Source organism: Carassius carassius, chromosome 45 (genome assembly GCF_963082965.1).
Source record: "Carassius carassius chromosome 45, fCarCar2.1, whole genome shotgun sequence".
Taxonomy (NCBI): domain Eukaryota; kingdom Metazoa; phylum Chordata; class Actinopteri; order Cypriniformes; family Cyprinidae; genus Carassius; species Carassius carassius.
Genome location: NC_081799.1, coordinates 5,871,270 through 6,126,815, shown reverse-complemented (window position 1 = coordinate 6,126,815; position 255,546 = coordinate 5,871,270). Strand labels below are relative to the sequence as shown.

Here is a 255,546-nt window from a genome sequence, read left to right as displayed (position 1 = left end):
TACATTTGCTCAGGTCTTCGCTCAAGTATAATGTATCAGTAATGTGTATGCAAAGGGAGGAACACAAAACCGGACCTAATTTGAAACAAATGTCAATTCTGAAATCAGCGATTGCGTATTCAGTTTAGTTCCTGTGACTCCCCTTGGGAGCTTCTTCATGTGGTCAAAAATCCAGCTCTTCCCAGTGAGTTCAGATAACCCAGCATCCAGCCTCGTCTGGCCCTGCATTACATATTAATATCATCTTACCAAACATTGTCCGCTGACCCCATTGTGTGACTTCAGCCTGCAATCATTTATGGTTTCCAGTGGTGTGACTTCATCCCCTAATTGTTTAAGAGTGTGTGCATGAATCAACACACTTCTTGAAAAAAACAAGAGAGATATTATAAAGGTTCTGTAAACTGAAACTGCACAAAATTTAACAGCAGAGCATAGAATTTAAACAGAGCACGTGATACTGATTAACTGTACAGTAACATTTTCCAAAGGTTTTATTTATGTATAATATAAATAATATTCATTCATTTTTCAGGCTCAGACTATATTAACAGCACAGCCACAATAATTACTTGCTATTCAAAAAAAAAGTAAAATGCAATAATTCAGTGAAATCAAATTTAAAAAATGCATTTTATAAATACCATTTATTAAACCCCATATTTTGTAAAATGTCAATTATACCCGTCATGTTATTTCCAATAAATTTAATAAATTCATTTTGCAATATAATGGACTGTTTGGCACATGACAGATGCATGACAGTCATACTCTCACATGACATTTTCTTTGTAAAGTGGTGAAATGTGAAGGTATGTTATCAGGAATTACTTTGATGTGAAATATGCTGTGCTGTAAAAAGGCATGCATGACAAAAATCACTCCAGATCTTTCCCATATTAATCTGTATGAACACGTGTGCCTTTTTAGCCAAATTCCTGATTAAGAACTACATTACCCCATTACCCATAATCCTGAAGAGTGACCTACCAATCAGAGAGGGTTGTGTTACCATGGAAACAGAAATAATTTCAAAATAAGCTCCACAGCCTCCTACAGAAGCCTTGCAAACAACATAATCAATCCAATCTTTATGCCCTCATTTATTTGAGATATTTTCTATATATTTAACATTTTTAATAAACAAAAATAGGCAATAGCTTCATGTAAAGGTTTTATTGACTGGTTTATATGAAATGTTTCATGTGTTTAAAAGTTCAAAAACTACAAACCCGATTCCAAAAAAAGTTGGGACATTGTACAAATTGTGAATAAAAACAGAATGCAATGATGTTTCAAATTTTTTCATATTTTATTCAGAATACAACATAGATGACATAGCAAATGTTTAAACTGAGAAAATGTATCATTTTAAGGGAAAAAAGTTGGGACAAGGCCATGTTTACCACTGTGTGTCATCCCCTCTTCTTTTTATAACAGTCTGCAAACGTCTGGGTACTGAGGAGACAAGTTGCTCAAGTTTAGGACTAAGAATGTTGTCCCATTCTTGTCTAATACAGGCTTCTAGTTGCTCAACTGCCTTAGGTCTTCTTTGTCACATCTTCCTCTTTATGATGTGCCAATTGTTTTCTATGGGTGAAAGATCTGGACTGCAGCCTGGCCATTTCAGTACCCGGATCCTTCTTCTACTCTACTCATGATGTTGTAATTGATGCAGTATGTGTAACGGTCGGGACACAGGAGACGAGAGATCCAAGAGCAGTGAGTGTTTATTGGGTAATCCAAAAATCAGAATCAAAACAAGCAGGGGTCATAACCAAAAATCAGTCCAGGAACAAACAAACAGGAAACAAGAAACTCGAAACTAGAGGGAACGCGAGGAAACCAGGTGACAGAAAATAAGGACTCCATGATGACACAGACAGAAAACAGACCGGTTTAAATAGACAGGATCATGACGATGAAAGTGAAGACACCTGAGTGCAATTAACAGGTGTGCAATTACCATGATGAAGGGACAAGGCTTGTGAAGAGAAATGTAGTGCCTGCGCTGAGGTGCCTATGGGGAAGTGAGACCACTAGTGGACACCCAGGGAAACACAGACCAGACACCGTGACATTACCCCCTCCTCTACGGAGCAGCTACCAGATGCTCCACCCGAACACAAGAACAAACCAAGGAACACAGAGACCAGGAGGGAGGTGGACCGGCGGAGGACCAGGCGGAGGGATGGAGGGCCAGGCAACAGAGGGAAACAGAGACAGGAAGTGCCAAAAACAAAAACAAGGATACCAGGAGGGAGGTGGACCGGCGGAGGACCAGGGGGAGGGACGGAGGGCCAGGTAATAGAGAAAAAAAAAAAAAAAAAAAACACAATACCAGGAGGGAATAGAAAGTTCGGGGCCCAGGGCCGAGCTGACAGGGCAAGTATCCCGGGTGGATCAACTGGAACTGGAGCCGTCCGGTCGAGACAGAAGCCCACCAGGGCAGCGCAGAAGACCACCACAGCCGTCCGGTCAAGACAGAAGCCCACCAGGGTGGCTCAGAAGACCACCACAGGCGTGCGATCAAGACAGAAGCCCACCAGGGCAGCGCAGAAGACCACCACATCCGTGCGGTCGAGACTGAAGCCCATCAGGGTGGTGCAGAAGACCACCACAGCCATGCTGTCGAGACTGAAGCCCACCAGGGTGGTGCAGAAGACCACCACAGCCATGCGGTCGAGACTGAAGCCCACCAGGGCGGCGCCGAAGACCACCACCATGGGATCGATAACACAGGAGAGCAAGTCTGGTTAGGCAAGTCTGAAACAGAGAACATGAACAGGTCAAGGGTGGCATGCGTGACCATGACAGGATAAGTCGAGCACTCAGAGAGTTCGGCTGAGACATGAAAAGGCTCTGGTAGTTCAGCAGAGACGTGGAGAAGGTCTGGTAGTTCAGCAGAGACGTGGAGAAACTCTGGTAGTTCAGCAGAGACGTGGAGAGACTCTGGTAGTTCAGCAGAGACGTGGAGAGACTCTGGTAGATCCGTGGTGTTTTGACTGGATTCAGGAAGATCAATGGTGACTTGACTCTGCTCATGAAGATCATTGGTGACTTGACTTTGCTCATGAAGATCAATGGTGACTTGTATTTGCTCATGAAGATCAATAGTGACTTGCCTTTGCCCATGAAGAACACTGGTGACATGACTTGACTCCTGAGGTCTAACTGTGATAGTGCTTAACTCATGAGTGTTAATGGTGACTTGACCCAACTCTGGAGGGTCAACAGGAACCTGACCTGACTCTGGAGGGTCAACGGTGACCTGACCCGACTCTGGAGGGTCAACGGGAAGCTGACCCGACTCTGGAGGGTCCCATGTGGCTGTCATCTTGCGCAGTGGCGCTGGGCCGGCGGCCATCTTGCCTAGTAGCTCTGGGCCGGCGGCCATCTTGCGCAGTGGCGCTGGGCCGGCAGCCATCTTGTGCTGTGGCGCTGGGCTGGTGGCCATCGTGTCTGGAGAGAAGGGTGTGGTCTGTGTATCCCATTGACTACGATGTTGAAGGTAACTGGTGAACCCCCAAAAGTCCAGGAACTCCAGCCCCTTCATCTCCCACCCAGGCAAAGGGTCATCCAGGCAGTCGTTTAATAGGTACTTCAGGGCCTCATCATAATACCCCAATCCTAACGCCAAAGTCCAGAACTCTTGTGCCACACCACCCACCTCATTCCCCCTTTGACGGAGGGTGGTTAATTTACTGAATCTTCTCCTCCGCTCCTCCATGCTGGCTGGAGAACGGAGACAAAACCCCACACCGCTGGATCTGATCTGATGGAGTCCTTCTGTAACGATCGGGACACAGGAGACGAGAGATCCAAGAGCATGGAGTGTTTATTGGGTAATCCAAAAATCTGAATCAAAACAAGCAGGGGGTCATAACCAAAAATCAGTCCAGAAACAAACAAACAGGAAACTAGAAACTCGAAACTAGAGGGAACACGAGGAAACCAGGTGACGGAAAATAAGGACTCCATGACACAGACAGGAAACAGACCGGTTTAAATGATGTTTTATAACAAAGTTTGGGAGGAGCAGTCGCAGTTCATTAACCTGATTAACACAAGTGGAGACCAATCAGTAATCAACTCATGACAAGGTATAAATAACAGCAGAACCTACATCTGTTCATTGACAGTTTTCAGCAGTCAACAGCTCTTCAGCTCTCCTCTCTGCAAAACCATGTCTTAAAAACTAAGCTCTTCATCCAATGAAGAAGTAAACATCACCCGGGATGCACCTTTGCATTCCAACGGCCACGCGACCATCCTTCCTACATCGGACGATGCACCTGAGCCCCAGGCTTCTTCTCGCGGCCGCACACCGGCCCGATCAGCCCTGCGCTCACCAAGACGCCGAGGTCAGCCTTCACCACCCCCGGCAAGACTCCCATCTTCTCCGGCATCCTCCTACCGCTTGGCCACCCCGACGATCCCACCTATCGGGAAATGGACCGTAGCTGGAATAAGGCAAGCGCTGGGGAATGCAGACATACAGGCTTCACGAAAAATGCACAAAGCGGAGCTGTATGATCTGTATGTTTCTTTACAATCAACGCCCAAGACGACCCACAGACAGAGCAAAACCTGTACTGCCCGAAACTCACCGGTCCAGTCACCACCTTCAAGTTCCCACACATGATCCGGGTCGCTTCATCAATCGACCCGCAGGAACAAGCCTTCAACGAGCCTGGGCCGCGCCCCACAGTCCACCATGGCAGGTCCACTTCGACTTACCGACGAGGTCCAGCCCTTCACCACTGCTTACGCCGCAGCAGCACAGCATGCAGCCGGGCCCAGCAGCCCCCCCACAGCTACTCGCGCAGACACTCCCGCTGTTCATAACCCTTTTCCCTTTAAGTAGCATGACAGGCCTAACTATGTCAACAATCTTACCCACCAGGTTACAACCCTGCCCACTTCCAGTGGCCTGCAGCTCCAGTAGCTCAGAAAAGCGCGGGCCCGCCCCCGCCGGCAGCTCATGCCTACAATCCATCCTATCATCCTTCCTTTCCTCCACATCATCCAACTAACTTTTCTTTTCAAACCTCAACAGGTCATCAAAGCGTGAGGCCACCGACGACATTTAGAGACCTGGCGCATACCCTCCCCAGCTCCTCTCTCCAAACTAAAAATCAATATTCTCTTTTAACAGCAACACCAATGCCCATTCCGCCTAATGCCGTCGCAATGGAACCACCTCCTGTGTCACAAAATATCCGGGCACAGATCCTCGCAGGTGCGGACGTAGATCTCTCATCTCTACTCTCTCTGCTCCCCGCAGCCCAATCAGACAGGCAAATCGACTGCGGGGATTTCTCCGTCACTTTAAAAAACCCAATCACCCACTCATCCCGCCTTCTGTCATTTTTCGAATTTACAATTGCTTTTGCTCGATATACAGAAATTATCTTTTCAGCTTTCCCCCACCGGCGGCGCAAACTGAATGATTACTTGGCAATAATAGCAGAGCTCGCGCTGTCCTATGAGGGCGGGCATTTCTTCACTTATCACAAACTCTTCGCAGCTAAGAGTGCAGTGCGAGTCGCCCAGTGGAACCAGTGCACATACATCTCCACAGCAGGGTGTTTCTGGGATGTAAAAACATTTCCTGTGCAGTCTGCAGGTCAGTGGCACACTCAACCATGTTGTGCCCCCAAGTTAATCCTTCTATTCCACCCTACCCAGGAACCAGCCCAGTGAGATCCGCCAGCTACGTGCCACGTCCTGCAACCGGCGTAGCAAATCAAAAATCAAAAAAACCCTCCTTTGAAGGAAGCAGGCAGCCCTGCAACCAGTTTAACGCTGGCAAATGCACCAAATCGCTTAAATACCAAGACATAGATCAAGCAATCGACATGATCAAAATCGCCGGTCGGGGCGCTTTGCTCGTAAAAATCGACATTACTTCAGCCTTCAAAATTATGCCTATCCATCCGGATTCATGGCATCTTTTTGGAGTACGCTGGCATGGGAAATACTACTTTGCCGTGCGCCTAACCTTCGGATGCAAAAGCAGCCCAAAAATTTTCAACATGCTATCAGAAGCAGTTTGCTGGATCTTGTCAAACAATTACGCCATTCCCCACCTCATTCACCTGCTAGATGATTTTTTAATAATTTTGCCCCCCGAAGCCATCCCAGCCTCGCATTTCCTTACAGTCCAAAAAGTCTTTTACGAACTCGGAATTCCTATTGCACAAGAAAAAATGATGGGTCCGGCCAAATCCATCGAGTTTCTCGGGATTAAATTGGATTCAGACAAATTCCAAGCATCCCTGCCCAAAGAGAAAATCGTCCGAATCATTTTAGTCTCATCTACCCTCCTTGACAACCCAAATTGTTCTAAACGTGAACTACTATCCCTGCTCGGCCACCTAAATTTCCCTATGTGTATCATTCCGCAAGGCCATGTCGCGATGAACTCAAGTTATGGTTAACATTCCTAAACCAATGGAACGGCCTATCCTTTTTTTCCGCCACCTCGTTTTGTCCCCCGTCGATATCCGATTGTTCACAGACGCCACCCCCTCAGTTGGTTTCGGAGGATTTTACCAAAGTCATTGGTTTGCGTCTCCTTGGCCACCACTATTACAGGACATACCTCTGTCCTCCGCATTATTTGAGATTTACCCTATAGTAGTAGCAGCTTTTCTGTGGGGAAAAGAATGGACCACTAGCAGCATTCTGGTGCATTGCGACAACGACGCAACAGTGCATTGCATTAATAAGGCCGCTCTCATTCACAGGTTATAATGCCTCTTTTAAGATGCCTCACCTGGATCTCAGTGTGCGACCAATTCATCTTAGTCGCCAAACACGTTCCGGGCTCGGATAACCAAATCGTTAACTCTCTCTCTCGCTTTCTGTTTCAGAAATTCATGACTCTGGCTCCAGGGGCGGACCATTTCCCAACGCCCGTTCCTCCATATTCAGAACTGATATTCCCGTAACACATCTGCTAAAACCCCTCCTCGACACATCACTCGACACCATCCTCCAGCAAACCTACGTGACCGCTTGGAGATGTTTTAAAACATTCCACTTATCCTATAACTTACCATTCCCAGACATTTATTTATTCATCATTACACCTCGCAGGCAGACGGTGGAGCCTGTCTCACCGACATGGCAACCGCTTCTTCCTCATCTATTAACCAACAAGGCCTGCTGGAGGCAACGCGAGATCTCCTGGTCAAACGACCACGCTTCTAAAACGTCAGCCCGCCAAATCTCTGCGTTTTTGGGGGGTTCGTAGTCCGGCGGCTGTCCTTTTGCTCTCCTGTTTTGGGGGGAGTACTCTGGGTTCGGGCCACATCCCGAGCTCGGAGCCCTCCACCCGCACAAATACGCCAAATACGCATTACCTTACTGTATTAAATATACGTAGATGTGAACTCGTGAAATTATGTTTTATAACAAAGTTCGGGAGGAGCAGTCGCAGTTCATTAACCTGATTAACACAAGTGGAGACCAATCAGTAATCAACTCATGACAAGGTATAAATAACAGCAGAACCTACCTCTGTTCATTGACAGTTTTCAGCATCCCCCCTCCACCCCATTTCTCCTCACTTATACATCCATCTACTCTTACCACAACCGGGGGGAGAACTCTGGGTTTGGGCCACATCCCAAGCTCGGAGCCCTCCACCCGGACAGCACGCCAAATACGCATAACCTTACTGTATTAAATATACGTAGATGTGAACTCGTGAAATAGACAGGATCATGACGATGAAAGTGAAGACACCTGAGTGCAATTAACAGGTGTGCAATTACCATGATGAAGGGACAAGGCTTTGTGGGAAATGTAGTGCCTGCGGTGAGGTGCCTATGGGGAAGTGAGACCACTAGTGGACACCCAGGGAAACACAGACCAGACACCGTGACAGTATGTGGTCTGGCATTGTCATGTTGGAAAATGCAAGGTCTTCCCTGAAAGAGACGACGTCTGGATGGGAGCATATTTTGTTCTAGAACTTGGATATACCTTTCAGCATTGATGGTGCCTTTCCAGATGTGTAAGCTGCCCATGCCACACGCACTCATGCAACCCCATACCATCAGAGATGCAGGCTTCTGAACTGAGCGCTGATAACAAATTGGGTTGTCCTTGTCCTCTTTAGTCCTGATGACATGGCGTCCCAGTTTTCCAAAAAGAACTTCAAATTTTGATTCGTCTGACCACAGAACAGTTTTCCACTTTGCCACAGTCCATTTTAATTGAGCCTTGGCCCAGAGAAAAGGCCTGCGCTTCTGGATCATGATTAGATATGGCTTCTTTTTTGACCTATAGAGTTTTAGCCGGCAACGGCGAATGGCACGGTGGATTGTGTTCACCGAAAATGTTTTGTGGAAGTATTCCTGAGCCCATGTTGTGATTTCCATTACAACAACTTTCATGTATGTGATGCAGTGCCATCTAAGGGCCAGCAGATCATGGGAATCCAGTTAGTTTTCCGGCCTTGCCCCTTACGCATCACAGACCTTATTCCTTTCTCCAACCAGTTTTTGTAGAATAGAGATTTGTTCCTAAACACATAATTCATCTAAAATTCCATAAAGAGACATTATGGAGATTGACATTATTCTTATACTGTAGATAATTTTCGAGTGAAGTAAAACCTGTTGATGAAACACTGATAACTTAACAGGGAGTTTTAAAGGGTCATAATCACATCTAAGGAAAAAATTGTATACCTCCTAATTTCATAAATATTTGCCTGGGCATATAAAATACATTTTTCAAAAAGGCCCCTAGCCAATTTGTTTTGTTCGTCATATTCTTTGACCAACATTCATTTTCTGTTTTCTTTTCTAGATACAATCACAGATAGCTTCAGGGCCGCTGCTGGCCAAATGGGTGCCCTAAGCAGGATTGTATTGTTGTGCCCCCCTTCCTCAAATATGATGATGAAAAAAACACCTACTATAGGGGTGAAAAAAATAACTTTAATCAAATAAAAAACTAAATAAATAAATTGAATTATTTTCAAATTACAATTGTAGCTCTAGACATTTACCTATGGCTATAACTTTATTATGACTCTAATTTATTTTATAGTCTCAAGCATTAAGAAATCATGCAAAAGGAAATTAAGCAGTTTTACTATGATAAAACCATGGTTTATTTTTGTAAGGGTTGTGATATTCATGTTTTTTGTTGAAGAAATTATAAAGGCTGTGTCATCTATAGCAAAAAGGTGGCCAAAAATGAAAGATTAAGTGACCATGTGAATTAAATGTTTGGTCAGTAGCCTAAACAAGGATTTGATTGTCCTGTAAGTGTAACAGCAGCAATTACATGGCATCTGGCTCCCTTTGTAGGCATTTGTAATAACGTACATAAATTGTTTATTTTGTATTTGCCTACATTACGTATTTTAACAGTTTTATTATTAACCAATCATTGTTGCCTCATTGTTTTTTTATATAATGCATTTTACGTCATTTTAAAGGCTATTGATGGCTTAGCGCTTTTTTATAGCAACAACAACATCAAAAAAATATTACAGTATATTAATACTTTGTAAATTATTATTTAAAAGTAACAAAACCATGGTTAATTTGCAGTTACCATGGCAACAAGAACGATGATTTGCGGTGTTATTGTTAAAACCATGGGTAATTTTCGTAAAAAAAAAAAAAAAAAATGTTCACAGGAATGTGCCTGAAAGTGATAAATGGGCCTATTTTTTTACCTAAATGATTTATAATTTATTTTAATATATATTAAAAATGTATAAGGTGTGCATTGTAGCTGACACCTAAATGAACACATTACAATTGTTTTATGACTGCAAGTCTTTCTCCTCAAATGCTATTGAGTTTCAAATTTGCGTTTGAGCCCTTGTGAAAAAGTAGCATAATTTACATATGATTTACAGTTTATTTTAATAAATATCCAACATTCAATTCAATTGTGCTTTACAGCTGTCACCTAGATGAACAATTACAGTTGTTTTTATGAATGTTTTTATGAATGTAAGTCATTCTCCTCAAATGCTACTGACGTTATAAAAGTGTAAACCAATATCGCATGTAACTTTAGAGACGGTCCCTAAATTTGAGACTCTGGAACATCTAACGTCAAGCCAACTTTTTTTTTATTTTATTTTTTTACTTTTTTTAGTTTTCTTTTCTCTGCGCCGGATTGCTGATGTCCTTTACCCGGACTTAGATGTTCATCCATCAATTATGAACATTTAGCCGAAAACATGAGGTGCAAGCGGTCGCGAGCGCGGATGGGAGAATGGCGGAAGTTTTTTTTTTTAGCAACTGGGATGGTGCCCCCTCTGGGAGTTGGTGCCCTACGCAGACTGCGTATTCTGCTTATAGGGAGCGACGGCACATAGCTTGGTTTATAGCTTTTATTGCATTTAACATGTTGAATACGTAGAGTGGTGAAAATCAGACTTCAGATGTACACTCAGGACTTTGCCTGCAATATACATAATTAAAATCATTTTATAGTAAACTATTATGAGTACAGTTGTCAAGCACAATTCAGATAAAAGGAAATACAGTTAAAGTTAAACAAAGGAAAAACCATTAAAGTGAAAACCTTTTAAATACGGCAAAACAATGAAACAAATACTACTAGAAATAATGCTGCCAAAATATTATAATAGGCTTGATCACTTCTGTTGTCAAAGTGGAGAGAATATCTGTGTCTCATAGGAACTTGAGTAAGATGCAGATGTGCTCACATCATCAACAAATGTTTCATAACCAGAACACACAGTTCTTACTGGATCTTTGCCTGAATAAAGCAAGAAGCAAGAGATATTTTAGTGCTCCTGATGGCACAGTGCCCTAGTGGAAATACTTTACAACCTTCTGTCTGTTTTCAAGATGTTACACAAATCTGAAGAGAGAAGACAAAGATCTGCTCCATATAGATCTGATCTAAACATCCAGATGATGAAAGTGATCCTGATGCTATGGATAATCGATATGAACGTGTGTTTAGTGGTAAGGGAAGGTAACCTCTGAATCTGGTCATCATTACTGAAACCCTCTCCTAATTCCCTCCCTTTTTCTTCTCCAGCAGCCCAGACAGAAGGATCACATCCGAGCTTCGGTTATACACTGCCAGCTTGAAAGAAGGACAAGATGAGAGAATGAAATCTAGATCATCTCTAGTGCTAAACCAGGTCTAATTTGATTTATTGATTGCAAGATAAAACGTTAAAGAGAAGATGCTTCCTTTCTATCTTCTGAGCTTGATTGGTGAGTACTCATTGCAGTTAATGTTGTCTGTGTAGATTATTGTACATGTATAAGTGTGTGTTCAATGCACTTTTCTCTCAGTGACAGCTAAAGCAGAGTTTTTGCCAGGCTCCTGCAGCTTTCAGGACAGCACATGTGACTATACGTCTGACCTCGTCTTTCTCAGCTGGACCCTAGACCCTTCTGGTGAGTTTCAGCAGCCTGTCAATGAATGCATTGCTTTGTGAATCATTTGATGCCAAGGTCACCTTTAAATGAGTGGGTGTCAGTCAATTACAGTTTATTCATTTAATAGGAAGAAAAAAACAACAACATAACAAAAAAAATAATAATAATACACATCTTCTGTAGTGAACATGATTTTAATTACATTTTACTTTGGTATATTTTTGGGTGGCATAAAGTCAAAAATGTTATAATAGTGCATCTTTCCTGATATCATAATGAATATGGTATTGAGTAGTTTTCTCAAGAAATAAATACAGTGAAGCAGTTTATGTTAAAATATCTATGAACATTTGAAAAACATTTGCCTCCAAAATTAGTGACCAAAAAAAGTAATGTGGTGCAACCAATGAGCAGAAACATGTGATGACAAGACAAGGTTAATGCAGACCTTGTGTCATGTGCTACAACCCTACCTTATGTTGCTTATGTTACCTTGTGATGTTATGCTATGTTATATTATGCTGTGTTATGTTATGCTATGTTATGTTGTTATGTTATGTTATATATTTGAATAATTCATTATATTCAGAAAAAATACTTTTACTTTAAAAGTATTTGAAAATGCATTTCAAAATAATGATTATAGGGATATTCCACCCCAAAATGAAAATCTTGTCATTAATCACCATGTCGTTCCAAACCTGGAAAAACTTTGCTCGTCTTCAGAACATAATTGAGTATATTTTGGATGAAAAACCAGGAGGCTTGTGACTGTCCCATGGACTGCCAAATAAATAACTCCGTCAAGGTCCAGAAAAGTATTAAAGCATCGTCAGAACAGTCCATATAGTATTTTACTTGGCAGTCTTTGGGACAGTCATAAGCCTCCCGGTTTTCATCCAGAATATATTAAATTGCGTTCCGAAGACGAACGAAGCTTTTATGGGTTTGGAACAACATGGGGGTAAGTTATGTATGACACAATTTTCATTTTGGGGTGAAGTTTCCCTTTAAAATGAGTTAACAAGAATGTATGAGCATGCATTCAAAGGGTAAACAAAATGTGTTATTACATTTTTCGATGGTTGCCCCATATGACATTTTTAGAGTGATTAAAGGTTTTTGGATTTATAAAAAAAAATGAAATAATAGTTTTTGAAAACCACATAAAAGTCCTCATGAATACAAACACTGCATTTCTAAGCATTTTCCATGTGTTTTAAACAATATATGTATTTATTTTAAGAGCTCTCGTCAGAATTTTCATCACATTTGTCAGTTGTCATTTATAGGCTATTTACATGATCGTTCTTTATTTTATTACTTTATTTTAATTTATTGTATCATTTTATTTTATTTTTGTGGATCTGAAAAGAAGAAATTTTGAAGAATCTTCGTGCAGCTCTTTTCCATATAACTCCAGTTCATAGTTTACTCAGACTATATTGCAAATCTTCAAAAGTAAAATATTCTCCCTTTGTGTTCAGAAATTGTTAGACAGGGTTGGAATGACTTGAGAGTGTGTAAATGATTACAACATTTTATTTTTGGGGTGAGCTGTGGTCATTTAAGGCATTTTTTAAGCGTGTGTTATAGATTTGGTTCACACAGGTTATTCTGAATGGAAGTTGGCACCATTTCTTAACTAATGTAATGAAGCCATGAAGTATGGTATGAACAGTCCAAACATGGATTTCAGGATTAAAAAACAACATGTGAACTGCATGGATCAAATGCCCAGAAATGTGAAGAAACAGGGTTTACTGAAGCCCACATCTGGAAGCCATGGCCTCAGTATTTAGGGCATCAGGAAATAGTGAAATAACACATTACAGGATTGATGATTTTGCTCTGTTTATACGTGGCATGAGTCACTAGTGCACAAGCACACTGGATTATTTACTTTTGGTTGTATCTAAAGAGCACAGGAAATTAACAAGAAATGTAATGATTTAATTCAGATGAGGAGAGAATAGGATATGTGATCTCTGGTGAATTATATGCATCTGCAGGGCAAAAGAAAAAAATGCATTTTTGCACTCAGTCATAAAATGGTTGTTTGATAAGTGGTCTGTCACTGTAAAAAAAACATTTATCTGCCTTCCCAGCTGCACACACAAACTCTTGCCATGAATGTTGTTTTCGTCCTGCTTCACACAGGACACTTCATCACAGTCGAAGAGCAAGTCCAGGAGGACCAAGGAAAGGCGGTTCTTTTGGGTCCAGATGTGGATCAGCAGGACTGGAGCTGCTTCAGGATGGTCTATCAGGTCACAGGCAGCGCCTCCTTGCAGGTGCAGAAGCGCACAGACGGAGAGAGTTTCGATCAGGTGCTCTGGACGAGCCAAAGCCCGTCTGATAGCTGGCTCATCGCCAGCATTGACCTACAGAACTCCACCCAAACGTTCAAGGTGAGAACTACTTATGCAGTGTATGTCATATTGTCATGTTATCATGTGACTCCAATGATAAGTTTGTTCTACATCTGTAGATCGTGATTGAAGGCAAACTAGGAGAAGAAGAAGGCAGCAGTGTGTCCATCTTTGAGATCAAGATCTCTGATAAATACTGTATAGGTTAGTGCTCTGATCACTTGGGCCAAACACCCAGAACAGCTCAGCAGCCTTCAACTTTGTTTGTTTCTTTGCAAAAGTAAAAATGTCATGCCAAAATCAAGGCCAGCCACATGAAAAGACTGGTTAACCACAGAAAACAAAAACACTGTTCTTTCCCAACAATGTTTGGATGGTAATTGCTAGGAACCGCACATTCCTGAGGGAAAGATAATCTGTTAAATGAACCCAGATTTCAGAATTTTGCCCAAATGTTACTGGCATTAAATGGCTTGTAGAGATAGAGAGCTTCAAAAGTAGTTATTTACATTTTGATGCAAACTAATATTTTCTGATCATGTGACCTCAAAGAGTGTGAGTTTGAAGAAGAGCATCTGTGTGGCTACAGTAACGAGTGGAACAGATATATGAACTGGCGTGTGGGAAGATCAGATGATGCTGCACTGACCGGTGGGACAGGTTAGTCTGATCAGCAGCCTCTTTGTGATATAATCCAATAGGATATGAAAAAAGTACTGTTGTTTATACTATCTGACATCCTTATATTATCATATCTAGTATTTTATAAAGCCATGGCTGAACAGATTCTGTCACCGATGCCCTTTCATTGACTCACACAGGTCAGTACATGTTTGTGGACTCTACTGACACTAAAAGCTTCCAGGAGGTGGCCAAGCTGGTGTCTCCGATGACCTCAGTGCCCATGTCGGGCTGCTTGAGCTTCCAGTACCAGCACTATCACGCCGGGGACCATCTGTTCTCCCTCTTCAGCAGGGATCAGGCCGGACAGTATCAGGAGCTGTGGAGAGCCGATCTACTGGAGAACAACACCATGAACTGGAGTCCAGAAACCAGAGTCTGGATACCAGTACAAGTGGACCTCAAAGCTCCATATCCAATAGAGGTAAGGACTGACCACCACAAATAAATATCTATTTCAGATACAATCTTACAAGCCACATAAATCTAGCTCTGTTTTACATACCGTGCAGCCAGTCTCTTCCTGTCGAAGAGTGGAGTTCTTGGACAGAGTAAGCTGCCAGCTGCTAAATATGGACCTGACTGTGTCTGACTGCGTTAGGAAAGATTCTGCAATGCTAGGAGCACAAAAAAAGTGTTTTTGTTCTTTTATAGACGCTGCACCTCAGGGCTGTCCAAACCTGCTCCTGGAGGGCCAGTGTCAATTAGCACATCTGAACTAACGGTCTTCAGGACTAATTGTCAAAGGCAGGCATGCTAGGACAAGTTAAACTAAACTCTGCAGGATGCTGGCCCTCCAGGACCAGGACTGAACACCCCTGCTGTGCCTAAACAACATCACAAGAGAAATTCTGGGTTTTGAAGAAAGTACTAGGCTAACACACTGTTCTCATGATGTTTTGCAAGTGTTTTTCTTGATTATACGAATGTTAAGAGAACATTTAATTTGATCATTTGCACATGTTGTGGAAAAGTTTGCGTTTGAATATTCACTCAATGTTCTGAAGGTCACGTTTATAAAAGGTTAGATGAATGTCCATGAACATTGCATAAATAATGTTCTTGTGCTAAGTTTTGAGAAAATTATTAAAGACCAGATAAAGTAATTTTATAAGCAAACAGATAAATTAATGTCTATTATCATTCTATTAATGTTACTCGATATTTGTTCCAGAACATCAGCAGAAGTTCTGTTAATTTTCTCTATTAGCTGGGTAGATTTCAGCCTGCAGTTCTTGTGTTCTCTGCTTGTTGCTTCCAGATCTCAAAGATTGGTTCTGACATTTAATTTAATTTTATGAGGGTTTAGAGGTCAACAAAACCTATATATATATATATATATATATATATATATATACACACACACACACACACACACACATGTTTGTTTTTGTGAAAAGTGGGTTCATCCCATAGGCGTAATGGTTTTTATACTGTACAAACTGTATATTCTATGGCCCTACACCAACCCTACACATAACCCTAACACTCACATGAAACTTTGTGCATTTTTACTTTCTCAAAAAAACTAATTCTGTATGATTTATAAGCGTTTTGAAAAATGGGGACATGGGTTATGTCCTCATTAGTCACCCTCTCCTTGTAATACCTGTGTCATACCTATGTCATTACACAAGAGTTGTGTCCTGATATGTCACAAAAATAAGAGCACACACACACACACACACACACACACAGTGTTGGGGGTAGAGCAATCGGATCAAGAAACTAGTAAAGTAATGCATAATATTTTTAATTTACAAGAAAATATCTGAGTTTCTTTTTAATACAACGCTAGTACTTTGTTTGCATTTATTGACTGAAGCTGACAGCTCTTGTGTTGCCATGTTGGGAGAAGTTAGTAGTAAATGCATGAGTGTTGTGTGCACTGTGTGCACTTGATCGGTAATTGTGAACATGCTTTTAAACTGTGAAAAGTAAACTCACAATATTATGCGAACCTACAATAATTAAATGTTAATGCAAAAAGCCTCAGCCTGAGGCTTATTCAGTTCATTTTTGGTGCTTTAAAATTTGCCAAAAGTAAGATTTTTTTATATTCAAAAGAAACAAGCATAGGCCAGATGAGAAAAAGAAATGCATCACTTTGCATAAATAGTAACTAATTAACACAATTAATTACTTTTTTAGTAACACAATATTATAATGCATTAATTTGGAAGGTAACTTTTCCCAACTCTGTGTGTATTTAATTTTTAATTTAGTGTGATTTCATGATTAAAAATGATTATAATTAGTCACACTTCATGTAAAATTGTAAGCACTAACATTTATTTGTGTGCGTGTGTGTGTGTGTGTATCGTTCAAGTTGGTGTTTGAGGTGGCGTTCAACGGTCCACATGGAGGATACGTGATCCTCGATGAGATTTCCTTCTCTCCAGAGTTCTGTCATGCAGACACAGGTGTGTATGAACAGCTCAAGCCACCTCAGAGCTCAGACACTATACCTGTGTGATCAGTTAAAAATATGTGTTTTCACAGAGCCAACGTTTGATCCATCTGTTGCCAACTGTGACTTTGAGTCAGGATATTGTCAGTATGTCCAGACACAGACAGACAGTTCACTGTGGAGGAGAGTGTCTGTGAGACCCAACATCTACACCGCTGGAGATCACACAACAGGAGCAGGTGCACTACCACTTCTTGAGAAGAAATATCAGCATATTTTAATGATTTCTGAAGAATTGTGTGACAATGAAAACTGGAGTGATGATGCTGGGGATTCAGCTTTGATCACAGGAATAAATTACATTTATAACTGAGAAATTATTTTCATAATTGCTTATATACACCATATTCCTGTTTTTATTGTATTTGTATCAAATAAGAGCAGAAAAGACTTTAAAATGTTTTAAAATTGTACCGACCCCAAAGTTTTACACAGGAGTGTATAAACACAACACTGATTAATAGCCAAAGTCTCTGGGCTATATTTGTAGCAATAGCCAAAAAAACATTGTATGGGTCAAAATTATAGATTTTTCTTTTATACCAATAATCATTAGAATATTATGCAAAGATCATGTTCCATGAAGATATTTTGTACATTTCTACTGTAAATATATATAAAAATATATTTTGGATTAATAATATGCATTGCTAAGAATCCATTTGGACAACTATAAAAGTGATTTTATCAGTATTTAGATTTTTTTGCACCCTCAGATTCCAGATTTTCAAATAGTTGTATCTCTGCCAAATACTGATCCTAACAAACCACACATCAATAGAAAGCTTATTTATTCAGCTTTCAGAGGATGCATACATCTCAGTTTTGAATAATTGACACTTAAGACTGGTCTTGTTGTCCAGGGTCACAAATGGTTAAAAATAGTTGTTCTTTCTGAACAGGATCCTTCTTGTTGGCAAACTCTCGCTTTAGTGTACAGTCTGGATACGTCAGTCGTTTGTTTGGCCCAGCGATGCCAGCCAATCAGAAATACTGCCTGAAGTTCTTCTACTCCCTGCGAGGCCTCAGTGGAACAGACCAGGTGTTGTCGGCGTATCTGTATTACAGTGACGGTACTAAACAAGAACAAATATGGACTCAGAATTATAAGATAAGAAATGTCTGGATTGCAGTTGAACTGACCATTCAAAGTCAGAAAAATGCTCAGGTAAGATGCAAAAGGCTTTATTATTGTCAGTTACTATTGCTGCTTATTGCTTGATTAGTCAGAAGGAAAAGACAAGTGGTGCATTGAAGTCCTCCTGGGAAGTTCATATTAACATTATTTATATTATAATTCTAACCATTAAAACTTTGCCTGACATACCTTTGCTTACCAGCAGCATGTGGCAAATCATGGTTTACGGCTGTAAACTGAAGTCTATTGGCCGTCTCTGTTTCAAAAGGAAATTTCACAGACTCTTTAAGAGACACATAGCCTAATCTCAGATGACTTATCTGGACATAATTCTGGCCCGCTGCTCTCACAGTTTATGTCTCACATGACTTTTATTACAGAAAGATTCAGATTTAAAGAAATAAATGTTTATAACATCTGGAAATTTAAGATGGTCTGAGCATCATTCATACTTTAAATCCATAAGTCTTTCTTTTCTGATCTGTCATTAAGATAGCATGAGAAAGCCAAGCTTTAAGATTCTTCTTCTTCTGAGGCTAAATTTGGACTGTATCTCCTCCTTTCAAGCTATCCACCAAACTTGAATCAGACCTTCACACTGCTCTACTTATGCTAGATCTTTTCTGATCAGACTTATGATTTTTATTAAACAGATCATGAAAACTACGTAAAATCCCATAGACTTTTATTGAGGGGGTCAAAACTTCTGTACACTAATATATATAAGCTGGACAACTTAGGACAACATGCTCATGCTCGCAACATGCTTAACTTGCTAAAAACATGCTTATCATGCTAGAAATATACTAGTAACATGTTAATCACAACAAAAGCATGCTATCCACATGCTAGCATCATGCTAATCATGCTGGGTACATGCAAAACTTACTAGAAACATGCTTATCATGCTAGAAATATGTTAAATTAGCTAGAAACATGCCTATCATGCTAGAAACATGTTAAATTAGCTAGAAACATGCTTATCATGCTAGAAATATGCTAGCAACATGTTAATCATGACAAGAGCATGCTATCCACATGCTAGCATCATCAGTGTTGGGGAGTAACTAGTTACATGTAACGGCGTTACGTAATTTAATTACAAAATTATTGTAACTGTAATTAGTTACAGTTACTAAAAAAAAATGAGTAATTAAATTACAGTTACTTATGAAATTTTTTACGATTACAAAGAGGATTATATTTGAATATTTACACACATCCACATACAGATTTAACTGATTTCTTTCCCAAATTGCACTGACTATTCTGAGACATACGCCCTATACCAGACGGAAATACAGTCTGGTTCGTAGAATCCAGTCATAAAAACGGAATGCCTAACGCGGACGGAATATGCCACATTTTGGATGACTAAATCAAAAGTAGGTCAGTACACTTGAATCAAAACATGACATCGACTAGTGTCTGTGAATATAAAGCCCCAAAAATGCAATATATGACTTGCACATTCTGCGTGTCTGTGGAAATCAGGCGCGGACTGGACACCGGGAGAACCGGGACAATTCCCGGTGGCCTGGCAGCCGATTTTGCCGCACTATTTAATATTATTATTGTATAATTGCCTGTCGAATGTACTAAAGCGATCATTTGCGAATCCGCCATTTGATAATTAAATCTCTAATAAGTCATGAATTGTTAGTCGTGACTCGCGCGCTCTCCGCGCCTCCGCCAAACGGTTTGGATCAGACTCAGAGTAATCAATGCGAGAGAGAGAGTGGACTGTGGAAGCGCACAGCTGGAGCAGAGAAGCAGAACTACTGTTCAGGGTTTCAGGTCAGTTTCATCTGTAAAGATGCTTTTTTGTCGTTGTTTTTTTATTTATTTAGTCAAGCAGCAGCACGTTGCTCATCAGTCATCACTCAAAATACTATATAAAGGACATCATTATTATCTGTTGTAATGTTACAGTAGTAATTTAGCTGAAAAAAAAATCCGATTTTTTTTAATAGGTTTAGGGGGAGCTACGACAGACAACAACACAACCCTTACGAAAATTAACATTTTAATATTTAACTATAAATCCAAAGAAAATGGTTACTATTGTTTAAACTGTGATAACCAAAAATGTAAAATTATTTTACAAATGTATTTATTTAAAAATAAATACAAATCCATTTGCAAAAAACAAAAAAAAAAAACAAGGTTATTTTACTTTTATATAGGCTAATAAAAGCATGGTAATTTTTTGTAAGGGAAAAACATGACTCGTGTACAGTATTAGGATTTTTCTATGAAGATATTGTAGTATTGTAGAGTATTGTATTGTAAAGTGCAGTTTTGTTCAATCTTGAGTATTAAAGTCACGAGAGAGATGGATAACAGGGCAAAATAAAGAGACTGAAGAGAAAAATGGAAGTGAAGATGCAGTTCAGGACAGAACTTATAATTATTTTGCATGTCCCCAAATTAAAGATTTAAACCTTTTTTATGTCAGGTCCATACAAAAAATAGTTTTGTCCATGAATTTGTTTGTATGAGTTTGAATTTCCCAGTCTGAATTTTTTTCCCAGTCCGCCCCTCCTGTAAATTAATGGCAAAGACATGGTTTCATTTACTACACATAGGCCTACTGAAGCTCGCAGTGTTTTCAACCTCTGCTGCCTCAATATAGGAGTACACGAGCACATAAACATAATTTCTAGAACTGCTCTGTGTCACTTCATGTGCATTTTACTTATTTTGAGAAAACTATCATCATATACAGAGACAGCAGTTTCAAAAAAACACCAATGTTTCAGGAGTTTAGTACACAGAATACGTCACATGCTTATTAGATAACTGTATTTAAGTTGATGTATATACTTTTATTTATTATTCTTTAATTTTCACAAATTTAGAAAAGTAATCAAAAAGTAATCAAAAGTAATTAGTTACATTACTTTAATAAAGTAATTGAAAAAGTTACACTACTATTACATTTTAAACAGGGTAACTTGTAATCTGTAACCTATTACATTTCCAAAGTAACCTTCCCAACACTGAGCATCATGCTAATCATGCTGGGTACATGCTAAACTTACTGGAAACATGCTTATCATGCTAGAAACATGTTAAATAGAAAAAAATTAGAAAAAAATATGTTAGGAACATGGTAATCATGCAAAAAACATACAAACTTGCTAATCATGTTAATAATATGTTAACAACATGCTAACCATGCTAGCAACAAGTTAATCATTTCAAGTTAGCATTATGCTAGAAACATGCTAAAACATGTTAATCGTGTTAATAATAGGCTAATATGTTAGCAACATGCAAATCATGTATGAAATATCCTGGCAACATGTTTATCATGTGAAAAATATGTTAGAAACATGCTGTCATCATGTTAATCATGTTAGCCACATGTTAACATCATAGTAATCATGCCACAAACACGCTAGCAACTTGCTAGCAACATACTAGTCATGCTAGAAATATGGTAATCATGCTAATAATAATCAAGCAACATGTTAGCAACATGCCAATCATGCCACAAAAATGCTAGCATTTTACTGGAAACATGCTAATCATGCTAAAAGATGAGAACAATATGTTAGCAACATGTTAAATCATGTTTGCTAAATCATGCTAGCAATGTGCTAGCATCACCTATCTAATCTAAACTTTCAAACTACAAGCTTTTACAGCTGTTTGAAACTTTCAGGCTAGGCTTTCTCAAGCAAGCTTGCTCACAAACTTTACTCATCTAATTTCATGTTGATTTTCATCATGTGATTTTTCTCCATCTGGGCGATGAAGGTGGTTTTCATCAGCACATGCAAAAATATTTGGAGTTGTGACTCTGTGGGTCTCGATGACATTAAAGTCACGCTTGGTGACTGTGCACTGTTAGGTAAACATGCTTCATTTCTCACAAAACTCTGTGCATTTGAAACTTCATTGGTGAATCTTAATGTTGTTTCCTTAATATTTGTGTTCACTACAAGCAGAAACGAGCTCTCTCTATTACAGTATCTTCAGTGTCAGCCCCATCTCACTGCGACTTCGAGGCTGGTCTGTGTGGATTCACTCAGGACAAGGAAGGAGACTCAGGAGACTGGATGCTGGCCCGAGGACCCACACCCACATCCTACACAGGGCCCAGAGGAGACCACACCACTGGAGTGGGTGAGCTCAGACCCTTATCATTCCTAACTTCTGTTATTAACTTATCATTGGGAATAATGTAACATGTACAAAAGTTTAAAAGTTGGATGTCCATGGCTTTAGTCTTGTAGCTAAGTACACTTTAGCATACTTTTAAAATGGAAGTAATATATACAAATTAACCATAGTTTTATTTTATAAGTGTAGTAATCGTGGTGACCATTTGTATAACCACAGTTTTATTATGGTTAATAATTTGGGGTTATCATTGTTTAACAATAGTAATAGTAATAGTAATGGGCCATAAGTAATTGGACAGTTGACCCAAAATCCATTTTGCGGACTGATGTGGACTATTACTTAATTATTTCTACATCAATTAAGCAGGTAAAAGATCTGGAGTATACATACAAGTATAGATCTGGATATACTTGTATCTTTCCATACAAGTGAAATAGACATTTATTAGGCTTCAAAAACAAAATAAATCCATCAGAGAGAGAGCAGGAGCATTAGGATTGGCCAAATCAACAGTTTGGAACGTTCTGAGAAAAAGGAACACACTGGTGAACTCAGCAACATAAAAAAGTCTGGACGTCCACGAGAAACAAAAGTGATGGATGATCGGAGGATCCTCTCCATGGTAAAGAACCCTTTAACAGTATCCAGCCAAGAGAAGAACACTCTACAGGAGACAGACGTGTCACTGTCAAAGTTTAAAAATAAGAGAAGACTTCACCAGAGCAAATACAGAGGCTTCACCACAAACTGCAAACAAGGCATCTAAAAAAGCCAAACCAATGGTTTAGTGATGATGACTGAGGACAGAAGCAGCCGGATGAACTGTGAAGTGTATAGTGATATACTGTCTGTCCAGATTCAGTCAAATGCAGCAAAGTTAGTTGGACAGCGCTTCATAGTACAAATGGACCATGACCCAAAAGCAAAACATACAGCAAAAGCAACCCAGGAGATTTTGTAGGTAAAAAAGAGAAATATTCTGCAATGGCCAAGTCAATCTCTTGATCTCAACCCGATCAAGCTGCATTCAACTCGCTGAAAACAAAACTGAAGGAAGAAAGAGCCACAAACAAACAACAAGTGAAGCCAGCTGCAGTAAATGTCTGGCAAAGCATCACAAAAGAGGAAACCCAGTCTCTACTGATGTCCATGAGATCCAGACTTAAGGCAGTCATTGCCTGCATGGGATTCTCAACAATATATTCAAAAATAAAAATGTTATATATGATTGAATTTATTTATTTTGTATATTTGTCACATTTGAATGATTCAGATCATCAAACAAATCTTAATATTACAGAAAGATAACCAGAGTAAATAAAAAATCCAGTTTTTAAATAATGATTTTGTTTATTAAGGGAAAAAAGTGGGCCAAACCTGCCTGACTCTACGTGAAAAGGTAATTGCTCCCTAAATCTAATAATTGCTTGTGCCACCTTTGGCAGCAACAACAGCAATCAAGCGTTTGTGATAACTGGCAATGAGTCTTTCACATCGCTGTGGAGGAATTTTGGCCCACTCTTCTTTGTAGAATTGTTTGCACATTGGAGGGTTTTCAAGCATTAATAGACTGTTTAAGGTCCAGATTTAAGCCCGGACTTTGATTTGGCCACTCCAAAACCTTAATTTTGTTTTTCTTGAGCCATTCAGAGGTGGATTTGCTGGTGTGTTTGGGATCATTGTCCTGCTGCATTACCCAAGTGTGCTTGAGCTTGAGGTCACAAACTGATGGCCGGACACTGTCCTTCAGGATTTTCTGAAATAGTGCAGAATTCATGCTTCTATCAATTATGGCAAGTCATCCAGGTCCTGAAGCTAGAAAGCAGCCCCAGACCATTACTCTACCACCACCATGTTTGACTGTTGGTATTGTGTTCTTTTTATGGAATGCAGTGTTGGTCTTATGCCAGATGTAACGGGACACACACCTTCCAAAAATATCAACTTTTGTTGCATCAGTCCACAGAATATTTGCCCAAAAGTCTTGGGGATAATCAAGATATTTTTTGGCAAATGCGAGACAAGCCTTTGTGTTCTTTTTGGTCAGCAGTATCTTTTGCCCAGTCTCTTTCTTATTGTTGAATAATGAACACTGATCTTAATTGAGGCGAGTGAGGCCTGTAGTTCTTTAGATGTTGTTCTGGGCTCTTTAACGACCTCCTGGATGAGTCGTCATTGCGCTCTTGGAGTAATTTTGGTAGACTGGTCACTCCTGGGAAGGTTCAGCACTGTTCTTAGTTTTCGCCAAGTGTGGATAATGGCTCTGACCGTGGTTCACTTAGAAATGGCTTTATAACCCTTTCCAGACTGATCTGTTCTTTAATTTCTTTAGAACGCGGCATGATGTGTTGCTATTTAAGCATGCTTCACTTTGTCAGACAGCTTCTATTTAAGTGATTTCTTGATTCAACAGGTCTGGCAGTAAACAAGTCTTGGTGTGGCTAGTGAAATTTAAAGGGTTAGTTCATGGAAAAACCATAATTATGTAATTAATAACTCACCCTCATGTTGTTTCAAACCCGTAAGACCTCTGTTTATCTTGGGAACACAGTTTAAGATATTTTAGATTTAGTCTGAGAGCTCTCAGTCCCTCCATTGAAGCTGTGTGTACGGTCTACTGTCCATGTCCAGAAAGGTAAGAAAAACATCATCAAAGTAGTCCATGTGACATCAGAGGGTCAGTTAGAATATTTTGAAGCATCGAAAATGCATTTTGGTCCAAAAATAGCAAAAACTATGACTTTATTCAGCATTGTCTTCTCTTCCGTGTCTGTTGTGAGAGAGTTCAAAACAAAGCAGTTTGTGATATCCGGTTCGCGAACTAATCATTCGATGTAAACGGATCTTTTTGAACCAGTTCACCAAATCGAACTGAATCTTTTTAAACGGTTAGCGTCCAATACGCATTAATCCAGAAATGACTTAAGCTGTGAACTTTTTTAATGTGGCCAACACTCCCTCTGAGTTCAAACAAACCAATATCCCGGAGTAATTCATGTACTCAAACAGTAAACTGACTGAACTGCTGTGAAGAGAGAACTGAAGATGAACACAGAGCCGAGCCAGATAATGAACAAAAGATTGACTCGTTCACGAGTCAAGAACCGGTTGCATCGGTTTTCGGATCACCAGTAGTTCTTTCGGACAGTTCGATTCAATAAACCGGTTGAAGAAAACGGTTCATTGGTTCTTTAGCGCTCGATGTAATGGCGTCATTGGCGATGATTTCCCTTGATTCAAGCCTTCGGTTTACCTGGGCTCATAACATTAGCACAGCATCAGTTCAGAATCAATCACCAAAAGAATCAGTTCGGTTCAGACGCTCTGTGTGTCGGTCTGTTTCGCTGAATCACGCATGCGCAGTATCATCAGCTCCTCGGTTCTCGAATCGGACGCGTCCGACAGAAACGGTTCTTGACTCGTGAACGAGTCAATCTTTTGTTCGTTATCTGGCTCGGCTCTGTGTTCATCTTCAGTTCTCTCTTCACAGCAGTTCAGTCAGTTTACTGTTTGAGTAAATGAAATACTCCGGGATATTGGTTTGTTTGAACTCAGAGGGAGTGTCAGCCACATTAAAAAAAGTTAACAGCTTAAGTCATTTGTGAATTAATGCGTATTGGACGCTAACCGTTTAAAACGATTCAGTTCGATTTGATGAACTGGTTCAAAAAGATCCGGTTACATCGAATGATTCGTTCGCGAACCGGATATCACAAACTGCTTTGTTTTGAACTCTCTCACAACAGACACGGAAGAGAAGACAATGCTGAATAAAGTCGTAGTTTTTGCTATTTTTGGACCAAAATGTGTTTTCGATGCTTCAAAATATTCTAACTGACCCTCTGATGTCACATGGACTACTTTGATGATGTTTTTCTTACCTTTCTGGACATGGACAGTAGACCGTACACACAGCTTCAATGGAGGGACTGAGAGCTCTCGGACTAAATCTAAAATATCTTAAACTGTGTTCCCAAGATAAACGGAGGTCTTACTGGTTTGGAACGACATGTGGGTGAGTTATTAATAACATAATTATGATTTTTCGATGAACTAACCCTTTAACTCAGCTTTCTAAAATAATGTGGTTAATCACAGTTCTTTCATGATTTAACAAGAGGGGGCAATTAATTTTTCACATAGGTTTGGACAATTTTTTTCCCCCTTAATAAATGAAATCATCATTTAAAAACTGCATGTTGTATTTACTTGCTTTATCTTTATGTAATATTAAAATTAGTTTGATGAGCTGAATAAGTCTGACAAATATGCACAAAAATTGCAAAAACAGGAAGGGGGCAAAAACATTTTCACAGCACATAACTTTTTCATTATTTTCTGTTGTGATCACATTTTATTGAATCTAGTACACACTTTTAAACAGTCTCAGAAAGCTCTTTTCTCTGCTTTAAGGTCATTATTTGCACATTGAGGCGTCAGTGATGCTGGCCGGACACAGAGCGCGCCTCGTCTCCAGCTCTCTGCGCGGCTCTAGAGACACACAGTGCTTGCAGTTCTTCTACCACATGTACGGCTCAGGGATCGGACAGCTGAGCGTTTACCTCCAGACCGGACAAGAGAACCAGGACAAACTACTGTGGACGAGCCATGGAGAGCAGGGCATCTCCTGGCTCAGAGCGGCAGTGAACCATCAGTTTGACCAGCAGCACCAGGTCAGTTGCATGAAGCTGCATTATAATCAACATTCACTCAGCATCATCTTTGTGAATATATTACATCTGTTTCTCCACATACTTAGATTGTGTTTGAAGCCACTAGAGGAGAATCAGTAAGGAGTGATATTGCAATCGATGATGTTGTTTTTGAAAGAGGACCATGCAGAGGTATTCATGATAAGTTGATTATCATACACATCTGTTATTAACGTTACCGTGAACAACTTTACATACTATTTGTCCTGTTTTCCACACAGAATATTCTGATGACCATATCCCTCATCTGCGCCTCTCTGGAAATAATAATGACATTCAGTCAATGATTTTTAAATAGAAAAGACAGAATGAGAAAAAACTATGCTGGGGAAACTGAAACCATGTGACCGTACAGCTGGAGTGCAGGGATCTGAGAGGATGAAAGCAAAGGAGACGACTGCATCGTGAGCAGAAATGATCACCTAAAAAAGTTCCTTTTGAGCACCTGGTTCATTCCTGATATACAGTTTCTCATGTGTGTATCATATGGCTTAATATATTGAACACATGGTCAAAGATGGAGACCTAATATGGTTACCTCAGAAACCTCTATACAGGATTGTCTTAATGATTTCATTTGTTCTTCAGGACAAAAGCATGTAAATCTGGGGATTTGTTTTTATGTCAAATTAAACAGAAAATTGCAGAGACTTTTATTTTATATAGAAATATCTCATGTCTAAAACCTTCAAATGTAACAAGCATTCCTGATTATCTTATTCTTTTGGGACGGCGACTGACTGACTGATATTAGCTTGTTTATTACACAGCTACCAAATAAATAAATAAAAATACAGTTAATGGATGTGAAATACTGATGTGTGCTGAAGTTTTTTATTACATGAGAAGAAAGAGAGTGCAAAGTGATGTGAGAGACATAAAACCAACACAACACCTGTCCTAGAAATCAACTGAGAAAATATATAAAATGTCAAATAGGCAATAGACATAATATGATGTATTATACGGTAAGTGAAGTGATCTGTGTGTGTGTGTGTGTTTGTGTGTGTGTGTGTGTATATATATATATTTAACTTATATTTGACACATATATAAAATATTTTTATAAGTTAAAATAAATATGGTAAAAAAAATTATATAAAAATGTTTTTATAAGAATAAAGGGTCTGTCATTTAATGCGCAAAAAAATCCGTCATCAGTCATCAGGTACATAAAATGCACAGTATACACACTAACGTTACTGTAGAGCTGTAAAGAGTCGCATGTTAGTACGCTGACTGTAGTATATCGCAGGTTAATTCTTTACTGCCATCTAGTGCTTATGTACAGTAAGCGCACAAATCACCACTCACTAATGACGTGAAACACCCCTATATGGCTGCCCTGGGACGTGTCACGTGACAACCGCCGGCCAATCACACGGCGGTTCACCCTCAACACAGGCGCGAAACGAAAGCGTTGCGACGCTGCTGCGGTACCCACTGGCGGCGGTTGACGGGACGAGAAATGGACCTGCCGCAGAAAAGAAAACGAATAAGCCACGAATTAACCACCTCACAGCCCTCCAGCCGCGAAGCCGCACCGTCCAGCAGCACAAATGGCCAAGCAGGAGGTTTCGTGGAGGGCTCTATCCTCCGCATCACCATGCGCAACTTCCTGTGAGTAACTCACTCTTTAACGTTACACAAATATCTCTCTTTCACTTCCATAACAGGTGTTTGCACTTTCATGTCGGGTGTTTTTATGTTAAATCGTGATGGATTATATATGTGAAACTAGTCCTCTGTGTTTGTAGCACCTACGATCACTCGGAAGTGTTCCCGGGACCCAAACTAAACATGATCGTCGGAGCCAACGGCACGGGGAAGTCCAGTATAGTGTGTGCCATCTGCCTGGGCCTGGCCGGGAAAACATCTGTCCTGGGCCGAGGAGACAAGGCGAGTCACCCACCCGAGCCCCGAGAGAGCCTAGTGTTAGCTTATGTACTTATTACACTGTAGACTGAGTATCATCAACATCTCCAGCCATTTCTAGACACTGTACCAAAGTGCACAAACACATGGGTAGTTCTCTGAAATCTGTGTGAATGCAGTTTTTGCATTTGCAGGGGCTTTGGAGGCAGTTGTGCCGAGATTATTTGGTTTGCCTATAGTTAGCATGCAAACAAAGTGTACAAACTGGAAAGTCCGGTAACTTTCACATACAAGCAGGGACACTAGAACTGATTTTTTTTTTATAGAGAAAAACCCACAGGAATTGTGTCTAATGCATACAGAGAAGTTTATCCACCCTGAAAATAGTTAAAGGAGACACTGAATGATTTAAGAATTAAATATACCTTAAATAATGTACATTTCTGGAATTGGTGCTTGAATCAGCACAACATATATGACACTGAAGATATCCTCGTTTGTCTTTTTCAATACTTTTTTTTAACATTTACAGACAGGAAACTTAATCACGAAGTACTGTGGTTATTATCTTAAAGGTAAAATGATAATGATATTTTTTTACATGAACTAAAAATGAAATATAAGAGGGCTTGAACTTACTCTATTTCAGCCAATTGCCAAGGCAACGTTCTAAAATAACTTAAACAAAACTGAATTAATAAAAACTGAATAGACGTGTTTACAAAAAATACAAATAAATAAAAGCAAAATATAAAAGCAAAAGATGAATTCAAAATATTAATACAAGTTGTAATAGTAGATCAGTCATACTTAAACCAGATTTATTGACGACAATAAATGAACCAGATGTTGTTCTGTTTCTAGGTTGGTCTGTATGTGAAGCGAGGATGCAGTAAGGGTTCAGTTGAAATTGAGCTGTAAGTGTATATTTATACATATTATGATGCATGTCCATTATTTCCAAAAGTCCCTGGAGAGACATCGAGTTGCTCGGTTCCTCTCGGCTTTCTTTGTGTCCAGATACAGAGCGAGTGGAAACTTGGTAATCACCAGAGAGATCCAGGTGGAGAACAACCAGTCGACGTGGATGCTCAACAGAAAACACTCCAGTCAGAAAGCTGTGGAGGAGGCTGTGAAAGAGCTGCACATTCAGGTCGGGAACCTGTGTCAGTTCCTACCGCAGGTGAGCGCTGTTATTAAAATCACTGCACACTACAGACTGTCAGACACATCTGTGAAGTTTGGAAGAGCTGCACAAGAGCTGTTTTTATGAACCGTTTGTCTTTTGTTTGGTGTTGAAGGAGAAAGTTGGTGAGTTTGCCAAGATGAGTAAGATTGAACTTCTTGAAGCCACTGAGAAATCGGTCGGCCCACCAGAAATGTACGAGTTTCACTGCGAACTCAAGACGTTTCGCAGCAAAGAGAGGGAACTGGAGGTGAATGTTTTTCTTGTTTTGAAATGCATCTTAAGGCTGTGATAGGTCTTTGATTTCACTGATGTTTTTGACAGAATGTGTGTAAGGAGAAAGCCAACTTCCTAGAGAAGGCCAGACAGAGGAATGAGAGGAACAAACTGGATGTAGAGCGCTACTACATGAAGAAGAGACACTTGGACAGGATCCAGATGCTAGAGAAGAAGAAACCCTGGGTGGTGAGTGCTGATCTTACTAGATTAAACTTTCCCAAAACCCATTTGTTGCAAGCTTTCTGAGAGGACATACTCTTCATTAAAAGCTGACCAACATTGATGCATCTTACAAACAGCTGAATATTACTTGCATGTTTGTCAACAGACACTTTCGGTTGTGAAAAAAAGACATCGGTGACAAATAACTGCAACACCTTAGAAAAAGAAATGTTTATAGTAGTTGATATTAGTCAGTTTCCAGGAGGTTCCCAGATAAAAATTGCGTCTCGGGGTTAAAATACCCGTTCTTTGGCAGGGTTGCCTTGGTAAAATTAGCATTTTAGAGGCTAAACATCACGTTATTGGTATTTGAGTCGCTTCGACCCGCGGACATGAAAAACAACCGCAGACTTGGCAACACTGGTTCAGGTGGAGCTGCATTTACTACACAGAGCTATAGTTCACTGACAAGCTACTCAAAATCGCTTTCAAAATCGACAAAGAATCACCTCCGATTTTAAAATCGATTTTGTGTAGATTTTCTGCGGAACTACGGCTCTGTGTAGTAAAGACTAGGGCTGCACGATATTGGGAAAAAATGACATTGCGATATTTTATATTTCTGCGATTATATATTGCGATATGAAATCTAATCAAATTTTTTCTTACAAACAAAAATGGGGTGATAACACTTACATTCTCATTTTAAATGATTTAAACATCGACACCATCGTGTCAATTGATTAATATGCGCGAGGGAGAAAGAGCAAGACAGTGCTCGTGTTGTTTGAAGACGGTGAGCGTGCGGCCGGGGCTCGCTCACTCGCTTGCTCTCTCTCCCTCTCTTCCTCTCTCTCTCCCTCTCTCCCTCTCTTTCTCTCTCTCTCTGTCCTGTTAAACTGACAGGACTTTTAAAAACACATGCAAATGATAAACTTTCACTCTGATGGTTAAGCTGTGCAATTAATCCACGAATCACATTCGTTAAGGGCCGGGGAGCAGCTGACCCGTACAGTTAATGAATAACGGATCAACTACGACAGCCTACATCGCACATCCTGCGATGTGACTATCGTGGATTCGTACATCGCGATATCGATGCTTAAACAACACATCGTGCAGCCCTAGTAAAGGCCAACCAGTGTTGCCAAGTCTGAGGTTGTTTTTCATGTCCGCGGGTCGAAGCGACCCCAATGCAAATAATGTGATGTTAAGCCCCTAAAATGCAAATTTTACCAAGGGAACCCCGCCAAAAAATTTGTATTGTATCGCCCGGAACGAAACGCGATTTGGCTAGTTTTGAGAAGTAATTGGGCAGGTTTTGTTTTGAAAACCTGGCAACCCTGATCTGAACGCACCTGCAGGATATATATTACTAATCACAGGAGTGCCTTTACTGACAAGATGCGCATCAAAATCGCATTCGATTTTTTGCACAGTCCTAGTTGATATCAGGGATGGGTCACGATTTTTGAATATTCAATTAGTCTATTTAATGACCGAATATCGATTAGGCTGTGCGATTATTTTCTAAGGATGTGAACTGTGCCTGAGCGCGTCTGACCCACAAAGCCCGGTTCGGTTGACTGTGATTGCTCCGTGCGGCGCTTAGACATGGTTGGTTGGTAGAGGTGGACCAGAGCGACTCAAAATAATGAACCACAAAGTTAACCGAACGATGCACTCCACTGTGCTGAGCGAGAAACTTCCTGTTTCCCACGTATTAAGTCATGATCACGAGCTAACTGCATTAAAATGTGTTATTTGTTGAAAGAATAAAATGTAATATTCCACTGGTTGATAACCATGAACATTTACCGGCCATATATTAAAATCTTTTTGACTCTGTTATGTTGATTTTTCTGAAGTAAATAACATTGTGACTATTCACAAGCTTTTAACTGTGGTATAAATGCTTGTAAATAATATGTAACGTTTTAATCGCAATAAGCTTTGGGCTTTCTTACTTTGTATTATAACACAAAGCCTCAGGCTTCTGTCAATTTTAAGATAAAATACAAACAATAAATGTTTTTTACTGTATTTTCCAGACTATAAGTCACACTTTTTTCATAGTTTGGCTGGTCCTGCGACTTCTAGTCAGGTGCATTTAATTAGAACCAAGAACCAAGAGAAAACATTACCGTCTCCAGCCGCGAGAGGGCGCTCTATGCTGCTCACTGCTCTGGAAAACATAGAGCGCCCTCGCGGCTGTAGACGGTAATGTTTTCTCTTGGTTCTTGGTTCTAATTAAATGCGACTTATAGTCCAGTGCGACTTATGTTTTTTTTCCTCGTCATGACGTATTTTTGGGCTGATGCGACTTATACTTAGGTGCGACTTATAGTCTGAAAAATACGGTACACTCTTTAAACTGTGGTGAAATATTCGCCTCCTTTCAAGCAGCATGTGAATCAGTTATATGTTCCTGTTTAATATTTACAGCACGAAAATAATAACAAATAAATATTTGAGTGCATGTTGGAAAAAAAACAGAACAATTTAATACAAACAGGTGTCTCGTGAAATAAATCAATTTGAGTTAAAAAAAAAAAAAAAGCCTATTGCTGTTTTTCGTTTTTAACGTGAAGAATGACAGGTGCCACATACGTTTTTATTTTTTTGGAGTATACAGGTGTAATATATTCACTTTTACGTCATGCAATGGAACATGATTTTATTATCATAATTTTGACTTTATTCCTAAAATATTATGAAGCTAATCTTATTTATTTTATTTATTTATTTTTTGAGAAGGATAAACTGAAAAAAGCTGGCTGCTTTTAAAGGCTATTTAAAAAACAAACTTGAGTTTAACAAACATAAAATGTTCCAATCATATTTCTGAATTAAATTAATAAAGAATCGAAACGAAATATGACCACTTTGCCATTAAAAACCAAAACTAAACTATTATAATGGCTGCAACAGCAGAAAGGGTGATCTCTGCGGTCGTAATTGTGAACAGATTGCGCTCCCCTCTTCTTCCCGAGCATGTGCACATGCTCATTTTTGTGAATAAAAATATGAAATAGGTTATTGTTATAACTACAGATGTTAAAATTAATGTTCACATAAGTGTCGTCATTCAGGCTGTTCACAATATGTTTTAGCGCGTACTTTGTTTTAAGAATGATATTCTGTTTTAGTGCGTAATTTGTTTTAAGCCTAATATTCATGGCTGAATGAATCTGTTCTAATCTTGCGAGCAGTTGATAATCGACGGACTGTTGTTAATAAGTGCTGTCATTCGGTTATGTTATATTAATATGTTTCAGCAATCGTACAACCATCAATTGGCTTGGGTTAGGATAGACCTTTCTCTAATATATTAAACCGTTTGTTATCATACAGATTGAAAGCCTGACTAGTGTCTCTCCCTCTCTCTCTATTTATGTGTGTGTGTTTATGCGAGTGCATGTGATTTTCGACTACTAATCGAATAATACCCAGTGATTATCGACTATTACTTTTGCTTAAAATGCACATCCCTAGTTGATATGTTTCCATCCAAAGTTGTCAATTTAACTTAAATTAAAATAGGAATATCAAGTCAAATCAATTGTATTTGTATTGTTCTTCCTACAATAGAGATTGTTTAAATTCAAACATGAAACTAACCTTATCAATGATGCAGACTTTAAAAATGAGGCAATAAAGCAGTTCTAGCGAGACAATAGGGTCGTTACAGTCGGTTCAGTGTTGGCTCAGTTCAATTACTGTAGTTCAGTCATTATAAAACCCTTATCAAGATGGCTTAAAACATTTGTAAATAAAACTAACTCCATTCAATGTCAACAAAATTGTGAAAGTATCAATAAAATCTTCAAAGTATCAGTAATGGAAATCTAAGTTGCTACAAACAGGGAAGGCCACCGTGTTTTTTCCATATGTAATAAATTATTTGTCCGTCAGGGCATTCAGATGAAATGCAAAAAAATGTTGTCATGTTATCTTGTGTTCAGAAGCCTGATATTTGTAAATGCATTCGTAGTTCATGTGCAGATAAGTCTTCTTATCTGATAAAAATGATTTTTTAATATGCATTTTAAGATTTTATGTGCATATCGGATGGATTTCAAGACTTCATTTTCTGTTTCCTATTTTAGGAATATGAAACGGCACGTAAAGATCTCGAGGGGGTGAAGAAGGAAAGAGAGGAAATGAAAAAGAAGCTGAAGTCGTTAAAAGAAGCTCAGGAGCCGCTGATGAGGAAGATCCGCTCGGTGGAGAGTCAGCTGCAGCCCATCGAGCAGCAGATGAAGGAGCTGGTCAGCACAAATCACAAACCTCATTGCCACAAATCTATTTTATATTTCCTTTATTATATAAAAATAATGCCACTGCTCCCTCCTCCCATTTCTTAGACTGCTGGTATCAGAGACGCGACGCAGAAATGTAAGCAGAAACATGATCAGCTTGAATATAGGAATAAAGAGGTTTGTTCTGAAAGACTACCATCAAAACATAAGAAAGTGTTAAAGACTATATTGAAACACTAGCTGATTAGTCTGCTTCTGTCAAACGCTAGGTTGATGACATCAGACAGGACCTGAGTCTGAAGCAGACCGAGGAGGCGGACCGACAGAAGCGGATCGGACACACGCAGCTCATGATCAAAGACCTGCAGAAGGAGCTACAGAACATGGGCAGCATGGAGGACGTCACACCTCAGATCGAGGCTGTCAACGCAGAGCTGAGGAAAATCCAGGAAGAGAAAGCCAAACTGGAGGGCGAGATGTCAGACCTGCGCAGAGATAAAGACGAAGCCTTTGGAGAATTAAGCCGTAATGTTTCAGATTAATTTAGTAGCAGAAAAAACACACACATGTTGTATAAGTCACCCTGTTTTAGATAATTATATTGATACATTCATTATACGAATAATTCACCATACTATAAGTTCATAAAAGTAAAAAAAACATAAATGCAACCTCACATTTACACACTGCCTCCGAAACTTTCGTCCTTCAAAACTAATTTCAGATCAGGTTCGATTTTCTGTATTTTTGCATCCATAACAAAGATTTTGATAGAAAAGGATGACGAATATGAAAAAACAAATGAAAATTTCAGACTTGGTGTGCCATGTCCCTAAAGAGATAGTACAAGCAATAAAGACAATTCTGTCATTACTCACCCTCAAGTCGTTCCAAACCTGTAATGCTGTGTTCACACCAAACGCAAATGGAGCGTCAAATTCGCGTCTACCGCGTTTAGTTTGCCGCTTGAACATTTTAGATGCATTCGCGCGTCTAGAGCGAAATAGACGCGCATAGAAAGCAAAAGTTTGAAGCGAAATTGACGCGCGTCCGAGGCGAAATCCGCTTCTTGTGTGAGGGGCAAGTGCTAGCGGTTGTCTGTTTGCAAGATGGCTGATGTTGATCGAGCACTCGGGTCTTTTCCACTTTTTCCTGCACACGTCCTCTGAATAAACGCATTCTCTTGTTAGCGAAAAGTAGCTGTAGGCTATATTAGGGGGAAAATAGTTGTAAAAAAACAGCGGGAAGGCCGCGGGTCGATAAACGTGTACGTGACTCAAAAGTTAAATGTGTATTTACAACACACTCTTCCAAGCTAGGTCCTTTTTATTCCTGAAATATGAACTTGTGTGTGATACTTGTGTCATAAAGCTCCGGTTGACTGCTCACCGACAACATCAGTATTTCCTCCATGTTGAATGAGTGACTGCTGAGCAGGCTCCTGATTGGTTAACGCGGCGCGAATTGACGGCAAAGTTAAAATTTTTCAACTCGGGCGGCAGACGCGAATTCGTGTCAAACACTTAAATGCACAAAAGCACAAATTCGCGCGTAGCGCCTATCACACCAGACGCTCAATTCGCGTCATTGAGGCGAATTCGCATCTTCCGCACCGTGCTAAACGGCTCATTCGCGCCGCGAGACCTCCAGAAGCGCGTAAATGCGCCTTTGCATTGACTTAACATTGAAATCATTTGCGCCAGACGCTCTATTCGTGTTTGGTGTGAACACAGCATAAGACCCTCGTTCATCATCTGAACACAAAGTAAAATATTTTTGATGCATTCTTACAGATTTCTTACCCTCCCATAGACAGCAAGGGTCCTTACACAATCAATGCACAGAAACGTAGCAAGGAGAATAAAAAAAACGAAAAAACGACTTTATTAAACAATTCGTCTCCTCCACGTCACCTTGGAGCCATTTTGGAGAGTATCTACTGAACCCAAACAGCGTATGTTGTTCTGTGTCAGCTGCGACACAAGGATATGTTTTCAACGTTGTTTGTGCTTTGATTTGAACAAAAACTATGTAATTAATTACAGAATTTTCCTTTTTGGGTGAACTAACCCTTGCACTCATGTCTAGTTTGTTGGATGTTCTTCTGAAGGTTTGCAGAATCGTCAGAAGAGTCTGGACAACATGATGAACGTGAAAGAGGAAAAACTGCGCACCCGATTTCGTGACACCTACACTGCCCTCAAGTGGCTGAGGGATAACCGTGATCGTTTTGAAGGAAACGTCTATGAGCCTATGATGCTGGTGGTGAGAGCACAGCTGCTAATTCAGGTGCTGTTTCTTGGAGATGGGTTTCTATGCAGATTGATTTGATCTTCTCTCTCTTTTTTTTGCCAGATAAATGTCCGTGATTCTCGGCACGCAAAATACATTGAGAGTCACATTCCTCTCAATGATTTGAGAGCCTTCGTCTTTCAGAGACAGGAGGACATGGAGAAGTTCATGACGGAGGTGAGAAGCTCAGTGAAGAAGCTGACACAATTCATTTAAAAAAATCATTTAAAGGTGACCTGCTAGGCAAAAATCACTTTTATGAAGTGTTTGAACACAGTTGTGTGGCCGTGGTGTGTGAAAACAACCAACCAATTATTGTAAAAATCCACCCACACCCCAATCCCAATAAATCATAAACAGTCTCTCTGAACACACAAGTCCAGGTTTCTCCCTATGATGACGAATGTGGTAGTTAATAATTGTATATGAAAGCAATGTGAAGTTGACTAGAGTTTGTCCAGCTCATAATCACAAGTGGGACTTATAAAGTTTGTGAAAACATAAACGTTCACGTATTATGCACAGTAAAGTCAGATGACTGACTTATAGACATATTCCGGTTCGAAGATATAAGGCTGAACACCAATACTGAGAGTTTCTGATATTTTCAGTGCGTAAGATTTTCCTGTTTTGTTGTTGCTTGCTCTTTGAAGCTCCGCCTTCTTCTGGAAGGAGACTGGAAGCACCAGCTCATTTGCATTTAAAGGGACAAGCACAAAAACGGCACATTTTGGCTCATACCCTAAAAGTGTCAATTTTAACGACATTATATAATTTTATATGAACAGTTTAACAATTTTCTATTAATTTGATATAAGATTGTTAAAATTCGTTAAAAAAAAAATGGCCTAACTTTTTAGGATGTTTATATTTATTTTGTGTTATTTTCTAATAATGAAAATTAAATGATATTTAATAGAATAATAAGCATTTATAATAGAGGGTAAGTAATGTAAAATCAGTACAATGTGAAATGTTTTTGACACACAGGTGCGAGACACACAGAGGCTGCGAGTTAACACCGTCATTGCTCCAGAGGAGTCCTGCTCTAGACGACCACCTTCACGGCCACTCGAGACCCTGAAGTAACACCCTCTACTTGACCACTACAAAGACATCTTATTCAGTACATTTATTAAATCGTTTTTGTTTCTTTTTGTCAGGCCTTATGGCTTCTTCTCATATTTGCGTGAGCTGTTCGATGCTCCTGAGGAGGTCATGAGTTACCTATGCTATCAGTACAAAGTCAATGATGTGCCTGTAGGGACCGAGAAGACCAAGAGCATGATCGAGATGGTAGGTCCTCCATCATTCTGCTGCGAAGTTGCCTGAAATAAGAATAGACATCATGTAACAGATTTTGAATCTAGTTTTGTGCACATGAATGTAGTCTGTGACCTTGCTGCTCATTATCAATTTTAGTAGCCTACTATTGTAACAGTTTGAGCAGTTTGAGCATGAGATCTCACGAATAAAAAAAAAAGGGTTTAGCTTGAATGCAATGTAAAATCCACTTACGTTACAATGTACAATGTAAACAAATGATTCAAATCAGTAATTTTGCGATCAGATGATATTGAAAATCAGATCTTTGTGATGCAGAAAGCACAGAGAATCAGTTAATCCAGCCATAAAAAAAATGTATTTACAGTATATAATATTTTTAAGGAAAGCTGCAAAATGAATCAAATCGTGATATGTACTATAGTGTCTGTGAATATAAAAGCAAAAAAACGCTGCTGTTTAGATAAGAATTCTGCATGTTCTGAATGCCTCTGTCTTCAGTATTTGAGGTCATGTACTACACATGAACTTCATCTCCAGGGCAGCCACTTCCACACCATCATTTATAAAAATACATTTGTATTAAATCACAGAATTTCTGAAAAAAATAAAACCCATTTTATAGAGCCCTGTTATTTGTAAAATTGTATGAATTCAATTGATTGGACATGCATGTCATTATTAAAATGTAATTATTCCGTTAAAATAGAAAACATAGAAGCTAGAAAAAATAATGCTGAATTTGGAAAAAATAAAGTTGATTTCATAGGGCCTTACAATCTTGAAACTGATGTTTTTCTGTGGCAGGTGATCAGAGAGCTTCAGATGAGGATGATCTACACCGCGGAGGAGAAGTACACGGTGAAGAAATCCAACTACTCTAGTAATGTGGTCTCCAGTAACTCGGCCCTGCGACCCTCACAGTTCCTCACTATGACCGTAGATGCAGATGAGAGACGCCAGCTGGAGGAGCAGCTGAGGGTGAGAAACGCCCATCAGACACACCGTCAACACTGCTATAGGATTTAAATGTTGCAGCATGTTGGTATATAATAATTTATTTGATTTAGTAGATGAACTGTTGGTGTTTAAAGGGGTCATAGTGTTACATGCTCTTGATGAATAAAGAAGAGATTCAGTTGCAAATACTAAAGCCTCAAATCCAATATTCTTTATAAAGGTTAAGACACGTCCACACTCCCCTGAAACGCCTTGTTCTAACATGCCCCCACATATCTATGTCACTATGTGGGAAGATTTGCAAGCAAAGAAAGAAGGCGTATCTTTTATTCTAGTTGTAGCATTGTTGCCGCTGCTGCCATGTCGTATAGACGCTGTGTGTTTCACCGTGAAAGTGAAACTACTTTGTTTGGTCTTCCAAAAGAGGACGATATCTGCTTTTTCATGCCTGGAGCTGATCTGTGCTGTTGGCTGAGGAAATACATCAACTTTGTACTGTGGATCGCCGGTTCCATTGCCCGGGGGCATCACATGTGGTTCCCACACTCACTCCTTCATAGAATCCACCGGCCGCGCCGTTCTCAAGCCCGCCTGCCTCGGCTCAGTCTCGGGCCTCGGCTCAGTCTCGGGCTCAGGCTCAGTCTAGGGCTCAGTCTCGGGCTCAGGCTCAGTCTCGGGCCTCGGCTCAGTCTAGGGCTCGGCTCAGTCTAGGGCTCGGCTCAGTCTCGGGCTCAGGCTCGGGCTCAGGCTCGGGCTCAGGCTCGGGCTCAGGCTCGGGCTCAGTCTCGGGCTCGGGCTCAGTCTCGGGCTCAGGCTCAGTCTCGGGCTCAGGCTCAGTCTCGGGCTCAGGCTCAGTCTCGGGCTCAGGCTCAGTCTCGGGCTCAGGCTCAGTCTCGGGCTCAGGCTCAGTCTCGGGCTCAGGCTCGGGCTCAGTCTCGGGCTCAGGCTCCGTCTCGTGCTCAGGCTCCGTCTCGGGCTCAGGCTCACTCTCGGCCTCCGCTCACTCAACATCACAATATGTTAAGGGGCATAACATTTTGTCACATGCTTGAGGTATTCGGCCAATCACAACACACTGGATAGCTTTGTAAAAAAACTTTGTAAAAATCGACATGTTTCAGAAGTGCGGCATAGAGGAGAAAAAATAATGTACAGTATGTGGAAAATAATGGGTTATTTTACATTAAACTGCATAAACACATTTCATTAAACCAAATAATGTTCTTTTTAGCAACGTCATATGACCCCTTTAAATATATGAACACAAGAAACTGCTGTTAACAGGTTAATATTGAACATGTTTGTTCTCGGAGTAGCATGGCTGCATGCTGCGCTTTCTTCTTGGTTGACAGGTTAAGGTGCAATACTGCCACCCGGGAGCTCAACCAGGTTCTGGTGCTGGAGTAGAGGCAATTTGCGTGTCCTCTTTAGGGATGCAACGATACCATTTTTTAGAACTGATCCTGTAAAAAAATTCTGAGTATCTGCCGATACCTATACCATTCCAATCCGATACCAGCACTGTTTTTTTTTTTTTTTTATCAATGTTGGATTTGGATCAGTCTTATCTGATTGATACCCGATCCGGCAGAACATCCCTAGTAAGTGTAATGACCTCAGATTTGACATCTCGCTCGCAGGCAGCCCAGAGGCAGGTGCAGAGCATTGATCAACGGATGGCAGCCATTCGTGAGCAACAAGCTAAACTGGACCGCCGTGATAATGAACTGCGTGCTAACAAGAAGAAACTGTCTGAGCTGAAAGGCAAGAAGAGACAACTGGAGCAGAAAATCAGCACAAAACAGGACAGGTACCTTCCTCTGAAAACCACCTGTGTGCAGCTTTGTTGTGATTTCCAGTCCCCACCCCACACTTCTTTTATATCTTTTTCTCAATGTACAGTTTACGGCAGATGCAGCAGAATAAGATCAACTTGCAAGCAATTGAAGAGGAGACAAACGCCAAGATCGCTGCTGTAAATAACAAGAAAGTGGCCATAATGAAGGAATATTTGGGTCACATGCAGGTGTGTTTGTGTTCTCCGAAGCTTGATTTCTACCCCTAACTTGTTCTGTATCTATCAAGGGATGTCGCAGGGATTCGTCTATTCTATTCGACTATTGATGTTTGGTCTGTATTAAAGAAGGATTAGATTGCAGTAAAGTGTTAAACAATCGTCTGGCCATTATGTATTTTAACAGTTTTCTTCAATATGATTACCGTGTTTTTCGGACTATAAGTCGCACCTAAGTATAAGTTGCATCAGTCCAAAAATACGTCATGATGAGGAAAAAACATATATAAGTCGCATTTATTTAGTGTAGACTACAGGAGCACTGAGCAGCATAGAGCGCCCTCTCGCTGCTGTAGATGGTAATGTTTTCTCTTGGTTCATTTCTCTCGGTTCATGCCAAATTAATTTTGATAAGTCGCACCTGACTATAAGTGGTAGGACCAGCCAAACTATGACAAAAAAGTGCGACTTATAGTCCGGAAAATACGGTACTTGCTTTTGTTACTTTATTTGAACTAATTATTAATGCCTCATTGCTTTTATATATGTATTTTAAGTAATCTTAAAGACTAATATTCACTTAAGTCTATTTTTATTACAACAACACAATTTTTTTTATATTTATTGGGCCCTATGAAATCCGTTTTATTTATTTATTTTTTAATTCTACATTATAATTTTTCTATATTCTGTTTTAATGGTTCAATTAAATTTTTATAATCAAAAGAATTTCCAAATTATTGATTTTATTTTTAAAAATTAATGTATTTAATTTTTTTTATTTTTATCCTAAATAAATTCTGGTAAATAATATTTCTGGTTATCCCTTAAAATAATGTTTTGATTTATAATTTTATTAGTAGTAGTAGTTCTATCATCACATTGAGTAATATTTTTCTGAATTCTGTCGCATTTTCTTCAAGTTAACCTGAACTTTTATGCATCTTGGAAATCATAGGGCACTATTATTATCTGATTTCTCAATCGTCAAAGCAGTCGACAGATTACTAGATTCCCAAATGAATTGTTCGTGTCCGCTCTAATGGCCTCATGTGTGCTGGTAGATGAAGGCCAGACTGAGTATGGAGAAGGTGTACTTGGCTCTTCAGAGCGCAGGTCTCTCCGCTGAGAAAACCAAACTGGAGACGGACTGCAGGGACAGTTCAGCTGAGCTCAAGCGAGCCGAGGTGAGACCATCTGTCACGCCACAAATGACATTCAGTGTGTTTTATTTCCGTAATCGAACATATTGTTGAGTTAAATGGGATCAGTCAACAAATAAATGTAAAGGTATTTTTTATAAAAATGATCATGTAATATTGTGTAAATGTTATTACATTTTAGGTTAAAAGTTTGGGTTAGTAACATTTATTAGCTTTACTTCACCAGAATAAATTACATTTATTCTAGTAGAAAACGTTTATTTTTAAACTGTAATAATATTTTACAATATATATATATATTTTTATCAAGTAAGTGCCCTGATGGCCTTGTATTTATATAAATATTTATATCAACAGTATTTAAAAATCTTACCAACTCCAAACTTTTGAATGAAGAATTAATTGTCTATTTTCTCATATTCTTTATTTAAAAGTTGACGTGTTTTGTTTACATTTGTAGTAACGGTCTTATTATTCCGATTGGCAGCTTATATTTCGAGATAATTAAATATTTTTTTATTGAGTTAATAAGAGCATGCTCTCATATCTCCTCTTAATGAAATATTCCTCATCCAATGATGATTCGAGCACAGTTAGAACGTGTCTGTGTGTTCACACAGGTGACGTACACCAAACTGGACCAGGTGAAGAACAATCTGTTGACCACGTGTAAGAACCTGATGAGGAGGGCCAGTGAGATCTGTAACATGACCCCCGGAGAGACGGCCGTCCCAGAGGAACTACATGCAGTGAGCTCCGTCTGACTCCGGCACACACATCCTTCATTCAGCCTTGAAGACATTATTTTAAAACAATCTGTTATTGTTTCCTCTCAGGCCTTCAGCCAGTTGCCTGACACACTGGATGAGATTGATGCCATGCTGAATGAGGAGAAGACCAGAGCCGAGTGCTTCACCGGCCTCAGTGATGCTGTGAGACAAACACATCAGCTCACTTATGCTTCGCCTTTAAACTGTTACTAATCAATCCTCACTTCACTTCTTACTGAAAGCTTACAACAAGAAGAGTAGCTTCATCTTTGTCCAGTGTCTGTGCTATTTTTCTTCCCCCCAGAAGTTATGACCGCTAAAAAATTATTTGCACACTTTTAAACTAAAACTGCTGTTATTTCATAACCCTCTTACACAAGTGCTTGTCAGTGTGGCCATCTGTTGTTGTTGCATCCTCTGATATTTTGTTCTTTTTAGTTTTAGTTTCCACTGTGAAACAGTGGCCCAGGCCAGTGCTGCCACCTTGTGGAAAAACTGATTAGTGCAAAACAAATTCAGTGCGAATAGAAGCCATTGGCTGCATCCGAAAACTGAAAAATGCTGCCTTCTGAGGACGCATTCCAAGTCGTGAGGCATCAAGACGGGTCCGAATTCAATGCTAGCTTCAGTTCCTGTCTCCTGAGATGCCTTCATCTGGCTGGTTTTTGAAGACAGCATAGATGTATCCTTCGCTGTCTCTGATATCCCACAATCCTGTGCGTTCCATTCCATGAGAGTTGAGCCAAAAAATAAAGATGGCGTCTGAAAGTTGCGGTCGGTGGTCAGTTTGTGTGTAAATGTATATTTCTGATCAACGTTTTCCACTTTATGTCATTTCTAGCGAGAAATTAATATTGCAGTAATGAAATATCCACTTACCGTATTTTTCGGACTATAAGTCACACTTTTTTTTCATAGTTTGGCTGGTCTTGCGACTTATAGTCCAGTGCGACTTATATATGTTTTTTTCCTCGTCATGACGTATTTTTGGACTGATGCGACTTATACTCAGGTGCGACTTATAGTCCGAAAAATACGGTAGTTATCACCAAAGCTCTCTATATTTTGCTGTAGATCAGGGCTATTCAATTAGTTTCATTCGAGGGCCGCATTATCAAATCGAAAAGTTGAGGTGGGCCGGTGGGTTGGTTTGGGGGTTTATCTTATTTATTGAAACATAACAGTTTCAATAAATAAGCTAAAGTAACCCTAAAGAAGTGTGGTATTTACTTGGAAATGTGGTACCCAACAGTATGCAAATATATAAAACCATAATAAATAAAAACTTGATAATTTACAGCTGTGTACAACTATTTTCCTTGGAACAAATAAATTATTTATACAAACTTATAGCTGTTGGTGAGAAATAATAATTATTTTATTTATAATTGTTATGCTTAAATGAAAATATTCTGACAGTGAGACTTGTTAACCACAGGCTCCCACTGTATAAAAAATGCCTAAACACAAGTTAAAAACTATACGCACCTTTACAAAGAAACTGACATAATTTCATAACAAGCATTAAATATATATTCCTCTACCCACCTAATAAAACTAATGCAATATAAATCACTATATTTACTATTAAACTATATAATATTATAGTATATATTTACTATATTTATTTATTACTACATAGTATTCAATATAAATATTGCACATTTCTGCCCAACCATGGTAAATTACTACAGTAAATGTGGTAAATGTTTGTAAGGATGATTAGGGAATTTAAAGTCTTCTAATTTCGGTCATGCCACAATGTTTCTCCTGCTTTCCTCATCAGTCTTGTTGGGAATGTTGAGGCTGTTTCATCCGATTTAATACTAATTAAATCATCGAGTGATTTGTGGTTTGTAACAGAAATGTTTCTGTCGAACTGAAACGCTTCCACTGGTTGTCGCAACGCTGTTGAATATTAGTGTGTCCGGGACCGGGAGTAAACGCAACTCCGCGCTGGGCCGTGTTTAAACAACTAGTGAAACAACTGAAAACATCGCTATTTGTTGTAACTGTACTGAACGAGAAACCGCTTCAGATGATTCAGTTACGGAGCGGTCCGAATGAATCCGAATAGTTTTAGACCGTTATGCAAGCGCGTTTAGAAAGAATCGAACCAAAAGAATGATTCATTCACGAAGGATTGGTAGCCTATCGCTGGTTCAGTCGACATAAATTCGGGACACATATAATAACTGCTGAAATATTCACACGTAAAACGTTTCTCAGGTCAATCGGAGCGAAAAGAGGAGGAGGGAGGTTGGTGCCGTCGGGCCGCATGGAGATGATTGGCGGGCCGCATGTGGCCCGCGGGCCGCCAATTGAATAGCCCTGCTGTAAATCATTAAACCGTTACACTGCCTCAGAAGCCTGTCTGAAATCTGTTTCATGAGGTTCCTTCGTGCAAAAACGCTGCCTGCAAAGTCATTGCCTGATACAGCAGCAAGGTTTTCAGGTGCAGCCAGTATTAGCTCCAAAGTACATTTTTTGTTAAGCGTGATAAACAGTGTGTCTCAGTATCTGACCATTTTGGGATTGGAAATGGTGCAGCCTAGTGTAGTAAAAAATATCAAATTTAAATCATTGACTCCAAAGCTGAATGAGATTCTTCCTCCTGTTGCACACAAAAGAAAATATTTTGAAGAGGGTTGATAACTAAACAGTTGACGGTAGCATTGACTGTCACAGCATTTTATTGCAATTCTATGGAAATCAATGGATACCAGTAACTGTTTGGTTACCAACACTCTTTAAACACCTTGTTTTGTGCTCAACAGAAGGAACAAATGTATATAGGTATGGTAAGTGATGTCAGAATTATCTCTTCAGGTTATTGTAAGTTGATTCAGCTGATAAAAGCATGTTATGAAAATTTGATAAAATGTGTCTTATTCACATACTGGTCGATACCCCATTCGATTTATTTGTGCAAAATTTGAAAAATTGTGACATTCCGCATTATAGAGTAAATTCCATTTTTATGACTTGATTCTACGGTTCCGTTATCATTTTCTGCATTTTGAAAATCATGAACTATAATTACATTTCCATTATCATCATATTCATTGCAATTATATTGGCCACCTCAGTTCCTAGTTCTGAGAATTGACTGCTGACAAACCCCTGCACCGCAGATCATAGTCCAGTTCCTCTGTTAGCAGCAGAGCGCGGTGTGCAGTCACTTCCTGTCTCATGTGCTGTGGTTTTGACTGTCAGGTGGTGGAGGAATATAACAGACGTGAGCGGGAGATTCAGAACATGGAGAAGGAGCTGGACGACAAGACCAACGCTCTGACAACCTACAGACGAAACATCGCTGAGGTGTGTCTGACAAACCCCAGCCCCTCACACCAGCACCTTCATCATACAGACCGAGTAACAGACGTGTGTGTGTGTGTGTGTTAGGCCAAAGAGCGCTGGCTGAATCCTCTGAAGCAGCTGGTGGATCAGATCAACGAGCGCTTCAGTGATTTCTTTCGCTCCATGCAGTGTGCTGGAGAGGTGGATCTGCACTCGGAGAACGAGGTGAGGATGTGAAGCTCATGTCAGGCCGCCCCGTGTTCAGTATTAGTTGATATGCCAATTGTTCCATTGTTGTATGGTTTGTTAGGATCGGACCATATTTGGCTGAGATACTAGAAAATCTGGAATCTGAGGGTGCAAAAAAATCAATATAATACCTTTAAAGTTGTCAAAAGGAAGTTCTTAGCAATGCATATTACTAATCAAAAAGGAAGTTTTGATATATTTACAGTAGGAAATTTACAAAATGTCTTCATAGAACATGTTCTTTACGTAATATCCGAATGATTTTTGGCATGAAAGAAAAATGTATAATTTTGACCCATACAATGTCTTTTTTGGCTATTGCTACAAATATACCAGTTCTACTTCAGACTGGTTTTGTGCTCCAGGGTTATAATTAATGCTGAATTTGGGTTGGTTTTATTGGTCCTCTCATCTAAAGTATTGCAAAAGGCCCAGAAGTCAGATTGGTGTTGTGGAAATGTGTTTCAGGAGGAGTATGATAAGTACGGCATCCGGATCCGAGTGAAGTTTCGCAGCAGCACGCAGCTGCACGAGCTGACGCCTCACCATCAGAGCGGAGGAGAGCGCAGCGTGTCCACCATGCTGTACCTCATGTCCCTGCAGGAGCTCAACCGCTGCCCCTTCAGAGTGGTGGACGAGATCAACCAGGTCCACACACACACACACGCCTCACCAAACGCTTCGTTCTCACACGCGCTTCCATTTCTGGCTTGTAATAGAACAAATAAAAATGTACATCCATGCACCTGACTGACATATTTGCTCAATAAATTACGTCTGTGTTTGTAACTAAAACGGTTACAAACAATGGTATGAAGTAATTTGTCATCAACAAAGACCATGCACACATGAACTTCTTTCCTGAGGTGAAGTGTTGTGTTGTTCAGGGCATGGATCCCGTCAATGAGAGACGTGTGTTTGACATCGTAGTGCGGACAGCGTGTGGTGTGAACACGTCTCAGTATTTCTTCATCACACCCAAGGTAGGTTTGCTTCTGAGTGACACTGTGTGTGAAGTGTTTGCTGATGTGCGTGTCATTGTGTGTGTGTGTGTGTGTAGCTCCTACAGAACCTGAAGTACGCGGAGCAGATGACCATCCTCTGTGTGCACAACGGACCCTACATGCTGCCACCAAACAAATGGAGCGAGAAAACCTTCATCAGACGTGCCAAAGGCAGACAAATCCCCTGAAGAACATGTTGAGCTGGAGTTCTGTCTGGATCAGCAGTTCAGATGAGGTGAAGTGCCTTCATGTCAACAATGCATCAAAACCGTTACGAGTTCTGATTAAACATTTTGTGTAATGAATAAATACATGCAACTGTTTTTTACGTGTTAATTCTTACTAAAGGAAACATTATTATTATTTGGGTCACAAAATGCAAAATGAGAACAGTTTTAACCACTAATAACTAATTTTATTAATAGTTGTCTTTGTTTTTTTTTTTATTGAAAATATAAGCTGACATTTACATAATTCATGCAATTCGTAAGAGAATGTGACTTTTTTTTTTTAACACGGTTGTACAAATAAGACCATGTGTGGCTACTCTAAAATCTAAATAATATTTTTGTTGCTATCACTTAACTTGTTTGGTTGTCAGTTTGTGTTAGTGATGAGGGTTTTTCAAAATCAGAATCAAAATCAGAAGCAAATGGAAGTTGCTTCTTTGTAAAGCTGCCAGAATCCTCCTATTATAAACAAAAGCATTTCTGAATTAAAGCAGTCATAGTTCTCATGATCATAGCGGTTTGCCAAATCCCCCCAGATTTGAGCTACTTTTGTTGCCGCAGGTTCATTTTAATTAACTTATACTTGTATTGAAATACAATCTGACAAAAATGATTCTTCCTGACCATTTAGCAATTTTATCTTTCGTATTATTTGTAGTTTAGACTGGGAAAACGTGACACTGCCAGTTAACCTGTTTTTAGTGGTCTTTCCATTATTTTGCAGAAATATCTCTTAGCCACAGAACGGACATCTTTATAACACCATGACAACAGCACAGTACACACTTTAATAATATCTCTGTACATTTTATTTACAAGATACAATTTCGCAGTAATGTTGGGTAACAAGATTATATGCGCAATACATAAAATAAATAAAAGATGGTTTGTACAAGCTTGCAGAACTAAAAATCTAATCCGAACAGATGGTTAATTTCACGGTGTAATCTCACAGAGCTCTAAAATAAAATGGCACTGTGCAGCCAGACCTAAAAACAAGAACCGGACCGAGCCTCAAATGAAAACGATGGCGACTAACTCACATCCTCGCAATGACACAACACCTGGGGGTGATTAAATGACACTAAACAATACCATTATTTCTTACCAGCATTTAACACTCAATACCCACTAAAAATCAATCACACGTGAGAAAGGTGAATTAGAGAGCAGAAGAAAAGTATGCAGTCAACTGTAAAATACTCATTTCACTACCCATGCAAAACACCCATTTAAACCCATCAATCAAATCAGTGTCACATTACAACTCAATGAATACATTGAAATGAATACAAATGTTTTAAAGGACCATGTGGGAGAATGAATAACTGGTTTTGTGTTGTGGCCATGTCCAACCTCATCTGAACTTGACAGGCTATCATGGATGCAGTCGCTCAAAATTGATCATGAAGCATTCTGGTCTGGCTGCGTTAAACCATCCCAATTGGATTACATATTTTTCACGAAGTCTGTCAATTGTTTGAAAATCATTTTTAACACAGTCGACCGACAGGGAAACCCCAGCACCACTCCAACAGGTGGCTGATGCTCGAGCAGAAAGAAAGCTGGCTGGAGAACCGGAGGGCCATATGTTCGACCCGGAGGAGACAGAAGAGCGTCCACTTGCTACATGAACCAGCCATGCACTGCTGCTCTGACGGCACTGGGGTCAGAGCCGTTACAGTCTTCAGAGTCCGACCAGGAGACATCACAATCAGCCTTCAGCACAACGTCTTCCTCTCAGAAACAGACACATTAGGCCAATGTCTCTGGCTTCCCACCTTTTAAAGGCTCTCTTATTTTCATTTGTTGTAACTTGAAGCTCATATACCAATCAACAGAAAGCAAAAGAAAGCTGGAAACAAAGTGATCACTCATGCATTGGCTTAGAAACAAGATTCTTTCCCATACTGTAATTTAAAAAACTAGTCTCTCGGAGCACAGGTCAAAGTGAGAGTCCTTGTATCCGATCTCTCACAAAGTCGAGGTGCGATGACGAGCGCTTTATATTCTCTGAATCTTATCGGCCACCACCACCGGGTTCTCTTTGCGGATCTTGGCCGCAGCCTCCGCCTTGTAGTCGTAGGGGCAGTTGTGCTTGTCCGAGTAGCGATGGAGTCCACAGAAGAGATTCCCACAGCGGCAGTCGAACCCTGACAAAGCAGACATCATCAGCACATCAGAACCGCTGCACAGAGAGACTGCATCTGAGCTGTGATGTGTGTGTGCCCACCTGTCAGGCCGACCTTCTTGCGGCACATCAAGCACCTGTTCTTCTTGGGTTTGGGGGCGTCGGGGGTTTTGGTCTCTTCAGCTGTGCTCAGAGGAGCGGTGGATGCTGTCGGCTGAGCGACAACTGGAAAAACAGTCACCAATTAACAGCTGACAACTACAAGCCAAGATCACTGGAAGAGTTTCACTGATAGTTTAGTAAAGTTAATTACTTTGACTAAGAATGAAACAGGACATGTAATAGCATTACACAACCTGCAGAACCTTTAAACAAACACTTATATTTCAAACAGTATTTTATAATATAGTGACCCTACATGCTCTTTTTCTGGGACATGTGCTGGCTGGGATTTCCAAACTGTCTAAAATCTCCCAGTTTTGGCTTTCTTTTGCCATTAACAGTTTTCAGACATTATATGCATGTGTATATGCATTGCTCTTATTCTCCTGATCCACCTTCTCACATGCGATTATGTGCAATGCCTGCACGCTATTGGTCAAACTGCTTTTCACTCATAACCGTCAGCAAACATGAAACCAATAGAAAAACAAGCCAAAACCCAGACATTTCAGGTAAATTACAAATCCCATCCAGAACATGTCCTTAAAAAAAAAAAAGAAAAAAAAAAGAAAAAGGATGCATGGTCATACTATATTAATCTCTTAATAATAAAAGCATTGAAAGTTATACTATAATTTCTGCAGTATGTACAGTTGTGTACATTACGCAAACATTGTATACACTAAATAATTGATTACTCAGTATTTCCCCAAATGTGTAGCTGATGTGCAATGTGAATATATATTACAAAAAAGGTTTGCATGCAAGAGAACACTTCCTTGTTCCACCTAGCAACGCAGTCTTAAACTTTCATTTTCAACATACAAGTATCAAGTGTTAAGATTTTGTAAAAATTTAATGTATGAATTCTCATTTAAGAGAACTACACAGCACATGCCAAGTTAGCACGCTCATAATGACCTCAACAGTAGTAATTTTTTTATTGCCATAAAATAAGGCTATTAGTTACAATAATACAAATTACATGAACAATGAAAAAGCAAACTGAAAAATACAGCGGTTACATTTTTACAAGTTTTTTTTTTTTTAAATACAATCTTTTCTGGTGAAATTTTTAGCTACACAAAGTCCCTGAGTATGTAGTATTTGTGCATGCTCAATGTGTATATAGTGTGTGCAAGCACACATGTAAACCATTTTAAAATGTGCTCTATTCAAACAAGTTCACTTCCTTGCTTGCAGTCAAGTCAGGACTCAGTTCTGAACAGTCTTGACTCGAGACACTTCCTCAAGTCTGAAACAGAAATACCAACCTGGTTCAGGAAGTTCAACTTTAGGCAAGACCCCCTCGTCTTCACAAGAAATGCTCATCTCCGTCATCTGTTGTGTAACGGGAAGTGCAGCTCTGGAGCCGCTAGGTGACTCAGCGATAGCAGACGAGGAGTTTAGTGTAGCTTCTATGATCTGGATGGCCGAGGATTCAGAGGTAGGACTGCTGGAAGCTGCTGGAACAGACCAGACCCCCTCAGTTAATGAGGAACAATCAATCTCACCCACACAGCCAACGGCCCGAGAAGATGTTCAGAGCAGAAACACATACCCATTGTGCTAATAGGACTGACTCCCCCGTTGTTCTGTCGTGTTAGATGCTCTTTGTAACAGACCGAGCACATGCCACTGGTCCGAGGGTTGCCGTAGAACCCACAGCCGGTGGCACAGAGCATGGGCACGGGGCTTTGATTGGTCTCCTGGGCCATCTCTCCAAAAATTAGCGATTCCTGTCGAGAACAAAACAGGAGTCGTCAGCATAATGTGAAGCACGAATCAAAGACCGCCTTCATTAAGAGGATTTACAGTGATGAAGGTGCAATGTCAGATTAAGAGTCATAAGTCTGAACACTGGCCACATCCGGTCACAGAATCGCCCGATTCAAGCCCATTCCGTTAAACTCACGTCACGGTCACGTGATCGTTTTACAACTAGACTGAGCTGGATGAATGTAGGTCAACCTGCGAGACTTCCTGGAACCTGCGGTGTGTTTCACTGTTATCCAGTAACAGCCGTAATTAACACATAATACAGAGAGGCTACGTCAGACGAGAGAGGAACAGTAACGTCACTAAAACACTGCACCCATTCGCAGAACCAAAACGTTAGTCCACAAGCTGTGAACAAGACCATTATCTGACAAGCACACATTCTTCTGAATCTCAGTGATCACTGCATCACCTCTGCCCTCCAATCTAAGATCATACGAGTTCACTCCTAATACAAAAACTCAAAGGTTAGCATAACACTTTAGTATAGGGATCAATTCTCACTTAACTAGTTGCTTATTAGCATGACTATTATTAACATGTAGGCTGTTTAGGAGTACTTCTAATAAAGCACATATTCTGCATTGCTAATCCTACTCAATACCTAAACTCAACTACATTATTAACTATTAATAAGCAGCATTTGAGGCATAATGGTTTTTTAATAGCAAGAATTGGACCTTAAAATAAAGTGCTGACTAATGGGTGTGAATTATTGACAACACATTTACTTAATTTTTCAGTGTTTAATTCTGCTGTGAAAACGTTTCAAATGAGGTTTTCCCATCTCCACTATTGTTTGGTTTTTAATTTGTCCTTTTGCTTCTTTGGCAATCATTACCACCGGTTTATTTCCACAATATGAAATCTCCGCACTGCTGTTGTGATTACATCCACTAACATTTAGATAGTCCACATACAGCGTAACTTCGCAAAATATTGTCATGCACTGTACTATTTTATTTAAATTATTTTCCGAATGCCTTCAGCATTGCTCTGAGGAAACTTTCACAGTAGAGTGCTTGATGTGGACCAAACCTCTTTATATAACAAAACCAGATCAAAAATTTTATTTCAAACATTTCTGCTGTGCATCACAGGAATTAAACAAATGATTACAGAGTACTGAACACCTCAAACAAAATCTTGATATTAATTAGGATTGGGCTACAAGACAATAGTTTAGCTACAACAAGAATATTATCAATCATTAACTACTCCGACAAATTTAGATCAGTCACAAGACAAGTAGTTACTTTATTTGCACTTTCATTCAATTTTGGTTTTGTTTATATATATTTTTTACTTAAAAGCTACCATTATATAGGACTACAGTATATGAAAAATGTAAAGCACTTAATTCACATTTGTATCTTTGATTTATTGTACATGTCCCATTGTTTTCAATTAGGATGTGTTCTTATTTTTACGAACTAAAAACAATTAGACTTATAAAAACATTCAATTATTAAACAATCTTTTGGTTTTATCACCCAATCTTGCTCCATGGTCACTTTATAAATAACTATGCATTTATAATAGCAGTAAATTCTAGTGTAACACTTAAAGTGCTTTTTTCTCCTTTTTTTTGTTACTGTATCAACTATAACTCTCAAAACTAATTTCACTGGCATCATTTACTCAAGTATCAGTATTGTGATCACCTGCTAGACAGATGAAGCGCGACTATACAGTGTGAGGTGTAAAGGACATCATGTTCAGCAGAAACAGCATCCACATCCAAACGCTCGGAGCAACAGCCGACGCTTTCCAGCAATAAACCGGAGACCTGTCAGGACTGACATTTCAGCGAGGGATCTCATGTCTGGAAGTAAACAAGATTGCAGCATTTGGCCCCCGCCTCTCAGCGTCAGAGGTTTTCCCCTGAAGAGCCAACACATTGCCCCTCGCTCTCATGGACGGCTGGATTAGCTCTCATCCATGTGACATGTTGTTCAGAAGCAGTGTGTCCTGACCTGCCTCCATTACATCACACACCTCCAGTAGGAGCCCTCCTCCCTCAATCCTGTATGTTGATAAGCCAAATATGGCAAAGCCCCAACAGGGCTGTTTTTCCCCATGTGTTTCAGACATCATTGTCCATTAGCCCTGTTTGTATGACAGAAAATACACGGCAGATGCAAAACAAAGCCTTTTACTAAATATCTCAACAAAAGCAAACCATTCGGCTCAAGAGACACCATAGATGGATAAAGACTTCAGAAAGCAGCTCATTACTCAAAGCTCACACGCTGTGCCTCAATGCACCAAGCATTTAAAAGACACGTACAGTTCAGATAGTGTCTAAAAACGCACTGTAGCATGTAAACCGGTTATAAACGTGATATTTTAATGAGCTATATCATTGTTTGAGGCCTCAATGAAATCCACTGAGTCATGCTAACACTAGCATCTCGGCTAACAAACATACAGTGGTCTATAAAGCTCATAAACCTCTCCACAGCAGCACTGGTGTCCTCAAACCCGAGCTGTCTTCAGTCTGATGTGAATGAGTGAGGATGGACCCTGATGTAGAGCTTTATATCTGACTCAGGGTCAATGTAACCAGTGTTCGCCTTTGTTTCAAACACTCTTCCTGTTTGAGCAAACAATGCAACCCTTAATAACGAGAACACAATTGGACAACCAGTGTGTTAGTTCAGGACACATCCGTCAAAGTATTGAGGAAATTAAGACGGAAAACGTTTTTAAAAGACGTTTATTAGTTCACTTGGAGATAATAAAGACAGCAAACTCAAACCCCAACTAGTTAACGTAGTGTATCTTATCGACACACGAAATGAGACAAAGAAAACCGAAAACACTTTTACAGAGTTAATTACTCGATTAATGGTCATATATAAACACTTAACTTTATCCGAATAAACCCTCAAATACATGAAGCTAACAGCAACAAACGGACGAGTTTCATCTCAGCGACCCTGAAAGACAAACTTGATTTATATATGCGAAACAAACAACACGTTAATAATGAAACACGCGTGTTTAAATCTAAATTTTTCCGTTTTCGTGTCATATTTCAGCTTTTAGGTTGAAATGAAAAACAACAGGCTAATTTGGCTAGCTAGCATCAGCTAACAGTCATATTGGGTTAAACTCCGCAAGTTCACCAAGTTCATCATTTTCGGCTAACAGTTAACACATTAAAGAACATTATATCAGCGAATAACTTTATTAAAACGGATATTAGGCTTACTAAGTTACTTAATTTTACCGAAACGAGTCATATTTTCCTATAACCTTAGCATGAGGTTTAAAGCGAAATGTAATGTGGAAAAAAAGTGTCTTACCTGCCTTATCCGAGTAAAAAGAGAAGCTCCCACAATATAAAGACTTTGTTTTACACCTTCAGCGACGGTCCGTGCTGTTATTCCGCCGGTGTGTGACTGTGTGTGTTTTTCTGACTGCAGTTTGTTAGTTTTCTTTAATAGTAGTCGTGTCGTCACGGTGATTGACACCTCCGCGGGGCGGGGCTTACTGCGCCAGTCATGACGAGTTTACTGTACAAAAAACAATCCTAATCTTCTGCTGTAAAGCATGGTTTTAGAGCTGCATTGCATTTTTCTTGTTTGTCAGATGCGGTGTTTTATTGTTCTCTGCAGTTTGTTGGAGTGTAAATGCGAGTTTGACCTAAATGTGAAGATGTTTTGTGATAAATGGAGGCAGAAAGGTCTAGTCACTACTTGCGCAAGCCAAGTTGCACAATGTTCTAGTGATTTCCAAATTAGTTCTGAGAATAGTGATATTACTGACGAGACAGATCTCCACACCCATGCATTTTCATCCTGTACAGCACTTACTAGAGTCTCCCCTGTTATCTATTACTGGAAATTTCCAGTATGGCACTGGTAGCAAAAAAATAAAAAAACAGTTTTAGTAGGATCAGCTGCAAAATGTTGCATCAAAACTTCCAGTCTTGCTGAGATCCAAAGTGCAAGAAAACAACTTTGAAGTGGACGCATTGTGTACAGTGCACTGGCCTGCTGAAGGCTATTTTTCCGTCAGCAGTGTTTGTATCAGATGTCACCACACAGTCATCTGCTGACCCAGAGAACAGCCAGAGCCCATGTTGATTCAATCACAACTTGATCGAGACCACGCAGATGTGAGATGATGACACTGGCACATCTTCAGGACTGGCTGCCTCGAGATCAAGAGTTGGCCAGCTAGAGAATTTTTTGGGCTTTATAGATACATTAAAATGGCAAAGCAATCATGACTGTGAAAGCCTTTGTACTTGGTCTCAAAAAAAAAAAAAAAGTCTTTATAGGTCACTCCTTCCCTATTAAAATAATTAACATGAAAGTAGATGGGAATAAATAAACACATTGATGTATAGGTTATATAAGAATACATGCATGATTAAGCTGAGAACCCGTTTGATTTTAAATCACTCATATGTTGTCCACAGGAAAACAATGAAACATGTCTGTTGTTGGATGTCTTTTCATTTCACAGCAACCCTGCATCTGTTTTGAAAGCACTCTTGTGTTTTTCCCTCTGGTTATATATAGAGCAGGAACCTGATACGAGTCAGTCGTCCATGTGAAAGCACAGCGCCGCTGCTTTCTGTTCTCCAGTGAAGGAATGAAGCAGAGGAAGGTGTTGAAGGCTTGGTTGTATTCTTATCTGTGTGAACACTTGAGGCATTTCCTCGTGTAGTTGCATTATCTATCAGTAAACAGAGTACAGAGCTACACCTGATAAATGCATCGATTAAGTTACTTTACTCATCTAATTTTACTTTACAGAGCCATCTAATGGCACGTCTTTGTTAACACCTATCAGCTTGATTAATGACGGAGATTATGGAGTGAAATATTGTATGGGTTTGTAACAAAAATCTACCAAATATAGTGGTGTGAGAAAAACACCCATCTCAACCCTAATAATGCATTCATATCTGCCAAAAAATATGATCATGTTTCAATAAGATCAGGTTTATAACTAGGACTGAGATGGAAACAAATTAGATGGTTTACCCAAATATGATCTTAATTGGTTATTTATCCACCACCATTTCAAACCTTCATGACTTCCTTTATTCTGTATAACACACTAAATATATATTTGAAAGAATTGTTTACTATTGGTCCAATATATCTCTGAACCCCACTGACTTTCATTTTGTGGAACAAAAAATAAAAACTAACAAAGAACAGACATACACATCGAAAGAGCATTAGTTGATTTATTCTTTCCACAGGACACCATGGAAAGTGAATTTATTTACAAAATCTGGAATGTTGAATAAATGCATACCAATCATCTTAATAGTAGCTGCTTGCGGAGAAACCTTTGACATAGCTTTACATTAAAAGGGCTGCTTCTGTGACTCAAATTATTGCTGCTTTTAATCACTAATGCCATCAACAAATCATAAACCTTTTAAAAAAGTATTTACATTTTGATTAGTAATCTCTAAAGTAAAATGTACTAAATAAATAAAAGGTGGGACAATAAAAAAAAAACACCAGTTGTTTTTAGTCACTTTTCGTTATTACGTTTTTACAATGTCTTCGTAGACAAAATAAAAAAGTGATAGTCAAGGATTCTACGCTAGACTGATTGGTGATAAAATGTAAGTAACCATGTCCACAAATTAAAAACTGTTGAAAGAATCATTCACAGCTAAATTGGAGGCCATAGTTTTATCCATTAAATTGGTTCTTTAAATAAAAAAATTTGATTAATCTCTTTTTTTTTTAAATAAATGTAGTAAATTAGTTTCCAATTCATAAACAATGGTGACTCATTCCTTCTTTTAACACACTCATCGAGGGCAATGCTAATTAAAATGGATCCGAGTTCAGCTGTGAATCAATTCAGAATGAACTGAACTCTTTTGAGCTCTCGTCTGCACTGACTGTGCTCTTTCACATCAAATTATGGATTTGTTACATTATCAGTATGTTAATTAGCTTACTTCAATTCATTTAGCACTCCAGTCTACCGAAGAATACAGTGAAGAACAATCAAAAGGAGGAATTTCATGCAAATAATACAAACAGTACTACAATCGACAGTAGGTCGTTCTCCTCGTGTGCAGACATGGCAAAAGTCTTTCATGGCCTTTCAACGCGGCTACTTTATCAAATACAAACATTACTCTTAACGTTTTACAAGGCTTCGTAGCTTTTCACATCTCTTTTCTATTGAAGAAGTCAATGTATCCTCATTCACTGGGGAGATCATCTTTGTAGGGGTGTTTGGAAACAGCAGTGCAATCGCTAATGTGACGAGACATTCATTCGCACACTTTACAAACTTTTTCTTTCTTTTCTTTTACTAATAAATCTGAAATGCCATTTCCTACATTTTTGTCTTTAAAATTTTTTGTATGAAATGCTTTTTCAATCAAGAAATACTAAATGGGTTTTGTTATTGATAAAAAAAAGGGACTAAAGGACTTTCTATTGCTCTTTCGTCCACTGTGTCATATGTCAGCCCAATAAGGCCAGTGAATATGCGGCGTGGATCTTAATGAGTATTGCTCCGAGTCGAACCCATGTCTGACTGTCAGGGTCTATGGCACTTGACATGACGTTTCTCAGCCCTCGACAGCAAACGAACGTCCATGACTGCACCACTAGACGAATAGTTTCGTAAGAGAATAAAATATTACATCTACAATCTTCTTCAGAGAATAGAAAACCGTTTCCAAAATAAGAAGGAATAAAAATGTTTGGTGGCATTGGAATCAGTGGCTGTGTTGTAGAAGAAGGAAAGAAGTTGATGTGCCAGCAGTTTCATGCCGCCAGTATACCAATATGCTTTGGCTAAAAACCAATTGGTTTCCAGGTTTACTTGTCTTTTTCTCTTTCGAAAACCTCATGGAAATTCTTCATCGTGGTCCTGTCCAAGTTTCACGTACAGGGAGCATTTCGGCGCATCCTTACTGGTGGCTGAAGTTTGTCTCACTCCATTAAAGTGTGTAGGAAGAGACTCTTATTTCACTGGAGGAACGTTGCAGAAAGTAGATAAAGGTGATTCAAGTTGCAAAGACATAGAAGAGTTGCTAGCATCGAGCATAACTAATCTGAGGGATTTTTTCTTCACAATTAGATGAGAATGGTGACCACCAGGTCTACAGATTTCACATCCAGTTCGGTTTAGCTCAGCCCAGTTCTACATTCATTACCACAGTTAGCACGTAGCATTGTCTTCAAGCTCTGAATCTCACGCAGGTCATAAAAGTGGTTTTAAAAAAATCTCTTTAAAATAATACAAAAAAAAAAAAAAAAAAGAGTGATTTGTGAGAGAGAGCCCTGCCCTCAAACGGTCAGCTACAGCTAAATGTCCCACAAGAGCTCTACACCCAGGTGACGTCTTAAAAAAGAAAACAAAAACTATCTTTACAAAAGCACAGGTTTTCGTATCGTTGGACTGCACCAACAGACTATCCCACAGTGAAGGTGCATGCTTCTGTCTTCCACCTGATTCAGTGGTTTCACCGACGTCAACCATCGTCCCATTAACATCAGTTCAGATTAACTAAAGATAGCACTGGCTCCTCTCGGTACAAAAATAAGACATGCTCTGTTATGCGGCAATCTCTCGAATGATGATCAGGTCGACGGTGCTGGGGAACGTCTTCAGGAGGGACACTGCGTTTCCATGATCGATGTTAACGAAGCTGTATCCGTTTGCCTGGAAGAGGATGTTGATTGAGGTCAGTGAATTACTAAGGAATGGGAAAGACAAAAACGTGAATAGTAAGAGATGGATGAGTAGAAATGACCTGGATGATCCTGTCCCCAGGTTGAAGGAGTTTTGAAGCAGGTCCCTCTGACTGAACCCTCGTCACGAAGATGCCCTGTTGATCATTTATGATTTAAGAATTGATTATTCATTAGACTAGATAGACTGCAGTTGAATAGAGCTCTAATTTACAGTGTTAGCACCAGTTTGGCGTAAACTACAAAAAAATAACACTATTGTTAAAAATATTAGGGTTGGTAAAATCTGAAAACTCACATTCATCAAGTGAAAAGAGCAGTATTTATTTTCAAACAAATCTTTTTGTAACATTATAAAATTACTGCCATCATACATCAATTGAATGCACCCTTACTAAATAAAAATATTAATTTCTTACAAACAAAACAAAAATCTCACAGCATAAACATCTGAATAGCAATATAATTGATTAATTTGCCATTTCCTAGGTTGTTGTACAACGAAACTGTTGCTCTTTTGGCCAAGTCAAAATCATATTAACATTATATAATTCATGCCTTTTTAATATTCTAGACTCCAGATAATACTAAAGTCTGTTGTTCAGTTTAAGTTCATGGTGTTGTATGGGTAAGTAGATCAACCAAACGATCCAGACAGACTGAAATTAAAGCTGCAGAAATACCAATTTAACACAAAAACAAACAGCAGTACTTACGTTGTCATCTGGGCGGAAGGGATTTCCACGTCCACCCACTCCTCCTGATATACTGAACCCCAGCTCAGGATTCTTCTCAATCTTCACATGGAGCTGAAGACAGACACAATGCTTCAGTTACACATCAGTCAACATGAAGTGGCTACGGAGTGCCAAAATATACATCTGCCTTAGTCAACATTATCCAAATCTAGGTGGTGTCAAAGAAATAATCAAGTCATATCAGAGGCTTTTTAATGACAGATCTCTTAAAACAATTTATTTGAAATGAAACCAAGTACTAGTATTAAAGCAAACAGGGCCCATTCTGATTTCATGTGGACATGATGGTCCAGAAATGAGATTTCTGTCAGAAATGTGTGCACCTCCTGCTGTGGGACCCGTGGAGGGCCCTGGGGCTGCTGGGACACTTTGAGCATCAGATAGTCGATGAGCTGCTCTCGTGAGGGGTGGCGTGCCATCGCTGGCTGACCGCAGCTCATGGGAGATCTCACAGGAGCACACATCTGACCGTTCATCAAAGGCACCTGATGGATAGATGCACACCAACACCATCAAGACATGCACTTAGTATTTCTGCTCATTAAATCACCACACATCTGATGAGGTTTCATAACTCCAGTGTCAACCAATCACTATCTGTCTCCTCAAAGAGAGAACAACTCCCAGGTTCTGAACAGAGGCTATTTTGAGAGATAAATCAAAGGATGGTCTTTTGTAAGCATTTCACTACATATGTCCTGCTACGATGGGATGAATTTTCCAGACACCAGGGGGCAGAACGTTCCCAGTAATCACTGACCATGAATCTGACCAGAACAACAAGAAATCCTTGTTGACTGATGAAGCATCAACTTTAATTTTAATTCGAGCTTTATTTCTAATTAATCCACCTCACTTAAACGTTTGTTTGTTTGTTCAAGGTCTAAAGGTCACACACCAATTCAAACAGCACACAACAAAAAATTGCACAAAACTGCACAAATTAAGTTATAACATGATGAACAAAATCTAGATGATCAAGATTTGTTTTCTTATTACAGGTGCAGAGAGACAAAGACAGATAATATGCAAGAAATTATAATCACAAAAATATGCATGCATTTGATAAACCATGTAACACTGATACAATTCTAAAGTTTTCAAATACAAAAAGCACTTACTTTTCTCAGAGTGTCGATATGGTAGCCCTGTTGTCCGTGAGGACTGAAGACATCGTCCTGCAGGGAAACAGCACAAAATGTCTACGGGAAAAAGGTGTACCATGTTTGAAGATGCATTATGGGTTGTATTTTAAGTACTTCTAACTACAGTGGATGACTACAGCATTAAAACATACAGCTACATAAGAATGAGATTAGATTTAAAACACTCAGTAGTGAAACCGAAGGTGAAACTATGAGTACATGCATTTTTTTTTTTCTAATAAAAGACGTCACTAGTATTTTGGCCCTGGAACTGCAGCCATTTCCCATAAAAGCGTAATTCCCAATATATATTTCATAAGCTTGAGAAGATTAATGTTTCAGTTCTACGTCATATCAACTAACAGGAAGGTTTACTTTCAGTTATCTAATCAGCTATTATGTTTACGGAGTCAATATTACAAAAATGTAGTCCTATTTCATAAAATATTTGCATATTTTCCATAACAGATTTCATGGGCCTTTCAGCTAAAAGCACAGATTGTGCTTTCAAGCACACAAACGGAAAGAAAGAGTGTTTCCAGGACTTTAGTGAATATGGTTTAGTGGTTAGGAATGTTCTTAATCTCCTATTACTTAGACAACCCAAAGAAACAGAGCATTTGTGCAAACCAGCCGACACTGGATGCAAACTGAGAAGGGTGCATTTGGGGTGGGGCTCTTGAGCTTCGTAAGGGCCATTCTGTTCAATGCTTGCACCCAACATATTCAGCTTGTACAGATACTCTTAAGTAGCAAATGGATCTCAGTTTGATGGGAATACACAGATTAAACCACAAGCAGAGAGAATGACCCTTTGGGAACTCAGAGAGAATCTAATGTGCCTCTGGGAGTTTGGGGAGGTGAGGTCTCAGTGGGGCGATACTCACGCTGGGCCCGCGAGCTCCGATCTGCCATCCGTCTAGAGCACTAAAGGCCAGAGAGCTCTGACTGCTATTGAGAGTGGCCAAAGACCGAGAGAGAGCACTCTGAACACATGACCACATGCACACAAACACACATGCGTTTAATGAAGACACGTGAGCATGCAGTAAACATGAGTACACTTCAAAACATGCAATGGTTAGAGGAGGTTAATGTGTTAATGTCCACATAAAAACATGCAGAAAAATACTGTAAAGAGCATTTTTATGAAGAGAGAAAATAAATGATACCATATACAGAGTTAATGCTGGAGTGTGTTAATTCAGAGGCAAGTTCCAAAACTAGATTGTGAGTAGCCATGCTAAACTTGCCACTATGATGCCAAGAAGTTGTGAGGGGTTGCTCTGTTTGCTAAGGTGGTCTAACCCTGTGTCTGAATATGCCTACTTTTCTACTATATATTAGTGAAAACAGTTAGCCAACAGAGCAATATGTTCCAAATTCACAGTATTCATAAAACAGTAGGTAAAAAGTACCAAGATGACCTATTACGTACAGAAAATCTTTTTTCTATTTTTTTTTTTACAGTCATGAAGTTCATTTCTTATCAACTATAGTGCCTACTCTGACAACATGTGATTTTAGCCGCTCGTTGAGTGCTTTTTAGCACTCTACTATGTTGCCGCTTGCTAGCTAAAATTAAAAAAGCCCTTCCTCAAATCACAATGGGGTAGCCGAACACCCTGCTCCAACACACCTGCCTGTTTTTTAAGTAATCCTGAATACCTTGATTAGTTGGTTCAGATGTGTTTGATTAAGGCTGAAGCTAAACTCTATTGCTGCACTATTCTGAACCCTAGATTTGGTCTCATTAATGTAAATCTAATCCAGGGGAGTCCAATCCTGCTCCTGGAGGGCCAGTGTCCTGCAGAGTTTAGCTCCAACACACCTGCCTGGACGTTTTTTAGCACTTCAAAGGACCTTGATTAGCTGGATCAGGTGTGCTTAATCAAAGCTGGAGCTAAACTCTGCAGGACAGTGGCCTCCAGGAACAGGTTTGGACACCCAAGGTCTAAATTAAATAACCCCACTAGACCACGGGTCTCCAAACTTGGTCCTGGAGGGCCGGTGTCCTGCACAGTCTCTAATGAAACACACCTGAACCAGCTAATCATGCTAGAAACGTCCAGGCAGGTGTCTTGAGGAAAGTTAGAGCTAAACTCTGCAGGACACTGGCCCTCCAGGACCAAGTTTGGCCACCCCAAACCAGTGGGCAATGGGCAACTTTGGTCTGGCACAGTTTAGCTCTATCCCAAATAAATCATACCTGCCTGTACCTTTACAAACAATCCTGAAAACATGGGATGGATTTTTCAGCAACAGCAATTTTTCTGAAAACTTGGAAGTATCATTCATGTCTAGTGCAGATAGCACAGGATGAAGTTTAAAACTCCTAATTTGAACAAACCCCTAACTCCAGGGGCCAGATGTTTAAAAGTAACCTGATAAGATTTTGGCCATCGGATGGGATCAAATCTTGAAAATGGGTTGTTCAAAGAAAAAAAAAAGTATTCTGAATTTGGATTAGATCACAAAATCCAATCTTGGTTTTGATCTGGATTAAATCCTCAGTTTGTGATGTTCCATCACCATGTCCCTTTAAGGGCTCCGTACAGCCCTAGTAATCCAGATTTGGAAATCTGAAAAGTGTGTGTATCTGGATCAGGATGATCCAATCCAATTTTGCTTTCAAAATCCTGATCCTGGATAGCAAAACATGGGATTTCAAATTCAAATCATTCTGATCCAGATCAAACTTTTTGAACAACTGGCCCCAGCTATGCTTGTCTTTGCATACACTTTTTGTAAGTACGACCATACCTTCTCCATCTTTTTGGCTTCAATGTGTCTCATGACATGATCCCTCCAGTCTGCTGGAACCCTGCCACCTCCGCTGACTGGTCCATCCAGCAATGAGTGCTCGGACTTCACCCTCATGCTGGGTCTCTTGCTGGGGCTGCCGTGCTGGTAGATGAAGTCGCTGACGGACATGGTTCTCTCCGGAAGCTCATGAGATGGGGGCCGGGCACTCTGCGGCCGGGGAGCGTTGGGTCCGTCCATGCTGTATGTGCGGGCGGACAAGGGTCTGTGGAGCGCCTGGCTCATCTGCAGAGGCCCGCGGCCTGCTGTATGAATGTCCCGGTAGGTCATGTACTCTCCTTCCACTCCTGGCATACGACGTGGGTCCGGCATGGACATGGGGCTGCCAGAGGATCCACTACCTTGTCTCTGCAAGGTGCCTCGCTGGCCAACAGGTGGCAGCATCCTTTCCTTGGCCCACATGTCCGGGGTCTTGGGTGGGCCACGTTGTTGGGGCTGGGGATATGGGGGGGCGTTGTTGCGGTTGGAATAGTTGGTGTTGGCGAGGGAGTGCTGCGGTGGGAGGTAGGGCTGCTCAGGAGGTACGGGGGTACGTTGGTTCCACAAGTTGTCTTTGGGCACAGTGCTACTGGCGTACTGGATGTTGTACTGTGGAGGGGGGCCAGTGGGGTAGCGGGCACTGCTAATCGGAGGTTTGGAGCTGGACAAAAGGTCAGAGGATGACGCAGAGGAACCAGGGTAGATCTGCAATGGCTGGTCATCGAGCAAAGAGGCGGATTTGGAGCGGACAATGCTCTGGCCTTGAGCGCCACGTATAGACATTCTGGCTGCACAAGCCAATTCATAAGGGGGGCTTTCTCCTTCGATGGAGTATAGCTTCATTCCTCCAGCGTCCATGTTGGCAATGCTATGAGATTTCACTACTGGGGCCGGTGGACATTTCTTCTCTGGCGACAGCTCCTCTGTACTACGAGAAAGACTCATGTCGCTTAAAGCCGTTACACCTGTGGAAACGGTCCTCGTCGACTCATACCGCAAGGGAACTTGAGCTGTTCTGCCATTAAAATTCTCCCCAGACTGGGTTTTCTGAATCCGATTGCCATTCTCAAGGTTCTCAAGTGACAGCATGGCATTGTTGTTGCTTGACATGGACTCCTTGGCTGAGGGACTTTTGGTCCTTTCCAGGTCCTCATATGACACCATGTTGTCAGGTGGGAGTTTGGCCACGTTCATGTTGATCTGATCCCACGTGCTATACTGTTCTGCCACGCCATTGTTTATGCCCTTTTCAATGAGGGCAAGCCTCTCCTCCATGGAGAGACTGTAGTCGGCCATCTGGTCTGACTTGCTTTCATAGCTCTGCTGGTTCTTCAGGAAGGTCTGTAGGGACGTCTCGGAGCCATTACAGTTCTGGAGTAGAGGGGTCATCTGCTTCAGCTGATTGAGGTTTTCATCCTCTTGTCTGAGTTTGAGGGAATCAAATCAAGTTAGAGAAAGACTCCAGCAAAATCTGTCAGACATTAATTTTGTCAGCCATTTTTTATTTAGTCTTAGTCTTTTAAACTATTTTTAGTCCTGTGTCAAATATACCTTTTAGTTATTATCATATTTAAAACATTTTTTATCTCATTTATTTGTACAGGGACAACGCAGTCCCTGGGCAGGATGTTATTACAAAATTACAATATTAAATGACAAACAATACATATAACACATACAATATCACATCATACTACATTAAATTACATTAGTAATTACATAATTACAAATTACATTTAGTCAATCTTGTCGTGTTTTTTGTTCAGTCAAGTTTTAGTTGACTAGGGCCTAGTTTCACAGACAGGGCTTAGACTGAGCCAGGACTAGGTAATAGTTCAATCAGGACATTTAAATCATTTTTATTAATGTGCCTTAGAAAAAACATTACTGGTGTGCATTTTGTATCAAAACAGAGGCACTGATATATTATAAGATCAGTCAGTGCAATTTTCTTTTGGTTAAAACAGCTCAGACTTGCACTAAAGTCTGGGACTAGGCTCAAGTCTTGTCTGTGAAATTGGGGGTAAATGTCTGAGAATTTTAGTCTAGGTTTATTCAATGAAAACTTTGATGAATAAAACTTCTCATTTTTGTCATGTTGTATAATGATTAAACTCCAAAAAAACGTTTTTCTCAAAATTATTATAATGACTGTTGTCATTTTGAGAAATTGCACTTTCACCAATACTTGTGCAAATTGCACAAACCAACAAGCATGTGCGCATGGTTGCCAGATTGCAAAATTTCAGCAAAACACCGGGCAGAAAATGTGTCCTTTTAACAGTGAAGCTTTAATTTGGGGACTTGAACTGTTGATAGTTGGCTACCGCACACATAAAAGCTTAGATAATAGAGGTGTGTACAGCAGTCTGCAATATTTTGTACAATGAGCGAAAATTTCAATGAATATAGAGATTTTTGTATAGTTTTTATGGACATTTTTAGTCTTGTTTTTTTATTGTCAATGATATCGCACGTTTAATATAGTCACAATTATGGTTCATTGACTTTCTTGTGGTCTCATCATCGTCTCGTTTTAGTCATGTGGAAAAAGCTCATCAACAAATATTTTCGTCATAGTTTTCGTTAATGAAAATAACACTAGACTTTTGCGACTATTTGGTAATGTGAGTGCTTTTGTAGAAGCCACTGCATTGCATTTTAGTTCTTTTCCATAGAGAAACATTCAGTTAAACTGCTGTTCATTACAACATTTTAGTGTATTGTGTGTGTTCGTACCCGTTCTTGGGGACCAGAGGCATCTTTGCCTCTCTCTCTGGGGTGCAGAGGGAGTTGTCCTGACTGCTGTCTGTGGTCAAGGACACTGAATCAGACATGCGTGATGGTGAAGAGCAGTTGCTGTTGTTCTGGTTACTGTTGGCCACCGTCTCATCCAGCAAAGAGTCGGCATCCCTCCCATCATCTACAACACCAGACAGGAAAAAACATCACTTGCATTTGTGTGTTAATTTCTACAATTCGATTACTCACCTTATTCTGAGAAACATTTGCGTAATAATTATCCACGTTACTGAGAGAAATATTAATTGATATGAAGCAAAGTGAGAGAGTTAGGCAAGTATCACATTACCTTTTTTGTCCTTGCTGAGGGCCACTACTTTGGGCTGGTTAATGGATATTTCAATGAGTGGAGGTCTCATCTCGGCTATCTTCATTTCCCCCTCTTCAGATGACAGCTCCTCTGAGTCCTGACCACACAACCATACCCCATCAAAAGCTACATTTAATACATTTTTATACTCCTATTTTCCTCCTGCTTCTATAGTGGTAAACTGAACTCATTTTCATATTCATTTGTTTAAATGATGTACCATATGATGATGATACAGTATGACTTGACATCATTAAATCTCACCTACGATATGAGCAAATGTGTCCTGACAAGAACTTCACATCCACTCACAGTAAGAGAATAATATGTGACAGTGGCTAATTTAATTTATTGCATCCAATTTTATAGCCTAGAGTTGGAAAAAAGTACACTGTATACTGTGACAAATGATTGTAATGCAATGGCTACAGTACAAGTGAAGCCTTAACTCTGTATTCTTCTGAAGCTTTAAGTTAAATTTTGGTTAGTTTTTCACACAATAATTTTAGTTTTAACATGCTTTTTTGGTGTCTTACAGACAGACAGTCCACGTTCACCCTCTTATAGGTTTGAAACTACACTAGAATGAGTCAATTATTTTTAAATAATTTGATTCAAAAGGCATATTCATAGCATTTAACATTGACACTTTGCTGCGGTACCTCAAGCGTATCATCATGGTTCATCATAGCTCTCATGTTGTCGGAGGTCTTGAGAGGGATCCTTTCAATGCTGTGGTTGTCTAATGAATCTATTGGCTCGTAATTTGGATGACTGTTCATCGTTGCTTTAGGCACCATTTCAACAGCTCTGCCATTAGTGCAGGTACTTTCAATCACCTGACGCACAGGAAAGTCAAGGTTATTCCAAAATCTGTGCCAGGATACACTTATTTACACAATCAACAGATCAATATAATAATTATGTAAAAATCCAACCTTTACACCAACATCCTGCACTCCGATATGGTTCCTCTCGCTGGCCCGGGTCTCTTTTCCTGCCTCGTCCCCGGACTCGTCCTCTTTGAGTCTGTGAGCCACGGACTGAGCCGTTTTCACCATGTTCTTCAGTTCATCAGGGTACGGTGTGGGGTATCGCTTCAGATTGCCCTCCTGTAAATACAAAGACCCAGTTGCTTTACTAGAGAAATTTAAGAGAGAGAACTTAATAAATGATCAATTAAAAGATAAATCTTATTACACTTATATTCATATTATATATAAACATGTTTTTTTAACATGAAACAAAGTATTTAAACTAATTTATTTAAAATTCCAAAATCTCTTCCAAAATTCTAAAACACTGAATTCATAAATAATATGAATAATATGGATAAGAATATAATAAATATGAATGTATAGACAGACAGACAGAGAGATAGATAGATAATTAAATAAATATTTAAATGCAGGTCAGTTTTTAGAGAGGGTCACTGAACCCCTGGCCAAACACTGATACGGTTTCATTAAAAAAGGTGTTGGCGAGCTTTTTACTACACCCATAACGAGGAGGGCTGCTCTTGAAGGGCCAGACAGGGCCACACTGCTGCTCTGAGAGCCGATAGTGATGCTCTGTCAGACAGCTTGGGAGCCTGCATGTGTTCCTGGCACAGCAGACAAGCCAGACAGACATATTGAGTCTTCAGGGGTGCAAGACAGGACACGAGAGGGAGGGAACGAGACACCGAGTATGTACTATCAGCGAGATAGAATAAGGGCCCCTGAGACAGTGAAGGCTTCCTTTTGCCTTTCTGACAGGAGTTATGTCAGAGAGATTTAATGAGATCTCCACTGCAATGCAGAGAAGCGCAGGCTACGGCATGCTGACAAACCAGGTGAAACTGTTCCACTGAAAGGAATCGAGACATTATTTCCCCCCAAAAATGACAATTCTGTCATCATTTCCTCACACATGTCTCTTCAGACCTGTAGGGACGACTTCCTTCTGCGGAGCAAACTCTGAATGTAGAGGGAAGCTTTTAAAAAGCACCACAGGACTATCATAAATGTGGTCCATGTGACAAGTGCATTACATTTCTCAAGTCTTTTGAAATGCATAAAAAGCTTTGTGATAAACACACAGAAATGTATAGGGATGTCCCGAATATCCCAATCTGATACTTTTATATTCCTAGTTTTGTATTGTACAGTTGGTAGAAGTAAACATGTTACAGTATTAACCATTGTAAACAGACTGTCGTCATCACTATTATGGATATGGGACTGCTAATAAACTTCCTGTATTTTATGTGTGCAATAAGCAGAATAACTGCAACTTATGGTTTGAAAGCATGAAGCTTGCAGTGTCAAAACACCAGTCTTTTTGTCAAATCCAAAGCAATACGCAACCTTAATTCATAAATACATGAATATATATTCAAATAATATAAATTAGCTTTTATACTTCTTTAATACTTTAATACTTTTATAATTTTTATACTTCCTATTTACATTGAAATTTAAATTACGTTTTAGTAATTTTATTATGCACTTTTGTCAGATTTATTAGTGACGTACTAGCAATTTAAAATATTTATGTTTAATTATTTTTTCTAATATTTTTTAATTTATATATAATTTAGCTTTAATTTTCAACTGAATTTTCAAAATTTCTAATTTGCCTTTAAGCTTTTCACCTAATATTTATATTTTATTTCAGCTTAATTTAAATGAACAAAATCTCTCTTTAATAGTTTTTGTTTTGGCACTCATTGTGGAGCTTCACAGCTTCAAAGCGCATTAATAATAACTGCATGAAAAAGAGCGGCCAGCATAGTCACAGAATATCTCCTTTTGTGTTCCACAGAACAGTGAAAGTCATACAGACTTGAAATTACATGAGGCTGAGTAAATATAATGACAGAAATGTTTTATAGTGTCTAATTTGCTGGATGTAATTTGCAATGAAAAAAAACAGCTAACTGCAAGGATGTTTTTAAAAATTATTTGCTTTTTTGTTGGGTTAGAGTTAACTATCTGCAATGGAAAAAAATCAGGAATTTGTGGCTTACATTACCTTTTCAGAAAAAATGAAAGTGTGCAATGGCTGGTTAGGACAGAACAAAACAAAAGGTGGTGAGATGGGTGATATGACAGTGCAGGACATGCACAAAGGGAAAGAGAAAATCGAGAGTGCCCCCTGGACAGAAGTGGACGGTGGGAACTGACCCGCGGGGGAGTTTCTCTCTCATCCTTGTCCTCGTCACACTCGAATGCCACTTGCGCCCGCTGCTTGCGCTGCTCCTCCCACAGAGACGGGTTAAAGCTCTCGCTGTCGGAGTTGGGCAAATCTGAGAGAGAGAGAGAGAGAGAGAAGCCAGGAAACCATTACCAAACAATCAAAACAACAGCACTGCCATCGACCTCAGAGCTAATCCTGTGCAGAGTTTGTTTTGATTCATTTCAGTGATTCAGTTTGATCAAATCAGTAAAACACTAATGCAGTGTCGCTCAACTTTGTGATTGAGGCTGCTAGGAAACAGGTTAAGACTTATTAATCTCTTCCTCTGGAATCCAGCGAGCCGCCCATGTGTGATTTGAACAGCCAAACTCGAGTCTCACAGAGAGAAACCAGTGACATGAGCAAGCTCCGGCTGCAGGTACACATGTGACACTGTTAGGATTTTACAGAGAAGTTTGAATGTCTATAAAACTACATCATTTTCACAGAGGTGCACTGATTTTAGTGATGCTCGATTAACCAGTCAGTATTTAGCCACTTTGAGATTATTAGGGTAGCTGACTACTGATGTTGTGTTTAAATAGTCACAATTACTGTAAAAATCTAAATGAATAATTAAAAATTCTACTCTGAAAAAATGTAAAATTAGTTTCTTGATTCAGTGTCAGTGCTTACCATTGCCGTAACACTTTACAAGGTCCAATTAGTTAACATTAGTTAATGCATTATATAACAATGAGCCATGTGTTTATTACAGCATTTATTAATCTTTGTTTATGTTAGTTAATAAAAATATAACTTCATATTTAGCTAATGCTAGGTCAGGTCTATTAAAAAATATTGACAAATACAACTTTTTATTAGCATTAGATTAATAAGATTAATAAAAGTTGTAGAAGTATTTTTCATTTTTAGTTCATGTTATCTAATGTAGTTAACTAAAGATAACAAATGTTAGTAAACAAATGTTAGTTATTAGTTAATGTTATTATTATTATTATTTTTTTACAGCAGCAAAATCCTACATTCACTTGCAAAAAAAAAAAAAGCAACGCAAACTTTTGTATTGGTTTTAAACAGATTTCACACCTTCAAGCTCTAAAAAAGAAATCAATAAATCACATATATATATATATAATTTTAAGACAAGTTTGGGAAAGACATTGAGAGTGAACTTGGAATATTATATTTTTTCAATATTTTGTGAATTTATAATAAAAAAAGTTATTCAATAAAATTCAACTAGAACATCGTATTTGCTATAATTAAATGTCAATAATAATAATAATAGTAGTAGTAGCAATAATAATAATAAAAACAATTTTTTTTATGTAATCTAATATATATTTATTTTGTCAGAAAGGAAAAATAAATATTTAAACAAAATTATTGACTGCAAATATCTGTTTTATATTGAATATATAAAATACTTTTTAAAATTTGGGGTCAGTAAGATTTAAAGATTCTGTAAGATTCAGCTTTAAAATATATTCAAATAGAAACCAGTTCAGTCTATCTCTGGATCTTGGCGTGATGGTTTCAGTATAAGGCACACACTCGGAGAGGGAAGCTCTAGTGACAGCCGCAGGGTCTGCAGGACTAGATACTCACACTCCTCAGTTCTGGGCTGTTGAGGGAACATGTAGTTGGTGAGTACAGTCTTGTGCGTCTCCGGATCCTCCTCTTTCTGCAGGGGAATGAGGGGCTTCGACTGGAGAAAGACAAAACAATAAATAAAACACAGGATCAGTGATGATGCCTAGAGTATGACATTTCCCATGACATTTCACACACACAGCATGAGGACTCTGCTGGTTTAGACAGCTCTCATTACAGACTCAGGCTTTAAACTCATCTCATCTTTAATCAAATGCAGCTTTACAAAACCACACATTACAATCAATAAAGAACAGTGTGCCACCTTCATCTCGCAGTGCAATCTACATCAGCTGTCGATATTCCAGCTGAGAAACCCTCGCAGAGCGGCTGTTTCACTGAGGACTTTGCCAGTCCCTTGCCATATGCCTCATGCTGATTAGATGCACTACCAGTGTTTTATTATTTCACAGCGCCGCTGTTCTCATGCATTCAGCTGAATTTGCTTCAGTTATTGCGTCCTTGTGAGCATTAAAGCCATACAGATCATGAAACGAGAATGAGGACATTTTTAGGCTGAACTCTTCTTTTATTTAATATCATATCTCAAGATAAGCTCTGTGCTCTGTTGAGCCTCAGAGGTGTGGTGACGGTGTGTGTGGGAGTGGAGGGGATTGTTAGATTTAATAAGCATTAGTCACAGGCTTGATGGCCACTTGCGACAATCACTCAGGCTTTCAATGACAGATCACCCACCCACACACACACACACACACAGACAGACACAGACACAGACACACACTCTGAGCTCTGCTGATGGGAACATCTTATCACTCTGCCAACAGCACAGACCCCGCTAAAGGACAAGCTTTCCAAGTGTACATCTGGTTAGTGTCTGTATGTGAGGTCATTGTGATGCTGTGAAATATATACATTTATAACGCAGACCTCTGAAATGCTCCATGTGATCAATTATTTATTTATACACAACTGACCGCTGTCCCAAGCAACTCATTTCTTTCATAGCTGCTAGTTTCAAGCCTTACAGCACTTCTTTCCTCACATTTTGATTAATTCATTTATTGTTAGTTGTTGATTACTAGAAAAGCATTTATTAGAAATCATTTTATAAATTTCTTAATATATTAACTGAAAAAGAGATATTTCTGAGCAATCTTTTTAACTCCAAGGCCTCCGCTTGTACAACACAAGATCTTTCTTTTAGTTTTCATATAAGCTGATATGTTAACGGTATTTATGCTGTAATTATGACAAAGATTAATAATTAATAATATTAATAATTATTATTAATAATTATTGTTATTATATATCTATTTATTTATTTTGTAATTAACAGAAAGGTGCATTGATATACGAATTCTGTTAATATTGAAATATTAATTTAATTCATTAACATTTAAGTTAGATCTCATTTTTAATGACATTTTAAATTTCAATTAGTGCTAGATTATTTTATTTAATATTTTAATTATTTCATGAATTAGTTTAAATTATTTGAATAGTTATATTATTTGAATAATAATGCATTAATCTCATTATTAATTACAAGTAGTTTTGCTGAGTATTATATGATATGATATACGATATGATAATGATATATTACATTATATTATATTATTAGTTATTATTAGTGAGTAAGGTAGTCGTTACATTTAAGCATTGGGTAGAGATTAAGGGATTTAAAATATAATCATGCAGAATAAGACATAAATATGTGCTTCATAAGTACTTCAAACAGCCAATAAGCTAATAAAATGCATGGTAATAAGCAACTAGTTAATATTGAGAATCGATCCCTAAACTAAAGTGTTACTTATATTATATTGTAATAGAAAAGTCCACAACTTTAAGATTTTACCATTTTTAAATGACTTGTTCATACCTTTAAATAACTCTTTTACATTTCCATCTTGTAGATGAGCATAGAACCCTGTTCTACACCATAAAATGTCCATTTGCTTTGTCCATTTATTTACTTATTTAGAAAGTAGCCAAGTAGTTGTGTAATAAGCAAGATCGTTTCCATTCAGCTGGTCATTAGAAAAAAGAAATCCCCTTCAGAGTCAAAAATCAACCCTCTGCTTGCATTGCAGCCCTGTTCACTCTGCTGGTGTTTATTTCACACTAATGACTATATTTTATGCCTTGTGTATCTGAACTTTGCCCACCTGGTTTTCAGACAGCCACATTGCGGTCATCTGGTTGAGTTTAGTGAAGCTGTATGGAAGATTCTTCAACCTGTGAAGAAAGAGGACAAAGAGCAGAAACATGATTACTGTACGACATAAGAAACAAGACGACAGTATGTTGAAATAAAATAAGAGGGACATGATCCAATAAAAGAACAGTAAACTGAGAAAGAGCCTGTTATACGGTGTATCAAGGCTGCTAAATACAGCACAGAGAGCAGGAAATAAAGCTATATTTTCCAGTCTGTTGAATCACAGCCAAACGCGTCTAAGTGGTTCTCTCAGGAAAATGAGAAAGTAATGGCTCTCACAGCCACCAGCTGCGTGACCAGTGTGTCACTGAAAGATTTCATAAATGAAGAGATTGTATCCTTTGGTCAAAACTATGTACTATATTTATTTTAGAATATGACTTGAAAAGGGTCATTTTGGATGAAATTTCCATGATTAAATAGTAAAGGGTGATTAGCAGGTGATGTTTCAGAATACACTGCAGGCTACCGTGTGTGTATGATGTGTTGTTTGGCAGTGTTCGGGGGAAAGGGACGCACTTGTTGTCGCTGAGATTGATGACTTTGAGTTTCTGCATGTCGCCCATCTCCTCCGGCAGAGTCTCCAGCTTGTTGGAGTGCAGGAAGAGAACGGTGACGTTCTTCAAACTGCCCATCTGTCAGACGCACAAACATACAGACGAAGGGTCAACTGAGATGCAGATACAAGATCGAGCCTGGCACCATTCTGTAGGAGTCGTCTGACAGCAGCCCTGGGAAATTGTTTTTATCAGCTGGTTCATTTCAAAGAACCGATTCAATATCTAATGAAATATTGTGCTTCCAGAAAGATCTGTGGAGCACTTCACATGATTTTTAAAGCAAAATAAATACATCTCCATTAATAATGGTTTTACTTGCAAAGTAAAGTTGCAAAGTTCTTGAAAAAATTTGTAATTTAGACGGACAAAAAAACATATCAGAAAGCTACTGCAACAAATTGCAGAGGTGCCACAGTAATGTTATTGCTGTTCCAATCAAACGTAAATCCCATCCTGCACTATTCACTGTTTTACTTTGAAATACAAGATATTATGGAAGTGAAATGCCATTTGATGTGGTCTTAAATACGTGGTGCCAGGAGCGGCCTGACCTCTGGAGGCATCTGTGTGAGCAGGTTGTGGTCTGCAGCAAACGTCCGCAGGGTCACACACTGGCCGACGGTGGACGGCAGCGCCTCCATCTCATTGAAGCTGCAGTCCAGCTCATCCAGAGTCGTGAGTCTACAGAAAAAAGACATGCAAGTGAAATGCGAAGCTGTTAAAAATTATTCAAACTCAACGGCTCCCTACTGATGCACTATATAAAAGTGTTATATAAGAAATCATGTGCTGTCTTTAACACAGAAAGGCACATCAATCTCTACAGGCCTCTATTCAGGTGGTTGTGTGAACAATGACCTCGATTCTTTGTTTATTAACAGTCTGACGTCAAACATTGTGTTTTTCTAGTATGACTAATATGCATAAAACCAATGAAAAGACCAAGGCTGAAAAAGTGGGTTTTGAATCTGATTTTCATTTCTGGGAAACAAACGCTTGTGCAACCGTTTATAAAGTTTTGCAAACACTTCAGGGAGTAACTAACTAAAAGTGTTGGATGGCATTAAACCAGTGGACCGCAATCCTGTTTCTGAAGTAGCCCTGAAAACTTAGCATGAGGCTAACATTCATGGCGAAGGCAATTAAACCAGCTGTCTGTGTTCACTAGAGTTCACTTTTGACAGAGTAAACACTTTTTTTTATGCATGGCATAAAAGAAATGTGTGTGAGAGAGAGAGAGAGAGAGATCAGGAGATGATGCAGCCAAGAGAGTAAACTGCTAAACTGAAAACACACTGAAAATAACATTTCCATCCAACGGATTATGACTTGATGACGTTAATCAACCATGTTATGCGTCATATTTCAGAGATTAGTTATTATTGTGGTTTCTTCACTTATCTAAGATTAATTTAATGACAGTTTCAGAATCTAAATGATACAAAAAGCTCATGTAAAATCAAATGTATTTTATAACGTATAACATAAAACTTCCACAGTACAAAAAACGAGAACAAAAACAAACCAAAAAAGAACAAAAAACATGAAACAAACAGAATACTAAAAAAAATAATAATATTAATAATTAGACAAAATAAAAGAACAAAATTACTAAAACAGAAACATGTATATTTATATAAAAAAAACTAACAAAAAAACTAACAAAAACAAGAAACCAAAAAACCCCACATGGACAGAAGTTTGGCTCACCAAAAAATGGGGAGACCTGTTTCCAAAACACACACAAAAATAATAGATATATATTTACTTGTTATGCAGTCATTATACAGTGGAAAATAGCAGCGTGATTGGAAAATACATTGGTACTAATGAAAATAATGCTTAATCGGCTAGGATTAAAACAGGATCCTCGCAATCACATATCCATAATCCCTCTTGGCAGATTTTCTTAACCCCGGACTAGGAAACCTAATCTGACATAAGGGATAACCAGCATGTTTGGAAACAAGCTCAAAGTAAGAGGTGGCGAGGATCAGGAACAACGGTTGGCTTCTTTTTTTGATTGATAACACCGTCTGTTTCTCTCTTCCTCTCTCTCACACACACACACACACACACACACACACACAAATCAAAGCAATCCCTCTCAGAGAGCCCATATGGATGTGCACTTCCCTCCTTCACAGAGCCGTTACGAAGCCTTCTGTCTGTATCATGAAGTATCTTATGGGTCTGCTCATTCAGAGTACACTCTCAAACTCATTTTTGCTCTGGTTCTCATTTAAAGCTACTGTATCATTTCCTTGACTATTTAATATAATAGCACATTAGCAAGAGAATTATTTCTGAGGGATGCATCATGAGTTTTGAAAGATAATTTGCGACACTCCTATTTGACTATGCTTTCAGCTCTCATGTACCGCTTGCAGCTCACTTTGACACATTTTACAATATTTAATTTCTGCAGATTTTCCACCAAGATCAGCACAGAAAACATGAAAAAGTATGCATATTTAGTGGTAACATACTCATGGGTTAATGAGAACTGAGTCGCAGTTTAAGCGCAGTTCGGTTGCTGTTTAAAATGGTGCTCACTTACCCTCCTATCGTGTCAGGCAGGTACATGAGCTGGTTATCATCCACCTTCAGAGTGGTCAGCCGTTTCAGAGATCCTGTAGGAGAAGAGAGAGAGAGTGAGTTTGTATTGCTTGTATTGCTTTATTTATATCCATAAATAAACGTTGCTGAATAGATAGCTTTGCTGAATCATTATATATATATATATATATATATATATATATGTTTAATTCAATTAATTTTATTTAAAAACCACATTAGTATGGGTAACAGGGTTGAATATTTGAAGAAAAAGCATAACCAAATGTTGGTCTGAAGTCAGAGGTAGACTGACTCCCATAAATTAAAGAAGCATTTTATGAAGTTATATGAATATGAAGATTCTTCTTTAAATTACAGGGTTGAAATGTTGAGCTTTACAAATGCAGTCAGCACTGCAATGAATGAGATTATTTCCCACAATACTGTAGAAAATTGATAAAAAAGGATGGTACGTCTTGGGTTCCATACTTTATTTCTATATTACATTTTGTTTTATGTATCCATTTTGGTGAAAATATGAAGTAACAGGTTGAATACAAAATTATAAGAGACAGCTACATGTTATGTTTTTGGTAATTAAAATGAACCGATCAACAACAATTCATTAAAAACAGTTTTGGCCATGATGAAATTTATAAAATTACATATACGATATCAAAATAATGATGTTTAATGATGTTAATTATTCAATAGTCAAGACTGTCAAAACTAAAGGTGAAGGAGGTCAGATTCACCATATTAAAGGAAAAGTTCGCCCAAAATGTAAAATTATATCATAATTTAGTCATCCTTATGTTTCTTATCTTTCTTATGTTGAATATAACAGAGAATATTTAGAAAAATGCTGGCAATCAAACAGTTGGTCCCCCATTGACTTCTATAGTATTTCTTTCTTTATTATGGAAGTCAATTGGAACCAATCTCTGTTTGGTTCTTCAAAATATCTTCTTTTGTGTTGAGTGAGTACATTTTCATTTTTGGGTGAACAATTCCTTTAAAGTCAGATTTCAGATGCTTGGTATTTAAAACTAGCTACTTCTCCTGCAAAGTATGGTCAGTGGTAGATAATAGCTAAATCAAACTCAAAAAGCCTCAAAAATATCATAAGACACCAAAGTGCATTGGATTCATGGAAAGCTTTTGCAATGAAAGGCAGCTCTGTGGCCCTTTCTCTGAGCTCTAAACTGGATCTCATCAAGACTGAGCTGGGAGGTATTATTTCACAGCGAGCCTCAAGGGCGGTGTGACTTGGCCACTTCAACATAACTGCTCATTAGTGGCTGTCCGACTGGGTCATTCATTAGGTAATGAGATTGTATTACTGCTCTACCAATAATCCTCCTACTTGTTTTACACATCTAACCTGATGATTTGTTAAAAGCAGATTAGAGTTGAGGCTGTTAGGAGGACATGCAAGACAAGACATCTTATTGAATTGATTTTAACGAGTACTAATCATGAATCTCATCTTTGTATTTTGGTGTGTGTTTTACCTATAGACCCTGGCAGCTGCGTCAAAGCGTTGTTGGACAGCAGTAGATCCTGCAGGTTTTCACAGCCAGATATCTGCTCATCAACCATCTCCAAATTGTTTTTGGACACATCCAGGTAGCGGAGCTGCTTCAGTGTCCCGATCATCTGCACACACACGACTCTCTCCATTACTCAGTTTCTGAGAAAAGTTTGTGTAATTGAGCAAAAGTGAGAGACGGTCACCATTCAGTTTGGCAAAAATTCATTGATTTTAAATCTCAATTTCAGTCAAATATGGTGGGTGAAGTCAGAGTCTTATACTTGTTGGCAGCACACTGACATATTGGTTTTCTAGATGCTTCCTGTGAAGGGAAAAAATGCACAGAAGCATTGGAGACGGGTGACTTGAAGAGATGGAGGGATGCGGTTGAGAAATCGTTCAAGATAGATGAGTGAACCCGAGCGTGTACTGACTCAATCCATTTCTCATGCTTGAGGGCAGATCGTATCCTGTTCTCAAACACACTCCATCCTTCTGTAGCTCCTTTCCAAGAACAGACTGAGAGCACTCAGAAATCCATCTAGACTAGTAATGAGATCATCAACAACAATGCTGTGTTACCACAAACTTTTCTGTCCAGATAAGAGCACCAGGGATAGGGCTCAGATTTCTATCACAGGACCAGCTCAAAACTAGTGCTTTTAGGCAATTTTATTGATAGCAAACCTGGAGACTAGTGATGCGCGGGTCTGTGTTTTTTCCAACCTGCGGGTCCCGCTTTTATGAAATTATTTGGCCTGCCCCAGCCCGCCCTGCAAATAAAGTAAAATTTCTTGACCTGCCCCGCCCTGCGCATTGGGGACATCACAGAAGTTACATTGCTACTTAGACCTTCATATCGTAACCTTATCAATATAGGCTATAGGTAATTGCACTATGATGGTTCGTTCGTGAACAAGTCTTTTAGGTGAACGAATCGTTCTTGTTTACGTAATCCACTGACCATAGACAGTAAAAGACTAATTTCTCGTTCAATGAAGTTTCTCCCACAGCAGCGCGCGAGCGCGGCGCTATTAGCAGCGCATGCGCAGCTCGTGAACAGCTCTGTGAACTATTTCATACTGTCAAAAAGAGTTACTCAAGATGTGACAGAGCATGTGACTTGTTGAATGCAGGGAACGAATACGATCTTCTCTTAGGTGAAAGAGTTGAATGAACTGATACGTCTCGTTCGTGAATGAAATGAATGAGAGTATACAGGGTCAGTGAGCCAAGCATGTAAATCTCGATCAGCAATCAGCAGATACAAAGCGCAGTTATTGGTGCACATACGCTTGTTTTCTTATTTGGAATACAGAACATAACTCCACGTTTAATCCCCGATAAAACCTCGTGCTTTGTTAATCTGAACAATTTATTTAGACCATTTAATGCGATCATGCACAAACTAATAAAGCCAAATCAGTTTTTGTCACAAGTAAATACGTTCATTGACTTAAGACATAACACATAAGACATTCTTTTTCGCCAACTGCTGGCGTATTTGTGTAATATGAAGAAATGGTCACTGAACGAATCAGTGAATGAATCATTTTGGTGAACGAACTGAAAATCAACGAATCTCTTGAAAGAATCAAAATTTCCACCACTAAATTCCATGAAACATTAATGGATTTTTTTAAATTTTGTTTTTAGTGACCCTGCCCCAACCCGCCCCGCAATAAAGTGCCAATTTCTTAACCCGCCCCGACCCAACCCGCGGGTTATGAGACGACCCGCGCATCACTACTGGAGACCGTAGAGAAGCGATGAGGATAAAGAAGTAAAATAGCTTGTTCATTAATTACATAAAGTCAGATTTGATTTGATGCTCGCTTTAAATGGAAACTCAGTCAAAAGTTAAAATCTGTTGTTAATTCACTTACCCATCCAAGATGTAGGTGACTTTTTCTTCAGCAGAACAAAAAAGTTTTTTAGCTGAAACAGTGTTTCATGTTGATTCGTAAAATGCAAGTCAAAAAAGCATATACATGTAAGTCAAACTGAATACCCTTTGATCCTGATGATATATTGTGCAAGAAACTGAACATTATTTATAACATTATTACCTGTAATCCAGAGCCTCATATACAACTATTTATTGGTTATTTAGATTCAGAGTGTCTGTCAGATGTCCATAAGTGAGTTTTGAATGAGTAACTTGTAGAATCGAGAACGGTTTTAGATGGTTCAGTTCGATTTGGTGAACTGATTCAACTACTTCACTAAAAAGAACCAGTTCAAAACAATGATTCGTTTGCAAACTGGACATTACTCTGGACCATTTGACTGAGCCTATCATTTACAGATAATAATAATAATAATGTTGTAAATACTGCTGAGTTTCTAGCACAGACTCACCGCTTCACTTCATAAGACCTTAATGTTTCATCGGGAGAGAAGGGTATTCATTTTATGTTGCCTGATATATTTTTGATTCTCAAGTGCAATGACCTACATTTTTTAAATCACCTGCTAAAAATCTTTTACTGTTCTACTGAAGATTAAAAGTAACCTACATCGTGGATGGCTAAAACGAGTAGTTCACCCAAATATTGTCATTAAAGGTACAGGTTTTAGGACCTGCCACTAGAGGGCGCACTATCAAAACAATAACAATCGCGTGGTTTGATAAGGAGGAGTGTGGAATGATGGGATTTGTTATCTTCTACCCAACCGCTGACGGCCATCAATCAGACGGAAAGATTAATCAACGATTAATCAACGAGTTCAACGATTTGCGCGAGTAGATTACATACAAAGTCAATGCAAAGACGCGATCAGACAATGGATCAGACGCATCCTGGCGTTGGTCTAGAGATGTAATGCCCCGCGTATGGTGTGTATGGCCCATAATACTAATCTTGTTGATCGTTATAATAGCATACGTGTTTTGTAAAGATACGAATCAAAACAACTCACCTGTCGAGTAAAACACAAGCAAGATCGGCATCTCTTTCTAGTTGAAGTTTGTCACGAAAGCTACTTCCGCATTTGTCCACGAAACTGTTATCACGTGGTTTCTACGTCAGTAAAGGCGGTAACAAAGGGTAACTAACGTCATTGACAGGTGACTGCACTGCCCCGTGTCACTGTTTAGAATGGGAATATTCTCATGATTTACAAGTAGTTGAAAACATTAGAGATATTGTTAGTAATCATCTGGACAAAATATAAAACACTAGCCTAGTGGTTTTTGGATATTTTACTGCAAACATCTTACAAATTGTACCTTTAATTACTCACCCTCATATTGTTCTAAACCCGTAAGACCTCCTTTAAGTGTGAGTAAATTTAACAGCAAATTTTAATTTTTGGTTGAACTTTCCCTTAAAGGGAGCATTAGTAATACTGCACAGGACACAGGAATCTTGAACTTTAGATGCACTTGGGTAGCGACCAATTAGAAGTGATCTTCCTAAACTGCAATCAGCGCCTGTGTGTCTGTTTGTGACAAACCCTGCTGTTGATTAATCACTGCGAGCGAGAGACGCTCTGCTGGTTGGGGCGTAAGAAGCTTAATCAAAAGCACTAATAACAAGAGACAAATTTAATTCTGGACAAAGAGAGTAACGTATGTTGTGCAAGGACATGCCATCAGTAAGCTGGTCTCTGTGGTCAGACAGGGGAGGAGGTCAGGGTGTCGCCCTGATATCCGGGCCATTTGGAGCTCACTTCTAGCAGATGTGTTTAAAAGGATGTTCTGAAAACTCGTAATCTGAATCCTGCCAGCGAGGCCCACATTTACTCAGTCCACTCTCTGTGGCAGGTTAATGCCTTAATTATGACGTATTTAAAAGGAGCTGGGAGTCTGAGGAGAAGTACATGGATCCGGACGAAATGTTTAAGAAGTAGATTTTCAGCTGTTATGGATGTCTGCTTGTCTTAAATCCATTATTTAATGTATCTGTAACAGCAGCTACGCAGCATAACAATCTCATTTCTCATTCCTGAAACAGCAGCAGAATAATCTTCTGTGTAAAACTTTCATAAAACCATTTAGCCTCCTGCGACAACTGCAAGCATTCCACGTTAAACTTCAATTAAACAATTTACATAGGACAGATTACACAAATGATTAACAGAAATTATTTATTCTTATGTTACAAGATAAGTGTAGAAATTAGCTCAATTTAGCATTTTACATAAGCTTTGATTTTCCTAAGAAAATTTTAATGAATAATTTACATTTAGAAATGTGCTGTTTTACCAAAATAATAAATCATGAAACACAAGCAGTTACATAATTTGTAGAGCCATTTTTTTGTTGCAAAACATTTCAATTAATAACGATTATGAAAATAGCTTGATTTCTACTTCAACAAACAAAATTTTTTATAAATAGTTTATCGAACGATTTTAACACGTGAAACATGAAAGAAACAATTTGCACGATAATTGTTTTTATGTGTGATTTACATATAAAGAACTTAATTCACATGAAACATGAATGCAGCAATTTTTATAAAGAATGGTTTCATTAATTATTTCCATTTAGAAAGTGATTATAGTGATTTATATTGTATAAAAATTATCCTCATGTAGAATTTTAGTTTCAACATAAATGCAATTTACTGCAAAATTTCTCAGTTTAGCATAAATAATAACATTCATAAGAATGGTTTAACAAACCATTTATACAGATATAAACTCATATTAGTATTTCACATAATTATGAATATAACATTTAAGCAGAAATTTAGAAAATATAGTAAAGTTGCACACTTAACGTGAACAAACATTTTTGCTGGAATACTTTTTACCCAAAAATGTCTTTCTTTACCCGTTATACAGATTCAACTAATGTTTTACGAATGTGGTCAAAAGTCTGTAACAAAATGTTTTAAATCATTATTTGTCATGGTGCACTTTTGCCTTTTTAAAATAAAAAAGCATTAAGAATGAGTGCAAGACTCACCCCCGGTAAAAATGTCAGCTTATTTCCATCCATCCACAGCTCTCTGATTCCTGTAAGCTGCTCCAACACTTCAGGCTGGAGAGAAAGAAGGCACAATTCAATTTCACATCCTTTAGTGACAGGAAATCCACCATTACTTTCAATGAATAGCATTAGAGGAGAAAATGCATATTAGGTGCATTCTAACAGAGAAAGACTCAATGAGCGCATTTGCATTCACTGCTGATATATCTGACACCTGGCTGCACTGAGAGCTGGAAGGTGAACGCAGGCTGCAGTAATGCAGGTGCTACTCACCACTTCAGTGAACTCATTGCTGCCCAGATCCAAGCGCTCCAGCTGGGTGAGCTTATGCATGCTCCTGCAAACACACACACACATGATTACTAACATTAACCACCAATTAAACACATTTAAGCACTGTACATGAACATATCAGAGCATTCATTGTTTAGTTTTTTTGTAGGAAAACGTCAGACAGGCTGGCCACAACCACATCTTTTCTTGTGCACAATGCCTCCCTGAGGCAAATAAACGGCACACAAAGACATTTATCGAACAAGTAGTTATTGCTAATCCACTATTTATTGGCAGTTTTAGAGCAATGTTAGACTTCAATTCTCAGTTTCACATAAAACCAGAGCTAGTATATAAACTGAATAACTAAAACAGTAACACATCAGTATAGAGACCAATTCTCACTATTAACTAGTTGCTTATTTGCATGCCTATTATTAACATATTGACTGTTTATTAGTACTTATGAAGCACACATTCTGCATGAGCATATTATATATCCATAATCCTACACAATATCTAAATTTAACAACTACCTTACTAATTATTAATAAGCAGCAAATTAGGAGTTTATTGAGGCAAAAGATGGGGAAATGGGAACAGGATTTGGAAATGACTTTAGCTGAACCAATTTCTGCAATATTTTGCATGATATGTTCATTAAATGATTGTGCTTCAGGAAAATGTCATCCAGTCACATAGCATGATATGCCAGTGATGCAGAATTGAAGTCTCTAAAAAAAATAAAAAATAGTTAAAATTAATTAAATAAACAATTACACACTTACAATTAGGTTTATTAGACTATTATTTCAAGTGTGTATTTGTTAACTTATTCTCCCAAAGGTGACTACTAAAAGACCACTATCAAAGATTAAACTGTCACCTTGAATGCTTCACAAATCATCTAAATGGGCTTTATTCAGAGAAAGCTGAAAATCTGGCCTACGACTTTGTGCATCTTTTCAATCTTTATCACACGTTCAAAATCTGCTTCTGCAATCTCGATATCTGCGTCAAACCCTGAACTAACATCATGTAGTCGGGTAGGTGTGCTTCAGGGCAGGGTGTGCTATAAACCGCTGCTGACGTGGACCTGGATCAACAGCCTGCGGGCGTATTGTATCCGTGGAACAGCTTGAAGAGGAAATCAAAGTCGAAAGGATATATGGCTCTGGGAATTGTATTAACAAATGGTTATAAACCGAAGGCTTTTTTAGTAAAGTGAATTTTGTACTGAAAGACAGACGGGTTGCTGGCTTAGAGGATTGTAAGGGAGATTCATTCATCCTGCGTTGTGTGAAGCAGCATGCAACCAGTCAGTCAGTCGGCCAAAAAACTCACTGACCCCCAGAGTGCTGAGCAATCCACAGCTCATTAGAAACACAGACACACACATCATGAGAACCAACCACACAATGAACATCTGAGAGGACTGCTGAAACGGCACAGAGGGACAAAGTTATCAGAGCACTGTGCAATAATGGTAGATGACAGACAGCTTTCCATCTGCATTTGATCACAGAATACTTGCATCTTACTGCTATGCTTCCTGAAATAGTCCATTTTTGTCACTTGAATGTAAAGGGATTTGCTGCACTTACCAAAAGAAACCTACTCGGTTCAAAAGTGACTTATGCGTGAGTTGTGCTTCATATATCACTACACTATTGCTATCGAAAATGCATATTTCTACCAATGTGAGAAGAGTTTTTGAGTAAAAAAAGAGTTTTTGCTAAGAAACATTTCTTAGCACACCTCTTCCTAATGAGCAAGATCATTTAAGGTATCATTAATAATAGTAGTACTGTCAAGGGATTAATTGCGATTAATCGCATCCAAAATAAGTTGTTGTTTACATAGTGTATATATATATAAATACACACATAAACAGTATATATTTTGAAAGTATTTACAAATGTATTATTTTTCTTAAATATATACATGCTAGGGCTGTCACTTTTGTGAAAAAATCATTTTCGATTTTTAAGACATAAGTGTTCAATGAATCGATTGTAAAATCGATTTTCCATGTCTAAAAAAATAAAGATGTTTTCTTTTTCAACGCCAAATAACGGACGAACAAAGTTTCATGCAGAATAACAAACAGCAACAGGAGTGCAACATTCTTGAAAAAAATATATATGCAGAGGGGACGAAATCGGCAAGATTATTTTAAATAATGATTCAATCCATTTCAAACAACTGTTCAAAAAATGAAATTTTAAATGGACTTGAGAACAGGCCATGTGTGTTTTTCATTGAACGTAACTGACACTTAGCTAGGCGGCACTAGACAGGCATAATGAAATGTGCAAAAAGGCTAGGGCCTTTACAAATTTATTGGACAGGAAAACAAGTCGATCAACATTTTCGGGGTCCAGAGGAGAGTGTTTTTTATTCACTATATGTCCAGCTGTTGAGAAGACGTGCTCCGACCGCACTGATGTCCCAGGGACACTCAGGTACAGCTGCGCAAGGGGGAGGTATTACTGCCAATTTTCCACCACAAAAGCCGGTCGTGTCAGCTGGCAATGGTCCTTTTCATAACTCAGAATCACTTCGATTCTACCGCGCAGCGCTAAATGCCTCATTCGCGCCGCGATACCTCCAGACGCGCGTAAACGCATCTTTACATTGATTTAACATTGAAATCATTCGCGCCAGACGCTCTATTCGCGTTTGGTGTGAACGCAGCATAAGAGGTTGCTTTCGATGTCACTGGGTCATCGTTTCGCAACGCCTACTGCACTTTCAGAATTCTTTATTTTCTTTTTCTGCTTGTTTGTGAGTTTTGTTACATCTATATTTTTTAATTGTTTTATTCTTTTAAAATTAATAGTGTACATATTTGGTCAAAATCGATTCCTTATTTTCTTTTTCGAAACTTTTTTTGGTTGGTCCGATTTTCGAACTAAAAGTGACAGCCCTAATACATGCATGGGTTTGGATTCTGGATGCGATTAATCGTGATTAATCGTTAGACAGCAGTACATAATAATTGACGCTTAACTTAGTAAACATGATTGGAGAACTCTCTTCTCTCATTTTATACATGATTAATAAACTATTAAGTTTGCCTTTTGCCTTTATTATGGGAAAAAAATTGCAACTGATTTACAGCATCATGGCCTTGTGGTTCATTCATGTGTTTTGTAACACAGACATTTTGCTCAAGTGGCTTTTGTTGAAAACTTTTAGTGCCATAATGGGTTGTTTTTACAGTAACCCAACAAACAAACCTGAGGCGTCTGTGTTTTGATTGGCCCGTGTGTTGAATGATGGAGCAGAGGCTGGCACAGATATGGTGTTTTTCTGTGGCTCTCACACACAAAACCAAAAAACGATCCCTCATATGATGCAATATTGGCAACGGAGCCAGAAATGATAACAAAACCTGTCATAGCATGTCACTTCAGAGCCTCTTACATAAGGCTGAACAATATGATGCCACCGAGGGAGAGAAAGAGAGACATTTGTCTGTATTTATAATGTGATTATGAGAAGGGGCGCAGCAGCACGGATAATATTTTTAATATTTTAGTAATTCAGATGAATCCCAGAAGGCCACTTACTTTGGCAACATCTTTAACTGGTTCTCCCGCAGCTCCAGAATCTGCAGTTTGGTTAGTCTGAGGAAACAAATGGGAGAGAAATATAAATTATTCATAAACTGACAACAACTAAAGATTAACAAATGGTGCAAAAATAAAATAAAATAAAATGAAAAAATGTGTCAAAGGTGCCTGAATGGTATATTAATTCCACTGGAAATAATATTTAGTGAAATATCAGTTTAAAATGACAAACCTGAAGTTTAAAATGCAACGCAAACATTACATATTAAAGCTGCAGTAGGTAACTTTTGTAAAAATGTATTTTATTTACATAATTGTTAAACCTCTCATTATGTCCTGACAGTAGAATATGAGACAGATAATCTGTGAAAAAAATCAAGCTCCTCTGGCTCCTCCCAGTGGTCCTATTGCCATTTGCAGAAATACACCGCTCCCAGTAAGAAACAACCAATCAGAGCTGCGGGGTCCGTAACATTTTTTGTGTTCAAGATTTACAAAATGTCTATAATAAGCGAGTACACTATGAAACCATTTTCCAAACCGTGTTTTTAGCCTGTCCTGAATCACTAGGGTAAATCTATAATAAGTGTTTATATTGGGACTATTTTAGGTTGCTTCGGGGGTACCGCGGCGGAGTAATCCAGTACCCTTGTGATTCTTCATAGACATAAACAGAGAGAAGTAGCTCCGGCAACAATGTTCTTCCGCAAGACGCAAGCAGTTCTGTTTATTAACCACTAGAGCATCAAAAGTTACCGACTGCAGCTTTAATTAGTTCTACAATAATAAATGTAGCAGCAAGATGCTAATGAACAAGGACATGTTTTTCTACAATAAAGGTGCTAATTTTATGTCCCAATACTGGTTTATTGACTTCCACCACCTAATCTAAATATAATGTCCTCTTTTTCATATTCAGTAGCATTATGCAAATTGTTGTCCTCTGGTGACCTTATGGCACAAAACAGCATGTTGCATGTTCAGTTGAAGTCTATTTCAGGCTGTGTGTGCATGTTTATATAACCTTTCACAGGAACAGCACTGCATTTTCAGAGGAATGCATGATCCCTGAGCTTTTACATATGATACGAGCTCCAGGAAACATTAGAAGGTGCTTTCTGAGGAAATTTTTATACATGCTATTGTAATAAATAAACAGCTTGCATAAATCAAAAAGCTTGATGGATGCAAGTTAAACCGGTTTTGTGTGCTTTGGGAGAAGAGTTTTGTCTGTGTTATATTTTAATGTAAGGCAAGGCAAGTTTATTTATATTGCACATTTCGTACACAATGGTAATTCAAAGTGCTTTACATAAAAGAAAGTAAAATTGTCATGAAGAAAAATAACAACAAAAATAAAACAAGCAATTTTAAAACTTTGGAAATGATTAAAAAAATGGACTTATTTAAAATGAATTTAAAACAGTTAAACATAAAAAATGATTTTACATAAAATACAGTGAATACGTAAAATACAGTGCAATCAGTTCGGACATCGCACAGTGCTCATTCAATAAATGCACAGCTAAATCTAGTTTTAAGTCTAGATTTAAATGTGACCAGTGTTTCAGCACATCTGATCTCTTCTGGAAGCTGTTTCCAACTGTGTGCAGCACAGTAACTAAAGTCGGACTCCCCTTGTTTTGTTAAACCTTTGGTATTTCTAACTGACTCGATCCTAATGATCCGAGTGCTCTGTTAGGTTTATATTCAGTGAACATATCTGCAATATATTTAGGTCCTAGGTAATTGAGTGATTTATAGACGAGTAAAAGTACGAGTGTTATTTAAGTTACTGTTTATAAGGTTTGAGAAGAAATTCTGTCTAGCTGTGGCTAGTTTCACATTAAAAGCATGAAGGCTGTCTTTATAGATGCTATAGTGAATTTCAAGTTTCGTCTTCTGCCACATCCGCTCTGCTTTTCTGCATTGTCTTTTCATAGTCTGAACTACTGTTGATCTTGTCCAAACTGACTTCTGTCTGTTTGTTTTCTTACTGACTATCATTTCTTTTGTAGTTTTGTTTTCTGCATTGTCTTTGTGAATATTAAAATCCCCTGCAATAGCAAAACAGCCAAACTCTGAGGAAATCATTGATAACATTTGTGTGACCTCTTCAACAAATGCTGGAGAGTATTTTGGAGGCCTGTAAATAATAATAAACAGAATGCGTGGAGCACCTTTCAGCACAATCCCTAGATATTCAAAAGACAAGTACTGACCAAATGACACTTGCTTGCATTGACAGACATCTTTAAATAGAGCAGCTACACCTCCACCTCTCCTAACAGTCCTGCAGACACTCATGTAAGTGAAGTTAGGAGGGGCTGCTTCACTGAGGACTGTTGCACTGCAACTGTCTTCTAGCCATAATTCATTTACAAACATAAAATCCAGATTGTTTGTGGTTATAAAGTCATTGATTAGAAATGATTTATTTTTTAGTGAGCGAATGTTTAAAAGTGCTAAATTGATGGCAGTGTGGTGTCTTTACATCAATCTTAGTTTGATGCATAATAGGCCGCAGATTAGATGAGTTTGCCCTTCGGCTTGAGATGGCCTTAGACTTTCTATCACGTGATAAAACTAAAATAGAGAAAGCTACAGGTACACTGGGTTCCCACTTGTTCTGTAAACATGTAGTACATTGGCCAGTCTTGAATCTCGATGCTGTCTGATCTGAAACAGGAGCTTGGATGATCTTGTTCCGTTTCTGTGTGTGTGTGTGTGTGTCTGACCTGCCGAAGCTGGCCGGCAGGAACTCGAGGAAGGCGTCGTTCAGGTAGAGCTGGGTCAGGCTGAGGAGCTGCGTGAAGCCTTCTGGGAGTCTGTGGAGACACAAGAGTGTTTCATTACATCACACAAAGAGCACACACACCAGTCATCTCTGCTGGACATGGACTTACTTTGATATAGGGTTCACACTCGCTTCTAAGATGGCCAGGACCTTACAGTTCTTGATATTTTCAGGAAACTCCTGGATGCCTGTAATTTTAAAGAAACAAAAGCGATTCAATTATTAGTTGCTTGTTTTATGTTTTCTCTCTTCTTTGTGCCAAGGGTTTGAAATGATTCTGTACGACATTGGGCTCCATTCACATATTGACTAACATCAGACAATTCATATACAAACATGTTCAGTTATTTCATTCCCTCCTGGAAACGTACAACAAAAAACATTACACAATCATTCTTCTAATTATTTTTATGCTATAGTATTTCGAATTCTATTAGGAATTCTATTTACTCTATTAGGAATTCTATTTACTCTAATCTCAACTATTATCTTTTTAGTCTATAAAATTAAATAATAAAAATAAATAAAGTGGTGGTACTTTTGTAATAATTAATAAATTATTATTAATATTATAATTCTTTTTTAATCTTTTAACAGGAGTTTCTCATGCTCGCCAAGCCTGCATTTCCTTTTTTTCCATCTCATAAAAATGCCCTAAAAACATTAATACTGTTAAATATTATAAAAAATGTAAAACAACTGTCTTCTGTTTGAGTATATTTTAAAATATAAACTATTCCTTTGAATAAAAGCAGAATTTTTAGCATAATTACTCCAGGTGTCACATGATCCTTCAGAAATCATTCTAATATGCTGACTTGCTGCTCATAAAACATTTCTAAATATCAGTGTTAAAAACATTTGTGTATTAATTTTTTTGTGGAAACCATGATGGTGTAAAAGTCTGGTGTAAGTAAGTTTTTCAGCAAGAACACATTCAACTAATTAAATGTGACAGTAAAGATATTAATAAAGCAATGAAATGTTTCTTAATTGACCTAAATAATAACTGATAACAATTAAGCACTAAATCAGCACATTAGAATGTTTTTTGTAACTACAGTAATTTGTTACAGTATTACTTAATGATCAAAAATGCTGGCTTCTCTTATAAAAAAATTAATTATAAAATGAAAAATTCTGACAGGTATTGTAAGATGTTTATATACTGGTAGTTTACTTTATATCATTTAAATATTTGAGGGTTATGGCACTATATTATCTGGATTCAGAATTTGATCAAAATCAGCTGTAATTCACATGAGCCATATCTCTATTTATGCCCCACGTAAAAATACATGAAACAATGTCAAGTAATAATACTTGAACAACTAGGTCTTTATCAAAATCGACCACTAAAGAAACACCCAACACCTAACGCTGTTTTTAGAAGCACAAGCTGAAGCAGCATTAGAGCTAGACTGCTTACTTCCTGTCCTACTAACCGCACGAGCTGGAGCGTGACGCTGATGTTAAGACATCGTTCCTCCAGCGCACTCAGACGCAAACTAAACCAGCATGCAGAGCAAACCACAGAACACACACACACACACACACACACACGGAGACCCACCTTCAGCGGCTCTGCTAAAAACAGACACGTTATGGTCAGGAAGGGAGTATCAATTAAATTCATGGAAACCTGCAAATCAACATCTTAACAGAAGCAAATAAAGCTAGCGAAATTTTATTTTTAGCATATCTAACAGGTCAAGTATTTTATTATCTTATTATCACAATTAATATAAATAAATAAAGCTGACATCTTACGGATCCCAAACTTTTAAAAACATCTATAACCTGCTTAAAAATATTTGTATTATTATTGTTAAATTATTTTTCTATGAATAAATGTAAGCAATTCACCATTTAAATTCAATGTGGCTCATGGTATATTTTTTCTTTCTTTCTTTCTTTTAAACATCTGCTTCTGGTAAAGCAGGAATGGCATTTTGCTGAAGAAAGAAAAAATTGCAGCTTCATTTGATGTGACAGCGTACTGCATGAAAACAATGTTTTGAATGAGACGTCCTGTGCTGGGCTGAGCTCGTCCCTGTCTGTCTGTAACTGCTTTATCAGATCCTGCAACACAGCAGCTGAAAGATGAAGCGATGTGTAACCAGATTTGAGCATGTGTTTGTAGTGTTGTGGTCTTCACTCATGCTTCAGAACAGAATAAAGTGTTTCCAGCGACACACTTCACATTGTCATCAGTGTACAGGATATCAAATTGAGTGGGAAATCCTACAGCTCTGCTCAAATCTGTCTAGATAGGCTACTAGCTCCTATTTGTTTACATGTATTATTTCTAGCACTTATATCCAGTGTTCGGGGTAATACATTACAAGTAACGCGAGTTACATAATTAGATTCCTTTGCAAACCTGCAATAATTAAATGTTAAACAACACAGATATCCTTTATGTATTTAATCCCATTTTATAAACCAATGTCTTTGCTTCTGACCTTCGATGATTCTGTTCAACCAAACTAATAAGCAAATATTACTGTAAACAAACATTTGTGTGTCTCTTTTTATTGCTGAAGTGTGTTGAAATTTCTTCTTCTTGAAAAGGCTCTTTTTATTTGCAAAAAATAACTTTTATTATTTTAAAAGCAAACAAGCAAGCCCTGTCCAGATTTGAAAACTAATGCAAAAGTAACAATGCATTACTTTCCATAAAAAGTGACTAAGTAATGCAATATTGTAATGCATTACTTTAAAAAGTAACTCTTCCCCAACACTGCTTATAACTAACTATACTGCACACAATTCTAAACCAATGAACGACGCATGAAAACACTTATTTACTAGGACTGGAACGTGTGCAGACTGAAATTAATGGTGAATTTTGTATCTCAGCGTAAACTGAAATCCAAAACGTGGAGCTGGCCGTGAATAGAATTTCAGCGGATAAGGGGTCAGTGAGTCAGTGCAGATCTCAGTGTGCCTCCGCTTCGGTTATGGGTCGTCCGCTAGCGTAACTAGACTCCAAAAAGGAAAAGGAAAGAGGAGATGAATTGGCCACTTTCTTACTGTTCTTGCTGACGTCGAGCTCCCTGAGGTTGATGAGGTTTGCGATGCCGGGCGGCAGCACCGCCAGGTCGTTGTCTGGTAGACTCAATCGGTAGAGCAGCTGGCAGTTGAAAAGTTGCTGTAAAGAACAAGAAATTGAGACTTTTGTTTAGGGCTGGACAATAATTCAATATCAATATATATCGCAATATTTTTTTTTTCAATAACGGTGATATGATTTTTAAACACATTTTCGATATTTCGATATAATAATATATATTATAATAATAATATACATAACAGCATTTGTCACTGACTGACGTTAGGCGCGCAGCCGTCAGAAAGAGCAGAACACCATTGGCTACTTTCGTGATGACGTACACCGCAGAGTCACGCAACCAGTGCTCAGCACAGCAGTAGTAGGCTGATCTCCAACGCGGCAAATTTTAGCTACAAAATGAGCGTCCCTGACCGCAATACAAATGTGACTGAACGAGCTTCCACAAGTGAGGAGAAATCAGACGAAATGGTTGATAAGAGAGGAAAGACTAATTCAGTGGTATGGAAGTGGTTCTAGGGCTGCACGATTAACCTTTATCGCATCGATATTGAGGTTTTAACTCCCGCAATAACCTAACCTCAGGAGTCTGAGGTTTTTCCCCCGCCTCTGACATTTGAGTGACAAACCTATTAGCCAATCAAAATGGTCGAATCTCACGTTCCTGGCTTGCTGGCCAATTAGAAATGGCAATGGAAAAACAAGGTTGTATGCAGTGCATCGGGTTTCTGTCAGCAGAAAAGCAGCTAACACACAACGTTTACCTCGAATTGTGCCAGAAAAAGCTTGTGTAACTGCGCAGAAATGGCCAAAGGCACTTCTTCGGTGACGGGAGAGGAAGCGGGGGAGCACTTGGTTAACAAGAAGGGTGGTACTTCAGCTGTTTGGACTTATTTTGGATTCGCGAAGAACGACGTGGAGCAAAAGAGTGCTAAATGTAAAATATGTCGACGTGCCGTGGCCAGATCCAGATCCGGTTTTAGGCACTTAAAAGTATTGAACGCAGAAATCGAAAATCGCATCGCAATCGCAATATTTGTCAGAAAAACCGCAATTAGGTTTTTTCTCAAAATTGTGCACCCCTAAGTGGTTCGGCTATCTGAGATCTGATAAACTTCAGGTTTCAGCGTGCTGCAAAATGTGCCGGAGAGTAGTGCCGACTAGCAGCGGGAACACATCAAACCTCTTTCACCATCTGAAGCAGTTCCACCTGATAGAACATTCTGAGAGTCAGAAGATGAGGCACCATAAAAGTTTAAGCCAACAACCTGTCCCTCAAACAACACCACCATCATCATCCCCAACCCCAGTTGTGTCAAAAGAGAAACCCATGCAGCAAACACAGATCGCTGCATTCATGCCTTATGACAAACAGTCTAAACGTCATAAAGACATTACAAAGGCTGTAACAAACTTCTTGGTTAAGGACATGATGCCATTTACCACGATGGAAAACGTGGGCTTCAGGAAAATGATTTCAATCATCGACCCAAGATACGAGCTCCCTGGGCGAAAATATTTTTCACGCGCAGCTATCCCTGCACTTTATGGTGAAGTTAGGGAAAGGGTGGAGGAACAACTGAAGTCAGTGTCATATTTCGCGACCACAGCTGACCTGTGGTCAAGCCGAACATCAGAACCATACTTGAGCCTGACAGTCCACTTTATTGATCAAGATTGGAAGCTTGTCAGCTTATGCCTTCAGACGGTCTACTTCCCTGAGGATCACACGGGCGAATCAATTGCAGCCAGACTTGCAGATGCGCTCGCCTCCTGGGGAGTCCGCGAGGACCAGCAGGTCTGCATCACCACAGATAGCGGGACCAATGTCATCAAAGCCGCTGAGTTGAACAGATGGACAAGACTACAATGCTTAGGGCATCGACTGAACTCTGCTATTGGCAAGTTATACACAGCAATATAAATGGTAGTGTTATGTTAAAGCTGCATGTAACCTTTTTGGTCAAAAATTATATAATGAGCCAGTACATCATGAATCCAATATCCAAACCGTGTTTTTGTCTTATCCTGAATCACTACGGTACACTATAATAAGTGTTTATATTCTGACTATTTTAAACTATTTCGGCTCGGCTCTGCTGCGGAGTAGCCCAGTACCTGCGCGATTCGTCATAGACATAAACAGAGAAGTAGTTCCGGCTACAATGTTCTTCAACAAAATGCATGCAGAGCGCCACACGTTACGCACTGCAGCAGCTTTAATTGATTTTGTTTATATTAAATCATTGTTCCTAATTAGTACTTAGTTGTAACTATAATACTTACCCTGTAGTTGATTAAGTGATTTTATTCCCCCTATTTAAGTAATTTTATAGGCTATTTAATCTTTATTCAAGACATATTTGTATGGATTATACATAGAGCAATTCTTTCAATTAAATTCAAAGGTGTTTTACTGGCATTGAAACATATGTGAAAATATGAACATTGTTACATATGTTAATTTGCCAAATCAAGTGTGAATAAAAAAATTAAAAAAAATTATGCAAGCAGAAGAATTTTGCAGTAAGAATAATATGATTAAACGACAAATTGTAGTTAAAATATAAATACAAATTATAAGTATATATTGCTTTTTTTTCACTGTCTACAGAGAAAGTTAACCAAGACAAGCGGGTGGACAGAGCAATTGGGGTCTGTAAAAAGGTGGTGGCTGCCTTCTCCTACTCCTGGAAGAAGAAACGGGACCTTGCAGCTGCTCAGGAGGAGTATCACTTGCCAAAGCACAAGCTCATCAGTGAAACACCAACAAGATGGGGCTCCCGTCAACAAATGGTGAAGCGGGTTCTGGAGCAGAAAAGGGCCATCACAGAAGTCCTCTCAAAGGACAAGAAGACCAGACCGTTGGTTCCTAACTGGCAAGATGTGGATGTTTTAGAGTCTATAGATGCAGCTCTAAGCCCACTCCTCGAATTCACTGATGCCTTGTCTGGTGAATCCTATGTCAGTGTATCATTTCTAAAACCAGTGATGCATCTCTTCAACACCTCCATCTTGAAGGAAGCAGAGGATGACACGGAGCTCACCAGGACCATAAAGACAACAGTGATGGGATACCTTAACCAAAAATATGATGACCCAGCCATGGATAATCTACTTGACATGGCATGCCTCGTTGACCCAAGATTCAAGCTTCAGTACACTCAGGAGGAGAAGAGAGAATACATCAAAGAGAGAGCTGTGTTGGAGATGCTGAAGGGAGAGAGATCTGTTGTGGTCAGGGAAGAGGAGTCCAGAGAAGAAGCCATGAGAGACACTTTTGTACCACCCAAGAAAACAAAGCGTTCTCTGGCTAGCTTTTTTTCAAACAGGCCCACCACTACTACTGACACAGAAAACTTGAGTGCACAGCAGGCAGTTGAGAGGGAGCTCGGCAACTACCTTCTGTCTCCACATGCTGACAATGACTCAAATCCTCTGGATTGGTGGAAAGTTTATCAAAACAACTTCCCTAGAGTAAGTCAACTGGCACAACATTACTTGTGCATTCAGGCCACAAGCTCCCCTTCTGAGAGGGTTTTTAGTACAGGTGGCAACATTGTCACATGTAAAAGGGCATCTCTGGAGCCAGATAATGTAGACCAGCTTGTATTTCTTGCCAGAAACCTCTAGAGCCTGTCATAGGATGTCATCAACACTCAACAATGTCCCTGCCCCAGCAACATGTGTTTTTTTTGTTGCTCAATCTTTTTCTCTTTTTTTTCTGCAGCTGAGCACTTTTCATATTTTTTATCCTGGCTGAAGCACTTTGGTTTATAAGAACAAGTTTTGTTACAATAAGTTTTGTGTAAAGAATAATATAATCAGCCTGTTATTGTTTAAAGATAAATATATTAATGAGGTCAGTCTGAGAGTCTTATGTTTATTTCACTTTTCTTGTTTGTATAAAGGTTAAATACAAATAAAAGGTGAACGTTCATTTATTTGTACCGTTTTTATTTCTAAAATATGTAGTTTTATAGGAGGAGGTTTCATAGACTTGGCAAATTAATTTTAATTTATTATTTATTTATAATTTTATAATTCATTTAAAATGAATTAACCTCAGAAGATTGTAGGTACAGACATCCGTTGTGGGCGTTATTGGCAGTTTTTCTGAGGCTTTTATATTGTTCAGATCGATATCGAAATTATATCGTATCGACCGGAATTAAGAAATATATCGTGATATAAAATTTGGCCATATCGTCCAGCCCTACTTTTGGGAAACATTCATGGAAATGCTAATGTGATCAAACTTCATGTGCTTGTAGACGTTAATTGTAACCGTTCTGGCTGAATGATATATTGAATATTCATCATATATTTAGTATGATAAGTTTATGATAATCTACATAAAATTACAATAAACATGTTTAATGAAGTGAAATATAATTATTTGGTCCCATCAGATTACATGGAGGGGCGGGGTTTATGATCTATACTAATAGAGTAAATTCAGTTTTTATGGATGGATTCCACGATTCTGTCTGTGTTTTCTGCATCACGGAAATCCCAAGGCCTTACTGATGTTACAGTAACAAAAGGAACCTTATTGTAAAGTGTTACCAAAATATTACTGTAAATGTTACTATTTATTAGCATGTTTCGTCATATTAGTGCATATAAATGAAGACATTCTTAAATTATATTTGTCCCGATGCAGTGAAAGTAACAGAGCATTTAAATTCTTAGATTAAATGTTTTGAATCTTCTTACAACATTTTATAGAAGCACATTCCTGAAACGGGAAAAAAATTAATTGTGGCTTCTAACACTTCTGACTTTTTACTCTCAAAATACGTTTATATCTTGCAATTCAAAATGTATTTCTCAGAATTGCAAGTTTATAACAAAATATTTCATAACATTTGGTTAAATCGATGTAACTGGAAAAAAATATATTACAGATTTTAAACCAAATGCATGAACAATTTCAATACATTTGTACAGTATGCAATAAAATGCAAAAATAGCCCGATTCACACATCCCAGTCCCGCGGTGTAAGCAAATCGTTTGCTTGTAAACAGCATGGCAGGAACAACCACACGTGCTCTGGAGGTGCTGCTTGCCAGCTAAAATAAAGTGAAGCGTTTCACCGTCTAAGCACTGAATTGACATTTCGGAGACATGCAATGCAATCTGTGTTAGTGTTGCAAGGGTGCACTCATACTTTGGGCAGCTCCTCGATCTGGTTGGCGTCGAGGTAGAGCTCCTCTAGGGTCTTCTCGAAGCTGAAGATCTCTTTGGGGACCTGCTCCAGGCTGTTGTGTGAGTAGTCTAGCGAGGTGACGGGCTCCTCCTCGCCCCGCAGGCAGCGGCACGGCACCAGCCGCACAAACAAACTCCGCTTGCTGCTCATCCTCACCACAGCTCAGGCACTAGAGGAGAAAGACAACATGATCAGCACCTCATGAACCTTAATAATTCATGGACACCAACACTGGGATACAGGATAGCACTGTCAAAACAGCTTGGTTTACAGCTAAGATGAACACAAAGCAGATAAAACTGCTTTTTATGGTTCCTAATAGATCTTGAGCAGGTATTGTTGAAGCAGGTATTTAAACGTTTTTAAAATCATTTTAAAGTAAAGTACTTTTATTATGATTATTTACTTTTTGTAATTTTAGATTTTTTTCCCCCTTTTGGCAAACATGTCCTTTAAATTGTCATTTTAATGTCATATTTAGGGCTGCAACTAACAATTATTTTGATAATCGATTAATCTGCCGATTATTTTTACGATTAATCGGTTTATGTACTTATATTTGAGTTTTTTCCATTTTTTTCCCTAAGTAAATTATTAATAAATGGTCTTCATCCTTCAGCATAGATTTTTAAGAGATTTTAACCATTTTGCACTGTCATATCCTCATCAAAAATATACCTGGAGTTGTTTTATTGTGTTAGTAATCCTTTGTCGAACTCTTCTGCAATCACAACACTGACCCATACTCTAGCAAATTTCACAAGGAGATTTCAAATAATGTTTTCACCATGGCAGTCCTTAGAGCTCTAGTAGTTTAACATCCCGAACGAAGCTTATTAAGGAATCTTTCAGAACATATTTTCATGAAGAATAAGGATAAAACAATAAAATTGCAGTGCATTGTATTTTATTATTTACTGGGAAACATTAGCTGGGAAGCTTATGCTATGAAATTGTAAACAATCCTTCGAAAAAAAGGGCCAATGGCATGAAACCTGAATGGAACTCACAATTTAAAGTAAAATCCATCAGAAGGTTGTCCAGAAAAAAAAAATTGGACACACAAAAAACCTGCTGTGTGAAAAAGAGCAGTGAATACTTAGAAAAAAAAAGTGCATTTCAAATATCTTTAAACATTTACCTCTCTCATTCAGTCATAATTAGGCTGCACGACTGAATTTTGAACTGGTAAACGACAAACTGATCACAGAACATGTTTGTAAAGCTTTAAATGTTAACTGTTAAAAAGCAATGTTATCAGCTTTTACGACTAAACATTTGCAAACAACATTGTACTGGAGAATCTGCACAAATGAAAGTCTTAGGGGCCATTCACAAATCGCGCCTAAAAACGCGTGGAAAACGATAGGCGCACCGCTTTCTCCTTCTTTCCAAAGCGCTCCTTGAAGACGCGGAAATTTCAGCAAACGATAAATGGATTTGCAGCTCAAAAAATCGCTTGCAGTAGCTCTGCTACTAAATTTATTTCAAAATGGAAATCCATATACAACTATGATCAGCTGTTCCTTTCATCTTGACTGAGCTTTTAACGTTGTTACGGGAAAGGATGAAGCTGATTGGTTAGTTCTTGTCACATGACCCGCGATGCGCTTGCAGCATTCTGAAAAGTTGAAATGTTTTAACTCGATGCGGTACGGTGTTGGAAATAACGAACTTGAGCGCGCAAAAGACGCGATATGTGAACGTCCCCTTAAACAGTTCAGTAGTGCAGAGTTTACAGGTTACTCTTCTTTTTTAAAGGCTCAAAGTAAAGTACTCCCACATCACGCTGAATGCTGCAGAGACGCTTTTCGGGAAGCACGTGACATAAAACGAGGCCAGCTATTGGCTATTCGCTACTTCTCCTGTTGTACTGGCTGAGTAAAACCTCCGGTGGCTCATTACTGCCACACTTTGGTCATCGCAGATTTGAAATATGCACGAAATAAGCCGCTTACGGCAAATAAAAGTTATTTAGCAATGAATCGATGACTAAATTAGTTGACAACTATTTTAATAATCGATTTTAATCGATTAAATCAATTCGTTGTTTCAGCTCTAGTCATATTTATTATATATATATATATATATATATATATATATATATATATATATATATATATATATATTCATGTTGAGTGTTATGTTGCAAACTTTAACTGATTTACATTTCTAACCAAATCTTGGAAATAAATAAATAAAAATAAACACTGATTTAAACTAGTGTTATTACAGTTAACTAAAGTGTTTTCGTTACTTAATTATTTTTTTTAACTAAAATAAAATATGAAAAAGCTTATTTACGCTAGTTGAGAAAGTCATCATTTACCATTTTATTTTAGTTTAATTTAATTTAATAAAATATAAATATATAATTTAATAAATATAATATACATAAAATAAATAAAAATGAATTTAAAAAAATACACAAACCAAAAAACAACTAAAAATGACAAAAATACACAAAAGTATGACTTAAACTTTAAAATTAGAATAAAGAGAATATAAAAAACCTGATTCATAATATTAATAAAAACTATATAGTAGCTCAATGACACTAAAAAATGTATGCCATTTATGATATTTGTTGTGAATATGTCCTAAAGCATTACTAGAATAAAAATGAAAATCTGCTATTTAATCAATAAATCTTTTTGTCCCATCTTTTGGCAGTTTGATAAATTACGGACTAAAATTAATTTAGTCTTTTTTTAATGAACAAATGAATGTTTCCTGGGCTCATTTGTTTTGCGAGATTAACACACGTTTGGATATAAAACTACTGCTAATACAGCCGACAATCCCCCATCATCTACAATAGCACCGAGAGGAGCACATTAACATTCATTCAAACCCATTTATATTCATGGCTGGCCTGAAATCAGCATCATTAGACCATGTCCTTTCATTCTGTTGAAACGGAAAAAGGCCTTCGATACGGCATCAGAAAGACCAGCCCAAGGTTTGCTCTTGAGTGGACACACAGAGCGGTTTTCACAGGTGCTGTTCTGCAGACACACAAACCCCACAGCATCAACAATCACTGCTGAAGACACAACATGAGGAGCCCTTCAATCTGCATGTGCATGACAACAATGAAGCGCTAATGCTAATGCTATTTGGATGCACGTTATAATCTGCTGAGAAGACATCTGAAAATAAACAATGATGATTTGTTGCACAACCAGATCCACAGGAATTCAGTTCTGCATCATTCCCAGCACGTCAATGAAAGTTCACTTTCAAAGTCAAGGTGAACTGTTGTTTGACAACCTATTAAACTTCCTGAATGTCACATGTTTTACAATGGAAACAGGATATTCGATAAGAAAAATCAGTGGCTTGGAACTTCATCTATTTAAATTGAATGGCTCATGCAACACTCCAGAATACAGGCAGACTGAATGAAAGTCACTAAACAACACCTGACACTCGTCTGGTGAAGATTACACAACGCCAGCGCCACAGCAAAGTCACTACTGTTTGAGGACAAGTTATAAAGACTTCTATTCTTATCCTGTATAATAAGATAAGGTGGATGCGTGAAGTTAAGTAAATCAAAGATGGAAAGTTGAAAGTTTAAAATCTTTTTAAAGTAAAACAGTATGTGGAGAATGAGAAACCAGAGATGGGTATCAGATCAGATGGTTTAGACTTGATAAGGCATTTACGCTTGGCATAGAAGCTTGTTGTTTTCATTGGTTCTGCTTATCTGTATCTGTCCATTATCTATCGATGGCATCAATCCACCACAATCTGCTCTTTCAGAGCTGTGCGTGAGCTGAAAGACCACGAAGCACCAAACCTTCACCACTTCACTCGCAGAGAGCCAGAGGAGTCACTTCTGGATCACATTCATGACGTGTCCTGCTACCACTGCATGACAAATAACGCTGCTATCAGACTGTTTTAGTGTGAATACAACAGTAGTATTGTTTAGAGACGGACAGATAATCACTTTGACCAATGTGTTTAACAATGCTTTTAACGTTTTTAACAATCAGCTCTTGGATATCAGGTCTATTGATAAATGGCATCATTTGATGCATTTCTAATAAAAAAGCTCCCAACAATATCTGCAGCACAAACAATTATTAATGTATGAATTAAAATGAGATCAGTGCTCAGGCAATGTTTACATTAAATAATTTACATTATAATATTTATTACCTTTATGCAGTATGATAACATATTGAACATACTGTATTGCATGTATAATATGACAATTTAATTATTTTAATTGTTAATTATTTAAAATATATAACATTATTATTAGTATTAGTAAAATAATATATTAATAACAATTTTATAATTAAATTATAACGTTCAATAATAATAAGAATTAATGTTTCAATAATTATATTAACATTGTCGCTAAAATTAATTTAACAAATAATGCATTATTGTATAGTTATTTATATTATTAATAATATTAAACTTATGTAGCTTAAATTAGACAACCAAAAATAATAGTAAATTACATAAAATTAATGAATTATTATTATTATATCCACATATAAAATTATTTGAATATTATTATTATTTAATAATTTAATTATAAGACATTTATTAAAAAAAGTAATAATAATTTTACTAATAATTTATTATTATTTTAACAAAAACATTTATTGTATACAGCAAACATTACTATTATTATTATTATTAGTATTATTATTATTAACAATACTCAAAATACATGTTATTTTTCTGTTTCTGTAGTCAAATGCTTATCTAGATAAATCACAAAAGCAGAAAGTGCTAGAACCTAAAAGTAACCTTTATTTGTATTAGGGATGGGACGATAACCGGTTTTATTGATAACCGTGATAAAATGTGCTGAAGGTTAGTAATATCGTTTAAAAATGAATTATCATTAAAACCGTGTTTGATTATCGCGGTTTTAATAACTCACTATTAAATCATGTCCAGCCAGCAACAGTCTGACGCAAGCGCAGCGCACAATGTTTTTTTTGTTTTTTTTCGAGAAGGAATGGCGAAAGTCAGTGACTTTTCTATGCTTTTCTATGCTTCTACACTTTTCATTGTAAGGAAGGAAATGCCACAGAATTTAATCTTTCTTTAAATTAAGTGCATAGAGTTGCTTGTTTTATTAGTTGTTTGTTGATTATTAAATATAAAACTTGCTGAAATGTTTTCAGTGTGAGCATCAACTATTTTTGAACACTTTCATCTCGTTTCAACAAAACCGTGATATTATTGATAATCATGATAATTTTAGTCACTATAATCGTGATATTAAATTTTCATACCGTCCCATCCCTAATTTGTATTAAAAGGTGGTTCATCGGTAGAATCAGTTCATCCTAGTAATCCTCGAACCGCTGGTCGACACAGTCCCAGACAACAGCAGCAGTTGTTTTGGTGATGTCTGGTCATTAGATATTAAACACACTGGCAGTAATACAGCTCTCAAGGTCAGGCATACAAGGGTAACGTGATATGAAAATGACACGTCAACAGTCCTGGTTAATAAATGAATACAATCCACCTGAATGAATGATTTAAGGCAGGGGGACTCACACTTTTTTGTTAGATATGAGTCACAACATTAGTGAATATATTTTAGTTTAAGTTATCTCTCACCACTGACCTAAAGCGTGATCTACCAGCAATGCCTTCACGATCGATCTATTGGGGCACCCCTGATTTAAGGAGAGTATAAACACGGCCTCAAGCCTAGTTCCTCTTGGAGCCGGTCCAGGCGCACCATTGTGTTTCCACACACGCTGTCCTGATTACGTAGTCCTGTGGGGTATTGTGACGGGCCGGCTAGAGTAACCGCTTTTACACGTGATCTTCAGCGCACAAAAGGAAAACCCCTCTCGGCTTCGGGCTATACTGGGAGAAGTGTGGGAAGATATGTGCGAAAGATTTCCGATTGCACCCAGAAACGTTGCTGCTTCAGGGCTCATGTGATGATGAAGACACGCTGGATTACATCAGCAGTGCTGGAACGAGGCTGCATCAAAGAAACTGCATCGTTGTGGAGGAGTGTGAAGAATCTGACCTTTCTCCTCCTCAGCAGACAGACAACATCACGTGATCAGACCGCGAACATCCAAACCACTGCTAATGAAAAGGCACTGTTGTACACAACCAGACACACGTTTGTACTCTGGACACACACGTTCTCAGTCTTTTTTGTTGATTTAAACTATAGGCTTTTGCTTAAAGTCTTGATGGATGTCCTCAAATATTTTTTTGTTTTATATGAAATGTTATAAAAAATGATTAACCGGACAAGGTATGGATCACTAACAAATAATAGTGTCAAGTTCTTAGATATCTACTCATTCTTGTTTGCTAAAACTACCAAATAATAATAACTGAATGACAAAAAAAAGTCATATGGTGTAACCATATTTAATTTAAACCATCAATAATCATTTGATAATCTCCTTACACCTTGAATACATGTGCACATCTAATCATCATTTGAAAACAGACTAAAGTAGTACTACTGAATATTTTACTATCTTCGAACTAACCTTGCCTGTTCCCAAAAAGGCCAAATTATCTGATATTTTGACTGATTTTTATTTATTTATTTATGTAATTATACTGTCCTGGTTTCACAGTATGACTGACTTAGACTATTTTTCCCCCGAATAGTTTTAGTCAAACTGCTTCTGTTTCAGATGCTTTGCTTCCCAAAAATATGAAAATAAATTTGAATCATCAAAAGCACCTAATGAAGTTAAAATAATGTTTTAACATTCAATGTTGTGTTTTTTTAATGTCTATAAAGTTTTTATGTATTGGTTCGAGTAATTGTAGTACTTCAGGTTTAACTAAAAGATGAGAAATATGCCCTGGCAACAAGCTGAAATAAATGGTCTTTTTTATGGTTTTAGTTTCAGTTAACAGTAATAACCTTGGTCTGGACGAAGGGTAGCTATAATCACTCAAAATAGTTTGGATGTAAGGCACAAGTAATTTGGGATAGTTTTATGGTGATTTTTATGTTGTATTTTGACATTTTCAAGCTCTACAGCCCTAGTCTGCTGACAAAAGAAATGATGGAAAATAAGACTAGAAACTTTCCATCTTCTTGCAGATCCACAGAAAAGTGTCAAACAGCACTTTCTACAAACACACACACGTGGGGCTGAAGGTTTGTGCAGACAGTGATAGAGAACACGCTGCTCTTATCAGTCATCATAAACACACGCCACTGACGTCGCCCTGCGGAGGGAAATGGGCGTGCTTGACACATGCAATCGGGTCCGAGGTTCAGTGTTTCCCTTTTAACAGACTTACAGACAATGACGGCCAGATCCTGTTGCAATCAACATTAAGACGTCTACAGAGTGTGTAAGAGCTGCAGGGAAGAGGAACAGGACACTTCCAGCAACTGTGACACTATTCAGCATCTAGCACAAGCGCTACTACACGCTTCTTTTACAAATTGTAACTTCTTATTTCAGGCATTTACTCTCCTGAGGATTAAACACAGGCATGTATAATTTGTTAATTTGCAGTGTTTGGGAAAATACAGTTTTACTTCCTATTGGTGCTGACAGCTCTGTGTGACGCATGCCATGCGATACAGTCCTCAGAGAGGATGCGACTGTCTCTCAGGAGCAATGCAGCTCAGCAAGCCAACAGTAATGAACACCACATAGACTCATACAACACACTGAAGGAAAGACCTGAGCTGTATCTGCACACCAGAATATCAGAGACCCAGGGCTACAGACCAGATACAGTACACTCTCAGAAACACACAAAGGTGTCACTGCAGTGATAACCTAAGGTTAGGGCTGGACGATTATGGCCTAAAACCAAAACCTCGATTAATTGAACATTTTACATCGATTACAATTAATGAACGATTATTTTGTTTCGGTTTTGTTTTTTTTGCCCTTATAGTTCACTGACAAACATTTTTACAATGTATTCTGCTACAGCTGAATAACATGAGCAAAAAATCAGCAGCCTACAAAACACTACAAGAGGAATTTTGCCTGTGATTAAAAAAAAAAAAAAATACCATAGCAAAAACTACTAGATTAATATAAATTTCAAGTATTAAAGACAAGTTATAAGATAGGTCAGTAATAAGAAAGGAACAAAATACAACTAAACTAAATTTCAGGTACAGAAACTGTAATTAAAAGTTTAAAAACGGCATAGTTTTCTTTTTATAAATAAAATAAAGATTAATCAAGTAAAGTTATTAAATATATTCAGTCAAGATCAGTGAATGATTTTCTTTTGTTCTTTGATTAACATTAATGACAGACAGCGCGTTTATTAAGCTGTTGTCTCCTAGCAAAAACACTGCTCATGTGTGTTTTCTTTCTCATCTGTTTACATTAACGTAAGACAAAAACGGCTGCGTTTATGATGATATACTGATGTAGTTTTCTGTATCATAGTTTCGACTCGGAACAACCTTTTCTACAGTTAAAATACACAGAACAGTCTGAGAACGGACACAAACCGGGAACCCGCAGCGCGACCGCCGACCGCTGCTCTCTGTGCACGCGCTTGTGCTTCATGTGCGCTGCACACAAACATGCTATAATAAGTTTTGAGATTCTAAGCTACTTTAGTGATAAATCACAGGACAGCGCTGACAACTAGTTTCTGTGTTCCTCTGTGCGTGCGATCTTCATAGCTACTGATTATATGAGTGTTCACATATGCAGCTGCGCGAACATGGTAGCTCGATATATTAAGAATACACATCCGTTCATCTAATCGATTGAATGTCCAAACCATAAAACAAATACAACTGACAAAGTTTAGTGAAGACGCAAGGCTCACCGCTCACGCGCCATCACTGTGTTGAACCGGCATTCACCTCCATGTTTTGCTTTTATGCCACTGACTGGAGAGCAGAGTCATGCGGCTACACACGCGCTATACATATTTGTAGCTTTGTTATCCCTAAATATTAGTACCATTTAGGATTTATTTTATTTCATTTTTTTGTTTTTGCGTTTCTAATAAATTTAATTACTTTATAGTTTCTAGATCTCAGATAGACTGTTGAACTTCAAATTAGGTTTTCTTAAAACATCGGTCACATGATCATTAGTCTACGACAAAAATAAGTTATCAATTATTACTACAACTGCAGTGATTTATACTAACTGTTTTTCAATTTGAATGACTGCTAATTTATTTTTTTAATAGTTTTGGGTTGTATAAAATAGTTACAGATTCAACTGATTAGACAAAAAAAAAAAAAAAAACTATAATAATATAATAATAATAATATAATATAATAATATAATAGTGTTCCTGTAGCTCAATTGGTAGAGCATTGCTTTATCAAGCACAAGGTTGGGGGTTCGATTCCCCGGGAACACATGATAGGTAAAAATTGATAGCCTGAATGACTATTAAGTCGCTTTGGATAAAAGAGTCTGCTAAATGCATAAATTAAATTAAATTTTTAATTTTAAACAATTTATGAAAAAAATTAAACATTTCATAGCACGCTAAAATGTGTTTTTGTTAAAAGTTTTATTGTTATTATACTGCATAACTTTTATGATTTCAATTAATTAGACATACTTTTTTTATTTTAATTACCCATTTAAAAAGGAAAACATAGAATTTGAGAGATATCTGCAAATGGCTCCCAATTAATTCTGTAAATAAACTTTATATAAATTGTTGTTAAATTTTATGTTCCATCATTTCCTTTTATAAGACATGCTTTTTGGTTACTAAAATTCAACCATTCAAACAGAATCCTGAAAATTTTAAACTGGGGAAAAAGATTTCATAGGGCTCTAATATTGTCAGGTACAACCTTAAAAAAAAAAAAGACCAATTTGTAACCAATTATACCAACTCTACCAACAAAGCCAGAGACCACCCTAGCAACTGCATAGCAATAGGTTCAAAACACTCAGGAATGCAACAAACCACAACACTCGAGCATTGTGATGGTACGTTTTGCAAGTACCAAAACTATAAATGTAACAATCTAGTTTTCACAGCTGTCTTCAAACTGTGCTCCTCACTTATCATAACTCAGCTATAATTTAAAGACTGGTCTGTGTGTGTGTGTGTGTGTGAGAGAGTGAGTGTACGAGGGGGCAGGAAGGTACAGGAGAGATTTGTCTGCTGGCACAACTTTCCCATCAAACAGACCTCCCACAATCTGTCCTCCCTCTTTTGCACCAGTCCACATGGCTCTCTTTATCCGGAAAACACCAGCCCGTCATGCAGCCTTTAACCCTTCGGGTCACCGCCGCTGCTATAGCTACAGCAAGCCTGACGTGAGAGCACACAGGCGACAAACAGTGGACAATGTGACAGACACAGCAGCAGTGCGCCTCAGGGTTAGCGGGATCATATGGCAGAAAAAAAAACAGGTAACGTTCCAAAGAAAACACCTGTGGGGCAAAATCACACCTAGAGACTGGAGCAGGAAGCGGCAGCAGGAAATCCTTCACACGCACGCTGGCTCTGCAAAGGCCACGCCACTGTAATGAGGACACTTTCCATGGATCACTTACCCTGGATTTCTGTGTAATAATGTACAGGCTTGTAGTTCAAATCTAGAAAAACAATGTGCCTTGAGAAGCTCAGAGGAAGCCGGGGAAAAATTCACAGACGTTGATCAAAAAACTAAATTACAAAATTCGCATTGCTCTTTCCCAAAAAAGACAGAACTAATTGAACACTTGTTTATGTAGTGTTTCAATTTAAAATGTATTTTAAAACATATAAATTAAAGAAGATTTTTGTGCACATTATGCATGACGTAGCCTACTTGCATAATATTTGTTTTGTTTTTTAGCCTGAAATTTCCATGTTGTTTCCATACAAACAACATATTACTTTATTTTCTGAAATGTAGGTCAGGTTTTTCTCTGAAATGTGCAGAGCCAAGCATGCAAAAGATCTGGATCCATGCCACATGAGAGAATCATGTGAGCCAAAGTTTATTTGTACAGCACATTTCACGCATACCGCATGTTTCAGTTTTGCTTTTATCATATTTAAAACGAGGACGGAATCTCAAAATCCAGTCATGAAAATGAAACTTGCATTTTAATATGGACAGTCATGGAATTAGCCAAAGTTAGCATAAATTATTCAAATCAAAACTCCATATGGACCAGTATCTGTAAATGTTAAGCCGCAAAAGTTGTTTGAAATATGAATCTGTGTTTTGCGCATCTCTGTGTGAATTAATGAATGGCTGAGACGTGTGGGTTTGTTTACTACATAGACTGAAGCGCATGACGCTTGCATTAATTTCAGCATCTGAGCTTCAGAGTTCTCTCTCCATCAAGCGATCTGAACTTTTCAGTTCATCTCAAAGGACGCACAGCGCACCTGTATTTGACGCTTTGTAAACTCTTTGTGAAAGCGCACGACTCACCGTCGCTTTACTGATAGCGCTGTTTCTCACACATGCAAAGAGAGAGAGAGCGAGAGTCTTACCACGCTGAATGTAAACTATTCTTTGTTGTCTTCTCCTGTCAAAATAATGGAGTTCATTTAGAATTATTCATATTCATTTTAGAACAAGCAGAAGACATACCGGTTTCTCCGGTAGTGGGCGGAGCTAATGCGCAAATGGCAATTTCATTGGCTGGCGCTGATCTCTTACCGTCCCTGTTTTGATTTCAGCAAATCATTTTGACCGAACGCAGACAACGTGATTAATATTCATGAACCCAGCAGCTCATCAATTCATAGTGCATTGTATATACATTAGTATGATAGTAGAATTAGTAGTAGTATTATCTTTTAATAATAATTAATATGATCTATTACTATTTTTTTTTTACAGAAACCCTCAATGAACAAAAATATCTTAAGCATCACCACCAGTCTTAAGTTCAGTTAAAATGACAAATATGCATTCATTAGGCCTAAAAGTAAATTTTTACATAAAGGCATTGTGCTAGAAATATTACTATTATTTAGTAAAATGTATGTGATACTGCTACTACTGTTGAAAAAATTTATATAACTTTATTTTTTAAAGAAATAAAATCACAATATTTTAAATTTGGGTGAAACTTGTTTACTGTTTTTCATAATTATATAACTTGTAGAAAAACTTTAAACACAATTGTAAATAAGTATAAAGAATGGCATTGGTTTTATTTTTAGTGCTAAAAAGTTATTTTTTTTTTTAATTAGCATATTTTTGTGTTTTGCTTTGGTGCCGAGAACCGTGGATTTTCACTGGTATCGGTACCGAATACTGAAATTTTGGTACCGTGACAACACTATTGCCATATTCTGCAAAATATTGCGATATTACAATGCAACTTGAACAAAAAGTTGTTCAGACCTTTCAGCAATTGGGCATTCGAAAGTAAATTACGGTTACATTTTAATTAAATTAAATAAAACATGTAGTCTTACATCTAGGGATGCATCGAAATGAAAATTCTGGATGCACTTGGCTGAAAACCACAAAAGCTTTGTAATGATTATTTATTATTTTATTAAATAATATAAAGTTAATTTGGAAGGATTTTTAAATTTAACTAAATTTGAATGATAATCGAGAAAAAAAAAAAAAAACAAGACAATAAAATAGCTACACTTTTACTGAAAGAAAACTGGACAGAATTTATATTAATATTGGTAACACTTTACAATAAAGTTCATTAGTTAACTACTTTAGTTAACAAACTAAGAATGTATTAATCTTAGTTCAAGTTAATTTCAACATTTACTAATTCATTATTAAAACTGTATTCTCATTAACTAACATTAAGAAGGATTATTAAATACTGTAATAAATGTATTGTTCATTGTTCGTTCATGTTAGTTTATACATTAAATAACATTAATGGAACCTTACTGTAAAGTATTACCTTAATATTAAATATCAATATATTATTATTTTTTATTCAATTCAACAGAAACAGATATAAGTTGTTGGATTTAAAAAAAAATAATAATTAGTCCTACAAAGCTATTATTATGAGAGCATATGAGCATAGAATAGCGTCACTGAATGTAGCATCATTTTACCAGCGTTACCCTGTACAGCTGTACACCATGTCATAGCACAGTAGCACTACTGCAAACAGGAGCAAGCATACAAGTATAAGTTCATGTTAATTGAGCGGACTTTGCTTTTCCGGTGAGCTTTTCCTTTGTTTGAGCATGGCACTTGTCATGAAACTAAAAGATGACAAGCATGACAACTTGGCGTGTAGCTACTCCTTTAACCCAAAATCATGTCATCGGAGATGACAGCAAAAAATGAGACATTCATGCAGACAGACTGAGAAAAAAAAAATAGTGTCTGCAGGAAGTGGTGATAAACAAGTTCTTTTTGTATAATTTTGTAAAGTTACAAACGTATTGAAGCTTGTTTCTGCCACCAAACTAATTTTTTTTAAAGGTAATTGTTACTTTTTCGCAATTGCAAGTTTGTTTTTTTCAGAATTGCGTAATATAAACATTGACTTTTTCCTCGCAATTCTTGTTTAAATGTATTGTCACAATTTAAATTCTGAAATTTTTTTCTGAATTGTGAAAAATAAACTTTCAAATGCGTAATAATTTTGTCTATTTTCATACGATTGTGAGCATTTCATCACAATTCTGACTCTATATAGCTCGCAATTGCACGTAACAACCTCAGAATTATGAGATATAAAATTAGGAATTTCTCTGATTTATAAGTTTATATCTCTTAGTTCTGACTTTGTTTCCCAGAGTTTACATCATGCGATTGTTACATTTTAACTTGCAATTGTGAATTTGCATCAATTCTGAGAAAAACTGTCAATGTAAATTTGCAATTGTAAGACAAAAAGTCTGATTTTGAACCTAGTTACTTGTTTTTTTAATTCAGTGGTGGAAACAAGCTTCCATACAAACTCTCTTTTAGTCTCACTACTCTCATATTTTGAGTGAAATTTATTGGCCAAAAAACAAAAGAGATAAATTTAAATTAAAGATGCATTTAACTTTATTATAATTGCTTTATATATGCATCAAAAATCCCTATAGATGTTGTAATATCATTACAGTAATTAATATTAGCCACAATAATAAAATCGTGAAAATTGTCTCTCTTAAGTGCCTTAAAAGTGACAGGTGATTTTGAATAATGTTTTAAAATTGCTCTGTTCCTCAAATACACCTGTATGAGTTCATATGACTTCAGAAGACATTTTTTGAGCTCAGCATCTCCACTTCTTATGAAAAAGAAAGATCACCAGGGACTTTCTGCCTGTAGCTTGAAGCAATTAAATGAAGCACGCAAATGACAGAATTGCCATTTTTGGTTGAACGGCTCCTTTAAGCAGTGACCCAGCTGAGACTTCAGCATGGCTCTGATGAAGAAGATCAAGGCGAATGATTCGGTGGGAATCAGAGGCTCTCCCTGGCTAAAGGGCTGCCTTGTGGGAACGCACTGACCCATTTCCCGCAGCTCCATGAACCGGCTCCGAAGACCAATTAGACAATGGCCACATTTTAAATACAATGTGGCTTGGCTCTCCTCCACCCCTCCCCCCGCCGGCGGTTATCAGAGACCGACAACAGGAAGAGCTCGTCTGCAGCTTCTCTGATGAAAAGCACTGTTGCCATCTCTGAGCCTGCGTAATGTTAAACAGAGCATGCAGCGGACGCGTCGCCAAGAAACAGCTCCCGCTAATACACGTCTGCGGCTGCTGTTTCAGTGTACAGTTTCAGTTCCTGATGGTGAGAAGGAAACGTTCTCAGATCCTGTCGTACAGATCTATGGACAGATGGCACTTGAAGAACCCACCGATGCATAGTGTGTCAGATCTAAAAGAAATGCACTGTTTCGGACAGTGCTGAAGATATTTATAGCAGATCTGGGTTTGGGTATCACTTCAGCATGGAGTGGTTTTTGATCCAAACCGAAGGAATGCTGGGGCAATGTGCATGAAAAATAGGCCATTTTTGGAGAGAGGAGAAAAAGTGAGAGAGTGAGAAAAACACAGAAAACATCAAGTATAACCCTGAGAATATGCAGTCTAGAGGGAAGAACTGAAAATAGCAGGATGGCTCGTGAGCCGATGATCTGAAGTTTAGTTACAGCTCTTTGGAAATCTGTATCACTTGGCACAGTTATGTAGGGCAAGTTCTGCTTCAATACTGTAATACTGCAGGAGAGATTATCTGACTCAATACAAGGAAGTTAACATGAAAAGTCCTGCTTCTGGAGGGTTCAAACAAGTGGCCTAGATATATGAGATTTACAAGATTTTAACCTCCAAAACAGAAAGCGGTCAGAATGGTTCACTAGATGTCAAGCAGGTCAATGCAGAAGTAACTAAAGTTATCGATGTTTCCTAAAAAGTGATTCCTGATGTTAAAGGGGTCATCATGTGACTTTTACAAGTAGTTTGAACTGAAATGTGTGTTGGCAGAGTGTGTACACAACCACCCTATAATGATAAAATCCACCCAGTGTTTTTTTTTTTCTCGTTAAATCATTTCCCCTTTCTCAAATGGAGCCGATCTCAAATGCGTGTCTTTGTGACTTCACACAGACAGGCCCCTCCCACAATAGTTTGATTGACAGTACACAGAACAGACTGGACTGGTGTCTTACCTTAGAGCCGCCCTGAGTGACTGTCATCAATAATAATGTGCTAATTAGCAAGTTTCACAATGAATAAGGCTAAAGTAAATGGAAGAGGGGGCGAGAGCAGAGCAGAGCTCATTTGCATTTAAAGGAACATGCAATAAAACGGTTTGCTGTAGACAGGGCTGTTTTTAACAGGGTAAAAAGGGTGTGGTTTTATACTACCATTGATAAATTTTGTTACAGACCTTTCATTAAGACCCTAAAGAATCAGATCAACTTGAGGAAAATGGTCATCCGATGACCCCTTTAAGTAAATAGAAATGACATTATGAAAGTACATTTGGATGAATCAAATATTTTGACTAGTCATCCAATTAGTCACATACAGACTAGTTTGACTAGTTTATAAGCACTGAAAAAAAAAAACGAAAACAGACTGTCTGATTTACGCAATTATTTTCAAATCAACAATTAGAAACTAAACTTGATTTATTTGCGTTTGATAAATGTACAGTAGTTCTCTAAAGTGTTCTAGATTAAATTGTGCATGCATTGCATGAGATGCATTGCATGTTTAATGTTCAGTTATGCAGGGCTTTTGGTTAAACTAGGAGCATTTAATACTAGCATTTATCAGTGATGTGACAAAATATATGTAATTAATATAAACAAATTCTATCAGGGAACCATAATCACTTGATACACTATTTAACTGGGTCAGTTACTTATTTCCATGATTTTGAAGTTACAAATGATGTTTGTGTAACTTAATATTAAAATTATAATTCAACAGTGTAATTTCAACGCTTTTCTTCGCTGAAGATGCTTCTTTTTGTTTTCATATTCTGTTTTATAGGTATTTCTTAAAATGGGATGAATTAAGAGATGTGATTTATCACACTGTGCTTAACAAATCTTGTCATAGAATTTATGTCTAAATTAATCCCCTTCAAAAAGAAACATTTTAAATTTAATTCAAGATATTTCAAGACAAATTCTGTCCGTCTTCAGACCACCTGCCATTAGCAAATTTCCTATTACTACGAATACACCACAGCAACTCTGTAATTATTAACAAACTTTGTTTGAGAAAATATTATAGATATTTAAGATTTCATTTTGGGTTCATATAGGACTAAGAAATACATCTGATGCACATGAACCTAAATCAACCTACTTGGGCAAATACATGGTCTTAAGGAAGTTCTTCTGACAATGCAAATTACACCAAAGCATTAGGGCTGTGACGGTGGCTGATTTTTACCACCGCGGTAGTCATGGACCAACAACCGCCGGTGGCGCGGTGTTTAAAAAAAATAAAAAATAAAAATTAAAAAAAATAATATATATATATATATATATATATGATCATAATCATAATCAGCCCATCTCACTCATCTAACACATCCTATTTAACTCGTCAGTTAGTGTTTATTTGAGCACTTCTGTCAGTGAACGCCACCTGCAAAACACTAAAATAAATATCAAAGAAATAATTCAGTTAAACAAGAAAGTAGCCTAAATAAGAAAAGTTAAATACCCCCTATCTAACGGACGCGAGCGACGCAGCGCGACAAAATACTCATTATAATCAGTGATGCTACACTGGATGCAGCACAACACGATATGATAAATCCCCGTCCGGTCTGTGATGTAGGCTACTGACACAGAGTTCATATGTCCTGTATAGACACTAGACAGACTAAACCTGTCGCAACGCGGTTGTGTTGCGTCCGGTTTACTTTTCCGCCACCAAGTAAGCTCAATAACTTAGGCCGGCGACACACTGGATGCGTGGCGCAAGCGTCTCAGCCGCGTGGCGTGTCCTTTTTTAATTCGGCTCCCATGTTAACAGGTTAGAGCTTGCCGCGCAGAAAACGTGTGCATGCTAGAAATAGAACCGACGCCTATCTTTCACGGGACACGCACGCGTGTTGGAAGCGTTTCCAGGCAAAATATAATAGGAAAATATGTTTATATGTCATTTTATACACAAATACATATTAATTCATGACATTTTGATGTTTGAAAGTCTATAGGTTGACATAAATTCAGATATAAATGTAATTAAAAAAATAAATAAATAATTATCGATTTTCAAATATTGCACCTGTCAAACATAGTATATTTTGCCGTCAAATCTGTTGACGGTGTCCTTTATCAGTAGGCGTAGTTGTAGGTGTGTTAAAAAAAGTTGATATTGTTGTCATGAAGACAAGATCCTGGTCTGTCGGCGGCCTCCCTCTATGTCACCTACAGCAGCAGCAGCGCGCCGCGTCAGGCACGCTTCTGGTGTGTAAAGACACAGAAAACGCCACGCTCCTGGGACGCAGCAGACATGCCACGCTCACGCCACGCAGCCAGTGTGTCACCGGCCTAACTCTTCATCTGAACGCGCTCTCTTTGAAATAGGAATCGTTGCCATATTTCTTGTTACCATCGTTTATTCATCGCTGTCTCATTTGTATTTGGCCAGTTTGGAGAAAGCCTCACCAAACCTGACCAGCCAGCGTTTGCGATCACGAGAACTTGTGCAAACGCCGATGGGTGACATGAATGCAGATGACTCCAGATCGGTGATGCGGTATTTGCTTTCCCATCCATCGCCCAACACTAAATTAATTTGCTGAATGCATAAACTGTATTTTCCTGTGCTCAAATCTGCATATCTAAAGGTGGTGTTGCCGCAGTGGATAAGACACACGTCTTTGGTGTGAGAGACCCGGGTTCGAATCCACTGTGAGACACCAATGTGTCCCTGAGCAAGACAGTTAACCCCTAGTTGCTCCAGAGGCGTGCGACCTCTGACATGTATAGCAATTGTAAGTCGCTTTGGATAAAAGCGTCAGCTAAATGGATAAATGTAAAATGTAAATGTATAGGAATGTTTGAGGTAATTTGTTAATTACCATAGACATAGAATTTGCAACTATTACAGTTATTACACTTATATACAAAACTTTGTATTATGCTTGCTATAGAGTTTGTGACGTCGCGTGCACTACCGCCGTTGGCAGTAGACAACCGCGGTAGCAACCGTCCACCGCGGTGACGCGGTTGTTACGGCAACCGTCACAGCCCTACAAAGCATGCAAACCATATATTTGTTGGTCAGTAAATTCATCTTGTTTTTGAAAGAAATTAATACTCAAATTAATCCAGCAAGGATGTATTCATTTAGAATATTTCAGAAGATTTCTATTTCAAATGAACGGTGGGTGTTCTATTTAACTTTCCATTCATTGAACATTCACTGAGCATAGCTGTTTTCAATATTGATGAGAAAAGTTTTAATTATTTCTGAAGGATCATGTGACACTGAAGACTGGAGTAACAGCTGAAAGACAGGTATAGAAGTCAATTTTATTTTTTGGCTTGAACTATTCCTTAAAAAAATCGTTTAGTAGCTTGTGTTTTGGAAGTTGCTCTGTAATACAGGATCAGTGCTGCAATCATCTTGTTCTTATCTGGCCTGTTCTTTGGTGTACAGCAGGGTCAGGTATCATGTTGGTCAGCTGAGGTGTATGTGTGTCCAGCCTGGAGGTGAGGGGTCACATGTGAGCAGCAGGAAGGCTGGGTGTGCGTTTCATTCTGTCACCGGCTGACGAGCGCATCTCCTCCACCTCCAGCTGACACAGCAGGTGCCGAAGCCTCTCTCAATAATTCAGCAGGCGAGATCGCTTCAGAGACGCCCAGCTTATAGGCAGGACAGGAGAGATCTCTGACAAAGTCAACGTGGATTCCTTAGTGTACGAAGATAAACTTAGGAAAGGGTGAAGCCGAGAATTAAGAGGTGAAAAAACACTGGTATCGGTGACAAAAGCAGCTCAACTGGTTTGTCCAGTTCTGCTCCACTGTTTTGGTTTTGGTTCTCACCGTGCTGTTCAATGCGTAGTGGTCTCATGGCAGTGAGGCTAACAAAACCGCTATTGTCCTGGTGGATCTGCTCTGAACTAAAGGCAGGTAATCAGATCTCGCTCGATTAGCTGCGCCTGTGCCACATCGCCAACAATGCAGTCGTATCATGTATGGAGACGTGAGAGGGACCGTCGCACTTATTGATTCACTTACTAGCGGTTTAATTTGCAATACTTCAGGTCGTAGTGTTTGAAACCAAAATAAGATCCTGATATGGAAGTTCATGTGTTTTGATATTGTAGTATGACTCCAAAGTCTGTATTCTTCTGCCAGCAATGCATAAAGGAAGTGACACTAAAACTAGGTAACCTATTTTCAAAGGTTATTGTTCAGAAAGGTACAAAAAAGGGCAGTGAGCACCAATCACTACAGTAATTTTACCACATTGTGTAAAACAGCAATAGGAGAAGCATGAATGTTCAATGAGTGATTCAGTTACGCCACCATAAACAACTCATCAGCTGAGCACAACAGTCCATTAGTCTAACTGGATTTTATTTACATTGCCAAGCAACCTGACACACTAAGATCGAGTATCAATCAAATCATGTGCAATCAGAGGTACATATATAATAATTTACATAAGCTCTTTGAATCAACACGGATTCGGCACTATTTCAGAATATATTCTATTTTTTAGGAATGTAAGGTCAAGGCTAAATGGTGTTGTTAGGCAAAGTGTCCCATCATTCTGTCTGTGATTGTCCACTCATACTAGCCAGTTTGAACCGTGCCCGAGTGCGTTTGACCACCAAAGCGCGGTTCGTTTGACTACTGTGAGTGCTCCGTACCGTGCCCGGGCGCGGCTCGATTAGCCGGCCCTGGCCCGCTTGGAAGAGGTGGGCCAGAGCACGGTTCAGTTGGACTCGGGCACGGTTCGCATGCAGTGTGAGCGCTAACCGTGCTGGAGCATGGAACAGGACGCGTGGCGTCACGGTTTTGCGGCGCTCCAAAAGTGCAGCTGCAAAGTCCTTGCTGCACTTCAGCTGGTACCTTGCAAACCTCCTCATACGAGCAGCCCGATTAAGTTACGTGAAAATTTTCGCGCCACTAGGCGACACATCTGTTTAACAACAGGCTGTGAGAGGGCTGTGGACCAAACGACACAAAATTATCCACAAAGAAAACAGAGCGATGGACTCCATTGTGTTCAGAGAGCGCCGCTCTCTTCCTGTTTATCCCGAAACCGTCGCGCACCATAATGACGTAAGCGTGCTCCGGCACGAATGCTGAAACCCTCCTATGTGAGTGCAGGCCAGAGGGGGAGTGGGGAGGGGGGACAATCGTACTCGGGCCCGGTTCATGGCAACCGTGCCTAGTGTGTGTACACCCTTAAAGTCTTCGCATCATACAAATTGCTCTCTTCACATTATATAAATTATATAAAATATTTTTTAAAATGTTTCATTACAATCTTTGTTTCTTTATTTTTTGTTCTATTTTTGCTATTTAAAAATTATATAAAAAGTGGGGTTATGTTAGGGCTGCCGATTTAATTTGGTGTGGTTAATAATGAGAAGAAAAAAAAAATTGTAATGATTATTGCATTTAACATGCCCTGGCCCAGACTCGTTCTGCATCTTACATTGCATGCAGTTTTTTTTCCCCGATTATATGCCCAACTGCAAACGTAATGCTGTTTTTTGGATAACAAGTCAATATTTACATTTGAGACACAATACTGTCAGTACGGTCTATTTTTGGCTCACTTTTGCCAACAAAAAAGCCACAGCCAAACTGTTGTCCATCTCCAAACAACAAACACAGTGTTTAATTACTGAAACAAAATGCAGTTTTTAACAAAGCGAGTGGGCCAATGATTCAGTGATCAGTTGAATAAATAACAGATTGATTCAAACAGTGACATAATTAAAATATTTCTTTCTAAAAACACATTTCTGTAATGTCTATTCAATGAATTTCTTTCTGAAAACAATACGGACGGACAATATGTACGGACGCTGAATGGCAGGCACTTGTAGCAATGTAGCACTGCCAATTGTCATTGAAGATTCTTAATCCTCCTTTACATTTTTTCAATCTCTTTACGTATCAACATTCCATGTCCATTATTGTGAAGCCCGCGAAACACAACAAAAGCACAGCGTCCTCCATCCTCCTGTTGTTAGCTTTATTCTTCTTTGTTAATGTTTTTGAATTCAGCACACAAATGACATCGCTGTCGACCGGCTTACATCACGTCCTAGTACACACTGTCAGTGCGAATGCAACCCTTTAAATGGTACCGGGAAATAGTTTACGCAAAATCATCTCAGTACTTAAGTACTGTACATTTCGTTCTGGAACTAAAGTGGTGTGAAAGGCCCTACTAAATCATTTCATCAAAATATGTTACACTAGACCGAGCATCCTCATAATTCTAGGGCTGAACATCATCCTCCCTTTGAGTAAAAACTGCTGTTGAACACCTTTGTCATAGTGCAGAGGAGAAGCAGCATGAGCTCATTAAAAGTCCTGTGCTTGCATTTAGTGGCAGACATCTGACCACTATTCCACACGGCCTTATCAATTATGAGTGAGCTGCTGTTTTTAGACGTGCAATCCTCTCACCTCTCTCTCAAACACACTCGGGCAGGGAAACAAAGCCAAAAGACGCCCGCATTAAACCGGCATCAGCTGCGGAGCTTTTAATTAAAAAAGTGTTCCTGTAGCTTAATTGGTAGAGCATTGCGCTATCAAGCGCACGGTTGGGGGTTTGATTCCCCGGGAACACATGATATGTAAAAATTGATAGCCTGAGTTCACTCTAAGTTGCTTTGAATAAAAGCGTCTGCTAAATGCATAAATTTAATTTAATTTTAATTTAATTAAATATGAGATTAGCTGAAAATGTGGAAAAACACTGTAAAACAAATGCCTCTGGGTCCCATTCATAAGTCAGCAGGAAATTCATGTTTCAGTGGCAGCGTGAGGATCCATTTGATCCTGTAAATAGGAAGTCAAGGAGCTTGTTATGATGCCCCAGTGGAGCTGAAGAGCCCAGAGAGAAAAGAGGAGAGAAAAACAAAAACATGAACCTCAAACAATTCTCAGTTTCTACAAAAATATGAAGCAGCACAACTGTTTTCAACATTGATAGTAATCAGAAACATTTCTTGAGCAGCAAATCAGTATATTAGAATGATTTCTGAAGATCAGATGACCCTGAATGCTGGAGTAATGATGTGAAAAATACAGCTTTGATCACAAGAATATATGACATTTTACACTTGTAGATTGACACAGAAAACAATTTTAAATTGTAATAAATTTTCACAATATTTCCTTTAACTGCATTTTTGGTCCTATAAATGGAGCCATGATGAGCATGAGACTTTTTTTTTGTTTAAAAAAAAAAAAAAAACATTGTGTAAGCGCGCACACACACACACACACACACACACACACACACACACACAAACACACACACACGCACACACACACTTCTCAGACTGCCTACAAGAGATGCATTTGACCAATTCACAATATTCCGGCAAGTGTGAGCATGAGTAATGTGTGTTTGAGTGTGTGGGCGCTTCAGCTGCTAAATATGCCAGAGCATCAATGCTGAGCCTTTTAGAAGTGCACATGAAGTTTTCTTTAGGCGAGAGGTGATCGCGTGAGCTGCAGGCGTTGAGTTGACCTCTGTACATATAAACACATTCTTAGTGCGCAGTTGTTTGTGTGAGATTTACTACTGCACCCCTATTCAGTGTTAAAAGGATAGTCCATCTATTGAATGGAAACAAGCAGTTGAAACATTCTTCAAAATATCTTTTGTGCTCCACTGTAGTAAGGTTATCGAGTTTGCCATGAGGTGGCACAGATGGGGGAACTCTCCTTTAATAAACTTTTGAACATTGTGCGGTCACTGAGCATCACTCGTCACATCCTCCAAACAAACAACAAATGTCAAAGCAGCGCAAAATCTGCCTTAGAGCTTCTCATGCGGCATCTCTGACAGAAGTACAGCAGAAGAGAGACAAACATTTCACTTCCTCTTGTGCAGTAACCACCACAGACACATTCAGGTCAGCATACCATCTTCATGTAAATTAACCACTGATGTACCTGGAGATTATCTAGCAGATGATATCAAACCCTTTCACATTCCACAGAAACGCAACAGACAAAGGTATGAATCAGGAGAGAAATACGCACAGGCAAGCACTGTTTACTAACAGTTCTGTTCACAGATTTAGATTTGAGAGGACAACAGAGGATGGACTTTTTCGCTGGAGGAAGCATTAATATGAATTTTGGACCGGTATTTTGGCCAATAATTACCAGTATGAAGTGAAAAACATCTTAATGGAAGACTGGTTTCTTACAAACACGCAGCTTTTTGTTAATTGCTGGACTGGAGTGGATTTTTGTGATGCCTTTATCGGCTGTTTGGACTCTCATTCTGACGGCACCCATTCACTGCAGACTATCCATTGAAGAGCAAATGATTTAATGATACATTTCTCCAAGATCTCCAACAAAACGTATCTATATCTTGGATTTTTCCCATCCAGAACAGACCAACACAATGCTCTGGTGTGGATACTATGGTGTTGTGATGGTTTCTATGGTGTAATAGGTGTCTGCCTGCTGTCTCAAGTCAAAAGTGCCCACCCATATGTCTGTATGATATTCTGGTCTGTCAATGTAAGCCTTTGGGATTTCTGGCTTGTTTATAACTGGAGGGACAGAGATAACCAAGTCATCCCTCATAAGTCTGTATTTAAATGGGCTCATTAGTACAGACATCGTGCCTCATTTCTATCCACAGCACGTCGTTTAAGTGTGTGATCCATTTTATCCACTGCGCTCAAGTGACAATGGAGGCAATGGAGATGAAATTGCTTCCTTGTTATATCATGTATTAGTTTAAAAAAAATAAATAAATAAAAAACAACATGCCTCATTTCTCTCCCATTGCTAAATATAGACACGGGCCTTGCAGTGTCTGCAAACATTTGGGAAGTGGGAACTTTTGTTTCTCACATCGTCTTCAGTTCAAACCAAAAAAAAGCAGACTTACACTAATATGGTCAGACTTCTGTGCTGTAATGCAGTTTACAAAACTGGGGTCAACGGATCCCTGGGGGTCATTGAGGGAACTGAAGGGGGTTCACGAGTTCATGAAAACAGTTCACATTACAATCATGAACATGTCAAATTAAAATGAATAATTGTAAAATAAAAAAAACGGTCTAAAATCACTAACTAAAAATAAACCATAATTTATCAAATTAAATTAATAATTAAAAAATAATTTTCTAACTTTAAATTAAAAAAAGTTGTTAAATGAAAATAAATAATTTAAGAATAATAAACAACATAAAAGATAATTAAATCATAAAACTGTAAAATGAAAATAAAACATTCAAAATCAAAATTCACAAACTAGTGAAATTAAAGACAATCATTAGGAAAATAAAAACAATCAAAAACAATTATTAAAATGTTTTAATCATAAAAACGTAAAATTAAAAAAGCAATTTTAAAATAAATCTAAATGAATGACTAACTAAAAATCAATTTAAAATGTTACATTAAATAATGACTAAAAACTACAAAAAACTAAAAATTTAATCAAAAAGTTGTGAAATTAAATGTTTTTCAATAAAAACAATTAAATAAAATTACTTCTTAAAGTAATTATTAAATTGTAAAAAAAAGTCAAATTTAAATACATTTTAAAACAGAAATAACATATATTATTTGACCATTAACAGACATCCTTTTAAAATGATTAAAAGATTGAACTCATAACTCAGGGGGAAGTTCTGGGGGAAAACACACACAAAGATATGTAGTATACAGCGCCTTTACACATTTATCTGGAGAGTGAGGCCACTGCTGCAAGAGGCATGTCATGATAAGGGAAGTGAGAATGAGAATGGCCTTGGAGCGATGGACATAACAGCCCCTTTAAGACAACAAACCCTCTAAGATTTAAACTGGAACCAAAGGTCAAGGAAACCTCTGCCCTAAAGGCAGTCTGGGTCATGAGGCCAAACACCAGACACCTTAAGTATACGTCAAAGAGCAGACTGATCTCAGGCCTGTGGCTACAGTACAGCACTGGAGAAAACCAATAACTACCAAACGAAAACAGTTCTAAAGAGACCAGCCACTCTTCTCAAACAGTAGATCGTTTAACTAAAATCTACACAATGTTGCTCTTTAACAACAAAATTTAGAGATAAATTCACAATCATAATATAATTACAAACTAAATTAAGTCTCTTTTTGATTAGGTTAATTGACACAAACCGGCCGAATGGACACATTGACTGGACCTAACATAAAAAAGAAGACATTTTAAGAGAAAGTATTTTCAGCTCAGCTGTGAAGCTGTGTGTGGACAATACAACGTGACAAAAACAGCAGTGATATACAGCACTTGTGTCACGCTCCACCACTGACTGCTGGAAGAGAAGCGTGTTAGTGGAAGAAAGCAGCTTTGGTTACCCCTCGGCACTGAGGTCTGCACACTGTAAGCAGACGAGGTCAGAACAGGACGATCAGCAGAGGAAAACCAGAAGAGACTACCGGCTGCATAGAGGAACGTCTCTGGCCCTGAGCACTATAAACAGACCTCCAGGGCCAACTCTTTCCAATACAAAACTACAGTGACTGAACACAACGGCACAACAACTGACCTTAAACGTTCAGGACAATACTTCAACACAAGCAATAGTGGGTTCAGCCCCGTTACCAGATTTCAAAGGGAAGTAAAAAAAAATTAGATTTTCTGAGCTAATGCGTTTAATGTGTAAAATATTTGTATCATTTAAATAACTTGAAAAAATAAACCAAAAATCACTTATCAGCCTCAAAATTATAAATGTGAAAGTAAAATAAATATTTACATTTATGCATTTAGCAGACGCTTTTATCCAAAATGACTCAATGCATTCAGGCTACACATTTTTTAGCAGTGTGTGTTCCCTGGGAATTGAACCCACAACCTTTTGTGCCGCTAACGCAATGCTCTACCACTGAGCCACAGGAACAAAAGATAAAAAAAAAACACACACAAAAAAAAAACACCAAGGGTAATTTTAAAATACAAACAAAATAAGTTACTGAAGATATATTCAAATGTGTAAGTAAATTATTTTAAATCATCAAAACATAAACTTTAACCAAATAATTGTGAACTTAAAACCCATGTTTACATAAGCAGCATCACTGAACTGTAAACAACTGTTTTTAATGGTTAAAATATCAACTTAAAAATTATTTGAATATTTTGTGAAGATTGTTTTTTTAAAGAAATAATTTCTTTCATTTAGAAAACACACATTAAATTGATCAAAATGACAATACATTAGAATAAAGACAATTATAGTTTATCTCAAATGAATGGTGTCCTTTCTATTCACCAAAATCATTTCCATAAAAATATTAAGTAGCATAAGACAAGTTTATTCATAGAGCAGATTTCAAACACTATAATATAAGATATTTTACAAATATAAAAAAACCTAAAACTTTAAATAAAAAAAATTAAAAAATTGGTTAAAATGAAAAATTAACCATATTCTACACTGACAAGTGCTTTTTGAGCAGCATATTATGATTTCTGAAGGATCATGTGACATTGAAGACTGGAGTAATGATGCTGAAAATACAACTTTGATCACAGCAATAAATAACATTTTAAGATATATGACAACACAAAACAGTCATTTTATACTGTAATATTTCACACATTTACAGTTTTACTTTGGATCAAATTAATGCAGCCTTGGTGAGCAGAAGTGGATCGTTTAACTTCATATGAATCATAATAATGATGATGCTGTAGGTGAAATAAAACATCAAAACAGCATTATTTTTTGACTAGACAACTGCAGGCTTCTGGATCCGGTAAATGAAGGGGGAGGTATCAGAAATCTGTAACGGGACAGCCTGCCACTGCTCTAAACAACTCCACATTAAACCTGTCTGGTTAATATTCAACAGCACCAACCACTATGCTATGGAAAAACTGTATCAGAGTACAGCCTGAGCAATAAGAGGGCTTCAAAACAGCCTGTAATACATCGTCGTAAAGACCTCCTAAAACACAGATACATTCACACCTGTGATAACAGCCAGTGCTCTTTTACTGGAGTGCTGCACTGCTACGAGTAACAAAGACGTGCTACTGATAACAACAAAGTAGCTTATTTTCATATTTGGAAGCAAAATGTGATTTAATGGCACTTCAGAAGACTATTACAGTGCATTTGTGTCATTCGTAAGGTTTAATGCAGCACAAAAACCATCTACGAGCTGCCAAGTATCTAAGTTCATGTTCCACAGAAGAAAGTCATACAGGTTTGGAACAGCACAGCGGAGAGTGAATAATGACAGAACCGCTATTAGAGAGATTTAGATGATGACAGCAACAATATTATTTGAAACAGCTGAGCATTATGTGGTAGCCCGGCTGCAGTTGTGTGTTTGATGAAAACAGCACATGTTCATGCGTTGGTCTCTGTCGGAGGATCTAATCTAAGACGCCCACACTGGCAGGAATGAGGAGGTTGACATCATCAGCTCCCACTCTATCCCAAGATAAAACAGACCCTCTTCCTCCTTCAGCAACATTCCCGTCATGAAAACAATGGCATTCCATGGATTGCTCATTAGAAACCTGAAATTCTAAAACTCCCCTAACAAAATACAATAAAAGTTAATTATTACTCAAACACTTTCTTAAAGGAATAGTACAGCCAAAAATGAAAATTTGCTGGAAATGAGCTTACCCTCTGGCCATCAAGATATAGATGAGTTTGTTTCTTCAAGCAAACATTTGGCGAAATGTAGCATTACATTACTTTCTCACCAATGACTCCTCTGCAGTGAATGGGTGCCGTCAGAATGAGAGTCCAAACAGCTGCTACATTTTATGTTTAGAGATGTTTTGCACGTTGTTTTGTTTAAAATGGTGCTTGATCTGGGAATATTTTCTCCTGATTCAGATTGACTTGAAAGTCTTAACTTGACTTTTTTTTTCAGTCTGAAGCAAAGTTTTCAGATTAAAAATTATGGATTTGTTTTTTTCACCACACAGCTTTCCTCTTCTCAAGATGCTAACTGATGGACTGTAGTGGATAACTTGTGGATTATTGTGATGTTTTTATCAGCTGTTCGGACTCTCATTCTGACGGCACCCAATAACTGCAGAGGATCCACTGGTGAGCAAATGATGTAATGCTTAATTTCTCCAAATCAGTCTTAATTAAGAAACAAAAACTTATCTACATATTGGATGCACTGAGGGAGAGTACATTTACAGCAAAATATTTTGCCTAAACTATTCAATTTTTTTTTTGTGCACATATTGTGCAAAATAACTTTGCGCTGTTGTAATTTGCTGATCAAGTGTGACATTTACAGTGTTACAGATTTCTATTTCCAATAAATGCTTTTATTTTGAACTTTCTATTGATCAAAGAACATGAAAAAAAAACATATCACATATACAATTACTCTTCCATTTTTAATTGTTAGGGCTGCTCCGATCACGATCGGCCGATCATTAATGCGCATCTCGTCAGTAAAGCCGGTTCTCTAATCAGCGGTAAATTCCCTCAGGTGCGTGATTTCACATAGAGCAGCTGTTACTACACAGAGCCATTGTTAACTGAGAAGATGCGCAAATCCACGTTCATTTTCAGCGTTTATTTGCGCATCTTCTCAGTTAACAACGGCTCTGTGTAGTAACAGCTGCTCTATGTGAAATCACGCACCTGAGGGAATTTACCGCTGATTAGAGAACCGGCTTTACTGACGAGATGCGCATTAACGATCGGCCGATCGTGATCGGGGCAGCCCTATTAATTGTAAATGTCGAGTAAATATTGTGTGAAATAACCATTCATTTTTGTGATGCTTCGTTTGCTGTAGTATATCTCAAACCCCCTGCTCTACTGCCTTCAGCCATTGAGAAACCACCAATAACATAATGATGCAAACAATGAGTCAGAAATCTAAAATTCAATGACCTATAAAGGAAAATAGCAGACTGAAGAAAACAAGAAACAATTCAGGCTGTCATAGTGATCTTCGCTACAGCGTTCCCTTGCCTTTTGAAAGGCACTGTGTTTGCCAAATCCGGCCACAGAGGGTGTCTCTCAGCCTGCTGACTGTATGCGGGTAACATGTCTACCATCTGCCAGGATCTGCCACATAAAGACCTACAGCAGGAGTCTGGAAGATGAATGGATGTACAAAATGGTGGTGTAGTGCAAACAAGAAAGTGAAAGTCAATGCCAGGAAGAGAATTTGGAAAAGAGCAATAACATATTGCAATTCTAACAACTCCATCCAAACAATCACATTCCCAAGAGACATCAAGAGCCTGTTGAACGCGTTTGTTGTGTTCATTAAACAATACATGAATTCAAACATTGTCTATTACTTATCAGACAGTTGTGTTCCCATTTATTCCTGGTGAATCTAGCAGATGGATGCCAACACACTACTGCAAAATCTAAGTCATATACTGGACTTCCTGCAGAGTTCAGAGTAATGTGAGGCTTCATGATGTGTGGATCAAAGAGGCATGTGTGTGTACATCTAAATAAACTGCGTCTTTGTCTTTCCGTAGTTGCTGATGTTTTCTCTGCAATCATAAACTGACTGAAAGGTGCCACACTGGAATACAATTATCATTCACTTTGAACAGAATACATGCAACCCACAACTTCCTCTACATTATTTCTGTTTATTTTCCTTCTATGTATAACACTTGTTTCTCTTATGTTAATGCTGTAGTACAGCTACTGTCCGACAATTAAAGAAAAATACAACAACTATATTTTAAGCAGTTATTTTGACAGCTGAAGGTTTTGTCCCTGGTCCGATTGGGCCAATACGGCATCCTTACAAAAGTTTTTTATTTGCACAGTCTCAATTTAATCATTCAACTGATCTTAAACCATTCAATTGCAAAAAGGCATGCAAGACAACTACATCTGTGTACAGCAAGCACAAAGAAAGACACATCTCCAACCACGCAGAAGCCCAGAACTGATTCCTCTTGTGTCTCATCATGCTTTAATGGACAAATACACCATACCAATATGAACATGCAAGCGATTTTTAAAGCATTCACGTGCAAGAAGATGCAATAAACAGTGTGTGTATGTGCACACAGAGAAGTGTTCAAGGCAATGCACCAGCCCCGAATTGAGTTTCTTTCTGCGTTATCTTGCGCTTGAACAGACAAATACAGAAAAAAAGTATGTCAAAATAAATTTGAATGTGAAAGTACAGACTAAATCACTGTGTAAGTCTGACATCCTGTTGTTTCTATGGAGCATCTAGAAATAAGATTTTAATAAATGCAATGTGTGAGTAAACAATGACATGCATTTATAAGTAATATAAACGCAAGTAATGTAAATCTAAAAAGGCTAAAAATCGATAAAACCAATCTGGTCAATATTAGTCTATCACCAGTTCACATCTTCAATAACAAGACTAAAATAAAAGATCAAATAAGCATAACTGAATCCCACAAATCATTTACACTGCAATACACTGTGGATTTGTCACGTCACATCAGTCCCTCCACAGCGTTACTCAAGCCAGATCTCGAGGAAAAGTGAGGCTTGCGCTGTCGCGTTACTCAAAGCTGTTATTGTCTTGTCTACAGACATTGTCAATGATCCAAAATACTTGAGGGCAGTAGAAGTCAAGTTAACTGCAGCGGTGACATACTTCTGATGGCTGAGGTCCAGAGAGGTGGTTTTAATGACCACAGAGAGGGCAAAGGTCAAGGCAGCTCTGGGCCTGGGAAACACTGCTCTACAGGAGACTGCGTCTTCACGGTCGCTCCATCAGACGACAGTGATACGTCTCGTACCAACAGTGCTCCAGGGACATGCACTGCTGTGGTTAAACACTTGTTTTTTTTAAGGGTCTGTTGGATAGGTCATGAGAAATGCTGGCTGAATGGATGTGGAATGAGGAAGAAAAAAAATCATGGAAATATCTGACGTGTCTTCATGAGTTACAGTGTAGCCAGAAGCAGAAATGTAGACGAAGCCGTTTCTCTGAACCTGGAAATACAAGTCGTCGCTGACGATGCAAACGCTGACCAAAGAAAACGCAATACACCAACAAGCTCTTTTTTCAGCGATGTGATCTGAACCTGCGATAATGGACATTACTGTACAATATGGACTGAGCAACAGTCATTCATAACAGCTGCTTTTAATACATGACGGTACTATTTTCTTGAAGCTTTTCCAAAACTTACATCAGCAGGTTTTAAAATGCTTGCTCGGAGTAGAAATTGATTTTGGGCACGTCTCAATTCCCTTCACCCCCAAAACCTATTACAGATATGATTTGAAAATTCAGGAACTGCATTATTAATAAAAACCATCAATGCATTTCTTAAAACAAAACACATCCCATTAGGGCTGGGCGATATACAAAAAAAAATGATATCTCGATATTGTCAAATTTTTTACGATATTCGATATATATCTCGATATGTTTGCATTTGCATTTAAATAATAAAAAATAAAACATGATTTTCTTTTGCCCATTAAAAAAAAAACAACAACAACATTTAGATTAAACAGCTAATTTAAGCAGTTAAAAAATCTAGACCAAAAGATCACTTACTGCTTTTTATTAAATGAATACATGTAGGCCTATGTGTAACTGAAGCAGTGCAAATTAAGTAACAGTTACAGAAAGTGCATTCTGTCAACTTTTTAGTGCATGCAATTCACAATTTAAACTATGCAACTGGGATAAGTATTTTATTTTAATTATTTTAACAAGTTTTTAAGCTAAGAACACAAGTCTGTCAACTGTCTGTGGTTTTAAGAGAAGCTCTGTGGAATGAAACTATGTTCCTACTGACACTATAAACATATCATATCAGGTAAACATATCAGTGAAATTCCCCAATAGTAATTCCAAATGGCCATAGCCTATGTTTCTCTATTCAAACATCAGCGGTCGAGTAAGTGCATTTATTTTGCAATCACAAATGCAAACAATATAGTTGAGATCTCACGACAGAACACAGACCGGCTGAATGACGCTTTCATTAGATCGCTCAATTCCAGCTTGTTAGTGTTTTCAGATTATCATCGGCGGCTCTTCCGCAATGAGGAGTGAGCACGTGCGCATGGTTGCCAGATTGCTTAAAATAAGCAAACACTGGGCAGAAAATGTATCCTTGTAACAGTGGAGCTCTGATTAGGAGATTTAAACTCTTGTTATCTGGCAACCGCTATCATTACAGCTCTCGTAGTAGAGGGGCGTAGAGCAGTCAGCAGTTACAGGTTCCTTTTTTGGACATTTGGCGCGTTCTTTTGGGAAAGTATGCTTGAATTTGAAATATTCGATATTCCCGATATATTCAAATTGTACATCGTCGTCAAAATTATTCCGATATTATCGCTAATATTCGATATATCGCCCAGCCCTACATCCCATACAAAAGGTGATGGCAAACTCAATAACTCTATTTTGAGCCACGATCAACGCTGTCTTGTCATTTTGCACACTTGTTTTGAATGTAGCTTTTGCTGACAGTACCAGGCAAGTCCAGGCAAAAAGCAGAATTAAGATCATAATCTTGCATGGATGGTAAAATAAACAACTTTTATCCACTCACTCACTGATGACGTTCATTCTTTAATATGCTCATGGTTCAAAGACAACACGAAGTGAAAGTCAATCAGATAACGGAGGTGTTTTAAGGACACAGAGGTTAGTAGGGTGAAACTATGCATAACATTTCTGGTAGCAGGAGGCCAGCAAAAAGGGAGATTTCAAAGAACTGTATTACTTTTTGTATATAGAATTTTCTTTTTATACATATTTTCTGGAGCATGACAGTTCCTGCTCACTACGTTCAATATTCTTCAAAAAAAAAAATCTCTGTTTGTTTTCCACGTAAGAAGAAAAGTTATATGGGTTTGGACATAAGAAGGGCAAAAGATGACAGATTATGCAAATATTTTAATCCATTGGAACGTTTAAATATCTTAACATTAGTATCAAATCTAAAAAACATCTAATAACACAACCAGTCCATTTGTGAATGTTATTATTTGCAAAATTCAATCGACCACCCATCCACTTTTTTTATTCATGCTTGAAGACGCGCAGCTGTGAAGGAGAAAGGGCTGAAACTGCAGCAATTGGTCTGTCTGACAATCACTTACTTCTGCTCTAATTCCTCACAAGTCCTTTTTATCAGCCTCTTGTGCATTAAAGGTTTACTGTCAGTACACAGGACGACTGTGCTGAACTCTTGAGAAGTTACACCATGCTAATATAAATATATCTGCTACATGCTATATATCTGGCTTGCATGTTATTATTATACTACCTAAGAATGCAGAAACATGCCTTTACAACTGGTTTTCTTTATTTAAAGATCATGCTGCACGATCAAAGTTTTGAAATTTGATTAACAAACAGGATAAAATGAGCATCACGTCACTGACCCACATAAGTGTGAGATAAAGACAGAAAGCCGGCCTTTCAACAGGAACCCAGCAAACTCCAACCAGTGTTTTCACACGCTGAAACAAACGGTAGCATAAACCACAAAGCCCTTTCATCACAGAGGAAAACGCATATGCCGCTCAATCTGAAATCCGTGTTTACAGTCATAAAAGGGAGATTGTCACATTTGGTTTTATTTGCTTGCATTGTACGCCGTAGAAAGAGGCTGAAGATAAGCAGGATTTGAGTTTGAAGCTAAAGCAGCCGTGTGGTAGGGCAAAGAGAGGCAGATGTTGGGGTAAGTGGGTCACAGAGACAGGCATATCGACGGAGGAAAGCTGTCGGCACAGACGAGAGATCTGCCGGACAGAATAAAATGTCAAATGTTACACAAACTGATGTCTGTCGCCCAATAAATACTACGGGTCTCCCGGGATATAAACATCCATTCAGCAGGTCTGCAGGCAGAGTGAGCTTATTTTGCTTCTAAAAATGGTTTCCACACAGTAGCTTTCCAAGAAACAATAAATGATAAAACATGACTGGCTCAAAAGAAAGACATCTGGCAACTTTGTGATCTAAAAATAACTGTTTGCAAGCAAAAATCTAGCTTTGCAGAATTTAAGGAAGTTCACTTGACAATAAGAACTGCCATCATTTACTCGGCAATCACGTCAACAAAAGATTATATTTAAGCAGAATATCCTAGCTGTTTTTTTAATTCAATGAAGTGATATATATAGCCGTGCTTCTAAAATGAGCACCATAAAAGGAAAGACTCAAGGACTATTCAAGTCTCATGAAGAGATATGGTAATTTTGTTCCGTTCCTCACACAAAACCTTAATCGCTATGCAATGAAAATCTCCTCCTCTTAACCTCTTAAATCTCACAGACGAGAACCAATGGCATTTGGCATGACTGACAAATTATATATATATATATATATATATATATATATATATATATATATATATATATATATATATATATATAAACTACTGCTCAAAAATATCTTTTTATTGAAAGACAATAATACTTTTATTCAGCAAGGATGCATTCTATTGACTGAAAGTCACAGTAAAGAAATATTACAAAGGATTCTGTATATTCAAGGAATTTGTATTTTGTATTTTAAGTAGCAAACACTGTCAAATCAGCATTTCTTGAAGGATCATGGACACTGAAGACTGGAGTAATGATGCTGAAGATTCAGATTTGATCACAGGAATACATTTCATTTTAACATATTGTTAAAGAAAATAATTAAAGTTGTAATCATATTTACAATATTACTGTATTTTTTGTCTAATAAATGCAGCCTTGATGAGCACAAGAAATAATAAAAAATCTTACAGACCCCAAACATTTTAAGACCTGTCTTTGATCCTAAGGGTAAAATTATGATTTAGGCCTAAATTTTAGTCTTTTCCTTTGTATGGACTAGTCTTGTGGTGCTTTTTGTCATTTTAAAGCTTAAAATAGCACCGGTCACCATTCACTTTCATTGAATTGAAAATAAAAAACTTCATAGATGACTGGAACAAAAAAAAGTATGAATAAATGACAACTATTTATTTTTTTGCTTTTAAAAAGACAACAAAAAATATATGTTTTCTATAGCGTTTTAACATTTCATTCAGAGTCCTCAGCACTTGCACATCTTCAGCCATTTCCACAGCTGACCTCATCAAACCCCCTCAGCGCCGATGAAAAACGAACACGCGAGAGCTGCAAACATCACATCACACTCACGCCAGTTGTGACTCCAAACAAACTTGAAAATGATAAAAATGATACATCTAGCTATTTGTTTCGGCCCTCCCTCTGATTTAATAATGACATGTTTTGTGTGAAACTGTTTCTAAGCACCAGCCATAACAAAATCTGCCTGAAATCTGTTAGTGTGCCACACACACAGCCATACTATAACTAGCCTAATTCACACATTACTTCAGGCAAATCTTTTCAATACAGACTGAGAGTTATCCAAGGCCAGAAATGCACTTACACACGTACGCAAGCACATGGCCTCGCTGTACAAAAACAGCTGACAACGTAAGAGTAGGTGGCCATGACTTCAAATGTGTTCCTCTGAACAGAAATGCCAAACTTGAGCTCTACACTAAAGGTAAGCAAAGACTCACGTAATGATTTGCTGTACATTTTACTGAAAGAAATTACATGGCCCACATCATTCTTTACGCAACACACTAAATGCAAACACAGCATTCATTTGTCTCAGATGCTCAATGATGTTTCAGTGTGTTTGATCGTGGAGGAAGAGAAAACGGTACAGCAGAACATGACCTGGAGAGATGTAGATATGGAAATCAGTTTGGCTCAACAGTGCAGCTCTGCAGATCACATTTCATGATAGTTAGCAGGATTAGTTTTGTTAACTCAGCTTTTGACCAGAAAAGAAAAGTGCCATCACAGGGGTATTTAAAAACTGTCAAGGGGGTTTAATAAAACTGGACTGTTTATGCAGTAGAAAGGCAATGTGTTTTTTTTTCTTTTCATCTGTGCTATATGGGTAAGTTAACATGCAGGTAATATTGGGCGAAATAATACACAATGTTCATTTACGTATACTATGACAATGTGACAATACAAAGCTGGTTGAAAAGTAGGGAACTGATGACAGCGCAGTGCAGGGTTATCATAGTTAAACTAAAAGCAGTTTTTATATTAAATAATATTATACTCACTATTATAAATAATAATATAGTAGTTCAATAACAAGCTATTATTGCAAAATCGTTTTCATGAAGGCAGACAATTTAATCGCACAATAATGAAATCGAGGATATTGTTTTGCGATTATGAAAGCTGATGGCAGTGTGATAAATGCTGCTCCATCTGAAAATATGTGAAAATAACATTTAATAACGTGTCTTTTTACCAAAGTGTTTGAAATAAATCCTTTATTGAGATGATGTGGCTTCTCACGCAGAATAAGACACACAATATTTCATAGCCTTTAATCACTGCTAAGAATACAATGTTGATTAGCATTAGCATTGTATTATTATTATTATATACTTAATTACAATAAAAAATTATAATAAGATGAACTCAGATAAACCATATATTGTCATAGTGTTTATTAGTCACGTTGGATCAATGAAAATAGTTAAATCTTCTCTTTATTCATAATCAAGTTATCGCAATGCTTATAAATCTGTTTTCCTATATTATATATATTGTGTTTCAAACATCAACAACAACCTGTTATCTTTGGTAGCTAAACTTCACGTAACTGATTTTCACTTCCATTCTCTAAAACCTGTAGATCCAGTCCAACTGTATCACACAGAAGCACTTCTCAGAGGTGACCACTGTAGGCAGAAACCCCATCCACAAAAACTATTTCTTGTTCTAAATGAAATATTCATCCACCCCCTTGTATAAGAGAGGAGTGAGTCACTTACGAAGTGTGGGAACAAGGTCCACGGCGCAGCAGAAGTGTTGGTGCTGTGATCGGCTCTGAATGTGCAGAAACACTCGGAGAGAAGAGTCCAGCTCTCACTCGCCTGATGTTAATGGAAACATTCCATAGCACTTACACGTATCACACACACACCAGCGAAACCTATCTAGAAGACCAGCCTAAATACTTTCTCTGTAGCAGACAGTACATGTTTTTGAAGAAGAAAAGATGAGTTTGACATGAGGAGAACGAGTCTGGCTCAAGCACTTATTACTTTCCATTGTTAAATCTTTGTCATTGGATCTAAATCTTCTGAGCTCAACAGTCTGACTAAAGCGTAACTAAAGATTTATTTTTGTTCTCAGTACACACAAATGATTATTTTGGAAGATTCAATTGAACTGATTCACAGTGCTTATATATCACTTGACTGTAAGACAGAAGCTTGTTTCTGAGTAAAACTGTGAGGTGTGTGAATAATAACAATAGAGAGTCACTGTGTCACTAAGGTTTCAACTGGTAAATCATTATAACGCTACGCAAGCATTTCAAAGAATAGCATGGTATGACTGCACTACATAGCCCAAAAAAACCATGGTAATACCACAGTATACGTCAATAAACCTAAGTAGGGTCATGGTACTTTTTTTTTATTTGCAAACACAATATTTGAGACCATCTGCATAACAAAAAAATGACTTCGCTAAATCTTTTTTTAGATCTGATCAAAAAAGCTTTACTAAGTATGCTTACACACACAAGAAATGTGATAGGAGCTCAAAGTGCAGAAGTACAAACTTTTATTAGGATTTTCATAAAGTAAATTAAATAACATGAACACTTTATCAGTATATTTTACGGTTAACATGAACTAATGTAGGTAGTAACTTATGTTGACAAATGTAACCATAATGTAAAGTGTTTTATTATTAAACTGTAAAACTGAGCAGATCGCGTGCTGCAGGGAGAACACTTTTTGCATGATGACTAAGATGAATGAGTGTATCATGTGTAGAGCAGCAGTATGTATAGCAGCCAATCTTTGAGGAGATCTGAAAATGACTTCACAGTAATGCATCAGTTTGCTGGCGGCTCGGCTGAATGCAACGGCTCTGAGGTTTTGGTTTGGAGCTCAGATGCACGAGCCACAAATACATCCACACATTATAATGTTCTGAAAACAGCGATAGTCTCAGGATCCACTTTAGAGCAGCTTGTTTCACAAGCACCTTGTTACTACTTAATCAAAAATAAGCCCTCGGTTCTTAATTACATGTGATTTTGTTTAGCTGTCTAATGGTTTTTTCTTCAGAATCATGAGAACCACAATTTAGTTCCATTGAAAAAAAAAAAAAAAAATAGCCTGTTGATTTTTGTAATTTATTGAAAACAATTTAACTAAAATAAAATTTGTATAGGCCCTGTGTTTTTCCCCCCTGGATTTATTAATGTATTACCAAAAATTGTGGTAATCAAACAAACACATAATGCACTAATAAATGTTTTAAAATGTAAATGCAATAATTCCTTGTAAATGCTTGCTACAGAGGTTTACTGCTTAAATTAAAACATGAGAAAATGCAACAACAACAACAACAAAAACACAATGAAACTATTAACATGCTGTACTTTGGTTTACTGTTGTCTAGTGACCTCACCACGTTGCATACATAATTTGCTGTTGCTGTTAAAATGTTGTTTTTATTATAATCTATTTTTGTGCACAAACTCAAGCAACAGTAAAAAAGGCAAAAAGCAGCAAAAAGGAGATGTTCTCAGAAGGAAGAAATCACTTCTGGTTCATTTGACACACTGCAAAAGGAAGGTCATGGAGTACATTGCATTGTGGGATACGCTATTTTGCACAGTCTGCTCAATATGGCTATTGTGACTGCCTGCATTAGAGATATTCTTGCCCAACCTGTGAGATAATGAACACCCATGCACAAGAAATAAATACAACTTTTTCTAAATGAAGTGATTTTCAGGTTTTATATTAAACTGAACACTAACCTTTACAGATTGTTCAAGACTGTTAGATCTGGTTCTTGCATAAAGAGCCATCTGAGGTGCACATTTGTTATTCTTTATTTAGACGAGAGAGTTCTTCTGTTTGCATTTCTCATACACCTGCCCTAGAATTAGTTCAGCAGATCACAACACATTAGAAAAGAGCACAGGGTTTCAGCTCAGGTCTGTTAAACAACCCGATCCTTGTGACTTATTCAAAGAGACCTCATTATATGAAATGCTCAAAACAATCCGGTGTGACCTACAGACAAACCCTGAGCAGAATCTTTCCTGATTAAAGGTCAGACTCGCCGGATCCGTTCCAATCTGTTTGCTCCTGGATGCAGAAAACAGGGATTAGCCACAGGAGAGATGAGCCGAGCAAGTGGCAATAATCTCCCTGGAGCCATCTTATCCTATTAGCTCCATTTATCACCTGCTAAAACGATCCGCTGGACCAACAGCAATCAGACCAGAACCTTGTTGATATCCTGGGTAAAATCAATAGAAATGCCCACAGGAGCTCTCTTATATCTTAACTGTGTCCTCTTGACAGCAATCATATTAAATGGAAGGTGCCTTCCTTCACTTTCTCTGGAGAGATCACAGCAGGGTTCCCACATTTTTCATTCAGTCATTCACAATAATAACCCGTAAAATTGTTTTTCTAAATGATATAACATTTAAGTGAGAAACATTTTTTAACACTATTCAAAAACAAATAAAACTCTTTTTTTCAGGCCAGAAGCTTTTTTTTTTATATTATTAATTTATAGGTTTAAACAAAAATATATATAAGAAATTACTAAATTATTTATTATTTTATTGTATAGGTTATATTTAAAATATTATTATTATTATTATAAACTAATTTAAAAACAATATTCATAGGTTTTTTTTAATTCATATTGCGAGCATCTGCAATCGAATGTTAGATATTTCACTATGAACTCATTATTCAAAAATAGACAATATTTCTCCCAAAATCACTGTAAGGATTTCAGCAGAAACTTCAAAAGAAAGGGAGACTGGACATGAAAAATACAATGAATGATACAGGAATAATGACAACCAAATAAACATGCAAAGCCATTCTTCTCAAAGAAAATATGATATAAGTTTTTCTACTTCAAAATGTCATGCTTAATCCAATGTGTTAGCTGCAGTGTCTGTGTAATTTTTCTATGAAACATTTGAGCAATTTTTTTATGAAATTGGTTCATTTGTAAAAAAAAATATATATATATATATATATATATGTAGTCCAAGCTAAATTCACCTTGCCAGTACTCACTGAAATCACTGGATTTTGCTCAGAGCAGATCAGCAATAAACTTGGCCACACGTTTGGATGATCTAATCAACTGTTCATGTTTCACCAACATAATACTTACAAGGTGATACACCACCGAAAACTATGAGAGCTATGAGAGAGAGCAACCTCTGACTGATAACAGCTCCCTCTGGGTCATTTCTGATGGCATTTCTCATAATCCCATTACAGAGGACAGCAGTGCACCCATTCATTCCTTCAGCATGAGCTTGAATGGGGCCTAAATTAGAAGCAGCCCACAGCAGAGCCTCAGATGTCTGGAGTCACGGACTGATTCACAGATTCAGATCATCACACTCTGTAACAGCACTCACACACTCATCTGATCTCTCAGTGAAAGGATCCTCTCAGTAAGCAGTCAGGTATCAACACAAACCCTGTTTTCACCCACAGAACCTGCACCGAGCAGGAAGTGATTGTGAAACAAAGACATGCAACACTGATGAGTCCGAGTGATGTTAAGAGACACACAATGACAGTAATGTATCTATTAAACACACTGTAAGAGACACTGCAGCAGATAAGCCTCGTTAACTCGTTAACCACACTGTCCTCTCAAAAGCAGACAGAGAAGAAAACAGGATGTTTATGAGAGATGGTGGTTAACGTAGTGCACCTGAACGATTTGACCTCATATCTGTCAATATTGTTAGGATAACATTTTATGTTGATTAATAAGCATTAAAATGTGATGTTTTGGTGGTATAAACATGTTTAAACAGCACAGTAAACATACTCACGTCTAACGTTACGTTCAGTCAGTCCTGCCTGATTTTACACTCGCTTTACTCGCTACGTTATATTGTAAAAACCCAAGGGTGTATGAATATGTACAAATAAAGCCTGAATTATGTAACGCTATAGAAAAACATTGAATTTGAAAGAAATGGGAATTAGAAATAAATGAAAAAATAAAATAAAATAAACCTCCGCCACCGTTCTTAGCATGATCTGGCTAACAGTGAGGAAGACGCTGAAGGACAAATAAAATGTCTCGTACTCACCTTATACCGAACCTTTCCGTTATTTTCCTTTCATTTACGAGGGATAAAACCATCCAGCTAATCCATGTGGGTTAGTTCACGACTGGAGACACGGAAAAACATCACAAACCCCACCGAAATGCAGCGCAAGATGCTGGAGAGCCGAAGAAATCTGCTGCTAGCTCCGCGAGCTAATACATTCTTCACCTCAGAGAGCGACGGAGAGTTTCACACAGCTGCTGGGAAGTTTACTCGCTGATACAAAACAAAGAGGTTTCGCCGAGACAAGTGAATAACAAAAAAAAGGGTCCGTGTAGTAAAAAGAGCAACCAAAAAGGTCGCCTAGATCACTGGTTTACATTGAGACGCGGAGGAGCAGTCACTGAAGTGATGGAGCAGTGAAGCAGCGCTCGAGCTCTGGACACTGCACTACAGTTGTGCTCGTGATTCAGAGAATCGTTCTTCTGATCGGTTCTTTTGAACAATTCGATCTACCTGATTCTGTAAGTTTAGAACGATTATTCACAATTTGTATTATCGTGATAATCGGGGTTTAAGAATTTATTATTCAAATCTAGTGCTGTCAAACGATTAATCGCATTCAAAATAAAAGTTTTTGTTTACATAAACAATATATAAATACAGTACACACACACACACACACACACACACACACGTACATATTAAAGAAAAATATGTTACATTTATATATTAAACATATGTGTATATTTAATATAAATATATACATGTATATACATAAACACACCATGTGAAAAACTAATGGAATGCATAGTCGATATAAAAAAACTGGATAACGAGTAATTTCTTACTGCTAAATTCTGAAAAAAAAACAGAGGTGTTAATTACAGGACCTAAAAAAACTGCATGTAATAACCTAGAACACTGTCTAAGACTTGATGGTTGCTCTGTCAATTCTTCTTCATCAGTCAGGAACCTAGGTGTGCTATTTGATAGCAATCTTTCCTTAGAAAGCCACGTTTCTAGCATTTGTAAAACTGCATTTTCCATCTCAAAAATATATCTAAATGATGGCCTATGCTCTCAATGTCAAATGCAGGAATGTTAATCCAATTTATGACCTCAAGGTTAGATTATTGTAATGCTTTATTGGGTGGTTGTTCTGCACACTTAGTAAACAAACTACAGCTAGTCCAAAATGCAGCAGCAAGAGTTCTTACTACAACCAGGAAGTATGACCATATTAGCCCGGTCCTGTCAACACTGCACTGGCTCCCTATCAAGCATCGCATAGATTTTAAAATATTGCTTATTACTTATAAAGCCCTGAATGGTTTAGCACCTCAGTATTTGAATGAGCTCCTTTTACATTATAATCCTCTACGTCCGCTACGTTCTCAAAACTCAGGCAATTTGATAATACCTAGAATATCAAAATCAACTGCGGGCGGCAGATCCTTTTCCTATTTGGCACCTAAACTCTGGAATAACCTACCTAACATTGTTCGGGAGGCAGACACACTCTTGCAGTTTAAATCTAGATTAAAGACCCATCTCTTTAACCTGGCATACACATAACATACTAATATGCTTTTAATATCCAAATCCGTTAAAGGATTTTTAGGCTGCATTAATTAGGTAAACCGGAACCGGAAACACTTCCCATAACACCCTATGTACTTGCTACATCATTAGAAGAATGGCATCTACGCTAATATTAGTCTGTTTCTCTCTTATTCCGTGGTCACCGTAGCCACCAGATCCAGTCTGTATCCAGATCAGAGGGTCACTGCAGTCACCTGGATCCAGTACGTATCCAGACCAGATGGTGGATCAGCACCTAGAAAGGACCTCTACTGCCCTGAAAGACAGCGGAGACCAGGACAACTAGAGCCCCAGATACAGATCCCCTGTAAAGACCTTGTCTCAGAGGAGCACCAGGACAAGACCACAGGAAACAGATGATTCTTCTGCACAATCTGACTTTGCTGCAGCCTGGAATTGAACTGCTGGTTTCGTCTGGTCAGAGGAGAACTGGCCCCCCAACTGAGCCTGGTTTCTCCCAAGGTTTTTTCGCCTCTGGCTTGCTTAGTTGGGGTCACTTCATCTACAGCGATATCATTGACTTGATTGCAAATAAATGCACAGACACTATTTAAACTGAACAGAGATGACAGCACTGAATCCAATGATGAACTGCCTTTAACTATCATTTTGCATATTGACACACTGTTTTCCTTATGTTGTTCAGTTGCTTTGACCCAATGTGTTTTGTTTAAAGCGCTATATAAATAAAGGTGACTTGACATGTAAATATTTTCCAAACATATACTGTATGTGTGTGTATTTATATATACATTAAAAATATACACAGAACACATTTGTAAACAAAAACCTTTATTTTGGATGTGATTTGACAGCACTATTAAAATCATAAACGGTACATAAACGCTTCAAAACAGCAAAATGATAATACCAAATCCAAAATAGTAATTTCGTTATTTTTCTTTTCATTTTGGTGAACCTAACACTGTTACAAGCTGTAATGTTTATTCACTACTCCTTTAGGTAAAAATTCAACGCATTAGTGAATCGCATTTGAATCTCGGTTTGTTGAAATGAATTCTTCGAGCGAACCGACTCGCTCAAATGAATCTTAATTCTCAGCGGTAGAGCTAAGGCTGGGGGCATCAGGTCCAGTTGTCCTCCATGGAACCCCAAAACAGAGCAACAGCTGACAGACGTGCCGTTTAATCCTGAGAGACCCTGGTAACGAATCATTTCTCTCCCAACTGAGAGCAACGGGAGGAAGGAACCTCGATCACCTCGAAGGTTGGCTGGCTGCATTTCTCTGGTTTGTGATGTCACAGCGGATGAGTTCCTTCTAAACTTAACAAAGTGTCAAATATAGCTCATCATTAAACGTCATGACAAGACTTCTGGTTTTATCATGGCTTAACCGCGCAAGGAAAAAGAAAACGCTTGTAATCTTCTCCATTAGGTTAGAATGTGTATAAAAAAAAAAGAGAGCGAGCTCCAATAAAAGTAGTATTTAGTCTAGTTCATATTTTATGAAACAGTGACAAAATATTTACTTCTAACAAACTTCGATGTCTGAAAACAGTTTTATTTATTATAAAATCTATAAATAATAACTAGACTACTATAATAAGTCAAAAGGTGATGTTTGTCTCCCCCTAGTGTTCATTTCAAAATTGCTAAATCACTTTTCATGGCAGGGAAGTTTTTAATGCCCGTCACATACTGCGTTTTCAGATGTGATAACATGCGTGTAGTTTCATATTAATTAATTTACAATTGTGGTGCTTGCGTCCCTAAGCGTCAAAACATTCATTATGGAGGGCCAGATTTACATACTTCCGCATTGCATTGTCATTTCACTTATATATAACCAGTATTGGATTTTATGAATGTGTATTAGAAAAAATAATAAGACCAAGACAATACTGTTGCATTAACTCAAATGTTTACGTTTATTAAAATTCGTGTTCGATTATTAATGACATCGACTCAACGCTGACAAGAAATGAGGCAGCCTGACAAACAAAACAAGTACATCATATTTCGTTCTAGTGAAACCAGAAAGAAAACCAATGACAGATGTGTCACTGTTACTGTAAATTCAGAAGTTAGTTTCCTGTAGCTCACAGTCACTGCCAGTTTTGTTCCGTACTGGTTTGTGGGAGTCCTTTACATTGAAAAAAGGCATCCTGGCGGGGTTCTCGACCCAGGAACGTCTTCAAAATGTCCACACCGTCCACTGAGCCTCCAGCCTCCAGAACCACACGCCTGTATTCCCTGCCCACCTGAGCACCAGAGACACACAAACACAACAGCATCACACACAACAATAAAAAAGATGATTCAACTGGAATTTTTCAACACGTGCATTGTTCTAGTCAAATCTACTTCCTCTTACCACAGTGCAGACTCATCCTTCATCATTACTTTGACTAACTATGACGCACACTCACCCTCGTTTGCACAACAACTGTATTAATAGTTTTACTCACGGTTTGTACTATTTCTGTGGAATGCTTTATTATAAATAATAGTTGTCTGTTCTCAGCAGATGATAAACTCAGATTCGCATGACGCAGCGGTTCTTGCTACATGCCATGGAAACATGAACACTGGCGAATCAGTCATGTGGCAACTATCATCTGCGATTGTGACACAGTTGTTGAAGCTGGTTCTCTATAAAAATGCACTTTGTCATTATGACACAAACAACGTGAATCAAATGTTTATTAATGCTCGAGAAGGAAAAAGTCTAATTGCACGAGTCAAACCTTTGGATTCAAGATTCCTTCCTTTTTGAAGCGACTGAAGAAGATGTCCATGAAGTAGACCTCACTCCAGAGGTAGCTGTAGTACTGACCGTCATATCCTCCGGCTAAATGACTGAAACTAGCCGTCATGTTTGTGCCTAAAGAGAACATACTGTAATATACAATTAACACTGAATGGAAAGTTCTATATGCAGACGAGCTCTAGCTTTGCATGTGAAATGAGAGCGAGCTGCTGAGTGCTGGGTATCTGCTGAAGTGTCATGAGTCTGCACACACTGGATGTGTTTCTGACCTGGTGTGGCCGGGATGCCCAGGATGTCTTTGCTGTGCTTGGCGAACTCGGCCGCAGTGTCCGCTCTGTCTTTAGTGTGGAGCGTCTGGTCAGCTTTACTGAGAACAATCTGCCTGAGGTTCATCAGACCTGCGGACATATGTTAGAGTATGTGTGAACTATCACTTTACCACAAATATATAGTGCATGTTTTTAAAGTAACAGCAAAAACTGTGAGTAGCTCAGAAGAATGTTTCAGTAATTAAGTGTTGTGTAAAGGAATTGACTGGTTACATTAATGAAACAGAGACTTATGTTTTGGCAAAAAGCAATAACCAGTATTTTCTAACAAGGCCAATAACCACTTAAAATCTAGAAATAATACCACAGAACAGGTTTTCCACTTTGCCACAGTCCATTTTAAATGAGCCTTGGCCCAGGAGAAAACGCCGGCGCTTCGGGATCATGTTTAGATATGGCTTCTTTTTTGACCTATACAGTTTTAGCCGGCGACGGCGAATGTCACGGTGGATTGTGTTCACCGACAATGTTTTCTGGAAGTATTCCTGAGCCTTATGTTGTGATTTCCCTTACAGTAGCTTTCCCGTACGTATGTGATGCAGTGCTGTCTAAGGGCCCGAGGGTCACGGGCATCCAGTTAGTTTTCTGGCCTTGACCCTTACGCACAGAGATTGTTCCAGATTCTCTGAATCTCTGGATGATATTATGAACTTTAGATGATGATAACTTCAAACTCTTTGCAATTTTTCTCTGAGAAACTCCTTTCTGATATTACTCCACTATTTTTCGCCGCAGCATTAGGGGAATTGGTGATCCTCTGCCCATCTTTACTTCTGAGAGACACTGTCACTCTGAGAGGCTCTTTTTATACCCAATCATGTTCCCAATCGACCTAATAAGTTGCAGGTTGGTCCTCCAGCTGTTCCTTATATGTACATTAACTTTTCCGGCCTCTTATTGCTACCTGTCCCAACTTTTTTGGGAATGTGTAGCTCTCATGAAATCCAAAATGAGCCAATATTTGGCATGACATTTCAAAATGTCTCACTCTCAACATTTGATATGTTATCTATTTTCTATTGTGAATAAAATATAAGTTTATGAGATTTGTAAATTATTCCATTCCTTTTTTACTCACAATTTGTACAGCGTCCCAACATTTTTGGAATCGGGTTTGTACTAAACAAGTTTCCTAGTGAGTGTACTTCATAATAAACACACTGAAATCAGGCATAACATTATTAAATTAAAGCAGAAAAGAAATTAGCATATTTTTGTATTAAGAAAAGGAAGACCATGAGGATATTTCTGCACTGTGACATTGTAATGACTGAGCAAACTAACCCCAGAATAACATAAATAAAATCAAATTGCAGTAATGAGAATTATTACTGAAGAATAACTTTTTTTTTTTTTAAACAATACCACTTTGTTTACCAATATACTATAAGAGCACTGGCCAAACATTACTCTAAATAGATTGATAAATCTAACCTTTAAACCTGAATTTAATTTCAAATGTGATGAAAGGCCTACACAGTATATGTCACTTATTCAAAGCTCAAACACATATTTCAAGACACACAGATTATGTGATATGTATCATTATTTGTGTGGTATCAGTCGGACCTGTGTTGGCCACTCTAGATGCTATGAGTTTATCCAGCAGAGCGTCTGGGATGGGGCTGCCATCCTTATAGTGTCGGGACATCCTCCTGAGCGGCTCCTTCTCCCAAACCCAATTCTCCAGCATCTGAGACGGCACCTCCACGAAATCAGTCTCCACCTGCGTCCCACTGAAGTCTGCGTAGCGCGTCTGGAACAATGCAAGTGGACACTGAAAATCACATCACACTTACATTTATTGGTGTCCTTGTTACAATGTAATTATACATTTAAGTATTGCATAACATTAAATAACTACATGTATTTACTGTATAGTTAGGAGAGTTACATGTAATTATGCATAAGTAATAGTAAATACAATGTAACGTGCAACAAGGACACCTTAAAATAAAGTGTTAGCAGATGTCTTAATGATTTATTTTCATTCAGTGTGGTCTCAGAGTTTTGGAGCTTGTTTTTCTAGCCGTACCCGGGAGCAGAGCTCATGCATGACATGTCCGAACTCATGGAAGAAGGTCTCCACCTCGTGGTGCTGCAGGAGCGAAGGCCAGCTGCTCGAGGGTCTCGTGAAGTTGGCCACCATGGCAGCTATAGGCATCCTACGCTTCCCATCAGGCCCGAGACATCCCGGCTGGAGCCCAAAGCATGCAGCATGACCATACTTACCCTCCCTGAAGAGTACAACAGAGCAGTCAATCTGGATCTGGACTATTTATGTCATTACATCAAATGCCATTAAATCTGTTCCTTAGAGAAGGACATGAAGTATTCATCAGATTTCATCTGCAGACTCTGAAGAGAAATGCATTGGGGTCATTTAAGATAACAAACCATTTAGTTTGGATCCGCATGATTTATGATTATTTATGTACTATTATAGTACTTATTAATATTTAGAATGTTTTTTCTGTATTTTCAGTTTATTTTATTTTAGTTTAAATTTGATTTACTGTTGTGCTTATTTTTTATATTTCTGTTTAACTTTAACAATTTTATTCACTGCAGATTGAATTAATTTCAATTAAGACCGTTACCAAAGCAACATCTCTAACTGTATACATTTCAATACGTTTTTTTTAAACTAATATTATATTTCATTTCAATTAACAAGATTAAAATTAATAGTCTAATTAACAATAACAACACTAGCTGATTATGGGCCAATGACATAAAATGATTATATTTATTTATTTTTTATGATACATATTTAACACATCTATGTTTTCAATAGTGCTGTCCAACGATTAATCGTGATTAATCGCATCCAAAATAAAAGTTTGTGTGTACTGTGTACATTTATTATGTACAGTATATATAAATACACACACGAATGTATATATTTAAGAAAAATATTTATATATTCAATATACTTAAATGAACAAATATATAATGCATGTAAATATTTTTAAATGATATACTGTATGCATGTGTATTTATTTTATATATATTCATAAATATACATGGTACACACTCATATATTATGTAAACAAATACATTTTGGATGCGATTAATCGCGATTAATCGTTTGACAGCACTATTTTTTTACATAACATTTTTGACGATGTCAAATTAAGGATTACTGACCTGGATAGACTGTCAAGAGGGTCTCCTCTTTATTATATAATTTCCTTTTTTTCCTGCAGGTTGGTTGCACCACATGACTTTTTATTAGGGCTGTGTATTGCCAAGAATCTGACGATACGATATGCATCACGATACAGGGGTTGGAATACGATATATTGTGATACACTGCGATACTGTAAGCAAGGCGATATATTGGGATATTTCTTATTTTAGGAATAGTATATATTGTAAGGAAAGCGGTCATTAAGAACACCACCATATGCAAATCTTAGCATAAATAAATAAAGAAATAATTGTTTAACCAAAACACAGTGGGATCTGCATTTGCAATAATTAGTCCCTGTAACATTCAATGTTATTGATCCACTTTTTGTGCAGTATGAGTAAAGGGGGATAAATTAAAGTGCTTGCAGGATCCTTTAATACAATAAAACAATAAAGAAACAATAAAGGCATAATCTAAAAAACCAAGCCTTGTGCATTATAAAGAATAATATTCTGAATATATTACAGTTTATCTCAAACGGTGTCAGAGTTTAATTAATTTAAGTGGGTACAGTATATAAAACAGTTGAAAAATATGGATTCAGTACTGGATTTGATTTATATTATTGCATACATTAAAAGCTGTAAAACTATTTTAAAACGGTAATTCAAAAACTTTGTGAAATAACAGGGATGTTTTTTTCGGAACATTTTAGTATTGGTTTTATATTATAATGTCACGTAGTTAAAATGTTTAATTAATTTAAATGGGAAATTGTTTTCAAAATCTTTCAGACACAAAGAGTTGAATTGGCAAAAAAAAAAAAAAAATGTCTAATGAATGTCAAACATCAAACAAAAAACAAAAAAAACCTAAAATGAGAGAAACTGCAGCCGTGGGGTGACACTCCCACCTGCTGCACTTGAACGAGCCTCTTCACATGGGTCCCCATAAATCTTGTATGATTTTTTAACATTTTTAAAATATCGTTATTACATTTTTGAGAATCGATACAGTATCACCAAACAAAATATCGCGATACTCACGTGTATCGATATTTCTTACACCCCTACATTTAATGAACGTCTTGAATGGTTTACCTGGGATGCAAGTCCAGGTAAAACTGTCCGATCTCCTCTCCAGTCCCAGAGTCCAGTACGGAGTAGAGTTTGACCCTGTCGTGCCACACGTGAGCGTCCTGCAGCTGCTTGAACCTCAGACCCAACAGATCCTGATAGATGTCCAGCAGGCCCTCGGTCACCACCTCCAGAGGGAAGTACTCGATCAGTTTGTCCTTATCCACCGCAAACTTCACTTGTTCCACCTGGTTCATGTAGTAGGGCATGTCCCATGCGTGAAGCTGTCCGTCAAACGCCAAGCTCCGCCTCTCACAGTCAGCACGTTTGAGTGACAGCAGGTATTCCCGCTCCTGCTCGCCCACTGGTCTCAACCTCTCATACAACTCATCTATTGAGCAACAAAAACATTACTTACACATAGACAGGAGCAGTGAGCTGAAACACTGCCTAATGATGCTGCTCAGTAAAATAATTCACTTGATTTCAGCGGTTTTGTCTACTCATCAACCAATATGGTTTTTTGTGGCCGATGCTGATGCCAATATCTACAAAAGCACTGATCCTGAACAGAATGAGAAGAAACATACCCAGAAACTGTTCCACTTTCTCTGGATTTTTGGCCATGGTCATTTCCAGCACATAGTTGGCATGACTGCTGAAGCCCAGGAGTTTGGCTAGCTTCGCCCGCAACTCAATCAGCTGCTCCAGGATGGCAGTGTTCACCTGGAAACATCCACAGTGCAACCAGAACCTTATTTTTAGGATTCATTTCCAGCAGTTTATTCATTCGAGTTACGCTGAACTGAATGCAGAGTGTGATTAAAAGCATGCACGAGCTGAACCTACATCTTTGCACCTGCTGTGAAAGGCCATCTCCATCTTCCTCCTGGTTTCGGGAACATGACATCTTTTCATCAGGGGGAAGTAGTGGGGGTACGCGAGGGTGATTTTATACCGCCCATCTTCTGTTTCCTCAAGACCGTTCACGTAGCTTTCCGCAAGACCCACTTGAGAAAAGAAGGAGGAAAACTGTGTGCCAGATGAATTCACTGAAACAGAAGTTATACTTCAGATAAACATGCTTACCAAGCTCTTGCTGAGAGAACAACAGCACTGTGTTTTCTTCATTCAGATTTTGGTTGAAATCAATTGAGAGTTCACTTATTTGCTTAGAGATCGACTTGATTTCCTGAGAAAAATGACAAAACATCAAAAGGGCAATAAAAATAATCAATAACTAAATTATTTTTTATACATTTTCCAGGACTCAACAGTAAGGACTGTTTTCTGGTTGCTCAGTGAGACCAGGAGTAAAAAAATCTATTTGCCTTGACCAATTTTTCCTAGTTTCACTGACTAAACAAGGCCCGGTTCCCCGATAACGTTCACTCTTAGCGCGCTAAGAAGACATCGAAAGATATATCTTACCAAAGTTGTTGATGTTTCTAAGTGTGTTCCCCGAAGTGTCCCTTAGGAAGCTTCTTAGCACGCTGCCTCTTACGTCCGACGTTACAAGAGCGCTGTCCAAAGTCAGGGTGCTGAATTAGTTGGCATCGATTGCTCATGAATCGATTTTCCACTTCACATGAAGGTGCATTACAGCGTTAAGAAAGACAACACGTTCTATGCAAATGAAACATTCCTCAAATTATTACAGTAACATTTATTTTAACAGTTTAAGTTATCAGTAGAATATAGACTATAAATTAAATTATCAAATGGTCAGTAATATATGTTCAAACGATATGTTGTTACGGTTAGACGAACCGGGTATCCCTCGGTAATCATCCACCCTCCTTATCCCGTTGTGCCGCTTTTTGACATGGGTTTAACGACTTATGAAAATCATATAATACACTTTTATATTAATGGTAAGGTACTTTACGATCAGAATTGATTGGCAATCAGCTGCAGTTACTTCTGTTTAATGCGGTATTGATTTCAATTGGTTTATGTTTTTAATAAAAAACAACCTATCTACAATGAACAGAGAGAGAGAGAATTAGATACAAAATATGCTGGGGAAGCAACGTAAACAAGGGCACCAAGCTTCTCATCAGGGAACTTGAAGTTTTGCTGGACCTTGCCACCAAGTCGAAGATCACACTCCTATGGTCCACTATAACCTGCATGTTTATGGTCGCGTGTCCCTTTCGCGATATTTCCTCCCGATCAATCACTGATGGATTGGCGATAGGGATGAGTGTGCCATCCACCAGGATGTAATCCCCGGCATGGCGCAGAAGGGCGTTGGTGACTGTGTGGACACACCTCCACACCGAGGTCTTGATTAGGCCGTAGCCCTCTCCCACGACCTCGATGAATCTCTCTATAGCAAAATAAATAAATAAATAATAATAAAAAAAAGTAGCGCTGTGCTTCAGGGCTTAAAGCAGAATTCAGCCGCGTTAGTCTGGCCAGCGCAGGTCTGGGAAGGTCCAGCTGCTCCACAATGAGTTGTCTTGGGAGGGGATTTTTTTTTAATATAGCCATGTCAGGCAAAATGTCAAAAGGGCTTAAGTTTTGCCGAATAAAAAAACTGACATGGACTAAACGGCTCCGAGTCCGGCTCCGTCTTTGATTCAATACAAGGACACGTTGGATCGCTGCTATTGGTCGCTTACTGGACACCACCATGCTTACCCATTTAAAGATCTTAGCCATTTAGAGCCAAATTGTTTTCCAGATTTTAATTATCAAAAAAATGATTGCCAATTCGCTTTAATTACATTACGAAAAAGCCTAGGCTAATTACCACCTTATTAGTTCTGTAACCACATAAAGTCAACTTCATAAATAGGCCTGTATCCATTGCGAACATAATTTATTATGAGTCTTAAAAAATAACAGAAAATCATTGTTGAGCCACAAAGTTGTCAACATATCATAGTTTGACTTGTACTTCGCTGCGCTGGTTTCTAAAGACTGCTGTACAGTAGCGTCATGAGCTTAAATAACGCTAAGAGAGAGCTACGAATGGTCCAGACCAACCTTACGAAAGTGTGACTTACAGAAGATATACTTAGCGTACGAACGTGTCGGGAACCGTGCCATAAGGTTAAGAGAGAGGTTAAGGAATAGGTTAAGAACTACTTAGCGATAAGAACGTTTTGGGGAACCGGGCCCAATACTGTACACTGTGTTCCTGGAGATTTTCTGTTGGTAAATATAAGACTCTTTAAAAAAAAAAAAAAAAAAAAACTTTTAAGGAACGAATAAAATGGAATACAATATGGTCTCTCTAAGACTGTAAATGTCATATTAGCAATATTTCAGAGTTTGAACATGCAATTTGAGGTACAATACAAAGTGATATTCTTCATCGTATTTTTGTCTGGATTCCCAGATTCTTAAATCAAGATGCATGCACTTGAGAAGCAAATTGACATAAGATAAGAAGTTTATTTTGTTTTTGGAGAAATTGATCAAAATAAATCAAGTTAATGATTAAAGCAAGGAAAAAATATATGCATATGGGGTGAAAAAATATTGACAAATGGGTGTTCTTGTGTCCATTCCTACAATAAGCCCATTTATACACCAAAGTTTCGTTAGTAAGCTTTAAGAGATTGTTTAAATTCATCCACACACAAGTTTGTAGTAAACAAACCTACTTCTTGGATATCCTTGGACAAGTGCAATCCGTTCCGTTTCCCTAATTTGATGAGTCGTCCCAGGAATCTCTCCGACTCGGGCAATAAATCACTGGATTGTTTTTCCTATAAAGAGAAGGTGGGAAAGGCTGATGCACGCACAGTGAACGCCTGGAGTTATGTTCACTGCTGCGGCTCTGACACCACAGACCTACACTACATGAACACCCTGCTCATGAGGACACACCATACTGGCCTTCAGATCACAGCTCAATCAGAGACGACAGCCTCGTCAAATTAGAGGAGAACCTCCTGCTCGCTCCAAAGAGAGATCTCCACTCAAAATGTCAAATTGTAATGTGCAAATCAGCTGTATGAAACGGTTTTGGACAAAGCCTTAATGGGCTCAGCCAACACTATCAAATGCCTTTTTTATGGGTCACCCTATAAAACTGGACCTGGCAGCCAACTTCCCAGATGACTTTTTAGGACCCAGAGATCAAGTTCTCCAATGATGAGCGCTGACAGATATTAATGGCCTTCTATGACCCCATAGTAATGACCTCCAATCATAAAACAACAACATATTTATTCATTCATTCAGGACAGTCACCCACTAAACCATGCAATAAACAGTTGATATTAATAAAAAGGGTTTGAACATTTTAAAATACCGATTTACATTAACTTGAATGAAAAAAAATTATAATTAGTTTGTTCCAAACACAAGATTCACTCATCTTCCAAATACAAATGGAGATTTTTTTGTGTATAAAAAACTTGAAACTTGAGGCAAAAAAATAAAAAAATACAAAATAATAATATTGGATAATACAGAAAAAATTACATGAAAATAGAAAACATTAAAATAGAAAGATAATAAATAAAAATAATATAGAAGGATAATAAAAATAATATACAGTAGAAGAATAATACAGAATAAAACAAAAATAGAATCAAATAAAACAAAAGGATAATAAATAAAAAATAAAATAAAAGTATAATACAGAAAAAAAATATATATGAGTGTGTATATATATAATAAAATAAAATAGAAGGATAATAAATAAAAATAATATAGAAGGATAATACAGAAATAAATAAAAATAAAATAGAAAAATAATAAATACAAATAATATAGAAGTATAATAAAGAAAACATATATAATAAAAATATAATATAATAAAATACAAGGATAATAAATAAATAAAATTTATAGAAGGATAATACAGGAAAAAATATAATAAAATAAAATAGAAGGATAATAAATAAAAATAATACACAGTAGAAGGATAATACAGAAAAAAATAAAAATAGAATCAAATAAAACAGAAGGATAATAAATAAAAATAATATAGAAGGATACAGAAATGAAATATCAGAATGATTCAGACTCGTTTTGGTGCATAACTCTGTATCGTGGTACCTGCAGAGCTGTAAGTCTCTGAAACACATCTACCCTCATGCTCACTTCCACATCAAAATCCGACAGCCGTTTGTCAGCCTCGGTGCTCGCCAATCTCACCTCTTTACACGGAGAGACATACTGAGGAAAGTCCAACACATGCCGTGAAGCTGAAACAGAGCACAGATCAGTGAAGAAGACCACACAAAAACATCTTGATGTGAATATAATGATGTACCACTCACCGGCATACTCTGCTTTTGCATCTGCGATGACCTGCAGTGTATTCTCAAAGCACACCTTCCCGAGGTCCACGGAGCCCACTGCGTCATAGACTCGCTCTATCTTCTGGATCAGTGTGTGTGTGTGATGTCTGATCTCCTCTGGGCTCAGGTCCCAGCGCAGGCTGTTGTTCTGGACAGATGTGACCGATCCATTCTGAAGACTCATCTTCAGCTTTGAGCTGGACAAAACAACTCTGCAATGAAAGAGCCGGTGACTGACCACCGTGCAGAAACTAGCCTGCATGCATTCCATGTGCACTTGTATGTAGCTCCTCGTAACTTCAGAAATAGAAAAGCTACACATTATTACTGTATGCATAACACTGAACGAAGAGAAAGCTGAGTGCAGTGCAGGGCTGCATGCTGTGGATGTTTCCAGTGCTAACGATGGACACTTTCACGTCTTTCACACAGGGAATGTGAACCTGATCTGCTTGTGCTTCACTTACACTGCTTCACATCTGCCAGACTCATTGCCTACTTCTCAGATAAGTTAATGAGATAACCTGACTACAACCTGATCTAGAGCCTGTCTCAGACTAACGCTTTGTAAGGTAAGAGCGAGTAACTCTGAGCATGTAAGTTATAGTTTGTCAATGAGAGCCCAGTCAGGTTCATGCAGCTGGTTAATAGTGCAGTTGTTATAATGGCAGCCCACTCAACAACATACACAGCATGAAGTGTGCTAAATAACAGAAAGCACAATACCTTCTTAGCGCTCGGGTCACAGAAACGCCGAGGATAAACATCGCATGCCTATAGTTTGATACGTTCAACGAACAAAAATTTGGACACAACTCCTACCGTCACACTCGAGTGTTAAACCAACACTACTACAGATGAACTGAAGGCTTGGAGTGTGAATATTAATTACGTAACCTGACGTTCTCCAGACAGAGCATTCTGATTGGCTCCAGGGCAGCCGCTGGTAGGCGGGATCTAGTCAGCTGGCGAATTAATGAATGCGGTTAAAGATTGACTTATGAATATTAAACAGATAACGGTGACGCGATTTTTACGCTCCATTTTACACGTGCATTACACGAAAAACTACTTCAAAAGAAGGGTTCCTTTCAATTTAATTAAAACAAGATGAATACATTTAAGCGAATGTTCCGCCGATAGGATTATTTCCTTTCCTTTTCTAACCCTGTTAGAAACGCATATATCTCATTTTATTATTGACATTATGTAAATAAATAATCTAATAAATACCAATGCATATCATTGCTCTTTTGTTTATTTTGATTGCCTCCATTTGTAAGTCGCTTTGGATAAAAGCATCTGATAAATGACTAAATGTAAATGTAATATTATTTAATGTATTGATATCACTATTCCATAAATGTGCATATTATTTTATTACAGAAAAACTTTGACGGAATAAATCCAGACCAGAAGAACTCCAAGATTCTTCAAGAAACCGGCAAAGCTAGTACTGTAAAAAAAAAAAAAAAAAATACTTGTGTACAAATACTGTAAACTAAGGAGGCAGTCAAAAATAATGTATAATAAACAGATTTTCTTTATCAATTAGCTTCTATTTATTATATTAAACCAACCTTTGCACAGCACTGCATTTTTATTAAATAATAAGAAAACACACAAATATAATTTATATAATTATATTAGAGGTAATAATTTAATTAAGAGTCAGTTAAGATTATTCTAATTAAATTAAATGAAGCACACACAAATAATTACTGGTACGTCATTTTATTTAAATTCTACAATTCTGTTTGTCCACAAGACATTTTCCCAATATTGTTGTGAGTGTCAAGGGGATCTCTGGTAAACTTCATGCATACTGCAATGTTTTGTCTGGAGAGCAGTGGCTTCCTTCACGGTGTACTTCCTGTTCAATGGTTTACGTGTGGATGACTCATGAAGGGAGATGTTAACCTGCTTCAAGTCTTGAGCTGCTACTCTAGGGTTATTTCACCTCATTAAGCATACTGCGTTGTGCCTCTGGTGAGATCTTGGCTGGGCACTCACTTCTATGGAGAGTAGCCACAGTACTATATCATCTAGTTAGACAACTCGTCTGTGGATTGATGAATATCTAAAGTCTTTGAGATTACTCCATATTACCCTTTCTGTGCATCAACAACTCTTGATCATAGGTCTTCTGAGAGTTTTTTTTTGCAAGGCATGGCACACATCACCTAATGCTGCTTCCCTGTTGAAAAACAAAACAGCATATGCTGGTTAGGTGTGTGTTGAAGCATGACTGCTGGTTTGAGCTGGTCATGTGCTGGTCCTGAGCAACTAGTTCAGCTCAAACCAGCAGTCATGCTTCAACACAAGTCAGTTTGGCTCTAAACCACACCTTTATTTCATTTCACTGATTGGACTCCTGGTTTGCTAACATCTGACTCCTTTGGCATTTAGTGACACCAGAAGCCTGGTGCGTCACTTACTTTTTCCACCATCACTTTGTATGTTTAACGAGTGTGCTCAATAAAGACATTGAAAGACGATGATTGTTTGTGTTTTATCAGCTTATAAATATTGTGTTTGTTGATATTTGTGAAATTTAAGACCAATTTATGCAGAAAACCAGAAAATGTAAAAGGGTTCTCTTACTTTTTTCTTGCCAGTGTACAGAGTTAATTGAATTCGAGTCAGTTAAGACTATTATAATTAAATTAATAATGGACACACACACATACTTGAATTTGTGGTTCTCCATAGGCATAATGGTTTTTTTATACTGTACAAACTGTATTTTCTATCGCCATACATCAACCCTACAACTAAACCTACCCCTTACAGATAACCACTGGCAATTTTTTAAGTCTATAAAACACAGTTTTCTATTTTTTAAAGCATTTTGTTTTAAGGTCCTCATAAACCATGTTTACGTTGTAGTTTCCATGTCATTATACACATGTGTGTCCTCATAAACCAAAACCATATATATACACACACACACACCTTATATAAATTAGCTCCTTTTCTGTAGTAGGATTCATAAACTCTTCATCCTAGTTCTTGAGCAGGCATATTTCCGGCGCACGCGCAGTGCAGAGCGTCAGTCTGACGCGAAGCTGTGTCTGGCGCGAGCGCTGCAGCCTCTTTCTCCAGGTAGGTGGGCGGGGGCGCGCACAACACCAATATATCATTTTACTGATATTTTTGCGCTGAATATGAGACGCGGGGATCCTGAAGAGCACCAGAGACCAACGGTTTCTCCTTCTGTCCGTGAGTGTGTCTCTCTGTGTAAACCAGTGTAAACATCACATCTTGGAGGCGAATCTGCTGTCAACGGGTTATTGTGACCTATACCTGACACTAAATCATATTTCATGTTGTGGGATGACAGTCTGATTCCTTTGTCAGCATTACATCGTACCTGCTTCATCATATGTGTTTTGGCTTGTGTTTTCCATTAATAACTCACTGTGTGTAACAGCTGCATTAAACTATTCTGTGTAATAGGATCAGAACAGATGTATATTTCAGAATACAACCACATAGCTTTGGTGAACACAAGCATATAAAGTTATTGATAGATGAATGTTATGTAATCAACATGACGTGTATAAATATGTTTAGTATAAAACATTTATAGATAGTCATTTCGGTTAATGCACAGTGTACTGACAGCCGTGTCAGTTTATAAATGCATTAATCATTTTTTCTGTTTTATTGAATATTTTGGAAGTGTAAAATGTTGTCTCTGCGGTCTCTTGTTGTGTGATTATTGCTCTTTCAGCGGACCCAGGTGTCCATGCCAGATCTCCTCTAGTGTCCTGTCTGACTCAGTTAAAGCTATCCCTTTTCACCAAATCTTTCCGCAGGTCTCTCTCAGACACAATGGCAGTGGACAAGCGCTTGGCTTATTCTATCGTTCAGTTCCTCAGAGATCAGACTCACTGTGGCTCGCTGAATTCAGATGAACAGGAGAGTCTGGAAGGTAGGTCACCCTCATGTATAAGCATAAATAGGGATTTATCATTTTAACTTCAGTGTGTTATCAGCAATTTCATCTAAAGTTAATATATTGAAGTAAATAGATATGAATGTACAAAATTGCAACTTCATCATTATAAATGTGTAATTACTAAAATAAAAAGTTTTCTTTTTATCATGAATGCTTTTCAGTGCATTCACCGGTACACTTCAACCATGCTGTGCATCATAAACAATACAAGTAATTATATTATTAAATATACAGATGTACTGAAGTCCTGTATAATTGGGCCAAAAAAAAAAACACTGGAGAGCTCAGCAAATTGCATATTTAATATAAATTTAAGCTACAATATATTTTCATTTCATTGTAAATAACATGCAATCAAGTGTTTAAAAACAATACATGCAGTTTGTACTTTTCATATTTTGTAGTATTTTTATATTAATAATAAAAATAATAATTACATTTATATATTTTACATTTACATTCATTACATTTTCTTCTCTTATTTACTTATTTATTTGACTATTATTTCAGCAAGTTTGCATGCATCTCATTTGTAATAATTAGATGAATTTGCGTATACATGAAATCATTTTTAACCTCATTAACTCTCTTCACTTTTTGTCCAGTGGAACAAAAAAACAGAAAAATAAACTCAATTTAGAAAAGAAGTTTTTTCTAAACTGGCTCCATCACATTTAAATTTTTTTATGTCATTTAAATGACATTTTAAATATTGTTGTAATAAAATGGCCAAATACAAGTCTGTGTGCATAGCGAGCATTATATGTATCCTGAATAGACACAAATAACTAATAATAAATAAAACAAAATGTCATACTTTTTGCAGAATTTAATTAAAGTGTAATTCGACTGAAATGATGTTAATGAGTAATATTAATCACGTCTCATCTCAAACGTGCTCTTCACTGGCCGTGCACAAAGTACTCTAATTATTGACATGAAAATGTATATAAAATATACACATTATTATTGAGAAAATGAGTAAAATGACATCACAACTGTCATAATTTGTGTCAAAATGGGTACCATTCATAGGTTACTGTCATAAACCGGTCTCTTCCTTCGGTTTGTTTACCTTCATTCACACACGCGCGCACACACACACAGCTGATTACTATTATCTCAGCGCTCGCGCTGCGCACACACTCTAATCATTCAAATTCATGTTTCTCCCCCTCACCTCTCTCGCAGCTGTTTCCCACTAGAATCAACACTTACACTGATTATCTCTCACCTGATCCTTTTTTCTCTCTAATTCTCTCGGCTACTTCTAGTCACTGTTTGCTCTGTCTTTTGTCGGATTATTGTTGAACGTTGAGCTTACGCTCTGTTTCTTCGTTGCGATCTCATCAGCATTTATTCTCTTGAGAATTCCCTAGTCTAGTCTGGTCCCTATCATCTGTCATCTTCATTTTGTTTGTTCACAGATCTGCGTCTGATGACGGCAGTCTCCTTGTTTGAAGTGTTTGAACAATAAACTGTACTGCATAACCTCTGCTTCTGGGTCCTCTATTCAAGACTGTGACAGAATAATCCGACCCAGGATGGACCCAGCGGGGGAAGGACCGTTTCGTGCAGCTATTGAGCTGCAGGGAGTCATGCTGGGCAGGCACGAGGCAGAGATCTCTGAGACTCGTCGCTCCATGGAGAGCCTGACTGCGCAGGTTGCTGACTTAACTGCACGCCTTCATCGCTATCAGCTTGAGGCTTCCCCTCCTCGTGGGAGTTCTGCTGAACCCAGGGTTAACAATCCTCCCAGCTATGCCGGTGAGCCCACACAATGCCGTGCTTTTCTCACTCAATGCGAGGTTTGTGTTCTCCTTGCAGCCAGCCACCTATGCACAGGATCGAGCCCGCATCGCCTACGTTATCTCACTACTATCTGGCAGGGCACGTGAGTGGGGAACCGCCGTCTGGTAGATGAATTCCGACCTGACTAATCGTTTCCAGCTGTTCAAAGAGGAGATGGTTAAGGTGTTTGACCGCTCGGTCCATGGTCAAGAGGCGTCTCGCCAGCTCGCGGTGCTTCAACAGGGAAGACGTTCGGTGGCTGATTATGCTATCGAGTTCCGTACTCTAGCAACCTTGTCAGGCTGGAATGAACCTGCTCTTATTGCTCACTTCCTTGAGGGTCTCAATTCCGACTTTAAGGACGAGATTTATGCATGCGAGATTCCTGAGCAGTTTGATCAGCTAGTGGAGCTGGCGATCCGTCTGTACAAGCGCTTTGAGATGCGTTGTCGCGCTCGCGGTCTGAGGACCGAGCGACCAGTAACTCCGCCCACACCCTCTGTTCCTGTTTGGAGTGATCATGAGACAGAGCCTATGCAGCTGGGTGGTATTCGGATCTCGACGGCTGAACGTCAGTGACGGATAATAAACCATCTCTGTCTCTACTGTGGCTCCGATGGCCACTTGGTGTCCTCCTGCTCTGTAAACGCCAGAGCTCGCCAGTAACCAGGGGAGTTCTGGCGAGCGCAACTACTCTTCCCCCCTTCGTCCAAGACGCGCACTACCCTCCCGGTGACTCTCCGCTGGTCCACCTCTTCTGCTTCCTGCCTGGCTCTCATCGACTCTGGTGCGGAGGCAAGCTTCATTGATGAGAGATGGGCACGTGAACATGACATTCCTCTTACTGACCTTGATGATTCCACTACTGTGCTCGCGTTGGATGGTAGTGTCATTTATAAGGTTCGTCGCATCACCCGACCGGTGAGTCTCACCATCTCAGGGAACCATCAAGAGACAATTTCTTTTTTTATTTTTCAATCCCCTTTTACCCCTATTGTTTTGGGCCACCCATGGCTAGCTAAACACAATCCCCATATTAATTGGACTAATGGTTCTATCTTGTCTTGGAGTCTTTCGTGTCATGTTGATTGTCTAGTGTCTGCTATTCCTCCTGTTTCCTCTGTTTCTGTGTTTCAGGAAGAGGCCGGGGATTTGTCTGGAGTGCCGGGGTAGTACCTCGATCTGCGAGCGGTTTTCAGTCGCTCCCGAGCCACTTCTCTTCCTCCCCATCGACCATACGATTTGCGCTATCGATTTTCTTCCTGGTACTATTCCTCCTCGCGGTCGGTTGTATTCTTTGTCTGCGCCCGAACGCGAGGCCTTAGAAAGGTATCTCTCCGAGTCTATTGCGGCTGGTACTATCGTTTCTTCCTCCTCTCCCGCTGGTGCTGGTTTTTTTTTTGTGAAAAAGAAGGACGGTTCCTTACGTCCCTGCATAGATTATCGGGGGCTGAATGACATCACTATTAAAAACCGCTATCCCTTGCCTCTCATGTCTTAAGCCTTCGAGATCTTGCAGGGGGCGAGGTTTTTCACAAAATTAGATCTACACAATGCGTACCATTTAGTACGAATCAAAGAGGGAGATGAATGGAAGATCGCGTTTAACACGCCCCTCGGTCACTTTGAATACCGGGTTCTTCCTTTCGGATTGGTCAACACTCCCGCTGTCTTTCAGGCTCTCATTAATGATGTCCTGAGAGATATGCTTAACGTCTTCGTGTTTGTATACCTTGATGACATACTAATTTTCTCACCCTCCCTCCAAGTGCACGTCCAGCATGTTCGTCGAGTCCTGCAACGTCTCTTAGAGAACCGCCTCTTTGTAAAGGCTGAGAAATGCACATTCCATTCTCAGTCAGTTACGTTTCTGAGATCTGTCATTTCCGCTGGGGGAATAAGTATGGACCCTTCCAAGGTTCAAGCCGTCACTGATTGGCCTGTACCCGATTCCCGAGTCGCTCTTCAGCGCTTCTTAGGTTTTGCAAATTTTTATAGACGGTTTATTCGGAATTTTAATCAGGTAGCTGCCCCACTTACTGCGCTCACCTCGGTCAAGTCCCGTTTCACTTGGACCAAGGCGACCCAGTCGGCGTTCGACCGTCTGAAGACATTATTTACCTCCGCTCCCATTCTTATCAATCCTGATGTCGAGAGACAATTCATCATCAAGGTCGATGCGTCGGATGTGGGGGTGGGGGCAGTACTTTCACAGCTCTCACCTTTGGATGATAAGGTTCACCCGTTTGCATTCTATTCACATCATCTCTCTTCCGCGGAGCGCAATTATGATGTGGGTAACCGCGAGTTATTGGCCATTCGTCTGGCATTAGGTGTGTGCCATTGGTTAGAGGGCTCTTCGCAGCCATTCATTGTCTGGACAGATCATAGGAATCTTAAGTATATTCGATCCGCTAAGAGGCTCAACGCTCGTCAGGCTCGTTGGGCGCCCTTTTTCTGTCGATTCAATTTCACAATTTCCTATAGACCTGGTTCTAAGAACACCAAGCCTGATGCTTTGTCTCGTCTGTTCGGCTCCTCAGAGGATGCCTCAACCAAGGAGAACATTCTCCCTCGGGAGTGAGTGGTTGGGGCTACCGTTTGGGGGGTTGAGCGGATAGTCAAACAGGCTCTTAAGCGCGCTATTACTCCTCGACAGTGTCCCAAGCAATTATTATTCGTTCCCGAACCTGTCCGTCCGGCAGTTCTCCGTTGGGGGCATTCGTCTAAAGTCTCAGTTCATCCTGGTGTCAGGGGTACGCTTGCCGTCATTCGTCAAAGATTTTGGTGGCCTACTAGAGAACGTGATATTCGCCGTTACGTATCTGCGTGTCCTGTCTGCGCCCAGACTAAGGCTGGCAATTCACCTCCCGCCGGTTTACTTCGGCCACTTCCGACTCCGTCACGTCCGTGGTCGCATATCGCCTTAGATTTCGTTACAGGTCTCCCTCCTTCCATGGGGAATACCGTCATCCTCACAGTGGTGGATCGATTTTCTAAAGCCGCTCACTTCGTTACACTTCCCAAATTACCCTCTGCTAAAGAGACAGCTCAGGCGGTAGTAGATCATGTCTTCAAACACCATGGTCTCCCCACAGATGTTGTTTCTGATAGGGGTCCGCAATTTATCTCTCATTTTTGGAGGGAGTTCTGCCGGCAGATCGGCGCCACCGTCAGTTTGTTGTCAGGTTATCACCCCCAAACTAACCGGCAGGCCGAAAGGGCCAATCAGATTTTAGGTCGTATGCTCCGCAGTCTAGCATTCCAGGCTCCTTCATCCTGGTGCGAACAGTTGCCGTGGGCTGAGTATGCGCATAATTCGTTACCGTCATCTGCCACGGGTTTTCTCCATTTAATTGTAGCCTCGGTTATCAACCCCCGCTCTTCCCCTCTCAGGAGCTTGGGGTTTCCGTTCCGTCAGTTGAGGCATTCATTCAGAGATGCCATCGTACATGGAGGAGGGTGAGAACTGCCCTTTGTCGGACCAAGGCTCGCTCTCGCCGAGCAGCCAACCGTCGTCGCGTTAAAGCCCCTAGATATATTTGCGGCCAACGAGTCTGGCTATCCACCAATAATCTTCCTCTACAGTCCAGCTCCCGTAAGCTCTCGCCTCGGTACATAGGACCTTTTTCCATTATTAAGGTTCTCAACCCCGTTACTGTCAAACTCAAACTTCCTCCCAGTCTTCGACGCATCCATCCCGTGTTTCATGTGTCCTGCTTAAAGTCCGTTATTCGGATGCACGCCCGCCCTGTCCCTCCGCCTTCTACCCTTGTTGAGGGTTCTCCTATCTATACCGTCCGCAGGCTTCTTGATGTTCGCCCTCGAGGCCGAAGAGAAGCTGGATTCCATCTCGGGACGTCCTGGACCACTTGCTCATTGAGGATTTTCATCGCTCTCGCCAGTCTTCACCTTCGGGAGCGCCAGGGGGCACTCGTTGAAGGGGGGGTACTGTCATAAACCGGTCTCTTCCTTCGGTTTGTTTACCTTCATTCACACATGCGCGCACACACACACAGCTGATTACTATTATTTCAGCGCTCGCGCTGCGCACACACTCTAATCATTCCCATTCATGTTTCTCCCCCTCACCTCTCTCGCAGCTGTTTCCCACTAGAATCAACACTTACACTGATTATCTCTCACCTGATCCTTTTTTCTCTCTAATTCTCTCGGCTACTTCTAGTCACTGTTCGCTCTGTCTTTTGTCGGATTATTGTTGAACGTTGAGCTTACGCTCTGTTTCTTCGTTACGATCTCATCAGCATTTATTCTCTTGAGAATTCCCTAGTCTAGTCTTGTCTTGTCCTGTCCCGTCCTCACCTGTTGTTACGTTAGTAGGAGTTGGTTATTCACGTTTGTTCTCGGCCCAGTTCACCTTCTGTCTGTGGACCATCACTCACCTGCCGTCTGCGAGTTGTTTGCACCGGACACGAGGGCGGAGAACTGTTGTTGCTCATAGATCGTCTGGCACTGGATTCCGGTCCCTATCTATCATCTGTCCGGCAAGGATCTTCATTTTGTTTGTTCACAGATCTGTGTCTGATGACGGCAGTCTCCTTGTTTGAAGTATTTGAACAATAAACTGTACTGCATAACCTCTGCTTCTGGGTTCTCTATTCAAGACTGTGACAGTTGCAACATTTATCATGAAACACTGGACACTGTTAGTTTTTATTGTTAGTGATTATAGACCCGTAGCGCTCACCCCGATTGCTGCAAAGTGCTTTGAGAGGCTGGTGATGAAGCATGTTAAATCTGTTCTTCCCATCAACCTGGACCAGCATCAGTATGCCTACAGGGAAAATAGGTCCACAGAAGATGCAATCATTACAGCCCTCCATAAAGCGCTAACACATCTGGACAAGGGGAAGACATACGTGAGACTACTTTTCATCGATCATAGTTCAGCGTTTAATACTATTATTCCTAATCAGCTGGTCACTAAACTTCTTGACTTGGGTCTTAGCAGCAGCCTGTGTATGTGGATAAAGGATTTCCTGACAGATCGACCACAGACAGTGAGCATGGGCTCATACCGATCTTCAAGCCTGTCCGTCAGCACTGGAGCACCGCAAGGCTGCGTGTTGAGCCCGTTGCTATATTCCATCTACACGTACGACTGCATCTCCACCCACCCCTCGAACACAATGATAAAATTTGCGGATGATACAACTGTAGTGGGAGAAATCTCAAACGACGATGAGAATGCATACAGAGATGAAGTTGATAGATTGACAGGATGGTGCAAAAACAACAATTTGACCATGAATGTTAAGAAAACAAAGGAGATAATAGTGGACTTCAGACGGTGTAAGGAGGACCCTCAACCCCTCATAATTAATGGTGAGGAAGTGGAAAAGGTATCATGTTTTAAATTCTTGGGGATCATGATCTCAGAGGACCTCAAATGGGAGATAAATACTACCGCTATGGTTAAAAAGGCGCAACAGCGACTTTACTTTTTAAAAACACTCAAAAGGAGCCATTTGCCTGCTGAGCTTCTTAAGATCTTTTATCAATGTGCCATAGAAAGTGTCATAACATACGGGATTTCTGCATGGTATGCTAATAGCACAGGGAAGGACAGGAAATCTCTTGATCGAGTTATAAGATCTGCTGAAAAAACCATTGGACTTCCCCTGAACCGACTGGATGATATTTTTAAGATCCGCTGCCTCCGCCGAGCACGTAACATTCTACAGGACGAGACACACCCCTCAAACCATCTTTTCTCCTTGCTTCCATCTGGCAGGCGGTACCGGGCTCTTAGTGCACGGACTTCCAGGCTGCGGAATAGTTTCATTGCAAGGGCCATTGCAGAACTGAATAATTATACACTCCTACCTCCCAGTCACCACAGTTGCACTTTATAGGAACGGACTTTATGTAATGGAACTTAAGTTTAATGTCGGATGCCCTGTTATTTTTAATTATATTTATTGTGTGAATGTGTATATGAATGTGAGCATTGTTTTCTTAGAGGATGCACAAGCAAATTTTGTTGTATGGTACTACTGCACAATGACAATAAATTTACTTACTTTCTTAAAAGTGCTAAAAGTGTTGAAGAAACACACATATGAGCACTCCCTCTTTATATAATGGCACCTACTGAAAAATAAACTATATGATTGTCCTGTTTACAGTAGCAGTACAGTGTCTGGAGACCAACTTCAAGATCAGCTTCAGTGACTATCATCTTGCCGGCCCTCAGCCGCTGAGAGAGATATTCCTCAACTCCCTCCTCAAGGTAACTACCTTTACTGCACACAGACCTGGGTTTCTTTCAGTATTTTGACTACTGTTTTTTTATTGCTCAGTATATTCTAGACACGCTTTCCCAAAGCCTCTCGTCTCATTGTGGTTTACAGAATGATATTGTTTCATTACCTGAGACGTTTCCATCTCCAGAGGACACAGAGAGAGCCGAGCAGCTGAAAAATGAGGGCATGTCACACTTCCCTGCTGTATTTAGACTAAAAACAAGCTTCAGTTCATTTCTCAGGATGCATTATGTATAACTAAATGGCATCTGTCATCACATTTTTTCCATTGGAATGATACAAATAAAATCAGGATCAATAACTGATCAATAACTGATGTGTTCCCGATGCTCTGTGCACACTCATGCTTTTGTCTCTATCAGGGAATAACCACATGAAAGAGGAGAATTATTGCAGTGTACTACTGTAACAGGTGAATGCGTTGAGCCATAGAGACGTCTGTGTTTCTGTTTGGTGTTGACTGCTGGGATTGTTCTCTCAGGGCCGCGGCGCACAGTAAGCTGGGACACTACACTGAGGTTACAGGGGACTGTGAGCGAGCGATCGCCATCAACCCGGCGTACAGCAAAGCTTACGGCAGAATGGGGTGAGACGCTTTCATTATTGTGACATGACTGTCAGTGATGTTGTTGTTAACCAGAACTAGAACTGTTGGGATCTGAAATAAAGCACACGTTATGTAAAACATAACTATTAGATGGAAAACAGGAACTTCAATGAAACTTAAAAATGTTGCCTTGAAGACTAACTATAGAAAAAGTGATAAAAAAACCCCACAATTATAAAATTAAATAAATGCAACTATTAAAATGACTCAAATCTGAAATAAAATATATGAAAGCTGAATAGAAATCTCAAAAACGAATAAAAATGACAAAGACAAGTTAAAAATGACAACTTAAAAGTATAAAAATCACTCAAAGATCACTCAAAATTTTAGTAAATAAACACTATATAAATAATATTATAGAATTCGAATATAGAATGAAATAGCATAGAAATAATAGTAAATATAAACATAAATATTAGATGAAAAACATGAACTTGTGCATTTTGCAGCGGCGGCTAACTACAAGAAAAACTATAAACAAAACACAACTATAAAATACAATATGTTTAAGTATTAATATTACTAAAACTGAAATAAAGTTAATTACAAAAAAATTTAAAAAATGTCTAAAGCGTAAACAAAATTATAAAAATAAAAGCTAATTTAAAATGTTGCTAAATACAATAATAGTATATAAATACTAAATTATTTGAATTACATTACTAAAATATGATTTTAAACAGCCAAGTTATGTTTTAGCATTAATTTAAGTTAATATTCCCTTAACGTTACGTATTTCCCTGAATTAGGAATTGAATTAAGTTACATTTTTAAGAGACACTGCAAATGAATGATTTTTATAAAAGTCAAATTTGTGAACAAATCACTTTTTAATGAATCAATCGCATGAGTTAAACTTCAAGTTGAAATATTTGGTTGCGATGATACTTTTTAATTAAGTATTTGTTGTTAGGAACACTTATTAAGAAGTGGACACTTCACTTAAATGCATTAATGGAATCTTTATGAAAAAGAAAAGAATCAAATGAATCAGAGTTAGAACCAGAATCCGTTCGTTCCATTTGATTCCCGTCCCTGCAGAATTATACAACATAGAGTTCATCTAGAATGTTCTTCTAAATGTATATAACTAGTAAATAAACTCATTGTTCAGAATGATGATTCTTTATCTTTATGATTATAGATTGGCACTAATGTCTATGAGCAAGTATCCCGAGGCGATCTCTTATTTTAATAAAGCTCTGGTGTTAGATCCTGAAAACGACACTTACAAATCCAACCTGAAGACAGCAGAGCAGAAGCAAAAAGAAGCATCCAGCCCCGTGAGTAGAAGAAGCTGCGTTTACATTTGATCCATCCCATGAAGACATATGAATGTATATTGAGTGTCACTGTTGAGGAATTAAATATGAGAGCTAGCCAGTAATGACACGTTGTGTTCCTGCAGACGGCCACAGGACTGGGCTTTGACATGGCCAGCCTCATCAATAACCCCGCTGTCATTAGCATGGTATGCGCAAGTGAGGGGTTTCACATTTCTCTGTTAATAGTATTAATGAAAAGGGTCATAAATCGCCCCTGTGAGCCCTCTTAAATCTGTCTGGATGCCAGAGTTAAAGGGCCAGTTAGCTGGAGGTTTCTAGCACACTGCAGCTGTTTAGAAAATAGGACAGATTCAATTTTAAGACCTACGTAAATGCACAAATCTAAGCTGATGTACTGCTCAAGAAACATTTCTGATTATTATCAATGTTGAAATCAGTTTGTTGTTCCAGATTTTTGTGGAAACTAATATATTTTCAGTATAAATCGAAAATCCAAACGAACAGTGTTTATTTAGAATAGAAATCTTTTGTTACATGTAACATTAATCTCTATACTGTCATTTTTGATCAGTTTATTGCATCCCTGCTGAATTGAAGTAATCATTTCCTTCAAAAAAAGAAAAAAAAGAAATGAAAACTAAAAGTTTATTTTGGTGGTTTTTAAGATAATCAACATTGACTAGAAGTTTCTATCCACTCAAACGTTTTCTCTTTTCACTACAGGCTGCCAGTGTGATGCAGAACCAGCAGGTGCAGCAACTGTACGTTCAAGCATTTTTTGGTACAATATTGTGGTATACTTTTATAACTTAAAGGAGTAGTTTATCCAAAAAATACAATTTGTCCCCATTTTCTCAAACTGTGCTAAAAAGACTTTTGCCCTGTTTTTTTATTTCTCACCATTTGTTGATTATCAACTGTTAAAGCTTCAAAAAGTACACAAGAACATGATAAAAGCAGTCCATATAAATTTGATAAGTTTAATTCAAGAGTTACGATTCCAGATTTCATTTAAGATTTATTCACATATAGACAGAAACTCAAATGTACTTGTTTGAAATGTAAAAAATGTTTTGTTTTCATGTTAAGCACTCACAGCTATCGCTTTACGCAACTCTTATTACATCGGATAACTTTTTATATAGATCTCACACACACTATATCATCTCATGAGACGGTATGTTTGTGATTAACTCTCCTAAACCAGCATGTCGGGCATGATCTCTAACGCAGTGGGGGGATCGGCGGCCGCAGTCGGGGGATTATCTGACATATCCAGTCTCATTGAAGCGTGAGCATCTCCTCTTTGACCTTTGATTGACTTGACGTGTGTTACACGTGAAAGATCTTCAAAGGTGATGTGTATAATATACAACTGCACCAAGCAGAATTATAATCCTAGCTGTGGTTTGAGATGTTCTGTGTGTCCGTGTTTCTCTCAGTGGACAGCAGTTTGCGCAGCAGATCCAGCAGCAGAATCCAGAGCTGATCGAACAGCTGAGGAACCACATCCGGAGTCGCTCTTTCAGCGGCAGCGCCGAGGAGCACTCCTGATCCCAGCAGGTCTGAGACACCACACTCATCCTGCTCGAAGAGCTGTAGACCTGTAGAGCTGGAGACCTCAGTTAGTGGTCTGCACACGAGTGCAACACACTGAGCTGTGCTCAAGCTTGTGACATTTCTAACCCAGACTCAACGGAAAAATGAGTTTCTACCTTCAGGTTTGCTCCAAAGCATACCTTATAAATACAAGTTACTGCAATTTCCATCTGAATTGAGGCAGTGAAACACCAAAAACTTTTATTTCAAGACAAATTGTGAATGCAGTTTGTACACACTGTGCAACATTATTAAGCTGTGGTGCTCATGTGGGAGTCACAAGTTTATATAACTTGTGAGATTCAGTTTTTAGCTGAAATGAACACTATAGACTTTCATTCCCTTCAGCACAAATTATGATTACAGGAGCAGATTTTGGATTAATATATAGATGTATTTTCTTGTGGATCCTTGCACAGCGCTATGTAATGACCTCAAGACACTTTTATCATAGCGCATCTTTTGCTAACTAACACAGTTGGACAGTTGCATCATAACCAACTTTTGTGATGTAGTAAACTTGCTCAGTAGCGCACCTGGTACAGGACAACACAGAAGTCTTAGCCATAGAGACAGATGTTTTTCTGTTTGGTGTTGACTGCTGGGATTGTTCTCTCAAGGCACTTAGAGTCGAAGACTTTTTCTCAAGTCGTACTGAAATCAGTGATGCGTTACTAGTAATAGAGTCATTTTTGCTTTAAGGTATGACTTTTACTGAGGTATGGTTTTCAGGTTGTCTTCATGCAACCGTGTATCCTGCAGAATTATGAAAACTGAATCTCTGTCTATACAGGGTCAAGAACTGAAGGAGGGCAGGTGGAGAAAGGGTCGCGAGTGCAATCGTTTAAACCCCAGATGGAGGGCATGGCACTTTATATGGAGTTATCAGAAGAGAAGAGGAAAAACACATTTAAACTCACCTAATACACAGAGAACATTATCTTAATACCCGAGTGAGGTTTCTTTGTGTTTGTCTGTGTAGATAACGTGCAGTGTAGCTGGTAACGACACATCAGAGTTGAGTTTATTTTACTAAACGAATGATTGATCATATGTTTGTGCCTATTAATTAGCTGCGGGGCCATGGTTATTAATATCCATGACATTTTTAGGGATAGTTCAGTCCTTAAAAAACAATCCACTCATGTTGTTTAGTCATGAGGGTGAGGATATGATGACCGATTTATTGTTTTTAGGGGAACTATCCCTTTAACACATTCTTTGATTATTTTTTTTATTATATATTCTGTTCGTTTTAGGAACAAGAGACATTTGTGTGTGATAATCACTATATCAGCCGCTTCACCAGTTATGTTTATTTATGCGTTTGACTTATTGGTAATAACAGCAAAATATTGCTATAATAAACATATTCTTAATCTCACCGTTTGCGATTTTCTTTTGCATGCTCCATAATCTGATATTTGCAGTCAGATGAGTGATATAAGCTTATGTAATATGCTTATAAAAAATGTTCTTGTTAAAAAAAAAAATAATAATAAAATGTTAATAAATGTGTCTTGATCTGCATCTGAAGATGTTAGTGTTATTATATCCCAGAAGAAATGTTTCAGGAAGCCTTTATAATTGTTTTAACACTTTTCTCATTTACATTTTATTTACATTGGCAGACGGTTAAAATCATGATTAATTGGGCTTAAAATAGAGATTTTAAAACAGCAAGCTTAAAGGTACAGGTGTTCTGTGAACAGATGCAGAAGAGCTGGGAGTTGGTCCACTGACACACAGTGCCACAGGGGTTTTCAGCTCTCTGGACTGGTGTATGGACACACCACACAGACCTGTGCGATGTCATCATATTCATACGTCCTCTTCAGGAAGCTGTCCGTTAGCCTCAGCCCTGATATGCTCTAAAAAACAGAAATGAGGCGAAAAAATCTAGTTTTTAAAGAGGTCATATGCTACACTTTTATGTCATTTAATTGTACCCCAGTAATGATGATTATTGCATCTAAACATAATTATTTTATTTAATTTTACATGACTGTTTCGGTAATCGTGCTACCTTTTCTCTGATCCCATTTTTTGGAACACTGTACCTTTAAGAGACTCTTTGCATGACATGACTGTTCTGATTGGCTAACCTCTTGGCATGTTATAGCAGGTGCTGTCAGTCATTTCACACACAAAGCTGCTAAATATCAAATAAGCTACTGACTATATATGTATATAATATACATAGTATGTAGTACATAATATTTAGAAAATATATTTATACATACATAACAATGTAACATAAACATAATACATAACATGGAATTCAATTAAAATGTTTTCACATTCATATAATTGCTGCATTTTTCAATATGAAAACTCATAAGCATGCTATCAGCATACATAAAACGTTATATTTTTTTTATCTTGAAACATTTAATGATATTAATATTCAATGTTTGAAATATCGCCTACAGAAATGTGTATTTAATTGATTTAATCATATTTAAAACATTAATTTTCTATACATGAGTCACTGTAGACGAGCAAAATGTATCCCCTAATTATGTTTCTCAATATTTATTTTTTATAAACTATTCTGAAAATAATGTGATGAACATCTTGCAGCGCTTTAGAAAAAATAAAAAAGTTACAGTATTGTCATTTAAGAGAAATGTGTTGATTCAGTTGAAAAAAAAAGGCATAAATAGTTCCAATTCATTACCAAAACATTACATCTACATTACTTGTTGGACTAATGAAATTCTTCTGTTGTGTGACTTTTTTAGCATTATAATTCAGTAAAATCCTATTCTGATTCAGATTTCATTTCAGCATCCTGTGGGACTGAAAAAGGATTTCTCAACTTGTAGATTTAACCTCTGCTGTACATGCATGATGAAAGCCGCCTGCTGAAGTCTGAGTTTGGCGTACCTGTAAACCCTGGACGGAGGACAGTAGTGTGAGAGGGATGGAGAGGGAGGCGCTGGGGCTGAGTTTCCCCAGCTGTCTGCCGGACACCCCACACCAGTGAACGGAGCGAGTGTTACACATCTCCAGCTCCAGATCCATGGTCCTCTCACTGACAGGGAGCAAACCAGCTCTTAACACCCACAGCTTACACATCGAACAAACAGCCAGACGCACAGCTCACCTGCAGTTTGTGATTTTACAGGTGATGTCGAAGGGCTCCTCTAGACTGACCGTGTCTGGGATCAACTCCAGAGAGAGCCTGACGTCACCATATCCAGGAGCCTACAAGAGAAGACGGGAACACATTACAAGTATCATGAGTTAGGTAATCAGATTACTTTTTCAAGTAACTAGTAATGCATTACTATTAAATATTGCAGTTTTCCAATTTATTCACTGACACCTCTCGTGCTAAAGATGGCCTGAGTCTTATTAATTTCACTTTTGGTGTGAAAGAGCCTTTACAGTTGACAAAAAAAACATAACTTTAGGGGTTTTGTTATTAAAAAACAAATATGCAAGCCCTGTTCACATGACAAAAAGTAACGTAATGCATTACTTTCCATAAAGTTATGCAATTAGTAACGCGATATTGTAATGCATTACTTTAAAAAGTCACTTTTTTGCTGCTTTGTGTGGAAAGGACTGATGAAATAATTAATCTGATTAAATAAGTTGAACTCTTGCAAGTCTTTATTATGATTTATTTTTTTTAAATCCATGCTAAATCCAGTGCACCATTCTCTGGAGCTGGCTGGTCTGTAGACGTCCTCTCTCCCCAAGGTTGGTTTTCCACACGATGTCTAGTTTGCCAATCACCGTCACCCCCTTGATGACCCCGGCCTTCTCCGCAAACTCTGGCTTGGGCTTCAGACAGTACAAATACTGCCTTGTGTCCAGCGGCTGCAGATACGACATCCTCCCAAACGTGGACTCGCTGTAGAGACAGAAGAAGAAGTTGCACATGAGTCTAACCCCAACAAGTGTGTGGCCGCTCCGTGTACAGCTGCGGTCACATTTAACACTGTTCAGTGAATATTTGTGGGCAGAATCAAGTCAATAGGAAAATCGTTCTGTTGTGTCCATCAGTATATCAGATACTGCAAACTGGTTTTTGTTATCATATGAATTTTTCATCATAATCATAAACACTGATTTGTAGAGCAAATTGTTTTACTATTTACAAGACTTTGACATTCAGAAAGCAATAGTTTACTTCTACAACAATTATCTGATGCAATTACAATAGATGTCAGTGCATTACTGTAAACATGATTTTTGTTCATTTTTACAATCTGAGGGACAAGTCAGCATTATTTTCTGTGGCAATGGACATGTCACAAATTTAATGTCACATGAACTGTATTCAACCCAAAACATTCCTTTATTTAACTACACTACTGTTCAAAAGTTTGGAGTTAGTATATTAAAAAAAAAAAAATTCAAAATAAATTTCTAATATGCTCACCGAGGCTGCATTTATCAAGGCTGATTAAAAATACAGTAAAACTGTATATGACAGATTATTCATTTAAAATTTCTATTGTAATATATACACAGGTGCTGGTCATATAATTAGAATATCATCAAAAAGTTTATTTCACCAATTCCATTCAAAAAGTGAAACTTATTATATTCATTCATTACACACAGACTGATATATTTGAAATGTTAATTTCTTTTAATTTTGATTATAACTGACAACTAAGGAAAATCCCAAATTCAGTATCTCAGAAAATTAGAATATTGTGAAAAGGTTCAATATTGAAGACACCTGGTGCCACACTCTAATCAGCTAATTAACTCAAAACACCTGCAAACGCCTTTAAATGGTCTCTCAGTCTAGTTCTGTAGGCTACATAATAATGGTGAAAGACTGCTGACTTGACAGTTGTCCAAAAGACGACCATTGACACCTTGCACAAGGAGAGCAAGACACAAAAGGTCACTGCAAAAGAGGCTGGCTGTTCACAGAGCTCTGTGTCCAAGCACATTAATAGAGAGGCGAAGGGAAGGAAAAGATGTGGTAGAAAAGAGTGTACAAGCAATAGGGATAACCGCACCCTGGAGAGGATTGTGAAACAAAACCCATTCAAAAATGTGGGGGAGATTTCACAAAGAGTGGACTGCAGCTGGAGTCAGTGCTTCAAGAACCACTACGCACAGACGTATGCAAGACATGGGTTTCAGCTGTCACCATCCTTGTGTCAAGCCACTCTTGAACAACAGACAGCGTCAGAAGCGTCTCGCTTCAAAAGGGACTGGACTGCTGCTGAGTGGTACAAAGTTATGTTCTCTGATGAAAGTAAATTTAGCATTTCCTTTGTAAATCAGGGTGCCAGAGTCTGGAGGTTGAGAGGTACACAATCCACGTTGCTTGAGGTCCAGTGTAAAGTTTCCACAGTCAGTGGTTTGGGGTGCCATGTCATCTGCTGGTGTTGGTCCACTGTGTTTTCTGAGGTCCAAGGTCAACGCAGCCGTATACCAGGAAGTTTTAGAGCACTTCATGCTTCCTGCTGCTGACCAACTTTATGGAGTTTTTTACCAGTAGCTGATTTAAGGACCATGGCATCCCTGTTATTAATTGGCCAGCAAACACGCCTGACCTTAACCCCAATAGAAAATCTATGGGGTATTGTGAAGAGGAAGATGCGATATGCCAGACCCAGCAATGCAGAAGAGCTAAAGGCCACTATCAGAGCAACCTGGGCTCTCATAACACCTGAGCAGTGCCACAGACTGATCGACTCCATGCCAAGCCGCATTGCTGCGGTAATTCAGGCAAAAGGAGCCTCAACTAAGTATTGAGTGCTGTACATGCTCATACTTTTCATGTGCATACTTTTCAGTTGGCCAAGATTTAAAAAAAATCCTTTCTTTGTATTGTTCTTAAGTAATATTCTAATTTTCTGAGACACTGAATTTGGGATTTTCCTTAGTTGTCAGTTATAATCATCAAAATTAAAAGAAATAAACATTTGAAATATGTCAGTCTGTCTGTAATGAATGAATATAATATACATGTTTCCCTTTTTGAAAGGAATTAGTGAAATAAATCAACTTTTTGATGATATTCTAATTATATGATCAGCACCTGTAAATATATATATATATATATATATATATATATATATATATATATATATATATCAAAAAGTTGATTTACACATTTTAAATATGTTAAAACGTAATTTATTCCTGTGATCAAAGCTGAATTTTCAGCATTTTTCAGTGTCACATGATCTTCAGCAATCTTTGTAATATTCTGATTTACTGCTCAAGAAACATTTCTGGTGCTGCTTTAGATTTTTCTGGAAACATTTATACCTTTTTTTCTGGATTTTTTTAATGGAAAGTGAGTTAAAAAAAGAACAGCATTTATTTGAAACAGAAATATTTTGAAACATTTGTAACAAATGTCTCCTTACTGAAGAAGAAAAATCAATCCCCAACTTCTGAACAGTCACATATCACAAATATATATGGACCCAATCATTTGTAAATGTTACCTGTCAATGCCAGCAGACACATTGTTGAGCTCAGTCACGTTGTACATCATAGAAGGCTCCAGAGAGACTTTCTCCATGAACATTGGGGATGTAGTGATGTTCTGGATCTGCGCCTCTAGAAACACCTCATCCGTCTGGAGGGTCAAAGGTCAAAAGCATCAAATCAGACCGCTGCTGAGATCCAATCATTTATTCAGCCCTGGTAAGATTTCATGCAGTACTGTATGTACACAATATCCTGGAGAGATACTTTACTTGAAGGGCTCCACATAAAGACTTCATGCAAATTAATAATTAATTTACCATTAACTACAAGCATGTGTTCATACAGTGATTTCAGATCTGAGTGTGGCTGAAGTTGAGTCATTATCATGTAATAGTCTTTGAATGAGGCCCGTCAAATCAAGCTCTTCACACAAGCTCAAGTGATATTTGGGGAATTTTTGCAGAGAGCCAAATAAAGCAGCTGTTTGCCCAGTTGATCTCCAGATGGTAGATTAGTAATATTTTGAGCATCACAAGTAGAGGTTAGTTCATGCCTGTGGATCAACAGCACCTTTTGACAGAAGTATTGTTATTGTTACAGTATGAAGCAAAGATCCCACGCCAAAGCTTGATTCATTCAATAATAATAAAAAACAACAACAATTTTGAAAGTCTGCATTTGCAATTAGATTATAACACGTCACAGCATCTCTTTAAACTCTTTACTTCATTACAGTTGATTCTAATGAAATATACAGTAAGAGAGTGTACAATCTGTCAAATCAATAAAAAAAACAAAAATAGAGAACTACGAAAACAAAAGAGTGCACATGTTTTCTCCAGAGTCAGACATGTATGATTGATTTAGTGAGCGCTGAAGCAAAAGCATTGAGAGGAAACAAGGAAAACAGAAGGAAAATATTCCTCGAGACTCGGAGATTATCAGCATTATTTGGACAACTCTTTTTTTTTCCACAAAAATAACATTTCTAAATTATCACATCTCAAGAATGGTTTGAACTGAGAAAATGTGGTGTAAAAATAAATTACAGTCTGTCTATTCCTCCTTTTTAAACAACTTAATTTTGACTTGGGCTCTCGGGCTAATGGTTATTATTAATATTAATGAAACATTTATAGCCTTTTTTAGGTTACTGTTATAGGTAGTGTACCCTTTCCAAATGTTAACAAAATAACATTTTATCCAATAAAAGTTATGGCAATAATGGCAAATGCAAAAAACACACATGTTTAACTAATGGGATAATAATACATGACTTATTGACTACTGAAATACTTTTCTCATGTTTTCTTCTTGCTTGTTTCAACATACTTTAAAGAGAAGGAAAGAAAGGTTACGCTGAAAGAAAGAAAAAAGTTGCAATGAGAAGGGAAACAATTACCACTGAACTGAGGTCACTCTAATGGAGGAATAAAACACAGAAATAAACATTAGAGAAGTGGAGGTTACATGCACCAGAAAATGACTACATGTCAGTTTTCTTTTCGAGACCGTGTAAATGTGAACAAAACAACTAATTATGAATGAAACACACACTACTAAAAAAAGAGATATCAAATAAGAATGGGTTCTTAAAAAGCATAGCCTCACTATAAATTATTTCATAAGCAGCGAGGCAGTGCAAAAAACAAAAAAGGAGGTTAAACAGTATGATTCTTTAAATAATTCTTGAAATGTTATAAACGCACATATGAATGTAAACTAAACTTACCTCAGCATTGTAGAATTTGGTTTTTACATCTAGAGGCTTGAGAACCTGGTTCAAAATAGAGTTGAAATAGTTTGATTGCACCTCAGCAGAATCCATGACACATTCAGTGTAACACACAACACTCTGCAGACATTCTTCTGATGTACCGAGCAGCACAACATCTCATGCTTTAGTGTAAATGAAAAGGGAGTGATGCGTGGAGCCGGCGTCCAATCACAGCGCAGAATGACTGAGCGGAGGAGGAAATAAACTCACCTGAAACTTGAAGAACTTCCTGAAGTAGAGCTTCTCTCCGGTCTGAGTGGTGTAACTGACGGCACAGACCAAGCTGGAGTCAGATGAGAAACATGGTGAGGACAACAGCATTTCCTACATGCATCTTAAAATGGTTTTGGTAGCAACATAATCGTCGCTGCATGTAACAGCATTTGCAATGCATTTGGTTTCAGTAACATCCCATAATTCTAATCTTAAAGTAGTTATAGGTATGGAAGCCCGTTTCTGCTACTGAATTAAAACATATTAAAAAAGGTTATTGCGATATCGCAATTCCGACTTATGTAAAGTCCATTGTGAGGGGAAGAAATAGAATTGAGAGCTTACATCTCACAATTCTGAATTAACTTGCAATTGTGTGTTATAAAGTCAGAACTGTGAGAAACACCCTTCTAATTCTGATAGAATCACTCAATTACATAATATCTCTCGTTTCTGACTTTATTTCGCAGAATTGCAGGATTAAACCATGCAATTCTGAGAATTAAAGTCAGAATTGAGAGATACAATTTTTTTATTTATTTTTTTATTCAGTGGTGGAAACATATAAAGGTAAATCAGTAGCAAAACTCGAGAGGTTGAAGATCTGAATGTGAGAACTTGTCATATTAATATTTGTATTTGTAAGTTAAAATTTACACTCACAGCACTGATGTGAAAAGTTGAATCTTTCAATTTGCACACACAGACAATGATCAAAACACCCGTGTTTTGAATTGGAAGTTGTAGATTAATAGTCACAAATGTGTAGAATGACATTCACACAAAGAAAATGACATACACACATGTTTACGACATATTTACTTTTGCAGTTTTACTTCAGTTTCGCTGCACAACGTCAAGTCGGCACTTACAACCTCTCAGATCTGGAAGTACAAGTTCAAATCCTAGCGCTCTGACTTTTGCTACTCTTTTTGCGGTATTCTGTTGCAAAACTCACTTGTGCACTTGTATATGCAGATGTGAGAGAGCAGAGCTGGGGGCGGGGCTTTGGTGCGAATGAAGACATTTTATTGGTCGATGCCCGACCAATGAACAACGTCAATTCTTTTCACTGAATATCCTTAACTTTGACAGGATTTTAAGACACTGCATTCATTTTGCCATTCAGGTATTATCTAGTAGACAAATAATGCAACATATTTTATATGTATATCCCACTGCATATCACTCTACCAGAGTTGCAATATAATGCTGTTTTTATTATTTTTATGTTTTGTAAAAATAATTTTAACTTCTTCATTGGGTTAAATTCCTAATTTGCTTGTCAGTAATGAACCTTTTTAAATGCAACATTATTATTATTATTTTTTAATAAAAATCGAGTGTTTAATAATGTCTAAATGTACATTAAACAGCAAAACCTAAAAAATAAGCACTTATGACCAGAAATACTGTTTTGAGCAACTAGTAGAGCTAAATACATGTATTTATTAAACATCAACAAGGCCATCTAGTGTTTAAGCAATGGAATTGCATATGAATATTATCTTTCTGGCCACCAAATGCCTCTAATTTAAAGCGTGCCTCTTTGCACTGGAATTTAAACCTAAATACTACAGTTATTGTAGTATAACTAATAACCATATTAGAAAATGTTATATTTCAAATGGTCATTCATGGATCATAATTATTGCGCATATTATTTAGTACCATGATCTCTTCAAATTAACTAAACAGGACTGAGTTAACGTAGTACAGTTATTTTATTGGTTAAAAGTTACACTTAATTAGAGTTGTGACGTTCGCGAACGAACCGATTCTTTTGAACGGCTCATAAACATGAACGATGGGAGCCGAGTCGCGGCTGGAGGGGAGCCGTTCTTTCTGTCGTTCTTTTTTCCTATGCGTGTTTCACACAGATGCACACAAATGAGCTCCTCCGCGAGACAGAACAGTTATAGGGGGAGGGGCGCACCCAGCGCAGGCAAACCCTTTATAGCGTGATGATATTAGTTATTAGTTGTGCACGCATCCTTCACGTGAGTAGGACTCCAGTGGAAAAAAAACCCTGCGCGCCTCTGTCATTGTCAGCTGTCACAGACATTCATTGCAGCCCACTTTGTTATTGTTCATTGACTTGAAGGGGCTGATGTCCTATTTGCAAAGTTTACAGTAGTATGTAGACATTTCCATTTTATTTATTAGAATTTTATCTACTTTATCTCCCAGTGATTATTTCCAGGATAAACTGAGATGCCCCCAAGCTGGCTTCTTAAAACTGACTAAATATTTAAAAAGAGCCGTTCTTTTGAACGGCTCTTTGAAAGGAACGGATCGCGAAGATCCGGATCCCCTCAAAGAGCCATAAATCCCATCACTACACTTAATTGTTTAGTCACATTTAACTGCCAAGGAGGAGCAAGAGAACATAATGCTGTTCCATTTTCCAGTATAAAATGCTATTGTAAGGCATAGTCATTGGTCAACGCAGTTATCCATGCATAATCAATGCACTTTATGTGTTACAAATTACTAGAAATCGCTGCATATATAACGAAACTGCTGTCTGTCCCAATTAATACATTTCAAGCATATTGATAAAACGTTTAGATTAGTACTATTGATAGCTCCATGAACCACGTGACCGCGTGGCGGTGAGATCAAAGCATGCTCTGGTAAAGCGAGTTTACTCTGCAATACGCAGTGGGATATACATATAAAATATGTTGCATTATTTGTCTACTAGATAATACCTGAATGGCAAAATGAATGCAGTGTCTTAAAATCATGTCAAAGCTAAGGATATTCAGTGAAAAGAATTGACGTTGTTCATTGGTCGGGCATCAACCAATAAAATGTCTTCATTCGCACCAAAGCCCCGCCCCCAGCTCTGCTCTCTCACATCTGCATATACAAGTGCACAAGTGAGTTTTGCAACAGAATACCGCAAAAAGAGTAGCAAAAGTCAGAGCGCTAGGATTTGAACTTGTACTTCCAGATCTGAGAGGTTGTAAGTGCCGACTTGTGCAGAGAAACTGAAGTAAAGTGCAAAAGTAAATATGTCGTAAACTTGTATGTCATTTTCTTTGTGTGAATGTCATTCTACACATTTGTGACTATTAATCTACAACTTCCAATTCAAAACACGGGTGTTTTGATCATTGTCTGTGTGTGCAAATTGAAAGATTCAGCTTTTCACATCAGTGCTGTGAGTGTAAATTTTAACTTACAAATACAAATATTAATATGACACGTTCTCACATTCAGATCTTCAACCTCTCGAGTTTAGCTACTGATTTTCCTCCATAGAAACAGGCTTCCACTGAGATATAAAGCCAAAATATGATTTTTCCCATGTATCCAACTGACTGGTTTGTGAAAACGGGATTTGGTTAGATCTGAGTGTATATTATTTATTATATTATATTATTTATTACAATGTACAAAATTCTTTCATATCTTTATTTTTGTATTTAATTTTAGTTTACATTTTAATCATTTTATTAAGTGCTTTTGACATTTTTATTAGCTTTTAATATTTCTGTTTGCTTTTAACTGTATTTTTTATTACAATTTTAGTTAATTAGTACTTTAAGCTTATTTGCTTCAGTTAGTTTTTCAGTCAGGTTTTTTTTTACATTTATCTAATATTTATTTTTTATTTTATTTCAACTCTACATAACTTACTAAAAAATTACAATTATTTTAGTGAACAATAACTGTATTTAATTTAGTCAATTTAGTCAACACTAGATTCACAAACTATCATTATTTGATTAGAAACCTTTATTATATTAATATTAGTGCAGTCAAATGATTAATCGTAATTAATCGCATTCAAAATAAAAGTTTGTTTACATAATATGTGTGTGTACTGTGTATATTTATTATGTATATATAAACACACACACATGCAGTATACATTTCAAAACTATTTACATTTATATATTTAGTCATATAATTTATATTATATATAAAAATATTTTAAACAAACAACTTATTTTTCTTAAATATATACATGCATGTGTGTACACCTATTTATATATACATAATAAATATACACAGTAAACACAAATATATTATGTAAACAAAAACGTTTATTTTGGATGCGATTAATCGCAATTAATCGTTTGACAGCACTAATTAATAGAACCCATTTTATTTCAGTTTTATCTAAAATACAAAAAATTATTTTTAATACTTTGTTTTCGTTAACAATAACAACACTGGATTTAAAAACTGTCATAAGCTTTATTATATGAATGCGATCCTGAATTACATTACTAAGAACTAAAGGCTTTGAGTGTTTAGAGCATCAGGAGTTACGTACATGTGTGTCCCGATCTCCTTGACCTCGTGGTGGATGACATCATCAATGCAGCACTCGGGCTTGAGCTCTGAAACAGCAGAGTTTGAAGCAGATAGATTTAACCTCTGGGAGCTCGTCTGCAGGTCCGCCTGAGAGAGGAGAGAGGAGAGAATCATGGGAGATCAAAACAGCTGCCACAGCTGCTGGAGATACTCGAGCACTTCCCACAAGCCGGTACCTTCACAAGAATATCTTTGACCACTTGATTGCTGTCGTTGTGCACGCTGATGTAACTGGAGAAGGTCTCGCCAAGGAAAATATTTCTGTACAGGAAATAGTGAGAAAAAACGGGCATGTGGCACTTTCCACGAATAGCACACAGAATGTGAGGTGTGTAACACCAAGGTCAGCTGAAATACTAGATGAGCTGATTATTTCTATTCTGTTCGTGGGATTTGTAAACTGCAGTCTATACACTTCATTTCTGTTATTTTACCATTTTTGGTAACACTTTGCAATACGGTTCTATTTTTTTTTTTTTGACATTAGCAATAAATAACTTACAAAAAAATACTTCTAAAGCATTATTTAAAACTTAATTCAATGTCTATCAAATAAAATTCAATTTCATGGACTTAAAAGTTGAACTGAATAAACGAAATATTATTTTATTTTTAGCAAAGATTAATAAATACTTTAACAAATATATTGCAGCATTATTTATTTACCTTATTTTGCTAGGAAATTGCTAATTTTCTGATTTGGGATGGAGAATACAAACATTTGATGTGTTTTAAACTAGATTATAATGATTATTAGATTATAGTTAATCAAACAAATCTAATAGTTCTAATTATCAATAATATAATTTTAGAGGCAAAAAAAAATATTTTGCCATTATATATTTTATATATGCCATTATCTATATCTAAATATTTTACAAGTTCAAGCAATACTAAAGTGTACCCCGTTTGTGGAAAGCGCCATGTACTCATAAACAAATCAACAATTGAGAGACTTTTCAGTTCTCAATATGCATATAAACTGATTTTACATCACCCAAAGTTCTGTGGCAGCGTGAGCATCTCCCCGAGGATCAGTGTTTCTGCCCCCTTCACGGTCGATGGGTCGTCTTTCATGAGTCGTACAAACAAATCACCTGCAGACATATGATATACTGAGCTTTAAAACCTCCTCTGAGATTTAGATCCTTCTAGACATCTACATCAACAGATCGTTTTATCAAGGTCATATCCATGCATGAGCAGCCATTTTTGACAGGCCATGATTTGCCACAATGCATAAATCTCCAGATGTATAACATCTCCTGTATGACAAATATAACATCAACATGAATAAATCATCAAATTCTGAGCAATTACCGAGCAAACTGATTGCAAGCAGTGTGTATGCATTACACTCTCATTCGTGCTGATTTACAGGGGAACATATTTCAGCCCTTTTATATATAGAAGTGCTGCTCTGAACTGTCACAGTGACATGCGGCTCTGGAGCACGGCTGAGAGAGATCACCTTTCACCTGCAGAAGGAAAACAAACACTGCAAACCCCTGATCTATCGTACTATATTCAATAAAGTTGAATTTCAGCCCTTCATAGTGAACAGTTTGGGGACCTCTGGTTTTAATATGAATTCGACAATGAATTTTTGACCAATGACTCTGTATTTGATTTCACAAAATCTGTGTTTTCTTCAAATGTCTCTTGATTAGTAATAAGATCAAGTTAATGTATGCATCATTGGACTGTACCTGGAAGATCTCGGTCCTCACACGTCACTGGCATGTTTGTAAACAGTGTGGGTTTGGTCAGACGCATCACTGGAGAGAGAAACATAAGAGACTCTTAATATGACATATTCAATGATGATAAGTTGTAAATGCTCAGTTGATGCAAGGACCAGCAAAGCAATAAACGGGTATTTTCAGTATAATGAGAATATGTATTTAAATGTCAGGAGAACTAAGATTGATTGCACTCTGTAATAATAATAAGTTCATGTAACTTGTATGTAGCTAAATGTAATAGAGTAATGACAATCACCCATATATAATACTCTATAATCAATCTGATGTTGATGTATAAGTATACCAAAATAATAACCATGATATAATTATTAAGTGTTCTTCATTCATTTGGGCAGTCTGAAAATGATGAGATAACAGAAGGCTGTAGAACAGATTCAGGGTTATTTGAGATTCAACCCAGAAGAGATTATGAAGATGAACCTCGGTAAACATGACTTCGAAGTGCTTCGTTACGATCTAATTCAATCCTCGACTCAATAAACGACAGAAATCTGTCTGTCACTTGTGTACTTCAGGACAACTAAATGAAAAACTTACTAGACGCACATTAACAGATACGATCTAAGAGACGGACTCTGAAAAACAATTAGAAACACTATAGTAAATACTATAGTAAACACTGTACCGTGGCTCAAACGGTAGGTTTGTTTGAGAAAGAGTCTCTTCTCAGCAGAAATGATTAGCATTAGCAGTTAGCAGGCATGATCACAGCTACAGTGATATTTCAGTGATATTAATGAGCGAGCTGCTCTTTCGGTACTCTAGTGAGAAAAGGGAAACCCTCGCAGTACCTTTTAATGCGAGTAGATGTTCTTGTTTTGCTTGGCTGACATCCATCTTGTCTGCTGCACTGGACTGACCTTTGACCTGCATATCACCTGCTCACGGCGAGCACAGAGGGACAAACCGCGTTTCTGTGACACGCAGCTGTCAGTAAACACAACAAAACTCCTGACGTTAATGGGTTACATAATGACAAACATATTCCATTTAAAGTAAATAAATTCGATAAAATCACATTTAAAGGCAAAATGAATGCATCAGAGAGATCTTAACAGACTCGACTGTATAATATATATTAATTATTATTAATAATGAAGATAATTGATTATTGATTTTGGGGCCTATTTTGAGATGTATTTTCGGCCCAGTGATCTCTGAATATAGATGTAGATTCTTAGAGTATAATGTAGAATTTTGTAAATGTTCTTCAACACTTCAATTCAAAACTTCACGTTTAAGTGCACACTTACAGTGTATTTCCTCTTTCTCTGGTTCTGATCCATTGTATAACAGTTTGGTGCTAAAGGCTGTGTTTCCCCAAACTGAGTTTCAAACGCTGTCATTAAACCACACAATGTGACACTTAAAAATCCCCTACACTGGGGTCTGATCATTGAAAAGTAGGGTGAAAAACTTTAGAAAAATGTGTTTATATTTAGTGTGTATGTGTTTTAATCTTTAATCTGCAACTAATAATATATCAAGTAATATATATATCAATATATAAACAGTCAACAAAAATCAATTATTTCACAACTAGTACTTTTGATTTGTGTCTCAAAAAGAAAAGAAGGAAGAGCCAAGGTTAGACTTGTTGAACGTGTTTGGTGTCAAAGTTTAAGAACCTGTCGCGTTTTTTTCTTTTTTCTTCTCATTAAAAAGTTTATAGAATGAACTAATGTCTTTTTTCACTCGACTTAAGATCATAATGCTTCTGGGAAATGGCGGTCTGGCCAATTAATAAGTTAATGTTTGGATATTTTTGACAACAAAATCAAGTTAATGAAAGACCAACCTGTGTCAAGTTGAAGTTTCAATTTATAAAAATTGAAATATTCTCTGAAACTGCCCTTAAATTCAATTGAAAATAAATTCAATTCAATCAAAAAGCTGAATCTTAGGACGTTCCAGTTAAGCCCAAACAGGGTTTCCCCAGTAGTGTGCGCTTATGCAATGTAATCAATGACGTACATCCGAGTAAACAACATTGAGAGAAGTTTGTGAAGGGCATAAAAAAACTGACTGGAACCATTGATCTATATATAATGTTCTTTATCATAGATCAGTGACTGGAACGCAGCCTATAATGTCATCGCAGATCGTGTTTAATTTATTCTCACACAAACTCAAACACACAAACAACAAACTCTATAATATATTTAAAAAAAAATGTATATTTATAACATCACATACCTAGACAGATTGTTAAAGCTAAGACTTTGAAATATATCCCTGGCCATTTGCATGCATGCACAATAATAATAATAATAAACTTTATTTTCTATAGCACCTTTAAGAGTTACATCTTGGCTTTACCAAGACATACAGAGAAAATACATTGAGATTGACAATCAGAGAAACATATCACATATATGCTAACCGGAAAAAATACGTTTTAAGAGATTTAAAAATACTAAGGGATTCAGCCTGTCTAATATCAGTAGGAAGAGAGTTCCAGAGTTTAGGTGTCACAGAAGAGAAGGCCCGGTCACCCATAGAGTGTAAACGAGTTACAGGAATAGTTAAAAAGCCAGAATCCAATGAGCGCAGATTACGCCTTGGGGTGTAGACAGTTAAAAGTTCAGTCAGATATTCTGGAGCTAAACCATGCAGGGCCTTGTAGGTAAACATAAGAATTTTAAAATCAACGCAAACCTGACCGGAAGCCAGTGCAAGGACTCCAAGACTGGAGAGATGTGCTCACTTGTCCTGGAACTTGTCAGGATTCTGGCAGCTGCATTTTGAACATACTGCAATTTGTTTAGAGTAGATTTTGGGACCCCCAAAAGCAAAGCATTACAGTAGTCAATTCGTGAAAAGAGAAACGTATTGATCAGTTTTTCAGCCACAGAAAAAGATAACATGGGACGCAGTCTTGCAATGTTTCTTAAGGTGAAAAAACGATACTTTAAACGTGTTCTGAACATGAGGATCAAAAGTTAAGTTTGAATCAAATATCACCCCCAGATTTTTTTATTTGCTTGAAACCCCATAATAGACCCATCCATCTTTAAGTTTAAAATACTAGCTTTACGTATTTGATGGGGTGAACCAATCAGCATAACCTCAGTCTTGTCACTGTTGAGACAAATACAATTTTGAGACATCCATTTTTACCTCCAATATGCAATGTTCAAGAAAGGCAACAGCCGAATTATCACCAGGTTTTGAGTGAATATAATCTGAGTGTCATCTGCGTAAAAATGAAACTTAAGACCAAGGGATCTTAGAAATAGCCCAAGGGGAAAAATGTACATACTAAAAAAGTAAGGGACTCAAAACTGAACCCTGTGGAACACCAAACTGCACTGAGCCAATATTGGACCTGCAACCACCCAGGGACACAAACTGCCTACGATCTGATAGATAAGATCTGAACCAATTTAAAGCAGTGTCAGTAACACCAAAAACTTTTTCCAATCGAGAGTGTAAAAGAGAATGGTCTACAGTGTCAAAAGATGCGCTGAGATCGAGTAAAATCAGGATTGACAGAGAGCCAATAGGCGGCCTGAATATATGCTCTCAAAATATTATATCCTAACTTTAATCTCGTAGCCTACTAATTAATTCTCATAATTTTGACTTTATTCTCAAAACATTTTGACTTTATTCAAGGAACATTTCGACTTCATTCTTGGAATATTTCGACTTTGTTATCAAACTATTTCGACTTTATTCTCATAATTTTGAATTTATTCTCATAGTACTTTGACATTATTCTCATAATATACAATTTCAATCTCGTAATTTTAGAATTTTGTTTTTTAACATGGCACTAAAACACCGTCATAGTATAGGCCTACATCGCAGATGTCAAGGTGAGTCTTTTCACAGGAAGAGCAAATTATGACATTTTGAGTAAAGTTTAATAAATCAAAATAATAAAAAATACTAGGCTAGTAAAAAAACACAAAAAACTTGAGCAATAATAATAATACAAAAATTCAGCAACATGCAATAAGAAAATTATATAGATTTTTTAATGCAGATTTTAAACTGAACCAATCAGTGTTGAAAGAAAAAGTAGAAAAAAGATCTGCAGCTTATTGTAATTATTATAATTATTGTAGAAATTATTTCTACAATAATTATAATAATTATTGTAGAAATATAAATGTTTGGATACACTGACAGATAAGCATTTCAATTGGTATAATATCTCTCATATCACTTTCAAACCACTCATTTCATCTATGTTTATCGATCACTTTATCTGAACTCGGTTGCTTCTGTATCCATGCTGCTGATTCCAGTTCTTCTTGTCATGGCTTTGACTTCCACAGATATTCACGAACTTTGTCCACGAAGAACATCACTGGGGCTTCTAAAGAGATCAGCAGACTGCTGACTATTACATTCGCAAAATTGACTTCGCAACCCCTTGAGCTTCCTTGATCAAACATTGAAAAAATACATTAATTATATAAAGTAATTCTAAACGTATATAAATTAATTATATCTATCTATAATCAGGTTTTCAATGAGAGATGATTCACTACTACAGTAATTAAGGTTAATTCTCTTCTTATTTCCTACCGGCTTCCATTTTAGTCTGCTCAAGGTTGAAATTATTCTGTAATGACAAACATGACAAATTATGAATATTTAGTTTTTCCCCGAAGTCTAAATATAATCCATATTATTCATAACTAAACATTAGGCCAACTGTTTCCACAAATGCAACTTACCTCAGGAGTATCTTTTTATTTACTTGTTTCTTTTCTGTTGGTAAGCTTCTCCACTCTTGTGATGCTGGTCGATTGACTAAATCCGAGTGCTGATTTACTTTCTCTTTCTCTTTCTCTAATGTGCTGACTGGTTTATAGGGTGTTTTTAAGTGCAACAGTCACTGTTTCAGAAATGAGGATCAAAATGCAGAAAAATAAAATAAGGCAGCAAAGGTGAATCCAGGGAACAGGGAAAACAAAACAAAGGGCAAAGTTTTGCAGTGTGTGTGTGTGTGTGAGAGAGAGAGACAGTAGTGTCTCTCACAGTGGAGTCAGCTTTCTCAAAGTGATAGTATACCCAAAAATGAACTATATGAACAGAAAAATATCTGCTTACCCCCAGAGGTGTAAAAAGTACTCAACAAGTACTCAGTAAAGATTTTACTCAATTAAAAGTACATGTATCTGGTCAAAAACATACTTGAGTAAGAGTAAAAAAGTACAACTTTAAATTGTACTCAAGTATTAAAAAAGCAGAAGTACTTTTTTTCTGACAGACAATACAGAAGAATGGTTAAAGGGACAGAAAAGAAAAATGCAATGGCACAGGTCAAACATGTATATTTAGTTCAACAACAACAATTAAAATGAAACACAGCGGAACACACACACACACACACACACACACACACTTTTGTATTTATATCCACGTCTCTTGTATTCAGTGGTAACGAACCTGTGTGCTATATCTTGGGTATAAATTTCCCCGTTCACAGAAACAGGGTGGCGTAGTCTGTGCTAATTATTGTATTCTAGTGGCAATTCTTGCCCTTTACCGCCCCGCCACACTTACTTTTCTCTATGCAGTCTGTGAGATGTTCCTTCATGCATGTATAATATTTCCCAAGTAAAATGACCAACTCTAAAAAGCTCCCATGATCAGTGCTGCTGCAGGGTGTAAGCAGCTTCAGACGGTGTCCCTCTGTAGCTAAGTCAATCAGCTTCACTGTATCATCACGTTCCAACACCAGCCATCTCTTCCGTACTTGATCTCTGCGGGACGCTATCTGGGGACCATGTAGCAAACTGGCTATATCAGCTTTTGATGCTCCTAAAAAATAGGCTTCTGTACAAACTGTGAATGTTGCTCCTTTCATGCTCCTCTTTGGCCGACATGCTTCCAGTCCTGCATCCCAGTTATGAAGGGACTACTTTCATCTGGCCTGGCAAATGCTTAACACTCTGAACAATACAATGTATGATTCTCCTCACAATATGTGAGCCATTTGCAATTGGTGCCATCTTTATAATTGAACACTCTTGGCAGAGACAAATTTTTAGTTTTTTGTTGGGGGTGGTAAGAGAATTTCTCCAGGCTGTGACAATCTGACTTTGGACACTGGAAATGTTGAGAGATGGAGCAATCATCCCGACTCTCACTGACACTATGCTTTTCGCTGCTGCAACTACCTTCATCCTGAATAAGCAAATGAATACAGATAAGTTGATTTCAGATAAGTCTCAGTATAACATCTGTCACTTACTATTAAACCAATCCTAAATTACGTTTAGATTACTTATATTCTTATATAGCATTTTCTAATAACACTTTCAGTGTAATGGAAAGCAAACCCATTGTTTTAGGTTTATTTTCAAACAAAATGGTTGTATGCGTGATGTCATTAGACAGCAAGGTAACTACTATGGTCAAGGCACACAAAAGTACCAAGATGATCGACAAAGTATGTGGCATCAGTGGTTTAACTCTGTAATCGTATGAAGCTACGAGAATACTTTGTTTTGAAATTAAAAATAACGACTTTATTCCACATTTTCAACTCTGCTGCATCACTTGTGGTGGCCCTGACCCAGGTCCCACATGATGAGGTTGGGCACTAGGCTCAAGGCACAACACACGTGTGTTCAACTTCATCACGTCGGATCTGTGTCAGCGCACTAGAGATGAAAATGTGGAATAAAGTTGTTATTTTTGATTTCTTTGCTCAAAAAAGAAGAACATTACAGTTAAACCACTGATGTCACATGGACTACTTTTTGTCAATCATCTTGGTACTTTTGTGTCTCTTGACCATAGTAGTTACCTTGCTGTCTTTGGAGGGTCAGAGAGCTCTCAGATTTCATCAAAAATATCTTCATTTGTGTTCTGAAGATGAACGAAGGCCTTACAGGTTTGGAACAACACAAGGATGAGTAATTAATGACAGAATTTTCATTTTTGGGGTAACTATTCCTTTAAAGTATTTACAGTAACATTAAAAGATACGTTATTCGCATACGTTGTCATTGTTGTCCGCTTGCTTAGACCTTTGATGTGATAAACAGTAAAGTGTGTTCAAGCGCCAGCCAAGAGAGTGTAAAGAAATACCCTTTGTGAGAAGCAGTTAAATCAGCGGGAGTTAAAAGCAGATCTATATCACGGCAGCGGTCACGGCAGCCCTCCAGTTAAGCCCTCCTCGTGTGAAGACTGAAGAGTGTAAAGACCATTGACTCTATCGTGCAACTCCACCGGGCAGGGACATCGGCAGGGAATATAAGTATTGTTTTGATTAATCTTTTTCCTTCTTGTTTCATTTCTGTTTCAGTTGTTTTTTTGTTTATAACCAAATCTTACTATGTGTTTCCAGATCCCTACAATCACTACCACTCGCAAACCACACATCACACAATGTAGGAAGCGCAATCTTAACAACCTGTGCACTTTGCCTATATCTGCTAATACACTACTTTATTTTTCTATTGGTCTCTGGAATTGCCAGTCTGCTGTAAACAAATTAAAACAAACAATTACATTACTTCTATTATTAGTCATTCAAAGCTTAATATCATGGCCCTAACAGAGACCTGGATCAAACCAGAGGACACTGCTACACCTGCAGCACTCACCAATAATTTCTCATTTTCTCACTCCCCCTATTTGACTGGAAGAGGTGGAGGTACTGGTCTGCTCATCTCTAATGATTGGAAATGTAATCCTTTACCATCTTTGGGTATCAACAGCTCCTTTAAATCTCATTCAGTTACTGTTACCTACCCTCTTAAAATACATTTTGTAGTTGTCTATCGACCCCCAGGACCACTGGGTAACTTTTTGGATGAATTAGATGTGTTGCTCTCAACCTTTCCCGAGGAAGTTACTCCCCTAGTTATGCTTGGAGATTTCAACATCCACCTGGATAAACCTCTGTATGCTGATTTCCACACTCTGCTTGCCTCTTTTTGATCTCTACCGAGTGTCAACTACTGCTACTCACAAATCAGGCAGCCAACTTGACCTTATTTATACGCAACACTGGTCTACTGATCATGTTCTGGTTACTCCACTGCACACGTCGGATCACTTCCTCCTCACTCTTAACCTCAACATGGTCCCTGACACTTTACTTACCTCTCCACATGTCATCTTTCGACGTAACCTACGCACACTTTCACCCTCCCGGCTATCTGCAATGGTTTCATATTCACTTCCTTCCCCTAAACTTTTAGCAAATTTGGATGCTAACAGTGCTACTGATACTTTCTGCTCCACTCTTACATCTTGTTTAGACACTGTTTGTCCCTTATCTTCCAGACCAGCCCGTAACACCCCTTCTTCCCCTTGGTTAATTGATGTTCTACGCGAACACCGTTCTAAGCTTAGAGCTGCTGAAAGGGTGTGGCGCAAATCCAGAAATACTACTGACCTTAATATGTATCAGTCACTCCTATCTTCTTTCTCTGCTAATGTCTCCACTGCTAAAATGACATACTACCATAACAAAATTAACAGTTCATCTAACTCTCGCATGCTTTTTAAAACATTTTCCTCACTTCTTTGTCCTCCTCCTCCCCCTCCTGCTTCATTTATGATAGCTGATGACTTTGCAACATTTTTCATTAATAAGATTAAACACATTAGTGCACAATTTTCCACACCACAATCAGTCAAGCTCATATCACCAGCAAACTTACACTCATTTACATCCTTCTCTTCACTCTCTGAGGCAGAAGTCTCAAAACTCATCCTTTCTAATCACCCTACTACTTGCCTGCTTGATCCTATTCCATATCATCTCCTTCAAGCCATTTCTCCTGCAGTTGTACCTGCACTCACTCACATCATCAACACATCCTTCCACACTGGTGTTTTTCCCTCATCATTTAGACAGGCACGTATAACTCCACTACTTAAGAAACCCAACCTCAACCCATCTCTTTTAGAGAACTACAGACCAGTTTCCCTTCTTCCTTTCATTGCAAAAACACTTGAACGAGCTGTGTTCAAACAAGTCTCTACATTTCTCACACACAACAACCTCCTTGACAGCAACCAATCTGGCTTCAGAAGTGGACATTCAATTGAGACGGCCTTGCTCTCAGTTGTTGAAGCTCTAAAACTGGCAAGAGCAGAATCCAAATCTTCAGTACTTATTCTGCTTGATCTGTCCGCTGCTTTTGACACGGTTAACCACCAGATCCTCCTATCAACCCTACTGGCAAAAGGCATCTCAGGAACCACACTTCAATGGTTTGAGTCTTACCTATCAGATAGGTCCTTCAAAGTATCTTGGAGAGGTGAGGTGTCCAAGTCACAACATCTAACTACTGGGGTGCCTCAGGGCTCAGTTCTTGGACCACTTCTCTTCTCTGTCTACATGGCATCATTAGGTTCTGTCATTCAGAAACATGGCTTTTCATACCACTTGCTATGCTGATGACACTCAACTCTACCTCTCATTCCATCCTGATGATCCGACGGTAGCTATTCGCATCTCAGCTTCTCTAACAGACATTTCTTCCTGGATGATGGACCATCACCTTCAACTCAACCTTGCCAAGACAGAACTTCTTGTGAATCCAGCAAACCCATCGTTTCATCACAATTTCACCATCAAGTTAGGCACATCAACCATAACTCCTTCAAAAACAGATAGAAGCCTTGGAGTTATGATTGATGATCAGATGACTTTCTCAGACCACATTGCTAAAACTGTCCGATCCTGCAGATTTGCTTTATTCAACATCAAGAAGATCAAGCGCTTTCTTTCTGAACATGCTGCACAACTCCTTGTTCAAGCTCTTGTTCTGTCCAGGCTGGACTATTGCAATGCCCTCTTGACAGGTCTTCAGGCCAATTCTATCAAACCTTTACAATTAATTCAGAACGCGGCAGCAAGATTAATTTTTAATGAGCCAAAAAGAATACATGTCACACCTCTGTTTAACAATTTGCACTGGCTTCCAGTAGCTGCTCGTATAAAATTCAAGGCATTGATGTTTGCCTACAAAACTACCACTGGCACCCTGCACCCATTTACCTAAATTTGTTACTTCAGACTTATGTGCCCTCTAGAAGCTTGCGTTCTGCAAGTGAACGTCGCTTGATTGTGCCATCCCAAAGAAGCACAAACTCACTTTTACAGACTTTTAAATTAAATGTTCCCTTTTGGTGGAATGAACTCCCAACTCAATCCGGACAGCTGAGTCCTTAGCCATCTTCAAGAATCGGCTTAAAACACATCTCTTCCAATTTTATTTGACCCTCTAACTTTAACACTCACTATTAGACCACTATTAGACCTGAGCAGGTGGTCTTCACCAGGAGGTGGCGCTCTTGCTCCAGACAGAGTACTTTTTGTGAAGCTGATGTTTATTTTGAAATATTTAAAGGCTACACATTACCATTTTTAGCTCATATCCTAAAAATAAGTAAATAAAGCTATACACACACACACACACACACACACACACATATATATATATATATATATGTATATGTGTATATATGTGTATATATGTATATATATATATGTGTGTATATATATATATATATGTATATGTGTATATATGTGTATATATATATATATATAATGCATATAATGCAGTGAGATCTCTAACCTGACTTAGTTTTCAAGTTTGCAGTGTGATTGTAAACAATCCAGCAGAGATATATTGACAAAATCTCTACTTACTGACATATGCTTACAAAGCATTAATATCTGTTTACCTTTATTAAGGAAACCAGGAGGAACACCACTAGGCAAACGACCATTTAGACCTCACAACACAGACAAATGAAAGAGTTTTTAAAAATCAGGTTGAGGTTAGGGACTGTGGGAATTCAACAGAAAACCATCAGATGGAAAATACACAAAGAAGAGAAAACATCCAGGAAGGAAAAAAGATGAAGGTATAAATATCACAATTATCTCCTTATTATGGAGTAGTTTTGTGTGGAGTTTTGTGTTTTTTTAGGGGTTTATTAATCAGTAACTGGACCGGCTCTGGATTGAGGAAACCTAAATGGGATGAATTCAACCAGAAAAGGAAAGAGTTGAAGCAGAATCGCCGGCAGAATGAGAAAAAAAAAAGTTACCAGACTGTAAGCAGAGCAAAGCAAGCATGGGAGATTGTTGTCTATGGGTGTTTCTTTTGTTCTGGGTCTTGTAAGCCCTTTTGATGCTGTCATATAATAATAATCACTCATAAAACATCTCAGGCTCAGCAGTCGTTTTGCAAACTATCATCAACAAATGTCATTTCCTTCACGTTTCAAATTACAGTCGTGGCCAAAAGTTTTGAGAATTACATAAATATTAGTTTTCAAAAAGTTTGCTGCTAAACTGCTTTTAGATCTTTGTTTCAGTTGTTTCTGTGATGTAATGAAATATAATTACAAGCACTTCATACGTTTCAAAGGCTTTTATCGACAATTACATGACATTTATGCAAAGAGTCAGTATTTGCAGTGTTCTTCTTTTTCAGGACCTCTGCAATTCGACTGGGCATGCTCTCAATCAACTTCTGGGCCAAATCCTGACTGATAGCAACCCATTCATTCATAATCACTTCTCGGAGTTTGTCAGAATTAGTGGGTTTTTGTTTGTCCACCCGCCTCTTGAGGATTGACCACAAGTTCTCAATGGGATTAAGATCTGGGGAGTTTCCAGGCCATGGACCCAAAATTTCAACATTCTGGTCCCCGAGCCACTTAGTTATCACTTTTGCCTTATGGCACGGTGCTCCATCGTGCTGGAAAATGCATTGTTCTTCACCAAACTGTTGTTGTATTGTTGGAAGAAGTTGCTGTTGGAGGGTGTTTTGGTACCATTCTTTATTCATGGCTGTGTTTTTGGGCAGAATTGTGAGTGAGCCCACTCCCTTGGATGAGAAGCAACCCCACACATGAATGGAGTCAGGATGCTTGACTGTTGGCATGACACAGGACTGATGGTAGCGCTCACCTTTTCTTCTCCGGACAAGCCTTTTTCCAGATGCCCCAAACAATCGGAAAGGGGCTTCATCAGAGAATATGACTTTGCCCCAGTCCTCATCAGTCCATTCACTATACTTTCTGCAGAAGATCAATCTGTCCCTGATGTTTTTTTGGAGAGAAGTGGCTTCTTTGCTGCCCTTCTTGACACCAGGCCATCTTCCAAAAGTCTTCGCCTCACTGTGCGTGCAGATGCGCTCACACCTGCCTGCTGTTAATTTTAACAATTTTAAAGTTAATTTTCATGGCAAAGAAGGACTATGCAATTCATCTGATCACTCTTCATAACATTCTGGAGTATATGCAAATTGCTATTATAAATTTAAGAAGCAACTTTTCCAATTTCCAATATTTATGTAATTCTCAAAACTTTTGGTACAGTCCACGATTGTACATATTCTTTCTGTGGTGGGAAGTAAGGATTTTATGCATCCTTAATGCACAAAATTAATATTATTTTCACACATCTTGCATAATTTGATAAAAAAAAATTACAGCTTGATTAGAAAGAATGCAGAATAAAAATATGGCTCGCAAATATTATTTATATTTTCCGTTTTCTTAACTAAATATTTCTTCACTGACTCTGTTTCTTGTTATGGGTCAGATTGTTATGTAAAATGTTGTTATTTGATATAACTTTTTTTTTTAGACAAATTGTATTGTAAATAATTTTGACAGTTAATTCTTCAGTGATTTATGTGTATGACAAGTTGTATAATGTGATTTTCTGTTTTAGTTGAAAACATTTAGTTTTAATATCAATAAGTATCAAACAACTAACAAATGAACAAAGTCATGTTAAAATAAACATCATCAAAAACCTGGGACATGAAAGTGCCAAGGTTGAAGAAACACTCACACCTGTGTGTTTTGTGGAAATACAGGAAGGATTGTGATAAGTGAACAAGGACCGATGAAAGAACTACAGAGACTTGTGAAGGGAAAAATCAAAAAAGTAAGTAAAACCTCTTAATTAAGCAGAGTATTCACTGTTTGAAATTATATTACAATATTTTATTGTAAAAGGCTTGTCTTTTCTTTGCTAGATTGCCTTTGCTCATGATTCCACGCGAGTGCTTCAGTGTTTTATTCAGTTTGCCCTGAATAGTGAAGACAGAAGGTCTTCGAGGAACTCAAAGGTTGGTCTTCTCATCAGTGCAATGAAACTGAATGTATGTGAAGTGATTGTCTCTCCTCCAATGTGTTTTCCTTTCTAGAGCACCTTGTGGAGTTAATCGAAAAATATAGGAGTAAACAGTAAACAGTGATGTCAGATTTTAAGGGGAAGGTCGGACAGATGCTCAGGCCCTCCGAGGCGTCTTCAGTAGTTGAGTACACTTATAACGTCAAGGCTGTCCTGTCCCAGAGACTCATGTTCACCAAGGTGCTCTACTGAAACACCTTCCAAGTCTGCAAGGTACTCGAGCTCTGAGCTGCTGCTGGCTTCTTGGAAGCTTTGTTTCTGAAGTGCATAGAAAGACTAGTGTGTTAGTTGTCCACAATGATGGGGATGACAGGCTCTTTTATGCAGTCCTCTGTTTGTCCTACGTTAAACAAGGCTCTGAAAGCAAATCCAGAGAAATTGGAGAGCATCATGAAATTAAGCAGATCCTCACACCAGTGGCACAGAAGTGAGTTTTTAGGGATATCTGCAGAAATCAGTTCTGCATTTTCTTTTTTTTAATTGTCAGCGGTAAATTTTTGGAACATTACAGGGTTACAGGTTTGATAATTGTTTCCTGTAGCTTCATATGGCAGAACACCCCGCTGGTCATCTGGTTGATCGAGCAGGATGCTAAGATGAAGGAGACCGAGAGAGTCAAACCCTGACACACTCTCGTCTCGACTTCTGCAGAAGGTGCGGTCGGAGAACCTCAAGACGTGGGCTTCAGTCAACCATGGTGCCATTGTTCTTTGTTGGTAAGTTTATGACCTCCACAAATGAACGGATCTAAAAATAACAAAATACACTCCCTTTTATGCACTCTATTAAGATAGAAAACGTGCATTTGAATTGGTGGGCGTAAACATAGCACAGCAGTCATTGTTCTATGAGCGCTGGTTAAATACACTGAACACACACTGCAATATTCATGTTTAAAGCCCCTGCTTTTTACAGAGCCTCCAAAAGTGCTTATACTATGACATCCCAAGCTCTCTATCGCAGCAAATTTGCTGCTTTTCCATCAGGCTGTCTTTTAAACCTTAATTATTAGCTGGAGGTATTCCCTACAGTGAGCTTTAGGTTAAGCATATCTTCCACAGTCCTGCTTCATTATTCTATACTGTTGTCTTTATGCTAATAAAGGACTAAACTTTGGCTCCCAGCTGCCACTGAAGCAGGCAAACCCTTGTGTTACATGCCACAAAGGATTATGGGTTCGTTCCACTCCTCATCTCAGCCTCAGTCTTTGTGCATGACCTCTTATAATCTCCCTAAGACTTTAAGCAGTGAGAGTTGTTTCTTTATATTTTTGGCCTGGACTGTTTGTTTATTCTGATGTCATTTTCCCACCAATCAAACAGAAAATAAACGAACCCCCTGCTTTATGCAGAGACACGTTAAACGTATTAGTGGATCTGTGAATTGGTTAATTGGTTTTGATTGAAGTTTCAGCTGCTTCTTTCTTTTGGATTTTTAATTGTGAATTTTTAAATGCTTCAGTATGTAAATACAAAACACACAAAAATACCTGAATCTGAGTTTTTGTTTCTTTTTTTAATTATTTTTCTTTTTCTTCTCGTCAAACCAATCAAGAACATGTCATCATTTTCATGAAAATGATGCTATAATGTGGACAGAAATGCTATTTAAAACCCTGATACTATTTCTTGCACAACATTTAATATATAACAATAATAAAAAGAAATTTTTTTTCACCTAGTCAAAGACTAGGTGATTTTTACTTCTATTACGATTTTAATGCATACTTTTAATGTATATATTATATTAGCCTCTATTTAAATAATAATAGAGTTGTAGTAATAGTAGAAACAATACAATCTTTATTTTCAAAAATAAGTAAACACGTTAAAAGGGTAATTTCACACAAAATAAAAGTAAAGAGAGAAAAAAAAAAAAAAAATGGTAGGTTTAATTATGGAGGCATGTATGAGTGCTTGAAAATGAATTTTGTTGGCCTGATCTACTTCCATCTGTCATTGGGACTTCAATGATCCCCAAGGATTAATCTTTCAAGGATTATCAATGCCTGGATGAGCATGCTTTCCAGATTTAATTACATTCTAGTTGTCGACATTCTTATGGACGTCACAATGGCCACCCTTTATTAAGTCAACAAGTTTTCGTAATTGTCACATAGCACACCAAGCCATTGAAGTGAGGATGTCAATTCTGATTTTTTTTTTTTAAAGCACAGTTAGTTGTTGCCAGTACAGAAGTTAACCTGATAGGAAATCTCTTTGCAATCTGTCCTTCTCAGAGTGCTTCCAGAGGAAACCAGTTGATGTAAATCATTAATCGGCTTTTCTTGATTTAAACTTACACAAATGCCTTTACAAAATTATACATAGATATCTAAAAAAAGCATTGAAGCTAAGCTTGTGTTCAGCCAGATGTTAAAACCTTCAAGTGATTATTTGAAGCAGCGTTTGTCTACCCTGGACTACTTCCTTTTGTTTTAAGATTGCCCATAGTGGTCGCAATGGTCCATTTTAATTCCACTGTTTAAAAAAAAAACTTGATTTCTACAGTGCCATAAAATAATAATAAGAAACAATTGATCTTAGACAATTACATTTTTGTGCCAAGGCAAGTATTTATTAACAGCATCCTTGTAAGAGCAGCCTAAAAGGGAACGTTGGTTCGTTTTAAAAGAAATTAATTTTGTTTATAGTACAAAAGTCCCCCAATATGCATGTGTCCAGCAGCACAAAAGCAAGCAATGGCTAATTTGTTTAAAGACAGTTACTTAATTGGTCTGGATGGTTTGCATATTTTGAAGAGAAGACCATCAAGTCCATGAATTAAAGATCAGTCCGTGGATGGAAAGTGTTGGTCAGCACATGGCAACCTAAAAACATTCTGCAACCTTCTTTGCAGCCCTTTTCACAAACCTCACTTTCCCGCGATTCTGTAGAGAGGAGGTGTATTCATAGGCTTTCAGCTTTGAATAGTAGTCTGAGAATTTATTGAACAGGATGGAGATTGGCATGCCATTGAGAATAATTCCAAACGAGATGCATGCAAATGCAAAAATCCTGCCCAGAGCAGTCTCTGGAAACATGTCGCCATAGCCCACAGTGGAGATGCTCACCTGTGGAAGAAATGTATGAGGAATACTTGAGTGTGCCAGTAAAATGGACCAATGATGCACAATCTTTTAAGATTTAATAAAATATCAGTCACAAATTCTCATATGCCAAAAATAAACAACATTCTAAAGATAAATAAAAGGGTTAAGAAGAGCATTATGGGATTACATCTAGTGGGCAAGCGATACATTGACGACAGATGCAGTACTCCACATGGACATATCACAGTTGTAAGCATTTAATATCATTTGAACAGACAGACACCAGGTACTCTGGTTCTGTCAGTACTTTACAGAAAGAAAAAAACTATCATGATGTTATGATTTTTGGACATGTACCTTAGATATACCATCATAATCTTCTAAGTATTTTGGAGTACCATGTATATCCCATAGTATATGGATAATCATTCAGTACCATGGTGTATCCTAAAGTATTATTGCATTATCTCCTGATACCATCATGATACTGAAGTACCACCAAAGTACCACTTATGCCAGAAATAAACTTGAAAAAACATGTACTTACAGCTGCCCACCACCATGCATGTGGAATACTGGTGAAGTTTGTTTGAGGCATATCATGCTCTACGGTATAGACCATGGCAGAGAACGTGAAAATTCCCATTGCAATGAAGAGGAAAAGACAGCCCACTTGTTGGTAGCATTGCCGGAGTGTGAAGCCAAAGGCTCGAAGTCCAGTTGAGTGACGTGCTAGTTTTAGGATACGAAATATCCTCATGAGACGCATGATGCGGAGGACTTGCCCCACTTTACCAACCCGTCCTACGGTCTCAATATCACTACCATGCTTCCCATAGTCTTCATTCTCAAAACACTCTAAGATCATTTGAAGATATAATGGAAGGATTGCAATCAGGTCCACAGCATTCAGCACGCTCCTTCCAAAGCGTTTGAGATCAGGTGTGGACACAAGCCGGAGCAAATATTCCATGGTAAAAAACGCAATGCACAAAGTCTCAACATACTCACAGTAGGTCTTCCCGCTCAGCTGGCCGGTGGTCGTCTTATATTGCATTCCCTCTACCGTATTGAGAGTCATAGCCACGAGTGATACCAGCACGAAGAAACTGGATGCCACTGCCATGAGCTTGGCTATGACTGAAGAGAAGGGCTTCTCCATCATGTTCCAGATGAGGAAACGTGTATGACCGAAAGCCATATCCTGAAACAAGTCCTCATGCTCCTCAGTTTCCACCTCTGCCTCGAGTTCCCGTTGTATCTTCAGCTGTTCATTGAGTTCATCTTGCCGTTCCTCGAACGAAATGCGGCAGCAGCGATGGGTGTTCTTGATACGAACACCCCAGTAGTTGATCTCCTCCAAAAAATTGCGTGGGCACAATTCATCTTTGATCCAGAGAACTCCAGTCCTATAGAAGTTGAAGATGTTGTGGAAGATGTCTGGATCCCTGTCAAAGAAAAACTCATTGTTCTGAACCATGTAATCATCACAGAGATCGAGTTTCCTGTTGTGGTCCGTATACATTGCAAGTCGGCCAATTCTTGTCTTGGGATATTTTGCTGCTACCCTGTAAGAGATCTGGTAGACCTTGCCTCCTACATTGATGTTCAGCATGCAGTTCTTAGTCTGAGACGACAGTTTACTGGGGGTTGACATCAACCTCTCTTCTTCATCATCTTCATACTCTGCATAGATGTCATATATATCCTTACTTAATTCTTGCATCGAATTCCATGGTTTTACCCAGTTTGGTTGACCAAAAGGTAGCTCAGAATCCACTGGATCCTTGGGAGCAGGGACTGAGACCCCAAGTTTGTAATTGGGGAAAAGGCTTTGTCTCCTGCGTTTAAGCTTGATCATGGTGCCAGTGTCCTCTCAGCCTGGCAGATGCACAGGTTACTAGGGGTGTAGAGGCATTAGATGCCTTTAATACCTCTGAGTCAGGACCCTGAGCAACTGCAGGAAGCAGCACCGACTAATGTTGCTGACAGAGAGGATCTGAGTGCTTATAGGTTTAAATGCTATGATCCTCTTCCATACACTCTCTCCACCAACCCTGATGTCTTTCTTTGCCTTACATTCACCAATCTCCAATAGAATATGAGAATATTGCATACACTTTCCAACAAAGATTGTTGCATTGGAGTTATATGATGATGAGTTGATATAATGATACAAACTTGATCAAGATGTCAATTCATTTTGTTTCTTTTGTAGGAAAGACTTTCTGAAAGTAAGAAATGTATAAATCAATGCTGTAACACCAGAAATTATGGTGATTACTTGTTTGTTTTTTTTTTGCTGGAAAAAATGCAGCATATGTGCTATGCTGTAAGATCTTAATATGCACTTTTATGGTACTAACCTCACCAAACACAACAACTGCCAAAAGTAATTTTTTAATGAAGCTACATTTCACTTAAACCATCAAAATACAAGGAAAAAACATTGACCAACGTAACCAAATGCTTTTAATTGAAAATAGCTCAAATGGGTCAATAAATGTTGATAGAAAAAAAGTCTCAAAAGGGATGCAGACGTCACTAAATCTAGTGAAATTGCTAAATTAACTAATTTAACTACAGTTATTAATATTTCATTGGTCCTCTCTTGTTTTTGCATGAGTTCATAATTTCTTTGCGTGTCAGCATGGCCAAATATTATGACTCACAATTTGACATGTTTCAGTGTGTTATCACAAATAAAACAATTGAATTTAAGCAACTATGTAATATGCTTACAAAATCTTCAACATTTTTTTATTAAGGTTGAAGAAGTAAAATTTCCAGGGCCAGTCATCACTTTTGGCCACTACTACATGACAGTTCCTTGACTTTCCAACGGACCATTAAACCATACTGCAAAAACAAGCCACTTTTATGAGGATTGTGGACTTTACTGGAGTTGTTGATAGAACTCGTGTTCACATTATTTTAAAAAAATTGAAGAGACATACCAACAGAAAACGATTTTTAAAGCATAGGTACTAATTTGTTGTAATTTTGCACAATGCAGAGCATTTTTTAAAGCTGCAATCTGTAATTTTTCCTCTTTGTTGCAGTCTGTTTGAAACCTACAATTTCATTTATTTGCAGAATTGTCATCTTTTCATTGGTTGTACTGGCATGGCTCCTCAGCATGAATTAATCTGATGTTTTGAGTTGATGTCTGGCTTTCAGTCATCGCACCGGTCTGGATATTTAGTGTACTTCAAAATCACAGATTCTATGTCTTAGGAAGTATGACCCAAATAAAAATTTTCACTTGAAAATGTCTGAACAAGTAATATGTCTGCCACTTTTGTTCTGACCAACTGAGGGAAAAACAAAAAGCATTACAATACATTGCGCTGCCAATGGCGATTAAATCTAACAATCGCTTAGCTCATATCGCATCAAACCATTCAAATTAGTGTTATACTTTGTTCTCAAAATGTTAACAACATCAGCAGGGTGTATAAGCGTTACCTGCAGACTTCTGGTGACTACGGGTGGTTCTCCAGTTGTCACTAGGGCTGCAAGATGTGTCGTTTAAGCATCGATATCGCGATGTACGAATCCACGATAGTCACATCGCAGGATGTGCGATGTAGGCTGTCATAGATGATCTGTTATTCATTAACTGTATGGGCCAGCTGCTCCCAGGCCCTTTACGAATGTGATTGGCAGATTAATTGCACAGCTTAACCATCATAGAGTGAAAGTTTTTTCATTGACAGGACTGAAAAACACATGCAAGTTTAACAGGGCAGAGAGAGAGAGAGCGCGAGAGAGACGAAGAGAGACAGAGAGAGAGAGCGCGCAAGAGAGACAGAGAGAGAGAGAGAGAGAGAGAGAGAGAGCGTGCGCGAGAGAGACAGAGAGAGAGAGAGACGCGCGCGCGAGAGAGAGACAGAGAGAGAGAGAGCGCGCGCGCGAGAGAGACAGAGAGAGAGAGAGCGCGCGCGAGAGAGACAGAGAGAGAGAGAGCGCGCTGATGTCACTGATGATTGTCGTATGCAGGGCTGGACTGGGACAAAAAAATCGGCCCGGGCATTTTTGCCCAGACCGGCCCACTATATGATCATAAACACCACCCATCTTTGCACGCCCTTAATTATATGCATACCAACTCATTAAATTCATTAAAACCACTAATGCCATGTAATGAGTGAGTATAGGAACGAGTGAGAGTTAACAGATGAAATAAGTCAAAATTTTATATTTATTAATACAGTTGAACTATACTCCACAGCGGTGAATCCTAAAACAAGCTATAAGCGGCTCTGGCATAGCAATACCAGTGTTTCTTACAGGATTTTTGTTAAAACTATGGTGGTGTGTCCTCGGTCCTTCTAGGGGGGTTCGGGGGCATGCCCCCCGTGAGAAAATTTTGTGCATTTTAATGTTAAATTCATTAATCTGGTGCACTTTGAGAGTTCAAAATTAAAAGCTCCAACCCATATTCAGTGTGCAAATTAAACAAAGAAAAATTCAAACCTCTTTTAGTTACAGTGTCTATTTACATTACACCTATACATAATAATAGTTAATATTAATCCAATGACAGTAATAGCCATATTTTGTAAAACAAAGGCACAAAAAATAAAGGAAACTTTCTTAATTAGTTGTACCAAATTCTATACTTGAAAGAGATAAGCACATGATCTTTTATTTTGACGCAAACTGCATCAAGCTTTTATTTTGGTGGAAAAAATGGTTTACAAAGGCCTCTTATTAAATTTCTAGTGAATTGCGGTAATCGTCAACTATGCAGATGTGGAAATAATCTACACTCATGACATGGCCTAAGTGTTTTGAAAGTAGTTATGCTTACCACAGGCTCTACACTTTCCCATCTCTCTCCTGATCCTCCGACCTCACTATCATCATCTGCCACAGGAGCTGATGAAGGTCAGAAAACATATATTTTGACACAGTTTACAGTGTCTGCTTTAAGGGCCTGGTTCTATTTTTTCACGCTATTTATCTGCACATTCCTTGCTTTTCTTCTCCATCTTTTTTTTACAGATACACACTGACACTGCTGCCGCTCGCTCACTCGTTTAAAGTTGTGATTGGGCCAGCCCAGTGTCAATCAAGAAAAGAGCCAATGGGCCGCTGATCTACGTGTTTCATGGGCGGGTCTGTCAGAAAAAAAAACTAACACTGACTTTGACCAATGCATTACACCGGCACAAACCCAGCGCCGCCAATTAAGCAAAACAAAACAAAACGAATGGGCCGCCGATGTTTTTTGGGCCGTTTAAAAAAAAAAAAAAGTATGAGTATGAGATATATCGGCCCAAAAAGCACGTCTGCTCATCAGGGGCACGACGTCACCATCAGAATCATAGTGTAATTATTCCAGCCGCTGTGAGAAAAGGCTATTAATGAAACATCACCTGCAGCATCCTCATGTGTGATCACAGCCTACTAGCCTGGACTCCTTTATGTTTACAGACATTGATGCAAAGACGAATGACAGCCCTTTCTACGCATTCTAAAAGTCTTCATGTAAACAAAAAAAAGAAACTCTTAAACTTCAATTTTATTTCACATTTGCAATTGTTTCCTTTTCACAATACAGAGCATTATGTTCCCCAGCACACTGCTATAAAAAGGTCACAGGAACAGCACACAAACATACAAAATAGTTTTAACAAACTTCATTTTTTAAATACATTATCCTTTACCCTGGTACAGTGCCCAACCATAGCAAAATTGTCTCAGTCAAATGTATACAATCTTATTTACAGAGGAACATTTGATCAAAGTGCTTGAGGAATCCTGATTATGTTTTCCAGAGAGGGATACATGTACACAATGTTTTACAAATGTTGTAACAGCACTTTTCCCTATAGAGTTTTTCAAACCCAGAAAGACACACAAAGCTTTATAATAATGCATCTCTGGGAAACAATGTCCATTAGTAAAACAGAAAGAAAGAAACTTACTCTTTAAAGATATGGTCATCTAAAATATGCATTTTCATTTAAATATTTCAGGCATCCACATGCTCTAGTGGCCATCTAATCTGCATTCTGGGTCTCCAAATATGCCGTCATTCTTGTAAATAGGAATTAAGGCTGTTGAATCATTTTGGGGCTGTTATGGTGTACGTGAAGGTAAAAACCCAGACCCTCAGAATTGCTTGGTGCTTTTGTAGCGCACTCAGCATGAGAAGTGTGCACATACTTTCTCGTATCACAAATGACATCCTCTTATTGGAGAGAAAAAAAAAACAGAACAAAAACAAACTTGGAAATGCACTTCAGAAGGCAGCTGGTTGTGAAACCCGCTGAAACGGCAGCAATTGCCATTGGTGCCAAGTGGCTAGTAAATAAACCAGAGCATTGTGGGAGCTTGGGTTATGACAAGTCGTCTTCTGTGTTAACCATCGAAATCTGCAGAAAGACAAGAAGATTAGGAGATTGAAGGTCCAGATGTATTACAGCCCGTTAGAAAAACTAAGCATTTAGCAAATTGAAATTGGGGTCTGGCATAAAATACAAATACTTAGCCATTTTCTAAAACCAAATAAACGCAGAACTAATTGCCACTCTTTGCTTTCAGCATTACAGAACAGCAGAGAGAATAGCTCAAAATAAATTCTTCCTTTAAAACAATAAAATCATATTTCTAATGTAGACAAGGTGATAAATTATGGTTTCATTCATCTGAAACCACAGATAATGACTATGCTGAATATGCACTACTCACAGCAGGGTATGTGTGGCCTACAGAAGCGCCGTGTCTGCTGATATTGATATTGAGGTCTTCCTCTGTGGTCTTCAGATATACTGGATTATCGAAGTTCATGCTCTTCTTATTTTTGATCTGCCAATTGCGCCACATTAAGTAACCACCCGCTGCAGCCATGGCCAATAACACTGTAGGCAAAGAACAATGAACTGAATAACTCTATAACAACTTGACTGTAGGGACTGTAGGGACAATGTTCCAGCAAATATGAAAAAAGTAACTCCAAAAATGTCCTAATAAATGCATTTTTCTTTCTTGTCTGACATGCCCAAACTTCCCGCTTTCATATTTTTAATAGCTAAATGGCTGTTATCACATCACACCCAAGAAATTTGTTAAGGGGGATACTTGCATTCTACCTAGCATTTGATTGGACAAAAACAGGTGTAGTACACAATCTGCTAAAGATTAGTCCGCTTTTAAGACGACACTGACATATAGATGAAAAAGCTTAAAAATTCGATTTCATTAGTTCTCTAAAGCCCCTTTCACACTGCCATTCCGGCAAATACACGGGTAAAGTGTTCCGGCAATTGTTCCCGGGTCGCTAGATTTTGCAGGTTCACACTGCCAGTGATTACCCGGGATATGTGCGTGCTTTCACACACAACCCGTAAAGATCCCGTAACGACACGTGACATCAGGGCGTGTAATGTACGAGTCGAAAACGTTAGGCACGTTATACTTTCACTGAAGCAAGCGAACGATATCGATCTCGTATTACAGAGTAGAAAATGTACTTACACACAGGTAGAATAGCCCAGGCAGCAGCAGATCCTTTGGCTGATGAATTTACTTCATGTATAGAGGTGCTTATGTTTCCTTCTAATAAAAAAGAAAGATGTTGAAAAAAATCTAATCTAAAAGACCAAAACAAACTACATCAAGAGTCAGCCAAGCGAGATAATATTTGAGTAATGGTGTTAATGAAGTTTGGATATGAAGGTGTAAGCAGACAAGCAGCAGCAGCAAAATGATGAAATGGAACTTCTTAAATAAATATACAAACACTTTCACAGCCACTATTTCCAGTCTTGTTATTAATAATGGGAAGGTTTTTATATTCTAAATGCAGTGTTAAGAGACTACAGTTATGGTTTTAATTCCAGATTTAGATTAAAAGTATATGGGAGGCAACTAGCCTTACCAGCCCAAACTGGTTCAGAGGAAAACTTCGGTATTGCAGATGATTTAAAACAAAATTAGTTTAAGAGTATAAACACTGGAGGCTCCTTTTCCATTGTCATTTTCTTTAAAATGCAAGCTACATATAATCCAACGACCAGTGTTGTGGGTAACGCGTTACAAAGTAACGCGTTAGAGTACTCTAATTACTTTTTTCCTGAAATGTGTAACTTAACGCGTTAGTTTCGTGCGTAAGTAATCAGTAACTTCGTTATTTAAAAAAAAAAGTAATCCATTATTTTAAGGAAAGGAAAATCCCGACTGCAGCCTGCTTTTTGTCAGACAGTAGGCCTAGGTCTACTGTGCCACCTGCGGATGTATCAGCGGAGCCGAAGCTCTGTGATCGTAAAGTCAATGGCTGTGATACGTCTGTGCCCTGCGCCTGACCCTGTGTGTGTGTGTGTGGTTTTTTTTTTTCGATCTCCCGGCAAGATGGCAGAGAGGACAGCGTTTGGTTTATGGACTGTGTTAAAGCGAATTTATGCTTGTGACTGTGAGTGACACTTTAATAATAATTAGTTCGGCTATTAAGCGATTTGTCATTTGCCTGTGTGGCAGTGAAGGATTTAATTCGGTTTGTTATTTTTGTTTGACAGGCAGCTGTTAATTTCTGTTAGATCGTTGGCTGGCTGGTTGTTCATCATTTCTAAATGGATTTAAATCTGCAAGCCTGTTTAAGGTTGTGTTTACAAGTAAGCATACTTGTACTTTGATAACTGCATTATTTAAAGTTAAAGAAAAATCAGGAGTTATCTTGTGGTGCTCATAATATTCAGTAGCCTAGGCTACCCGGGCTGGGTAGGTGCGAATTATGAATAATAATATGTTCTGTGATAATAAATAAATAAAACGCCATGTGGAATAGCCTATTGCTGACTGTCTTTCCTGTTATTGTTATCCTGCAGTGTTAATTTAGTCGGATGACTTACTGACGTTATTCATTGTCGGGAGTCACGACTTCTAGTGCATTTAAAGGGGCCGGGGGCTGTGTCTGTCATGTGTGAGCCACTGCAAACGGCTTTTAATTTTTGGTAACGCATGAGTACTCTAACGCATTACTTTTATGAATAGGTAACGCTGTATCATAACTGATTACTTTTAATTGATGGTAACGTTGTAACCTAACTAACTACTTTCCAAAGTAACTATACCCAACACTGCCAACGACATTCAATAATATTTACCTAAAAGTTACCTAAAGTTTAAGTAGAAATTAAGCATCAGATCTTAGTTGCAACCAGTAGAAATTTAAGAAATTTACAAATAGTTATCCCGGCTAATATGAGCACATTATGGGATATTTAAGTACCCAAAACCTCATAGTACTGATTTTATTATCAGATCAGTAATTGCACCCCTCAGCGTACCTCAATGCAAGCTTGAAGGAAATGTTAATGTGCCACTTCTACCGACTTCAAACTGTGAAGCCATCTATTATGGCGGCAAGCAAATCAAAGGCATTGATCTCCATGCACATGCAGTTAACATCCTAATAACTGCTTTACCTTTAGGTTGACTGGGGTGAGGGGTCACCCTCCCTACATCTCGGGGGATAGCAGTAGGTGCCTCTGTCATAAGAGAGCAATACAAAGCCATAGCAATAAATTGGCTAATTTTTAGATTTAAGGTCATTTGTGCAACTTGTTTTTAGCGCAGCAGTCAGAACACTGGCCAAAGAGGTCCAAAAATGATGGATCATGAATGAAAACGAAAATGATTGGTCCACACACATACACAAAATTAACAATGCAAATGAAAGCTTGATCAGCAATAAATAATTGTTTTGTAAGTGATAGTTACATGCCTGGTCTGCAGTGCAAGCCATCTGAGCCAAGTGTTTGACCTTGAGGACAAACGCAGCTGAATTTAGGGGAATGTTTGTTAACTTGTGGAGCTGGCAGGCACATGAAGGAACAGCCTCCATTCTCCAACTTCTCATTACACCAGTTGGTCCCTGGTTTGAGAAAACAACAGTTTCTGGTTACTCTTCAAGATCAAATCAGAGCTTTAAGATTTTAAGTTAAGTTTCTGTTCCTTCTACACAGGACTTTGAGTCACAGAATCATGTTGTTGCTACTGTTCAAAATAAATTCAGGACACACCAGACAGCTGAATTAGCTCATGGTACACAATGATGTCTTGGGGTTCATTGAGGTTGCTGGCCAGCAGAGTTACTTCAGATCCTGTGTACTTGTTTGCACCGTAGATTGCCTCATTCTCACCGTCTGTCCAGAACACTCGATCCTGAAATGGGGTACAGAGAAAATCTTTGTTCAAACGGATTACCAAATGCTACCTTAAAGCATAATTTGACACTACTATGGATCCACTGTTGATTGGCAGTTGTAACTGATCTAGTTGGTGTACCTCAAAAACAGTAAGGGCAAAAGGGTGGGCCAGGTAGTCTGGTGACTGCAGCACCTTCCGGCGGTTGTCTCCATTCAAGTCTACACTACAAAGCATGTGCAGCTTTGAATCCACCCAGTAGAGTCGGCCCTTGATCAGATCTACAAGACAAGAGTAATGGTGAGGGGATAATTCTTGATTCTGGCTGGTTAATAGTTGGTCACACAATGCCAAAGTCAACAGATCCCACCCTTTAATATTCCTGGAGGACTACCGTCCTTTAGAGTTTAGCATTAACCCCAATTAAAAACACTCAAACCAGCTGAGCAAAGCCTCCAAAATTACCTAAATACTAATTCTGCCAGGTAAAAAGCAGGTATGTTGTTGCAGGGTTACATCTAAACATCTGCAGGAATGTGGCCCTCTAAAAAGTGAATTAGACCCCTCTCCTCTAGCACATTCTTTCCATCTTTTCACCGGTCGTATCATCTACAAAGCAGAAATTGTCCAAATGTCCAAACCAAAGTGCACATGCTTCCACAAACCCATAGATGTTTAACTCCACCTCTGAAAGGCCCAGAGACCTGCAGAGTTCAGTTTCAAAACCGCTTGTACTACAAACAGGTGAGTTGAAGCAGGGTTGGAACTAAATACTCCAGGATTGTGGACCTTCAGGAGCAGAGTCTGACACATCCTGTCCTAACCCAAAGTATGAGCAATAGCAATTGACTTAGCAAATACCACTAACTTGTGGAATATCAGGAGGATACCCTTACTGCAGGGGTAGCCAACCCTGCTCTTGGAGGTTTACCATTCAGCAAAGTTTAACTTCAACCCTTTTCAAATACAATAGTATTCAAGATGATTAAATAACCGGTAGGTCCCTTCACTGAAACAAGCAGAAAGGTAGCCCCTCCAGGAGCAGGGTTGGCTACTCCTGCCTTACTGGTTCATGTAAATAAAAGTTACTGAAAAATCATGCTAAACATTACTCACCGAGAGTGATTCCATTGGGCCACTGAATGTCTGTCTCTACCAGGACCTGTCTGTCAATCCCATTCATACCAGACTTCTCAATCTTAGCTGGTTCGCCCCAGTCTGACCAATACAGGAACCTGTAATTGAAGGACAAGGATGCAATCATCTGAACTTTAGATTACCTCAAACCTAAGGACTGCTTTCAAAAAGTTTTAACTGAGCACATCTGACAATTAGGAAATGTTTAGAAAGCAGTGAAAATGTTTTGATAATCAAATTACCCTGATAGAGGATCTACAGCAATAGAGGCTGGTTCTTTCAGGCCGCTGTTAAAGAGTACCTTCCTCTTGGTCCCATTGAAGTTGGCCACTGCTATACTCTTACTGCCCAGGTCTGACCAATAGATGTTTTTGTAAATCCAGTCCACTGCAATCCCAACAGGCATCTGAATGTTGTCAATCACTTTCATATGACTTGCCTCCTGCTTATCCAATACTGTGCTGTGGGGCGGAAAGGAAAGCACCAAATCACCAGGCAAATATGGGTTAAGTCATCCAAGTGGTTGGAAAGACATCAACATTACTAACATTTATGCACAAATTCCTAGTCCTACAGTAGTTCTCATACAATGTTGCTCTAGTTTAAAGTTGCTACCTTCAAGCCAACTCAATAGGGACCCAATGCTTACCTAAAAATCGCCTTCTGCCCCAGGTCAGCCCAGAATATTGTCTGCTGAACGAAGTCAGCATCTACAGCTACTGTGTTCCGCAGCTGCTCCACAATCTGAGTATATTCACGTCGCTCCAGTCCTAGTTTACGGATGTCTCTTCGATTGGTAAAAATAAGACAGGGCTCTTTACCTAGAAATGCAGAAAGAGGGTACCATAAATGCCAGAGATCAAAGTTACTGGGACTCTTTGGTCTGTTGTGAACATGAGTGTACTGTAGCATCACTGATTCTGCATGTTTGAATTACTGAAAATAAACTGCACTGTTATCACAGGTGTGAATTAAAATTTCAATGGGTTTCTTGTTTAGATGGGAAACCAATTCCAATTTGTAAAAAAGTCAGCCTAGCTAAAACAGGGCTGAAGTCCAAGTGAATTTCACCTTGACTAGCCTACCTACAGCCTTGCATACTCCAGTCGTGGGGTCCATCTGGTAGCCATTGTGACATTCACATTTGTATCCGCCTTTGAGATTTATACATATTTGACTGCATATACCAGGGTTGAGGCACTCATTGACATCTGTGGGGAAACAATCATAGTCTTAGTTCCTGTTGAAGAACATTCAACAAAGATCCATTTTCAGGACCCGAGATAATCAATACTAAAGTCATTTTTCGACTATATTTATACTATATTTGAACAGCACATGTGGGCATTCATACCACCGCAGGTCTTGCGATCGATGAGCTGGAGTCCTAGTGTGCAGTCACACTTGTAGCCAATCGTCAGGTCAAGGCAGAGGTGCGAACAGCCTCCATTATTGATTAGACATTCGTTCATATCTAAAACAAATGATGGCTGCGTTACACACTTGGAATTTCAATGTGGCATATTCACAGGAGATGCATGGATAGTACATGATCAGATTTACATGGATCAATAATTCAGAGAGGCTCCATATGATCAATGCCCCGCAGGGTGGTACTCAATGTCCTTGGATCATGGTTGAAAACATGGAGCATACTACTTCGTATTGACTCCATACTGGACAAATGTGCCACAATACTCCTTGTGTTTTATGGCTTGGGTGAATGATTTTTTTGAGCCCATGACAACTTGATCTTAGCCTCAGACAAGTGTATTTCAAGCCTAGAGGCTAACAGAAACCGAAGCATTGTCAAAAATGGAGTCAGAAACCACAGTTGTGCAGAGTGTAACCACCAACTGGTCATCAGACTGCTGAAGCTGCACACAATGAAGGGTCTAATAACCATTAAGTAAACCTAGTAGTTTACAATCCCAACTTTGGACCAATAAATGCAACCCTGACATATTGCAAGAAAATATCACTAAAGGGTCTCACAGAGAAAAGTCATATTAGTTTGGAATATCAATTTAACCCCAGAGAATACAACACTTTTTCCATGATTCACATTGTGGTCTATTACAAGGGTCTTTTAAAGACGACTCAAGAGTGAAAACATCCTAAATGTGTCGAGAAACCACTCTCAAGCGCTAAAATGACCCTGCAACAGATGCATTAACAGTGGGGAGGAATTCCTGTACATCATCTCACTTGTCCAATGGTCCGTTCACACCCCTAACATCTGGAACGTTTTAAGCAGCATTTAAGTCAAAACAGACAGCTTGAAACTATTTACTCAAACTTCCAGACTCAACAACCCTGTCTAACAGACTACTGTTACTGTTTGAACTAATTATACAGCAGGTTGATGCACTTATGATGCTTTAGTCAGCGTTTAAGTAAATCACAGCACTACACACAAATTAAACTCTTTCAAGAAAACGGTTCTTAGACCCAAGTCTCAAGACTATCTCATTGACCTACATTTACAATGCTTGCTGAGGACATTTTACTGAATCGTGATTGTTTTGTATACTGAACTGTTTATTTGCATGGTGAACGATGACTGATTTTTCCTTTCTGTATCCATTTAATTATTTTTAAACAGCCTTTAGATTACAAGGACAACTAAAAATAACTGATGCTGCAATTTAGTTATGCAGTTAAAAACCTAAGCTTTTTTTCTTTTTTCATTATTTTCTTAAGTCATTATTGTTAGACTTTTTAATTAGCTAAGTCTGACATTAGGGGAAGTTGGGAATTGTGTGTCAAATAACAGTGAAACTCTAAAAACAGTAATTATGTAATTCGGTTAGGTGACTGATGGACCTTTTTAGACTTTTTTTTTTATTTATATAGAAGACGTCAGAATGCGTAATGAAAAGAACAGCAAAACACTTGTACTTACTGCACTCTTTGATGGGTTCATCACTCCAGTCAGGACAGTCACGGACCTTATTACACACTTTACTCATCTCAATACACTCTCCACTCCGACACTTGAACTGGTCAGGACCTTTACACTGAGTTACTGAGACAAGAGACAAGGATAGTCATTTCAAAACCAATGATGTGAGCTAGTAAAAAAAACAAAACAACATGTAAAATTGTTATATGGCTAATACTAATTCAATATTTGGTGCAGTGTTTGCTTCATGTTTTAAATTCTAAAATATAATTAAATTACATTACATAATATACCACTGTTTACTTTCCCATTTAGCCTACATCATAATCTTGCATGTTACTGGCCTGTTAATAGTACTATTAAAATCTTTCTTGGATTTTAAAGATTTGTTACTTTTCCAGGCAGAGTATTCTGAGAAAATCTGTTTTTGCAGTTTAACAGACTCACAGTTTTTGCAGTTGACTTCATCCATGCCGTCAGCACAATCTCGGAATCCGTTGCACTGTCGGGTGCCATGGATACAACTGCCGTCATCACACTTGAACTGGTCGGGTCTGCAGGTACGGGCAGCTGGAAATGACATGGACAAACAGAGACCACTTAGCAAAAAAAACAAAAGGTTCATTTTCCGTGACAATATATTCTAGCCATATATGGCAAAAACAAACAAACCAAAAAAAAAAACACTTACAGCAGTTTTTCTCATCGCTGCCGTCCTTGCAGTCTGGATCCCCGTCACAGCGCCACTTCCTGTGTATGCATTCCCCAGAGCCACACTGCATCTCATTGGGCGAACACTTAGCCGGCGGTGTGGGGTTGCGTCCGCAACGCTCTGGCGACTCGTCTGATTGGTCCTGGCAGTCCACATCGTCATCGCACAGCCAGCTCCTAGGAATGCAGGTATTATTCCCGCACGGGACTTCACTCGGGCCGCAGGAGGCAGGAGCACAGTCCTGTTCGTCGCTGCCGTCCCCGCAGTCGTCCTCACCATTACAGACAAAATTACGAGAAACACAGCGGCCACTGGCACAGGTGAACTCCAGAGGAGAGCATGTAATGTTACCTAAATAAGACGACACAGGAAAACATCTTAAGTGTTCAGCCTTCAACAAACGCTTTAGGATTTCAGAATAATAATGTGGACATTGGCAAACATCTAGAAAATACTGCTTTTAGTAGGCCTCAATTTACCTGAATCTGTGTTATTAACAAACTTAAATCAACTTGAAATTAAGATTAAATGAATTCGATGAAAAAGGTAACTTGAAAATCAGAAATTTTGCCTTTGCAACTAACAAGTATACTGAAATAAGGCTGAATAGAAACATGAAAAACTAAAATGATTAAAATGTCAACTTCAAGTAAAATAATTACAAATATAAATAAATATTTGAATATTGCATAAAACAAATAACTATTTTAATTTCATGTATACTTTATGTACATTTCATTTCTTTGATAAAACACTTCCCAAAAGTGGTATTAGAACAAATAATATGCATTAGAATAAATAATGGTATTACAATGCATAAATAAAGAAACTTTATTCATATTTTTGCAGATTAATTGTAAGCATTATACATGAATAAATTAATTACTATACATTTACATATTTAGTCGACATACTTTGTCGTCCGGGAAGAATTACAAGGAATGTTAAAAAGGACTAAAATCCCTCACTTTTGAGATGTTTCTGTGTGTCAGCATATTTGAGCATAGTTTAAGCAACTTTAGAGTGCATATAAGTATATTATTCTTTTGTTCAGGACAAAAACGTGTATTTTATTGAATTCACCTATTCAAGCCTAATTCAAACGGAGTTAGATAAAAAAAAAAGAAGACTTTTATTTTGGATCTCAGTGTCTCATTTCCAGTTCAATGCAAAGAATCAGGAGATGAGAGGAGCGAAATGGGAACTCAGATTGATTATAAGAGACTGTGTTGTGTCTAGTGACTCACCACAATTAATCTCGTCCTCTCCGTTGTCGCAGTCTTTCTCACCGTCACACTTCCAGAAGACTGGAATGCACTGCGTGGAGCCGATGCCACAGCTGAACTCGTTCACTCGGCAGGTCCTCGTGTCTGAGACAAAAAAAAAAAAAAAAACAGTCAGGACCGCACAGCGTCATTCACCTTAATCATCAGATTTCACAACTCTACAAACAATCTGGTGAAACAAATTCATTTGGATCTTGAATTATATCAGAGTTCCCCAGAATGAGTTTTCATATATGGTGAAATAATCCAGGCGCAGTATAAACAAACATTGTTTTACGGCATGAAACATGGGTGTAAACCTTCACATAGAAACAACCTTTGACTGGTGTGAACAATTAGGTTGAAACATTCACCTCTTTGGCTACACTCCAAAGACGTTGGCGGCTCATAAACACAATGGGAAATGTAACCTCAAAGGAGAAACGCTGCTATAGGTCTGTTGCGTAATCCATGAAACCTTTGATATTTTACACTTCAAGTTCAAATGTAACATATCCTCAACATAAATGATCAAATCCAAAGCTGATCCAGTGTCTAGATGGAAATATTGAGCTTAGAGCAAAAGATCACTTATGCGTTTATAGCCACCCGTGTGCAAATGCTCACGAACACACACACATTGTTGGACCCTTTCCATTTTCTGCTGACTAACTTTCCAACAGCTGCTCAAACAAGACTTGATATAGAGAACTGACATGCATAACTGCACGTACACAGATACTTCTGCATCGGACTGTATAGAATGTACAGCCACTGTACTTTAATAAACCAACAGGCCCGGTTTATAATAAGTGCCTTAAACCATTAATCCCTAATCTTAAGTTTTCAGCAAAAAAAAACAAGGACATGCAAAAGATGAAGACATACGTGTGCTTTTGTGATGTCATGAAGAACTAACACACAAGGGTGGATCTAAATATAACCCTCATTTGAGATAAAAGACTCTCACTCAAGTTAAAAACAAACAGGAAATTGTATGGGCAAGCCTTGAAGGTAACTTGGGATTTACGAATCGTTCAGAGTTCATGCAGCGAACACAAAACCATGGTACCGCTGAATAAATATGCTGTGTTAAAGATGAAATCGGACTCACGGCACATTTCGATGCTCTCGTCTGAGCCATCCTCACAGTCTGGTTCGCCATCGCACTGCCATCTCTTGGGAATGCACTGGCCACTGCGGCAGACGTAGTCCACCTCGGCACAGGTCTTCCTCACTGAAACGGACATGTTAGAAAACCTATGCTTCAGTAGATATTAGCATAGGCTTAAGAGGAATGAAAAACAAACAATGCATAAGAACGTCTGCTCAAGAGTACTTGAAATGCTTGCTAATGAACTCTAGGTATCCAAGCTGAGAGGTCTGCACATTTTTACTTAATTCAGCACAGGATATTGATTTAAAAGAAAACACTTCAATCCTAGAGAGGCGCTTTAAGACGGGGGCTCTCTGAATCCTACAGAATCCTCCCGTCTCAGACACATTCACAGTCTCTTCATGTCCACTCACAGCACAAGTGCATACTCGGAGCAGGAGGCCTCCTGTGGACTGAATGGCAATAAGAGACAGAGCAGTGCAAACGGACAGGCCGACCTTCTCAACACGAGCCACTGCTTGGACACGGTACAGAGCTGCTGGACCTGCACTGGAGGCAAAGCACGCTCTTTGTTTAGGGCTTCATTTTTATGTCTAATGTAAATGCATGTTCCAATAGCATTTGATTATTACATATCTTCCAAGTTAAAGGTTTGTAGTTCAATATTTACCCATACAGTCAACAAGAAACATTCATAAAACCTTATTACCAGTACCCGTGGTCCTTCAGATCATTTTTACTGCTTAATATTTTTATGGAAACTGTGATACATTAGCTTTCAAAAGCTTAGAGAGAGAGAGAGAGAGAGAGAGAGAGAGAGAGAGAGAGAGAGAGAGAGAGAGAGAGAGAGAGAGAGAGAGAGAGTAAGAGAGAGAGAGAAACGGATAGGAAATGTCTGCATTTTGCTGCATAAGCAGATAAAAAACGGTTTAACAGAAAACAGTTTTATTAGAATGATTTCTGAAGGATCATGTGACACTGAAGTTTGGAATAATGATGCTGAAAATTCAGCTTAACATCACAGGAATTAATTACATTTTAACATTAACATATAAAATATTTATATTAAATTGGAATATTTCACAATATTTCAGTTTTTACTGTATTTTAAATCAGCATTGATGAGCATAAGAGTTAACATATTAAACTGTAAATATTTTATTGGGTTATATATGTTGACACTGCACTAATAACGCTAATGAAATCATATCTAATTATATAAAAACAAATATATTTACTGCGTTTTCAAGTCAAACAGGGTGCAAACTGTAATTCTCTTTCGTCATTTGAAACTGTACACTGAATGAGGGACAAAAACGAGATAGATTCAGTCACCTCAAGAGAAGCAAAAGACGCGTTGCTGTTGGAAAAATAGTGATCAACATACTAAATTAGTTCATATTTCAAAACGTTTTCGTGTTCTGTCATTTATTTTATTCTATAATTATAAGGAGGTACTGGCTTCTCAGAGGAAACGCCCCTGAGTAAAAGGTGAAGAGGCCTAAATGGGAACACCAGGATCCAAAAAAAGACTTCAGCTCATTTTATCTGTGCCGGCCCCCATCTGTAATATCTCTCGCATCAGTGACCCAGTTAGCACACAGATGAGCGTTATAGATCACCTAGGTGGGGAAATCTTTACACAGAAAACCACTTGGTGTCCAGTCATACTATGAAGGAGTGGCAAGCAAGCAACTGTCCCTCATCAATATTTTAATTTCGCTGTGCTGAGTCCAAACTGCAAGCCAATCTGTTTCTGCCTCCATTACGACAGATTACCCAAGAGTTGCATCAGCTCTGGAGATCAGGACTAGTTTAACTGCAGATCAGGGAAATGGTAGGTGTGGCTGTTCTGGCGAGCATCAAGACGCCCACACATCAGAACAATGACGGATGTTGTGCCGCTGAGCTGATGTAATTCTCAGCTCTCATACACACTGACTCACCGCAGGACGTCTCGTCGCTCCCGTCCGAGCAGTCCAGGTCACCGTCACACTGCCACACAGACGGGATGCACCGGCCGTTCCCACACTGGAACTGAGACTGCTCACATTCTGTTTGGGAACCTGTGAGGCAGGAAAAGCCAGTGGCTTGTTAAAGTCCAAATTATCCCCAATACTGAGTTTTGTACAGAAAATGTTGTCCCATACAAATGGTGAAAAATTGGTTAGATTTTCTGGGAATTTGTCAAGTTTTTGTTAGTGTTTTGTAATATACTGAGTGATATACTACGTGAATAAAACACTTACAGTGCTATCATAGGCTACTGTTGCCACCCTTAATCCTGCATGAGGAAAAAGATACTATTTTGAACGGTTTCAGAGGTAGTGTAGAGCTCCATTTTATATTAATGTGGAGAGAGTTCCACAATCTCCATTCTGCAGCCAATGACTTGAGCCGGAAATGTCATGAAACTGACTGGAGCTACGGGGGGAGAAAAAAAAAAAAATCATACTAACCTACCATTCACTTTTTGTGCTACTCTGTTATTGACAAATGAAAATGAGTTATAAAAAATTATATATATATATATTTTTTTTTTTTTATTAAATAAAATGTGAAATTTATCCAACACTAGCACTCTATTATATTTCTATTATTTTTGCTTTATTATAAAAAATTACCCTCTGACACCAACGTTCTCTATTCTCTTTCTATTCTGACCGGTTTTCTTTTTATTTATTATAAAAAATGACTAACACTAGTGTACTCTGTGCTATTTCTATTCTACTTACTTTTTATTCATTATAAAAAAATTACCCTCTAACACCAGGGTTCTCTATTATTTTCTATTTTACTTGTTTTATTTCTATGTATAATAAAAATGACTAAAACTAGTGTTCTCTATTCTATTTACTTTTATTTTTATTCATTATAAAATGACCCTCTAACACAATCACTATTATTTTTTATTCTATTTACTTTTATTTAAAAAAAAAAGGATTAAAACTAGTGTACTCTATTCTATTTCCTTTTCATTCGTTATAAAAATGACTAACACTAGTGTATTCCATTTCCATTTTATTCTGACTCTCAAACATTAGCATCCTCCGTTCTTTATTACATTTACTCGTTTTCTTTTTATTTAATAAAAACAACTAAAACTAGGGTACTCTATTCTATTTCTATTCATTATAAAAATGACCCTCTAACACATAACTCCATTTTATCTGTTTTCTTTATAAAAATGAATCTCTAGCTTCTATTATATGTATATTCTATTTACTTTATGACCCTCTAACACTAGCGTTCTCTATTCTATTCCTATTACATTTCCTATTTCTATTACATTTACAGGAAGAGTAGTAGTAGTAGTAGTATATATTTTAAAAAGTACTAATTTTTAAAGCCATGTCAGCATCTTCACGGCAAAAACGGTTCCACAAATTCAAGAGTAACATCAATAAAAAATAAAAAATAAAAAAATAAAAAAACAAGATTTTTGCAACTCTGTTCAGTGCCGCTCTCCGTAATAAATCAGTGAACATACCAACAAAAACCTTGGCAAAACATTTTGAAACGTCTCGGTTAAGATGACCTAACCACTCATGCTTGTAAAATAATCTGACTAGAGAGCAGGGGCGTCACTAGGCCCTTTTTAGGGGGGCTTCAGCAGAAGCCCCAGCAGGGCGACGAGCAGAGCGAACATCAGAGAGCACAAGGTGTGTGTCGTGTGTGAGTGCATTTATTGATAAATTGCTAATGCTATGATATTACATCTGCATTGGTGCAGTTCTTTGTCATAAATGCATTGCAGTTTACATAATGTAATGTTACTGGAGCATTGGGAGCACACGGGACGGCTCGGTTTCTCATCCAATACAAAAACGTTTCGCTGCGTTCACCTTCAGCCCTTGTGTGATAGTAGTTTTTTATTCCTTCAAAAATGAAGTGATTAACACCCATGAAAACATACTTTAGATTCAGAAAACGATCATGATTTATTTTCATTTACTTTTTAAAATTACAGACATATTATTATGTATTTTGACATTACATTATGCAGCCATGCACAGAAATGATTAAAGACACACATCATTGTCTGAAAGCACTAGATGGCCCAGAGAGAGAATGTGGAGTTATTTTGTTTTGTATTATTAAATATAGTTTTGTATTAAGTAATAATGAATCAGGAGGAGTGTCATGATACATAAATTAGAGTAAGCGTAGAGGAAAGGGATTTTTGATTTTCTTGATTTATACTATTTATACTAGATTTGTACTTGATTTATAGAAGTGGCAAATTGATAATTCATGTTGTTATTTTTAATAAAAAGAAATAATTATAGAACAGATTAATCATATTGCCAATAGACAATTACATTAATACATGGTTTGTCTATATTCTTAATGAATATTAGCTTGTTAGTTAAAATACTTAAAATGACTATTTTCATGGGGTGACTTCATGAATATCCAACCGTATTGTTGATTATAAAGGCTAAAAAGCTAAAAAACGAAAATAATTTATATTTCATTGTAGATGGATATACAAAATTTTTTCTTGTCGTGCGGGAGTAGGTCTGCAAATGAGCAACAGTCAGGTGAGAATAGAACGTAGACAGCCTCTCACACACACAATACCACTGTGTTCCCAAGATTCATTTCAGTCATTGAACCCTGACATTGTTTTAATTGTCTGCCAATTTCCCTGTACATTTTATAAGAAAAAGCAGTGGTATCGTCAAAGGAAAAAAATCCTATCTGAGGTTTGTATGTGAGCATAGAAATGCAAACAGTAAAATGTTGTGTTTGTACTGGAAACATGTGTGCGTGTGTTTGTACAGTGAATGAATCAGGAGGTCTTCATTGAAATAAAAAAAAAAATCGACATTCCCTATTTTCTAGTGGTCACATCCAATAATTATTTTTTTATTACGGTGTTGTATATGGCTCAGTCAGTACTCCTACTCCCATATATGAAATACAGGGAATACAATGGAATAGTGGATTGCAGTAAGGTTAGTAGCATACCACCCTACCCTAATAGTCAAATAATATTTTTTTAATCATACCCTTATTGGGGGCTGAGCCTCCCTAAAATCAAAATCCTAGAATCGCCCCTGCTAGAGAGTATTGACTAGTGATCCAAGCAGTTGTAGTTATATTGCCCTCCATGGAAGATCTAACTACATGCCATCAAAAGGGTACAGTATGAACGGTATGGAATGGGTGCATTAACTACAAATTGGTTAAAAATAGTTTTCACACTGCCATTACTGGTCAAAACAACAAATAACAAAACTACAACCTAACATGAACTGCATTTCTTCTGAACGAGGGCAAAAATGTGACATTAGCCAAAGACAGCCGCTCATGTCATGACTGCCAGTCCAAGATCAGTGCCCAGCCGGGACAGGAACTTTATCAATGCAAATTAAATCTGTACCACTATCAACCTACTCAAAATCACTAAACAGAATGGCAGATGTATCTGAACTAGCTATGAGCTTTCAAATGTGCATCTTACGGTTTCAGATCATGCACATACAAGACAGCTGTTCTTGACCGTGACCGTGTTTGAGAATCTTGTCACAGCTGCATAACTTCAACAAATGTTTCAAATGGTTGAATGCCACATTATCATATGACCTCAGCATTTTGCATAAGCAATTCAACAAGCAAAGTGTAAATAATTATGCATTTTTAAATGTAATATTAACAATAAATATATAACCAAAATGCATGCAGTACATTTAAAATGTGAGGGCTTTTTTTTCAGGACTATACTAATATAAAAAGCATATTTTACCAGCTTATAGCTCTATAACTGGCATTTTTGCCAGTAGTCTGCCGTTTGTACCAAAGGAACCAAAGCATCTGCCAAAAAAAGAAATCCCTACTAATTCAACTGATGAGTGCATTGCGCAAACCATTTGGCATTTAAAAGTAATTTTTTATGTTTACAAAATGCTGCACCGACAACCTGTAAACACTCCTTAAAGAAAAGGTCAGCTCTGAGATTGGCTTTTAAGATGTGAAGATCACTTGCAACATCTCATCCTACCAGGAGAGACTGAGCTTTGCAGCTAGCCAAAGGCCCAGAAGTCTTCTTTTCACATGCGTGCAAGTAAAACATTTACCACAAGACTTCCAAAGCTCTGATTCATCAGAAGATCTCATCTTTGCTTCATCACAGGCAGATGCTGAGAATGCAGAAGGGGCCTTAATCAAAAACACCTTAAGACTCCAAAACCCCTCCTCACATCAGTCACTACATACTCCCATGAAAAACCAACCACATGAGGAAAATAAGAGGGATTGTGTCAAGATAAACCCATTTATCTTTCCCAATCACCTGAGCGCTACTAATTACTTCTAAACTGTCATTTAGCAAAGTTTTTAATGCATATACAGTACCTTTCGTCACAAGGTCAGTCCCCACTGGAGAAACCTGAGGTACTTTGCTCAAGGGCACAATGGAGGAAGGTCATGGATTAGCTTTGCTGGGGTTTAAACCAACAACCTTTCAGTTACCAACCCACATCTTTAACCACTAAGCCACCCCAATCCTGTTGTACTTGCTGTTAAAGCCTAGAATATGAAAATTACATAAAAACTAAAATTAGTCACCTGGATAGATGTGTAACATGCTTAATCCAAAACTACATAAAAAACAAAGCATGATTCATTTAAAACAGTACCATCAGTGTAGTCCGATTTCTAAACAATGAATCATACAAGACTATTCTTTTTACTGAATCAAAAAACAGTGTAGTGTGATTTCTCATTAGAAACATATGTATTTTACAAGGTACCAGTTTCATATAGATTTGTATGGTGATTCCAATAAAAACAATATGATTTAAAAAAATAAAAAATAAAGCATGAAGGTTCACCCCTGTATATAAAGTGAGGAGGTAGATCATACAAAAAAAAACATAGGCTACAAATAAGTTACATACAAATAGGACCATTTGCCAAAAAACAAATATGATCCGATTCCGAATGAATAAATCTTATGAAATGATTATTTTTAGTCAATTAAAAACCATTGGAAGTACTTACTGCTTTAACTAGTCTTAACCGGTCTCTAGAACTATAAGACTCAGAATGACCTCAAAAGAACAGAAATGAGAAATGTTTGATAATTGCACACATGACAATATTAAGCACAATATGAGTATTTGTAATCAGGGGGATATTTAAATGAATGTGTTTAATAGATTAATACAGCTAGAAACTATAGCCTAATGAATAGCATTTACATCTGTCCAGTTGAAATCTGAAATCATTTTACGATTCAGGTGCCTAATGTATACATTGGGGTACTAATTAACACACACACACACACACACACACACACACACAAACCCCTCAGACAGAACGCGTCGCATGTGAACGCCCCCTTACATTACGCTTAGTCTAGCTGCTTTGAACGCAAGAACGCGTCCTCTCAACGCACTGCTTAGATGTTAGACTGTGTATATCACGTATATAATATCAGATATAACATATAAACACTTAAAAAGTAGAACACACCCTGAAGCTAATAAACAGGCCACGCGGACCGCCGCTAGATCACCGGCTGACGTACGCGTTTCACACGCGCTCCAACCGGAGCCACCGAATTACCGCAACCAAACACACCTCAACTCTTTACCGAGCGAAGCGGCACGGAGCGAGATTCCAAACAAGCATTTGACATTAAAAACAGAAAGGCTCTGGCTTATATGCATAAATACGTGATGAAACATAAGCAGGCGTTGCGTTCGCGCAGATATGTCCAGCGACGCTTTCGAAACGCACAGGATTACATTTGAAACAAAAAGGAGAAATCATGCAGTATCACTTAAATTGAAAATTCAGAAATAATGCCACCAGTAATGTTAAACGTAGGGTGGATTCTATAAGCCATTCGCAAGGGCCTATACATTTATACGAGTCAAACGCATTTCCCTCTGAAAGATCCATAGGCTACTAAAATATATATATATATCTGCAGATTTACGCAGGAATGATATCAAGCAGGTCAGTTTATTACAAGGAATTTAAACTCATCTGAGAACTAGATCGCAACAGTGTAACACAGAGGTTCTGAGAACGCGGTATTGTTCTAAATGATCTTCTTCCCATGGCAACCATTGTTACCATCCTCGTTCTGAACACTCACCGCGCGCGAATCCACACAGCTGATGACAGACAGACAGAATGACGAGCCCCAGAGTAGACGTGACCATCTCGCGCTAGAGCTGGACGCCGTGCTGTGTGCGTGTGTCTGTGGCCTCGTCCCTGATAGTATAGCACAGCCGATACGTGTTCGTGGGACAAACAGAAAGCAGCGTGATCCACGGGCTTTTATCTCCTGAAAGCAGTTCCCGGGTCAGTCTCTGCACGCACGCGAGGCGCTCGCGGAGCCGCAGTCCATGTCCTAATTTACTTATTCGCGCCACTGCCGAACACAGCCGTGTTCTTTCTCCTTCAGCATATTATTTACACATTGTTAACCCTTTCTTTACCACATCTTCCGCTGAACCTGCTCAACACGTGTGGCGCAGTCTCTGCCTGTTTGAGGCAAATGAGGAATAAATACATCTGTAAATCTAAGATAGTCATCTTCCTCAGTTTGTGTAAGTTTCAGTCAGTTTAAAGTTTATAGAGGGATAATCCTATACCTTCAGTAGCCCACCATACTAAACTGTTTAAGATCACTCACTTATTGAAGATAATGTAAGTTCTTAATTTGGTTAAGAGCAACAAAGCACAAAACATTAAAGTAATTTCACTCGCTTTTGAATAATGACATGGGCTAAAACATTGCCAGATTTAATTCATTCATTCATTCACTTACTTTTTTCTTGTATATATCTTTTTCTGTAGTTATATATATATATATATAGTAACCATGCAGGCTTAATGGAAATCTATTAAAACAGCATAAATCTTCCAATATTTAGGTAAATATTTATTTAATGCATTTTTTTTAATAATCTTTCTGCATGATATTCCTGTTCCTTTGACAAATCTTGACGCATCAGCTAAATTTTTGGATCATTCCACTGGGTTCATTCTGAATTCCTTAAAGTAATAATAATTCTGCTTTATTTGACTCTGCTGGATATGGTCACTTTGATCAGAATAAAGGCACGAGGGACAGTGTATTTGAGATCTGAGAAGAAGAGTAGTGATCAAAGATCAAGGTGGTTTTTCTTTCTGAAAACAGGATTACATGAACTGGAGAGCTTCTGTTCCCAGATCAGAACTTACACTGGAACCTTTCATGCATATTGATTCTTATTCAGAGCAAATCAATGTTCCCCGCAGAAGCCAGACAGATCCGTGTGCTAGCACTATATTTACCCTGTTCATTAACAGTAGTCTTCTCTTCTCATTTGTTCTGGCTACATCTTCACCTCCACACATCTGATTAACACTTTAAAAAATAAGTGAACTGGGGCACAACCTTAAGTCAGTCTTAAGTCACTGGGGTAAATTTTTATCAAAAGCCAAAAAAAAAAAAAAAAAACATTGCATGGGTCAAAATGATAAATTTTTCTTTTATGCCAAAAATCATTTGGATATTGAGTAAAGATTATCTTCCATGAAGATATTTTGTAAATGTCCTACTGTAAATATAGCAACACTTAATTTTGGATTAGTAATATGCATGTCTAAGAACTTCATTTGGACAACTTTAAAGGTGATTTTCTCAATATTTTGATTCTTTGCACCCTCAGATTCCAGATTTTCAAATAGTTGCATCTCAGCCAAATATTGGCCGATCCTAATAAACCTTACATCAATGGACTTTCAGCTTTCAGATGATGGATAAATCACAATTTAAAAAAATTGACACTTAAGATGGGTTTTGTGGTCCAGGGTCACATATTGATATATTAATATCCTATTTATCTTTATCTGACATGGTGATAACTTTTTTAGATAATGCTAAGGAAATCATAACTATTTGAAAATAAAGGGGTTTTAAAAGAACCACTTTTGATCTCGTATTATAAGTCAATTTGTCCTAAAACAATCTAAAAAAACAAAAAAACTATACTTTTTCATAACTTTGTAAAATAAAAGTTAATGTTTCTGTGTAAATGTTTGAAAATGTAATTTATGTTATCGAAGCGGAATTGTCAGCATCATAAGTCCAGTCCTTAGTGTCACATGATCTTCAGTCTTTCTAATACACTAGAATGACTAATCAAACAATGAGAGAGAACCAAATTGAAGATCACAGCTGTGCTGATGATACCCAGATTTACCTAGCCGTATCTCCAAATGACTACAGCCCCATTGACTCCCTCTGCGAAGGCACTGATTCAATTAATAGTTGGATGTGTCAGGGATCTAGGAAGGAGGACCCAGTTGCAGTGTGAGGTAATGATACAAGAGGGTAGTTAAGAGCACAATGTATACCACAACAGGAACACAGTAAACAGCTAGGGAAGGCCACTGAGACAGCTTCAGAAAACAACTGGCAGAATACTTTGGCAACAGAGGGGTCGGCATGAGCAGGCTGATGGAGAAGACCATACAAGGCACCATGGAGCAGAGCTCAGACACTTGTTGACCACCAGCTCTGAAGCAGACCAAGTGCCAGGCAGGTAGAACCAGAGCAGGACACACGGGGACAGGTCAGGAACTCGAACACAAGACTAGACAGGACAAAGCTAAACAAAAACACAAATTAACCCCCAAGACAAGGGAGAACCAATTAACTAATAGAGAGTAAAGCAATAAGATAAGGAATTATTTTTAATTTAACCAACTTGGAGAATAAACCAAACCAAAAATCATGACTAGAAAAACTAAATAAAATGGTAAAAAAACAAAGAGGCAAAAACTAGCAAATTACTAAAACAAGGAGCCAGACAAGAACAGGGAACTACACAGTAGGGATGTGCACATCGATGCTGCAGTATCGATATATTGATACTCAGAAGCTTCTATTTTGGTATCGATATTTTCTGCAAAGTATCGATACTTAATTATATGTATAATTTCTTTATAACTAAATGTTTTAAAGAGTGTGTGCAGGCCAATCGGGATGGTGTGTATGATATAAAAAGAAAAGGTCTCGCGGACGCGGGGGTATGACGTTAACACTGATTGGTCTGCGACTGCAGTGCAATTCACCATCACAACACGGCATGCACGGTTGCGCGAAAGATGACAGCAGTACCGCCGCTCGCTATACGCAGAATATGCACCATTCTCCCATCCGCGCTTGCGACCGCTCGCACCTCATGTTTGCGACTGAATATTCATAATTGATGGATGGACATCTATGCCTGGGTAAAGGACATCACCAATCCAGTCCAGAGAAATACATGAGGGCCAGGTGAACACAATTAGACTATCCAGGTTAACAAGAGGGTGTGGTAAAAAGGAAACGGAGGACAGGCTAAAGGAGCACATGGCCGAGAAAACAATTAACAAGGCCATGTGCTGACACAAGAAACAAAGCAAACAGTCACAGTGCAAAACCCTGACAGGTTGTGCCAGAACTTTCTTCAGGTAAACAAGGAAAAAACTGAAGTCATTGCATTTGGAAACAAAGTTAAAGTTCTCAAGGTGAATGAAAATCTTGACTCTAGGAGTCAAACAACTAAAAATCAAGTCAGGAATCTTGGTGTGATTCTGGAGACAGACCTTAGTTTCAGTAGTCATGTCAAAGCAGTAACTAAATCAGCATACTATCATCTAAAAAACATTGCAAGAATCAGATGTTTTGTTTCCAGCCAAGACTTTGAGAAACTTGTTCATGCCTTCATCACCAGCAGGGTGGACTATTGTAATGGGCTCCTAACCGGCCTTCCCAAAAAGACCATTAGACAGCTGCAGCTCATCCAGAACGCTGCTGCCAGGATTCTGACTAGAACCAGAAAATCTGAGCACATCACACCAGTCCTCAGGTCCTTACACTGGCTTCCAGTTACATTTAGAATTGATTTTAAAGTACTTTTACTGGTATATTTTATTCGTATACTTTTTACTCGTATAAGTCACTAAATGACCTAGGACCGAAATATATTGCGGATATGCTCACTGAATATAAACCGACCACTCAGATCATTAAGATCGAGTCAGATAGAAATACCAAGGGTTTACACAAAACAAGGGGAGTCCTCCTTTAGTTACTCTGCCGCCCGCAGTTGGAATCAGCTTCTAGAAGAGATCAGATGTGCTAAACATTTAAATCTAGACTCAAAACTCATCTGTTTAGTTGTGCATTTATTGAATGAGCACTGTGCAATGTCCGAACTGATTGCACTTTATTTTATGAACTGCACTGTATTTTATGCAACCCAAAATTATTGCAATCTCTTAAGTTCATTTTAAATATTTTTTTTAAATCATTTTCAAAGTTTTTAAATTCCTTGTTTTATTTTTGTGATTTTTTTTTAATTATTATTACTTTTCTTTCTTTTATGTAAAGCACTTTGAATTACCATTGTGCACAAAATGAGCAATATAAATAAACTTGCCTTGCTGATTTGCTGCTGAAATAAATATTTATTGTTATTATCAATGCTGAAAAGAGTTGTGCTGTTTTTGTGGAAACTATAGTACTTTTTGAGTAGAGAGTGTTTAAAATAACAGCATTTATTTGAAAAAGAAATTATTTTAGAAATATTATAAACATTAGAAATAATATAAATAATTATAAACGTTATTTTATCATTATTATATTTAATTTATCTTACCCTAAACTTTTGAAAAGTAGTGTGTCTGTCAGACTTTGTTCCATGTCTGGTGTTGTGTTTTCTTCCCCCATGTGCTCCAGTTTAATGTTTATGCCCTTATTTGTTTTTTTCCTGCTCCTATTCCCATTAAGTTCTTTTGTTCCCAGGTGTGTCCCATTTTCTCCTGTTTATTTAAAGTGTGTTCTGCCCCTCGTTTCCGGTCCACTGTTAAATGTAATTTTGTGTTCTGTGTTTTCCATGTTCCTATGTTCCCCCGCTTTGAGTTCATTAAACACTTTGAAATGTACTTTATTCCTGGTGTCCTCGCTCCTTTGTTCCCATGCTCCCTGTGTGAATCATGACAGTGTCTTGGTCGCTACAAATTAATTTTTTTAAATATTTTTTTTACATTGATAATAAGAAGAAATATTTTTTGAGCATCAAATCTGCATCCAAACTTTTGACTGGCACTGTTTATTATTTGACATGCAAAAATGTATTTTTCAGCTTCCCATTTAGGCTCTTTGCAGGAAGTTCTGCTATTACAGCTCCGTTTCCATTTGCTTAAGAAAAAGTAGAACGCCAAATTTTAATCATCTTCCATTACAATAATTTATTTAACAGCCTCACTGTAATATGGTCACGCTATTGCATATGAAATCTCAGTAAGTCGACCGTGACGATTTTAAAATGGCTTTTCTGGATGTACAGTGTATATCTAAGAATTAATAAAGGATTACATACATACTGTGGACTTTAAATAGTACAGGAAACATATTGGCTTTGGATCATTATTTATGTAATTTGTAAAATAAGCCTTTATGAGCCGTTAATACATTGCTCAGTTTGGTTTCACATCAATTATTCAACAGGTTAACTTAGTGTGAAGCCATTTAAGAGTTCTGTCTTCATTTTCAAGCATCAGATTTGCCACAGGTCCAGAGCTGTGCTCCACAGAAACGTTTGTTCATCACTCACTGCTTTTTAAATTTTTTTTTATTTAATTCTGAAAATATTCAATTCAATTTTATGATCATTTATACAAATATACCAAATAACCATAGCCTATATATGGAATACTGATTTGAAGTTGAATCAATTTAATATATATGTAAATAACATCTGGTCTTTTTAATTTATAATCAGTTTGTTTTATTTTCACTCTGTATTTAGTTTTAAGTGTGTATAATTCACCTCACAACAGTGTACAGTGCTCAAACATAACAATAACATCCAGTTATTAAATGACTTATATAATATACAATATAATACACATTTTGTACAATAAAATAATACTTACAGTATGAAATGTTGCAATAACATTCAGGCGTTCTTATGTGTGAATTAAAAACAACCATGGGAATATACATTGGGAGTTATTTTCCAGTGAAGAAGCATTGCACAGCATTGTCAGTGGTTCCTGTGTGATATTCAATTGAAATAGATATTTTACTGTATTCCAGATAACCAGTGAAAACAGTGATTAATACAATTGCATGCCAATCAGTCGGTTCTCAGCCAGTGCTAAGAACTTACTAAAGTGCACATTTGCTATTTAACACTGTTTGAGTCACTGGATCTTTGTCATTTTAATAGAACGCATCTCTTCTGAACACTGGACTTAAATGAACACAGTTCACTGGTTCACTGGATTAATGATGCATTGATATTCACAGTATATCACACTAGTGAGGGCATCAGTCGACTGGGCGCTCAGGTGTGATGGGAGGTGTCCTCCAGAAGGTGGCGCTGTCAGCGGGTGGGTGTTTCAGCACGGGACAGGGGGCCGATGTCACCTGGGTGGGTCGTAGCCGAACGGGAGATTTAAGCAGAGGGAGTAGTTGGGCATTGAGTGGTTATTGCTGGGCAGTGGGTTGATGTGATAGTTTTCTACCAGGTCAGATAAAGTGGGGAACGTCCGATCTGCCTCCAGATACACCCGCTGGTCCTGGAAATGTAGAAAAGAGAGCATAAAAAAGAATGAGTTTGATCTGGAATGACAACTGAAGGTACTACTGTAGCATTTTCTCAACATTCGGTAGCATTAACAGTGCAGGACAAAGTGTGTGCCGAAGTGAAAATACTACTGGTTAGAGTTTTGTACAAATCCCCTAGTAAGAACAAATCTTGCCTTGGTAAAAACGTCTGTACTGTAGATTTAGTGTCCATGCAAAATAGCAACTAACCTCCTCAAAGAGCCTAAAATTTCTGGCTTTGTTTATACCCGAGTCCCAAACAACCAGCACCTGTGTCAAACAGGAAAAATACACAGATACATTTGCAAAAACAAACAAAAGATAGATAGATATTCTATACAGAATGTCATTTATCTTTCAGTTAAAAAAGAAAAAAGTGTAACATATCTAGAATTACATGTAATTTTTTAAATATATATTTTTGTTACAAAATAATGAAACTTCAGATGCAACAACTTTTTTTTTATGCAGCTTTAATCAGGCTTTTATCAGGCTTTTGAACATATCAATTGGCATTTTTGATAATAAGGCATTCAATAACTAATAACCTTTTTTTTGCCTTCAAAGTGAAATTACTGAACCTAAACATGGGAGCTCAGTTAAAAAAAAAAGCTCTTTGAAAAGATAAAATAACAGAATAAATAAATAATAATAATTATATATATATATATATATATATATATATATACAGTACAGACCAAAGGTTTGGACACACTTTCACATTCAAAGAGTTTTCTTTATTTTCATGACTATGAAAATTGTAGAGTCACACTGAAGGCATCAAGGGCTATTTGACCAAGAAGGAGAGTGATGGGGTGCTGCGCCAGATGACCTGGCCTCCACAGTCACCGGACCTGAACCCAATCGAGATGGTTTAGGGGTGAGCTGGACCGCAGACAGAAGGCAAAAGGGCCAACAAGTGCTAAGCATCTCTCGGGGAACTCCTTCAAGACTGTTGGAAGACCATTTTAGGTGACTACCTCTTGAAGCTCATCAAGAGAATGCCAAGAGTGTGCAAAGCAGTAATCAAAGCAAAATGTGGCTACTTTGAAGAACCTACAATATGACATATTTTCAGTTGTTTCACACTTTTTTGTTATGTATATAATTCCATATATAATTCCACATGTGTTAATTCATAGTTTTGATGCCTTCAGTGTGACTCTACAATTTTCATAGTCATGAAAATAAAGAAAACTCTTTGAATGAGAAGGTGTGTCCAAACTTCTGGTCTGTACTGTATATATATATATGCATTAAAAAAAAGAAAAGAAAAAAGTAACCAAATAACATTTTTTAATAAATACAAGTTTTGTAGCCAATCTATATTTATTAACCCTATATATGCATGCTGGATCTGAGTTGTACCTGTGATGTTTTTCCTGTTCCTGATTTGCGGATGCAGTACAGACCATTGGGTGGGTAGGTGTATGTGTCCTTAAATAATCTATAATCATTAAATGAAGACAATTAACAATGTAATGACACATGGACTAGATGATCGGATCTTCAAGCAAAAACAGTGCAATTTCAACTCCATTCCACTAGAGGCCAGCAAAATACAGCTATCATGCTCATATACTGCTCATGCCTTCAAATCATTTCATGGATAAAAAAAACGAAAAGGTTTGGATTGACTGTTCTAAATGATTCGGTTTCTTTATTGCAAAACAATGCATCAAACCGTTGATTGCTATGAGTAACTAAACGTTACAGAATAAAAGTAATTAACAGAAACATTATTTTATTTTTTTTTCATTTTACCTTTCGACATTACTGGTTTCCATTGTGTCCACAAATACAGAGTTAGGCAAATTGATCTGATGAGAAAAAACATGTGACGAAAAGTCATTATTATTGCTATATGACTAAACAAGGTCAAACGTTGGGTGACAATATGGTTTTAAAAAAATATCTTGGTAAATGTTGCAACAGCAAGACAAAACAGTTTTATGAAATGATTTTCTAAAATCTATTTTGATTCAAAATGTCACTGAGGAAGTGACTCATGTTTTAGGCTTTGGCAGACAGAGGAAAGTTTATAAAGATGGCGAACATTTCTTCGTAAAACGCTAAAAGATCTAAAAACGCCCTGAAAAACTAAAATAAAAATAATATAAAATAAAAGTAAAATAAAGTTTTTAAAAATAAAAAAGTAAAAATATGCCTTTATTAAAACGAAATTGAATTTGTTTCCACAATATCAGTGTTAAATGGGCGTTTTCCCGAGTTAAGCTCAAGTGTTATCAGCAATAGAAGATGAGGTGAACTTACATTTTCATAGTCCTCATCATCTGAGTCCTCTTTAATTTTGCCCTGCACTCGGCTTTTTAAGGGCTTTTCTTCGATAGAAGAACGAAAGCTCTGTCCGTCCGGTGACGCTCTTCTAAGAAAAAGGAATTTTGTAAAATTTGTATAAATAGCCTAATCTTCAGAGATTCAACCAACATCCAAACAAGCTAAAAGCTAAAAATCATTTGGATGAACTTTAATCAGTTAATTAATTAATGAATTATACATAATTAAATAAATCGTAAACAAACAAATATATCAATAAACAGATGAATTAATACTTTTAATTATCATTATTATTTAAAAAGAGTCATGTGGAATGACCGACATGCAAAACATGCAGGGAAAAATCGATGATTTGATGATAAAGAAGATCTCTCATGACATTAATATGACAAGGCAAGGTTAGTTCAGGTTTTAAAATGTCAAGTATGTATTTCCAATAATAAAAACAACAATAATAATAATAACTATGAAAAAAAAACCCATAATATTTCTGAATAACTTATTGTAAAAATACTTGTTGCCCTTGAAACATATTGAATAGAATGTCAGATAAAATATTAATAAAATAATTAGCCAATTAAAACCATAAATCACTGTTATAATAATGATCAAGATGTGTACACTCACATGTATTCAAGGTGTATAATAGTTGTTTTTTTGCTGATTTTTTTAATATTTTAATGTTTTATGCAAACACAAGCCCTGTATATTATAAGACTCTTTAAGGATCTGTCACATAAGAAGTTTTATTCTAATCTTTGAAGCGTTTTGCGGCACTCTCAAATGTGAGGTTTAACACTCTCACACATCTGCATAAAAAGTCATTCTAGTTAAAGAACGCAGGTGTTATTCTTTTTCTATAACAGGACTGAGCATGAGCATATTTATACACGTGTAGCCATAAAAGTCTCTGTGGTGCAACCCCAAACCAGACACAGGTGTCAGTAACGAGAATGAAAGACTCTTACTGGAACAAGGGTCTGCTGGGTTTGGGTTTGGATGGTATCGGAGGTTTGGGTATCTGGCCGAGCACCTTGTTGCTGACAGAGCTGGACGGGTGAGGCGAGACGGGCCGTGGGCCAGGGGTGGGCTTCACCCCCAGGTGTGGTTTCGACGAGTTCAGAATCACTCTCTGCAGGTTCTCAACGATGGGTAAAGTAGCCGAGGTAGAGTTGATGTGAGAGGCATTCGGCTTCTTTTCACAAGCAGGCAGTGTGGAAAAGGGCCCTGACATGGGCTTCATCCTGTTTGGAGGGGGTAAAGGAGGCATGGGGCCAGGGGGGGCTCTGTTTGACAGGTGTACGCCTGGTTTCTCTAGGTGCGGGGCGTACGGCAGCGGCGGAGGAGGACCTTTGGCTGTACAGGACGGCTTTTTGAACGGAGGGGGAAGCAGAGGCGGTGGGCCTTTCGAGGGGCGGTTTTCTCTCGGCTGAACAGGAACAGGGGGTGGAGGATACGGTGGAGGAGGAACCGTGGGTCGACCTGAAAAAAAAACACATCAAACAGTTCTTCTACCGTCTGGGTACCGTCTAAGACAAATATTCTCAGACAATCTGAAGACAGCTACTGAAATGTGCCAAACTCTAATATAATTCCATTTAGAAAAGAGGTGCAAAACTATCACTGGGTTCAAAATGATCACCTTTTAGGTGCTAATATAACCATTTAGAGGAAAATAAAGTACTAATATGTATCTTTTAGAAAGAAATGACAGAATAATCAGACATCTACCTGCAGACCCAGGTGATATATCCTCTCCATCGCTGTCTTCATCTTGTGTCATATAATCTAAACCAAAACACAGAAATTCAGTCATGCACAATTTTAACTTTTTTTTTGCAATTTATTGATTTACAAAGTCAAATATTTAGTAAAAAAAAAATTCATGATAAAATTTTTGTATGATTTATATAATTATTTAATAATAATAATAAGTGCATTAACTATGTTTAACATAGCATTGACTAATGTTAATGATTATAAAAGATATCAAAGTATTGTGTAATTGTAAGCTAATGTTTACTAATTTATTTAAGAAAATAGACTCTATTGTTAAGTTTTTAAATATATAAAACATTTTTATAATAAATGTAAAAATGTCAAAGAAATAGCTTCATGTCTGTGGCTGTGTACCTGCTTCAGGATCTTCTTCAACAGGACTGATTTCCAGGGGCTCCTCTAACTGTCCATACAGGCTCTCAGAATCTAAATCATCACTATTAAAACACAAGACAGCAGAGAAAGCAGAATTACATTAACGAAGCGGTGATTAAAAGAAAGAGGAAGAGGTTACAGCTGTAGTGCAAAAAGTCCCAAAAAATTGAAGCTAAAATGTGAAGGTAAAAACCATATTGTGTAAGAATGATATAAATATAATTCATGCATCATGTTTGGTTTAAAAAGCACAACTGAAAATCCAAAGTAGCCTAAATGTGGTATAAGTGCAACGTGACCTAACATCTGACATCAACGACCGAGCAATTCAATGACGCTTAAGTTCAACTTTACCTTGGAAGAGGCAAATCTCGTTTATCGTTGTAATAGCTGATTTCTTTTCTTAAGTGCCGCATCCATTTCTGTCAGACATAAAAATACACACAATTGTTTCAATTAAACAGCAAAAAAAAAGTTAATAGATGTGCATTGCTATCTGTCAGGCCAATGATCTCACCCTTCTCTCATCCTCACTCGCCGCTGAGAAATACCACGTACGGTGTTTCTTACTGAAGTGGACGATCTTAAAAGGAAAAACATTGCTAGATGTTGTTTCCTCTGCTGCCCGTAAGACTCTGCCAAGCAAGAAAAACAGAGGTCTTTAAAAAGATAGTCATTTAAAGTTTACATTGAATTTAAATCTCTACTATTCAAAAGTTAGGGTCTTTATATATATATATATTCTGTATATATATATATATTATATATATATACTTCAATGCACACTACTGTATTATTTATTTATCTATATTATATTCAGCAAGGATACGTACATTAAATTGATCAAAATAAATGCTGTCCAATGATTAATCGCGATTAATTGCATCCAAAATAAAAGTTTTTGTTTATGTTATATATGTGTGTAGTGTGTTTATTTATTATTTATATATACAAAATACATTATATTTAAATATAATACAAACAGTATATATATATATATATATATATATATATATATATATATATATATATATATATATATATATATATATATATTCTGAAAATATTTACATGTATTTATTATGTATACATTTATGTACTATACAAATGTAACATATTTTTCTTAATATATACATGCATGTGTTTGTATTTATAAATAGCCTATGCATAATAAATAGACACAGTACACATGTATATTATGTTAACAAAAACTTTTTTTTTGATGCAATTAATTGCAATTAATCATTTTACCGCACTTATTAGAAATTTATAATGTTTCAAAAGAGTTATTTTTTTTTTATAAATATAACAGTTTCCACCAAAATATAAAGAATATGAATGATTTCTGAAGGATCATGTGACACTGAAGACTGGAGTAATGATGCTGAAAATACAGCTTAACATCGCAAAAATAAATTTCATTTTCACTTAGAATTTTTTTTATCTTAAGTTCAATAATATTTAAAAAAAATGCTGTTTTTTTTACTGTATTTGTGATCAAATAAATAATAATTTATATTTACATTTGATTGGAACTAATCCTAAATGTTTTAAAATGTGCAGTAAACTACAGTTTTCCTGCATCGTCAGTGTCAAATACATGGCTTAAGGGTCTGGATATATCTTGCTCATCCGTGGACACTCCCTGTGCTCTGCTGTATTAATTTAGAGGGCTATTTTTACCCAACCACACCAGGAAAAAAAAAAAATCCATGCACAATAATTACATGTTCACCATACGCTGAGGAAGAACTACAGCACGAATCAAACCACTTTAACTTCATGGAAAGTATGAGCTTATACAGAACATGGGACATTTACATGTACAGGACACACGTATGATGACCAGTTCGGTGCAGAATTGAAACTCTAGAATTTAAAAAAGGTCGCGTGAAGAACTCGCAGCTGTGGACAGGATGTGGCCTGCGATTGTGCCGAGATGGCCACTGGTAACTTAACATGGAGATTGCAAAATTGAGTACAGCCACTGAAATATTCACAAATGCATGATAATGCATGATAAATGCATCTGAACAAATGCAGTGGAGACCTATGGAGATAAATAATGCACTAATAACCAACCTGTTGTAGCCATTGAGTGAAAACGCTCCTTGAGGTGCGGCAGAAGTACTGCTCTTGAAATAGTAGATGCAGCCTTTGTGGATTATGATGAAGCGAAGAGGCCCTGTGAAATTGACAGAAACTCAATATATGTCCACAATACTTTCAGCACATAAATGAAAGCAAACTTGTTTGTAGTACTTCAGTGTTCATTTCTTATAGTAGCATTAGATCACACTTCACTACAAGATTCAGTTTGTTAACGCATTAGGTTTTATGAACAATAAGCGCTTTGCATTATTAAACTAAATTTAATGTTAATGTATACGACCTGAACTGTTTTAGCATATGTTAAAAAAAATTAACATTAACTTTACAACACTTGAATAAAAACTGTAACAAATATATTGCTCATTGATAGTTAATTCATTAACCAATCAATGACAACTACAACCTTGTTATCAAATGTTACCAAAGTGTTTTTTTGGTAACTTATGACACCTAATGCATTATCTAATGCTAACAAACTGAAACTTATATTGTTACAAAATATTCCAGGCTATGAAACAGCATTTGCATCCTATTTAACTTTTGGAGTAACCAGCATTAAATTACTGAATATCTGTAATATTTTAGAAAAGTTAACCTTAACCTGCAATTATGCTTAACAACTATTTAGTTACTGGTCAACACTGATGTATAAATCTGTATAAAACCATCCTGTGAGTGGGTAATACTTTTTCTACACAGGTGAACTTCTGGTTTATGGTCAATATGGTCAAAATTCCTGGATATTCCTTTAAAGAGACAGTTCAACCCTAAATGAAATCTTAGTTATTTTTAATTCACCATCATGCTATTACATACCTGCATGAATTTATATATTGTTCACAGTACACAAACAAGAATTAACTACAGAATGTTTCTGTTTTAAGTCTTGTTTGCACTTACAGTGAAAGCCAATGGGGTCCAACTAACACTAAACCCCATTAACTGTTTAACGAACAACATTTTTTCAAATATCATTTTTATGTTCCACAGAAGGAAGTCATAAAGGTTCAGAATGAAAGAGAAGGTGAATAAATGAAGACAGAATTTAAATTTTTGGGGTGAACTATCCCTTTAAATGAGAGACTAATTGCCTATAACTAATGTTAATGTATGTTTGATGTTTTGTCTGCTGACAGATCAATTCTAATGGGCCGTGCTAAACTCACATTTCATCAGGCTGAACTGGCTGCCCCCTTTCTTGTGCAGATATCCAGATGTGGTTACTCCTCCCGGCATGGTGAGCAGATTCTGAGCTCCGATAGCCCTCATGGGAATGGGCCAGGAGACCGGCGTAGTAGCCATGTTTCTGTAAACAACAATAAAGGTTTATTTCTGATTGGCAATGTTAGCTAGCCTCATACTCGACGATTACCCCAGAACACTCTAGAAACCACTTAGCAACCACCACCAGGACACACTAGCCCTGCTGTAACAACTACCAGAACATTTTAAGCCTAAAGCCAAATCACAGCTGTGCAGTGATTACATCATTACATCACTGAAATATTGGTATAAACCACTATTCAACACTCTTAAAAAAGAAGCTGCCAAATGAGTGATGCCATAGATTAGAAGAACCATTCTTGGTTCCCCAAAGAACCTTTCAGTCAATGGTTCTTAAAAGAACATTTTTTTTTCTTAGCACGAAGAACCTTTAAAAAATTCTAATTCAAAGTTCTTTCCACTAAAGAACCTCAATAGTTCTTCACGGAACCATATATGCCAATAAACAACCTTTAGTTTTGAAAATATAACTTTCAAAATCAAATATTAAAGGGATAGTTCACCTCAAAATTCTGTCACTAAAGACTCACCCTCATGTCGTTCCAAACCCGTAAGACCTTCGTTCATCTTCAGAACACTAATTAAGATATTTTTTATGAAATCTGAGAGCTCTCTGACCCTCCATAGACAGCAAGGATCCTTACACGATCAACGCACAGAAAAGTAACAAGGACATCAATAAAATAATCAATGTGACATCAGGGGTTCAACCGTAATTTTACGAAGCTATGAGAATACTTTTTTTGTAAACAAAGAAAACAATAATAAAATAATTTATTCAACACTTCTTCTCCTGAGTGACCGTCTTCTGGTATTTTGGAGAGTACCCAGAACGTAATCAACATAATCAGCACTGTTTATGTTCAGCATGTGCGTGCTGTCTACTGAACGGAAACAACATGTTACATTTAAACATTAAATTGATTACATTACGTTCGAAAGACTTCGTTAAGACGTTAACTCAGGGAGAAGAATTGCTGAATAAATTGTTATTATTGTTTTCTTTGAACACAAAATGTATTCTCGTAGCTTTGTAAAATTACGGTTGAACCCCTGATGTCACATGGACTATTTTAATGATGTCCTTGTTACGTTTCTGTGCGTTGATTGTGGTAGTACACTTGCTGTCTATGGAGGGTCAGAGAGCTCTCAGATTTCATCAAAAATATCTTAATTTGTGTTCTGAAGATGAATAAATATCTTACAGGTTTGGAACGACACGAGGATGAGTAATTAATTAAATAATTTTCATTTTTGGGTGAACTATCCCTTTAATGAACTTTACTTTTTAAGTTTGTAGACCTGTTATTAACATCACTTTGCACTGTTGGGCACAATCTTCCAGTTCAATGGTAAACCTACAACTAAAGAAGGCTGGGGTACAATGGTGGCAGACAGAAGAACACTTCTGATGTACTGATGCAATAAACCAGAACAATGTCCCTCTGCAAGTGACATACAGTATTTGTTTTAACATTTCTGGCTTCACCATCCTGAAGTCAATTAGTTTTTTGAAAGTGTTTTTATTCAAATGCCTGAAATTTTCCCACTTTCTTCTACAACATAAATTTTGTAAGTTTTACCCCCCTTTTTTAAGCTTTTAGTCATCATGGAAATGGTTGCTACAAGTGTCTAAATGTCACTAAGGATGTTGTCAGGACATAAAATGCCATCAAGCAGAACAGATGAACACATTCACTCACTCATCGCTTTCACATCCTCATTGTGTTTTAAATCAGCCTCTTAAGACTATTCTAACTCTTAACTTTGGTGGAAAATATTTTTTATATAGAAAGTGATGGTTACACTGAAGTCATGCAACCAGTAAATCTACATTTAGCTTTTTACTTTTGCGATTGGATAAAGGCTTCAACATTTATGCATGTTGAGTTCAGGTGTGAATACTGCCATGATGAGCAAAACGTTTAAGAATCAGAAACTTTTGTTGGCACCAGATCTTATTTTCTGTAATAATCCAATGGAGAATTATTACAGAGCCAATGGAAAAATCTTATTTATAAGCGGATCGTTCCGGTCCTTGATTCTGATTGGGTGAGCCGTGTTCAAAGCTGTTGTAAATTACTCTATAAACATACACCTTTGTTTACTTCTGTGTGTTGCTCGGCAACCACTTTAATGGAACTGTTTCTGAGGAACATTGTTTGGTGGAAGAATACTGTTTTTATTAATATTGTTACATTTTATTTGCACTGTTTTATTCTGTGAAACCTTACTACGTACATGGAATAACTGTTTTATAAAAGCAATAAGCAAAATTCTTAAAAATAATATATATTTTTTTTCTTTTGAGGGAATCAGGGTCATGATATCTTCCTTTAGCTTTCAAAAACGATACAATCACTGGAGCAATTAAGAGCTAACGTTGAAAATACCACACTATTTCCATAAGTCTGTATATATTGATGTAAATAATATTACATGAACCAAAAAAAAAAAAAACTGGTGCTAAACTGGTTCCTTGGGGCCTCAGCAAACCTCCAAGATGGTGTGAAGATTAATTAGAATAGTTTTAAATAAGATAAAATAAACATTAAAATAAATGAAAACAATTGAAACACAAGATATTTCAAATTTTAATTCACTTAATAACAGTTTCTTTGAAAAACCATTTTGATTTAAAAAGTGTTTAAAATTATTTTTATTGACCTAGTCATGCAATGCCATTAAATCATGTAACTCCATGTAAAATCCTTTTCCTTAATCCAAAAAAATCATGAACAACAGGAAAAGTCAAGAGGACCTGATGTCATGGGGCCTTGGAGTCAAAAAGTTTGAGAACCACTGTGCAAAACTAAACGATAAATGAAAACCTTCGCCAACTGAACAGATAATACAAGAATCAGACATATCAAATCGTCAACCAAACCAATTAAAATACAAAACGAAGAGAGCAAACCCAGACGATCATAAACAATGAAAAACCACAACAGCCGTACAAAAGCATAAACAATCACAGGAACCAAAACTAAATTCCTGCTTCACATCCACAATTTCAATTTTTAAAGCGAGTTCCCAGGAATTTGACAATGTGAGAGTATTTTGTGATCACGAACTCCACATAATTCTACATCACTTAAACACGCCAACTCCAAACAAACTTCAAACCACAAACCCAAGTGTCCCATGATCCCACACGCTTACCTGCTGCTGACACATCTTCTGATGCTCTGCACTGCTTTACTCTCTCTCAACATACTGCCAGAGACCAGAGACCATCAAGAGTTTGAGGACATGCTCGTCTCACCACAGAATTCACAGCTATCTCCAAACCTCCAGCAAAAACCTTGAATCTGACCAGGACAAAGAAAGGACAGGAAACCCTACATTTCCTTTGGAAAGTTCGAGCCCCTCCTTGGCTGTGGAGCGCACAGTGGAATTTGCTATTGCTTATTCGTAACACTGGAGGTCTGAGAGCCAGTCAGCAGATACAGACGGGATCGGAGGAAAGTCCATCTAACACTGGGTGGAGTGGGGAGATGTGAATACCATGGGAAAATCGTGACCTAAATGAGAAGTGTAATGGTAGAGTATAGTGCATCTCATCATGACATTATAGTTCCCTACCAAAGAATTATGGTCCAGAAGTGTGCTTGTGGCAAGGGGATGCTATTTTTAGGAGTTAAGTAGAAGTTTAGTGTGGCACTGTAAGCAAAATGCTCTTGACCTTCTAACAGACTTCACTTCAAGGAAATTAAAAGACCAGCAACTGTATTTTAATACCATCGTAGCTTGTCGTAGCAGCGGCATGCCTTCTTATCGAAGTCCTTCTTTCTCTTGAGGTTTTGGTGTTGATGTAATGAAGTTAAAAAGAGTCTGCACAAGAACTCTACCAGCAGACTGTCTGATCTCTGTTGCTCAATGTTTCCCACAATGATTGACATCAGGTGTCATTTAACACAAGATAAGAGGCATGTGTGTTTTGTTGGCACCTTTGAAACTGAGTATAATAGTGTTTCTTTTCTTTGAAGACTATTTGAATTCTTAAAAGTCATTACTGTTACTATCGTCTTCAAGTTAAAAGAAAAAAACTTGATTTTTTTTCAATCATTTTCAACAAAATGTAACTGTAAGGCTTCTGAAAAATCTGCCATACACAACACATGCTCATTAAACACCTTAACCATGATTAAAAAAAATAAATAATAATAATTGTATAATAGTGTAGTGCCTCTAAAAATGTCATGTGGTGTAAAGCTTTTTCACAAACATTACAAATTATTAGGCAAATAAAGGTTTCAAATATTTATAATATCTATAGTGTTTCAGTGCTTTTTGAAACTCAGCAATTTAAAGGGTTAGTTCACCCAGATAGCAAAATTATGTAATTAATAACTTACCCTCATGTTGTTTCAAACCAGTAAGACCTCTGTTTATCTTGGGAACACAGTTTAAGATATTTTAGATTTAGTCTGAGAGCTCTCAGTCCCTCCATTGAAACTGTGTGTACGGTCTACTGTCCATGTCCAGAAAGGTAAGAAAAACATCATCAAAGTAGTCCATGGGACATCAGAGGGTCAGTTAGAATATTTGAATATATTTTGGTGAACTGAAGGATTCGTTCGCGAACCAGATATCCAGACTGCTTTGTTTTGAACTGTCTCACAACAGACACGGAAGAGAAGACAATGCTGAATAAAGTCGTCATTTTTGCTATTTTTGGACCAAAATGTATTTTCGATGCTTCAAAATATTCTAACTGACCCTCTGATGTCACATGGACTACTTTGATGTTTTTCTTACCTTTCTGGACATGGACAGTATACCGTACACACAGTTTCAATGGAGGGACTGAGAGCTCTTGGACTAAATCTAAAATATTCCCCCCCCCAAAAAAAAACCTTTTTGGTAACACTTTATTTTGTGTCCTTGTTACACATGTACTTACTATTATAATAATGATTAATTATGGATAATTACATGAAAGTACCCTAAGCCAATACCTAATCATAACACTAACCATATAATAAGTACATGTAGTTTATTAACATTACTCATTTCTTAAATATGTAATTACATTGTAACAAGGACACCTTAAAATAAAGTATAACCCACTTTTTTTACAGTGTCCTTTTTACCTGTTCCATTTAATTATTATAGTATTTATACAAATTTACATTCAACTAATCCCAATCCAAACCCTATGGTACGAACATGTTTTTAATTCATATTACTATCAGTACTTACTTATATAATATACATTGCAAAAAGGACACATTAAAATAAAGTGTAACAAAAAACTAGTCAAGTATTCGAGTATTACTCAGAATGACCCAGCAGCGCCCTTCTACTGCAAACAAACACATGGGTTACTCTAAGCTATGAAATATTAATCTTAAATCTCCAGAAGAACATAAACACAGACGTAATCAGACACAGGATAGTCATGCTCTATAGAAACTGTAACAAAAAACAGGGTGGGGTGGGGAAGATTTTAGCCTCATTCAAACTACTTCCTGATCCTGTTGCTAAACGTAACTCTGTGTTTTGATATGCATGAAGTGCAAAGAGGTCAAATACAGTTTACGTTTCATGTTTAAAACGTGAGGAATTTCAGAGGGTACAATTTAGCACAGAGCTGGATTCTCCATCGGGAATTAAATGGATCATGAAAAGTGGGCTTAATGTAACATGAATGGAGACACACCGCTTTCAGAGGGGGAGCTAATGTAATAATTAAAAGTCATTTTGCCATTTTTCTTGTGTGTATGTGTGTGTGTAGAATATCATGCATATACAATCAGAATTGTGTGAAATGAAGAAGTAAACATGGAAAAATTAATACGGTCGTCTTGGAGGAATTCCCGAAAGCACACACAACCACAATGTTCACTCTAATGCTCCCCCTTTTTGAAAGTACAAGAGTTCAAATCAGCCAGTCCAAAAGAAGAAGGGAACTGAAACATATTTGGCTTTTTTCCCCACCCACATTATTACGATGACAATGTAAAGTTCTTGTAGAAATGTAAGAAATTTAAAAAGGTCTTTTAGAGGCAGTGCAAGTTATTACAATTTGATTAAAGATTAGCCTACAAGTAAAAGTCTCTTTCTTTTGAATAGCACTATTCACAATAAGACCAGGAATCTGCGAAGTGAATAGTATAAATTTCCACTAAATAAAAGCAAATGACATATTGTACGTCAGTGGTGTGTCAGACTTTCCACACAACACTGTTTACTGCTTGAGACATTTTAACTATGTTTCCATTCACAATGACCAGAACTCGACCTGCTCTTAAGGTGTGGGCAAGTTTAATAATATACTGATATACAAATGTTTTGTTTGGTGAAATACCATTGGAGAGGCGTCTGTCACACTGTTCTGATTTACAGTACTAGGCAAAGTGCAGAAGCTGAGACTACTACACCAAATCAACATATACCAGTATTCAATAACACTGTAAATGCCTAGCTTTTTATCTTCTATGCGACATCCAAAGATGAATGCTGATAGTCACTTTAAGCGGACTAGTTGTCTAGTCGTTAGTCAGTGTGTAAATCCCCTGTAAAAAAAAATTGAACAAGGTTTTAAATGTTATTAGCACAGCTGAGTGTCACATTACAACACCTGTTAAAACTAGTCCACATATGTTATGTTTAGGCATATGTGGGAAAAGAGTGATTCTGTGGATGAATAATCAGGATTTGTTAGGTCGGCAGGCCCGGAGCCAGCTATGAGGTCACTGAGGTCCGGACCTCGGTACATTTTTCATGTTTCGAAATTAAAATTTGTTCTCTGATTGACTCATTTGCTACTAAACTCCTCATATGAACGTCTGCATGTATAAATCAGAAATTTTAGCGTCCGTGGTATGAAAATGATCGCTGCGAGACGCTGCCCCAAATCCAGCTATTATAAACGTTTTTGACTAGTTCATCCACTTAATTTGACACTTTAGAAAGTTAATAAAGTTAATAACTTTAATAAAGTTTATAAATGTAACGTTATCTTATCTCATTTCCAAAATATTTGAAGTAATTTCGGTTTATTTTGTTTATTTATAGGTTTTTGTTTATTTTATTTAGCAATATCTGGCAACATTGCATCGCCCATATTAGTCTGGCAGTTATCAAAAAAAAGTGCAAATAGCTATATATTTTATTTATACTATGTTAAAATAGGAGGATTTTCTGCTATTTATACTACTAATCATTGCAATTATCTGCACCTCAGTATTGTAGTGCATTACAAAACAGTAGGCAATACCACGACTTAGGTGTCCTTGAGCAAGGCATCGAACCCCCAACTGCTCCCCGGGCGCTGCAGCATAAATGGCTGCCCACTGCTCCGGGTGTGTGCTCACAGTGTGTGTGTGTTCACTGCTCTGTGTGTGTGCACTTCGGATGGGTTAAATGCAGAGCACAAATTCTGAGTATGGGTCACCATACTTGGCTGAATGTCACTTCACTTTCACTTTCACTTTCACTCACTTTCAATAACTTATTGAGTGTAAATTTAAATTTTAATTCAAATTATTAAATGGATGCCACCTTATTGGGACAATAAAGCCCTCCCTACACCTATCCTAACCCTACCCAATACTTTATTTTCACCTTTTTGATTTACTTCATTTTCATTGAAAATAGATGCTTTTCTATGAAAATGAGCATCCCTCCAAAAACATCTAAATTTCTGTCTCTTTTCAAGGGTTAGTGTATATAATTAGTAGTATTTATAGGGGTTATTATAGCACAAATCTAAAATAAAGGGGTTATTATTACCTCACTAATTTACAAATCCTGGCTACAGCCATGTATGTCGGTACATTCCACTATATCTGGAACTTGTCCACTAATTCTTTTCTGTACGGATGGCTAGGCCAGAGTAATTTTCCATGCTGGTCTTTTCCACATGTCAGCTAAACAGTCTCTTCCTAAATGTCTAATGTGTGTGGTCACCTTAGTGAAATTGAATGGGTCTATTGTTAATATTATAGAGATGTATAAGGCACAGTGCACATACTAATAACATTTAATGTAGAAACAATTTTCACTCAGATATTGCTAGTAAATTTTACAATTACAGAGAAATGGCAAGTAATAGTATTTTCTCGTAAAACATACTCAAGTAATGGATTATATATATAATTTTTTTTTCTGTGCACAGAAGTCGCTTTCTCTGAATCTGTTGCGACATCCATGCGGGGAAATTTTTCACCCTCGAAATTCCTGATCGTGTGAATTTCTGTTAAAATTTCATCATTTCATCGAACAATATTAAATGTGACCTCACAATTCTTGACAATCCTTTGCAAAAATAAAAAGTACAGAGAGGACAGACATTACTCTGCTACAAAGACATGTTTAGACAAGATTAATATGCTTAAACCCATTATATACTAATATAAAAGCATATATTTGGCAACAATGTGGAATAGGGAGCACATACTCACTATTAACACTATAAAGAGTTTTCCCTCAGTTAACCCCTAATTTGCTACTTATTGGTATTAAGTAAGGTAGATGTTGTATTGTTTATGTATAAGGTAGTGTTAAGGGATCTAGAATATGGTCATGCAGAATAACACATTAATATAGCACCTTATAAGTACAAATAAACAGCTAATATGCTATAATATGCATGCAAATACGCAACTAATAGTGAATAGTGTTCGCTATATGTTAGACACAAATTTTCTCTATCTACACAAGGCTGTTTTTAATGAGGGCGCGGTTTTCTTATGTTTATGCATTTCGCAAGAAAGAGGTAAGAAAGAGTCTGTGGGCAGCAGTTGCCGTTATTATTTTTGTTCTGCATCTACATCCTTCCTGCATTTCCTGCCTCCTAATATGTGCACATCACTTTTAAAACGGAAGAGAGGCTTTAAAATTAAACAGGAGATGAGATACACATGAAACACTCCATCAATGGCACATGATGTTCGTCTCAAACATCTGCCCACACAGGTTAGCAATAACAACATCGTCTCAGTCAGTTGGATACTCCCCCATATGGATGCATGTACATCCAGACTGAAAAGGTCATGTAAACACATTTTACAAGAGGTAGGAGTTTAGCGGTAAAGGTGTAGTGTAAAGTACATTTTGCGGCCTTGAGTATGGTAGGGGTTTTCCCTGTAAAAAAACAGTATGAATGAAAAAACACAAGGACACTTTCTTTAAATTCAATCCACATGTTACATTTTATCTGGAGTCAAACTACAGATTGTATGTGGCCAATACTAATAAGCACTACTTTATTTTGTGGGCACCATGTGGGTGAGATTCAGTCCATCAATACAAACTACCCACATTTTTACCTTACTTCTTAAAATCGATAAGAAATCTCAATCACATTTACTTTTTGGTCCAGCACAATACTGGTCAACAAACTGCAGTAATCCTCAAACTTGTGGGATTTACTAACTAAAGTCAAAAGCAAATAATCAATACCATCATTAATGGAGTCACAGACTATCAGATTATAGATTTCTAAGAGGACTCGAAAAGCAGAAAGACAAAGAACCCGCATACTTACTTGTTACAGAAATCTTGGATGCACATCTTCGCATGCGACTGTTGTAAGTGACCAAAGGAGCGCTTTTTTTTCACCGAGAGAGCCATTGATACTGGCTGGTGTTTGTCACCATGTTCTCTGGTTGATGCGTGGCATCCAGTCGGAAGTTGATTGAGTTTGTTGAGGATTCAGGCACAACTGATAGAGCGGAGGCGAGCGGAGACGGCCTGTGATCTCAGGCTCACGCACAGTGCAAGTCATTTCCTCTCAGGGCCCACATTGTCGCAGTCTTTTTCTGTGTCACAAAGTCACTTCCTTTTGGTGGCTGTATGGACAAACTGATTGGCCAAAGTTCTCAGGACTTGAATTCACTGGCAGGGACTTTCCACGTCTTTTAGCATGAAACAACGAAGTCGTGGCGGCTGGTCTGACAAGCTTGCAACAGCGTTTGTTGACTCCTAGAAATATATCGTAGCCTGTAGGCTTCTATGTACAGTACATCCGTGTAACCCAAGGCTACCAGAGTCTGAAAACTGAAGTGTGCTGTGTGAAACTTCATGGTTGAGTGCAAACAAACAGTCGTCCGTTAGTGGTTAGTATCACTTGCTCATTTTAAGGTTGGAGATTTGAACAACAAAGCCTAATCTTAACTACTAAATTTTGACATGTAAGTCCTCTGAAACGGTTTTGGCTACATGAATAGTAACTCAAATGTGTACTATTACTTTTCTAAGTAATACAATTTACAGTTGTCACAGAAATGAGCAACAAAATCCAAAATTCTCTAGCCAAATGTTGGTCAAAACTTTTACTTTTTGACCAATTACAAAGCACCTAACTACCAAGAATAACCTTTGTTTTATGAATAAATACTTTTGAATTTTGAATGCCAGCAGTCATATATGTTCAGTTTCCTAAAGATGTGGTAAACACAGGTGTCCCCACAGGTAAACAAAGCCTTTTCATACTTCCTTTTTATTAACACGGTTGTCTGTGTTATTTAGAGCAAACTACATAAAAGCATTACACATGACACACAGCTGACCAAGTTTGTAATACAATCTTAAGCAAACGTTTTTGCATGAGACTATACAGAGACTTTACACTCAAATTCAGTTATCTACTCTAGTCAGATTTACGTTTATAGTGCATCGTCCATATATTTTCACAATACACATTCATTTCAAAGATGATTTACTGAAAATCATGATGTTAATGTTTGTAATATCGTCACTTTTTTATGACTTATATATATAGTATATATTGCGAGTATTTCCTGCGTTACATAAAAATCTAGGCCAAAATATAGTTACATTTTGAGACAAAATAAAAAACGAAGCAGTTGAGATTGTGTCGAGAACCGTAATCATGAAAAAAATACCACGTTTAATCTTTCAATTAGAAACACAATGACTTAACCGAACAACATCTCTACTTTAACTCCACTCGATGCTGTTTATCTACATATGAGACACCAAACACCATCCAACTGATCTTCAACTGATAAGTACTTCAAAACCACCCAATTATGACAGAATTTAATGAACTGCAGTAGTTTGCCAAAGCAATAGCAGCCTTACTATGATGATACTTCCAGATTTGGTTTCATTTAGGAAAGGAAAGTGTACCTTCTACAACATCCTCTAAAAATAAAAATGAGCAGAAATCCCCTGAAAGAGGATGCAATTTAAACGAGTTCCTTCTCTTTTTCATCAGCATGGTGGGATGAATTCGAGTTACATCGCCTCTCCGGATCCCCATGATCCACCCCAGTATTTTTAGCCAAAAGCAAATTCTGTAAAGCAACTATTAACAGAATACCAGGCGTCATCATGTAAATGTTTTTGTTTCAAATGAATAAAAGAACTTACCCATTGAGATGATCTAATGGAGATTAGCTTGTGCGCTTAATGTTAGTGGTTAATAGTGAGTCCACTTCCTCTCTTCTGCACTTGAATATGCTATTTATGGTCCTCCCATTTACAACTCTGCGTTTGTTCTGTTGCTCATCAAGAGCTGGTTTCAATCAGCCATGCAAACCCACTGAACATCTTCATGCATCGATGAGTTCATGCATGATTCTTTGCACTGCATAAATGTCATATATTCAGCTTACACGTCTATATTCTTGCAATTCAGTTCAATAGAATTTTTTTTGTAAAGGTTTTAAGTGCCTAGCTACAGAAACTACTGTTCAATGCATCTATTACAGGCAAAAATATTTTTGCCTTATGTTACATCATTCTCGTGTAGCAATTCGTTTTATGTCTCCGATTGAATGCTGGTGACTGCAAGATAGCTGAAGAAAAAGTATCAAAGTTTTCACTAGCTTTGGGTTTTAGCTCTGCATAAATAAAATGTTGCATCAGACGTGCGCTGCTTTTGAATTGTTTTCTGTTGGCTGTGCATTACGGGAATCAGCGAGCAATGCAACAGCCTATTTGAGTTATAAATGGTGACTATATGGTTAAAATAGATAAGAAAACAAAATTACCAGAAACAATTCATTATGCAAATAAGTGCAACAATGAATGGCAGTTGCAATGTACATATAGAGGGTTTTCACGACGCGTCATCAATCCGGAAATCAGCCATCTTGGAGGCACAGAACGTAAACAATGCCATTGAAAGGACTCGCAAATTTGGCTGATTATTGCTGCTGGAAATTTTTTAGAGTTTTGGTCTGTACTAATCGGTCGCATAGGTTAAAAACATTTCGAGTTCTGTCAAAAGTTAAAGAGAAGCGAGCAAAAAAAGTGATTAAAGACAACTTTGTGGTTGATAGAGGTACAGATGGTACAGCACATGTGAAAATGAAGCGTCGACTATGGCTTAAATGTTGATGTAGTTAACTATGGCTACATTCACACTGTTAGTCCAAGATTCTGATCTAAAATAATGATGTCCAGATGGTTCAGATCTGATTTGTGTGTCCATGCAGCTCTTTGGCAATACGGGAATGACGTTACGTTGATGGGGGTGTTTACATTTGCGATAGACATGTTGTTTTATTAAAATTTTACAACTTGGAAATGTGTAGCCGACGCGCTGGACTACTGCGTCTTGAGCTGCAGAAGTGGCTGGTATGTAACGTTACAGCTTTTTTTCCACGCTGCGTTGGTTTCAAAAATAATAATTGTCTGCTCGTCTGGCACTCTACAGCAACAAAGCCTTGTTTCGGCAGCAACTTTAAGCATGTTCCCTATAACATAATTATTCTATAATACTATGTACTCCTGCTGGAGCACATTAAGCAGCAGCAGGACCAGCTGGTGGCCAAGGTACATCACCTGAGCAGCAGGTTGCTCAAGAGCCAGAGCGTCCTGAATGCATTCAGCTGCCCGTCGAATCACTGGAAGCGGTGGATGAGCTTTAAAATGCATTTAACGTTACACATGTGCATGTGGTGGATGAGCTGATGCTGTAACTGTACCTCTCTAAACCACAAACGCCTTCTTTAATCACTTTTTTTTTCTCTCTTCTCTTTAACTTTTGACAGAACTCGAAATGTTTTTAACCTATGCGACCGATTAGTACAGACCAAAACTAAAAAAAAATTCAGCAGCAATAATCAGCCAAATTTGCATGTCCTTTCAATGGCATTGTTTACGTTCTGTGCCTCCAAGATGGCCGACTTCCGGATTGATGACGCGTCGTGAGAACCCTCTATAGAAATATTAATGGCACTTGGTTACATTAATCTAAATACAATCCAAGTCAATGGAAGATTTTCAATCTTTTAATCTAATATATATAATATATTCTAATATATATTACGAGTAATCCAAAAATATTTTTAATGATATTCGGGTTGTAATGAGGCGCCAGCACGATCACTTGCATTGCATGTGAACTGGAGGGCACCGAAACTCAGCTTGTGCCTCACCGATTTGAGAAATATAGGATATATATTACAGAAAGCTTGAAATGTCTACTTTTAAACGAAAATATTCAAACCAAAATAAATAGACTACTCTCTAAAAATGTAATCCATATGAAATGTGCATTTCTCTCTGGCATTCATGGTGAGTCCACATCGTCAGCTTCATCTTTGCAGCAACACAGAAAACACCAGTTTATTACTAAACAATCCTAGCTAATTTAGACACATTCATAATCGAATTGAATTTGTGGCAAGCTTTATGCGTGCGATCATAAGGCTTATTATCCTGTAGGCTATAGCCTATTTAAGTAATTACATAAATATAAAGGGGCGATTTGTCCACGAATGGCTTAAATTAACAACTACCAGTCGACTAGAAAAAAAAATGTCGGAGGCAGCCCTTATCCCACATATTTTCGAACCAGCCAGCCATCCTGGGTTGAGCGAGCAACCCCACGGAATGAGTTTGCACTGCGGAATATTCAGAACTGCGCTCTCCGCTCACGAGCGCTCTCCGCTTCCCCCAACATCCCCACCTCCCCCCGCACCACTAAGTCTACGGCCCAATGACGCTACGATGAGCATTTACTACTTTAAAAAAAATGCGGGTCAGGAAGCGGGTCAGGTTCAATATTTTCTTTTTCTTTTTTTGCGGTCCGAGTTGCGGGCGGGTTAGTTGAAAACGTCGGTCGGGTGCGGGTTGTAATATATACATTTTTTGATTGATTGTTGATTGCACATTATTAATACACATGAAAATATACTACGTATGAATCCCATTTGACATCTTAAAATCACCATGAAATTTGAACTGACGATTTTTAGTATTTATGGTCTATATTACTGTGCTTATTATAAATATATTAATTAAGTAATTAATTAATGTATTTATTTATTTTTGCACAAATTTTTTTGCTAATCTTTTTACATGTTGCTCACATGAGATTTCAGCAATTAGTAAATGATCCAGTCAATTCCCAATATTCAAAATCAATAACCACCTTAATTATGTGTTCTTTTTCTTTTTTAATAAGCAACACAGATCTTAATTTCCCTTTCATGCCAGTTTTAAAGCATTTTGGCACTTTTATAATTCAAATAATGGGCTGTATAATAATATACACTAATTCATACAAAATAATTTACATGAAATGCAAATAACGGGTCTTTTTGGCAAAGGCTATTTACACAAACTCCACTAAAGGTATTGAACAAACATTCTTTTGTATTCTGTTTCATAATGCAGGCTATTACAATACACTGAGGTGCAAATAGCATCTATAAATAACTGCAAGTGTAATTAACTG

At 37.9% G+C, this 255,546-nt stretch overlaps 9 protein-coding genes, 1 long non-coding RNA gene and 1 pseudogene across 22 annotated transcripts; 3 read left to right on the top strand and 8 right to left on the bottom strand.

Moving 5' to 3' along the window:
- Positions 1–10,809: 10,809 nt before the first annotated feature.
- mamdc2b (MAM domain containing 2b) lies at positions 10,810–27,724 on the top strand. 2 transcript variants are annotated; one of them, XM_059539209.1, is made up of 15 exons: positions 10,810–10,979; positions 11,056–11,237; positions 11,319–11,423; positions 13,566–13,816; positions 13,897–13,981; positions 14,330–14,437; positions 14,599–14,882; positions 16,788–16,881; positions 16,961–17,107; positions 17,831–18,096; positions 21,832–21,925; positions 22,045–22,200; positions 26,614–26,873; positions 26,960–27,044; positions 27,134–27,724. In XM_059539209.1, exons 2-15 carry the CDS (start codon positions 11,207–11,209, stop codon positions 27,208–27,210), a joined length of 2,043 nt encoding a protein of 680 aa, XP_059395192.1. In that variant the 5' UTR covers positions 10,810–10,979; positions 11,056–11,206; the 3' UTR covers positions 27,211–27,724. The 2 variants fall into 2 exon arrangements, with proteins under 2 accessions (XP_059395192.1, XP_059395193.1); XM_059539210.1 differs by having other exon boundaries at positions 10,961–10,979; positions 11,059–11,237.
- Positions 27,725–28,283: 559 nt separating this feature from the next.
- On the top strand, positions 28,284–48,035 carry smc5 (structural maintenance of chromosomes 5). Its single transcript, XM_059538732.1, has 24 exons — positions 28,284–28,532; positions 28,670–28,811; positions 29,652–29,704; positions 29,808–29,970; positions 30,089–30,223; positions 30,298–30,438; positions 34,524–34,685; positions 34,782–34,853; positions 34,946–35,201; positions 36,787–36,941; positions 37,032–37,145; positions 37,959–38,053; positions 38,132–38,264; positions 39,060–39,233; positions 40,853–41,022; positions 41,115–41,238; positions 42,291–42,413; positions 43,010–43,138; positions 43,226–43,321; positions 46,376–46,480; positions 46,565–46,684; positions 47,177–47,356; positions 47,596–47,691; positions 47,769–48,035. Exons 1-24 carry the CDS (start codon positions 28,381–28,383, stop codon positions 47,898–47,900), a joined length of 3,222 nt encoding a protein of 1,073 aa, XP_059394715.1. The 5' UTR covers positions 28,284–28,380; the 3' UTR covers positions 47,901–48,035.
- A 1,663-nt stretch (positions 48,036–49,698) lies between these two features.
- Positions 49,699–55,449, bottom strand: LOC132127274 (AN1-type zinc finger protein 5-like). 2 transcript variants are annotated; one of them, XM_059539070.1, is made up of 5 exons: positions 55,326–55,449; positions 51,797–51,974; positions 51,510–51,701; positions 50,176–50,298; positions 49,699–50,095 (listed from the first exon to the last, which is right to left on the bottom strand). In XM_059539070.1, exons 2-5 carry the CDS (start codon positions 51,951–51,953, stop codon positions 49,947–49,949), a joined length of 621 nt encoding a protein of 206 aa, XP_059395053.1. In that variant the 5' UTR covers positions 51,954–51,974; positions 55,326–55,449; the 3' UTR covers positions 49,699–49,946. The 2 variants fall into 2 exon arrangements, with proteins under 2 accessions (XP_059395053.1, XP_059395054.1); XM_059539071.1 differs by having other exon boundaries at positions 51,510–51,698; positions 55,326–55,448.
- A 2,422-nt stretch (positions 55,450–57,871) lies between these two features.
- On the bottom strand, positions 57,872–141,193 carry LOC132127455 (erbin-like). Of its 5 annotated transcripts, none has more exons than XM_059539338.1 (26): positions 140,783–141,193; positions 99,040–99,247; positions 93,829–93,946; positions 90,902–90,980; positions 90,734–90,823; positions 87,993–88,049; positions 84,418–84,481; positions 84,121–84,195; positions 79,183–79,327; positions 77,670–77,742; positions 75,661–75,790; positions 75,069–75,184; positions 74,497–74,566; positions 72,323–72,422; positions 70,699–70,820; positions 68,470–68,643; positions 68,194–68,370; positions 67,511–67,628; positions 67,159–67,342; positions 64,381–65,842; positions 62,505–62,603; positions 61,594–61,650; positions 60,796–60,957; positions 60,431–60,523; positions 59,777–59,851; positions 57,872–59,685 (listed from the first exon to the last, which is right to left on the bottom strand). In XM_059539338.1, the coding sequence occupies exons 2-26, from the start codon at positions 99,226–99,228 to the stop codon at positions 59,578–59,580; spliced, it is 4,137 nt and encodes a 1,378-aa protein (XP_059395321.1). In that variant the 5' UTR covers positions 99,229–99,247; positions 140,783–141,193; the 3' UTR covers positions 57,872–59,577. The 5 variants fall into 5 exon arrangements, with proteins under 5 accessions (XP_059395321.1, XP_059395322.1, XP_059395323.1 ...); XM_059539339.1 differs by lacking the exon at positions 140,783–141,193 and adding an exon at positions 140,093–140,117; XM_059539340.1 differs by lacking the exons at positions 62,505–62,603; positions 140,783–141,193 and having other exon boundaries at positions 99,040–99,249.
- A 3,218-nt stretch (positions 141,194–144,411) lies between these two features.
- LOC132126967 (thimet oligopeptidase-like) lies at positions 144,412–155,766 on the bottom strand. Its single transcript, XM_059538591.1, has 13 exons — positions 155,611–155,766; positions 154,864–155,096; positions 154,640–154,788; positions 153,235–153,339; positions 150,707–150,809; positions 150,467–150,627; positions 150,208–150,343; positions 149,642–150,008; positions 147,441–147,642; positions 146,975–147,161; positions 145,346–145,474; positions 145,054–145,190; positions 144,412–144,567 (listed from the first exon to the last, which is right to left on the bottom strand). Exons 1-13 carry the CDS (start codon positions 155,649–155,651, stop codon positions 144,412–144,414), a joined length of 2,106 nt encoding a protein of 701 aa, XP_059394574.1. The 5' UTR covers positions 155,652–155,766.
- Positions 155,767–157,904: 2,138 nt separating this feature from the next.
- Positions 157,905–171,352, top strand: LOC132127201 (small glutamine-rich tetratricopeptide repeat-containing protein beta-like; annotated as a pseudogene).
- Positions 171,353–171,985: 633 nt separating this feature from the next.
- Positions 171,986–185,859, bottom strand: LOC132127360 (trafficking protein particle complex subunit 13-like). 3 transcript variants are annotated; one of them, XM_059539189.1, is made up of 13 exons: positions 185,724–185,859; positions 184,876–184,944; positions 184,164–184,263; positions 183,343–183,427; positions 183,126–183,253; positions 178,832–178,904; positions 178,577–178,621; positions 178,247–178,264; positions 176,859–176,992; positions 174,088–174,286; positions 173,531–173,631; positions 173,311–173,458; positions 171,986–172,292 (listed from the first exon to the last, which is right to left on the bottom strand). In XM_059539189.1, exons 1-13 carry the CDS (start codon positions 185,803–185,805, stop codon positions 172,185–172,187), a joined length of 1,290 nt encoding a protein of 429 aa, XP_059395172.1. In that variant the 5' UTR covers positions 185,806–185,859; the 3' UTR covers positions 171,986–172,184. The 3 variants fall into 3 exon arrangements, with proteins under 3 accessions (XP_059395172.1, XP_059395175.1, XP_059395174.1); XM_059539192.1 differs by lacking the exon at positions 185,724–185,859 and adding an exon at positions 185,558–185,633; XM_059539191.1 differs by lacking the exon at positions 178,247–178,264.
- Positions 185,860–189,035: 3,176 nt separating this feature from the next.
- On the bottom strand, positions 189,036–189,882 carry LOC132127420 (uncharacterized). The gene is made up of 3 exons (XR_009427525.1): positions 189,624–189,882; positions 189,472–189,508; positions 189,036–189,325 (listed from the first exon to the last, which is right to left on the bottom strand). It is a non-coding gene; the product is annotated as an uncharacterized LOC132127420 (long non-coding RNA).
- Positions 189,883–200,805: 10,923 nt separating this feature from the next.
- LOC132127653 (potassium voltage-gated channel subfamily V member 2-like) lies at positions 200,806–203,085 on the bottom strand. The gene is made up of 2 exons (XM_059539639.1): positions 201,679–203,085; positions 200,806–201,152 (listed from the first exon to the last, which is right to left on the bottom strand). Exons 1-2 carry the CDS (start codon positions 202,990–202,992, stop codon positions 200,910–200,912), a joined length of 1,557 nt encoding a protein of 518 aa, XP_059395622.1. The 5' UTR covers positions 202,993–203,085; the 3' UTR covers positions 200,806–200,909.
- A 3,557-nt stretch (positions 203,086–206,642) lies between these two features.
- On the bottom strand, positions 206,643–226,851 carry LOC132127651 (very low-density lipoprotein receptor-like). Of its 2 annotated transcripts, XM_059539633.1 has the most exons (21): positions 226,536–226,851; positions 220,369–220,488; positions 218,420–218,542; positions 217,288–217,410; positions 216,020–216,391; positions 215,776–215,898; positions 215,329–215,451; positions 213,778–213,897; positions 213,509–213,634; positions 213,073–213,244; positions 212,666–212,884; positions 212,403–212,521; positions 211,428–211,567; positions 211,163–211,304; positions 210,865–211,014; positions 210,566–210,628; positions 209,093–209,104; positions 209,023–209,052; positions 208,620–208,700; positions 207,834–208,003; positions 206,643–207,517 (listed from the first exon to the last, which is right to left on the bottom strand). In XM_059539633.1, the coding sequence occupies exons 1-21, from the start codon at positions 226,600–226,602 to the stop codon at positions 207,482–207,484; spliced, it is 2,631 nt and encodes an 876-aa protein (XP_059395616.1). In that variant the 5' UTR covers positions 226,603–226,851; the 3' UTR covers positions 206,643–207,481. The 2 variants fall into 2 exon arrangements, with proteins under 2 accessions (XP_059395616.1, XP_059395615.1); XM_059539632.1 differs by lacking the exons at positions 209,023–209,052; positions 209,093–209,104; positions 210,566–210,628 and having other exon boundaries at positions 226,536–226,849.
- A 5,745-nt stretch (positions 226,852–232,596) lies between these two features.
- Positions 232,597–252,350, bottom strand: LOC132127652 (SH3 domain-binding protein 2-like). Of its 4 annotated transcripts, none has more exons than XM_059539638.1 (13): positions 252,228–252,350; positions 240,764–240,903; positions 239,568–239,670; positions 238,003–238,120; positions 237,840–237,907; positions 237,465–237,547; positions 237,063–237,119; positions 236,300–236,813; positions 235,308–235,419; positions 234,798–234,853; positions 234,402–234,480; positions 233,244–233,303; positions 232,597–233,005 (listed from the first exon to the last, which is right to left on the bottom strand). In XM_059539638.1, exons 2-13 carry the CDS (start codon positions 240,897–240,899, stop codon positions 232,850–232,852), a joined length of 1,542 nt encoding a protein of 513 aa, XP_059395621.1. In that variant the 5' UTR covers positions 240,900–240,903; positions 252,228–252,350; the 3' UTR covers positions 232,597–232,849. The 4 variants fall into 4 exon arrangements, with proteins under 4 accessions (XP_059395621.1, XP_059395617.1, XP_059395618.1 ...); XM_059539634.1 differs by lacking the exon at positions 252,228–252,350 and adding an exon at positions 250,378–250,607; XM_059539635.1 differs by lacking the exon at positions 252,228–252,350 and adding an exon at positions 250,378–250,607 and having other exon boundaries at positions 235,308–235,416.
- Positions 252,351–255,546: the final 3,196 nt, after the last annotated feature.

Excerpts from the sequence above, each read along its gene's own strand:
- mamdc2b (XM_059539209.1), top strand. The coding sequence starts at position 11,207 with ATGCTTCCTTTCTATCTTCTGAGCTTGATTG. Across the intron at positions 11,238-11,318 it reads CTATCTTCTGAGCTTGATTG|TGACAGCTAAAGCAGAGTTT; the intron begins GTGAGTACTCAT and ends CTTTTCTCTCAG. Across the intron at positions 16,882-16,960 it reads GTTCTGTCATGCAGACACAG|AGCCAACGTTTGATCCATCT; the intron begins GTGTGTATGAAC and ends GTGTTTTCACAG.
- smc5 (XM_059538732.1), top strand. The coding sequence starts at position 28,381 with ATGGACCTGCCGCAGAAAAGAAAACGAATAAGCCACGAATTAACCACC. Across the intron at positions 30,224-30,297 it reads GCAAAGAGAGGGAACTGGAG|AATGTGTGTAAGGAGAAAGC; the intron begins GTGAATGTTTTT and ends TGTTTTTGACAG. Across the intron at positions 41,023-41,114 it reads ATCAGCACAAAACAGGACAG|TTTACGGCAGATGCAGCAGA; the intron begins GTACCTTCCTCT and ends CTCAATGTACAG.
- LOC132127274 (XM_059539070.1), bottom strand. The coding sequence starts at position 51,953 with ATGGCCCAGGAGACCAATCAAAGCCCCGTGCCCATGCTCTGTGCCACC. Across the intron at positions 50,299-51,509 it reads AGTTGAACTTCCTGAACCAG|TTGTCGCTCAGCCGACAGCA; the intron begins GTTGGTATTTCT and ends CTGTTTTTCCAG. Across the intron at positions 50,096-50,175 it reads CAAGAAGGTCGGCCTGACAG|GGTTCGACTGCCGCTGTGGG; the intron begins GTGGGCACACAC and ends CTGCTTTGTCAG.
- LOC132127455 (XM_059539338.1), bottom strand. The coding sequence starts at position 99,228 with ATGAGCAGCAAGCGGAGTTTGTTTGTGCGGCTGGTGCCGTGCCGCTGC. Across the intron at positions 68,644-70,698 it reads AGAGAGAAACTCCCCCGCGG|GAGGGCAATCTGAAGCGATA; the intron begins GTCAGTTCCCAC and ends TTGTATTTACAG. Across the intron at positions 65,843-67,158 it reads CCTCTGGTCCCCAAGAACGG|ACAAGAGGATGAAAACCTCA; the intron begins GTACGAACACAC and ends CCTCAAACTCAG.
- LOC132126967 (XM_059538591.1), bottom strand. The coding sequence starts at position 155,651 with ATGTTTATCCTCGGCGTTTCTGTGACCCGAGCGCTAAGAAG. Across the intron at positions 154,789-154,863 it reads TGCAAAAGCAGAGTATGCCG|CTTCACGGCATGTGTTGGAC; the intron begins GTGAGTGGTACA and ends GCTCTGTTTCAG. Across the intron at positions 153,340-154,639 it reads AGAGACTTACAGCTCTGCAG|GAAAAACAATCCAGTGATTT; the intron begins GTACCACGATAC and ends TTCTCTTTATAG.
- LOC132127360 (XM_059539189.1), bottom strand. The coding sequence starts at position 185,805 with ATGCAGGTCAAAGGTCAGTCCAGTGCAGCAGACAAGATGGATGTCAGC. Across the intron at positions 183,254-183,342 it reads TCAAAGATATTCTTGTGAAG|GCGGACCTGCAGACGAGCTC; the intron begins GTACCGGCTTGT and ends CTCCTCTCTCAG. Across the intron at positions 173,459-173,530 it reads TGTAAAATCACAAACTGCAG|TGAGAGGACCATGGATCTGG; the intron begins GTGAGCTGTGCG and ends GCTCCCTGTCAG.
- LOC132127653 (XM_059539639.1), bottom strand. The coding sequence starts at position 202,992 with ATGATCAAGCTTAAACGCAGGAGACAAAGCCTTTTCCCCAATTACAAA. Across the intron at positions 201,153-201,678 it reads ATGCATGGTGGTGGGCAGCT|GTGAGCATCTCCACTGTGGG; the intron begins GTAAGTACATGT and ends TTTCTTCCACAG.
- LOC132127651 (XM_059539633.1), bottom strand. The coding sequence starts at position 226,602 with ATGGTCACGTCTACTCTGGGGCTCGTCATTCTGTCTGTCTGTCATCAG. Across the intron at positions 217,411-218,419 it reads CGAGAGCATCGAAATGTGCC|ACACGAGGACCTGCCGAGTG; the intron begins GTGAGTCCGATT and ends TTTTTGTCTCAG. Across the intron at positions 211,305-211,427 it reads TTGCCCTTACTGTTTTTGAG|GATCGAGTGTTCTGGACAGA; the intron begins GTACACCAACTA and ends ACCCCATTTCAG.
- LOC132127652 (XM_059539634.1), bottom strand. The coding sequence starts at position 250,463 with ATGGCTCTCTCGGTGAAAAAAAAGCGCTCCTTTGGTCACTTACAACAG. Across the intron at positions 235,420-236,299 it reads CCCAGCAGACCCTTGTTCCA|AAGAGCGTCACCGGACGGAC; the intron begins GTAAGAGTCTTT and ends CCTTTTTCTTAG. Across the intron at positions 234,854-235,307 it reads ATGATGAGGACTATGAAAAT|ATCAATTTGCCTAACTCTGT; the intron begins GTAAGTTCACCT and ends TTTTCTCATCAG.